The sequence below is a fragment of the Ceratotherium simum genome, chromosome 34 (assembly GCF_057802395.1).
Source record: "Ceratotherium simum simum isolate JZ-2026a chromosome 34, ASM5780239v1, whole genome shotgun sequence".
Lineage (NCBI taxonomy): Eukaryota > Metazoa > Chordata > Mammalia > Perissodactyla > Rhinocerotidae > Ceratotherium > Ceratotherium simum.
The window spans coordinates 8,249,786-8,493,578 of record NC_141933.1 but is presented as its reverse complement, the minus strand read 5'-3'; the positions used below and the strand labels follow the sequence as shown (position 1 = coordinate 8,493,578).

General features: G+C 57.5%; 9 protein-coding genes and 2 long non-coding RNA genes across 59 annotated transcripts in view; 3 read left to right on the top strand and 8 right to left on the bottom strand.

Moving 5' to 3' along the window:
• Positions 1-254: 254 nt before the first annotated feature.
• Positions 255-9,614, top strand: SLC22A12 (solute carrier family 22 member 12). Of its 3 annotated transcripts, none has more exons than XM_004437559.2 (10): positions 255-656; positions 1,375-1,478; positions 2,038-2,090; positions 2,269-2,437; positions 5,915-6,038; positions 6,191-6,306; positions 7,081-7,295; positions 7,821-7,929; positions 8,174-8,377; positions 8,891-9,614. In XM_004437559.2, the coding sequence occupies exons 1-10, from the start codon at positions 255-257 to the stop codon at positions 8,952-8,954; spliced, it is 1,560 nt and encodes a 519-aa protein (XP_004437616.1). In that variant the 3' UTR covers positions 8,955-9,614. The 3 variants fall into 3 exon arrangements, with proteins under 3 accessions (XP_004437616.1, XP_004437615.2, XP_004437617.1); XM_004437558.2 differs by having other exon boundaries at positions 2,038-2,192; XM_004437560.2 differs by lacking the exons at positions 2,038-2,090; positions 2,269-2,437.
• A 4,031-nt stretch (positions 9,615-13,645) lies between these two features.
• Positions 13,646-121,773, bottom strand: NRXN2 (neurexin 2). Of its 13 annotated transcripts, none has more exons than XM_087422709.1 (23): positions 121,676-121,773; positions 111,142-112,114; positions 100,449-100,466; positions 95,612-95,641; positions 92,979-93,050; positions 88,485-88,786; positions 80,872-80,895; positions 73,109-73,270; positions 71,911-72,349; positions 68,201-68,587; positions 67,816-68,019; positions 61,793-61,819; positions 60,163-60,282; positions 59,371-59,752; positions 58,552-58,742; positions 56,734-56,907; positions 56,242-56,361; positions 42,884-43,065; positions 38,072-38,243; positions 33,567-33,656; positions 29,850-30,175; positions 27,506-27,584; positions 13,646-15,120 (listed from the first exon to the last, which is right to left on the bottom strand). In XM_087422709.1, the coding sequence occupies exons 1-23, from the start codon at positions 121,685-121,687 to the stop codon at positions 14,234-14,236; spliced, it is 5,373 nt and encodes a 1,790-aa protein (XP_087278835.1). In that variant the 5' UTR covers positions 121,688-121,773; the 3' UTR covers positions 13,646-14,233. The 13 variants fall into 13 exon arrangements, with proteins under 13 accessions (XP_087278835.1, XP_087278845.1, XP_087278841.1 ...); XM_087422719.1 differs by lacking the exon at positions 121,676-121,773 and adding an exon at positions 121,163-121,261; XM_087422715.1 differs by lacking the exon at positions 33,567-33,656.
• Positions 20,554-22,701, top strand: LOC147912534 (uncharacterized). The gene is made up of 2 exons (XR_015549710.1): positions 20,554-20,707; positions 22,388-22,701. It is a non-coding gene; the product is annotated as an uncharacterized LOC147912534 (long non-coding RNA).
• Positions 121,774-124,961: 3,188 nt separating the features above from the next.
• On the bottom strand, positions 124,962-139,698 carry RASGRP2 (RAS guanyl releasing protein 2). 5 transcript variants are annotated; one of them, XM_087422707.1, is made up of 17 exons: positions 139,680-139,698; positions 137,019-137,160; positions 136,257-136,359; positions 135,646-135,708; positions 135,229-135,360; positions 134,305-134,455; positions 133,946-134,119; positions 133,681-133,797; positions 132,350-132,631; positions 131,478-131,555; positions 131,132-131,254; positions 130,736-130,851; positions 127,066-127,207; positions 126,782-126,818; positions 126,229-126,405; positions 125,321-125,415; positions 124,962-125,174 (listed from the first exon to the last, which is right to left on the bottom strand). In XM_087422707.1, the coding sequence occupies exons 2-16, from the start codon at positions 137,089-137,091 to the stop codon at positions 125,327-125,329; spliced, it is 1,857 nt and encodes a 618-aa protein (XP_087278833.1). In that variant the 5' UTR covers positions 137,092-137,160; positions 139,680-139,698; the 3' UTR covers positions 124,962-125,174; positions 125,321-125,326. The 5 variants fall into 5 exon arrangements, with proteins under 5 accessions (XP_087278833.1, XP_087278832.1, XP_087278834.1 ...); XM_087422706.1 differs by lacking the exon at positions 139,680-139,698 and adding an exon at positions 138,954-139,026; XM_087422708.1 differs by lacking the exon at positions 139,680-139,698 and adding an exon at positions 138,954-139,016 and having other exon boundaries at positions 125,321-125,385; positions 137,019-137,309.
• An 855-nt stretch (positions 139,699-140,553) lies between these two features.
• On the bottom strand, positions 140,554-152,799 carry PYGM (glycogen phosphorylase, muscle associated). Its single transcript, XM_004437563.3, has 20 exons — positions 151,694-152,799; positions 150,546-150,647; positions 150,373-150,451; positions 150,185-150,288; positions 149,674-149,805; positions 148,296-148,407; positions 148,122-148,204; positions 147,560-147,703; positions 147,128-147,220; positions 146,744-146,890; positions 146,436-146,599; positions 146,009-146,123; positions 145,376-145,477; positions 144,897-145,044; positions 144,730-144,788; positions 144,460-144,601; positions 143,820-144,027; positions 141,395-141,529; positions 141,119-141,185; positions 140,554-141,005 (listed from the first exon to the last, which is right to left on the bottom strand). Exons 1-20 carry the CDS (start codon positions 151,934-151,936, stop codon positions 140,856-140,858), a joined length of 2,529 nt encoding a protein of 842 aa, XP_004437620.1. The 5' UTR covers positions 151,937-152,799; the 3' UTR covers positions 140,554-140,855.
• Positions 152,800-156,456: 3,657 nt separating this feature from the next.
• On the bottom strand, positions 156,457-170,097 carry SF1 (splicing factor 1). 13 transcript variants are annotated; one of them, XM_004437570.3, is made up of 14 exons: positions 169,947-170,097; positions 168,163-168,291; positions 165,357-165,432; positions 162,183-162,335; positions 161,887-161,976; positions 161,344-161,527; positions 161,140-161,255; positions 160,929-161,036; positions 159,999-160,179; positions 159,464-159,737; positions 159,069-159,128; positions 158,771-158,950; positions 157,822-158,026; positions 156,457-157,385 (listed from the first exon to the last, which is right to left on the bottom strand). In XM_004437570.3, exons 1-14 carry the CDS (start codon positions 169,975-169,977, stop codon positions 157,256-157,258), a joined length of 1,917 nt encoding a protein of 638 aa, XP_004437627.1. In that variant the 5' UTR covers positions 169,978-170,097; the 3' UTR covers positions 156,457-157,255. The 13 variants fall into 13 exon arrangements, with proteins under 13 accessions (XP_004437627.1, XP_087278829.1, XP_014648470.1 ...); XM_087422703.1 differs by having other exon boundaries at positions 169,629-169,977; XM_014792984.2 differs by lacking the exon at positions 157,822-158,026 and having other exon boundaries at positions 159,460-159,737.
• Positions 170,098-170,409: 312 nt separating this feature from the next.
• On the top strand, positions 170,410-174,687 carry LOC147912533 (uncharacterized). 2 transcript variants are annotated; one of them, XR_015549709.1, is made up of 3 exons: positions 170,410-170,792; positions 173,773-173,936; positions 174,215-174,687. It is a non-coding gene; the product is annotated as an uncharacterized LOC147912533 (long non-coding RNA). The 2 variants fall into 2 exon arrangements; XR_015549708.1 differs by having other exon boundaries at positions 170,410-173,936.
• A 4,976-nt stretch (positions 174,688-179,663) lies between these two features.
• Positions 179,664-191,725, bottom strand: MAP4K2 (mitogen-activated protein kinase kinase kinase kinase 2). Of its 3 annotated transcripts, XM_087422695.1 has the most exons (33): positions 191,596-191,725; positions 191,417-191,474; positions 191,090-191,180; positions 190,940-191,004; positions 190,587-190,642; positions 190,244-190,291; positions 190,117-190,159; positions 189,676-189,748; positions 189,465-189,596; positions 189,326-189,388; positions 188,870-188,951; positions 188,674-188,781; positions 188,198-188,276; positions 187,825-187,883; positions 187,169-187,212; positions 187,046-187,084; positions 186,937-186,970; positions 186,718-186,823; positions 186,548-186,636; positions 186,427-186,468; positions 186,255-186,339; positions 186,082-186,161; positions 185,934-185,994; positions 185,738-185,855; positions 182,205-182,263; positions 182,021-182,124; positions 181,748-181,925; positions 181,124-181,210; positions 180,936-181,004; positions 180,729-180,815; positions 180,420-180,490; positions 180,279-180,334; positions 179,664-180,176 (listed from the first exon to the last, which is right to left on the bottom strand). In XM_087422695.1, the coding sequence occupies exons 1-33, from the start codon at positions 191,689-191,691 to the stop codon at positions 180,089-180,091; spliced, it is 2,550 nt and encodes an 849-aa protein (XP_087278821.1). In that variant the 5' UTR covers positions 191,692-191,725; the 3' UTR covers positions 179,664-180,088. The 3 variants fall into 3 exon arrangements, with proteins under 3 accessions (XP_087278821.1, XP_087278822.1, XP_087278823.1); XM_087422696.1 differs by lacking the exon at positions 181,124-181,210; XM_087422697.1 differs by lacking the exons at positions 179,664-180,176; positions 180,279-180,334; positions 180,420-180,490; ... (1 more) ...; positions 180,936-181,004; positions 181,124-181,210 and adding an exon at positions 181,219-181,349.
• Positions 191,726-192,051: 326 nt separating this feature from the next.
• On the bottom strand, positions 192,052-198,419 carry MEN1 (menin 1). Of its 4 annotated transcripts, none has more exons than XM_004437573.3 (10): positions 198,251-198,414; positions 197,415-197,875; positions 196,249-196,457; positions 195,914-196,042; positions 195,599-195,639; positions 195,438-195,525; positions 194,678-194,814; positions 194,135-194,270; positions 193,550-193,714; positions 192,052-193,338 (listed from the first exon to the last, which is right to left on the bottom strand). In XM_004437573.3, the coding sequence occupies exons 2-10, from the start codon at positions 197,857-197,859 to the stop codon at positions 192,856-192,858; spliced, it is 1,833 nt and encodes a 610-aa protein (XP_004437630.1). In that variant the 5' UTR covers positions 197,860-197,875; positions 198,251-198,414; the 3' UTR covers positions 192,052-192,855. The 4 variants fall into 4 exon arrangements, with proteins under 4 accessions (XP_004437630.1, XP_014648472.1, XP_087278820.1 ...); XM_014792986.2 differs by having other exon boundaries at positions 198,263-198,414; XM_087422694.1 differs by lacking the exon at positions 198,251-198,414 and adding an exon at positions 198,161-198,244.
• A 6,975-nt stretch (positions 198,420-205,394) lies between these two features.
• On the bottom strand, positions 205,395-224,351 carry CDC42BPG (CDC42 binding protein kinase gamma). 13 transcript variants are annotated; one of them, XM_087422689.1, is made up of 38 exons: positions 224,152-224,349; positions 221,422-221,513; positions 221,257-221,340; positions 220,797-220,892; positions 220,323-220,471; positions 219,681-219,774; positions 219,227-219,427; positions 218,855-219,103; positions 218,354-218,433; positions 217,412-217,509; positions 217,236-217,316; positions 216,854-216,948; positions 216,573-216,752; positions 216,194-216,286; positions 215,931-216,052; positions 215,783-215,855; positions 215,483-215,589; positions 215,153-215,405; positions 214,912-215,060; positions 214,741-214,829; positions 214,364-214,416; positions 214,179-214,277; positions 214,035-214,091; positions 213,641-213,746; positions 213,219-213,352; positions 212,997-213,136; positions 212,821-212,902; positions 211,867-212,083; positions 211,189-211,212; positions 210,825-210,887; positions 210,103-210,702; positions 208,892-209,004; positions 208,721-208,805; positions 208,459-208,579; positions 208,166-208,283; positions 207,869-207,992; positions 207,662-207,747; positions 205,395-206,568 (listed from the first exon to the last, which is right to left on the bottom strand). In XM_087422689.1, exons 1-38 carry the CDS (start codon positions 224,309-224,311, stop codon positions 206,512-206,514), a joined length of 4,824 nt encoding a protein of 1,607 aa, XP_087278815.1. In that variant the 5' UTR covers positions 224,312-224,349; the 3' UTR covers positions 205,395-206,511. The 13 variants fall into 13 exon arrangements, with proteins under 13 accessions (XP_087278815.1, XP_014648461.1, XP_087278817.1 ...); XM_014792975.2 differs by having other exon boundaries at positions 208,892-208,989; XM_087422691.1 differs by having other exon boundaries at positions 208,892-208,989; positions 215,291-215,405.
• A 6,357-nt stretch (positions 224,352-230,708) lies between these two features.
• The window catches only part of EHD1 (EH domain containing 1), a 21,476-nt gene continuing 8,391 nt past the window's right edge, over positions 230,709-243,793 (bottom strand). Inside the window, exons 3-5 of the mRNA XM_004437575.3 lie at positions 235,979-236,391; positions 233,301-233,465; positions 230,709-232,859 (exon numbers count right to left, since the gene is read on the bottom strand). Of these exons, the coding sequence (XP_004437632.1) occupies positions 232,335-232,859; positions 233,301-233,465; positions 235,979-236,391 (1,103 nt within the window). The 3' untranslated portion in view covers positions 230,709-232,334. The remainder of the gene's footprint in view (positions 232,860-233,300; positions 233,466-235,978; positions 236,392-243,793) is intronic.

Genomic DNA, 243,793 nt, shown 5'->3' with positions numbered 1-243,793 from the left:
TCTGGGGAGATGCTCATGGCTTTAGGGTCACACCTTGAAGGCTCAGGTCCCAGGTGGAGCCACCCAGAGTGACAGCTACTGGGTGGGCATCTGGCCCCGCGTCCGTGAAGCAGGTGGCTGCTGCCGTGCTCCAGGCTGCCTGGCTGGCGAAGCCGGTGCTGCCAGGGGGGAGGCAGACCCCTCGTGGGGGCCCCTTGGCCCTGGGCCAGCCTCTGTGAAGTGGGCACCTCCACGGGGACCCCTGGCTAGGCTCCATGGCCTTTTCTGAACTCCTGGACCGAGTGGGTGCCCTGGGCAGGTTCCAGGTCCTCCAGATGGTGGCCCTGGTGGTCCCCATCATGTGGCTCACCACTCAGAACTTGGTGGAGAACTTCTCGGCCGCCGTGCCCAGTCACCGCTGCTGGGTGCCCCTCCTGGACAACGGCACTGCCCAAGCCAGCACCCCCGGCACCCTGGGCCCCGAGGCCCTCCTGACCGTCTCCATCCCACGGGGCCCCAACCATGGGCCCCACCAGTGTCGCCGCTTCCGTCACCCACAGTGGCAGCTCCTGGACCCCAACATCACAGCCACCAACTGGAGCGAGGCCGCCACGGAGCCGTGCGTGGACGGCTGGGTCTACGACCTCAGCACCTTCACCTCCACCATTGTGGCCGAGGTAAGGGGCTCCCCCGATACCCTCCCCAGCCCCTGGCACCTTAGAGACCAAAGTCACAGCTCATAGTTGGCCAGACTCAAAATAGTCCAGTCCCAGGAGGGACCCTCCGCCGGCCTCCTCAGTCTCAGGTGGGCTTCCTGCCCCTCTTCGGCCACATCGCCCTACAGGAGGGGTTGGTGGCAGGATTCAGCCTCCAGACAGACACTGGCCACAGGCTCATGGAAGAGTGGGCAGCACCGAAAATGGGTGCCCTGGACCCCCAGGCTGGCCCTGCTGCAACTTATCAGCTCTGACTTAGGCAGCTCCGTAATCCCAGTTCTACCACCTGTCACCAGGGACTTGGGGAAGAGTCACTGGATTCCCGCAGGAGGCGCGTCGGACAAATCTGGGCAAGTGGGAGGGGCGGCCATCCCAGCAAGTGAGAAGGGGCCTCTTTGTAAGAACCGGAAGGAAGCAGCCTAGGCCTCGGGACGCGGGGAGGAGGTGCCAGCTTGGGTGGCTGCTGCTGAGTGGGCGGGCAGGGGAGGGCACATGAAGCTAGAGAGGGCAATAGGGAGCCATGGGTGGGCTTAGGCAAGGGGTCACAGCCCTCGCCAACCCACAAGGCCTTGCCCTATGACCCTAGAGGTCACCAGGCTGGCCACCCACACCCAGCTCCCGGGAGCCTTCCCATCTTACTCCTCTGCCCCCTCCCACCTGGGTTCTCCTCTCCCACCAGTGGGACCTGGTGTGTGACTCGCAGGCCCTGAGGCCCATAGCCCAGTCCATCTACCTGGCTGGGATCCTGGTGGGAGCTGCTGTGTGTGGCCAAGCCTCCGACAGGTGAGTACCCCCCGATCCAGGCAGGCCCCCTTTTCCCTCACTGCCCCTGTGCTCCTAGACCCCTGGCCCTGCCTGGCCCTGAGCTGGCCTCTTGCAGCCAGGCCTGGGGAGAAAGCTCTCTGCTTGCAATCGGAATGCCTGCGTGTGGGTCTCCCTCCTGTCACCCTCCAGCTGTGCTGCTGAGCAAGTCTTGTACCCTCTCTGGGCCTCGGTTTCACCGACTCTTCTCTGTGGTTGTGGAGGGTCATTGCTCTAATCAAACGTTCACTGCTAAAACCTGCTCAGCCACATGTGTGGCTCCAGCCACTGCTTGACTGCTCCTGCTGACAGGGAGCTCATTCTCTGTCGAGAGTGCCTTCATGCCTGCCCGGGCCGCAGGGATGCTGCCTGTACTCACAAGCCCTCCGGGGATAAAGACTGTGGGTCTGGCCCTAGGTGTCCCTTTAGCATCCACCTCTGCTCAGTGGGCAGCACAGAGTGGGATCGGGTGGTCCAGACCCCCATGGCTGATGCTGTGGCATGCCACGGACCCATCACCCTCCCCGTGTGTGTGCCGCAGGCTCGGGCGCAGGCTGGTGCTGACCTGGAGCTACCTTCAGATGGCCGTGTGGGGCACCGCCGTCGCCTTCGCCCCCACCTTCCCCATGTACTGCCTGTTCCGCTTCCTGATGGCTTTTGCAGTGGCGGGCATCATGATGAACACGGCCACTCTCCGTAGGTTCCCCTGGCCCGGGGCCATGCAGGGGAGGCTCATGCGGGCTCCCAGCTGACCCCCGCGCTCTCCTTGCAGTGATGGAGTGGACGTCGGCGCAGGCCAGGGTCTTGGCAATGACTTTGAACGCCATGGGCTTCAGCTTCGGCCAGGTCCTGATGGCCGCGGTGGCCTACGGCTTGCGTGACTGGGTGCTGCTGCAGCTAGTTATCTCTGCCCCCTTCTTCCTCTGCTTTGTGTACTCCTGGTGGGTGCCGCCTCCGTCCCTTCCTCGGAGGAGACCTTGCCCACCTTCCGCCCTGGGAGCAGAGGGCTGGGGATGCAGGAGGCCAGGGGAGCAGGGCACAGCGGGGGGCCACAGCCCGTGACACTCACCCACTCTGACCCAGGGCTCAAGTGCCTGGGACGCTTCTCCTTCCCTGCTTCTCCCAGGTGCTTCCTTCTCCCTTACTCATCCTTCTCCCTCCCCCACTTCCTTCCCATCACCTCTTGGCCCTTTCCCCCTGCTTGCTTCGGCATGTGCGCCTCTGGACACATTTTCTGAGCCCCTTCTCTGTGCCAAGTGTGGTGGCACTAGGCCAGGCTGAAGGGTGGGGTGCAAAGATACAACACACACACTCAACACTTCCAGATCACAGGCATAGTTGGCCTTACGTGCTGACATTATTACTAAAGAGCAGGGACCATGACCCAGTGGTCAGGGGGACTCCCCGGTTCCCCAGACAGAGCTGACAGATATGGGAGGTTAGAAAATGTCTGCGCTGCCCTTAAATAAACCAGGCATGGCCCTTGCCAAGCACCTGGCACATTGTAGGTACAGAGTAAATATTTGTTGGATGGATAGACGATAGAGAGAGAGAGATGATAGGGAGATAGATAGATAGATAGATAGATAGATAGATAGATGATAGATGAGTTGGTGGATGGGTAGATGGATGGATGAATAGATAGATGATAGACTGATAGATAGATAGATAGATAGATAGATAGATAGATAGATGAGTGGATGGGTGGGTGGGAGGTGGATGGATGGATAGGTAGATCGATAGATCTATAGATGAGTGAGTGGATGGGTAGATGGATGGGTAGGTGGAGGGATGGATGGATAGATAGACAGAGAGATAGATAGATAGATAGATAGATAGATAGATAGATAGATAGATAGATAGATAGATGGGGGAGTGGATGGGTAAATGGATGGGTAGATGGATGGGTAGGTGGATGGATGGATAGTTAGGTAGGTCGATAGATCGATAGATGAGTGAGTGGATGGGTAGATGGATGGGTAGGTGGGTGGGTGGATGGATGGATGGATGGATGGATAGATAAATGGAGGCCCTTCCAGGCAGGGCTGAGCCTGGCTCATTCATGCACAGGTGCAGCACTTAGTAGTCACTTTGCTACTATGGCCACTGCATGAGGGAGCACAGCAGAGACCCAGTGGAGGACAGGGTGCCTGCACCCACACCAGGAGGAAGGCTGACTCCACAAATCTCTCCCAGCCCAACAGCTTGGAGCAGGAAAGCTCTTAAAATGGAGGCTTTACCAACAAATTTGCAGTCACTCTCCAGAGCAGGAGACAATTACATCTCAGGCAGTAGCTCTCAGAGGAGGCAATCCTGCCTGACACGTGGCCTTCTGGGATGGCAGATTGACCTCCAAAGCAACAGGGTGGAGGCTGGAGGGTGAAGGTCAGTGATACAGATTCTGGGGCACCCCTCCTGGCTCTCCAATGCTGACGCTGGCCCCTGGGGCTGAACCTCACCTTCCTTGGCAGACATGCCCACACAGGTGCTGTGTGAGTGCCCACAATCATTCATTACTTCACTACTTCATTATTTCAACAAGTAACTACTGATCACCCACCATGTGCAGGGCACTGGCTGAAGCTGGGAGTGACAGCCATGAGATAGGTCACTGCCCGTGTGGAGCTCGCAGGAAATCCTGTACCTCACAGCAACACAGGCCGTGCTTAGGGATTGACAAATAAGAGGGGATGTGAGCATCTGAATATGGGACTCCACGGCCTCTTCAACTCCCACCAGCTTCTCTGCTTCTCTTCAAAACCAATTTCTCTTCAAAACCAATATCTGTCTGTCTGTCTGTCTGTCTATCTATCTGTCCATCCATCCACCTACCCATCCATCCACTCATCCACTCATCTACCCACTCCTCCATCCATCTATCTATCTATCATCTATCTATCTATCTATCTATCTATCTATCTATCTACGAGAAGTGTCTGCATGGGCAATCCCCACTTCCTCTCTCCCAGTCTGCTGGAACCCACCCCAATTGGGCTTCACCCACCCATGATGACCCTGTCGCCATCGCTCTGCTCTCACCTTTCTTGGCCCCTGCAGCATGTGGCAGGCACCATCAATGCTCTCTCCCCAGACAACCTCACCTGTGCCCCCGGCTCTGACTCCCTCCAAATGCTGCAGCCCCCAATCGCCTCTTCAGTCCTGCCTCTCCCCCGCCTCCTGCCTCGTGTTTCCAACCGTCTGGGTGACATCTCCATTACCGGTGTCTCAGCACCACAGACGTAACATCTCACACCCGCTCCTTCCCAAGGTTTCCTCAACATTGATAGCAGCCCCCACCCACCAGGCACTGGAGTCAGAGTCGCCATGACACCTCCCTCTCCCTCAGCCCAAGCCCAGCAGGTCGTGGGGTCTTGTCACCTCTTCCTCTAATGTGCACCTTGAGTCCCCCTTCTCTCCCCTGTTCTGCAAACCCCAGAGGACCTGAGGGCCCCAGTGGGTGTGGAGCAGGTGGCCTGGCCCCTGGCTGCTGCTCACAGGGGAAGGTGTGTCTGGCTGGGAGGCCTGCGTGAGCAAAGGCGTGGAGGCAGGAGCCAGTGCAGAGTGGTGGACACTACAGGGGGCTCAGCAGCTCGGCCAGACAGTGCAGGGGGTCTGGGCTCGAGGCTGAGGGCCGTGGGAGCCAGCTTAGTGTTAGGGGCGGGGTCCTGCCGCAGGGAGGAGGAGCTGGGATGCGTGGGGCTGACCGGCATCCAGGAGGTGGCAGCTCTTGTCCTGGCGAAAGGGGCAAAAGCCAGGCAAGAGCAGTGGGGCCGGTCGGATGCAAGGGGTGCCCGAGGTGATGGGAATTGGTGACCGACTGAGTACAGGTGGAGGGGGCTGGTGATGTCAGGATCCAAGACCCCGCTCCAGGCCTGAGCCCCTGGTGGGTGTGAAGCTGTTTACAGGGAGGGGCACCAGGGAGGAGCCAGCTCGGCAGGAAGGTGCAGCCATGGGGGTGAACAGGAGAGCTGGGTGACATGCGGGAGGTGCTGCACAGTGGGGGACCCTGGCAGGCTGGTAGCCTGTTGTGGGCTTGGGACTGTGGTCCTGTAGCCACTGGGGGGTCCTTACTACACACAGGCCCACCCAGGCCTGCTTCCTGGGTGAGGCAGGGGAAGAGCCATGGGGTTGGGAGGCAGGCGGGAAGGAAAGAACAGAGATCCCCAACCCCCACCCAAGGGAGGGGGAGGGAGGAGGCAGAAAGGGTGGCCTCTGGGGAAGGAAGGCGTCTGAGATGGCGTGGCTGCCACACGCCACAGTGCCCCTCACTGCCCGCCCACTGACCTCAGCCACCTGAGCCTGGGGCCTGTGGGCAATAGTGAGGCCACCCCCTTGGACAGAGGGGGACAGAGGGGCAGTGAGGCTCAAGCAGGCCAGGCAGTGACTCCCTCCCACTTTCCTCCGTCTCCCCACCCCAGGTGGCTGGCTGAGTCTGCACGATGGCTCCTCATCACGGGCAGGCTGCAGTGGGGCCTGCGGGAGCTGCAGAGGGTGGCTGCCATCAACGGGAAGAGGGCAACAGGAGACGCACTGACCATCGAGGTGAGGCGGGGCCGGGCCTTCCCCCAGGGCTCGACCCTCAAACCCTCTCCTGCCCCTGCACAGGGCCCCTGGGAGACCGACCAAGGGCTCCAGCCCCCCAGGATGAGGGCCTGCCTGGTGTCCCCAGTGCCGACAGTGCCTCTCCCCTGCAGGTCTTGCTGTCAGCCATGCAGGAGGAGCTGAGTGTGAGCCAGGCTCCTGCCAGCCTGGGCACCCTGCTCCGCACGCCTGGACTGGGCCTCCGGACCTGTGTCTCCGCTCTGTGCTGGTAGATGCCCCTTCAGCCCCCACCTAACCTGGGCCCCAGCCTCCACCTCTGGCCCACCCTCTGGCTGCCTGCAGCCAGGGAACCTGGAATCAGGGCTCTGGCTGGCATCCGGCTGGGGGGCCTCTGCTGACTCTCTGTTGGTCCCTTTGGCCTGAGAGCACCTCCAGGACAAGGCCTGCAGCACTGGCACCTCCCCTCTCTCAGTCAGGCTCCTGACAGGGAACAGCCCAGGCTCAGGTGGGGGTGAGGGGGAGTCAATAGAAGAGATTAATTAGGAGGATTCATAACAGAGGCGCTAGGAGAGCTGAAGAGCGCAATAGGCTGAGGAGGGACTCAGACAATTCGATGGCAGAAAGGCACATCCACCCTAGTTTGGAGGGACCAGAGAGGAGGAAGGGGTGTTATCAGAGCCCAGGAGCCAGGGTCACCCAGCAAAGACTAAGACCACCGAAGCCACAGAGGGAGGGCCTGCTCAGTGGAAGCTGGAGCCAAAGAGGGGACACAGCCACTGCCAGACATGGCACCCAGAGAGAAGGAGGGAGGAATACCTCAGCTTCTCCCCTGGTCCCGCCTCCAGCCTCTCACCAGTGCCTCCCATTGGCCCAACCTAATGAGGAGTGGCATTGGCAAGGGAACCTGGGAAATGTAGTCTACAGAGACCACACGCCCTCTCCCGCTACAGAGTCAGCAGGAGGAAGGTGGAAATGGGTCTGAGAACAAATAAGCAAGTGAGCAGCCTGCTCCCCAGCCTGACTCCCCCTGCCTCCCCGCCAGGTTCGGCTTTGGCTTCACCTTCTATGGCCTGGCCTTGGACCTGCAGGCCCTAGGCAGCAACGTCTTCCTGCTCCAAGTCTTCATTGGGGTCGTGGATATCTTGGTCAAGATCAGCATCCTCCTGCTGCTCAACCGTGTGGGCCGCAGGCCCATGCAGGCGGTGTCCCTGATGCTGACGGGGCTGTGCATCCTGGCCAACATGCTGGTGCCCCACGGTGAGCGGGGGACAGGGGTGCACGTGGCTGTGGCCTGAGGCTCCCTACCTGGGGGGGGCCTGAGCCAGGAACAGGGACCCCTGGCCCGCCTCCTCAGAGGGCGCTGGACTAGAGCAGTTAGGAAGGAGGCTGCTGGGGCATCTGGGAGGGATGGTGGTGGCCGGCGCTGGGCAGGAGCAGGGATGGATGGAGGGGGCGGCATAGTGAAAAATCATGGAGATATATATAAGAACTCACTGATGGATTGCAAGGGGAGGGTGGAGGACAGGGAAATGAAGAGGGTCAAGGGGGACTCTCAGGGTCCAGCTCTGGGTGTCTGGGTGTGGAGCAGATTGGAGAGACAGGAAATGTGGCCATAAGGTCACTTAGGACACAGTGCATGTGTGGAGTCTGGGGACACCCAGGCGGAAGCGACTCATAGACATTTGGAAGGTCAGGGAGAGAGCACCCTGGGGGCTGGACAGAGCCCTGCTCTGACGCTGGAGCCCCTGCCAACAACCTCGCTAACCCCGTCTCTATCCACAGAGATGGGGACTCTGCGTTCAGCCCTGGCCGTGCTGGGGCTTGCGGGGGTGGGCGCCGCCTTCACCTGCATCATCATCTACACTGGCGAGCTCTTCCCCACTGTGCTCAGGTGAGGCTGTGCCTGGACCCAAGGAGAGGGGACCCCTGGGCTGGCAGGGAAGGGTGGGGGTGGCCTTCCCCCAGACCGGATGTTCGTGCTGTGAATCTTTCGTGTGGTCTCAGGGCTGCCCAGGTTCATCCCGGCCCAGCCTGACTCACTGTTCCTCCCTGGGCAGAGCAGGGCTGGGCCAGAGTGGGATGTCAAGGCCGTGGGCAGGCAGAGCAGCCCCTCACAGGTGCATCTGTGCCGGCAGGATGACCGCAGTGGGCCTGGGCCAGATGGCGGCCCGAGGGGGAGCCATCCTGGGGCCTATGGTCCGGCTGCTGGCTGTCCAGAGCCCCTCACTGCCCCTGCTGCTGTACGGGGCGGCGTCCGTGCTGAGTGGCCTGGCCACCTTCCTGCTGCCGGAGACCCAGGGCCTGCCACTGCCCGACACCATCCAGGATATGCAGAGACAGTGAGTGGACCCAGCTCCAGAGAACCAGCACAGGGCAGGCCTGGCCACCCACCCCTGTCACTGGACAGAGAGAGACGCAGAGGCCCAGAGAGGGACAGGATCGGCCCAGAGTCACAGAGCACATTTTTGGGAGAGTGGAGACTAGGGGCTGGGTTTCCCAGCTGACAGTATGGACTTGGTCCCTTGCTCTTCATTCCACCGTTTGAGGCCCAAATAGCCCAGCTACCCCCAGCTCCCCGTCTAGAGAGGTCAAGGGGAAGGGGGTATGTAGCCTTTGTAAGGGGGAGGGCCGAGGGTGTGATGGCCATTGTTTGGGGTCCTCACAGGCCCCAGACTCTACTCCTAAAGACCCTAGATGTCTATCAGGGCTGTCACTGCCCACCCACCCCCCTCCATCGTGTGTGCAGGAGCTCAGGCCTGGGCCTCTGAGAATGGGGCAGCAGCGTCTCCTGAGTCCTCAGGATGGATGCTCTGCCCTGTGAGACACAGCCCTTCTGTGTCTTCCCTGAACAGGGCAGTGAAGAAGGCGACACACAGCACCCGGCGGCACTCTGTCCTGAAGTCCACCCGGTTTTAAGCCTCCTGGGTAGCCTGCAATGGAACCATGGGAAGAGGTTTCTCTCCTCTACAGAAGGCGGAAGGAGAGCAAAGCCTCGATATCCAGAGGGCCAGGGGGCTGCCCCCCCCCCCGCCGAGCCCTGCCTCTCTCACTGACTGAGGAGCCGCCTTCAACACAGAAGGGGCAAAGGATGCTTTGATTCGCAGGAGGCTGCCGAGTGAGCAGTCACCCAACCCTCCCTCATGGCTGCAAGAGGAGTGGGGACCAGGTTTGGGGGAGGACCAGCTCCCAGACCCCAAGCTCGGAGGCTCCCATCACATGTGGTCAAAGCCTCCCCCAGCTTCTTGCTCTACCTCGAGGGCTCCGCACCAGCAATGGTGTCCGGGCTCCTCGGCTTCACCTGAAAGGCGCTCCGGCCCCTCCCCACCCCTCTCCACACTCCAGCCACACGGTCACTCCTGCCCGGCCACGTCTTCTGCCTGGAATGCCCCCCGCCACCTTCTCTCCCTGACAAACTCTCACTCAGCCTCCCAGACGGCCGTGGCCACACGCCTGTCTCCCCCTGCCAGCCTTTGAGGTCTCAGAGGGTTGGGTGGTCCGCTTCCCCCGTGTCCCCAGCTCCCACAAGGGGCCGGAGGGGCATCGGAGCGAGGGAGACGAGACAGTGAATAAAGGAACTGGCCCTCCCTGACTCCAGTGATGAGCTCCCAGGGTCTGCCCAGGGCGGGGGGCCGTGGAGGAGAGCGTGGGGGGCTCCCCACCAGGGTGGCCCTTTCCCAGGCCAGCTTTCCCGCCCCGAGTGCCAGGAGGCAATGGTGGCCCTTTCCAGTCCCTGTTGTGGGCCAGGCACTGTGCTGGACGCCTCAAGGCACCTTCTCAGTTCATCTTTCCCTGAACCTTTCGAGGTAGATGTGCCCCATTTTACAGATGGGGAAACTGAAGCTCAGAGAAACTGATCACCTGTGACACAGCTAGGAGGGTCAGAATCAGGAGTCAAACCCTCCTCTGTAGGTCTCCAGAGCCCAGCTCTGGCCACAGCACCCCCAGCTTGCTCTCAGGCCTCACAGTCGGGGCATCCAGAGCAGGGAGCTCCCCCTCAGAACCAGCCAGGGCCCCACGGGGTCCACTGGCACCCCTGACTGGGAAACCTAGGGCAAGGGCTCAGGCAGAAAGGGACAGGCCTGAGCTCCCCTATCCCAGCTGACACCGACGTGGGTGCAGGCAGGGGTCATTTGCTGTGCAGCGGGGTCCCCACCAGCTGCCAATCTGCTTAGCCACCCCAGAGCTGTGCTCAGGTGGTCTCTGGTCCACCTGTGCCTGTGTTGCTGCTTCCACGCACCTCAGCGGAGGGCTGTGCCCCTCCACACACACACACACACACGTATGCACATGGGTGATGTGCACACACGTGCGTGCAGCCCCTAGGCCTCTGAGGGGTCGAGTCTTTCAGCCGTCCGCCTGTGGCCACCCCTCAGTGAAGACTCCTGGGACAAAGGGGGTGGGGGCAGGGGTCATGTTTGTAAAGATGCCCAAAGGCGAGATTGTCCCAGCCCGCCAAGGACTTTCCATCTTGCCTTCCTGCTGCCCAGCTGAGCCTCAGCTGCCTTTCTTTCCCTTGCTCAGCATTCTTGGCACCCCAAGGTGTCCAGAAGCTTCTGGAAGGCAGAACCTAGGAGCAGTGGGAGAGGGCTCCTCCTCTCCCCTGGGGTGTCCCCCAGCTCACCAGGTGGTCAGAGCTGTCCCTCTGCCTATATTCAGAGTGGCCTTGCTCCCGGTCCTTCCAGGTGGTCACCGTCTTCCAGGACCCAGGACCTACCTAAGTCCAACATGTCACCCCTCACTTAACATGGCCTGGAAGCTGGGAGGGCCCAGGGCCCTGCCCCTCTGGGGCTGCTAAGAGTGAGTGTCATCCCTGTGGCCAAGTGGGCACCCTGTGAGGGAGAGGGGCCTCCCCGGCAGCAGCCATGGGTGCATTCCAGCTGGGCGTGCCACCCAACAGCAGGCCTCCACATGGGACACGCTCTCTCCTCTGACACTCACCACAGGGGCCTCCTGACCCCAGAAGCTGCTGGGGCTCCCTGCCCTGGAGGAGCCAAGGGACTCGGTGTGGGAAAGAACCCATCAGCCACCTGTAGCTTCATCCCCCACGGCGGCAGAGGCCTCAGGCAGTGGGGACAGGAAAGCGGTTCAGGACCCACTTGGCCATTCTCCTGCCTCCAGCCAGACCTGCAGCTCACCCAGGAGGGTGTGTGGAGAGGGGTAGTGCTGGGTACCACGGGCTCCATATCCACTTTCAGGAGAGGGTGTCCTCCCATAAGAGCCCCAGCACTGGCTGAGCTTGAGTCCTCTCCCTTGGGGGCTGTGTGGCCAGGACAGGTCTTGAAGGTCAAAAGCATCAGCTTTTGACGTCACTGTGAGCTTCTTCCCCAACACCCGTCCTTGGTCCCCCCTAACCCCAGGAGGAATCTCCTGACACATCCCTGCAAACCAACTGTCAAGGAGTGGGGTGCTTGAAACTTCAGCCACCCCCAGATGCTGTTTGAACTGTCCTGGGGGTCACCACCAGGCCAGCCAGACCCCCAGGAGCCCAGCTCAGGTCCAGGTGTTAAGTTCAACATCAGATGCACAGGACGAAGGAGCTGAGACGGAGGCGACCATCTCTCACAGACGGTAAACTGAGTCAATGGCAGAGTCCAGGAGTCTCTCCTCTTACAACCAAGCCCTTGAGTACCAGGAGCTCTTAGTCTCCTTATGCAGAGAGGAAAACACCCAGTCCCGCAGCCACATGGCAATGAGCAGGGCTGGGGCCCACCCTTCCAACTCCTGCACTGTCCCTATTTCTGGCCCCCTACTCTGACAGACTGGCCATTCTAGAAATTTCTGGAGTAAGGATGTTCCCTTCCTGACACCAAGGAACTCCTGCCTGCCTGTCTTTGTTTTCTTTGGCTAGTGGTTACGGGGGCAGGGGAACCCAAGATAAGTCTCCATCCCTTGGACAGAGAGAGCAGCCACAGCAGACTGAGGGGCATGGCCATTGCCAGCAGAAGGATGGACATCCTGGAGAGACTGCCCCAAGTCAGGGCCTCCCCCAGGCTTCCACAGGGGGTTAGAGCTGACCTCAGTGATGCCGACCTCAGGCTGGGGCCCCGCTTGTCCCGCAACCTCAGTTGCTGCTTCATCCCAGGATGGAGGAAAGAGGGGGAGATGAGGCCGACCTGGGTGGGGCTCCTGCGGGCATTGAGCCCAAGGACCCCGGGGGTGCCCAGGCCTAAATGTGGACCAGGTTTGTGAACTGGGAAATGCCGCAAGAATGAGCTGGCCAGCAGCAGAGCCGTCCTCGGATGCAAGCTCATGAAGCAGAACCAGGCGGTGAAGGGTGATGACAAGCCAAGTGTTTGAGAGAGCAGAGCCAGAGGGGGAGGCAGGATCCACCAAGCAGAAGGCAGAGGAGACCGGAGTGACAGAACCACGGCTGAGTCGCCTCTCATGCGTCCAGAGGCGTGGCGATCCGCCACCGCCACCAGGGAGATGCAGACCCACCCACACTCTGCTGTCCCAGGATGCCCGCACACGCGGTCCTCACGTACAACTCCCGCCTCGTCAGAGTCTCTGCTCCTGCAACTGAGAGGCTTAACAAATATAGACCCGTCTCAGCGTGTCCGGGACCGTGGGCCTGTTTAGTGAATTCATGAAGGAGCAAACACCTGGGGAGGAGGTGTGCCGGTTCTCCTTCCACCTGCAGCCCAAGGAGCTGCCTAGTCAGCCAGAGTGGACGTGGGGGCGGAGGGCCGGACCAAACTCCCAGAGATGCAGAAGGAGCAGAGACTTGGGAGTTAGGCAGAACTGGGGGCAAATTTGGACTCAGCCACTGATTTGCCTTGAGACCTTGGATGTGCCACTAAAGCTTTTGCCACCCGGGAATAACAGGGCCTCCCCCGAGGGCTGTGGCACACGCAGGCCCCAGAGGTGCAGGCCCTCTTTAGCAACTAGGGGGCACCACGATGCTCCTGCCTCTGGGGATATGTCTGCGCCCTGAGAAGCTAAAGTCATCGCCTGCAAACCTGGGGGCTGTTTCCTGCCCCCATCCTCAGCCCAGACAAAGACAAGCTGCCCCAAGGAGCCCAAAGCCACGCTCAGCCCAAAACTTTGGGGGTTACTTACCAGCTCTCATGGACCCCCATTTGGGCCCAGACCCCAGTTCAGAGCCAGGACCAACGTCCCAACAGCACCCACCTGGAACAAACTGCACAGGACCACTGGATTTGGAAAGTTTTTGTTTTCTTTTCCCACACATTTCCGGGGTTGGGGTGTTTTTCCAAGACTCAGACACATTTGTTAACAAAGAGAGAAAAAAAACTGGGGGAGCAGGGAGCCCGTGGGCAAAGAAGTGACCCCAGCAGTCCGCGGGGCAATGCCTCGCTCCCTCTCTTCCCTGCTGCCCGCGCCCCGCGGGTGCCACAGGCTGTTGCTCGCGGTATCTAGATTATTTGTCTTTAATATATATCTGCATTTGCCTTTCCCCGACCCCCCGCCCCCCACCCCTGCTCCTCCAGCAGCTTCCCCGTCAATGCACGTCGCCCGGCGGCACACAACAGAACTGGCCTTCCCAGGCCCAAGCCCCTTCCCTGGGCGGCACCATGCAGGCGCCTCCCCTCGTGGGCGGAGTCGGGCAGCACGCCCCGCCCTCGCCCCGCCCACCGCTGGGCCGCTCCGCCCACCCTCCCGCCGACTCTGGAATCCCAAAGGGAGGAAAGGAAGGGAGAAACCAGACACACTCAAAAAGGAGAAGTGGGGAAGGAGGGTGGGGACAGAAGGACACAGCAAGCCTGGGGTGGGGACTGGAGGGCTTGGGAAGAGAAGGAAGGCAGGAGGGACAGAGGGAGGAAGAGGAAAAATAGAGGAAAATTAACAGGACGCGTGGTGGACACTTTACAAAACCCCCAGCCTTCCTTCCCGCCCAGCCCCACCAAAATAAACCTACCCCCCTTAAAAAAATAAATCAACCCAGGGCTGTGAGCACGTGCCCTGCCTGGCGGGCGTAGAGCCGAGACGGACAGACGGCCCCAAGCCTGACGACGCCGCGACGCCAACGGCAGGAGGAAGGGGACAAGCACGGGGTTTTCCTTTTCTTTCTTCCTTTTTTTTTTTTTTTTTTTTTTTGCGTTTGCTCTTCGTGAGAGAAGTCTGAGGCAGCCAGGGAGTGAGTGGTCCCCATGGCCCCGGCAGGGAGAAGGCCGCCCCGTCCTCCCGGGCCCTCCCGGGAGGGGCAGCTGGCAGTGGGGCGCGGTGCCGGGGGCTCAGACGTAATACTCCTTGTCTTTGTTCTTCTTGGCCTTGCTGGGCGTCTTGGGGGCAGCCGGGGCCTTCTCTTTCACCACGGCCCCATTGCTCTGGGCCGAGTTACTGATGTAGTTCCGGCTCTGGTCCACCTGGTAGGAGCCCTCGTCGCGGTTGCGGTACTTGTACATGGCGTAGAGGAGGATGAGGATGCAGAGCGCCGCGGCGGCGACGATGCCCACCACCATGCCCGTGGTGCTGCTGGACTCCCGGATCACCTCCACCGCGCCCGGCGGGCCCCGCTCCCCGGGCCCCGTGGGGCTGGCTGTGGGCAGATGGGGGAAGCCGGGGGCCGAGGTCACGCCGGGGCGCAGGGGAGGGGGCCTCCGCGGCTCGAAGGACGTGGGGCCCCCGGGCCCCAGGGGTGGGTTCTCCAGCAGGGGCTGCAGCGGGTCTCGGTGGTTCATTTTGCCCGCCGGCAGGTTGGGGGCCGGGGCGGAGGGGGCTAGCAGCACCCCAGGGGCGCCCGTGGCCCCATCTGTCCTGAGGTTGGGCCGGGGAGCGGGTTTGCGGGGTGAGAGGAGGGTGGTGCGGTCCGTGACCAGGGGAAAGGTGGTGTAAAAGTCCTCGTCGTCCGTGGGGGGGAGGCTGGAGTCAAAGACCTCCCCGGAAGCGAAGCCCGAGGCCTCGATGGGCTCCTCGCAGTCGCTGTCGTCCTGCTCGGCCTGGCACGGGCCCCCGGAGGGCGGGCGGCGGGCCGCGGGCGGGGGCAGGGTGTCTTGGGTGGCGCCCACGCCCGTGAGGAAGGGGTAGAAGGTGGGGGGTGGGGGCACGAAGGGGGACCGGGTGGCCACGGGAGGGGGGTCTAAGGAGTCCTCCGTGATAATGGGCAATATTAACTCTCCTCCTAGAACAAGAGAGAGAAGAGAAAAGAGAGAGCGTCAGCGAGGGCACGGGGCGCAGGCGGCCGGCACAGAGAGAGAAACAACAGCCTCACACACCCAAATCGGTTCCAATTGGCTTTGGCGGAGACTAGAGCGGGCCGGGCCCGCCCGCCAGCCGGCCGGAGCACTGCGCTTTAAGCGGGCAGCGGCTCGGATGCCCTGGGCACCCCACGCACGGGCTCTGTGGCTCTCTGAGTTTTGTTTGTCTTAAGAAACCAAAAGGAACAGAAAGGAAAGGAAATCGAAAAGAAACGGAAAAAAAAATCTCTACTGGTTTAAGGCTTTAAAAACAGACACAAGAGCAGCATTTAAACAAACCTAACAACAATATCTTTTAGGGTTTTTTCTAGATTTTTCTCTTTTTTTGCTTTTGTTTTTTTTTTTTTTCTTTTGTTTTTAAAAAAGAAGATAGCATACCACGGAATTCAGGCAACTTACATCAACAAATAGGCCGTGTGATTTTAGCATGAAGAAAAAAATTACAAACAGAGCTGTGTAAGCGGGTTCTCCCGAAAAAAATAAGAAAAAACAACTTTTCCGTACAACGTTTTCTGTCTATCTGTTTGGTATCTCCCTCCCTCGCTCTTCTCTCCCTGAAAATCTTGCTTCCTCCAGAATACTCTCTCTCCTCCCTCGTTTGTGCCCTCTCCCCCTCATTAAACACAAAGCTGAAATTTGCACAGTGCAGGCTGGCGTTGTGGAACTGTTACCGCCACTTGGTGTCAGCGTGTGGGTGAGGGAGGGAGCAGTGGGAAGGAGGGCTTGGGGAGGAGGTACATGACAGGGCAGCTGTGTGGGCATTGCTCCATCAGTGAGAAGACTTGGCAGGGGGTAGTCATGGGAAGGGACTTTGAAGGCTAATTGCAGGTTGGCCACGGGGAGAGGAGAAATTGAAGGTGGGAGGTGACGAGGTCCATGAGGAAGAGTTGGCAGAGAAGACACAGACACATTGGAGGAGGGTCCTGTCCCATAGGACATTGGGAGGGGTGGTGAGGAGCCATGTAGAGGCAGGGAGGTGGGAAGGCGGGGAGTGAGGGACATGTGATTCTTGAGCTAACCCTAAATCCCCAACTTTCTTTTTCTTCACCCTCCACCTCTGACCCCCACTGACTTCCCCCCTCCCCCTCCCCAGAACCCCCATGGGCCGCCAGGACCTGGCCAGGGCTTGACTGCCTCTGGCCCTCTTATTATTGTTAAAACAATAATAAAACAACGGAAAGAAGAAGAAAGCAAAAAAAGAAAAGAAAATACACAGCCATCTGGGAAGGATGCACTTGCTAATATAGGGCCCAGGTGAACTAGTGGGGAGGGCTTTTGGGGTAGGGGTAGGTCTCTTCCCTCCCTAGGTCTGATAACTGGGGTCCCCTGGGCATAAACTGCAATTCCCATCAGCCCCAAAGGGTGAGAACTACAACTCCCGTAGGCCCTTGGAGGGGTGTGGACCACAATTACCATCAGCCCCTGGGTCAACAACTACAATTCCCATCAGCCCCCTGGGCCTCCTCTCCAACCAAAGTACTGAAACCCACTGGTCTGGGGTAGAAGGGAGCTGGAGCATGGCTCTAGGTCATTGGTGGGGGGGGTCTCCCTCCTCTTGAAGGGGCGCCTCCGAGCCTGGTGGGGGCTGGAGGTTTCCTCTCTAACTCTCCCTCCAGCACAGCCCAAGATCTGCCCCCATCTGAGTGCTTCTCCCTGGTCTCTGTAAGGTGCAGTCTTCGCAGATCACACCACAAGCCCCCTACCCCTCCACAGGAAACATCCCAGAGTTCCACTGCCAGGTCCCACCTGTCCCACTGTAGCCAGGCCAGCCGCATGCCACCGCCGCATCTTGGCACCTCTTCTCCTGCTCCCCGAACCCAAAGCCCCCGGTCTCTGTGCTGCTGTTCAAACACCTCTGCTGATCCTTCAGATCGTAAACTCCAGCAGTCTGGCAGAGCCGTCCTTGGCCACACTAGCCAGCCACAGCCAGGATTTTGCCATCGAACTCACAGCCTTGCCGAGCTCCTCGGGCTGCTCTTCCCACCAGGCTCCAATCTCCCCCCGGGCAGGGGTTCACCTGCACCCCAGATTGTGAAGCCCCAGGATGCCTGGCCCTCCAGGGGCTCAGCCACACTGAAAAACTGACCTAAGAGCAAAGAAGCACGTTTTGTGGAGCTGGGGTCCGCCAACCCCAGCTTTTTATGGAAGAGGATGCTGAGGCCTGGGGTGGACAGGACCTTCCCAAAGTCACCAGGTGTCATACAAATGGACTGTCCAGTCCCTTCTGTGGCTCTCGGAGGCCACAGAAGGGCTGAGTCTCACAAGGATGCTGGGAAGGCCTGGCTCATCCTCCCAGGCCTGCAGGAATCTGCCAGGCTGCTTGACTTGGCTTGGATGTTAATCTGGGAGGCCACAGACCTGTTCCGTCATTAATTCCTGCGTGACTATGGGCAAGTTTCTTTCACTCTCTGGGCCTCAGTTTCCTCGTCTATAAAATTAGGGTATTGGGCTCGAGGTCCAGGGAGAGGCCAAGGCCTGGCTTCTGTGGACCTCCAGCCTACACATGAACATACTTTGTCCTCCCATCCCCACCTGAGCCCCAGACCCACCAAGGACAGCCCAGCACCCTGGTCCCTGGGTAAGGGGCAAATTCAGCCCTTGGCTCTTGGGAGGAGGCTGGCAGCCTTTCAAGTGGCGGCACCCTGGGTCCAATCATGGCAGGGGTCCGCTCCCTGTATGGACCCCGAGTGCTCTGGGGTCCTCACTGCTGGCCCACACTACCTGCCCTCTTCCTGACCTTGGCCTTCTGTTCAGAACATCTTCCCCCTGCTGATATCTCAGTCAGCCTTCGAATCTAGCCAAACACTTCCTCTTCCAGGAAGGCTTCCAGTTTGGCCTCACTTCCAGGGAAGGCTCAAGGCTCATCCATCTGTCTCCCTAGCACCCAGCACTGGGCCGGGCATAGAGCGGGTGCTCATTGTGTTTTGGTCGGGGAAGGGGAGGAATACTCATCATGCACTTCCTCTGAGCCAGGCCAGGCTAGGTGGCTGGGGAAGGAGGTGGGAGCCCCTCTTACAGGCCAGAGCAGCTGGGTTCTGAACACCCTTCCTCCCCCACCCCTCAGACAGGGGGCACTGCTAAGAGCTCAGCCTGGCAGGAGCCTTGCTCCATGGACCCAGCTCTCACCCACAGCCATCTCTGCCTTCGATCTTAGACTGGGCCACCAGCTGTTCCTGGAAACTTCAGAGCCAAGGCTTGTCCTAGGCAGGCTTGTGGCCCTTTACCAGCTGGCCATAGCTAGGGCCCCAGTAGAATGCCAGGCCCAGGGCACAGGACCAGGAGGCCCTTGTTGGAGATATGTCATGCCCTGGAGGAGCTGATTGGGCTGATTGGGGCACAGACCTTGGCTCTCGACCCTCTCGCTCACCCCTAGCCAGACTAGGGTGTATGGGGACCTCAGGCCTTGGACCACAGACAAATCCTGCCCAGCCTGAGCCCCCCACAGCCATCTGCCCCAACTTGCTGGTTCTTTAGGTCCTTGGGACACAGAGGCTCCCAGGTTCCCCCTGCACAGTCTTCCCCAGCCTCCAGAGTCCTCCCAGGCCTGGTCACATTGACCTCTTGTCCCTGCCCTTGAACCCCAGCCACTTCCCGGCCTCCATATCTGGGTCTTGGCCCTGTCCCTGCGTCCCCAGCTCCTCTGGAGGCTTTCCCTCAGCCCTTCTCTGCCCAAGGCTTTGACAGCATCTCCTGAGGGTGTCCTGCCCTCACCCACATCTCCCACACTGCCACAACTGCCCCTCGGCGCCCCCTTCTCGTGGCCCTGCACATCAGCCACCCTCTCCCATGCCACTTCCTCCCTGCACCCTGCACCCCTCGCCCTCTCCACAAGACAGCCTGCTATCAAGAACCCACGCTGCCTTCCTTCCCCGACACTCAGTTGAGCCTGGGCTCTCTGGCAGTCAAGTCCCATGCAACTAGGGTACTGGACCTTCCTGGGGTCAGACACTGATCCAGGAAGGGTCAGGCAAGCTTGCCCCAGTGAGCAGTTAATGGGGCCTAGAGGAGGGGAGGACCCCTCAGAGACTCCTCACTACAGAATTCCAACCCGGGATTCCCCAGGGCATTTGGGGGCGCAGACACATGAAGATTCGTGGTGCCTGTGACCCTGAGTCCAGCTCTACACCAAGGGTGCACACTGGGATGGGGTACTCCTGGGAGTCTGATAAGCACCCTAGGCAGCCTCCCTTCCCTCCCCCATTTCAGGCAGCTGCAGATTTGGGAAATACCCACAGGGTGCACTTATCACTAATGACACCCACCCTCTGCTCCTAAATTGAATTTCAGTGTGTGTCCGTCCCACTTCCTAGAGAGAATTCCATTCTGGCCAAGAAGACCACCAGCCTTTCCCGAGCACCCCTCCCTCCCAGCTTCCCTGACTCTGGGGGCTGCTGGCCCAGCCAGCTGTGCCCTTTCTGCCTTTAGGGCACAGAAAGCCCCAGACTGGAAATCTACCCAAGAACCCCATGCAGACCCAAGCAAGATGTGCCCACCCCACACCTAAACCTTGTCTAGAACTGAGGTTGAGTGTCAGAGACTAAGCGATCGGCTGGCTAAGGCCTCATCTGCCAGCAATGGGGGCCCTGCCCAGGCTGTGAGGGCAAGAAGGCCATTAGCTTACAGAGTATTTCGTGCAAATTACAAAAAAAGCAGCCCCTTGATGTGGCCACAGCCTTGTGCATGACTTGGCAGACAGCATCTCTGTGCAAAATGGGAAAAAGGCATTCTGTCCTCCTAGTGGACACAGCCCTGCTCTGGTGCCCAGGATACACGGTTTGGCAAGCAAAGCGCTGGCTAGATTTCAGCCCTTACTCACCTGTTCCAGCAGAGAACAACCTGTGCAACCGTGTGCAGTCACCTGAAGGATGGCCCCCTCCCCACCCAGAAACACCAGCCCAGCAGGGACAGACGCCAAGGGGGATTCAAGTCAGAGACAGCGAGGTGCATCACGAGGGCACACGCGTGCAACCACTCCTCTGAGGGTCTGTTTCTGTGCACCTGGGCATATGTCTCTGAGCACATGTGCGCATGTGTGCACAAACCTCGATGGCTCTGAGCACATGAGAGTGCATGTTAGCGAGTCTGAGCAGACATGTGCATGCCAGTGAACTTTTAGCTCTGCTCCTGTGTCTGCCTGGGTCTGAGCTCATGTGTGTATGCGTGAATGAATGAATGGGCCACTGAGAACATGTGAGCGTGCCACCACGGGTCTGAGCACACGCAATGTGCCTCTGTGAACACCTTCTTCCCCAAACTCATTTCCTCCTTCTTTTGGGCAGTGAGACTACATTTCCCAGCATCCCTTGTGATTAGGTGTAGTCATATGACTCAGCAGTGGGCACTGCCCGTACCAGCCCATAAAAGACTCCTGTGTGCGATCCACGTTCTTTCTCCTCCTTCCAGTGGCCTTGCAAACCACGTGTTGGATATGTAGGAGCCTCAAGATGGAAGGAGCCTGGATTTCCCATGCACCCCTTGGGGCAAAGCCACCTGCTAATCAGGAGCACCCAGGTAGGGCTTCACCTGGGTGAGACACTTCCCTTGAAGTAGCCACCGAGATTCGGGGGATATATCTGTTACAGAAACAAATGTTACTTTAACTAATACAGACACTGAACCAGGGATGGGTGTCACAAAAACCTGTGGCACTCATGTAACAACCCAAGGAAACGGATTTGGAGGCTGTTTTTTCTAGGAATATATATATTATATGAAGAGCTGTATAATGCAGTGCAGAACATGTGGTACCAACCATTGCTTGTGATGACCTACAGGTCAGGCCACGTGCCTACTGAGGCGCTAAGGGAAAGTGCCAGGACAGTCAGGGTGACACTGCTGGCTTTCACTTGGTGCTTTTAGCAACATATTACAAGAAAGAGACAGGCAAGAATTGGCAAGTTTGCAAGCAGAGATGAAGGGAATAGAGGGCCCAGAAATGTGGGGCCTGCGAGTGTCAGAAGGGCCACTGTTTCCAAACCCCAAATTGTAAGAGAGAAGATTGGAAACAGCTTTGAGGGACAATGGCCCGGTGAAACTTGCAGCTGAATGAGGGGGCTCAGCTTTGCTGCAAGGATCAGATTAAGGCTGTGGCCTCCCCACCTATGGTTTCAGATGCCCTCAAGATAGTCACCACTAGGGCCGGCCCCGTGGCTTAGCAGTTAAGTGCGTGCGCTCCACTACTGGCGGCCCGGGTTCGGATCCCGGGTGCGCACCAACGCACCGCTTCTCTGGTCATGCTGAGGCCGCGTCCCACATAGAGCAACTAGAAGGATGTGCAACTATGACATACAACTATCTACTGGGGCTTTGGGGGAAAAAAGGAGGAGGATTGGCAATAGATGTTAGCTCAAAGCTGGTCTTCCTCAGCAAAAAGAGGAGGATTAGCATGGATGTTAGCTCAGGGCTGATCTTCCTCACAAAAAAAAAAATAGTCACCACTAAATTAAGAGACAGGCATGGGGGCAGAGAAACAAGGAAATAAAAAGGCTTGAGAATTATGTCTAGGCGAGAACTGAGTGTGGTTACTTTGACTGTTTGAGTCTTAAAATAACCTTTGAGCCCCAAATATGCATGAGCAGGAAGTGGGCTGTCAACGCTATAGGGCCTCCACGGAGGAAATTCTCCCAACACCCACTTCAGAGATGGCCATGGAGGATAAGGACCAGGAAGAACCTCCCAGAGGGCAGCGCCAGGGCTCCAGACAAAGGAGAGGGGAGTTCGTCCCAGACAACAGAGGCAAGGTTTAGGAAGAAACTTCCCCACTATTGGGGGCAAGCCTCGAGCGGCCTGCTGGCTAGATCTCCCAAACGCTAGGAACTAGGAGCCGCTGTGTGTCCTCAATCCTTCCTTTTTTTGAATGGGAGGTTTATTGTGGTGGTCGTCTCTAGCCCACCACTGTATTCTGGGTGTGCATTGGGCTGTGCAGACAGTAGGTTCAATTATCCTTTGAGTATCCAGACCACAAAAGGGTACCCAGGAGCCAGGTCTGGGCCCAATGGAGTGAGCCACCGTCTCCCCAACATCCTCACCTTCGAGATGACTACCCTCACTGGATGGGGCTTTCAGGTGTCTCCCTTAGGGAGGGGTAGGTGTGCTCTGTGGGTGGGAAGAAGTGTGGAATGGATAGCTGGTGACCCGAAGGCCAGACTGTGGCAAATAAATCACTAGCTAGTCACCAAATCTTCTTCCTAGGGGCACAGCAAGGCCACACGCCCAGGCCTTCCTGGAAGCTAGGCTGAGGCCACGAGACTGAGCTCTGGATGGGAGAATCAGCAGGAGCAGTGTGCGCCTCTCCCTCCCAGGCCTGGCCCATGAAACCTTCCCCTTTGTGAGCCCTCCCTGCTCATCCCCTTCCACAATTCGGGAAGTCACACGGTGAAGACGGTGCAGCCTCACAATGGAAGGATGCCGACCCCTGAATCAGCACATGGAGAAGAGCTGTCCACCAATCAGGAACACATGTTTATAACTTTACATGAAGGAGAAATAAATTTCTATGCCTTAAACCACAGATGTCGTGGAGTTTATCTGTTACAGCAACTAGCGTTACCTTAAGACACTCTGCAATCTGAACACATTTGTGCCTCTGTGATTCTGAGCTAAATGTGTGGGTCTGAGCAAATGTGTCTGTATGTCTGTGTCTGAGGGTCTCATGTATGTGTGGGGGGCAATGCCTTAGAATGGAGGCACACATATGGGGCAAGTACATGAGGCTGCTTCTATAGGTCTGAGCACACGCAAGTTTATGTGAATCTGAGTACATGTGTAAGAGTGTGCCCTTGTAGGTTTGAACAGCTGTGTGTGCTCACCTGTGTGAACACAGAGGCGTGCATTTTACTGGGTCTGAACATGTGTGTATGGCCTGAGGATATAAGTGTCTCTTTCTCTGTGCAGCTGCCTGTGTACCTCTGAGAATATGAGTAACTAGTAGCTGTGAGCACCCGTGTGGGCCAATGCAGACCTGAGTGTGTGTGCGTATACCACCATGGGACTGAATATGAGTATGTGTGCCTTGAGGGGTCTGAGCATGTGTGTGTTTCTGAATGTGTGTGTGTCTCTGAGCCTGTGTGTATGTCTCTGAGCCTGTGTGTGTCTGAGCACACGGGTACGCAAGTAAAAATGAGCATCTGTAGGTCTGAGCTAAGGTGGGCCTCTGAGGGTCTCCTCTCATGGGGCAGTGTGGGAGGGACGCAGGTCTGTGAATCTGAACAAATGTGCGCATGTGCGGGGCCCCTGGGTCTGGGCACACACAGCCTACCTCTGAGAATGTGCACGTGTACCCTTCTGGGTCTCAGCACACAGGTGCACTTTGTGTGCACATGGGCATGCCTCCGTGGGAATGAGCACACGTGTGGGCACATGAGGACATCCTTTGAGGATGTTTGTGTGCATCTTGGTGAGTGTGAACATATGTACAGACGACTGTAGGTCTGAGCACCAGTGTATACTCGGGTGGAGCTGTGACACACGTGCACCTCTGTGAGCCTGGGCACAGGCATGTACTTCCCTGAATTCATGTCCATGTGTGTGTGCATACATGTGTGTACACATGTGTGTGCACATGTGCCTGCACCACAGTAGGTCTGAGCACACTGTGTTCTGTTCTAAACATGCATACATGCACCTGTGATTCTGAAACCTCTGTCAGCAGCTGTAAGCCTGAGCGTGCATGTAAGATTCCATGGTATGAGCACACGCGTGAGCGTGTGTTATGCTGGTGGGTTTGTACACGCATGTGCCTCTGTGAACTGACTGTGGTTGTGGGATTCTGTGAGTCTGAGGACATGTATATGCATGTGCCTCGGTGGGTTTGAGCACACGTGTGTACACGCTCAGGGCTGAACATACACATGGCATCATAAGTGTCCAAAATATGTGAGTGTTTCTGAGCATGTGCAAGTGCCTCGGTGGGTTTAAGACACGCTGTGTGTGCACCTTTGTGCAGCTGAGCACGAGTGTAAGTGTGAAGCACTGTGGGTCTGAGCAGGGGGGCACCTGTGTGGGTGTTTTCGGAGCTCTGAGCACAGATACACAAGGCTGTGCCTCTGAGAGACTGTGCACGTGTGTAGGGGTTTGTGCTTCCGTGGGTCTCAACAGCTGTGGATCAGTGTGTACAGACTTCTGGGGCTCTGAATACGTGCATGTCTCTTTAGGTTTAAGCATTTGTGTGCCTCTTTTGGTCTGGGCCCGAATGGCATGTGCTCTTCTAGCTTTGAACATCTGTGTACCTGTGAAGCGGGCATGTGTGAGCTTGCTGGAGGTCCATAAATGCGTGTGCATGGGTGAAGTCAGGCACATGTGTGCATACAGGTGTGTGCCTCTGTGGGTCTGAGTCTGTGTGTGCACCTCTTATGTGTCTCAGGGGTGCAAACTCAGATCCCTAAAGGATCAGGCCCATAACACAATGTGGTTCAGGCTGGCTGAGACAGCGAGGGGTGGTGGGTCACGTTACACACTGCACATTATGCAGTGCATGCTCCCCTACAGGCACTCCCATTCATTTCAACACTGTGTCCATCAAACAATACCCTTCTTTGGCTGGGTTGCCAACCTCAGGTAATAAAACCGTGGTAGATGATAGTCACCAGGCTGGGGGGAGAGGGTGTGGGGCCTGGGGTCCCTGTAGGGCCTAGGTCAAGGGAAAACGTGGGAAGGTGAGCAGGGATGACCCCAGGCTTCACACCTGGACCCAGAAAGGAGGATCTGGCAGACAGGAGGGATGCAAACACCCTGGGGTCAGCCCCTGGGTAGCCGCTGTCTCCAGCCAGGATGCCTCCACCTCTAACATTGACCTCGGAGCCCAAGGAGGCCTGGCCCTGTGCTGGAGAAAAAGCCTCCCTGGGGGTGGCATGGTCGAGATCAGACTGAGGGACCCCGGAGTCACCTTGGTCCCTGCCTGGCCTCCCATCAGGATGACAAGAATCCAACTTTAAGCATTTCAGAGTGGTGCGAGGGTGGAAGTGCCAACACATGCGATGCACATCTGGGGGAGAGCCCGTGGGCTCCGTCCGTTTCCTCTGGGGGCTCAGGTGTGCACTCTGCCCTCCCTCCCCGCTTATATTAAAGCAGGGTGCGGGGCTGGCCCACCAGCCTCTCCCACCCCCCAGCTTCTATTCCTCCTCCACCCTCATCCTCCCCTCACATACTTGGCCCTTTGATGGGGGCAGGACAGCTGACCCACTACTTCAGCTCCTTCTCACTCACTTGTCCCAACACAGCCTGAAAGAGCTCGGCCCACACTCAGCGTCACACCCAGGCCCCTGACAAGCTGGAGCTGGGAGGTTAGAACCTTGGTGGACAGTGTGTGGCTCTGGTGTGGTCCAGTGTGGGCTGCACGTCCCTGCGCGGTGACCATCTGGCCCGACACTCCTCTCTGCAGGGTCCAGGGAGAGCAGAGACTCCGCCTCTCACCCCGGCAGTTGCCATCCCAGAGCGTGCGAACATGGGCATGAGTGTGCAAACGTGTGGTGGGCCAACAGCGCCCTCTTCTCATGATCCACACAGCCCTTTGTCCCCAGAGTCCCCTCCCAGGGCTCTCATGGGGCCATTCGTCACAGCCACTCCCGGCAGGCCCGCACTAGAGGCGCTGTGTCCACCCAGTAAGTGACTAGTTAGAGGGGTGAAGCAGAGGAGTGCTCTGTCGAAGCTGCCAGATGCCAGAGCCTCCCAAAGCAATGGCGGAGTGTGAGGGTGCATCCTGAGCTGAGATTACCCAGGGAGATGGAGGGAATGGCCCCCCACAGAGGGGCCTCCCCACAGTGGAGGGCATCTGTTCCAGAACGCACGCACCGGCCCTTGGCTGTGGACGGGGAGGCCTTTCCAGCCCAGCAGCTGCAGCTCCCCCTAATGCCTCTGGGCCCAGGACTGCTGGAACGACCCCCCTCAGCTCTGCCCTACTTGGGGGACGCAGAGGGCAGTCAGGCTTCAGCCTCTGGGTCTGGGGGCCTGTGTTCCAGAAATCCCTCTGCCCTTGGTCTCTGGGACTTGAGCCTCTGCCCCAAGGCTCCATGGTCCTTCTTGCTCTACCCACACTCCTTCCATGGCTGCGGCCCACCCTCAGCTTGAGGATCTCCTCCGGGGCTGGCAGACCCCCAAGCCCATCCCTCAGGCCAGATTCACAGGATGTGCCCAGCTCACACTGCCCAGCTCAGCTGACCATATCACCTACCCCAAGCTTGCAGGCTCCTACCCCCACCTCCAGCCTTCTGGTACCAATAGCCCAGGTGCACCCACTGCAAGGTAACGGGGAGAAGTCTCTGGGAACCCAAGCAAGGGACGTAGGCCCCCACAGGCTCATCCAGTCTGCCACCAAGGCCCATGCTCCTCGCTGGGAAACCCAGCCACATCCAATCCTTCCTCCATCCCCCTGTCAGCCTCAAGCACTAGGGCTCAGCTCCTCTCAGCCCCTCCCGCCCCCCAGCTCCTGTCAACCACCCCCAACCTGCTCAGATGAGCAGCCCTCACCCCCATGCCATGCCACACCCCACACTTCTCAGTCGGCACTCAAGGCCCACCCCTGCTTTGCCAATCTGGTCTCTCTCTGGTCTCTCTCTTGACTCCAGCTGGAAGGACCAAGCAGAGGCCTGGAATGCCACTCTCAGCGCTGCTCTCCTATAGCAGCTCCCCCACTAGAAATCTGGGCCAGACCCCAGGTCCCAATCTCCCCAGTGGACCACATGTCTGGCCACGGGGTACCTCCCACCCAGTACACTGCCGGGCACAAAGCAGCTGTGCAGTAATTGCCCTGGCTTGGCCTGGCAGCCCTGGGCGAGTGTCCAGCCTGGGAACCCTCCAGACCAGACCACCGGACACCTCCCTGAGACTGGGGATGAGGAGGGTTCAGGATCAGCAGAGACCACCTCTACTAGTGACCAAGAGAACCCCAGGCCTCAGGGGCTGATGGGAGTTGCGTTCTGGACCCAAGAGCTGATGGGAGTTGTAGTTCCTAGGCCTGCATTCCCCAACCCCCCACCCCTCTACCCCATAAGGACTCATGGGAGCTGCAGTTACTCATCATTCTAGGGAAAAGTTTCCCTCTTTCCCTCCCTGATCCCTTGGCTCTCAAACCCAGGACCCAAGCTAAGGACCTCACTACCTCTGAGGGCTGGGGCACCAAAAGGCCAGAAACTGCCCCACCAGAGGGCATCTGAGGGACCTGGAGGGGAATGGTAGAAAGGGAGAGGGGCTATCAAGGAAAGCTAAGGCCTGGCAGCAGGCCCCTTGGGCTTGGGCCGGGTGGCAGGGACAGTCGCCCCCCTCCCATCAGCGTTGCAGTGGGCCCGGGGCAGGGGAGGGGGGAAAGGCACTCACCAGTACTGGGCTCACACTCCTCCAGGTCCTCATCATCGCTCGGACACTCAGCCGAGGCCACCAGGAGGTCATCTGTGTTCTGAGGGGCGAGAGGAGGGGTGGGGAAAGAAGAGGGTTCCAGGGTGGGTCAGCAGAGCCAACAGCCACCTCTTGAGGTGTGGGATGGCACAGGGGACAGGGCCTCTCTCATCGCTCGTGGGGTGACCAGGGGCCTCCATTTCCCCCTGTGTAAAGGGAGACTGAACAGCGTCCCCCCTGCAGTGGCTCCCACGGCTCCTGGGAATCAATGAGACAGCGCATGCTGTGGCTTTTATTTCGGGGAAGCCAAGGAGACTGGACGCCAGACCTGGGGCTGCAGGGCTGCAGTAAGGGGACCTCTGGAGGCCAGCATGGGCAGAGAAGGGGAGCAGGACCTGGGGGAGGGGGTTCAGGCTCCAGCGTCACCATCCCATCACCCCGTCTCTCTCCCAGCCCCCTTCCTGGAGCCCCAGAACCAGGCTGCACACATTAATTAGGGCTGTGGTTTCCATGACAACAGGAGTCGACTTTGTCAGCATTTTCTCTCCTCCTGATTGCAAAGAAAGAGAATCCCCAAGATGAGTGAGTGTAAGGGGGGTGCTCAGGGGGTGTTCGGGAAGAGACCCAAGGAGGGAAACCCAGAGTCCAGGCAGGAAGGGAGTCAGTCCACTGCGGGGTACAGGGTGAGAGCCTGACTGAAGGCCAAGGAAGGGAGGCATCTGGGGTGGGGAGGGGCCGAAAGGGTCACATCCTGATTCTGCCCCACCCCCTGATCTTCAGACACTGCAGCCCTCACCCAAGGGCAAGGCGGGGCCTGGAGGACCAATTTGCCCTTCTGTATCCTTGTCCCCTCGGCATCAGCCTCTCCTCTGGGGGCTTCTCCAGCACAGCCATGACCCTTACGGTCCCCACCCCTCTCTTCCACCTGGATGGTCTGCCCATCACTCTCCCACTGAGACCACGTGGCACTTCTCCCCTACGTTCGGAGGGCACTGGGTGTGGCGGATACCCATCCTTGGGCACAGCCAGGTCTTTCTCCCAGGGCTCCCTGCTCCCTGGGGCAGGCCTGGCAGTAGGTCCCCTCAGTTTCTTTGGTAGTGAAGGCAGAGGGCAAGAGGGTTCAGACTCCATGAGCCTGTCAGCCAGTCCCAGGCTCCCTACAGATTGGCAGAGATGAGAGGACCTGGAGCTCATCGAGCCCAGCCCTCATTTATAGAGGCTGAAGGCAGGCTGATGGTGGAGGTAGGACACGTCCCCATGGCCACCCCCAGACCCCCCATTTACCCTAGAAGGACAGAGGTCCCTCCAGGCCCAGAGGCCCAAGAGCCATGGGTGATGGCAGACAGAAGTAGCTCGGGGGGAGGGGGCAGAGTGACTAAGTAAGGTCTAATGTGCCAGATTCGAGCCCTCCCTGGGCCAACAATCATTGGTGGCAACAACTAGAAAACTCGGCCGGGCCCCGGGATGCCTTGGTAAGTCACACACGCTCAATCAGCTTCAGCCACCAGGAAAGCCAGACCTGTCCTGCCCCGGCAGAGCCTCCTTCCCCAGAAGCGGCCCCCTCCGGTGTTCCCCTGGGTACAAGAGAAGATAAACTCCCCTGGGCTTGACCTGACCTAGGGGGAGCACCTGAGCAGGCAGGGCAGGCGCCAGGGCAGGTAAAGCCCCAGGGAACTGTCTGAGGTCAGACCCACAGGCACGGAGGACACTGAGGCCAGCCGCGCGGTGGCACCTGTTTGGGGTCACACAGGGGGGACCTGTGAAGGCAATGGGCCACCTGCAGGACTTCAGCCATCAGGGAGAGGCTGCTCCTGGCCTCCACCAGCCTCCGGAGAGGGGCTGCGAACACCGGGGAGCCTCTAGCCCCTCTAGTGCTGTCACTTCTGTGCCCTGCCCAGAGCAATGCCATCCTGGTACCATCCATCTCCCACTCTCTGCCCACACAGCACTGCGCATGGCCTTCGTTATGGGACGGGCAGAGGAGGTACTCCCACCTCACCCCCAGTCCAGACTTCTACCCAGGTGGGGTGGTCTTCCCTGGTATACCTGGGGTACCAACTCCCTCTCAGCTCTAGGAATAGTCCCTCTAGAAATAGTGGCCACCTCCACATCTATGACATCCCTGGTCACCAGGTGAAGGCACCTCGTGAAACGAGACCTTGCTCACCTCACTGAGCCATCCCCGTGACAAAGATAGGACAGTAGACTCCAGGATCCCACCAGACCCCTTGGGTCCTCCCCTGGGCACCACAGTTGCTATGGAGATATCCGCCCTATCCCCCATCCAAAGCCCCGCCCCTTGTCCGTCAGCCAGAGGGGCCCTCACCTGGGTGGTGCTGTCCCTCAGCGTGGGGGAGCGGCCCCGGCGCGTGGTGGTGGTGGCCATGGTGGTGGTGGTCTCCATGATGGTGGTCGCCATGTCGGCCAGCAGGGTGGTGGCCGTGGTCTCCGCACTGAGCAGCACGGACGGCCCCTCCCCCACCAGGCGCAGGTGGCCCTCGGTCCGCACATTGGGGTCGCTCTCGGCGGCCAGCGCCAGCACCTTGAGCCCATTGTAGTAGAGGCCGGACACCTGGCCCTGGAAGGGGCGGCCCTGATCCCGGCCCCCAATCTTGATGGCAGCCTGGCTGTTGAAGATGGTCAGCTGGCGGCCTGGGGGGGAGGGGAACGGGCAGGGGTGACAGACAGAGGAGGGACAGGCAATGGAGGGAGACCAGAAAGGGATGGGGAAAATGGAGGGGAGCCAACGGGAGGAAAGAGAGGTCGAGGTGGAAACCAGCAAGTGGGGAGGTGGGGAGGGAGAAACGAGGAAGGGGCAGACACCAAAGGGAAAGTCCTTGTCAGCCACAGCCCCTAACCCAGCCAGGGGGGGACCCCAGAGGGAGAGGGTCTCCAGGGCCCACATGGCCTGGGAAAGGGAGCCCAGCGCCCCCTCTCCCCACCATGCTCATGCCTCTGACCTTCCCATCCCCTCTCCTCTCCTGCCCCAGGGGCATCGCCCCCTGCTTTCCCTTCCCTCAATTTGATCCCCATCTTCTCCCTCTGCTTCCCCAAACGTCCCACACCCAGTGTCCAGCCCCAAGCCACTGAGCCCTCAGAAGCAGCAGATAGAGGAGATAAAGAGGCAGAGACAGAGAAGGCGACTGCCAGGCCGAGTGGGCAGTGCAAGCGAGCAGTGCGTGTCAGGGCAGGGAGGGAGGCGAGACCGAGGGGCAGACAGTGCGTGGGAGGAGGACCAGCGTGTGTGAGGGTGGGAGCAGCCACGCGGACCTCACTCTGCCCTCCCAGCCACCACCAAGCCCTCTGACCTCCGGCCAGGCTCCCCTCTCCTCCTCCCCTCCACGGCCCAGCCACTGCCCAGGGATCAGGCCCTGGAGAGCAGAGGCCTTCCTCCCCGCCAGGATGTGCAAGTACAGAGATGGAAAATGTTAAAGGGACCTTGCTTCGCTCGCTGACAGCCAAAAAAAGTGCTCCAGCTCCAATCCCGCTCCTCACTCCGCAGTGACACCTCAGAATTCCCACCTGGGTGGGGTTTGGCTGTTCCGTTTGGTTTTAGTGGATCTGGGGGTCGGTTTAACCCTCTGAGTTTGTTGCTTTGGTTTGGTTTTTAGAAAAGATATTTATTATGTTTAAGTTTAGATTTAACTTTGGTTTTGGTGTTGCTTATTTTGGGGGAAGGGGGGCAGACGAACCACTACATTGCCCCTGCTCCCCCAGACCTTCAGCTGCTGGCGCTGGGGGGGTTTAAGACCTGGCTTAGCCCTTGTTAGCCTCTGGTTAGTGCCTCGTTAAAGATCTGGTTTAGAGTTAGGTGCCTGTAAGCTCTGCCCCCAAAACCTGGGCTGAGGACAGTCCAACTTGTGAAACCCACACTGTCTTTGGAAACTCAGGGTCCCTGGAACACCCAGGCCTCTGGGACACCCAACCCTCTGTCTGGCCTCTAGCCAATGACCAGCCATGGGTGTGTCTACTTGGCCCCTCTGCTCAGCCTCTCCTCCTCCTCCAGCGCCCTCCCACTGCCCAGCACCTCTCCCAGCCCTGGGGCAGCGTCACCATCTTACAAATGGAGCCAGAACCCACAGAAGCTTAGCACTAGAGCATGGCAGATGGAACACCAGACCCAGAGAGGCCCTTGAAGACCACCGTGCCCAGAATTTATTCTCAGGCATAAGAATTATGAGAAAAACTAGGAGAAGGTTCGCAGTGGTCAAATGAATTTGGAAAGCACATATTCCGCAATTAAACAACAGGTTTCTTTCTTGCGGGACTTCTCAGAGCCTTTATGAAACTAACGTCCATTGTGCATCTCCAAGAGGAAGAAACGGGATTTAGTGTTTCCCAAACTCATTTTACCACAAATCTCTTTATTGTGAAGCATCTCACAGGACTTGTGCTTCATAGGACATGTTTGGGAACTGGAAAATGGATTCATTCCGTAAATATTCATCAAGCACCCACCATACGCCAGGTGCCGACGGCAAAATAATCCCTCCGAGAATGCCCCGATCTTGTTCTCAGATACTCTCCAGCCCCTTATTTCATGTCATCCTCACAGAACCCCTTGTGAGGTGGCTGAGCGGGGATCACCATCCCCATCGTCCAGAGGAGGGAACGGAGGCTCAGGAAGGGGAAGTCTTGACAAGGCCACACAAGTGAGTTCCTCCTTCCACACGCTGGCAACTACCAGAGTATTCAGCCCGATCCTTCACTTTCTAGAAGAGGAACTAGAGGCCTAAAGAGAAGGTGTGGCCACACAGGTGGTGAGAGACAGCTCTCCCCTCGCTGGGACCACAGTCCTGCCCCTCCCCCCAGGGCCTGTCCACCTTTCCCTACCTTTGGGGTCACAAGTTGTCCCAGCCTCAGCCCAAGCTGCTCTCTTGGCCTCTCTGATTCCGGGAGAGGGAGGTGGGGAGTGGAGAGGAAGCTGCGTAGGTTAGCAAAGTTGGCCCCTGTGGCCCCACCCGCCGTGAACTCCTCAAAGGGTTAAAGTTCGCCCCGCTGGAGAGAGCAGCCCGGTGTGGCTGGGGGCTGTAGGTTTTAGCGATGTCTGTTACAGTCCCTTTAACTTTTTGTCCTGTTACGGATTTATCACATCTGGTTATCAGCACGTTTAGTCCCCGATGGCTGTGTGGGGGGCTGGAGGTGACATTGGGGGTTTTAGTTGAGAAAGCCCCAGTGGACATTTAAAAGCACAGTTATCAGCTGGTTAGTGGAGGTTTAACAGTTCTACGTCCCCCCTAGAGTTTAGCCTTAGAGGTACAGAGCTCGCCCCCTCTCCAAAGGGAATGGGATGGCTTCGCCCTTGGCCCCAACTTCCCTTGGTGACAAATGGCCTTCTCCCTCATACCCAGCAGTGCCTCACACATGCGGCCTCTTAGCGAGCCTGTTCTGTCTTTCTCATCAGCTCAGCAGGCACAGAGATCCCTGCGGAATGGCCACCTCTTCCCCTATCTCCCCGTCTCCCCCCAGCTTCCACTACCTCTCAGAGCCTCTGATGAAGCTGGGCCCATTCCAGAGAGAGCGGCCCCACAGCTACTATCTTGGGGGCGTCTTTCTAGTACGATCTGAAGCCCCCACTCTTCCCTTTTCTCCTCAGATGACCCTGGCAAAGCCTTCCTACCCCTCCTTTGGATCCTAGGATCAGCACTTCCTGCTTCTAAGTGCACTGTAGTCCTCGACTGGCCCTTTAGGAACCTCCGAGCTGACCCTCCTCAGCACAAGGCACCTCCCTCCCAACCTACCCACCAGCCTGCCTTACTGGAGTGGTTCCAGAAACTCATGGATTATCCTAGTCCCACCCCAGGTTTAGAAAGAGACTGAGGACTCTCCCTTTTCTGGGAAAAACCCCACCCCTGCCCCAAACCACCACTCTAAAAGAAATAGACCCTCGACTAGAGAGAGGAAGGGGGCATTCTGGCGGGACAATCGTCCTTCACTGGGGGCGGGCGATGGGGAAGGCACGGATGGGGAAAGAGAGAGCTCTGCACCTTTAAGATAGTGTTTTTAAAGTTAATTAATTAATTAATTAATTCTGGTTAATTACCTTTGTCGAGCAGCCACTCATCTACTACTCGACCAAGCCGGTAGGGGATTCTCTGTCTAGCAATCGCCAGGCGCTCGTTATCAAAGTTTCCTTGGAAAAGTTTAGAAAGACAGTAGGTTTCTCAGGCGGCGAAGTCCAAAGGAGTCAGAAAAGTAATTATGCATTTCTCAGGAGACTCAGAGTAAGCAGCACCATCCAACGGAAAGAGGGTAAGGCCCACCCAGGGTGGGAGGAGAAACACTGGGTCCCTTGTCCTCCCGTCCCCCTCCCTAGGCTCCCATCAAGAGCCAGCCCCACCCTGGGGGCCGGACTGACCCAAAGAAAAAGAGAGGGACAGAGAAGAAAGGGAAAGGGGATTGAAAGAAAAGGCAGCTGGAAGGTCAAAGGTCAGAGGTTAAACAGGTTTATTGGGGCTCAAGCTGTTGCTCCCGCCTCCTTCCCCATCCCAGAGTGGGGCGGTGGGGCAGGGAGGGGCATTTAGCAGGTTTAAGTTAGGGGGTGGGAGGCCTCAGCGGCCCAGCTGGTTACTGTGTTTAGAGGGCGGTTTAGATGTGGGAGGGACGGGTTAAGCGGGGGTTTATGTGGCATTTAGGGGGGTGGCCCGGCACATGCGTGTAACAGTGAGATTTCAGCCACTTCTCCAAGTCATCTCAGCTCCCTTCACCTTCCGTGCTTGATCCCAGCTCCCCCTCATCTCCCACGCCACAACCCACCCCTGACCCCACCCGCAGCTTCCACCATAATCCCCTCTCGGGGGCCCCCAAGCCCAGTGCTGCCCTTACTGCAGGCACTTACGCCTTCTCACCCTGGTCACCGCCCCCTATGTACCTAGCCACCACTACAGTGACATCACAGCGTGGTGCCTGCGTGTGGCAGCTGGATCAGCGCCCAGCTGTCCCACCCACCCGCTTTCCTTCTCTCCACTCTCTGTGGTAGCCATCACCTCCTCTTCTACCCCTTCTCCCCCCCAGGGTCCCCCCCAGCCCTCCTCTGCCTGACGACACCTTGCTCTCTTCCCCATCTCAGCTCCATTCCAAGACCCTCAGAGTCCACTCTGCTCAGGATCCCTCTCCTTTCTGCCCTGGGGACCCAGCCCAGCTCCATGGCCCTCTCACTCACAGGCCTTTCTCCTTCAGGCTCCTCCTCCCCAATTCCTAAGCCCCACCCCTCTGGATACCCACCTGTTCCTCTCTCCACTCACCATTCTCCAGGCCCTGGAGTTGGGGAGGGAGGGCGTGTGTGTGTGTGTGTGTGTGTGTGTGTGTGTGTGTGTGTGTGGAGAGGGGTCTGTCAGTGTGCCTGGGAGTTCTGTGTGCTCCTCCCGGCATCATCAGGGGGCTGTGGGTGATCCCAATCTGCAGCAGGGGAGATGGAGATGATTTCCTTTGGGAATCTGGCCACCCTTCCCATTGAAACCACTTACGCACTGTGCAATAACATGCACACTGGGGGGGCTTTCCCGCTCATCTCCCACTGTACAGCTGCGCTCGCCTGCCCAGTGAGACCTGGGCCTGGGCCTGCCTGTGTACACCTCTCGTGTAGGAGCACACCACACGCTCATGTGTGTATGGATGGTGCCTCCCTAGGTGGTTATGGGACGATGAGACCCTGCCTTCCTGACAGATTCAGGTCACTTGTGTTTAAGTCAAAAATAAATCGTTCATTCATTTAGTCACTCAACAAACAATTCTTGATGCCTGCTCTGTTCCTGGTGCTGGGTACCGGAGATGCACAGGTGAAGGCCTGGCCCTTGCCCACCCAAGATGCAAAGATGAAGCGAAGCAAGGGAGACTGGCAAGTGACCAGCAGTGTTCTGTGTTCTGTTAGAGGTAGCACAGGGCATCCCACTCTGGGGATGGGAGTAGAAGGGGCCAAAGGAGACACTGGAGGAGAGGTGAAGGGGCCAGAAGGGAGTCAAGGGGGAAGGGGAGGGAGGGAGGGCACATGCGCAGAGGCAGAGAGGCAGGAGGGCAAGAGGCATTAAGGGACCCACCTGCACTGGGGTTCTCGTGTGTGTGTGTCTGGGTGTCTGTGTGTGTCTGTGTATTTGTCCGTGAGTGTGTCCTGAGAGGAAGGGAAGAGTATACATCTGCCTCATTGGAGCACATAACAATTCTAACAAAAGCTCTGTTTGTTGAGCACCTCCTCTACGCCATGCCACTCTAGCATCTTCCTCAGGTTATCTCACGGTTCTCATAGTATTGCCATGAGGTAGGTACCATCCCCACCTTTCAGAGGTGGACAGTGAGATTCAGATAGGCTAGCTGACTTGTCCAAGGCCACACAGCTTGTCAGTAGGAGATACAGAATTAAAAGGAGTCTTGCTGACTGGGAGTCCATGAGCTGTGTCTCCATCCTCCCTAAGAATCTGGGGGCCCGGGCTCTGGTCCCATGCATGCTGCTAACCTGGCCTGCTGGTGTTGCTCAGGATGACACTCGGCTTTTGTAGAGGATCTGCCCTCACAGCGCACAGGCAGCCACCAAGCCCTCAGGTTACTCCACTTTGCAGGTGAGGGAGCACCTGGCAGTCTCTCCACCCCCCATCAGGGGTCCCTGAGCAAAGGAGGGCAGCCATGACTCCTCCAACCTGGCCTCTGGCTCTGGGCTCCAAGGTGAGAAGCTCTGGACTGGAGTTGAGGCTTGAAAGGGTGAGGGCTTTCTGCTCCCCAGCCCAGCCCTGTCCAGCGCAGGCTAACGTTTTCACTGCTACAAAGGCTGCCCTGGTGTGTGTATGGCTGAGAGAGAGAAGTCTGATGCCCACAGGGCAATCACACCCACACAGCCTGGCCTGTCAGTGTCTGCGGCCAGGTGGGACTTAGCACAGGAGCCTTTGTGTGCTAAGTGACCCCACACGTGCCCAGGGCCTTGGTGTAAGCTGGCATCTCTCTGCAGGGCTTTTTTTCTTGTGTCTGTCTGACTGTACGAATATTTGCAATCGTCCACATGTCTGGGGTTGGCCTGTGTGTCCATCAGCTTTGATATTTATTAGGGGGCCATGTGGTTCTCTTTATCTCCAGGTGCTGCCCAAGAATGTCTGAGTACCAGCCCACTTGACTGTGGGTGTGAGCCTACACTGGCATCTTTATTCCGGCATAAGCGGGCCCAGGAGGGTTTACGCACCCCACCTTTACCTGTCCTCTGCCCACAGCCCTCTAGGTCAGTGTGGGGCAGCTTCTCTGCCTCTGACTTGGCTGTCACTTCTGCCTAAGAGAGGGACTGAAGCAGCAGATGCTCTCTCTGCTTTTCAGTCGGCCCCCGTGTGTGTGACTCTGCAGTGTCGCTCAGCCTCTATCTCTGAATCTCTGTGTTTCTGCGGTTCTCCCTTGCAGTGGCTCAATTTCCACTCCCTCTGTGTCTCCCACACTGAGGCTCTCTTCGTCTCCCTCCCAAGGCTCTGTCCACCTCTTCTCTCGCTGGCTGGCTCTGCGTGACGGCAGCTCCATATATCTCCCCGCATCACTCCAGGAGCTGCCTCCGTCTTTGCTTATGTCTCGGTGACTATTTCCATCCATATCTCCCCATTGCTCCTCCTCTGGTTTCCTCTCACTCTGAGGCTCTTTCTCTGCCTCCCTCAGTATCTTGCAGAGTCTCTGCCTCCTCATTTCTTTAGTGTCCTCATCCCTGTTCCTCCCCTGCGCTCCTCAGACCTTGGATTGTCCTCGGCCACCAAGAGCTGTCACACTGTTGAACTGAGTCTGTTTGTATTCCTGTGCTCCCTCCCACCCAAGGCTGCAAGCTCCCTGCAAGGGGGGTTGTGTCCTGCTTACCTCTGTGTCCCCAGGGCCTAGCACAGGACCTGATACCTAGTGGGTTGTCAGCGAAGGTTTGTTGAAAGCACTTGCCCCAATTTTTCACTCTTGTTGTCACTAGTCTCTCTCTCCCTTCTACCATGTCTCTTATTCCCTGAGACACTGAGGTTCCTTTTCTCCGGGTCTCCGTGGTTCTCTTCCTTTATGCACATCTCCTAATATGGATCTTTAACTTGCTCTTTGTAAAGACCTTCATTCTTTCCTTGGTTCCGTCCTTGGGAATAGCCCTGCCTCCTTGCTGCGATATATTTTGGGTTATTTCCGGATCTTCTCTCCTTGATTTCTGCATCTGCCTCCCCATTTCCGCCTGTCCCTCATTTCTCGACTCATCCGTTCCTCAATCGCGTCATACTCTCCCAACCTCTCCCCATTCCTCCTCCTCTCTTCTCCTCATCCCCAAACTGAGCCCTAGCCTTGCAGCCTTCCGGCCTCAGCTTTGCCACCTCCCTCCTAGCTAACTTACTCCCAGGACCACGGTCTCGCCTGCCCTACAAATCCCGATTTTTCCCTTTAGCCACGCCCGTCCTGGCCCCGCCCCCACTAGCCACGCCTTTCCCGCAGCCCGCCCCGCCCACAGCCGGAAGCCTCTCTGCTGAGGCCCGCCCCCGGTGCAGGCAGCGCTCCTATCAGAGGCCGCCCCTGCCGCCGCGCCCCGCCCCTCCCGCCGCGCCTCCTCCGCGCGCCCCCGCCGCCTACCTGCCGGGTACCGCTCGTTGACCGGCCAGCTGTCCACCTGCAGGGTGGCATTGCCGCCACTTCGAGTGAAGCGCACCACGTGGTATTTGCCGTCGCTCACAATGGCGTTGGGCTCGTCGATGGTAATGTCGTCCGTGCCCACGTTAAAGATCACCCCCACGGTGCCCTGGTCCTGGGGGCAGGGAGGTGGAGGTCAGCGACCGGGCGGGGGCAACCGCTCACAACTTCTAGAAGTCCACTTGTGCCCACCACCGGCCCAGCTGCGCGGCACTTCACGGCTTTACAGCACCTCTCCTAGTCATGTCTTCACTGGACGCTCTCACCTGCCCAAGGAGGTGGGCCGGCAGGGGAGTAACCCCAGCTCAGAGAAGTTGGGGAAGCCAAGTAGGGTGCAGAGCCTGGAGCCGGAGCATTTCCACCAACAACAAGTGCCTCTTGCCTTTTGGTTCAATCAGAATATTCACACATGTTTACAGGGCACGTACTCTGTGCAAAGGCCACTGAGCCCAGGCCCCAGACAGGAATCAGCAGGACCAAGCTGGGGACCAGCCAGGAACACAGAGGTCAGAGGCCTCCCTAAGTCACGACCAGCAGAGAAATGCATGGAAGCCGGCCCCATGTCTGAGAAAGATCCAGTCTCCCCCTCCCCACCCCCCCAGCATCGAGCCTTCCCTCCCCTGCATGCCCAGCACTGAGCAGGTCCCAGGGGCTCCTGCACCAGGGCATCAGCATGCCTCTCCCGGCACCCCCTTCAGGCCCCATGGAGTCATGGGGGCGGAGGTGCATGTGTTTGGGGGTGACAGGTATGGATAGAGATCAGGGACAAACTACGTTGAGCTTACTAAGGAAAGCTGAGCCTGGAGGTGTAGGGGTAGAGGATGGGGCTGGGAGCTGGGAAGGGACAGGAAGAGGAAAGACGGGGCTGAGGCCTGGAGAGGGGAGCAGAGTCAGTCTGAGCAAGCCTCCGGACCAGGCTCCAGAGAGGACCTGCCTGGAGAACCCTGCAGAGGCCACCCAGGATCCTGCCTGGGAAGAGTCCCGTCACTGGTGCCAGAGTGAGAGGGAGAGCTTCACTGAACCCCTAAAACGTGTCAGGCCCTGTGGTGGGTACTGTATACACATGCTCTCTTCATCCCCACAGGAACCCTCTGAGGAAGCTTATAGCAGCCCCATTATACTGTGGTGGAAACTGAGCCTCAGGATGGTTAAGTAACATCCTAAAATCTCACAGCTCCTAAGGAAGGAATCCCAGATTTGAACCCTCGTTGGCCTGACTCCAAAGCCAGTACTCTCTCCCCCTTGCCCACTAGTCTGGGAAGACCCTGACTCAAATTGCTGGAGGAGTGGGGAATCTGAGAGGCTACTGAGGACAACCTACCTTGGAGACCCAAGAGGTCTAAAGAAGCCAACGGAAGGCCCACTAGGCCCTAGACCTAAGCAGGAATGGTCCCCTGCACTTCCCAGCAGCACTCCTGAACTCAGCCTCCTGAGTCCCCGCACCCCTGCTCCCACACAGGACAGACACTCACTCACACAGGTCACTCGGGCCCCCTGGATCACAAACAGTCACAGGGACCCAGATTGTCACAGAACACACTACACTCCTGGGGTCTTCCTGAAAGACTGCCCCAGTCTGGCCTAGACATGAGCAACCATTCAGCTGCCATGCACCAACAGAGCCAAGCGGCTTGGTGGCACTGGGGGTGGAGACGGGGTGGCTCACAGATGGGGCAGGGACTGGGGTTTTGCAGAGAGAGCTGGGGGGCAGGGTGTGCAGCTGTGGCTCACATGGAGACCCACGCCCAGTCCCTTCCCCACTTGTGGGTGGGTCCAGTTCTCCCCCTCCTAGAACCTGGCCGGCCACACACACACACACACACACAGAGTCATACACACATGCAGTGTCTCTCCTCAGGTGCAGTAAAGCAGGGAAACTGAGACTGGGCTTGCCTAACAAAGAGTACTAGCAAGCCCCACCCACCCACCACCCACAGACTGACAGCATCCCAGGGAGACGGGGTGATCATCTGCTCCCCACGCGCATGAGGGGAACAGCCCATGCTCCTCAGTACTATTGTTAGTAATAACATCACCCGGAATAGCGTCAGCCCCTGGATGCTTCTGAGGGCTTCTCCCCAAGAGGCTCAGCCAGGTGACAGTGGTCAAGGAGCAGATGCGGCCTGGGAGCCGGTGACAGAGGGCCAGCCAGAGCAGCTGGAAGGCAGGACACCTGGGTTTCCTAGGAGGCAGCCGAGCTCAGAGCCGTGCACTCCGGGGGAGAGGCAGCTCCCCAGAGCTGCTCCCAACGTGAAGTCAGTTGTCACTTCTGTTAAAGTCATTAATTCCTAATTCCCCAATTACCTCATTAGGCGGCAGTGGGGAGAACGCGGCCGCTCCTACAGCAAATAATTATGGGAGTCAAAATTAATTTGGCAAAGTGGAGCGACGCTTTATTAGAAACGTCAAATTGCTCTTCTCTTATTTTGCCGCCGCCTCCCCACTCTCTGAGAGCTGCTAATGACGCTGTGGGGGGAGCTGATGTGTCGCTAGGGGAGGAGGGGGCTTCGGGGCTGCCCCCAAGGGGCTTCATCCCATCCGTGCCCAACTCTCCCCTCAGAGCTGGCCTCTCTTGTGGCTCCCACACTTCCTCCAGGGCCCCCACCCTCACCAGGACCCCATCCGAGGGCCAGCCGCCCTCCGCCCTCAGCAGCACCAGGCCCCAGGCCTCGTTCCTCCATAACCCTGCCCCAGGCGAGGCCTGTGGGCAGCTGCTGGGAGGGGAAAGGAGGAGATTCCTTCTCCCTGCACCCTGACCCCCTACCCCTTCTCCTCAGCACTGGGGGAACCCGGAACCCCAAACCTACAGGCACAGAGACACATAGACATTGTCAAAGAGGCAGAGACAAAACACACGCAGGTCGACACGTCCAGATGGGGATGTCAGCTGACACTTCCCACAGGCTGGGCGATGTCCTGAGTGCTTACAGGATCTCATGTAAACCTCACAGCCTCCCTCTGTCGTCTCATCATGCCACTACACAGAAGAGGAAACTGAGGCACAAGGACACAGCAAGGAGGTGACAGAGTTGGGACTCGAACCCAGGCCATCCACTCCAAAGCTACGCAGAGCCTCTCCTGACTGTGCAGGGAGAGCAGAGCAGCCCTCACTCTCAGAGAAGGGTGTGGAAATGCAGTCGCACCTGCCACGCAGGGTCGGGAGACTGAAACAACAGTAAACATCACTCCACCGCGAAATACAAATATAGAGTGACACACCCGATCAGAGGCCACCAGACTGTGCCCCACAGTCACACTGTCACTCCTGACACAATCAACATGCACCCAGCCCCACACTGTCACGTGTGCCGTCCACAGCCACGCCATCTCTCACATACAGGCGGAGACACCATTGTCTCCTTCACACAGGCACGAAACTTCCAGGCCTTCTCTCAGGTTCCTCTTCACTCTATACCCCTTTCCTGCACACTTCCCGACCTGGCCTCTGCCCATCACCCATCAGCTGCCACTCCCACTCCAGCTCTGCTCTGCCCACTGGGCATCTCTCCTCACCCCTCCTTCCTTTGCTCCCTGGTGTTGGGGGAGGGGTGTGCAGCCACGGGACCCTGAAAAGCTGTTGTGTAAGAAGGGGCCAGTAGCCACAGTCCCAATCAGATGGGGAGGGGCCAGAGCCCAAACAAACAAGACTTCTCCCTTGGCTTCCTCACTCCCCTTAAAGCCCAGGGGCCCCCACCCAGACTTTTCCCACACACAGAGCCTGGTGAGCCTGCTCAGTCCTCCCAGCATGGGGGTCCCAGCCACAGTCAGCATAGGGGATGCGGGAAGGAAAGGAGGCAGCTGTAAGGGGCTGTATAAGTGGAAATGGAGATTGAGGTCAGAGGCCCAGGGGTTAAGACAGTGGGGAGGAGAGGCTAAGAGCAGAAATGAAACGGAGCAAGGCCAGAGGCCATGGGGAAGAGTGCAGGGCAGGACCAGAGATGGGGAAAGGGTCAGAGAAGAAAAGGGCCCGCCTGAAGATAGAGCTAGGATGAAAACTGTGAGGAGAGGAGCAGTGGGTCTGGCAGGAGGCCCAGAGGCAGGCACTGGGAAGGGGCAGAGGTCGAGGAGGGGAGCTGGCACCAGGAGAAGCTGGGCAGAGAAAGGCAGAGCTGGGTGGGACCGAGGTCAGGGTGGGGACGTGGGGCTGGGCCAAGAGGTCAGAGAGGAGTAAGCATGGCCAGAGAGGCTGTAGGGAAGGCAGCATAAAGGGGCTGCTGGGAGGGCAAAGGTCATGGGAATGGAGGTCAAGGGCAGGACAGAGGCAGGGGCAGGATTTGAAGGCAAGACAAAGAAGCAAGGGTGGGCTGCTCTGCGACAGGGATGTCCCAAGGAGGGGGGCAGGAATAGGTGCAGGACACAGTGGGCTGCCCTAGGTGATCTAGGATTGAGCAGGCGGCAGCTTAGGGCAGTCACAATGTGGGGACATTTGCAAAGGCTACAGGAGAATGGCCTGGAAGTCTCCATGAGGCTCCTGACTACATTCAGGAAGGTCAGAAGACACAGATGGTCTCAGGGATGGGGAGCTGGGAGCATCAAATCAGCTGGGGTGGCTCTGGTTGTCTCCTGAATAACGGGAGGGGAATGGCTCTCGGCAGCAGAACTACTTAACAGGAAACTCCAGGAACCAGGTAACAGGGGTTCTGAGGGCTCCACAGGAGGGAAGGATTTGAGAGGCTGATCCCTGACAGTGGGGGGACTGAGTGGATTGGGGGTAGGAAGGTGGGGAGGTCAGGCGCTGGGGCCTTGGGTCCTTACGATGTGCAGCTGCAAGTAGTCCCCGAGGCCGGAAGCGCTGTCCACCCGCACCAGCACGGCGCTCCGCTGGTGCGTGCTGAAGCCCACGGCCAGGCGGTCCATTCTCGTGCTGGGCCGGTCATTGGGGGGCCACGTGTAGGTGATGAGCGCTCCCCCCTTCCCAAAGATGTATGTGGTCCCGGCTGGAGAGAGAAGGAAAGGGAGAGATGGAGATATGACATCAGGAGGGCGAGATCAGCAGGTCCTTGGGGCAGTGCCGGGAGCACAGGGACCCCAGGCTTAGGGTGCAGGGCTTCAGCTGTGATACCCACAGCAGCAACCAGGCCCTGCTGCCCTGGGGAACGGTTGGCAGGAGGGTGCCCGAGTAAGAATGTGTGCACGCACACAGACAGATGTAGCTGCCTCATCAAGAATTCTAGCTTTAATTACAGCAAAACAGAGAGGTAATAGAGAGAATGACACAGAGAGAGCACCCAAAGAGAGGCTGCAAGGGGAGCGAGAAGAGTGCCGGGGCAGGCAGGACCCAGGGGGCCTGGGCCGGACCAGCTCGACTTCTCCCAGGGCTGGCAGAGGTGACAGATTCAGGGTGTGTGCTTCTGTGGGGCCAGAGCTGAGCAGGCACGGAGGCGAAAGGAGACCCGGGCGATGGTGAGAGGATGAGGCTCTGACTCAGAGCCCGCAGGCTGGCACCCCTCCAGCACCTGCCCCCACCCCTCTCAAGCCCCTGGAAATCCTGGTCCCAGTCTGCCCAGGACTGCCGGCTCCACTCCCAACTAGGGCGCGGCCTGGGTCTCAAAGCCGGGGGGTCCTGGAGCCCTGCCCAGAAAAGAAGAGACAGACGTGGGGAAGGGGATAGAGATTCACAGCCAGAGGAGGAAGGAGGCAGAGAGACAGATGGACAGAGAGGGACAGAGAGGGGTGTAGGTGAGAGAAAGCGGGAGAGTGGGACCAGAGATGAAGGCTCCCTCTCCTGCCCTCCTCCACCCCACCCCCTCTCCCCCTCTCTGTCTCCTCTTCGCCATCCGGCTGCCGGGGGCGGGTGTGAGGTCCCTAACGATCTCAGCCCCAAAATAAACCCCATTAGTCGCCATGTTCCCTCCTGCGGCTGACTGGGCTCCCTGGGGGTGGGGGGCAGACTGGCTGGGGTGGGGGTTGGGGCTGGTCACCCAGTTTCCGGGAAGGGAGCCTTGTCTGGGAGGCCTAGAGGGCTAGGACTCTGGGCCCTTCAGAGAGGGAAGAGAACAATCTTGCATTCTTTAGAACATCAACGGAGCAGATGAGATTCATAAATTGCTTAATTAAATAATTACCCACTAACGACTCTTCTCAAAGCACTTCTTGGGGGTAGAGGGGTTCAGGGGAAGACTCTTCCAGAGAGAGTCTGGAGTCGGCTGGGAGAAAAGTGGGGCCTTGGGGTTGGGAGAGCCCTGGGTCAGGACGGAAAGTCCTAGGGTCAGGGAGCTGGGAACCCAGGAGGCAGGACCTCCTGGCTCTAGGAGGGCCTGAGGCCCCTCCAAGAAGCAGACCCGCTCTACCAAGATGGCAGCCCACTTGGTAACACTATGGCCAGGCCCCTCAAGCACCTTGGGGTCCCTCACCTCAGGGACTCAGGAGCCCCACTGTAGTTCAGGGATAAGGGGGCTCTTTCCCAGGAAGCTGCTAGGCCCCCAAAGGAGAGGGGACTCCTGAGCACCTTGGAGGGAGGCCCCATCTGCAGGCCCAGGGAGGAGCTGAGGAGAGAAGTGAAGGCTGTCACCTGGGTCCAGGAGAGGCAGTGAGGCCAGCACGGGGTTGGGGTGGGCGGAGCAGGAGCTGTTCCACAGGGCACTTGTCATCAGTGCCCTCCATCTCCCCAGGCAGGGCCAGAGAGGGGAGATATCCCCCACTGGGGTAGAGGCGGGAAAGAACCACCTCGAAGTCTAATAACTGATGTCTCACCACAGCAGGTCACTGGGAGAGCACCTCTGGCAGACAGAGGGAGCTTGGCTCTGCCCCCTCCAGACCCAGGTGTCCTTTCTACCTGGGGGCCCCGGAGGCCTCTGGAACCCTCAGGATGGGGCCCCCAGACTTGGGTGGAGAGTTGGCTGGGGGCAGGGTACACAGGGAGCTGCACCCCCACCCCAGGCAGTCTTCTGCCTGGAAAGGGCAGGACCCAGAGGCAAGCAGGGTAGGCCTCAGCAGTAACAGTCTCTCCACTCCCAACACTGCAGCACTCTGGAAAAATCAGCTGTTTCCATGGCAACCGTAATACCCAGGGTCCTCCCTTCCCCCTCCACTCACTCACAAGCTGCACGGCCAAATTTGGGGGGCGGGCAGGGCCAGGGGAGCTGAGATGCTGACCTTCATCCACACACCCCCCTCCTGGCCTCCCTGACCAGAGGCTGCTGCCTCTTCACCCCCTGGGCTCCGGGGCCTCCCAGTCAGAATGGGGAGGGGCTTATTGGGTTTCTTGGTCCCTCAGAACAGCCACGGAAATCCCATCTACCCATCTACCAGGAGCCTGCTCCTAAATCTCCCAGGTCTGGGGGAAGGGAGGCCCGTTCTCCTCACTTTCCCACCCCAGGAACCCAAACGGCACATTACCCTGGAGAGAGCCCCGCCGGAGCCCGGGGAGGGCCTGAGGAGCTGGCAGGCCAGATGCCCATGGGGCAGTGAGGCCGGAGGGATCAGAGGCGTTGCCGGCGCCCCAAGCCCCATGGCAGCCAGGGCTCCAGTGACCCACCCACAGACCCCACACCCACACACAGGCGACGACGCACTCAGCTGCACACAAAGAGCCAGTGTGGAGAGGCAGACCCCCGACAGGAACCGCGAGGCAGCCGGGGAACATGGCGGTAAGCGCACAAAGACAGGCCGGTGCAGGCGGCGCGAGGGCAGGAGCTGGCACAGCGCTGGACAGGACGGGCGCACACGTCCCCGCCCCCGAGGCCGACCGCGCACAGGCCGCCCCCCCCCCGCCCTTCCCCTCCCCCTCCCCCGGTCCCCAGCCCAGGCGCTGCTCAGCCCGGCCTCCCCCGGGATTTATTACCCAGCTGTTCTCACACTGCAGCCAGTTTATTACGCTGGGAGGGCCTGTTAAAGCCTGAGGTCGTTTATTACACGGTGGGGGGATCGGGGTGGAGAGACACTTCTTGGGCAGAAGAGGTGAATGGTTTATTGGACTGGGGCGGCAGTAATTACCCTGGGGAGACATTTCTCTCCCCAGCACCGCACTCCTGCCCGAGGGCGCAGAGGGCTCTGGTCGGGGAGGACGGCGGGCGGGGGGCGGGGCTCCGCCAGGTCCCTCCCTGGGCCCGTCCCAGCCGGCTGCCGCGCGCTCCGGAGGCCCCTCCCGCCTCTCACCCCCACCCCACAAGCTGTCCTCTGCCCTGGCCACCGGACTTTCGCGGTGGGGGCGGGGTGACACGGAGACATGGAGCCCAGGACACAGCACCACATCGAGAACCTCTGAAGGGTTCCAGGAAGGGCTCCGGAGAACAGAGGAGCCAAGCCAAGGCCCAGAATGTTGCCCTAGGGGGGTCTGGACCCATTGTTTGTGACCTCCCAGCAAACCAAGTGAGCTACATTGTGCATGATATTTCAGAGGGGCACACAGCCCTGAAGCCCAAGGCAAGAGAGCCTCTGACCAGACACAAGATGCCATGGGCCCAGATGCCTGCCACCCAAGGCCCAGGTTGGCACCTTCTGCCTACACCCAACATAGTCCCCTCAATGCCTCCTAGACCCAGAAGTTCACTGATCCAGTAAAGCACTAAATGATCAAGAATCGTCCATACAGTTCCCACACACCTGCATTCTAGAAAGAAACCAACCATTAATAATGGTTAACTAACCCAGACCCAGACCACATAATCGTCCCATGTAAAAACCCCCATACAGTGATGCTTGTGTGGTTAAAGTTCCCTGTGCAGACCCTCCATCTGCCTGTTTCCCTGCAGCATCAGAAGCCATGACAAAAGCCTCCTGATAGATTCACAGTCACGAGAGGACAGAACATCCTACACAGTCCAGAGAAGCTTCCAAGGGGCTCACAGCCCACACCAGCTCTTAGTATATTGACCCTCACAACCCAGGGGGATTGCCACAGATCCAGATCCCTGGGCTCAGCTTTCTCTTGATCTAGAATCCCAGAACAATATCCTCTCAATTCGGAAGCCCGTTCTTGGCCATAAACCATCCAGTCAGAAATCCAAGTTAACACACCCATATCCAGAATTGAAATGAATGCCAGCCCCCTTTATAAGCTGGAGTGATGAGTCTGGAATCCCTGGAAGCGACCAATTCAGAACTGAGCTGGGACTGACCCCTCCATTCCTGGCTTCAGAGGGTACCAGAAACAAAGGTCGGGGGCTGAAAGGCTCCTCAAGGACTCTGAACCCAAAATTGGAATCAAGGACCCGGAGAATGTGACCCCTCAGGCCATCTTCCGGACCCAGCTGTACAGGTCCTCCCATGCCCAGACCCAGGTCAGGTGCAGGACTGTCAATGAGTTGGTGGGGATATTATGTCACAGGAAGGGTTGGGGGATGGAAGGGTAAACAGAGGAAAGAGTGAAGAGAAGGAGGGAAGGAAGGCCAGGAGAGATGCAGAAAGAACCCAGGAGAAGGGAAGTGGAGAAGCAGGTGCAGAAAGAGAGGCTCCCTCACCCTGGGGAGGTTAGGGAGACGCTGGGGCAGAGAGGAAATGTCTCTCTTGGTCTAGAAAGGTCTCCCAAGCTGGCCTCTTCCTCTAGCCAAGCGTGGAGCCCCAAGAGAAGCCTTTCTTTTCACCACTCCCCATGGCTAAGGTGAGCAGAGGTGGAGCCCAGCCATGACAGGTGGCCTCCTGCCTACTCTTCTATCTGTCCCTTGACCCTCTTCCTCCCTCGCACCTACGTGCTCCTCCACTCAGTCTCCCACCACCTTCCAGCACTGCCCTGCAGCACCCTCCAGCTCCTCCTCTGCTTCCCTGTGGCACTGGGCAGCCATTGGCCCTCTTGGGGCTGTTTTTCTCCTCTGCACAGGAAGGGGGTGGCCATCTCTGAGGCCGTCCCTATCCCAGCCTTCCATAGGTTCCCACCCCACCTCCCCAATGCTCTTTCCTCCATTTTCTCTCCCTCTCGCCCAGCCCTTTGCATCCTGAGCCTTCCTCTGGCACTCCAGCTCCCAGGCCCCTCCTTCCAATCTGCTCATCTCCCCTGGACTAGTTCCTTTCTCCTTCCTCTTCCTCTTTCACCTCCTTCCCTGTTCACCCCACAATGCTCTCCCCCAAGATCCCTGGCTCCCCTTTCCTGTCTTGCCCCTTCATGCCTCTTCTCATTGCCCAGAAAGGCCATGTCCTGTCTGGGCCTCTTTGGGAGCAACATAGGGCCTGGAGGGAGCCAGCAGGGACAAGGGAGGGGAGGGAGGAAGACAAAGAGGGCCAGAGAGCTCGTGGGGAGGAGAAAAAGGGAGTTACGATCAGGAGCCAGGTGTGGGGTGGGAAGTGGAAGAAGAGGAAGAGCCTGGAGAGCAATGCATGGCGAGGAGCCCAGTCAGGACAGGTTAGATGGCAGGAATGGTGCTGGGAGAGAGAAGAAAGCAATGAAGAGGAGAGCTGGAAGGGCCGCTCCTGGGACCTGGATGAAGAGAGAGTAGAGGCATGAAAAATTAGATGAAGATGAAGTAGGAGAAAGAGAAGAAGAATAGAAAAGGGGTGGAAAGATTGGAAGTGATATGGGGGGACAAAGATTGGGAAGCAAGGATGGACAGAGGTAGAACAATAATGAGGAGGCAGAGATAAGTGCAGAAGTGGGATGCGATGAGGAGCATGGATGGGAAGTGATGAAGATACAGGCATGGAAGATGAGAGAGGAACAAAAATGGAGTAAAAAAATGAGAGGTGATGGATGGACAGAAATAGGAAGTGATGTAAGCACAGAAATTGGAGGCAACAAGGGTACAGAGTAAGAACTGGTGAAGGCACAGTGATGAGAGATGATGGGACTCAAGATAAAAGGTGATGGGAGCCTGGAAATGTCACAGTACCAAGATGGGAGGTGATGGGGGCACAGAGATGGGAAGTGATGGGAGGATAGGTATGGAAGTGACGAGAGTACAGGGATGGGAAGTGATGGAGGTACAGAAATGGGAGGTGATGGAGGGCTGAGATGAGGGCCAAAGACGAAAGGTGATGAGGTATAGAGATGGGAGGTGATGGAGATGCAGAGATGGAAGGTGATGAGCGGTACCATATAGGAAGTGAGAGAGGTACTGAAATGGGAGATGAGAGAGGTACAGACATGGAGGTAATGGGGGTCCCCTATGGAAAGTGATGGCAAGGTACAGAGATGGGAGGTGATGTGGAGTACAGAGAAGGAGGTGTGGACTAAAATGGGAGGTGATGGGGTCTCCGGGATAGGAGGTGACAGGAGCTCTGAGATGGAATGTGAAGGAGGGAGTCAGATGGGAAGTGATGGGGTTTTACATGGAAATGAAATAAAACAGGAAGAGGGATGGACATAGAGGTAATGAGAGTACAGGGATTGGAAGTTATGGGGTGCGGTGATGGGAAATGATGGAGGCACAGAGAATACAGAGGACAGAGATGGAAGGTGGCAGGTACAGAGGTGGGAAGAGACGGCAGAGAGAGAATCATAGGAGTCTAAGATATGAAGTGATGAGGAGACTGAGGTGGGAGATGACGGAGGGCAGAAACAGGAAGTGATTGAGGTCAGAAATGGAAAGTGATAGGGTCTGAGAGGGAAGGTGAAGCAGGTTTTGAGATGGAGGGTTATGCGGTGCTGAGATAAGAGGTGATAGTAAGTGGAAAGTGACAGAGGACTGACACAGGAGGTGATGGGGAGACTGGGATGGGAGGTGAAGGGGAGACTGGGCTGGGGAACGTAAATTCCAAGGAATAGGGCTACAGAGGTGAGAGATGCTGGGGATCAGAGATGAAGAGGTGTAGAAAGGAGAAGCCGGAGATGAAGGGAACCAGGCTGGGAGGATGATGGGACAGCGGAGTGAGCTGATTGTTTGGGAGGTGGTGGAAGGACAGTAAGGGGAAAAGAAAGGAAGGTTGCTGGAGGGACAGAGGTGAAATAGAGACAGATATGAGGAGGTGGCAGAGGAAGAGATGGGACATGTCAGAGGCAGAGATGATAGATGGGACAGAGGTGGGAGGGTGGTTGTTGCAGGACAAAGACAAGAAGATGACAGTGTACAGAGACGCTAGACTGGCAATGTGAAGGTGAGGGTGAGGCAGAGGTGGAGGTAAGCCAGATGGAGAAATGAGAAGGGCAGAGATGGAGGAGGTGATGAGGAAGAGAAACCCGGAAGGGAGAGCTGGACGGAGAGGATGAAAGGGCAGAGATAGAGCGGTGATGCAGGAACCGGATCAGGAAGGTGATAAACCAGAGGTAGGAACCAGGAGGTGAAGGTGAGGCAAGGAATGAAAGTGATGAAGACAGAGACGAAGTGAGAAAGGGACGCGGGTGGTGGTGGTGGGGTGATGGAGAGGCGAGGGTGGGGCTGAGAGGATGGGAGTCAGAGATGGTAGGTGAGGGGCACGGGCCCGCAAAGCGGAGGGGCCGGGCCTCAGCGCGCACAGGCAGGGGTGCGGCCCACGGGGCCAGGGCCGCGCACACGGCAGGTCCCGGGGGCCAGCCGGCCGGCCGGCATCGAACCGCCACTTACCGTGCCCGCCGCGGGTGAGGAAGGGCATGCGGTTGATGGCGATGGGCACGGTGCCGTGCTTGCTGTGGAAGTGGTGGACGTGGTGGGTGGTGCTGAGGCTAGAGGACACCCGGGCCCCCTCGGCCGTCCCCAGCAGAAGCAGCAGCAGCAGCAGCAGCAGCGGCAGCAGAGGTGGTGGCGGCGGCGGCGGCGGCAGGGGCCCGGCCAGGGCGGGGGGGCGGCGCGGGCACCCCCCCGGCCCGCTCCCCCCGGGGGGCATTTCGGCCCGGGGGCGGCCGCCTCACAGCCCCATGGCCGGGGGCAGGGACGGGGGGTTGCGCAGCCCCGCGAAGCCCCTCTCCGGCTCCCAGCCCCGGGAGGGGGGTAGGGGTGAAGAGAAGGAAAACCAGAGCCCAAGCCTCGGTCTGGAGCCAACGAAATCAACTGGATCCCGCCGGGGAATCCGGGGTCCGCGGAGCGGTAACGCCAAGGTCCAGGACGCCTGGGTCCATCGCGAGAAGCTAAGGGTCTCCCCGCATCCCGGCGGGGTCGGAGCGGCGCAGAGGGCCGTCAGAAACCCGGGGGAGCGCCCGGGGGAGGGGGCATGGTGCCAGGTGGAGAGGTAGGGGAGTCGCGAGGGCCAAGCAGGGAGGGGAGAGCGGGGGAAATCCTGCGGAAAAACCGAGCCAGGGATGGGGACTGGAGGAGAGAAGCGGGAGACCGACGAAGACTAGGGCCGGCGGCGCCGCTGCTGCCGCTGCCGCCCGACGGAGGCCCGGGGAAAGGAGGGAGCGGCCGGGGGGAGGGGGGGCGGGAGAAGGGGGAAGGGAAGCAAATCCGGGTGAGGGGGGAATGAAGGGAAGAGAGGAGGGGAGAGGAGAGGAGGGGAGCGGGGCTGAGCAGAGGAAAAGCGCGAGCCTGCGAGATTCCGGCGGAGAGATGGAGGCAGCGGAGTGTTGCTGCAGAGGCTGAGAGGGCTGGAAGGGAGAGGGAGGGAGGGAGAAAGGGAGGGAGGAAAGGAGGGGAGTGAAGAGGAGAGGGGAGGGGGAGCGCGGGAGGAGGAGGGGGCAGGGCGGAGGGACCAGAGCGGCTCCCGATCTGCGGGCGGCGCTGGGCAGCTCCGCCGCGCGGCACCTGGCTAGCCCGCTCCGCGCTCGCCTGTCCTCTGCGCGCGCCCCGCCCCTCCCCCGCGCCCGGGCGCGCGCTCCTCTCCCACCCCCTCCGGAGAAGGGGCCCTGCTGAATAATTGAACAGGACTGAGGCTAGCAAGGGAGGCCGCGTTCTTCCTCCTCGTCCCCTCCCCCCGCACCTCGACGAACCCCAATAGTGCTCGCTGGTCCAGCGCACAGAGATGTGGCCACCACCACCTCTACACGTATCCCTCAGAACACACGTGCACGCTCAGATGTGGACAGGCTTGGGTCTGGAGGCAGCCACGTGCCCATACAGGCACCAGTGTGCGCGCACGCACACACAGGCTCAGACATATACATGCACACATGTGCTCACAGACACTGGCACACGAACTCACACTCAGCCAAGCGAGTACATGTGCTCACAGAGGCACACATGTGCACCTACATACATGTTTGGTCACAGGCAATGAAAGGCCAACTTACACACAGACACCTCCTCCCAGCTCACCTCCAAAACCATGGTCACCCACATGCATACAAACAATGCACCCAGAGCCTCAAAGGTACTCAAGAGTAAGACACGCCACACATATACAGTCTCCTCACCACCTCCCCAAAACGGTGCTCCCCTACCACCTGCACAGCCCTCCTGGACTCCTCCAATCCTTCCTCTCCACTCCCCTTGCCCCTCCCCCAGCCTCAACCTCTGGGTGGGGGGCAGTTCCACCACACCTGTCTGCTGAGTGTCCCACTTGGAACAAAACCCTTCCTGGGCCACTTATGTCCAGCTGAGGAAGCCACTTCTCCTTCTAGGTGCCCCTCCACTGGGCTCTGCACCCCCCCCCGACTTTTGGGGACCTCTGGGAAGCATCTGTCAGAGCCCAAGAGGTAAGTGCAGGGCAGCTCCCTTCCCTTCATCTGGATGCCACCTCCACACTCACATCAGCCTGGGTTCCATAAGAGGATGCTCTGCTGGGACACGGGGAGAGGGGGTGAGGGGGGGAGGCAGAGGGTAGAGAAGGAGGAAAAGAATCAGGGAGGTGGACACGGGACCTGGAAGGAGCCAAAGAAACAGCGCAGTAGAGCAGTAGAGTGAGGAGAAGTGGTGAAGAAAGGACAAAAGGAAGGGGGAGACGTGAGAAAGGGGAGGGAGTATGGTGGGGCTGGCTCCTGCTTATTGATTCTGAATTCCATTTTGGAGCAAAAACTGTCACCGTGAGCCCCACACGTGCTGCGCCCAGCTCTTGGATGCAGTCAGGACCCTGGACAGCTCCTCTGTCCCTGCTGCCACCTCCACAACCTTGCTAAATACCAGGGCCCCCTTTGGCCCCCAGCCCTTCAGATGTGAAGAAAGGGGTCCTCAGAGGCACCCAAGAGGGGGCTCTGAGGTGGTGCATGGCCCCACGAGGGAGGAGAGACTACAGGCTGGGGCCTCCGGAGCCTTGTCCTCCTGCCCTCTCCATCTCATGTTTGTGCCCCTGGTTCTGGAATACAGACCAACACAGCTCTGAGCCGGCAGAAAATTTATGGTCCCAGAGGAGGGGAGGGAGGAGCTGGTGGCAAGAGGAGAGGAAAGGAAACCGCCTAGAGGCCAATCAATATCAGTGAGTGGGAAGTGGAGAGAGTGGGAGGGGGTGACGCTGGGGAGCAAGGGGGGAGACAGAGGGTAAGAAAGAAGGGAGAGACAGGGGTGTTCAAGAGATCAATAGAGGCCGCAGAGATGAACAGAGCAAGTGGAGAGGTGAGACACAGACAGGGGGGCAGAGATGGGGAAGAACTGACTGCCTAGGAGAGGCCCAAGACAGGCTCTGAAAGACGAAGCAGCAAGCAGGCCCGAGGGGAGCGTCTGGTCCGGAACCTCAGTCCTGGGCTTCCGGCCACACGTCAGGAAGTGTCCCTCCTTTTAGCTTCCTTCCTCTCTTATTTCATATTCTCTTTTTCATTCTCTCTCCACTTTCCTCTCTCTCATAGCAGAGATGGGTTCTCTCCCTCTGATCTCTCCTTTCCCTTCCCATAGCAGACTCCTGAGCCGTAAAGGGACACAGAGGTCCAGTCGCCCCCCAGGTGTAGTTCCCATGTCACAGATGAAGAAATTGAGACCACAAGTGGGGTGTGGTCCTGAAGGCTGTCCTGAAGGTTGGACCTCTCCTCATCCCAGTGTCCTCGCCACCAGACAGCTCCACACCCCAAGCCCAACCCTTTGAGGACACCCTCCTCCCTCTCTTCAGGTGCAGGGCCCCTTGGTGCCCAGTGGTGACCCAGGGCCTTCACACTCAGGGGCCAAGCAAACTGGAGAGGTTCCTGCTTGACCTTGTGCATCAGCAGGGGCCCAAGAAGACCAGCCACAGAGAGACAGCATGGACATGAAGCAGAGCCAAGCCTGGAGAATCCAGAGGAGGTACAACCCCAAGAGAAGAGGGGGTTGTGGCTTGGAAAGTCCTGGCAGATCCCCCGGCCCCCAGATTCCGGCCCTGCCCTTCAGGGGCAGAGATCTCAGAGGTCCCCCAGCCCCGGCGTTTGGAGAAGCAGCACGCGGAGCCCCGCCAGCTTCCAGGTTGCACCCACCTTGTCTTTAACTCCATGGCTCACTCAGGCTCTGCCACCAGACACGCAGACCAGTGCTCAGGGATAGTGACACTTCCCAAGACATGCCCTGCTCCCCAGGCCCAACTCTCCCTGCCTCCCACCTGCCTGGAAACTAGAGAAGTTGCTCTGGCCTCTCTTCCCACCCCTGCTGAAAGATGGCATGACTTTCTAAACCTCTGTCCATCTCTATGCCCTCTTTGAGAAGGCTCCACCATGTGGGAGTGTAGTAGTGATAATGGGCAGCAGAGCTTCTTAATCCTGATCCCCTGCACCTGGGCAAGAAATGCCCACCATGGGTACCACCAACACTCCAGGACTGAATGAGCAGCAGGGGGTAACTGAGTCAGGAGTGCCGAGGTCCTAGCTGTGCCCTACACCAGCACCCTGTGACTTAGGTCAAAGACTGCCTCCTACTGAGGCCTCAGTTTCCTCATCAGTTAAATAGGACAGTTGGTCTCGATCCCACTGCCTGCTCTGAGGAACAAATTAAAGGGCTTTGTAAGCTGCAAAACACTAAACAATCAGTGGGGATTGTTACTATTAAGCAGCAAAGTTGCCGCCATCTCCAGGTCTCCTGTGCACAGCTGAGCGAGCTGCGGAGGAAGAGGCCCATCCCCAGCCATGTCTGTATTCCCCGGCAGCCCCTGAGCTGGCCGTGGTCTGGGGGCTTCAGAAGGTACAGAGAGCGGCAGGTCAGCCAAGGAAAATCCTGGGGACAGGGTGGGGATGTGGAGGTACTTCGGGGCGGCCATGCCTGAGAGCACCAGGAAAGTCCTGAGGGAGACGGGCTGGAGATTCTTCCAAGGAGAAGGAAAAAGCAAGATGTGCCCAAGAGGCCAGTATCTGGAACCAGTAGGCTTATCCCACAAGAAGCTCGGGACTCTGCCCAGATGACTAAGGCTCCACAGTGTGGCACGGAGGCAAAGGCGCTGACCCCATTCTTAGCCCAGATCCACTACTAACTACTCTAGAAATCCACTGACCCCTCCAGGCCTTGGTTTCCACCTTTGTAAAATGGAGAAGCCCTGTCCTCCTGCGTGTGTGTGTGCATGTGCGTGTGTGTGTGTGCGAATGTGTGTGTGTGTATCTTTTCCCAGGCAGCTGTCTTGTCTCATCCCTGCTCTCTGAGCAGGGCTAACCTGGAGGATACCTGAGAAGGCTGCACTCTCTCCAGCTGCTGCCCCCAGACCCATCATCCGAGGGAAACTCTAAGCACCCCCTCGAAGAGGAGGTAGCCTCTCCCCGCTTCCTGCCCCAGCTGCCTGCCCTCTGCCAAGCTCTAACCAGCTGCTGGCCACCAACCACGAGGGACTGGAAACTGCTGCTGAAGCTGCCCTCTCGGGGGAGGGGCCTCAAACAGCCAGGGAGGAGAAGAACCAGGCGAGGACACTAGGGAGTGTCCTTGTGGCTCCAAGGGACAACCAGCAGCTGGGATTCTTGGGGGGAAAAAGAGGGAACTGCACACCGGTGTCCTGGGAAGCCAGCTGTCCAGCGGCCTGGCCTCCTGGGACTCTCCTGAGCCTGCCCTCTGGGGCGTGGGCCTCCTCTGGGCAGGAAATAACAGGCTTCCACTGCACGCTTCTGAGGGCACTGGAAGAAAGGGGGTGCAGGTCGACAAAAGCCTCCCACCCTGTGAAATAGTGTGTATGTGTGAGCTACAAGTACAGCATGTAAGACCACGGCCAAAATCACACGGGGAGAGCAACAGAGGCTGACACCCTTGGTTACGGGTGAAGGGAGCAGTGTCCTACCAGCTCAGAACGAGGAGGGCCATCTATCCACAGATCGCCCCGGAGGCTCAGGCAGCAGCAATCCTGCACGGGCCCAAGAGAAGACGCCAAGCTGCAGCCAGCAACTCAACCTTGGGCTCTCGTGACAAGGAGGGATGAGAAGGAAGCAAGCAGCACAGTTCTCAGAGACCCTCCCTCCTCCAGAGCAGTCCCTTGGGCTAGGCATGGGCCAGGACCTCCCCCTGGCATCCCCACCCGTCCCGGGCACTCACGGTCATTGCAGACAGGGCCCCCATAGGAAGTCATGGTGCAGTCGCAGGTGAAGCCGTCCCATTGCTGCAAGCAGACGCCCTGGTTGGCACAAGACTCTTCGGTGCAGGTGGTGCTGGGGCCTGGAAGAGGCAGGAGGAAGGAACACCCCCCCGCTCAGCCAAGCCCCCTCCGTCCCCAGGAAGTGTGGAAGCTTCAAGGCCAGGCCCTGCTCTCAGTTCAGCCAGGCTGAAAGGGCCAAGTCCCGACAAGGGGGTGGGGGTGGGGATGGGGTATTCAAGGATAGCTAGGCTTGGCCTTGAACTGTAATAAGGGGCCAGGATGGGAGACAACAGGAAGGGGAAGTGACCCTTCACCCCCCACCCCCCCGTACCCCTGCCCCAGAGCTGTAGGGACAGATTCCTGGAAGGCCACTCTGCTGCCCTGGTCTGCCTCTGCAGCTGGCCCTCCTGCAGCCTGCAGGGTCACACCTAACTCCTCCACGCTACACTCACCGTCACAGCCCCTCTCCACCTGCCCGATGCGGTGCAGGGCGTCGGCGATGAGGTCTGGGAGGCGCCCGTTGAGGTCCACCGAGGCCAGGCAGCCCTGAAAGCCGTCCCGGGAGGCCACCAGCTTGGGCAGGTTGCTGAACATATTCTTGCTCAGACCACCAATGTATAACTCCCCTGCAAAGGGAGCAGGGTCAAAACCCAGGCATCCCAGTCCCCGTTCCCCTCACAGGGCATCAGCATCCAGCTGTCAGGTCCTCCTGGCCTGTGGTGGCCTATCCCTTTCTTTACAGAGATCCAGCGACCTGCATATCCCCACCCCCCACTTCCTTCTTCCTTCACTTTGCCATCTGTCTGCTCCCCTCCCTGAGAAGCCCAGATGCCTGGGGGAGGGGGGTGAGCAGCTGGAGGAACCTGCTCCATGCTCTCTCCCACACATCTGATTCCAGTTCCGGCCTGTAATCAGGCCCTTTCATAGATGTGCAGGCCCGATCCCCTCCACCCCCACTCCCTCCCTTCTGAAGTCTCCCGTTCCCAGAATTCCTTTAGGCCTCTCCCAGCCTCCCCCAACTCTGAGTTCTCTCCTGGGGGCTCTAAGCCCAGCTCCCTTCCACCAACAACTAGGGCTTGGCCTGGGGACCCTGGGGGCCACTGGGAAGAAGTTCTCCTCAGGGAAACCACACATCACTGCCTGGCCACAGCACACTTAACTCCTTGGAAGTCTCAGCTGCCCCATACAGAGCTTCAGCAAGACACCAGTCAATCCTGCTACCTTGGCCTTTGTCTCAATACAACACAAGACCTGCCCAGGCCACCCCTGGGTTTGCTGCCACTTTGGATTATCTGTGACACATCGCCCCCTTCTGGGAGCAGGGAGAATTGGCAGCACTATGCCTCCCGATCTCGCCCAGGATCTGACCAGGCTTCTAGTTCCAGCTCTGCCTCCAGCTCGCTTTGTGACACAGGCAAGCCATCTAGCCTCTCGAAGCTTCCATTTCCTCCTCTCCAAGAGGGGGGTGAATTCAATGGTCTCTGAGGACCCTCCCCCAGCCTGAACAGTCTGAGTCACATTGACATACAGGGGTCTCTATGGGGCTGAGGGCTGCTTTGGGCGTGTGAAGAGGTGGCTCACGTTGCCTCAGTGGGCCCTGGAGAAGCTGCAGGCCTCGCCCTCACTCCTGTTCCAACACCTCGGCCTCTAGGCTCACCCTCCTCTTCCCTGCTCTCTCAAACACCCATTCTGGGGGCAGACAACAACTGCTTCCATAGCTACTAAAGAGGCCCTGGGGAATGTGGGACCCTGGTGGGACACAGAGCCCACTGGGGGAGCCTGGGTCCAAAAAAGTCCCCCAGAGCTAGCCCAGCCAATGCCGGAGGTATATGACCAGGGCAGCATGGAGGGCCCCAGGGACTGCTACTCCCCCCGCCCCTCCTCCCCTGCCCCCTCCCACCCACCCAGGGGAGGCATCTGCCAGGACACTAAGCTCCCTATTCACTCTCCAGCCCTCAACCAAGGCAGGCTTCTCAACCTTGGAGGTCCAAGAGGTCTTCGGAAGCCCTACTCCTAGCTCTAGAGTGAGGCCATCCTGCAACCAGGCTTTCAATATTTGAGAGGGCAGCCTCAGAGGAGAGCTGAGAAGAACTTTGACAGGGAAGTGTCAGGCTGGACAGAGTGGAGAATGGGAAAGAGAGATGGAAATCATGAGCGGGGAAGAGGGAGAATCACACGAGTGAAAGAGCATCCCAGGTCGGGGATGATCTTGCTGGGTCGCGGGGTGTCTGGGCTAGGGCCAGGCCTTCTCCAGAGGCCCCAGGCCCCACCTTTGAGATCGAGGTTTCGGGCGCCATTGGAGTGCTGCGTGACAGTGCGGGAGTCAATCTTGAGCGTGTGCACGTTGCCTGGGTCCCTGGACACCACCACGTTGTGCCACTGGTTGTCATTGACTGGTTTGTCTGAGTTCCCCTTCATCAAGGACGGGCCATTCCCCAGGTCAAACACGTAGTGGATGTACCTGCCCCACGGTAGGGAGGAGACACTGGGTCAAGGTGGGGGCGGTGCTGGGAAGGCGGGGTAAGGAGGAGCTACAGCTGGCAGGGGTCCTAGGTGCCAAGGGAGGAAGGGGTAGAGAGGGAGACCCCATAGTGGAGGGACCCGAACCAACAGCAGGAGGACTCTGGTGTGCGGTCCTATCATGGGGACAATGTGAGGAGGGAGGGTCACAGAGGAGCTGGCTCCTGTGACAGGCCCAGAAGAGGAGCTGGTGGGGGGAGAGGTTTGTGGGGGCAGCAGGAGCCTCTGGGGGCTGGGACAGAGCTGTTCTAGGGTGAGGTCCTCTCAGGCAAGAGAGGCCACAGGGACATGGCCCTGTCTTCTGCCTGTAGAGAGGGCCGGAGGGCCTGAGCCAGGACAGGAAACGGAGAACAGATATAACTGGGAAAGCCCTGGAAGGAAGTAACTGGGGAGCCACCAGGGTGGAAGAGGGGTGCTGCTTCTCCATCTTGGCTGGTGGCTGGGGACCCGAATCTTGCCCTGTGGTTTGGGGACATTAGACACTCCAGCCAGTGCTGGGGGAGCTATATCCTGGTCAGCAGGGGGAGGGGACCACTTCCTCGACAGCGGGGCCATGCCCAGCACCTCACCCCTTGACCAGCTCGATGACAATGAAGTCATTGCCGTTGCCCGAGTTGAACAGGAGAAGCCCGTCGGGGGCTGTGGTCTTGAACTGGAAGAAGAGGTGCATAGAAGCATAAGCTTGGAGCGTGGCGAGCGCCAGGTAGCTGCTGCGACTCTTGAAGGTGACAGGATCGGCCACGATGGCACGCAGGCCAAAGCGCGCGTTGAGCTCGCAGTAGGTGATGTCGCCATCCTTGCACTGGTCCATGTAGGGCTGGCCATTGAACATCAGCCCACTCAGGTGCCCGATGAAGTTGGAGGGCACCACGGAGATGAAACGCCGCTCCGTCATGATGCCCGTCTCGATGTTGTGGAACTCCAGCCGCGTGTGGGCTCCTGCCATCTGTCCTGCTCGGGACAGGACACCGAGATGAGGGGGGTGGCTTTGGGGCACAGACTGTAGGGTCATTCTTGGGGCTGGGCCTTGGGGCCCCAGGAGCCTCCCCTCCACACAAGGGCCACACGGGAGAGACATCAGCAGATGCCCTCAGGTAGGTGCTGGCAACAAGTGCAGCTCCTGGGTCCAGGAGGAGTCGTGGGACTCGTTAGTCCTGGGCTGACAGGCCTGCAGGGAAATGCTGCCTGCAGGGAGCTAAAACGGTCCCTGGGGTCCGGGCCCCCATAATATACCACCCCTGAGGGAGAGATGGCAGCAGCGCCTTGCCAGAATGCTGCCCTAGGCAGTGGTCACCAAGAAGAACAGGGCCAAGCACAGGTCACTAGAGACGTGTCCACCTCCCTGGTCCCAGACCACCTACCCTCCACGGTCACGTTGTCCACAGAGAGCTGCAGGCTCTTGCCACGCCGCACCACCCTCACCGTGTGCCACTCATTGTCATTGAGCTTGTGCCCCGCAAAGAGCGTCTCGGGGCCTTTACCTGCGGCACCAAGGGGGGAGTGAGCATGGCGCCCACACACGCTCGCATGAGGCTTCATGTACCACCCCAGGCACACAGAGCCTCACCACTACACACACGTGTGCATGCAGGTACACACGCCACCTATGGCACATATTCAGTTGTGCCACACACCCATGCACACAGGTACACACACTCACACAAGACATAAACCCAGACACCCTCAGTCCTGCCACGTTGTGCAACTTCCCAGGGTGCCATTCGAATAGAATCCAATGTGAATGTGCCTCCGGAATTGTGCCCTGAGGCCCTGCACACAGACACTCACACTACAACCAACATACTATTCTCAAGTCTTCTAAGGACCTTCAATGTCAACGTGTATAGCCAGCAGCTAATTCCCAGCGTGTAGGCATAGGCCTAACTTTCAAAAATACACAACCTTACCACACCCCCAAATGTGAATATGCGCTCACATCTTCATTGCTGGCAGCGAACCTTCCACACAGACACACAGCTCCCCCATCTACAGAGGGACCCAATGTGACCTTTCTGCACAAACTCCACACCCCCGGACAGGCAACCACACACACAACATCTCCAGCATGGCCAGAGAGGGGAATGTTTCTTAGGAATTATGGCCATTTATTCAAGACCAGGACTAACTGCTTGCAAGTCTAAGACAAAACATATTTATCTTTGGAATGGTGTTGAACTTTGCATCACTTCCAGGTCACCCCTGGGCCCCCCCAACATTCTCGCCAGCGGGGAAAGGCTTCACCACGCATGCGCATGCAAGTACCAAACACACACACGCGCTGAGCACACACAGCCTCTCTGCCTGCGCCTGCCATGTTCCTTTGCTCTTGTGTGACCTCAGGGCATACCATGCAGAAACACTCTTGGAGACTAAGCATTGAGCCCGGCACACCAGGATGCTCAGAAATGTCCACGCCTGCTCTCCATCCCACCCCTGCTGAGTGCCTCACTGTCACCTCTGCAAGTCCCCCTATTTGGCAGAAACTCAGCCCCCACGGACACAGGCTATGGAGGGGCTGCCCTGTGAGGCCCTGACCATGCTCACCTCGCGCCCTCATCTTCTTTCCCGTGGACCTCGCCCTCCCCCTGGTGGCCACCTCTGGAGATGCAGCGGGATATCTCAGCCCCTCTCGAGCTCCTTCCTGCCCGTAGGGTGATGGGTGTCCTGCTACAGGTGCCACCAAGTCTTCGCCCCACCCTCCTGAAGACTTGAGATGCCAAGGTTTCCAGCCTTCCCCTTCAGACCCAGTGAGCATGCTGACCCCGGATCCTCCACCAACTCTCCCTGGTTCGGCTTCATTTGGCCCATTCTGCCCTCCACAACCACACCACCCCATCCACCCCAGGCCAGCTCCCCTCCCTACACCCACTGCCCAACCCCCACACAGCCAGTGATGAAGGCTTCCCCTCCCCCCACCGTCCCTCCCCAGATCCCCATGTCCAGCGTCCCAGGCCCCTTGGGAGTCTGCAGAAGAAGAGGGAAGCCACTTACTGGGTGCGCAGCCGACGCGCAGGCAGTCTGGGGGGGCCATGGGGCGGGCAGAGGGGGAGGGGAGACAAAAAGGCAGAACAAGTTTTTTTTTTTTTACATCCTTCACAGGGAGGGGTGTCTGCGGGCAGCAGTTCCCCCCAGGGCCACTTTCCGGGGACCACGCGTGCCCAGGTGCCCTCTCCCCTTCCTCAGTTGGACCCCTGTCCCTCCTGCCCGCAAGAGGGCTCCGACCCTCCCCAGAACTGGGAGGCAGGGCAGTCAGGTGATGGGAAGAGGGCTTGCGTCTCCCTTCTTAGAGGGGCCCAGGCCTCTCCTGTCTGAAGGAGATGGGCACCATGGGAATCCCAGTCGTACAGGGGATCAATGCAGGGCTGAGGGCTTGACCAACCCCACATCTCCCCATCTCTAGGAGGGAGATGGGTGGGGATGGCCAGAGTTCCTGCAGCCCTGCTCTGGGACGACTCCCCGCTCAGAGCCCAGGTTGTGACATGTCACTCTACTGCCCTCTGGGCTCTGAGCTAAATGGAGGGGTCTGCCCCAGGGCCCCCTTCCCGTGGCCATACACCTCCCAAAGTCCCAGGGGGCTAGCACCACCCCTACAGGAACCTTCCTTCTACCCTTCCTAACCTGGAGGATGCCAGGCTGCCACTGGGAACCGGGGTGGTCCTTCACCCTGAAGAGGAACTAGTATTAATCCATTTTCCTAGGGAGGGGCCAAGGCCTCACAGATGGGGACACTGAGGCCCCCAAAGTATGACTCCTGAGGACACACAGCAAGTCAGGGACAAGCAGGCACCATAAGTAAAATCTCTTGCCCCTTCCCCAGTCCAGCATTGCTATCCTCCAACTCCAGGCTGGGAGGGCCCTACGTGGTTGGAAAGCACACTGTCTACACAGAGCTGCAGCCTGGGGCCCCAGGGCCTCTGGCCTTCCTGCTGGTGGAACACATTACCCACAACATGAGAGTCGGCCAGCCTTGCAGAGGGAACAGAGCACTAGGGTCCTACGAAGCTGGGGATCAAGGCACTTTGGACGCCTGCACTGCTCCATCAGACCCAGACAGCCTGGGGCTGCAGAGTCCTGGACAGGCAGGCAGAGGAGCTGGGTCCTAATCTCATTATGTGACAGTGGCAAATCTCCTCTCTAAGCCTCAGTTTCCCTCCCCCTGAGCTGAGGGGCTTGAACAAGAGGATCCGGAGCTGGAGCAAGAAACGTGTTCACTGGGCTGGCCCTTGCCTTTCAGAGAGGGGTAAGTTCCCAGCAATATCCTAGCAGCCTGTGGCTCTTCCCAGAACAGGCTCTGCCCACAGCCCCAAGGCCCAGGAAGCAAAGGGGGCTGGAGGCACCTGGCACACCCTGGACCCCTGAAGGTTCCTGCAGTGGAGGTAAACAGATTCCCCTGTGGCTCTGGGGGGCACGGGCCCCTCGGGCAGTACGGCTGAGCTCCACACGCGTTGTCAACCGCAGCAGAAGAGTGGGGGAGCAGCCGGGACCCTGGGCCACAGCCTGGCACCAAGGGAGGGGCAGAGGAGGCAGAGGAAGGTCAAGGGGCAGATACAGGGGGAAGTGAGAAGCCACAGTGAGAGGAAGGAAGTCAAGAGGGTACAGAGAGAAAAGAGGAAGAAAAGGGGGAGCAGAGGGAAGGAGAAGCGGGACAGAGGGGGAAGGGGAGGAATGTCGGCGGGGAGGAAGGGAGGGTGCCGGGCTTGGATTCAGGTCACGGGGGCTCTCTTGGGGCCAGCAGAGTCTTCTCCAATGAAGGGTCCAAAAAAGAAAAAATGGGCCTGGAAGGCAGGCCGATGCCCTGTTGGGAAAAAGCCCAGGGAAGAGCTCAATTCTTTCCCTCCCCAGCAGGGGAGCACCAGGAATGGGGGGTCCATCTGTCCAGAGAAGAGGTGTCAGCTCCAGGCCCACCCCCTACAGTGACCCCACCCTCAGAAGCCCCCACTCCAGCGGGGAAGAAAGCGAACACCCCTTGAAGATGGGCACCCCAGGAGGGAGCCAGCACCATCCCAGCGGAAAGCCAGGAACGGCGAGTGAGTGGGAGAAACGTAGCCCTCCAGCGCACACCCCTGCCCAGAGCACAGCTCAAGGAGCAGTAGCTGGTACCCTCTTAACTAGTAACCTGCACCTCAAGTTCAGGGAACGGATGGAAGTGACTGGTCTGCGCAGACACACCAAGGCCCTGGCTGGACATGGAGACCAGAGTGAGGGTATGAATGTGTGATGGGACGGGTGGGAAAAAGTCATCTGCATGGAAAGGAACTCAGGGTGAAGAACCCGGGATCCCCGTCCTGTGCCCCACCTAGCCCCCCACCCCACGGATTGGAGACAGGCGGTGAGGGGGCCAAGGCTCCTATGCAAGGAGCCCGCTGGCCGGCATCTCATCTCGGAAATGATACTGCAGAGTGGCCACATGCACTCCTGGGGCAGAGCTGTCCCCCCAGTAGCCCACCCTGTAGAAGCGGCTGGAACTACCACCCCGCCCCAGTGGGAACAAGGTGCCCTCCCAGGGCCCCAGGGATTAGAGGGCTTTGAGATGTAATGTGTGTTTAGCCTGGCTCACAACATGAAGGAGAGTTAGACTTGCTCTGTACGGCCCACGAGGGCAGAACTAGGTCCACACATGCGAATTTCAGGAGACACTGTTAACACCAAGGAAGAATGACCCGATGATTAGAATGGCCATCTCAGAGGTCGGGAGGTCCTGACACGGAAGGATCTGAGCACAGGTGGAGAGCCTCCGTTGGAGGGGGAAGGCACGGGCGATTCTCACAGGGGGCGGGCTTAAGGAGGGGACTTCTAAGGGCCCCTCCAGCTCGAAGATTCTTCATTACAGTGCTCCCTTCATGGCAGCCTCACTGACAGCTGGGACCACGTAGGCACACCTGGTGGAGGGCAACTCCAGGGAGGGTGATGAGAGGACAGGCTGGGCTGGGCACTGGCCCGAGAGGCCATACCCAGGGCAGAAGGAACCCAGGAACCCAGGTCACACTGGAACAGGTGAAGAATCCAGAGGACTCTACTGTCCTCTAGGAACAGAGATCAACTACCCTGCTCAAGGGCTGTAGACAGTAGACCTCAGGGTACTTGCTCAGTGCCCACAGATGTGGTGGAGGCCAGGAGACGGGGCAGGAGGCACGATCCAGTTTCTCTGGCATCCTCTGCCTGGGCGGAGGCCTAGCAAACACCTGTCTCCTGAGGCTGCACTAAGTGCCTCCCCACAACCGTCCCACCAAGTGGTCACTGACAGCCTCAGCTCCCTCTTCAGGACCAGCTCCAAGTCTGTGTCCTTCCACTGAGCACCTCAGCTGCCTGCGTGAGGCCAGCTTCCCTCCCTACAGGATGAGAGCACAAGGCCAGAGAACAAGCCTCGTTAGGCCTCTCTCCGATTCCTGGCAGCGAGTCCAGCCTGGGACCAGGGCCTCAGTGGTGTTGCCTGTCTGTGAGGCCCTGCAGGCCCTGGGGAGCAAGCAGGATGGGGATCAGGATGGGGCTCCTGAGGCGGGGGCCAGACTGGGTCAGGCAGTGTGGAAGCAGGCCCCAGGCCTGGCTCTAAGCTTAGCTCCCTGTCCCAGTGAGATTTTCCTTCAAGAAGGCTGGGGGAGTCTACGCATGGGTCTTGCATCTGTATAATGTCTTCACTCTCATTATTCCACTGGACCCTCAAAACCTCCACAGAAAGCAGGCAGAGTGAGGATTCTTATGCCCACTTTACCGATAAGAAAACAGAGGCCCAGAGAGGGGGAATGACTTAGCCAGCAGGTAAGGAGACCAGGGCTAGAACCCAGATCTTCCGGCCCCCAGCCCAAAGCTCTTCCCACTGCAGCCTGAGGCTGGGTGTCCGTGTGGCTCACACAGCGGCCACACGCCTCCCTGTACGCACATCACTCAGTGTTTGTGGACAGATGCGTCTGCTCTCAGCTTATCATGAGCTGTTAGAGATGGCATCTCTGTGGATGGGGCTGGGGACAGCCCAGGGTGAGAGGCAGGTGGCAGGACTGTCCTGCTGGCTGTCAGCCTGAGGGCCACCTTGTTCTCTAACTTCTGAGTACTATGTGACACAGACAGAAAAGCATGTCCATGGGAAGGAGAGGGTGGATCCTAAGGGTGATATGTCCCCAGGGCCACCAGAGAACATTGTCCTGGCAAAGGACGCTGCCTCCTGTCTGACCTAAAGGAACCCAAGCTTCTTTGCAGGGGACCTAGGACAGTCTGAGCACGGAAGAAGCATCTGCCTTCCCTCCAGATAGAAAGCCCCAGATTTTCCCTGCTGTGTCCTCACCGAGTACAGAGCCCCATGCTTACCGCACAAGAACACACACATCCCAGGGTGAAGGGGGGTATCTCACGCTGGGTACTCAGACCTGGGCAGTCTGAGAAGCACAGGGCCACTCATGGGGTCCTGAGCTGGTGCCTTCCTCCTATGACTGCTTCCAAGGTGCCAGGGCATGTCGTAGACCCATGGAGAGTTGGCCAAAGGGTGTTTCCCATCCTGCTTTCCCCTGCAGCACTGCCACCTGCCACCCACTCTGTGGGCTGTGATGATGGTTAGAAGCAGAGCTTCGGGGTACTCTTCAGTTCCCCAACTCTGAGGCCCTGGCCACCTGCACACCTCCCCAACTCCAGTCCCCGCCTCACTCAGCAAATCCTTGTCCTAGGAGTACAAAGGCCAGGTGGCCGAAAGGGAAAAGAAAAGGACACAGTACAAATTTATTAACAGGATAATGGGCCCCAAAAGGCCACAGTCTGTCCCACAAATGCCCTGGAGACCAATGTTAGGATGAGACTCTAGATAAATATTTAAAAGTTCAAAGCTCTGTGTTCACTCCAGCTGAGGATTCCAATCTGCGCAGAAGAGCCCTACTTCTCCTCTAGGCCCAGGACACAACCAGCGACCCTAGTGGCCTGAATCTCCCTACAGGGCAGGCCCTTGGGCGCTACACTTCAATACTCTTAGAGAGGCTGGTCGGAAATGGACAGATGTGACCCCAGCCTGGACAGCTTAGGACCTCTACCTTCCAATGAACCCCCGACTGAGAGCTCCAGGAAGTGGGGACCTCTCTTCTTCACTACAATAGTCTGAGGATCAGCACACTCCTGGCATTTCTAAGGTGTCCCATAAATATGAGCTGAATGAGTGAACCTGCTGTTTTCTTTTTGCCCTTGACCACAAGAGCTGAAGCCCACGGAGAGTCCAATGGGCCTCATGGTCCTGCCCATGTGGATACCCAATGGACAGCCAGGCAGAGTGGAGGTGCCGCCTGCTCTGGGCTGGGGCAGAGGCATCGAGCCATGGATGGCGAGGGCCCTGATGCCCCTCCACCCCCCAGCTCTGTTAGAGGCCATGGGAACTCTGCACTTTAGGGCAAATGGCCTGGGTTTGAGTCCAGGCTCCTCCCCCCGCTATCACTAGCTTTGTGATGTTGCATAAGTCAGTATATGAATTTCACAATCTATAAAATAGGGGCACTATGGGACTCAAATGTGAAAGCAGACAATGGGAAGATGACATGTCCCAATGCGTCCACTGTGACATGTGCACACAGACACGGCTCTTTAAACACAGAGCGGATGAGGGCGGCTGTCTGCGAGGCCGAGTCCACCTCATCTCTGGATCCACCACCGCACTGAGCTCAGACTTAGCACCAGTAGGCATCTGTCTGCGAGTGTTTCAGAAATGAATGAACCATGAATGAGCGAGTGGAAGAACCGGCAACCAAGAGTGAGCTATGTACGTGTGTGCAGAACAGACACTGCCAAGACCACGCGAGCACCCTGGGAAAGCAGTTGTCACACCGCAGACACACTCGGGGTCCCCCTCCCCGCAGTGTTTCTGAGCACGAGCATTGCCCTACACTGTGTGTCCTCACGAGGACAGAGCTCTCAGGGGCTCTGACCCAGCTGTCACCTCCCCACCTCCAAACTCTCACTGGCGCCACCACCAGCTTCTCCAGACAGAGGGGTTATGGGTCCGAGGCAGGGTCAGGGAAGGGGCCAGGAGCACGGGGCAGGGTGGTTACCGAGGTTGACAGTGAGCTTCATCTGGCCCCCGTCCAGCTCGAGGCGCAGGGTGTCAGCTGACTCCCTGGAGGTGGTGGCCATCATGAGCCCATAGGCCCGCTGGGACATGAAGCGCAGAGACACGTCCTCCGCCTCCGTGTGCATGGCGTTTGGCAGCATGATCTTCATGTACATGGAGCCATCGTAGCTCAGGACCGTAGCCTCTGCCCCGGGAGTGGGGGAAGGGGGAAGAGGGGGACAGGCAGAGGCCAGTGGAGGGAGAGAGAGGATTGAGAGAATCATTATAAGGAAGACAGGCCCAGGGCTGGTCTATGAGGGGCCCCCTGAGGAGGAAGGGGCTCAGGGATGGGCAGCAGGGACACCTGGGATGCAGACTAGCCTCACCTCTCTCACAGACCCGCCCCAGAAAGCCGGTCCCGATGCAGTCACAGACGAAGCGGTTCCAGCCCTCTCGACAGATGCCCCCGTTGCGACAGGGGGCGGATGCACACTGCTTCAGCGTCTCCCGGGAGCAGAAGGGGGCAACGCCCACAGCCCCCTGCGCCTCGGCCAGGCCCCGAAGGTCTCGGCTACGGCCGTCTATGAAGAGGTCCCGCACACAGCCCACATAGCCAGCCCGGAGTGCCGCCGTCCACACCTCCGGGGGCAGGGGCAGGTCCACGCGCCCCCCCTCAGGGAGACCACCCAGGTACAGCTCGTTCTCCAGGTCCAGAATCTCACTCTCCCCAGTGGCCAAGAATGGTGTGCTGCGGCTGTTCACAGAGATGGAGCCTGGGGATCAAGGGAGAGTGGGCTTCAGGGGGGAAGGCAGCATCGAGACGCTACAGGCCAGAAAGGGATGCCCTGGCCTCACACCCTGCAGCAGCCCTGGCCCAGAGGCTCAGCCTCACTCGCCTGCTGCAGAGTCGGCTTCACGAAGGTCCCACGTTCAGGAACTCACGTGAGCCAGCCTCGGCCCAGCTGCAGTGTGCCTGGGCCTCTGTCCAGACTCCTCCTTCCCAACCTGGGCGAGTCCTCAGAGGATGCACAGGAGGTGGACACGCCCAAAAAGGGCTGGATCATTCACGTGTCCTTCCCCCAGCCAGTCCCTTAGACCAGGAAGCAGAGGCAGAGAACCCTAAGGAGGCTGAAAGGTTTGACTCCAAAGGGTTTTCCCCCACCAACATTTATTGAGCTTTTATGACTGTATGCCAGGCACTTAGTACTTTGCATATATTATATCACTTAAGTCTCATGGTAACCCTAGGACATTGGTCCTTTATGATCCCCATTTTGAAATGGCAGAAGAGGCTTAGAGAGACGGGAACCTGCCCAAAGTGCCACAGTGGGTAAGAGCAGAGCCAAAGGACCATCTAGGCAGCAGGACCCCCAGCCCGCATTCTCCACCCCCCGGCCTGGAGCCCCTGCCTGGAGCCCCTCTGTGGCTGGTGGACGAGATGGGCAGGCCGATCAGCTCCAGGGGCCTGTGAGGCAGGATGGCAGCCAGGAGGAGGGAAGCCAGGCATGGAGCTTCTGAGTTGTCAGAGTTCTTTGGAAGAGAGGCTGGTTATCTCAGAAAAAAGATTTGGGATCAGGCGGGAGCTTCAAAGCCTTTACTGAGATCTTATGAAGCAGAAACTTATACGTTAGAGGCTTTATTCTGTTTATAATTTTTATTCCCTATGTTTTCCTTCCTCTCTCCTTTCTCAAGTACGGAAGAATTCTTTAAAAAATAAAATAAAAAGTCTGCCTATCTCAGTGGGGTTAAAGAGAGATAAGGAGAGCTTGGTCTACATTAGGGCTGACGGGGTAAGATGGGGAGGGGGTGCAGGAGGAGATCAGAGCGTGAGCATTAAGCGTGAAACTAAGGGAGCAGAATCAGGGCCCTCTCTACAGACGTGGCTCCTTATCCTGAGCATGTTCTCCTCTGCTCAAAACCTTCCCTGAATCAGAGAAGCCATTCCCCTGTGCCCCATTTTAACACCATGGTCCCTAGCTTGTTTTCCCCTGACAAGGTGTCAGGTGCCCCAGGGTCCTGCTGCTAAACCCACTCCCCCGCTGGGCCCCCAAACATGGCCCCCCATCACCCACACCTCTATTTATAGCAGATTCCCCAGATGTCTGCTCTCCCACCCACTGCAGGGCCTCCTGGATGCGGACAATGCCCAACTGGACTCTCAACAAATGACCTGAATGTTGGAGAAGGAAGAGGGAGGGAAAGGAAGAGGTGGGGGAAGGGTGTATAACAGAGAGTCAGCAAGAGGAAATTATAGTGAGTACAGGTCTTGCTCCAAGGTCAAGTTAAAACATGGAAACAGAACAACTCAAGTGTCCATAGATGGATGAATGGATTTTAAAAAATGTGGTCTATCCATACAATGGAGTATTATTCAGCCGTAAAAAGGAAGGAAATGCTGACACATGCTACCACATGGATGAACTTTGAAAACATTCTGCTAAGTGAAATAAGCCAGACACAAAAGGACAAATACTGTATGATCCCACTTATAGGAGGTCCCTAGAGTAGTCAAATTCATAGAGAAGACAATAGAATAGTGGTTGCCAGGGTCTGGGGAAGAGGGAACAGAGACTAAGTGTTTAATGGGGATGGAGTTTTAGTTTGGGAAGATGAAAAAGTTCTGGAGATGGATGATGGTGATGGTAACAGAACAACGTGAATGTACATAATGCCACTGAAATGGACGCTTAAAAATGGTGAAAATAGTAAATTTTATGTTATGTATAGTCTACTGCAATTTTTTTTAAACCATGGGAAAGGCCAAAGATAAGCTTTGTGGGAATGACTGCCCCAAGTCTGTGCTTGTGGGCACGAATGAACATGAGCCATCAGAAGTGGCCGGAGATAGTCAAGACAGTGACCCAAGGACCAGCCAGACCTGGTGTGCGGGCTCTGGAGATCTGCATGAGGCTGACGAGACCAGTTCCTGAAGGCAGAGAGGAGCGGAAGGCCCTGGGCTTCTTTGTGAGGCAGGGCAGATTTCCAATCTAGAGAGCATGGAAACCTCTGGAAACCCTGGAAGGCAGCGAGCACTCTGTGAAGCCCCCTGGTGCCATCATGAGACAAAACTGGGGGATGAACCCACTCCCGTAAGGCCCAGGAAAGGCAACATTTCTCTGCGAAAAGGAGAGGGAGAAACAGGAAGCCCAGGAGAGGCCAATGCTTCCGGGAGCCACAGCAGCCACCTTCCTCGCTGTGTGCGGGGAAACGGCCACTGCAGCCAGGCGTGAAGACCCGGTGCAGTGACAGCTGGGGGAGCATGAAAATTTAGCTGACGTTGATAAGTGCTTAATTTGGATAATGTGTCAGTTCTCATTTATATCAATTCTTTCTCTCGTGTTCAGCAAGATGGAGAAGAGTAAAGAGGAGAGAATTAAGCAGAAAACGAGAAGAGGATGGGAAAGGAAGCCTGAAGAGGAAGAGTGGAGGAGGGAGTGGCTAGAAGCAACGCAAGCTTCAAGAAATAGCACCTGCCCAACGCTAGCACTCACTCTCTGCCCTGCTGCTTTGTTCTAGAAACCTCACTGGGGCGGGAGTCTCAGGTTGTTTTCCGTCTGAGTCTCCCCACCAGAGCATGAGCTCCGTGACAGTGAAGACTGTTTGGTTCACTGCTGTCCCTGTTTCAGCACCTTAGACAGCACCTGGCATACAGTAGGTGCTCAATAAATTTTTGTTACATGAGTTAACAAAAGAAAGTTGAACGGATCTAGATAGAAGGGAGGCATGGTTGGGAAGTTTTTTTCTAAAGGGAGAATGGGTGTTCTCTTATTTTCTGCTCTTGATGGCTGCGGTACAATGATTCCTTTTCCAAATGAGGAAACTGAGGCTTCAAGGGGTTGAGTAAGGGGCCTAAAGTCACACACGCAGAAGTAGGAGAGCTGAGGTGTAAACCCAGGTCTGATTGACTCCAAACTCTATGCTCGGTCCACCAAGGCGCCATGACAGGGGGCACAACGGAGGGGCCGGGAGGGGCAGAGGAAAATGGCAGGGAGGAGTTCAGGAAATTATATATAACCAAAGAGATCTGGAAAGGATGTCAGGGTGGGGGGAGATGAGTGGCCAGGGTGAGAGGGGAAGGGTCGAGAGGCCTCCTGACCTTTGCGCCCGTCCCTCTGGAAGTCCACGTGGCACCACTCGCCATCATTGACCTTGCGGCTGGATGCCCGCAGCTTGATGCCCCCAGAGCCCATATCCAGCAGAAGGTAGAGGTAGCCGTCCAACAGCTCCATGGCAAAGTAGTCGGCCCGCTGGGCAGAGCTGTGGCTGCTGGCCCCGGCCCCAGCCCGCCGGCCCTGGCTGAAGAGCAGCAGCCCGTTGGGCTCAGTGGTGCGGAAGTCTAGGGAGATGGAGCCTGTGCGCTTGGCGCTCCAGCGGGGCAGCGCCACAAAAGCCTCGGGACTCTCAAAGGTCACGGGGTCCAGGGCAGCCACATCCTCACAGCGGAATGACAAGTCCCCCTGCAGCTTCATCTTGGGGTCCCCTTCCTTTGCCAGGCGGGACAGTTCCAGCTTGAAGTCATTATTCTTATAGACCACCTGCAGGGAGGGGCGGGTCAGGGAGGAAGAAGCAAAAGCAGCTTAGGGCCTGGCCATTCTTGCCCAGCAGCAGCCAGCACCAGGGCACCCTGCCACCCAGCCCCAGGAGTCCCTGCCCAGCGCCACCAGACCACTGGCTCGGACCTCTGTTCTACAACTTCACGCACAGAAGCTGTGAACAAGCACCCCCCTTGCCCCACTTGTTTCTCCGTCCTGTCTTCCGGCCCAGCACCAGCACGGCGGCCCTCGGTGCCCGCTGAATTGCAGTTCGTAGTAATGGCAAAACGATCACCGTTAGCGTCTAGTTGACATTTTCCAAGTGACGAGGTATTTTCATTTATGCTCTCATTTGCTCTTCACAACCACCTTAAGAAGTGGGTACTGACCACTCATTTTACAGATGAGGAAACTAAGGGTTAGATAGGTCAAGGGACGTGGCCAAGGTCACAGAGCTGGTGAGTGGAAGAGCCAGGACTCAAACACAGGTCTTTAGTCCTCAGGTCCAACATTCTTTCCTCTCTACCACAGCTGCCTCGAGGGTTCTCTGAGAGGACAGGGGACTTATGAGGCTCCAGGAAATGAGAGAGAAGAAGCCTCTTGATAGAGTCAATGGGCCTTAGGTTTTGAGGAGGGGAATCTCCCACCATGTACTTGGAAGGAACAGAGGCCTGGGCAGCTGGCCGGGTCAGACTGAATCATACTGAAGACAGAGGTCAAAGGGTTCCTGGGCTGACCCAGCCCCTTCCTGGCCCTACTCACGTCCTTGAGGCAGCCCATGAAGTTGTTGCTGACGGGCGAGCCCGGCAGGTCAGCAGTGTTGGGGCTGCCCCCAATGTAGAAGAAGTCATCAGAGCCCAGCATGGTGTAATCCTCCTGCGTGTAGCCTGTGGTGGTCAGGATCCCGTCCACCGAGATGGTCACCTGCCCAGCCCAGGGAGGGAGGGGGAGAGACAAGGAGACAACCGGCGTCAACTCCCTGCGAAGAGCCAAGGGCTGGGCAAGGGAGGGGCCAGGGGGCAGCGGGGGAGGGGACCCCCCATTTTTATGTCTGCTTGTCTCAGAGGAGGAACAGTGGGGGGAGAGAGGAGGTGGGGGAAAGAGGCAGCACAAGATTTGATGGTTTCAGGGTGGGCTCAGGCATCCCCACAGCCCCCAGCTCAGCAGGCAGAGGACTGAAGGGTACTTAAAGAGCTCACCTTGAAGAGCACCAAGAGGCAGTTTCTGGAAGTGGCTCCAAGTGGGAGTGGAGACCCCAGGACAGGGCCCCGTTATGGGGGGATGCAAATGGCACCCTCACTTCTCTCCTCTTGAAGGTGCTCTCTGGACCCACATGTGATTTCAGAGCATCTTTCATAAAGGAGGCAGAGAATACCCCCTCTCCTTGGGTCTTGGTGGCCTCAACTCACCTGCAGCTCTCCCTTCGGGGCGCTGAGGAGTCCTTTCAGTCTTAGCCCCGTAGGGAGATGCAAGATAGCAAGGGAGTGAGGAACAAGAACCAGATATTCCTGGGGAGTCTTGGAACTTCCTGGGAGATGCATAACGCCCTTCAGGGCGGATTCCCTCCACTCCCACCCTAACTCCGAGGGGTCCCACTGGTCCAAGCCGTCTTCCTGAGTCTGTCTTTACTCCCCAGGTCCCTCTGTATTTGGGACACTCTCTTGTCTCCCAAGCAGAGGGCAGCCCTTTACCTATTCATCAGCCCGCCTTCTCGTCTTAATTGTCTTCCCTCTGACACCACCATTGTTACTCTAAGGAGTCAGGGCCAGGTCAGGGAACGGGGTTGAGGGGACAGGGCAATCTCATGATTCCTTGACCTTGGGCTGCAAAGTCAGGTAAGAAAGCAACACAGGTAGGGATAGGGGAGTACCTGGTGTTCCAAGGACATGAAAGGGGCTCAGTAGTGGCCTGGGGAAGGCAGAAGTGACCTTGGGGTAGAGTGACAAGTGCAGGGAACTCTCTAACTGCTGCCTTCTAGGCAAATGCCCACCTGGCCCCTGAAAAGTCCAGCCATAGGAGCAGCCCGAAGGGCTCCAGACACCCAGCCAGGTTGTGGGGGAAGAGCCAAGGGCTGCGGGACCACGGGCCCCACTCTAGGAAGGCTGTGGTTTAAGACGGTCAGCTAGGAAAAGTGGGCAGGCCCCTGCAGGGGCCATCAGGAAGCTGGCTCATGGTGAACCCAACACTGTGCTTCCACAGGCCACAGCTTACGCCCACTTCTCCCCTAAAATGTGCCTCGGCACCCCCTTTTCAGGCAAAGTCTGGAGATTGGGGCCTTCCAGTCACATCCTGTGATGTCCCCACCCACCCCCGTCCATACGCACATGCCACCAGCCATCTTCCAGCGACTGGTCTCCAGGGTTCCATTGTCACGGGGGCAGGGGCTGGGTGTTAGGAACTCCTAAGGGACATGGGCAGAACATGGGCAAGGGGAACTTCCCCCACAGGACCCTCAGGTCCCCTTGCGCTGGGCTGGAGCCTCACAGTGAGTGGGGTGGGGCTGAGCAAAGCAAGGGCTGAAGGGGCCCCCTCCTGGGAACCATCAAACCTTGTGCTGGGGGGACTAGGTTCGAGGATGGAAGGTAAGGGGGTGTCTTTGTGGAAGGGGGCAGTTTGAAGTTTTTGATTCTTGTTTTGAGGGGAGAGCTGGTTGTTATTGTTTATTTCTTCCCTCCACCCCACCCGAGGCTGGGAAGGGGGGATCTGGACGGAAAAGGGAAGGGCTCCAAGTATTAGTCACAAAAACATGCAGACAAGATTAGAACGGGCAGAAGGGGGCTGGAGGAAGGGGACTGGGATGAAGGGGGGTGGTGAGGCAGGGAGGGGTAGCAGGGGAAGGGGTCTCCCCGGGGCAAACTCAGCTCCCTCTGCCCTCCACCTCCACTCCTGGCGCCACACTCAGAGACCAGGGACTGGGCCACTAATTAGTTCCTGAGCCTACATCTGGTCACCCCAACTAGACGGTCAGCTCCTGAAGGGTGGGCACCCAGCCTGACGTGTCCCTGTAACCCTAATGACCTACATCATGGTCATTAAAGGTGAACGTCCAGTCACCTCATGACTCAGGGCCACACTTGGCTCTCACTGCCTGTGTCCGTCTATAAACCCAACGCCTTGGGAGTCTTGGGTGACAGAGCCTCAGTCCTCCGAGACCGCTCCGATCCGGGCGTCCCTGCTTCTGTGCAGGGGGAGGGCCTTCCTGACCCTGAAGCTTCCCAGGAAGAAGCTCTTCCTCTGGCCTCCATCAGTACACTCGGCCTGCCAGCCCGCCTGCGCCCTCAGCTGTGTCCTCCCTCCCCAGCCCCAGTAGCCAGGGCACCAGCTACTGGCATCTTCCTCACTCTATGGGCCCTCTTTGGCCCACTCCATTCGGCCAGCCCTCCTGCCTTTGCCCTCTCAGAAGTAGAAAGACCTGACTAGGGGGATCCTCTTAAACTCCCCTCCAGACTGGGTGCAAATCTGACCTTGCCCCCCAAGGCTTTATGCAAATCACTGCCACGTGGTGCCCCCTATTGGAAGAGATCAATCACCCTCCGATCTGTCCCTCAAATTCACAACTACTTTTTTAGAGCAGCCCTGACTCAGGGGGTTGTGGGACAGGGTAGCAGGAGGCAGGGTGACATAAGGAGGTGCACGGAGGAAGAGGGGTCAGCCTGGGGAGGGGAGGTAGAGGGAGAAAGGGGGAGATGGGCACTGGGTGGAAAGGAAGCCAAGGGCAGGGGGCATGGAGGAAGGTCTCTGGGGAAGGCAAGGAGGGAAATGACTGAGATTAGTAAACCCGACTGTTCCCTCAGACAAATCAAAGTCCAGACACAAAAATGGCAGGTTCGTTAGTAAAAGCAGGAAACAGGGGAACAATTCCCCCGTTCCCCTCCACCCAGGGGTTCGTGATGCCCCTGCCCCCCAACCCCCCCCGCACAGCTTCTGGAAGGGGTGGGGCTGGCGGGGGAGGAGGGCAGGGGGGACCATGCGACACAGAACAGCCGCTGCAGCTAGGACACATGCGGGTTAGAGAGCCAGGTGGGGAGGCCAGGCCCAGCGGGAGTGGCAAGAGAAAGGCAGCCACAGGTGAGAAGGCATGCAGGCTGGGGGAGAGACGGAAGAGCAGAGATGGAGGCGAAAGAGCTGTTGGGGTGCAGAAGGAGAAACTTCCTTCCAACGGAGGGGAGAGGAGCCATCGCTAGGACAGAGACATTTATGGGTTGAGAAAGAAAGGGAAGGGACATTAGACTCGGACTTTCCTTACCAGAGGGTGACCCGGATGCTCATTCCCCACATCCACTCACCACTGATCACCAACCCCAGACACACCTGCTCACACACCACATCCTACCAGCTGAATGCAGTGGGAGCAAGTTTGGACCAGCTCGTTTCCAGGCAGCATCCTTTTCATCTTCAGGACCATGGCTAGGACCCCAAGACACAGAAGAGACTCGGCACCCAACCCACACCAATCCACTCAACACAAACAGCCCAGGCCCTGAGCGGGGACTGAGTAGGCCTGGAGGAGTGAGCCACAGCTCTGCCCTGGAGAAGCCATGCCCAGCCAGGGAAGAGGGAAGGAGCACAGAAGATGCAGGAGCCCAGTGCCCAGCCTCCACTCCACTCCTCAGGAGCAAGGAAGGTGGCTAAAGATGCCTACAAGGGGCAGCCTATAACATGGGTGGGGTGGGCTCTCAACCCTCTCTGCTGGCCCCACTTCTCTTCTGCTCTGCTTGTCTCCCCTTAGGCAGGCCAGTAGGATGTGAAACCAGGTCCTGGCCACAAATATCCCCACAGAGGCACTCCATGCCCACCAGGCCCCAGGAGGAAAGGCTGAGGAAGAGGGGAAGCACCCCTCTGGCATCATCCAGATCCTTTCCCAGGTCCCTGCTATGATCACAGGGTCACTGACCTCCTTGAGAGGGAAACTTATGCAAGACAGAATAAGACTGAGGGCAGGTGTTTTTAACTTGTGGGCTGGCTGGATGGGCTTTGGGGATTCATGAAGCCCCTTGACATTGTATGCAAAACTGCATCAATGGGCATTTCGTTTCCCTGTGAGAGTCCCTTGCTGTGTTATCAAATTCTCCAAGGGATCCATGAGCCAAAGGTGGTTAAGAACAACTAGTTTAGGAAAAAGGTCCTGGCCTCCCCTTGAGATTTAGTGGGATGGGAGTAGGGCATGAAGATGGGGACGGAGGATGGCTGAGAAGGGTCGTGCAGCCTTGTTAGGTATTTAAGTTTAGCCAACTGTTTGGGGTGGAGAGAAGCTAAAGAGAGAAACAAGTTGGAAAGACACACCAAGAAGATGACCTAGCCACCAGTTATGGTCCTACAGCAAATCCTGACCTCTGGATCTGATCAAGCTTGGGAAGAGAGGGGAAAGACTTCAGGTCAGAAATCCTGAGCTCTACTTTAGCCTTTACCATTTTCCAGAACAATCTCATTTTACCTCTCAGACTCTCATCTATGAAAGGGGTTTCACAGCTCCCCTCACTCCCACTTCTCCCAGGCTTGCTTACTCTGAAGATCAAATGAGACAATGAAGTGAAAGCACTGAACTCATCGATAGCTAGCTACGTGACCCCAGGCTTTCTCCAGGCCCCAGTTTGCCCTTCTGTTAACTGGGAATAATTTCTGCCTGCTGCCTGAAATCTAGGCATTCATTGAGTTTAAATGTTATAAAACGTGAGCGCTATTTAGAAGAACCAAAGCCCCCAGTGGATGTACAAAGAACTCTTATTATTTTTACAAGAGTACTTCTATCAGCCTGACCACACTTAACCCAAATCTCTCCACTGGTTGGCCTTTTTGGTCTGCATCCACTCTCTCCCCCGAGGAGAAATAATCAAGTTAACAAGAAAAGAGTCCATATAAATGAGTCAGTAAAGATATATACAAAACCAACCGGAATGTGGATGAGGAATTTCTGAACAGGTGGAACCCGTCTCCCTTTCGGTGCCCTGTTCTCCGACTCCAGCCTGAAAGAGCTGATCCCCGGGACGGGTTTATGAGGCCGCCAAGAGGCAACCAGCTTTGGTCATCAAGCAGTAACACTCACGCAGGAAAGCTGGACTTTAAAAACAGAATTTAGCAGGAACTTTCCTTGCCAAGCTGAAACCAGACAGGGTTGGGTGATTCTTAACCAACTTATCCAAGTCACCCAGTCTTTTCTTCTCCTCCCCAGGCCCAATTCCTGAGGCATTCTGGGATTTCATGTAGTTATTTGTGGACTGATTCCTAAGAAGGGACGGTAATAGGATCTCCGCCGGGGCCAGAGACGCTGAATTCTCCAGGGTGTGCTATGGGAAGGGAATCACTTCTTTACAAAACATCCCTGCCCTGGAAACCCGGAGCTAATCAGTGAACATTTCATAAAGCTTAATACAATTAGAATTCCCTTTACAGAGTACAGATGCTTTCACTTCCATCACCCTTCCTGACCCTCACACTGACCCCATGAAATAGGCAAGGCAGGGATGTTATCAGCCCGTTTGGTAGACGAGGAAACAGCTTTAGCCCAGTTCACAGGGTCAATTTTTAACTGAATTGAGACTAGAAGGAAGGTCTGCAGGGTCCTAATTCTCGGATGGTATTCCCCAGGTGCTTGGGGTGTGCCACATGGGTTTATCTTGCCTCCCTTCTGTCCCCAAAGGCACAGGTTGGCCATCCAGTGAAGCTCTAAAAGAAAGAGTTCTGGATGTCCAGCTCCTGGTAGGGACACAGTGGCCTGGCTGAGGGGTTGGCAGCAGCTGACTCCTAGAAGCAGCAGCTGGAGAACAGAACTGCCTGGCTCCATTTGAACACTGAGTGGGAGTGGTCAGATGAGGTCTTGGATTGTGGGGGGCTAGGATGGCTGTGGCCATGGACACTAGCTCGGAGACAGGGCTATCACGGGTTTGTGGGTGCAGGGAAACATGGACCTGCGAAAGCATCAGAACAGGCCAGGCGTGGCCTCAGAGATAGAGCCTCCTGGGGAGGTGGAGAGCCACTGAGATTGGGAGCCCCAGCTACCGTGCTTCTCCCCTAGCCAGCCAGGCAGCCACGCGGACCTGGGAGGCTGGGAAGGCCAGGCAGCTGCCCAAGCAGCGCAGGCCCCATGGGAGCAGACACGTCCATCTGCAGGGTCCCCAGCCTGGTGCTCAATCACTCTGCATTATTAATAGGTGATGACTAACCGCCTGCTGCCGCAGAGCCAGGACCCAGCAGACAGGAGGGAATCCCAGGGGATGGCGTACAACGAGGCCTGCAGGCACACACTCCAAGGAGAGGCGAAGAGCACAGGACCAGCCTCAGCTCCTTCCCTGCTCCTGCCCGTCACGGCCCCCACAGCCTACTTCCATCCAGGCTCAAACACACACAGTCACGCAGCCTCCATTCACATCAGCGTTTACACACGTAGAGTCACCAGCAGAGTCTCAAACACACAGTACAGTCTCCCACTAACACCCCCTAAATGTCACACCAACATTTACACACAGTAGCACCCACACACCAAGACACACCAGCTGGGTTTACAGACACCCACACCAACACTCACCGGGACTGAGCCCAACCCAAACAGCGGAGCCTGGTGACAACTACCCCGACTTCACCCCTGCAGGCCTCCTCCTCTCACCCCCTCAGGGCCATGCGGGGCAGGCAGGGGCCAGAGAGAGGACAGGAGATGGAGGGGAAGGAAGACAGTGTGAAACACAGTGTTAGTCAGAGCAGCAGAGCGGTGGGGAAGACTGGACGCTGTCCCTGGTGGGGGAAAAGACCATTCATGCCATGCAAAATGTAGGGGAGACGGAACCAGGAACCCTCAGGGCTGAGAAGTGAGGGAGGGGATGTCACCTCTTCCCTGGCAGCCAGCATGGGGCAGCCCCCAAACTGATATGAACTTGTGATTTGAAAGTACTCTGGACTGGTCCCAGGCTGCTCTGCATCTCCCAAGGCCATTCCCTCACCCCCTGGGGAACCTGCCCAGCTGGCTGCCACTGGAGGTGTCACCCCCAGCCCCCTCCCCCAACTCGAGGGGCCCGTCCGGGAGCTGACAGTGGGCAGAGCGTAGCATGTCATGGGATGGTGTTTTCCATGGATTTTCAGGAGACCAAGAAAGAAACTAAATCAAAGAGAAAAAACGAGGGAGCGGGGGAAAAAAGGAAGAAAATAAAGCAATAGAAATAAGCAGCCTGGCATCGGGGCTGGTCTAACCAGAGCCGATGAACGTGGGGCCTGCCCCCAGGTCTCTCTGGCCAGGAATCTGAATTCAGAAGTCAGGGGTTAGGGCAGGGACAGGCCAAATTCCTCGATCTCCATTTGTCTTTTGGATTTGAGGTTGGACCAAAAAAGAAACAAAAGGGAAAGAGGAAAACTCAAAGAGAGAGAAGCAAAATCTAAAGATTGTCCAGGACGCAAAAAACAATTGGAAGAGCGAAACAACCAAAACCAATCGGGGAAAGGAAACCAAAGAGGGAGAATCGAACAGTTAAAAAAACCCACGGCAAACCAAACGGTAAGACAATTAGAGTGATATCTACCAGATAATGCAGTTTGTTTACCATAGCGTGTCCAATCCCTGCGTGCTTCAGCGGAGATATGGGGAGGGGTGGGGGGTCAAAAACCAACAAAGACAACAACAAAAGAACAGAACGAAAAGAAAAGAAAAATAAAATGACCAACTGTGAAACTCAAGGAAGGAGGAAAAAATATATATCCATATATATTTGGCTGTTTTTTCAGACCCTCTCACCTTAGGTTCTGCTCAAGTATTTTGTTTAAAGAAAATTAAACTATAATGAGAGGGAGAAATGAAACACACACAAAAATTAAATCCCTTCTTTTCCCAGTTGCTCCCCCACCCCGCCTCTGGATTCCTCTTCCCCCCCATGCCCTCCCAGAAGAGCCGGCTGCAGAGAAGGGGAACAGTTAGAGACCTTGGTTAGTAGAGAAGAAAACAACAAAAGAACTGGACCAAGAAAGCAAAGACTTAAAGATGGCCGACATTCCGCAGATGAGACAGAAAGGTTAGTTCGGTTTTTCACTCATTCCTTGCCCCACTTGTCCCTGCCCATCCCTTGGTCCCCTGGGTTATAAGCGTGTTAGTAACACACACAGAGTCGGCAACGGGGTATTCCAACAGAGGGTGAGAGAGGGAAGGCAGGGGGTTAAGAAGCAGACCCAATTATGCAGTATTAGTAAGTCCTATCAGCTGAAATGTTAGGGAGTTGAGGGGAAGGAAGGGAGGGGAGTAAGGGGTGTGAGAAAGGAATGGGCTATTGACTGGGTAATGGACGATGGGTTTGTTGGCTAACTGGTCAACCAGATGGCTTTCCAGAGAACTGGCTAAAGAGCAAGTTGGTGCTGGCCAACTGGCTGACCAGTGACCATGTTGAGTTAATGGGTTAACTGGTTGCGGTGGGCCAGCTGGCTGGCAGGCTGGGAGAAGAGGGGCCAGTGCCCCTAGAGAATCACAGGACTGGCTAGAATGAGAGGCAACTTCATTTGGAGGCAAAGGGAAGGGGTTCCCAAGGAGCATTGGAAGGGGTATGGGTGTCTGCTTTTCCAGGGGATGGAGGATAGGCAAATAGACCCAGGGAGTCACGGGGGAGCGGCACCTCCTCTTTACTTTTTTGTTTCTCTTCCGTGAGAAAGCAAGAGAGAGAGAGTCACCACCAGAACAGGGAAAAGGAAACCTTGCCCTCCATGGGCTGGCAGAGGGCTCCCTCTCATATTACGTCTAATCATCCCAAACCCTCCGCCCTCTCTCCCCTACTCCCACCCATAACCGACTCCTCCTTCCTGCCCAACTTGACTTTTCAGAGCCCACATTTCCCAAAAAGTTCCCCAGCTTCTTCCATCACCCCACTCCGGTTCTCTTATGCTCCTCTGGGCAGCCGTTCCTCCCAGCATTAAGCACTACCACCACCACCCCTACAAGTCCCTGGAATTGGTAAGGCTGTCCCAGCAGCCCAGCCTCCTTCCATGCACATCCATAGACCCCTGAGCCTCCACTCCCCACAGCCAGCACCAGAAACTCATCTCCCCCAAAGACCACACCATAAAAAGGAACAGAGAGGCCCACCGCCCTCTAAAATCCCTAACTCCTCCCTAAACTATAAGCCAGCTTCTATCCCAGTCTCTAGAGTCCCCACCCTGCTGTGGCTCTAAGTTCATTTTCTCTTCTCGTGGCTAAAGACAGCAGCAATGATCACCTTCAAAATTACCCTGGTCTTTGGGGAGGAGGTGTCAAAGGCACTGAGGCAGCTTCCATTAGGGTATCAGAGGTGGAGGGACACCATTGCATCATGTCTATTAAATACTAAACTGCACACCCGAGATTGTGATTATGAGAAATAGAGTTATCCTACGGACAGATCCATTAGTTAGACCATTATTATAACCAGTGGGCACAGGACTAATTCAGTAAGACAATTAATAAGGGCCTTGTATAATTAAAACTAACAGAATTCAATATTTAGCAGCTAGAAGAAGGGCTGAATAACCAATATTAATTATTAGTGATGCAGAAGCAGTTTACCTAGCAGGATGACAAGAGTCTCATTGCAGGTACAGTGATGGGAGCAAGGGGACAACCCAGGACACAAGGGTTAGTACTACCAGCCTGTAGGACTGTCGTGAAATGAAAAGGCCAACTAGTCAGGACGAGAAAAAATTAGCTTCAAGGTGGCTAAACTAATTGCATCAAAAAAGATAAGAGTTGTCTGGTATCACTGTACTAGTCGAACAAGGCAGGAAAAAAAAGGCATTGGAGGTAAAAATCCAACTATTACTCTTGTTGAGTTAGAACTGGTTGTGGAGACTAAAATAAGAAAAACAAAGTTTTCAACTTTCATGGACAATTTTTATTTTTAACCAGCAGAACAGCAAGTTAAGAAACAGGAGTGAGAGGGAAGAGATGTGAGTTCAGAGCCTGGGCCTCCCACTAATGTGTCAAGACAGCCAGGCTTCCTCTGAAAATTGGCAAGGTTGGAGTGGGTGAGAGGGGGCCCCTCTAGACCTAGGGATTATTGGTCCAGGACCCAGGCCATGGTGATCACGGCCAAGGGGGCAATTGTGGCCAAATAAATAGAGTGGAGCTTCCACTTGAACCCATGCCTGGTGGCCTGCGACCCAGCACAGGGAAGGGGGACATGGGAACTCAGGTCTTCCCAAATGCAGGGATCTGGAAGCCTGAGGCTTCAGACTAACAAATGAACCATGATGGCTTTTCTCCACTCACAGAAACAGCTCGAGGGCTTCTGGAAGTCCAGGAGCACAAGAGTGACAGGACACGATGAGGGAGGAGGGCATCAAGTCATCAAGGGGACAGGTCAGTCATTATATCCAGTGTAACGTACCGCCATCTCCACCTTGAACTCTGAGTGCATTTCTAGCCCCTCAGGAAAGCCAAGAGGAGGATTATACACACAAATCACAGAAATCTGCATGAACGCAATCTCTGCAGAGCTTGAGCAAGCGAAGCTCAGCACAGAGAAAAGAGGAGCCCACTCCACTCAGAGATTAGAGGGGCCCGTTTTCAGAGAGACAAGCAGAACATTCAGACGGTTTTGAGATTTGGGAATATCCAAGAATGGCAGAACCACAAGACAAACTACAGCCGCCTTTGCATTTTGCACCAATGACAACCACCAGGCCCTCTCTGGGAGGCAGAGAAATGAGTGGCTTCAATGTCAGACAGACTTCCAACTCCACCACTCCTGTCTGGATAACTTTGGGCAAGTTCTTAAACCTGCTGAGTCTTGATTTCCTCATCAATAAAATGGGAATATCTCCCACTTCATAGGATTGTTATGAAAATGAGGTCAGATACAAAAGAGAAAAGAAAACCTTGAACTCAGGGGCTGGTGAGGAGGGATATGACAGTGTCATCAGAGAACTGCTGTAAAAAAGGGACGCAGTCCTGAGAAAATTCAGAGGAGGGGGTGGGAGAGGCTTTCTCCTGGCCTCATAAAGCAAAGAGTTTTTCCTAGAGGACAAGAGGTCATTCAATGTTTGTATGAAGTAGATCTGCTGGGTCCTCGTGTCCAAAAGCTCACCGATTGGCTTCAACGAACCAGAAAAACCACCAGAATAACAACTAAAAACATTCAATAGTTGCTGGTATTCAGGCCTCAAGGAGCTTACCACCTAGAAGCAGAGAAAAGAAATGAGCACAAATATTGACCACACAGATGGAATGTGCTGATAGGACTAGAACACAGCAAAGAAGGGAGACTGGCTGGGGGTGGGAGGTCAAGGAAGGCTCTATGACGAAGGTGGCACGTTATGTTAGGCCTGAGGGATTGAAAAAAAAAAAAAGAACCCCGAAGGAAAAGGGTAGCAGCGAGCCCCTCGCGCTCCCGTGGCGCCAGGCACAAGGCTTTAAGGCCCCACCTCAGGTAGCCATCGAGGCTCCTCCCACTTTGCCCACGAGGAGCTAAGCTCAGAGGTTACATAACTTGCCTCAAGACATTCGAGATAGTGGCAGAGCTGGGATTTGAACCCAGTCTGTCTAACTCAAACCCCAGCTCTAGGATTTCACCTGGCAGAAAGGAGGGTGAACGGTGGTGTCTGTGGGAGAACCCTGGGAACAAAGCAGGGAGCCAGGGAAGGCGGTGGAGATGGGGGACACAGAGCAGCACGGTTAGGCCCTAAGACGGTGGGAGATGTGGCAGAGAGGAAGTGGGGGAGGGAGCCCCAAGGGCCTGATGGACCCCATCCTTGGGGGACTCCCTCCTTGGGGTCGGCGGAGTTCCTGAAAATCTCCACACTGACGAGCAGCATCATGGGAGCATGGCAGGAGGAAACACCACTTGATATTTCGGTAGCCAGCTTGTCTTCCCAATCTGGTGCTGGCTCACGATGAAACGGGTTTGCACTCAGCTTGCATGGTGGTGGGAGGAGAGCGGGCCCAGGATTAAAATAGGCCTGGGGAGTCCTCCAAAGTAATCATTCCTGCAGAGATTCTCCCAAGAGACACCTCCGGTCACAGTGGCCTCAAGACTGGGTTCGAAGGGAAAGGAAGGAGAGAGCAAGGTGTCATCTCAGTCAGGCCTCCTCCAGTCCTAACTGCTATGTTCTAAGGGCCTCTTGATGATTCCAGGGACACTTATCTAGTTCAGGGGAAGGGGGAATATTCCACCTCCTTCCAGTCTTTGGAGCTGGCCTTTTGACCCACTCCCACTGCTGCAGAGGCCAAGGGAAGGGAGCCCCCCGCTCAGTGCTCCTTCTGGGGCAGGCCTGCCCCAGGAGGCAGATTCCCCGGCCATTCTAACCACTTGGGGAAAACAGTGTGGAATCTGGTGTTCTCAGATCCTGGCCATCTACCCTGCAAGGCAGAGGCAGCTGTCATTTCTTACCTTACCTCCCATCCTTGCTTCTGGCCCACAAAACCTGGGGAGACAGGACACTGGCTCAAACTACCCCCCCCAACCCATCACCCCTCAGGTCACAAAAGGATTTTTCCAATCGCAGGAGGTCATCTGGACCCTGTATAAACTTGTTTGAGCAGAGTTTCTCCATCTCGGCACTACCCCCATGTGGGCCAGAAAATTCTTTGCTGTGGGGCTGCCCTGTGCATTGTGGGGTGTTTAGCAGCATCTTGGTCTCTCCCCACTAGATGCCAGTACCGCCCTCCCCTGAGTTGTGGCAACCCACAATGTCTCCAGACATTGCCAAACGTCTCCTGAGGGGGCACACTGCCCTCAGTTGAGAACCACTGCTCTAGGGACAACAGGACCCGATAAATTATTCTTAGAAGCCCTGAAAGACAGGCACTCAAAGGGCCTAGTGAGGATGGACTTGGCCTTGAGCAAGGGCAATGAATCCAGGGCACAGCCCTGAGGCTGACCTTCCCCCTGACGGTCACGATGACGTTTAGGGGACGTGGACCGGAGTCAATAAATCCCTCCAGAAACCCTTTCGAAAGAGGCTCTCTTTCAAAGTCTTTAAGCGGACACTCTCTTTGGCCCCGAAGGCCTGCATTCAGGTCAACACGACCTGACCCTGCTCTGACCCATCTGGCAGAACAGGCCAGGAGGAAGTGGTTTCCATCAGTTGCCAGCCTGGACCTACAACTCCAGGACCCCCGAAAGAGGCTACCGTGAGACACAGTCTACACGGGTGCTGCCGAGGCCCCGCCTCACGCCCTCTGTGTGGCTTTCCCACCTCCCTAGCCACAGGCTTCTCCCTCCTCTCAGTGTCTCTTCAGTTCTAGAACATTTTAGGTTTCTGCTGCCTGGTTGGCACTTGCATGGCTCTCAGATTCTGACTCCTCAAGAGCTGAAGGGCTAGGCGGGCAGGGACATGTCGCTTTTCCCTCTGTAACCAGTGTGGATGCACAATACATTGTTGACCACCGGCCCACGGATAAGGACTCTGGGCTTGCAGCACGTTGCCAAAGGCAGTATCAGGTGACAGCACTGGTCCTGGGGAGGGAAAACCAGCAAGAAGCACCGAAGGCAGCTCTCCACCCCCAGTAAAATGTGTGTGGCACCTAAAAGTATGACAAATGTACATGACACAGTCAGGTTTGCTCAGACAGTGGCGACAACACAGGCCAGCCCTCCAACCGGGTCAGAGAACAATGTGACATGAAAAGGGGCACTGCTCTGAGGAGAGTCCTCCCACCAAGCACGCCACTCCCCAGAGCACAGGGGGCACTAAGACCAGGCGCATGGGTGGGAACCCACAGGTAGCAGCAGGCTCAGCAAAGAGCAGGAGGATTAGTCACAGGGAGAGGGAGGCACTGAATAAGGAGGCTTCCCCATCAGATCACCACCCGACGGACGGTGTTGAAGAACAGGTAGGAACAGGTCAACCAGATCCCGACCCCCACTGATAAGCCTTTCAGTGGGAGGAAGGGGAGGAGAAGGAGGATGACGAGGATGATGATGAAGAGGAGAAACAACGGCAGATTGGCCACCACACGACTAGAACCAGCAAGTACAGAAGATAGCTAGTAAGAGAAGGGCTGCAGACCAGCAGAGAGCGCGCCTCCTAGGGCAGGGATGTTCCCGTGCCTGTGCTCTTAGCCTGCAGGAGGGGGAGCTGGAAGGGCTTCCTGCCACCAGCTACAAGAGAAAGCGATGGACCCGAGAGAAAAGGACAGCAGAAGCCTGGGCACCTGGGCACCGAGTGAGCAGGGAAAGGGGTCAGGAGGTGGAGACAGGAGCCACCATGCACGCGCAGCTCTTGAAGAAGGGTCTGGCTTGGCCCCTGCTTGAGGCGGGAATGTCTTTGGGCAGGAAACAAGCTGTGGGGGGTGCTGTCAAGCAGAGGCCTGGCCAGAGAGATGGTCTCACCTCCCACAGTCACCCTGGGCCTTGTGAGAGGCGAAGAGGTCACTACTAAGAGGACAGAGGCGAGGCCCAGAAGCGTCGGCACCTCTCCAGGGGGATGAAACTGGGAGCAGGAGCTGAAGGGACACTGAGAAGAGCCTTGTCCTGCCTGCAGGGCCGACCCAAGAGTCTCCTCTGAGCTCCCACACGTGCTGGCCTAGGAGCTAAGATAACCATGGACTGCTGGGACTCCTGGGCTCCTCTGGAGGGATGGGAAGGGAAAAGAGAAGGGAGTGTGCTGCCCAGAGGAGAGGCGGGACCAAGCACCATCTCCAGTCCTGCTCTCCCTCATGCACCTGCTATGCCTCCACCTTGCTCTGACCCCATCCCTGCCTCTGCCCTAGAAAGGCCCCACCCAAGGGCAGGCCACATCCTGTCCCCACACATGCCTCAGGCTCTCCTTTGTGCCTCTCTGCTTTAGTGTCAGGACACCCACAGCTGCTCCACCAGGCCACTGTCCACACCCCACAGCACCCCAGGTGCTCTATCTCATTCCTCCCATCTCCCAAATCGCCCTCCTGCCAGATCACTCGAGTTCTTAGCCCCAGGTCTCGAAACCCCAGCGACTGCCACCAGTGTGAGCCCAGCCCTTTCCCTTTCCCGAGGCTGCTGCCCTGGGCAGCTCGCAGCCTCCTCCCTGCTCGGCTCCCTGGTCCTCGAAGCCTGCCAGCTGCTGCCGCACTCCTGGACCCTCGCAGCCCAAGCCTCGATCTTCCCCAGAACCACACCTCGCTGCCCAGCCCTGATGCCCCGCACCCACACCCCAGGCGGCCCTCTCTCCACTCCCATTCTGCCCCAGACGCAGCTGCCCCTGGCCTTCTTGCTCCCCCTACCTGGCGCAGGTTTCGGGTGACCCGGACGTCGTGCCAGGCGTTGTCGTTGAACTTGCCGTTGACGGGTTCCACAAGGGCCTCGAAGGCTCCCGAGCCCAGGTTGATGACCAGCCAGACGGCCCCGGACTTGAGGGACAGGTTGACGTAGTCGGCCGACTTGCCGGTGTGCAGCATGAGCCCGTTGCGCTGCAGGGTGCGGAAGGCCAGCGTGATCTCGTCCGTGCTGCTCTGGATCGGGTTATGGGACAGGTCGTAGCAGAAGAACTCATTGCCTTTGAAGGTCGCCACAAACTCCTCCTTGCCTGGACACGGCAGTATGGGGAAACGGGAGAAGGCTGAGTGCGGCGGGGCTCGCCAGACGCCCCTCTGCCCCTCCAGCAACCCAGGCGCGGGTACTGGGCCCCCGGAGCCCCACGGCCCCAACCGCAAGCTTTAGGCCCTCCTCCCTCCCCCGGCCCATCCACCCTCCTCTCTGGACCCTGCCGTCCCCTCTGTGAGAAGTCAACTTCCCCCATGTCCATTTCCAAAGCAAGAGGCTGCTAAGTGGCTCTCACACTGACAGCTGACAATTAGGCTGCCACAGGACCAGGCAAAGCAGCCATTGTCACTGTCTCCTGCCCCACCAGCCCTCCATCGGCCACCCCCCTAACAAAGGGACATGGAAGAGAAACAAGAGGCTCCACCTGACTTCTCCCTGGGGGTGCCCCCCTATGGCTGGGGCGCCAAGGGTCTCCTGAGCGCAGCCCACCTCCCTCTCCTGCCTCTTCTCCAGTGAGGGCCACTCTCAGTGTCGGGGGACAGTTTCAGGCCTCACCATGGGGCATGGGACTAGTAGGCCTGTTGCGCAGCCCTGAGCAGAGGAGGAGAATGGGGAAGCGGGGGGGTCGGGGAGGCAGGGGTAAGACACATGGGAAGGCAATGCAGGGGACAGAAATATGCACCAGGGAGCAGGGGCCATTGGGCGGGGCTTACACGGTGGCCATCATGCCAGCTACCACCCCCACCCCCAGCTTCCTACTCCAACCTGCGAGGACAGCACAGAAGGGCCCTGGGCAGAGAGCCTCTGAGGGGCCCCAGAGGGCAGGCGTGGGTCTCCTGTGTGCCAGGCAGGTGGCCAGGGGCGAGAGTGCGAGGGCAGGCCTGGCCCTCATGCGTGTGTGCGTGTGCATGCGTGTAAGCCCCTGGCACAGGGCTCCTTCCACTGGCACTTTTTAAGCAGAAGCAAAAATGACTGGGAGAGCCTTAGGGATATTTAGCACTCTGTAAGTGGGTGACAAGTGAGAGACACAGGCTCAGTGGAGGGAAGTTGGGGTCCCAGCCCCAAACCTTCACAAGCCAGAGCCCAGAAGAGGGGAGAGAAGCAGAAGTGGAGCCAGGGGAGAGCAGAGGACCTGGACTCTGACAGTGACTGGCTTCTCCTCCCCAGCAAACGGGGGCACAACAGCTTGTCCCGCCCACCTCACAGAGTTGATGGGGGCAACTCACAAGGCCTTTATGGAGTGCAGTATAGGCCCCCAGGCCCGGGAAGGAGCAGGGCACAACGCCGGGGCAAACGTACGGTCCTCAGAAGGCACTTGCCTTCCTGTGGGCCAGGCCACAGCAGCAGGCGCCACGTGTGGAAGTGGCAGCTCTCTGGGTGCATTTTCTGCGGATGTCCCTCCCCTGCACACAACAGCTCCGCTTCTCTCCCTCCGGGCAGGCTGCCCATAGACTCCGTCCTCGCTGCCTCCGGATGCCAAGGCACCAGCTGCTGTCCCAGAGCCTGGCACCCACTCACTGCAGCTGGCAAGGCCCGGTTTCCTGAGGTCACAGGGCAGCGAGACTGGCAGGGGCATGGGCAACATCAGGACAATTAGAACCCCCTCCGCCTACCTAGGGCTCCAGTGGAGAGGGCCAGAAAACAAAGGGGAGGGGTCAAGCAGAGACAAGAGGGGAAGGGGGGGAGGAACAGAGGGAGGCCCTGTAGAGGAGAAAGATGGGCCATCAGGGGCAGAAGGGAAATGGAGATAGGTCAGATCAGTGAGGGACCGAGAGGCAATGGCGTGAAACAATCCGGACAAAGACAAGGAACAAGCAGCAGGGGACAGGTAAGGGTGATGGGAAGAGGGCCAGCAAGGAAAAGGGGACACGGACCTCTGGGGAAGGGAAGCTAAGGCTTTCTCGGGGCCTTACTGTTTCCACAGCAACCAGGCCCGCTGCCCAGGCACTGGCAGAGCCGGGGGGCTCAAGGACCAGAAAAGGGAACATGTTTGACCTTGGGTTTGCCACACGTATGAGTCCCTCCCAGAAGCCGGGCCTCCCCTCCCACTCCCTCACCTTCACTGCGGTCAAAGAAAATGTCATTAAAGGGAGAGTCAAACAGAAAGAAAGGAAAGAATAAGGCAACCACGTGAAAAAGTGATTGGGGCAGAACAAAAGAGGCCAGTGAAAAGGAGAGAGGCGGGCCCAGGGCTGGACCACGGCTGCCAAGGCGAGGTGGAGAAAGGAGCCATCCCTCCACTCCCCCGAGGCAGAACCAGCCATTGTGGAGCTGGAGTCTGCACAGTCTCCACCTCCCACTGCTGCCAGAGACCCAGACAGGCCCAGAGGTGGAAAGAGGCTCGGAGCAGCCAGAGGGAGCCTGAAGGAATTTAAGGAGAGAGATAGAGAAGAGATGAGCGAATGTGAACAAGAAAACCCAAGGCTGGTGGGAAGGACAGAGACAGAACCTGAGTGGGGAAGAGAGCAGCAGGGCCTGAAGGGATTGGTGGGGGGACTCTGTCAGGGTAAGGAGGTGGGGGCTGCCCTGCCAAGGGCGCTCAGAGGAGGACAAACCAGATCTGGGAGGAGCAAGACCTGAAGCACCAGGGGGGCGCTCTGCCCCATCTCTGCCTCGGGGAGAACCCGGAAACTACAACTCCCAGCAGCTCTTGAACAGCAATTACAGCTCCTGATGGCCCCTGGCACAGGAAGCGGGGTAATCGCTGATCTTTGTTTATCTCCCACGGTCAGGGAGTGTGGAGCCCCACGAGGGTCCCCAGTCAACCTAACTGTGGCTAGAAGCCAGTTGTGCTCCTGGATGTCTAAGAGCCGTGAGGGACAGAGCAGCTGCCTCCTCTCCAGGCCCAGCCCCAAGCCCTCCTCTGGGAAGTGCTCCAGTGCCCCCCCCAGCCCCTCCCTACTCTCAAGCACTACAGCTGTCTGTTCTGCTCATTTGGCACTTACTGCCTAGTAACATCTTGTACTGCTCCCTTGAGAGGAAGTGTGATGTGAGAAAGAAGACCTGGGCACTGATGCTGGCTCTTACACCAGCTTTGTGACCTTGGCCCAGAGGCAACATCTCTAAGCCCCAGCTTTCTCCCCCCGACAGAGATGCTAACCATCAGCCTACCTCACAGGTTGCTGTGGGCATCTAGAAAGAGAACAGATGGGGGGTGGCTTCGCACACTGTAAACCATTTCACACATAAACGACTCTCGTACTGGTACGTAACTTTCTGCGTGTGTGCTGCATCTCTCTAGATCAACGAAGAAGCTAACTCCTCTGGACAAAGTCTGCACTTTTCATGTACTTTGCATGTGCCACGCTTTATTGTAGTTATTTGTTAGAACGTCAATGAGTCCCCTGAGAACAGAGACCATTCACCCATTTAAAATAAACGTGCTGAGCACACACCTACGTATGAGCCAGGCACTGTGTAAAGCACTGGGGGATACAATGGAAATACCAAATCACTGTCCTCAGGGAGCTCCGTCTAGTGGGGGAGGCCAACAGGTAAAGTGACAGTATGATGCAGTGTGACCAGGGATATAATGGATGTGTAGACAGAGGGAACGCAGAGGAGTGTCTGGGTTTGCCTGGGGAGCTCAGGGAAGATTTCCAGTGTGGCTGGCCTGGCTGCTTTTGCAAGAGTCAGCTGAAAGACACACCAAATAGCGGGGGAAGAGGGCAAGGATGGCGGACTTCCACACCGACAGAACAGCACGTACTAAAGAATGCAGACGGGACTCGATAGCCCTAGTGCTTGGCACCCACCGGAGCTCCTGGAGGGTGTGAAACTGCCCTGGGAACTACGGGAAGGAGATTCTCTTAAGAGAGGCAGCCTCAGTGCGGAAAAGGAGCTTAAAACCTACAGTCCTGAGACAGGCTGAAGGGCCGCATGCTGGCCTCCGGGGCTTTAGCAAGTCTCAGTTTGCCCATCTGTAAACCAAGGGCAACAAGCGTCTCCACAAAGGGTGGTTGATGCATGCGGTACACTATAAATGCCACATCTCCAAACCAGAATTTGATGGTTAAATGGGGGGGTATCTGCTGCCCAGTCGCTTTCCAGGGACGGGTCTGAACAACCGCCACAAGAGACATCTATGTTCTACACAGAGATCATCGGGCCACCAGTCCCCGTGGGCCTCAGACGGGGCACAAGGGCACACCTTTGCTGACTCAGCTCCCCTGGGAAGGGCGGTTAGCCTGCAGAGGGTGAGGGCTGGGCTCTCTGGGGACCGTGGGGTCACTGACCTTTTGTTGGCTGGTGCACATCGCTGGCTCCTCCTCTCCCGGCCCCCCCCTCGGAGAACAGTAAGGACCCTACTGGAGAAGCAGAATTGGGGAGTCAGGCACAGGGGGCTACCCAGACAGTCCCACCCCAGCCTTGAGGTGACGGAGGGCCCTCTGCAGGGCGGAGGTCCTGCTTGGAGGTAGAGGTGGGGGGGTGGGTGCTGCTCTGGGGACTCACTTGCTTCGGGGCCTCTAGAGTAAGAGCCCATTGACAAACCAAGGGCCATCAGCCCCACAGACCCCATCGGACTCACGACCACTGACTTCTGCCCTTTGCCCGGGGGTGGGGAGACTGGGGTGGAGGAGCAGAAGCCTCACTGCTGGGTTAGGAGCCCCTTCTGCTGACGACATGCAAACAGGCCAGCCCTCAGGACCTGGAGGCAACTGAGCCCTCAATTCTAGCCCCTCACTCACTCTCCCTCCCCTCTCTGCCTCTTTGCTCACACCCTCTCTGCTGGGTCAGAGTTCATGCTCTTCAACTCCTTCCAAAGCCTGACACAGGCACCCCTCCTCCAAAACCTCCCCAATTCACACACCAAACCCCCCTTCTGAGCACTGCCTATCCTCGAGGCAAAGCTAAGTCTCCGTCTACACCTGGTTCATTTTCTACAGCAAGTGTTCTTAATGTCACCTTTGTCCACCTCTTTGCCAGTTACACTGTGGGGCTTCCTGGGGGCAGGGCCATGGTTTCTGCTTGTTCTTTGTCCCTCTATTGTGCCTTCAGAAGGGCTGGGAAGTCCTGCCTGGCTGGAGCCCATATATTTGTGGGGAAGCCCTTTCTCAGGGATGACCCCCACTCCCCACCACGCAGCCCATCAGCACCCAGGCCTCCTCTCCAAAGGCACGTGTTACCACGTCTGGGCTCCAGGCCACCTTGAGTTCTCCACCCACTCCTGCCAGTGACCTTTTGCACTCAGCGCCTGGCTCCCAGGCACCCACACCTTTTGCTAGACCCCCCAGGATGGTTTCAGGATGAGGGAAACTCAAGAATGGAGCTTAAAATTCCCTATATGGGCCCTACTCCCACCCCAGTCCCAAGTCCCCAGAACTAAAGCTGGAATAACACCTGAGCTGTGGACCTTTCTGGATCCTTCGGGCCTTCGTCTATGACAAAGGTGAGCCACAGCCAGCACTCCCAGAACCAGGCACTGAGAGGCAAGAAGGATGCGAGTGGACCAACGGGGTCCTGACTCCCCACTTGGGACTTCCTCTTTCCCCACATTTCTTGCCATAATTTCACATCCCTGCGAGAATCTGAGGCCCCTACCTCCCCAAACCTAAATCCATCCCAAATTCCAGATCTGAGTCTCTCCCTGCAGCCCAGTCTCCAGCCTGCCTACAGGCTAAGGACACCACCCTGTCGCTATGGAAGATGAGCCCCCACAGAGGACAGCCCTGGGCAGGGGGGCTCGAGAGAGTCAATGACAGGGAGGCCTGGGAGAGGTCAGAGCTGGGGGGACCACAGTCAGGACTCTTGGGCTCTGTCTCCAGGTTTGCTTAACACCAGGGTTTTTATTTTTTATTTATTTATTTATTTATTTATTTTTGTGAGGAAGATCAGCCCTGAGCTAACATCCATGCTAATCCTCCTGTTTTTGCTAAGGAAGACCAGCTCTGAGCTAACATCTATTGCCAATCCTCCTCCTTTTTTTTTTCCCCCAAAGCCCCAGTAGATAGTTGTATGTCATAGTTGTACATCCTTCTAGTTGCTGTATGTGGGACGCGGCCTCAGCATGGCCGGACAAGCGGTGTGTCGGTGCGCACCCGGGATCCGAACCCGGGCCGCCAGTAGCAGAGCACGCGCACTTAACCGCTAAGCCACGGGGCCGGCCCAACACCAGGGTTTTTAGATGGTAGGGACTTGGTGGAAGGGATGCTAAAAATAGATGACTAGTCCCCACGGCACCACCAATTAAAGGCTGTGTAATCACTAGCAAGTCACTTCATCTCTCTGGGCCTAAATGTCCTCATCTGTCAGATAGGGTCAAGAGATGTTCAAAAGACACAAGGGTGAAGGCATACGTGGGCCAGCTGTGGAAATGGGGTGTCCTACACCTCCATGCGCCCCCCCCCTTTCCACTCTTCACACCCATTGTGGAGAGAAGAGCATCCCACAGCACAGCGGGAGGGGAAGGAGGCCGCCTAAAAGCCTCTTTCTCCAGCCCATGCTTTTCTCTTTTCATTTGGATTCATAGAAAAGAAAGAATGAACAGAATGAGCGGAAGGAAAGAAAACAACACCATGTGAAAGAAAAAAAAGCAAGATACACTACCAGGAAAACGCAAAAAGGTGGCTGGAGACAACGGCAGGAGTTCAAACATCTCTTGATGTCAGAAACCAAGGCGAGATGAGGGCGGATGGAGCATGTCAGGGGAGGTGGGAGAGGGGAGAGCACAGACAGGGACAAGCCCCCCGCCCCCAGCCCCGCGCCCCCAACAAAATAAAGACATGGCAGAGGAGGGGGGCAGGAAGGGCAGGAAGGAGGCGGGACAGGTGGACGAGGGCAAAGGGGAACAGGGGAGGGACAGAAAATCCAGACGCAGGTCGGGGGCAATGCAATCCAATTCAATCCAAACCGGAACTTCAAACCATACCTTCGCTGTTTAACGTCAGGTGAGCCGGACCTTGGAAAGGGGAAGGAGAGAAAGAAAGAAAGGAAAAAAAAAAGAAGAAAAAAGAAAGAAAAAGGGAAAGAAAACACGAGTCATCAAAATCAGCCAGAGAGAGGGGAGAAAAAAGCTTTTTGCTGCCACAATTTAAAAACCCTTTTTAACTTGTGACAGACATCGGAGGAGAGCCCCCGGCCCAGAAGCTGAGGAACGGGCCCCCGATGCCGAAACAGAGGGTGGAGGGCACGAGAGGGGAGAGAGAGAGAGAGAGAAGGGGGCACCAGAGAGGGTGAGGGGGTACAGGCAGAGCCAGAGGAAGGAGCAGGGCAGGGAGTCACTGCAGGGGAGAGGAGATTTTGGTTTCTTTTTTTTCTTCTTGCCGGAAAAAAAAAAGGAAAAGGAGGAGAAGCATGAGGCTCAGAGGGTTGCTTTTTCCTTTTTCTTTTTTTCGTTTTTTTTTTCTTCCGAGAGGCGGAGAGAAAAAAAAACGGTCAACGAGAAAAACAATTCGGATGGAGGAGAAAATAAAACACGACACAAAAATCAAAGCCACCTGGAGAGAGAGAGAGTGTCCTGTTAGCGTGGGATTGAGCGGGCAAGGGGGACCTCCAACCCCCCTACGCCGATCCCAGTACCCCGGGGGCCTGGCAGAGAAGGAGAAGATGGGGGCGGGGGAGCCTGGGCCTAGCAGGAACCCCCCACCAAAGCGGCTTTGTCCAGTTCCAACCCTCCCAGCTGGCCCCCAACAGCCTCCGTATAGAGAGCAGGCACCCTGCACACCTAGGTTCTATTAGGAAACTGGGGTTCGAGAGGACAAAGTTAGAGCACAAGCAGGTAGTTTCAAGAAAGCAGAATCTAGGGAAACGCTGGAGTCAAGACGGGGGGCTTGGATCCTTCCACAAGGAGGACTGGGAGACTAGGGCCAGCACTCTCAGACAGCAAGGATGGAAGAAGACAGCCAAGACCCACGGGCAGGAGGCTGGGGTCTCTGAGAGGTCAAAATCACTCTACGGACCCCCTTTCTGTGGCCACACCCTCTCTGAGATGACCTAAAAGTTGAATTTTGAAAATGGACAACAGAAGCCCTATACCCAAGACTGAGAGCAAGATTGGTTGGGATTTTTCTCTGGGTTACCTTGACCCCTTGAGAGAGCCTGGTAGCCCTGACCCAGGGCCCCCCTCAGCCTTAGGGGGAGAGACCCTGGCCCACTGGACCAGTTCCCCAGTCCCCAGAGAGCACCAGCCAAGGACAATGCTCTCCCGGAGAGGCTGGCCACACCAGGCCCCACAGCTGGGCTGAGACCCCAGGGCTCCCCGAGATGGCCAGCCAGCGCCACCAGATCTCAGCCCTCTCTCGCCTTCCCTGCACCCGTGGTGTCTGGCCAAGAGGGTAGGGAAGGAACAGCCCTTCAGGACCACATCGCCCTTGGAAACCATCCCAGCACAGTGGCAATGAGATCTGGGCCCCAGGGGTAGAAAGCAAGGGGCAGGACGGAAGTCTCAAGGGTAAAGAGCTCCAGGTGTCTCTGGAACGAGGCTGAGGGCCAGGAGGCTTGGGTTCCAGGAGGAAAGGCAGGGAGGAGGCCAGGAAGGGCATGGCCAGGGGCCAAAGGCCTGGATCCTGTGGGCAGATGGTTTACACTGTCCCCTTCTCATCTCTCCGGCAGCATTGGTCTCTCCCCACCTCTGGGGCTGAGGCCAGCTCGGGGAGGAGGCCACGGCTGCTAAGGGCTGCCTCAGGACAGAACAGCTCTTGGAAAGACACAGAATTTATCCACAAAACAGAAGGGGACCCAAGCACTTGGACTGAGTCTTATGCCTTGCTCTGAATGCCCCCTACCAATTCTTTCCCCAAGAACTACCAGCATCTTCTTCCAAACCCCCTAAATCCAGGACCCAGACTCAGGGCCCTAACCCCTCATCCAACTCTTCCTGGCGGAAATTCAGGCCCAGGAGCTGGGTGCCCTGTGAACCCAGCCTCTGTTCCCCACAGGCCTATACCACTGCTGGGGGTGGAGGGGAAGTGGCATCTCTCCCCTCGAAGACCCTTCCACTGCCCAGCTCCTAGCTAGCCTTATTAGCATGCGTACTCTCCCTCTGTCACCACGGCAACCAGCTGCTCAGTTCCCTCAGGCGTGACAGCACCAGCCATCTTGGTGAAGGGGAGGCTCGTTCCCTGCCCTGTCTACCCACGGCTCAGCCCAGCCTGGCTTGAGGGCTCTCCCTAAAGTCTGCCTTCCCACCTGGCCTGAAATCTCTGCTCCCTCCTCATGTCCCAGCTTCCCTTAGTATGTCACTCCCTATGTCCACCTGTGGCATCAGCCCCTCCTCCCACCACTGGAGAAGAGGCTGGCAGTGACGGATGACATTACCAAAGGTCCTTTCTTAGGGCTCTTTATCTGGCTGCTTTGGGTCTTCTCTCCCCGCTACAAGAGGCTAGGGGGAAAGGAGGCAGGCAACCGAAATCCCCAAAAGGAGATGCATGGCAGGGGGCTGGGGAGCAGGATGGCTGGGTTCCTGGGACTAAGCTAGGCCTGAGGCACAGCGTGGAGGGATGGGAAAAGAGGATGGAGGCATGGAGGACTCAGAGACCTGAAGGGGGAACTGCAGAGTCCAGAGCGTAGTGCCACAGAGGAGGGCCCCAGCCCACCCCCGTGAAGCTACCACCTTCCAAACCCACCTCCCGCGTCTCAGTCTCATCCCTTTCCTCTCCTACCAAAATCCCAGGGAGGACCAGCATCAAAAGAGGGAAGACAGCATAAGGGACAAGACTGAGAGACACACAAGCAGACATGTCACAGAGAGACACAAAGATGCATCACATCCCTAGGTGTGTACACACACAGACTCACACACACCCCTGCACAGCCACTGACACGCAAGCACACATAATGCCACATCCAAACCAGCGGGCCACCAGGTGCCCCCAAGAAAGGGCTAGGTGGCATCCACAGGTCTCATTCCCCACTTGTCCCCAAAGCCTAGCTTCCCTTCTTGTCCCTCTATCCTACTTGTTTGGTAAAGAACTATTCCCTTCTCTCTCCCCTCCAGCCCCGGGTCACCTCCTCCCCCTGCAGCCCTCCTGCCCTCTTCTCCTCCCGGCTGCTTCCCCCTCCCCATTTCTCTCATTTCTGCCCCTCCTTCCTCTTTCCGCCTCTATTTACCCTCTCTCCTTCCTCCTGTCTATCTGCCCCCTCCTCCCTCCCCCCAAGTCCTCCCTCCACCTTTTTATCTCTCTCTCTCCCTCCCTCCATCTCTCCCTTTGTTCCGGAGGAGACATGACATCAAGAGCAAGTAAAAGTCACATCAGCACTAAATCTTATCTGCAGCCCTCAGAAGGCTGCGTCCACCAGACACGGAGACTCTCTCACACACACACCGAGGTAAACACTGACACACAGAGATGCAGACACGGACAGGACAGATGCAGACACAGATGCAGACTCTCTGACGGAGCACACAGAGATGTGGGCAGCGCCACAGAGGACACGACGATGGCACACCCCTCCACGCACACTCAGACACACGTACACAAGCATCTATGTACAGGCGTGCACAAAGGCGCACAGACAACAGAGCAGCAGAGCCACATGAGCATGTGCACACAGATACACACACACACACACACACACACACACACGGGTGCCTGCCCACTGGGACCAGGGGGCCTGAGGACACCCAAGTAGAAGAGACATCAGAGAGAAAGACAAGCCAAGCTGTGGACACCACAGGAAAAATGGATTCCAGCCCCACACTGAGGCCCAGAGCCCCTCCTCTTCTTTCTTCCCCAGGACTTCTGCATCCAGGGCAGGGCCCGGTCCCGGGAGCTCCCAGCGTGGGGCTGCCTGTGTCCCCCGACTCCCACTTCTCGAGGAAGAGAACCTGCGGCAGGTTTGGTGACTGGGATCCCATCACCTGCCCACCCCGCTGCCTGCCTTCTCTGCGGTGGCTGTGTGAGCTCGCCTGCAGCCCAGCCTCCAGGCCTGTACCATCCCACCCAGTCTTCCCTCTCCCTGACCTAGTCCCCCGGAGGAGGAAAAGAAATAGGGAAATCCAAAGTGAGAGGGGAGGGTTCAGAGAAGCACAGGAGCCCAGTGAGAGCCTGGGGAAGGACAGAGACAAAGAGGTCCAGGGACCCAGCCCTGGAGAAAAAGAGAGGCAAAGACTAAAACCGGAGAGAGAGAAAAGGCAAACGAAATAGAAGACAAGGAAAGAATGGACAGAGAGACCCCAAAGAGAGGCAGGTCCCCGCCCTGCCCTCGGCCTCGGGAAGGAAGAAGCAGATCACCCCTACCTACCAGCCTTGGGACAGGGGCTAGGGGCCTGCAAGTATCTGTCAGAGCAGAGAAGCTGCCCCCACCCACACCGCCTGACCCTGGACCCGGCCCCCCACCCCCTGTCTGTGCTCTCCAGACCCCAGAGCGGATTCTACCCAAGCACGGCCCCCAGCCCCTGGCAGCACGGCCTTGCTAAGCTCCTCACTCACTTCTGGGCACTTCAGAATCCTCCAGCCCCATCTCTCCACCCGGCTCCCCTTCTCCTCCCTAAGGAAGAAGAAAGGCCAGTGGGCAGACTGGCACTGAAGATGGGCAAGTGGAAGGGCCTGCCCTCCGCCTGGCAGTTCTCCCCAGCAAACCAGTAAAGATGGAACAAATGGGCCAGAGGTGGGGCCGAGGCAGCCAAGAGTCCACCCAGGCATCCTTCCCCCAGGACCCCCAAACATGGGCAGGGGAGGGAGCCCTGAGATGGCCAGCGACACCCCCTCACACAGGACCCCACGACGACAAATCCGCCACCCCAGTGACCGAAAGGCATCACTCACCTTCCATGGTGTGTTCCTCTACAGGCAGCAAGGTTCAGGAAGGGGCAAGGCAGAGAGAGAGAGAAAAGGAGGGCTGTTAGCGAGGATACCAAGGACAGGGCTCCAGGGGGGTGATGGGTTCAAGGTCCCCAAGCCCACCCAGGCCCTGACACAAGTCACCAACCTGGAAAGCTCTGCCGGGGACGAGACAGAGACCGAGCTGGTTCCTGAGTCAATGCCTCACACACTGGGTCACACAGTCCGGGAGGACCCGGGGCTCATGTTACATTTCAGGAAACTGAGGCCCAGGGCAGGGAAGTGACCACTCAAGGTCACATGGAGAATCGGAGGCAGAGCCAAGAGTGGCAGTCAGGCATCATCGTGACTCCCCCAGGCACGCTTCTCCCCTGCATTCCATTGCGTCTCCAAGACAGATGGGGACACGCTCACACAGGGTTCACCCGAGACACACTCGCGCTCGGTGACACACTGACACACATAGGCACTTACCGATCCAGAGACACGTGTAATCTCTCACACAGCTCACACCTGAAGCTTTTGCACACACAGACACAACCACCCCCAGCCCCACCCACCCAGGGGAGAAAAGTCATCCGTCTGCAGTCAGAAAACACAGTTCTGCCTCAAAATGCTGGGTGATCCCATCACAGATGCTTAACCTCTCTGAGCCCCCAGTCCCTCTCCTGCAAAAATGAGAGGAGTGGACTAGATGGTTTCTGAGGCCCCTTTCGGCTCTGGTTCTGTGATTCTAGAATAAATGCCTCCTTAGTAGCTGGGTGAGGCAAAGGGCCCCCAGGCCAGATGGGCCACTTCAGTGATGGGAGGGGGTCAAAATTCAGTGGGCCAGACTGGGCCATCCCTAGGTCACCACAGCCTTTGGGCAGTCAGCCCTCACTTACTGAGGCCTGCCCGGGCCTGGCCTGGGGGCTCACCAAATGGGGCAAGGGGGAAGGGGGGATGAAGGTGGTTCCTTTGACTAAGCTACAACTCCTCAAGCAGGCTGTGCTCTGGTCTGATCTATATGAGGGCCAAGTCACCCCCTCTCCAGACATTTCTGACATGCCCACCTACTGGGGGCCTGTAGAGGAAGCAACAGGTGGGGAGAGAAACAGCGCAACCTGCAAACACACAGACCCAGTGGGGAAAGACGCACACATACACGCCTGTGGGCCCTGGGACACACACATATACCACAAACAGCCATTCCATACACACTCACGCCCGCATGCGCACACCGTCTCCTCCTACCTCCAGCCTCCTTTTGTGTTACTGCTCATTTGCTCCTAGGGGGTTAGCTCTACTCCAGAAACACACACGGTCATTCATACTACCTTATACCACTCCCATAATACACACGCACAGGCGGAATGCAGAATCAGTGCCCACACAGTGATCTAATACGTAACGTTAGGTGCATGCACCACCACCGCTGCCCCACACTCCCTCTGGGGGCTAAAGACACACACCCCACGATGAACACAGTTCCCTTTTTTTCTATCGATCTATCTGTCTTCCATTCTCTAAACCTACACACACAAACCTTTACACAGCTCCATGTGTTGCAAACACACTTCTATATAGCACAGAGCTTCTTTTACCTGACAGCTGCATCCCCCAAAAGCTGTGTATACAATGATTTTCTTAAAGAAACTGAATCACATTACATTCGTGGGGGGTCCAGGGGGTGGTGCCGGCTAGGAAGGGGTCCTGGGGAAAACCCTTGGGCTCTCAGAGGAGCCCTACGTCGGGATCTCTTTAGCCCCAGAGTGTTAAGGCCCTGGTGGGCCAGCACAATCATCTCCTCACATCTCCTCACGAACAAGGAGGCACGGTGATTTCCAGATAATCCAAGCTGGTGGGTATTTCAAAAAGTACTCCCACTTGCCACAACTGTGGGTCACAAGTCTTCCCTCTCCGGGCTTCTGCCAGATGGCGCCTAGAGCCTCACTGACCTCTCTTTCTCTGCTGCTCTTTGCTTTCTGCTGATTCCCCTGCGCCCCTCACCTGCCATCATGGCCCCCCAGGCTCAGTCCCGCGCCCTCCACGCTCCCCTCTCTTCTCCCCGCCCTCCTTGGCGATAGCCCACCCTCGTGGCTCAGGGACGCCCCCGTCTGTATTTGCAGCCCCCATCTCTTCCCCGGGTGCCCGTCCTGCATCCGTGCGTGTCCCCTCTGACATCCAAACTCCACCACTAAAGCCAGGCTGGATGGACATCACCCCCGCAACAAAGGGCTTGTTCCCCTGCGTTTGGCAAAGGCACTCTTTTCAACCAACACTTCTTGAGCACCCACCATGTGCCCCACACTCTGCCAGGCTCCATTGATCCCATTAATTAGCCACATGCCAGGCACCGTACAGACCCTCAACATGCATCGTCATGCATCAGCCACAGGGCAACCTTCAGGAGCTCGGTGGTATTATCTACCTCCTTCGGACAAAAACTTACCGAGCAGCACAAAATCACCTTTGATTTCGGCCACTGTGCTCCTAGGTCATCAGAACCAAAACCCTCACCCCTCAGCCCTGGTTTCTGCAATAGCTTCCTCTGGTTTGGTCTCCCTGCCCATCCGCAGCCTGGCTCTCTTGGCACAGATACCAGATACACCTGACTCAACACTGCTGTGATCAACACGCACGCGCGCGCGCACACACACGCATACACACTCAGAACTTTTCAGTGGCTCTAGTACAAACCTCTCTTCTGTGCTCTCGACCTGTATATCCACCTGCCCTCAGAGAAGCTCTGCCCGCGTGTCTCCTGGGCTTCTCATCCTCCACACGTCCAACATGGACCTCACAACGCTTCCCCCGCAAGCCCTCTCCTCCTGCCTGCTCTCCCTGATCAGAAGCCCCTCCATCACCACCAGCATGGCCCCAAGGCCAGACCCTCATCAGAGCCTCTCCTTGGAACATTAACAAGCCTCTGAAATGACCTCCCCCTCCTGCCAGTCTTTTCACCCTGCAATTCACAGTCCACCACCGCCCAAACGGTCCAACCAAGTCACGACCCTGCTTAAAACTCTTCAAGGCTTCCCAGTGCCTACAGGACAAAGTCCTACCTTCTCAGGAAAGTCCGTTCCAAGTTTGGCCATGCCCACGCCTCCCTCCAACCTGCTTTCCTGTGACAGTCCAGGCTCCAGCCATACCCAGTTTATTCCCATTTCCCTAATATGCCGCTTTTCTGCACATACTGTTCCCTTGGCCTGAAACGCCCTTCCCCATCCCCACTCCTCTCACCCTAGCTGCTGAGAAAGTCCACTCGCTTTAAGACGAGGTCAATATACATACCACCGACTGTGTTCTGAACTGACCTCCCAGGTGGAGCTAGCCGCCCCTCTTTTGTGCCAGCTCTTGATAGGTGCACTGTGTTACTATTTCACTGCTCAGATCTCTATTGTTTCGTGTTTCCACGTCTGCTGACTGGACTGTGAGATATCCAAGAGCAAGGACAATGTCTCATTCATCTCTCTATATCCAGCTGCTTGCACAGTTTCTGGCTCAGAAAAAGGCATGCCTGTGTTTGTTGAATGAATAATAAAAAACACTTCTCATGTAAGAGGCACTTCAAATGTGCCTGGCTTTCTCTCACCACACCTACTCGTCGATGGATACCGCTATTACTCCCTTGTAGAGGTGGGGAAACCAAAGCTCAGAAAGTGGAAGAAGCTTGCCCAAGGTCACACTGCTGGTGAGGGACAGAATCAAAATCTGAACTCAAACCTATTAAAATTTCCAATGGGCTACATTCTTGGCCTGGAAGTCAAACTTCTAGAAGCCGACTTTAATCTATAGCTCTGATTTTATCTCCCACAAAGCACAACCATCTTGGTCTCCTCACCAGCCCCTGATACACCAGACTCACATCCCCCAGACTCCATATTTAGACTGTTTTCCTGGAGGGAAAGCCCTGCCCTTTTCTTTCCACCTCCACAAATCTCATTCAGTCATCCTTCAAGATCTAGCTAAGCCCCACCTCCTCCTTGAAGCCTTCCCTGACCACTCGGGTTAATCATCCTGGCAGCATTCATTGATCACTTAGAATAGTGCCTGGCACATTCAAGGATTCCCATATATTAATTCTTTTAGTCCTTACAACAACATGATAACCTCCATTTTACAGAGCAGGGCATTGAAGAACAATGCCATTAAGGAAATTGTCCCCGTTCACACAGCTGGAGAGCAGCAAAGCCAGGATTCAAACCCAGGCAGCCCATGCTCTCAGCCATTCTGCCATAGGAGGCTTTCCTTGGGAGCATCTATCTCGTCTCCGGGTTGTTACAGCTGTCGCTCTCCACACCACTCTCTTGAACAGTCCATTCTGCCTGGAGCCGTTTCCAACCGCAGAAACTTGGCACAGATGTTAGCTCAGGGCCAATCTTCCTCAGCAAAAAAAAAAAAAAAAATGCTATTTTCTCATAGGAGAGCCTCTCAGACCCTACCCAGCATCCACTTACTGTTAGCGACATACAGTTCTAGCATGCTTGGGAACGCTGATTTTCAAGTTCACAAACAGAGAGAGAGAGAGATGGATATGAGTCGCTACCTGGCAGCTCCTCCTAAGGGCGGAGGTGGAAAAATGAGGAAAAGTTAATATAAGGACGCAAAAGTACAGCAGTCAGGCATCTATTTCCGGCAGGGACAAACCTCAACGAGGGAACCACTGCGTGACAGACCCAGTGCAATACCTGAGGGGAATCACGACATCCCGAGTCATCCGGAAAAGGTTAAAACACATTCCAAATATTATGCTTCGGGAGGCAGAGAGGTGTGTAACATATTTTAGAGAGATTTCCATCTGAAATGGTTTAAATGTTGGTGAGTTCTGTGTTTTAATGGCATAATGAGTTCCTCCCCGAGGGCTCCGGAAGGCTGGGATTTTACTGATCGATTTCCACTGCTCTCTCAGTGCCGGACGGGCTGGCCGACAAAGACACAAACGCCCTCATCACACACTGGCTTAAGGGAGAAGCTGTGGCCCGAGGAATTTGGGGTGGTTAGTGGTTTCTGATGAAACCCTGTGCCTAAGGACCCCAATAAACCAAACACAGGTAACCCACGAACACAGCTGGCTGACCACCTCTCCTTTTTGGAGGCAGCATGGAGAAGGGAGGGAACAACAGGCCCTGAGGTCAGCTCAGATTTCAGATCCCAGCTCCTACATCTCATGCGGTGGTCATGAGGATTAAATGAGATAAAACAGTCAGGGCACCTGGCAAATGCTCACTGGCTGTGAGGCCCCGCTCTCTCCTCCCGTGACTGTGTGAGCCGATTCTCCTTTTTCTAACTGCCCGTGTGTACAGCCGCTCCTCTCCCTCCTCCTCCCAAGTGTATGTGCCTCTGAAGTCTGTCCACCTTCTCTTTGGCCACCTCATCTGATCCCAGAGCTACAAATACTCTCTCTCCACGCACGTGGCGTCCAGGTCTCCAGCTGCAGCCCTGCCTTCAACTCAAAGCTCTCGTGTTTCATTTCCAACTGCCTGGACACCTCTGTCCAGGAACCGCCAAGGGGCAGCACAACCCAACACGTGCGGGATCTGTGGCCCAAACCTGCTCCCCCTCCCGACTTCCCCCTTTCCTTGCACCCCTCCACCATCCTCCCAACCATGCAAACCTGAAACCTCCTCTTCTCTGAGCCATCCCCGCCCCCTCCACATGCAAGAGGCATAGTCCTCCAGCTTCAGTCTCAGCCTACCGCCACCACAGCTGCCACCACCCTTCCTCGCCACTCCCCAAGACCCCCGAGGTTCAGGCCTTCAATATCTCTTTCCTGAACTCTCTCTCAACTGATCTCTCCACCGCCTAACTCTGCCCCCTATAATCCATTCTACACCTCACTCCCAGCTTCAGAAATACAGCTCTTATTATTCATACACCTGCTCAAAATTCTTTTGTGGCTCCGTTTGCCAATCCTCTGTACACAGTCAGCATCCAATAAATGCTGGTTGCATGATTTCACTCAAAAATCCAAGACCTGGCTCAACCTGCCTCTCCTGTTTTAGATTCCACTATTTATTCCCCGTACTCTCTGGTGCCCCTCTACCGATATGACAGACACTGCCCGCCTTCCAGGCCTTTGTTCTTACCGGTTCCTTTGCTTGGAGTGAATCCCCCAAACCAAGCTTACTAATCAATGCTCATGGCCAATCTTAAACAGCACACCTGTTATTACTGATCCCCCAACTTATAAACTCTTCCCTTCCTCAAAACCCCAAGAGCACCCCACTTATAGTAACTATCATTTACTCACCACTTATGAACCAGACACTCGTTTAATTCCCACCACAAACGTGTGAGATAAGCACACTTACCCCCACTTTACAGGTAAGGAGAAATTAGTCTGAAGGTTAGGGACTCATCTGCTGGCACAGGCGAAGTGAGTAGAGAAGTCAGATTTAAACCCAGATCTGAGCCACAAAAGTCTGTGGTTTAACCACTAAGCTACACTGCCTCGCAGCATCTCTTCGGGCATATGCCACACTATTTTGTTTTGTTCTTTTGCTGTTATTGATGGAGCATTTTCTATGTGGCGGGCACTGTTCTAAGCACTTCACATGAATTAACTAATTCTCACAACAACTCTATAAGGTAGGTACTATTATTATCCCCATTTTACAGATAAGGAAACCAGGGCAGAGTCCGAGGTGACTGCCCAGGCAGTCTGGCGGCAGAATCTGTGCTCTTAACCACACACTGGACTGCTTTATAGCTGCTTCCCCAGTTAAGCAATAAGGCAACTCCCAGAGCAGCATCTTATTCATCTCTGACTCCCCTTCAGCCCATATCACAAGACCTATCCCAAAGGAGGCCTTGATAACTACCTGTTGAACTAAATCGCCAACAAACTTAGAAAACACACTCATGAGGGCCAGCTCCGGCGGCCTGGTGGTTAAGTTTAGCGCACTCCACTTAGGCGGCCCAGGTTTGGTTCCCAGGCACGGACCTACACCGCTCGTCTGTGAGCAGCGGCTCACATAAAAAAGGGAAAAAAAGAGGAAGATTGGCAGCAGATGTTAGCTCAGGGCAAATCTTCCTCAGCAAACACACACACACACATACACACACACACACACACACACACACACACGAGACGCGTGCATCTACCCCTCTGCCAGCACACGCATTCCCACTAGTTCCATATTTCTCTCCCAAGCGAGGTACACACCTGACACTCCCTCCCATACAACTGCACCCCCGCTCCACGTGAGGTCTCCAACACACACCTGCACACGCTTCTTCCTCGATCACCTGTCTCCACACACATGAGTGATGGGAGGAGGAGTTCATATGCAAACCCCTGCAAAATCCCAGTCTCCCTTAACTTGGCTTTGGCAGATAATCGGCAACAGGTCTGCACACACAGTTACTCATATGTAGCCCTGTCTTCAACCCTGTGATCAGATCCCCCTCAGGGAAAAAAAGCAAATTTCATAACATGGAGGTTCTCAGTCAATGGGTAAGCCCAGACCCAGGAAGGCAGGGGGATTCCAAAGGAGCCACAAATCCACACGCACAGCAGACACCTAAAGGCAGACTGGTACATCCTGCATATGAAGCTAAGACTATTTTTTCTAATGTATATTTAATTTGATTAACCACAATGGCAAATATAGCATCAAAGTCATCTAAAAGCTTTCCTGAATTCATGGTAGCTTTGAGTCATCTATTCTCACAATAAGCAGATATAAAAATAAATACTATTTGGAAGGGGTCCTGTGAATTACTGACTTTTTAAAACGTCCTCAATCTCAGAAAAAGTTGAGAACCACTCAAAGCAGATAATGAAGTAACTAACTTCCAGGGCAGCCTGGGGCCTCTGGTCCCCAGATCCGTCTCAGAGATCAGGAGCCAGGCCTGCTCCCCTTAAAGTCTTCCTCCTCCAACCCCAAGGCCCAGGAGTGGGAGCCCATTCCTTTCCTCCTTGGCAGGATGAGAATGTACTAGAAGTGTAATGAGCACAGGATATTACAAAAGCTGCCCAGGAAAGAAGGAACAAATGTAAGCAGAGGGAATGAGGTCACGGGGGGGAGGGGAATCAGCAGGGCTGTCACTGTGCCTGTCATCTCCAGACATAATTGGAGTTTACAACCCCCACGCCCACCCACAACATATATCTGAAAATATACACATACATATTTCCATGTACTCATACAGCCTTACCCAACCCTTTATTCTCTCAAATACCTATTAATATCTCTTCATTCATTCCACAAATCTTTATCAAACACCCACTGAGTGTCTGGTACTATACTAGGTGCAGGAAATAGAGAGATGAATATTCCTGCCCTTTTATCACAGACAAAGCACCACTCTCTCAACAGATATGGCACATACACACACACACACACACACACAATGGGTCAGATATGCAGCCGACTCTCACAGCTTCAACACAGCTGACACAAACAATCATCTGGTACACATCCAGCCCACTCATATGATGCACACAACCATCCTTCTCACACACAGGTACCTAAATACATCTCAGACACACAATCACACAACTTGCATTTGGAAGCACACACTTTGGCTTGCTGCGAGCCTCTGGCTGATGAATCTTTTCAGGGAATGGATACAAGGGTTCAGGTTGACCAGAGAGTCTCTGGCTGCATTTTTCATACACCCAGGCCCAATTCTGACTAGTTACTGGCACTTCTCTGCAGCTCAAATTTCCCTTCCATCAAGTTAGAAGGGTGGTTCATCCTATTTTCTTAGGAAGGCTTGGAGGGGAGGAGTCACAGGGACCAGAGCATCAAGTTGAAGGTCGTGGAAAGATTCCCCATAGAGTCCAGGTGTCTTACTAAGGTCTCACATCAAAACACACGCACGTGGTTACCTACACATGAGCACACACCCTTACACTTGTGTACCACTCACTCTACTAGGCACTGGACTTCTATCTGTAAGTGCTACTATTCAAACAGACCCATTCACACATAATATGCACATTGTCAGATTCATGGGCCTCTGCAGGCAGGCAGACACACACAGACACACAACTTCACAGTTTAGGAAGCACCTGAACTCCTTGGAGAAAAGGCGAGAAGGCATCAGATTAACTTAATATACGCAGTTCCTGGAGATATATCCCCCGACCTCGGATGAATAACCCCACAAAAGCAATCCCAGACCCTTCCTGATGTATTCCTCTAGCACAACTACAGATACACAACCAAAATACTCTGCAAAGTACAGACTTCCCAAACCCAGAGCCACACCCGCAGACTCGGCTCCTCCCATGGCTGTCCACATGCTCCCAGCCTCGAGGACCCCCATCCCCAAAGCAGGGCCAGGGCCACACTAGTTTGTGGGCACACACCTGCACGTGCACACACTCCCCAAATGACTCGACCTCTTGGAGGGCAGACACACACACGACAGCTGAATGGCCCACAGCCTCTCAGGGTAGTGGAGGAAAGGGATGCATGTCTGTGCAGACACTCGCGGGGAAAACATCTGCCACAGACCAAGGGTGAAGGAGATGCACGTGCCCCGCCCCCAAACTGATGGGGACCCCCTCCCTCAGCCCCCAACCAGACCAAAGCACACAGGCGCCTAAAGTCTCTCCTTCCCCCCGGCCCCACTAAAACCACAGCCTGCCCCAGCCTGGCACCACCTGCAACCTTGCCCCCCACTTCACCCATCTCTGCCCCTCACACCTGGGGAGCTGGCCAAGCCTCTCCCTCCCTTCAACCTCCCCGTCAAGCCCCTATTTCTTACTCAATCCCCGAATCCGGGGTCCTACCAACCCCTGCCCAGCCCACTGGTCTCCTGGCCAGACCCCACGCTCGCAAGGGCTCCGACGTTTGAAACAGAAGCCGCCACTCCCCGTCTCCGACCGGGAGAGACGCCCAACCATTTCTCTGCCCCTCACCGAAACCGTCAACTCCTAGTCATGGGCCTGGGAAGCCTCAGCCCCCCTCTCCCACGTGTCTCCTTCACTCTCTGCCCATTCTGTGGTGAGAAGGAAAGAGTCGGTTCCCGCCCTCCTGGGCGTGCACTCACAGCCTCGCAATCCCTACTCGCCCACGCCCGCCCTCGCCCGCGCCGTCTGCCCTTCTCCTCACGCCTCGGCCCTCAACCGGCCATCCCGTCGGTCCTCAGGCCGCGCTTCCCGCCCTTCACCGCCCGACGCTCACAGAATGCGAACCGCAGCACGGCCCCGCCCACCCGGACAACCACGCCCCCTGTCCTCATAAGCCCCGCCCACAGCCCGGCACGAGCCCTCCCGGGCCCCGCCCACAGGTCCCCACCCACTGTCTCTAATAGGCCCCGCCCACACCGATCACTTCCACAAGCCTTCAAGGGCGCCTCACCTCACCCACTCGACCCACACGCCCTCAAGCGCCAGACCCCCATCCTCTCGCAGCCCCTTACAAGACCTGACTACATAGTCCTACTCACCGCCTGCCACAGGGCCCATACTGGCCACGCCCACACAGGCCCCACACTGGCCACTCCCACACAGGACCCACGCTGGCCACGCCCACACCATCCGCCTCCCCGGCAGCTCCCCGGCTCCCTGGCTAACCGCACGCGCCCTCTCCTCGGCACAGGAGTGCTCACATGCCCTCACAGGGACACGTCTCGAAACCCCCCGTGCCGGGACAAACTCGCACTCGCCCTCGCAGTCCCCGGGGCACCCAGCCCCGCACGCCCGCGCCCAGGCGCCCCGCGGCGGCTCCCCCGGGCTCACCTTCGCTGCAGAACTTGCCGCCGAAGCCCGTGTGGCTGCAGTCGCAGCCCACCTCGCCGGGGGCCAGCACCGTGCAGAGGCCGCCGTTGGCGCAGGGGTTGCGTGCGGGCGCGCACAGAGGGTCGGCGGCGGCGCCGCGCAGGCCCTGGCTGCCCAGCAGCGCGGGAGGCCGCTCGCCCAGCTTCAAGTTGGCCAGGAGGCCGCGGAAGGGCGGCTCGTACTTGACGGTGCTGAGCGTGAGCGCCGAGAGGCGCACGTCGGGGGGGATGCCGCCCACGAACAGGTCGCTGGCCACCTGCATCTCGCGCCGCTTCGAGCGCACCTCGGCGGCGCGGGCCTCGCCGTCCACCGCCAGCGCGGTGCGGCGCGCGTCGCGGGTCAGAAGCACCATGTGCCAGCGGTCGTCGGCCACCGGCGTGTCCAGCTGCAGCGTGGCCGGCTCGGCGCACGAGAGCGTGAAGCGCAGCCGCAGGCGCCCGTCCACCAGCAGCAGCTCCAGGAAGTCGCAGTCGCCGCCGTCGTCCAGGTAGAGCAGCAGCGCGCGCGTGGCGTTGGTGCGAAGGCTGAAGCTGAGCTCTCCGCTGCTTGCCGCGCCCGCCCAGCGCGCGTAGCGAGCCCACTGCCCCGGGCCGCCGCCGAACTCCAGGCCGGCCACGCCCGCCGCCAGCGTCAGCAGCAGCAGCAACAGCCGCGGCGACGGCGGCCGCCACGGGCTCCCAGGCGCCATGCCTCCGGCGGCCCCGGCCCCGCCCGGCCCCCGGCCCCGCTCAGGCTTTAGAGCCGCGGGCGCATGGGGCGGGGAGGGGGCCGGGCGCCCCCCGCGCCGAGCGGGGCTCCCTCGCCGGCTCACAGTGCCATGGGCCCGGCCACGGGGCGAGGCTCGCAGAGGCCCAGGTGCCGGCTTTCCTGGGCGGCGGCGGCGGAGGCGCCCCTCCCCCGCTGCGGGCTCCGACGGAAGATAAGGGAGGGATGCCTGCGGGGAAACAGAGAGGAAAGGGTTAAGGAGGAGCTCAGAGGAGGGGAAGCCGTCGGTGTCTGGCTCCCCCATTACACCAGCAGGCGCCCAATTGTTTCCCCTTAGGACCTGAGGAGCCTGCCCTGACGTGGATAGAACCCAGAGCAAGAGATACCACCATGGACGGGAGTACTGGGGGCCCAACATTTGGGGAGAGATGGCACTCACTAGGGGCATTATTGGTTTGAGATGTGGACAGGAGAGGAAGTAACACCTTAGAGTCCAGTGGGAACCCAACCCAGATGTCCTCACCCTTGCCTCCCTTCAGGACCAGTGCCAGCCCCTTGGGTGAGACCTACAGGTTCTCCAGCTGGTGACCCCAATCCCTTCATCTCTGAGCCACTCAACCTCTGTGTGGCTCCCACCACCAGCCACGGCTCTCTCTCATCAGCTCCTGATGCTGGATAATGAAGTTGCTAAGTAGTTCACTGGGATTAATTAAATGCCAATTCGTCAATGGTATCACTGGGTAACCCGGCTGGGAAGGGGGCAAGGGAGAGAAGTCAGCCAGGACCCAGGCGTCCAGGCCTCAAGCCCTATCCATCCATGCAAGGACACAGGCGTCTGATTCCATGTCTCCAGTTCCCCCCAAACCACACTCACCCCTTCCTGGGCCCCAAGCCCACTGCTCACCAGCCCAGATCCTTCCTGAACCTAAATGTCTGTCACACTCAATCTCCAGCTCCCAGTCCTCAGCCTCAGACCTGGTCCCAGTACTTGGGTTCTCTTCACCCCTCAGTTCCACCCCCCTCCCCATCCAGGGCTGGGGGAGCCACCAGGAGGCAGGCAGGCTCATTTGCATAAAATTGCCTTTCTGAAATGATTACCCTTGTAACGGGCTGTCAGAGAGCAATTTATACCCCACGCCAGGGAGGGGAATTTGCATCTCGTTAAACTCCGAGTCGTAATTATTTATATCCAACAACCCTCCTGAATATTGCATTGATTTTATTTTGGGGAGGGAGGAAGGGAAGGAGATGGGGAGAAGCCTGGGAGGGAAGCAGGGAGGGGCTGAGTTTAGGAAGAGACAGAAAGATTGAAGGGAAAGGAAAGGAAGGAGAGGAACTACAGGAAAAGTGACAGAGACGGAAGAGGAATGGAGGAGAAAGGGGATCTGATGGGAAGAAAAGGAAAGAGAAGATAGAGAAAATTAAATACCAAATTCAAACAGCATTTGTCAAGGCCCCGGATGCTGGGCATTTCTACAAATGTTGTTTTACTTAATCACTCTGAGAAGTCCCATTATTCCCATTAACCATTGGGGAAGCCCACATAGTCTAGGGACTTAGGGACTTGCCCAAGGTCACACAGCCAGTCATCGGGGAACTGGAGCTTAGATCCACATCTGTCCAACTCCAGCGTCTCCATGAAAGAGTCAAAGGGCAGCACAGCCACAGGTGTCGCTCAGAGAGGTGGAGACCAAAAGAAGAGAAGAGGGGTGACTTGGAGAGGGAGAAAGTTGGAGGGGCGTGGTTCCTTCCTACGTGGGAGGAAGCTGGGGTATGAAGGGAAAAAGAAAGCTAGGAGCCCCCTAAAAAACCAGAGCGAGAGGGTGAGCAGTCACAGGAGGGCAGGGATGGTTGGAGTGACTTGGGTGCAGAAGGAAGATGAGGCAGAGGAGGCCTCAGGAGGCTGGCGATAGTGTTTGGGGAGCCATCTCCAGGAGACCCCCAAAGCCCAGCTCTCAGGTCCTTCCATCTGGCTCCTGCCTGCTGCCCCCCAATCCTATAGGCTCCAATGGGGACTCAAGTGTTCTGCCTCAGAGCCTCTCCAAGGGCTGCCCCTTCCCAGGCAGGGAGGGAGGCCATCCGGGCAGGCAGCCCCCTCTGCCTCCAAACACTGCCAGGTTATATATAGCTTTGCCACTGCCTCTCCTCATTGGGTAATGGAGATAATTAACATGCGCGGGCTAATTAGCCAATCAAATTAAATGCAGCACCTGCTCCCAGCCTGATTGACGCCCTTGCCCCCACACACACGCACCCCCACCCCAGCCCAGGGCAGGGGAGGGGAACCCTCAGGCCTGGGGGAGGGAAAGGCCAAACACCCTTTCTCTTCCAGTAGGGGCAGCCAGAGACCCCCAGCAGAGGCACAGCCCTGGTGGCCAGAAAAATGACGTCCTCCCTCCCTCCCCTGCTGGAGTCTGGCCTAGCCTCTCTCTGCCTCTCTCCCAGCCCCTGCCCCCACCTCCGGACACTATTTTGGGGAGGGAATTAATTAGCTATTGATTTCCGCTGGCAGAGGGAATAGGATTTCTTGCTGCTGTCCACTCGCCCCTCAGCTGGGGGAGAGGGAGAGGATTAGTTCCCCTGCCCCGCCCCCCAGCCCGGTCCCTCTGTCATACTCTCCAGGGAGATGGCAGAGGGGTTCTTGCTGAAAAAGCCTAGGGGCAGGGTCTCCCTTGGTCAGGAAGTTGGTGAAGGACAGATAGACTGAAGGATGGTGGGGAGGCCTCCAGAGGCTGGAAGGCAGACGCCTGGGTCCTGAGAGCCAGAAGGAATGTTACCTGGTTGGGGGATGGGGTGGCGGTGGCAAAGTGGGTGAGAGTTCGGGAGGGGGCAACTCCACTGGTCTGTGTGTGCCAAGACGTGGAGGCAGAGTGTGGGAAGGGAGGGGGTGCTGTGCAGAGGCACATGCCTGTGAGCCGGCTGTGGGGGCAGAGGCTGGGTTTATGCAGTGCCTCTGGGGAGGGGCGAGGGCAGGGGCTGGGCCTGAGGCCCCTCGAGGCTCATTACTCATTCTCCCTACAGCCCGCAGCTCTGCAGCACAGGCCAGCCTGGCTCAGCGCTGAGGGCACAGGGGCTGCAGGGCTGGCCAGGAGGAAGCCCCAGCCCTCCCTGGGTCCTCTCTCCGGGGACACAGAGATCCATGGGGCAGCTTCAGGCTTGTGAGGCAGAGACAGCCCCAAGAGGAGCGTGAGCTAAGCGGACACCTGGGTCCTTTCCGCCCCACCCACCCTACATTCCCAGGAAACCTGCTGCTCTTCAGCACTCCTTTCCCTTCTCTTTAGCCTCCCCTACCCCAGGCTTCTGCTGACCCACTCTCCAACCCATCCTTCCTCCCAGGATGCAGGGGGTTCCTGCTAACCTGGGATGCTTGTCCTTTCTCAGCTCCTGGTACGCAGCTCTCTGGTCTCAGATCTCCTCCCCGTGGGCCACAGCCATTGCCTTGCACAACTACATCAAGTAAACGGTGTCCCCTGGAGTTGTGCAAGGCCGTGGTCCCTCCCCTTGGCTCATGCAGCTCAGTGGAAGCCCCCTCCACCCACAGTGTCCAGGCACTGCCCCCCAAGACCCACTCTTCTCCTCCAGCGCCCCCTACCCGTGCAGGGACACTGGCCGGAGCAGCCTCGGGACATCCTGCCTGCTGACGGATGCCAGTGCAGCGCACACTGCCAGCCACTGGGGCCTGGGGCCACAGCTCCCCTGGGAACTGACCTCTCCCACAATCTGGGATTCTGCACTCAGTCAGCCCCCTAGCACCCACTACCCACAGGTGGACTCTGCGGCCTCGAGCCAGTGGTGATGGGAGCTGGAGGGGGTGGGGTTGGGGTGACTCGGCTGCTCTCAGGACCCCAGCCTACTCTCTCCCTGAACCCTCCCCTACAGACTCTTTCTGGGTCCTCCTGGACTGACAGCCTCCTCCTCATCTTCCCACGGCCAGGCCAGTGCCACTGTGTCATCTGGGCCGCAACTTGGACTCCCCACTGTGCGTCAGGCCAGGCTGGGCCACCATGTGCACTGTCTTCTTTGATCCTCCAGTTCCAGCAGATAGTTTTGTCGCCCCAGGCTTACAAACGAAGAGCTTAGAACCATGAATTCCTTTGCCCAAGTGCAAGTGCAGGCAAGGGGTCTGCGGGCTCCAACGTCTATGGCCTTTCTTCTACCCTGCACTGTCCACAGGCTACAGGGCAGTGTCAGGTTCACAGCCCACCCTTCTCTGATCTGGCCTTCACAGAGGCCACTCCGCAGACCACCCAGAGTCTAAGTCTGCTCCCAGGACTGAAAGACACAGAGCTCAGAGCTCATGGAGTTCACCCCGTTCAGTTTTTCTGAGGTGGACACTGAGTCCCAGAGAGGGGCAGTGACTGACCCAGGGCCACACAGCAGAGCAAGAGTAAAACCAAGGTCACTGGCCTTCCATTCTAGATGCTTCCCACTATACCCGCTATTCCAGACGTGGGCCTTCCCTCCTGACCAAAGGCCTCAGCCCCTATACCACCAGTAAAACAGAGCAAATAGATGCAAATTGCAGGGTGAAATAGTCTGTACCCTGCTGGCATAGCCCCTGGCCAGGGGCCTTCTCCCAGCACCCACTCAGCCCCCTCTCTGGCCACGTCTGCTCCACACTCACGCACACACACGCACACACACACGCACACACACACACACTTCCAGCCGTGGGAACACCAGCCTCCCTCTGGCTCTCCTCTCCTCACGCCAGCTCCCTCTCCTGCCAGCTGGGAGTGTGACAGCAGGGGCCTCCCCCGGGCGCCAGGGAGGAAGAGCCGGGTTTACACACATTCTGGTGGCCCCAGAAGGCAGCCCGTGGACAGGTGGGAGAAGTGCGTGTCATGAGGAGGGAGATTTTGGCTCGCGCTGAAGAGAAACTTGCTGGCAATCCAAAGCACCCAACAGTGGAGTAGGCTGCCTCCGGGGGTGGTGAGTTCCCCGTCTGTGGAGGTGTCTGAGCTGAGGCAGGATGACTCCAGCTCAGAGATGCTCAGGAGAGGGCTCCTGAATCATAGGGGAGGGGGACAGCAAACTACTTGAGCCCTGAGGTCCCTCTCAGTCACAGAATGTGGTTTTTGGAGGGTCCCCTCTCCTCCCTAAACTCTCAGGCAGGATCAGTGGGCTGCGCACAGTTCCCACCTCCCCTCCCCGCTCCCTCCTTCCAGCCCTGAGGACCTAAGAGAGACAAGGGAAGACCTCAGGCATGTCCACATCCAGCCACACCTCAGCAGTGGGCAAAAACAAGACCATGCAGGGGTTAGAGGCACTGACTCTCGAGCCTGGGTTTAAATGCCAGCTTTACCCCTTTCTAGCTGTGTGACCTTGGGCAAGTTACTTAGCTTCTTGGGCCTCCGTTTCTTTATGTGTAGAAGATAGATAATAATAGTGTTGTCAAAATTAAGAGTTAATATACGTAAAGCACTTTTAACAGTGCCTGGGATGAACTAAAATATGGGTTGTGTTCATGATTACTTTTAAAACTCCATCTCAGCATTTTACAGTTTGCAAAACTCTGTCTCATGTTCCCTTTGGTTCTCACCAGGGCCTGCTGAGGGAAGGAAGCAAGGCAGATCTTATCACTGCCCCCTTTTGCAGATGGGGAAACTGACACTCAGAAAGGAGAAGCCCCACCCCAACCCCAAGGTCACAGAGCTCGTAAGTGGCAGAGCTGGGACTCACATTTCTCCCCCTGGGCCCTCCTCTGCTCTGCTGGACACCTCCTCCTGCCTGGGAAGGTGGGAGAAGGGATGAACGGGTCTGAAGGCTAGAGGGAGTCCCATGGAAGCACAGACTGGGAGAGAGAGGTGTGTGCGCGGGGACCCCGAGCAGGTCTCTGCGGACGTGGAGAGAAGCATGAAGAGGGCTGGGCACAAGAGGTGGAAGCCCAAGGTGTGCATGACAAGGCTGTTGCCAGGTGTGTGGGGCTGAGGAGATGGGTGGGCTGGGGACCGAGGTGCAATTGAATGACTCGGCGGAGTGGGGGCCGGAGGTGCCTAGGAGCTTGGGGGCAGGCAGTGGGAGGGGTGAGCTCATCCCCATGCCCACCCCTGTGCTGTGCACAGCTGGGGGACATCAGCCTGGGTGGGTACACCCCAGCAATGCAGAGGGACAGATGGTTTCCAGGGGCAGCCTTGTGAGTAAGCACGAGGGGTGCCTGGGAATGTTCCAAAAGGTATCCACGACAGGTGTGTGCGTGTGCGTGTGTATGTGTGGAAGGTTATGATAATGACAGTGAAAATAGCTGCCATTTACCGGGGCCTTTCCATGTGCCTCGCAAACACATTGGATGAAGTAAAGTTCACAGAACACTTAGCACAGAGCCAGGTGCCCCGTAGGTACACAGTAAAACAGTCATTACTACTATTACTGTCATCATAATCATCGCACAAGTCCTCGCAAGAACCCCATGAGTATGTATGAGGACCCTCGTTTTACAGATGAGGAAACTGAGGCTCACTGAGGGGCAGAGCTGAGCCCACGCAGCCTCACTCTCAGCCCACCCCACTGTGTTAAACAGTGGTGGCAGTGGTGGAGACAGCTTTGTAAGTGACGAGGTGCCATGCACACACTGGATTATTTGTAGAATGAGTCTCTGGAAGCCTGCAGGCCTGCCGGTGTGTACGGGGCCAGGCAGGGAGCCACCCTGGCAGCTGGAGCAGCAGGGTAGGTGGCATGTGAGATGCACGGTGGGTCGGGGCATCCCCCTGGGACTGGGCTCGGGGCTGGGAATGAAGGGGCCCCGTGGCTCCAGCGCCAGGCAGAGGCGGGGCCCCGCGCGTGAGGACTAGTGCTGGGATGGGGGCACCTGGAGATGGGAAGTTCCTGAGGAAGGCTAGATGTGGCTGAGCGCTGGGCTCGACTGGAAGGGACTGTGGTCATGGTCAGGTGGGATAGGAGGGCCCGGGGTTTGGGGGGCTTTCTGAGGGTACAAAAATATAAGAGTGAAGCAGAGAGACAATGAAAGTGGGAGAGAAGCTTAGGAGGGGAGCCAAGGCACAAAGTGGGTGTTCGCATGCATGTGTGTGCCAGTGGGTTTGCCTGGGGCAGCGTGCTTAGGACCTGGATGACAACATGGTACTTGATGATGTGTGTTGGGGGTGAGAGGGTGTGTCCAGGAGGGAAGGGTGTGTTCCAGGGAGTGGAGGTGTGCATGGGAGAGTACAGATGTGCCTGAGATGATGCGCAAACCTGTGGAGGTGCATGGTTGGACGGGGGGCTGTGTGTGTCTGAGGGTGAGGGCTGACAGTGCAGTGTTGGGGCTCTGGGGGCACATGGGGGCCATGTGTGTGTCGCATACACAAGAGCAGGGCACCTGGGGGAGGTCTCTGAGGCAGGCAGCGAGGTGGCTGTCTTTCTGGGCGGGGAGTGTAGGCGGTGTGCTGCCAAGAGGTGTATTGTGCACGCAGGTGTGTGTGCCTGTGTAGGTGTGTGTCTGGGTGGGTGTCACAGAGCGTATGTATCAGTGTCAGGTTGTCTGTGTCACTGGCAAGGGAGGGCAGGAGGGAGCAGCTGGACCTGAGTGGAGACTGAGAGTCTGGAGGGAAGAGAGGTCCCCAGTGGCCCCTCCAGAACCCAGCCCCCTCCTCTCAGGAGCTGACAGTGAGGATTCAGCCCAGGCCAGGAAGCCAGGAGAGGCCCCAGGCTCCTGGAGCAAACTCCCCAGCCACCCTGGGACTGCCGGACTCTGCCTGTCGGTCAGTACCGCCCATCCCTGTGGCTCTGAGGACAGGATGGGCCTGAGAACACCTCCTCTAACAGGAATGAAAGACCCTCTTCCACTCTTCCTGGAAAGATCCAGCCCAGCCTCAGATGCCAGCATCCCTGGAGGCATCTCCCAAGGCACCTGAGTGGCTGAAGCACCCACAAAACAGAGGACCTCACGGTTAACAGACAAGCCGACTTCCCTCCTCTCTTTCTTCCTCTGCCTCCCTTCTCTCTTTCTACTTCTCTGGTAGAAAATAGAGAATACAAAGCCCTAAAGTCCACCCTCCTCCAAAAGGAATACTCAGACATTGGGAAGGTGGACAAGAGGGAGGGGCAGGAATGAAAGGGAGGTCCTCGCCCACCCCACCCCCCAACACATACAAAACCAGAGGTGTACAGAAGCCCCCAAGGCAGTCAAGAGGACTGGAGACCCCAGACCCAGCCCCTGACATTGATTTCAGCACTCCAGGTCTGGACAGCTTCCCCCTTCACCTCCAGGCACCAAGAAACAGCCCCCTCCCAGCCCTTGCTGGTTCCATGAGGTACCAAATGCCTTCACCCAGGACTCAAGAGGGGCTTGAGAGTAAAGAAGACAACAGACCCCAAAAGCCAATTTTTCCTCCAAGGGCCCATCAAAGATTCAAGGGCCCAGACCCCAGCCCAAAGAACCCAAGGCAGATGGCTCCTTCAGCTGGGGGAGGAGGCTGGGACATGAGACATTTCCCCTCCTCTTTGGGGGTGGGGGAGCAAGCCCAGGGCCCTGCAGCTTCCTTTCCCTGCAGCACTCTTTGACCATAACCCTGTCACCGCCCCCAGCACATTCCCACCCCAGCATAGCCCCCTCCTACTGATTTCCCAGTCTCCCTCTCTCATCGCCCCCAACCTTCCCCCGCAAGCTTCCGCTCCTCTCCCTCAGGCCCCCCATCTTTCCTGGCTCTCCACCAGCACAGACCCATCTCTGCCTCGAGCACCTTGGCACCTTCCCCTCTGCTCTCTCCGGATAACCTCGTCTCCCCTTGGCTCCCATCCCCCAGTAAAGCCTGGTCCTCAGTGATGCCCCCCAGTATGAAGCCCTGGGCCTGGCCCCTGCTCCTTGCCTCTCCACTTCTCTCTTTCCCCTCTCCGGCCTCCTCTCCTTCTCCCATGAAGCCCAGTTTCTCTCTGGTTTCTCCCCTGCAGACCCTTCAGAGCACAACAGCTCCCCAGCCCCTGTGGCCGAGCACTGCTTCCAGCCCTTGGGGCTAGCAGAGACTAGGGCACCCTCTTCAGAGCTTCCCTCACAGCCTTCCTGATGCCCCTCCTTCTCACCCCATCCCTTCCCCTAACGACCCTCCATCCCACCCCCTCCGTTCGCCCCAGCTCAGGGCCAGTGCCCCTTCCAGAGGGAGCCTCCGACCCCCAACTCCCCCAGCCTCTTAGCCTCCTTGCTGTCGCCCAGCCAGCCCTCTCAGCGCGGCAGCGCCCCCGCCCCCCAATCCATCCTTCCTGCCTCCCTCGCCCCTCCGATCACTCCCCTCCCCCGATCAGCTCCTGCCCCCCGCCCGTCTCCGCCGCAGCCCCCCCTCCGTACCTGGTTCTGGGGACCCAGGAGCTGGAGGGTGGGGATCAGAGCCCCGGGGCCGCCCGGTCTCCGGCGGGTGGCAGAGCCGGGGCCAGTGGTGTCGGCTGCCTCGCGACTCTTTCGCTCCCGCCGCGTCCCCGCCCGCCTGCCTGTCCGCCCGCCCCGCCGCGGTGCCGCTCGGAGGAGGATGCTCCGCGAGTCAGGGCGGCTGCTCCCGCCGCCGCATCCCTGCAACACCGACTGACGGCAGCATCAGCACCAGCGCCCGCCCCCCAAACGCGCGCATTGGACCACGCTGCGCTAACGGACGAGCGGTGCAGCCAATGCGAAGGCGCAGAAGCCGCCAGTCCCGCTGCTCCACGGGCCCACCTCCCTCCCCCGCAAGGGACCCAGGCGTCCCGGCCCCAGGGCATCGGAGCTCTTCCCCGCCTCTCGCGGTCCTTAGCCCTGGCTCCCGGGCCCCCAACCAGGCAGACCCCCATCCCAGCCCCAATGCCTTTTCCGGGAACCCAGGCGCCCTACCCTCTCGCCCATTGGGTCGAGCCCTCGGGTCCCGCATCACTCGGCCGGCGGGCCCAGGTGGCAGCGCCGACGAGCCGAAGGGGAGGCTGTGGGCCCCGGCTTGGGGCACCGAGGGAGCAGGACCGGTGCGGGACCCGCGACGTAGCGCCCTCTGCTGGCTACGCCCAGGGATGGGCCCAGGCTGCCGGGAGCCTAGGGAAAGGGGACTCTGCCCGTGGTTGCTGGGGGCTTTTTCCAGGCCTTAGCCAGACCTCCGCCTCCCACCGCCCGAGGGCGCCCTGGCTGCCCCTAGAACTGAGGAGGGAGAGTCTTTGCTGGCATAACGACGGAAGCAGTGGGGGAGGGAAAGGCAGAGATGGGGGCGGGGCAGACCTAAAGTCTTGGGGTTTCCCAGCCCTGCCTCATGGGAATCCCAGAATTTGAAGCCTGGTTCCCAGTCCTGCCTGGAATCCTGAACTAGGGTAGGAGTAGATCTGGGGGCAGGGACGCGGCTGCACATTGGCAGGAGCACTAAAGGGAAGCTTGGTTCTCCTCCCCCCAACCATGAGTTTCAGAGGGAGGTGCTGGGTGAAGGCCTTCCCCGTGGAGGTGTCTGCATAATGGCGGGTGCGCATGAGTGTGGGAAAAAGGGAACCCCCCTTCCCTCATTCAGCCAATCAAAGGTGAACCTGGCACCTAGTATGTGTACCACAACGTTGGGCTTCTGAATGAGGCAGTGTGTGTGTGTGTGTGTGTGTGTGTACGATTTTGCCAGCTCGCTCCAGGACCCTGATTTGTGTTGCAGGATCTGTGATCTGCACAGCTGGCGGTGGCTGGCACTTCCTTAGCCAGAGGCAACATGCTAGAACACTCACACTGGACCACTGATGTATGCATGGGCACGCAGGGGCACACTCACAGCCATACACACCTGTCCATGTGCACACAGGCATTCCCAAAGGGACACACAGGGCCAGTTGCAGAAATGCCCCACCATGGTAAGACACCCACAGGAAGCACACCCTTGCCCAAGAGCATACACAAACTTGTGCATACAGGTGCCTACACACTAGGAGGCAAACGCACGCCCAGGGAAACAGGTGCACACAGGGGACTTGCCCATGGGGTCCTCCTGTCCCCCAGAGGCACTAAGCACAGAGTGGTCAATTACTGAGTAGAGGAGCCAGTACATCCACCCATCAGAGGTCTCCCCACCCCCGGCCTGGGAGGGGGTGAGAGGGAGAGGCAGCAGGTGTGTCATCAGGGTCAGGAAGAGAGGTCCAGGTCCCAGACTGGGGGCCCACTCTGACCTTGGAGAGACCCTCAGGCTGGCCCCACCAAGGCCACCGGAGGAGCCAGAGAATGGGAACTGCTGAGTCAGGGCGTGTGGATGTGAAAAAGCCTCTCTGATCCCACAGCCCACTGGCCCACCCTCCCCCACTGCTCCTCTCCCTGCAGTGTACACACACACACACACACACACACACACACACACACACACACACGCAGACTTGTCTAGCCAGGCACCAGGGCATAGGTGGACAGACAGGTGCAGTGACTCACAGAGACTCTCTCTCCAACCCTTATTGATGGTGTGGGAAGGGGTGGGGGGAGGGGAGGGGCTGGGAGGGATGTTAGAGTGAGCATTTGCCTCCTGTCCCCACCCCCAGCTCCCTGGGCCACCTTTGCCCATCAAGGGCAGGAAAGGTCACCTGGCAGCTGCTGCACCTCCCTGCCCCTCCCCCCAGCTACAAGGATGTTTCGCCTCAAGGTCCAAGGTTCAGACTATCCCATGGAGTTGGGACCCACCACCTCAAGACACGCCCCCAAACAGGGACCCATCCAGTGTGGCCGTTCTCCCATGCACAGCCCAGTGGGGACACACGGTGGACGGGAATTGCAGCAAATACAGCGTGTGTGTCCGTGCAAACACATGCACACACAATGTGAGGCTCAGACAACAAATTCACACATGCAACCATGAAAAGAGCCACAAGTCACACTCCAGGGTGGGGCGGACCTGAGCACACATATGCACACACACACCCCCGGAAGAGGCCAGCCTGGGGCTGGGGGCGGCGGGGAGGGGAGCCGACCAGGCTGCAGGGTTGGAGGCAGCACGAGAGGCAGGCGGCGCAGGCAGCGAGCTGCTCTTCACAACACAATCGCCGTCTGTTGTTATAGCAACTCAGCCCCCAAATTGTGAAACGGATATTACAGCGTCGAGAGGGGGAAGGGCGGGCGGGAGGGGGCTGAGGACTGAAGGAGGGGCGGTGAAGGGGGGGACCCAATGGGGGACAGGGCTGCAGCTGAGAAGTAACAGGGTGGAGGAGGAGGTGACCCCAATTGAGGAGTAGGCCGGGGGAGTGGGGTCTCAAAGGGGGAGATGCGTATGGGGTCAGGGGGCTAAGGCCACTGCCAGGTCCGCAGATACTATGCTTTGCAGGTAGGAGTTGGGGTGCTCTGGCCTCCACCCCGAGAACCAGCCACAGCTGCTGTAGGACCCGCCCCAGCTTACGGGGCTGGAGGGGTAGCTCCCACTCTCGGGGCTGCTGTTGGGAGTCTCGTGACCTCAGGGGCGGCCTGGCCCAGCTTCAGCAACTGGAGAAGACCCCAAGTCCACCCTCCTCACCCGGACCAGCCTTAGAAGTGCCCTTGGCCTTCCTCGGGGAGCGGTGGCCCCCCAAACCTCTGTGCTGCAAACTCAGGGGGGAAGAGGTGGGTTGGGAGAGGCCACAGGAGGCTGAGAGCAGGATCAATATGCATTTCCTCTGGAAGTCACTGTCCTTCCGGCTGGCAGCAGCACCAGGCCAGGAGGCTGCAGGCCCAAGGAGAGCAGCCCCCACCCAGAGGCACGCAAGCCCAACCCCTACTCCCTCCTTCCCCGACAGCCGGCACTCTGGGCTGCCCTCTCCCTCCCGTGATTCTCTGTAGTGAGCTCCCCATTGCTGGAAGTATTCAAGCAGACGCAGAAAGGCCACTTGTTGAGGAAGGGAATTCCGACTGTGGGCTGAAGGCTATGGTTACACATGACCACTGGGCCCAGAAATTCTGGGTGCAAAAATGCACTAGTTTCAAGTTTTAGACACCTAAGATTCTGGACTCCTCGAGATTCTAGACCCTCCCCAAGATTCTTATGTTCCAAGGTTTTCTGGTTCTAAGGTTCTATCCCCCAGGATTCTAGTCCCCCCAAGATTCCAAACACATGAGATTCCAGATCACCCAAGATTCTCTTACTACAAAGTCTAGATTCTAAGATTCTAGTCCCTGTGATTACAGCCCCCCACCCCCGACGAGGATTCTGGGCTCTGATGATTAATTACACGGGCCTTTTTATTCCATCTGGAAAATACAAATATTCACAAGAGTCTGTACAACCTTAGGGACACCAGCCCTGGCCCTGCCCTCAGCCGCATGCCACCCTCACACCCGCCCCAGCCCCAGCCTGCTGCCCCAGGCTCCCTGCTATGGTCCCGAGTCTTTTCTCCAAGGCAGGCATGAGTGCTTGATCCAGTCACAACTGGGGAGAGAAAAACAGAGGTTGTAAGAAAGATCCTCCTCAAAAAGGTAGGAGTCTGCCTGGCCTGGGCCATGTGGACAGAGTGCCTGTTTCCCTGATCCCCCCACTCCCCAGCCCTCAGGGGGGAGCCACTGTGGCAGGCTTACCATCAATTACAAGTGGATGTCAAACACACCGTCCTCCACGGTCTGTACCTCCTCCTCTCGGATCTCTGCAGGGAGGGGGACCACAGGACCAACTCCTGGGTCCCTGAGCCTTCAGGAGCCCTTCCCCTACTCACAGGAGGCACCCGTCCCACCCAGAAGCAGACCCATCCACCAAAAATCAATTCACGGAATGACCCAACGGCCCAATTTTTGAGGCTCTTTCTCTAAGTTTTTATTCTGCTGCATCTTTTTTGCAGCCACAGATCTGTCCGTGCAGTCTGCTTAAATGTCAATTTTGTGTGTCTTTCACATTGCAGACCCCAGCACTTCTGGAAGGCTCGATGCAAATGGTTTTATCTTTTCTATTTTTGAGGACTTATGCCAATCCCAATGGCTGTGGTCAACTGCCCTTAGACCCCAGTTTAACGCAGCTGTTCAGACTGTTCCCAGCAAAATAATCATTTGAGGAATCGTGATTCAGAAAGCTGACCTAAAACCACCAGAGACCCCAAGAGATCCGTCCGGAGATTTTCGGGGCAAGGAACTTTTCTCAGGATGGCCTCCAGAGAAGCCAAAAAGGGAAATTCAGACAAACGGCTCACAAAATTCCTTCTCCAATCCGTTGTCAATCTCCCTAACAAAATAAGAGTGCAACTGGAATCCTGAAGCTTCTTTCCCTTTTACTCTCCTTTATATATTAGAGTCTCTTTCCGCCTCAGCCTCCAAAGGTCAAGGGCTCCCTGCCACCTTCTGGCAGCCTTACCTGTCCAACCCTTTTTCATCACCCCACCAAAATAAGAGAATGACAAACTCTGGAATGATTTCCATCCTGGATAGATTAATACTTTGCCACAATGGCCCTGCCTCCCTCCCTCTACAGGCCGGGACAGAATGAGACCCCCTCTTACCTGGAGGCCGGGAGCCTCGCCTGCCCGGGCGGGGCAGGGAGAAGCTGAAAGCTCGATGGTGGGTGTGTGTGGGTGAGGGTGAGAGCGCAGACCCCTCCAGACTCATACTCTGGGCCCGGCGGCGACACTCGACGGACAGGCGATCCTTGCACTGCTTGTGGCAGGTCACACCACAGGCTGGGGGAGGCAGATGGGGAGCCCAGCCAGGGCCATGCGTCAGAACACCCTCCATCCCATTCTGCGGGCCTGGACCTCTCCCCAGGTCCCTTTGCTCCTGAGCAGCTGCCCCACCAAAACAAGAGTTTCCTGCCAAAGTGCTCTCTTCGTCCTACTTGCCAGTCTATGCCCTCTCCGAAGTTCTCTGTTCCAAGGCAGCTGCCTCACCGAAATAAAAGCCCTCTTAAAGGCTACTCCCTTCACATATAATCATCATGCCTCTCTGGCTCCAAGGTACTTCACTCCTTTGCAGGTGCCCCGCCAAAATAAGAATCCCCACCCAGATAATGACTCGTCTCAAAGAGCTCAGCCCAGCAGCCCTGCCGTTCCATCTCACCTCGGCATTTGAGGCCCTGCTTGTAGATGCCCAGGATCTGAAATAGAGGACGGGGCCGTGCTGGGAGGGGAGGGACTTAGAAGTGATGGCTCTACTTCTTCCTTCTCAAGGGCAGGGACTGGGACCGACCCTCTCTGGGGCCTCAGGGCGCCTCAGGGGCAGGCGCAGAGCAGCCGGAGAAGAGGCAGGTGGAACGAAGGCTTGCCTCGGCTGAGACGGCTCCGGCAGGGGCGGGGCAGGGGCGGAGCCAGGGCGGGAGGGGTGTGGCCTGCGCGGGGGCTCACCAGGGCCTTGCAGTGGCGGCAGGCGACCGGGCGCAAGGAGGTGCTCTCGTGGAAGTTGTGGACGAAGCCCATGCGGCCGCCCAGCACGGAGCTGGAGCGCAGGAAGTAGGACACCATTTCCTCCTTGCTGATGCAGCCATCCCTGTCGGGGGAGGGGACGCGCCTCAGCTCCGGGCCTCCCAGGACCACCCCCACCGGCCTAGCCCATCCCACGGGGGAAACCCCCTACCATACTAAGGGTCTTCACGGAACTCCTGATTTGGGCCCCCAGGTGCAGGGAAGAGAAAGAGCACTAGACGTGGAGGCAGGCTGAGGTAGAAGCTGCTGCTAACTAGTTGTGTGGTCTTGGGCAAGACACTTTCCCTGGGTTTCCTCCCCAGAAAATGGGGATCACTATTCCTGCCCTGCCCACTTCACGGAGTTGGTGTGGAAAATAAATGGGCTGCGCACTTTCCCATGGGATTATCAGCCTCTGTTTCCCAAAGTGAGCTCCGCGGAACACCAGTCTGGAGCCCTGAGAATTAAGAGATCTCTGATGAGTTTGGGGACCACGTAAGATTGGGAAAAGCCACACGCTTCTCACTTGCATGGTCCTGCCGGAAAGACCCCTGTAGTCGGGGTTTCTCACGTAATCCACGACCTCCACAGAACCCTTTTTTCACCTAGTTACGTATTTTAGGGCAAGAGTGATGTGCTGGGGAGATAGAGAGACTCAGTTCAAATTCTGGCTCCACTACTTGCCGGCCGTGTGACCTCGGGCTGATTAATCTCCCTGTGCCTCAGTTTCCTCTTCTGTAAATGGGGATCTGATTGTTCCTACAGCTCAGAGGAGTTTTGTAAGGATTCAATGAGATAGTGCCCAGGAAGCATTTACAACAGCGTCTGTGTAGTTAATAGGTCAGGGCTGGCCCTTGTTGCAAACTTCCACCCATGGTATCTGGGGATCCATAATGTGATCCAGGTGGTCCCTCAGATCAAGGGGGCATTGGGACAACTGGCCATCTAGAAAAAAAATTTCAACCTAGATTCCTACCTTATACTGTGCATGAAAACTAAATTCCCACTGAACTGAGAACACTAATGTAAAAAATAAAATTATCGAAGTATCTGAAAAGATAGAATAATTTTGTAATCCTGAGAGGATGAGGGCCTTTCCACACATAACACAAATCCGAGAAGCCACAAAGGAAAAGACTGACATACCGAGCACACAAAACTTTTCAAATTTTTTATATGGAAAAAGACAACAGAAATGACAGACTGGGAGAAAATATTTGCAAACACATTCAACAGCAAAGGGTTAATAACCATTAACAGAGATTCTAAAAATCAATGCGAAAAAGACCAACAAACCCAGTGGAATAATGGACAAAGAATATGAAGAGGCAATTAACAGAAGAAATATAAGTGGCCGATAAACATACGAAAAGATATCCTACCCCCACCAGTATTAAAGAAATGCGATTTTAACCAAGACACCATTTTGCCAATTAGACTGGCAAAATTGTAAAGCTTATTATAGCATCCACCGTTGGCAAGGAAGTTGGGAAACGGGCACTTGTTCACTGCTGATGGGGGTGCAAGCTGGCACAACGTTGCCTGAGGTCACTTTGGCAGTCTCTCTCCTAATTTAGAATGTGCATATCTTTTGATCCAATTATCCCACTTCTAGGAAATTCTCCTACAGAAATAGTGGCCTCAGTGCATGGTACAAAGATGTTCACGGCAGCATGGCGTATATTAATAGCAACAAACTGGGAACAGTCTACTGTCCATGAGCAGAAGAACAGCAAATGATGGCCCAGCCACCCAGTGGAATACTCTGCAGCTGTTCTAAAGAATGAGGTAGTTCTACGTGAATCGGCATGGAAAGACGTCGATGACAAAAGGTTAAGTGGAAAACAAAAAGGGCAAGATGGGCAGTTCCATCAAGATGAGATCAAAACAGTAACAACAACAAAACCCCACCTTACAACCCTACTGCTGTGAATACCCAGACGCTGGTTAAAATATGTCCAAAATTGCTTTAAATGCATAGGTGAGTTGGCAAGAAAGAAATGGAAACCCCTACGTTCCAGAAACAAAGAGGGAGCTTCAAGCTGGGGCAGTGAGTTGGGGCCGGCCATTGCGGGGGGCTGGTCCCCCTCTGGGTGAGCCAGGTGCTGGGTTTTGACAGCCAATCAGGGGCTGGGCACAAGGCCTGGGGCCTGCAGCCGTGAGGAGTTAAGGCTGAGAACCCTGCGTGACTCGGGGCCTCAAAGGTCTCCAAGGGCTGCACCCTCCTAAAAGTGTGGCCTGGAAAAAAATCCACCCAAGCCATGGGGATAACATGGAACTCTGTCTCAAGTCTGGAAGCAGAAACAAGGCAACCATAATGAAGATCTCAAGCAGAACTAGATTTATCCTATCGTCCCGCTTGTTCATGAAACAGACACAGACAGACAAAATCTGTATCAATTTGCACACGCATGAAAAAAAGACTGAAAGGATACACGTGGTGCCAAACCAGTAACACTGCTAACAGTGTTACCAATACCAACCTCTACGATGGGAAAGGAGGGAGGGAATTTTCACTTCTTACTTTATATACTTTGTTCACTATAAATCTATTTTACTATCTGGATTTTTTTTTTTTTTTTGTGCTTGAGGAAGATTAGCCTTGAGCTAACATCTGCGCCAGTCTTCCTCTATTTTGTACATGGGTTGCTGCCACAGCATGGCTGATGAGTGGTGTAGGTCTGTGCCTGGGATCTGAACCTGCAAACCAGGGCCGCCGAAGCAGAGCATGCTGAACTTAACCACTACGCCATGGGGCTGGCGCCCTGGATTTTTTTTTTTTTACCACGGATTTTTGTAATATGAAAAAACCCAGATTTTTGAAATATGGATAACACGAAAAAATAAATCGACCTGGGATGGACTACGAATTTTGATTGGAGTTTTGTCTACTCAGCAAAACAGAGGTATGAACATGGTTGCAGGGGGTGTGTTTAACCTACTTCAAGAACCAGCTCTTGGGGCTGGCCCGGTGGCGCAAGCGGTTAAGTGCGCGCGCTCCACTGCCGCGGCCCGGCGTTCACTGGTTCGGATCCCGGGCGCACACATACGCACCACTTGTCAAGCCATGCTGTGGCGGTGTCCCATATAAAGTAGAGGAAGATGGCCATGGATGTTAGCCCAGGGCCAGTCTTCCTCAGCAAAAAGAGGATTGGCAGATGTTAGCTCAGGGCCAATCTTCCTCACAAAAAAAAAAAAAAAACGAACCAGCTGTTTGTCCAAATTGTCAGTGGGGGGATTGTTCATAAGTAAGTGGGTGCTGCTAATTATGGGCCTTTCTCATCTACTCATTAAAACAGGCTACCCAGGAGTTCAACTTGCCCACACTTTTTACCAGCTGTGAGCTCCGCAAATAAAAGTTCATTTACGTAGCAACAGTCCCCAGGCCACGGTTTTTGCAAGATTCAAGTGGAGCCCCCCATCTGTCTGAATGAGTGAGGTAACCCAGTGCCCCCGAAGCTGGCAGCCTCCCCCCAGTAAGAGCCCCTCCACACACTGGTAGCTTCCTCGGCCGAGATGGTCTGGTTCAATGGCCTCATCTAGCCCAGGAGGAAACAAACCCGAGGGGAAGTGAGCCTGCCTTCCCTCTCTCCCAGCCCCCAGCCCTCCTCACTGGTTCTGGTCGAGGTCCCCAAAGGCGCTGAGGTAAGGGAAGTTCCCACGGATGATCTGGAACTCTTCCTGTGAGATGTGGCCATCCCCGTCGACGTCAAAGTTCCGGAACACAGACTGGGGAACACAGAGGAACACACGGGGCGGGAAAAATAAAAGAAGCATTGGCCCGTCCTGCCCACATTCCCAGTCCAAGTCATGAAGAGTGTCTCAGATGGGGGTGGCTGTCTGTCTCCCCCACCACCTCCCTTTTCCATACCCCCCCCCAAGCCCACCCATCGGCTACACTCTGTGACACGGTACTGGTGGTGGCTCCCAGGGCGGTGCCCTAGCAAAACCCGCCTTGATTGACCACTACGGACCTGTCCCCCCCAGACCCGGCCCCCCAGAGTCTCACCTCCACCATCTTCTCTATGTGCTCCACCAAAAGCGCCTGATCCAGCTTGGGTTTGGCAGCTGAGGTCCACTCCTCCAGCACTGGGGGCCGGGGAGGTGGGGTACAGCTTGTGGGGCTGGTTGGCTGTGGGAATGGTCAGGCCTGAGCGAGGGCTGGAGGTGAGGGAGCCCAGGGCCCAGGGGAGCCGAGAGGGGAAGCTCCGGGGAGAAGGGAGCCTCCCCAACAAGGAAGGTGGGTGGGGTAGCCTCCGAGAGCCCCTCCTGCCCTCACGTCCTGGGATTCTCAGGCGGGGCGGCGGTGGGGGGACAGGACGGCAGAGCGGGGACCCAGGGATTCCCTCACTCACCGAGGACTTAGAGCGCGGCTCCCGCTGCAGGGACAACTGGTAGAGCTCATCCTCCGTCTGATACTGATCCAGAGACACCTGGGACACATGCGTCTGGTCACACCCACGGCCCCTGCTGCTCTCAGGAGCCCACTGCCCAGAGCCCAAAGTCACAGGTCCACCCAGAGGCCGCAGCTCAACCCCGAGCCCAGTCCAGATGCTAGACTCAGGACAAAGGCCAGCTTAGAACACACCCCAGCAACCACACACCAGCTTAGCATACAGACCAAACCCACAGCTTGGCCCCAAACCTTCGGCACAACGCACTGCCAAGATCTCAGCTAAGAATCCAGGTCAGAACCCGCCGAGAGCTCTGGAACTCATTCCCAACCTAGAACCCAACGCAGCATCCAGACTCCCGCTCCGATTTCAACCCTGATCCCAGTCCAGAGCCTAGAAACAGCTAAGAATTCACTCCAAACCCAACACTGACACCCCAGCCCAATGTCTAGAGCCTAGTCCAGATCTAGACTAGAACCCGACTCCCACCCTGGACCTCAAAACTGAGTTCGAGGCCAAGCCCAGAACCTCAGAGCTCAGGACCATGTTTAGAAACCACCCCTGCACCCTGAATCCAGAGCTTGGCTCCAAAGCTTGAACACAACCCACTGCTAGCAATTCAACCAAGGGCCCGGGCCCAGCCTCACACGCCAGCCTCGGGATCAGACCTCAGTCCACAGCCCCATCTGGAGCCTGGAACCCATCTGAGTTCATTCCAAACCCTCAGCCCAGGCTGGATCTCAGTTCCTTGACTAGAACTGAGACCTCAAGGCCCGCAGCCGTGGGTAAGCCCAGGACCAGGTGGGTTGTCCACCCTGGGCCCCGCCCCTCACCATGAGCAGGCTCAGCAGGTCGGAGTTGGCCTGCACTGGGGGCTCAAAGCTGGTCACCATGGCTAGCTCCTCCAGGATGTTGAAGAGCTGCTTCATCTTGGCCCCGTTAAGTCTGGTCCGCGTGGGGTCCAGCCAGTCCGGCAGTGCCAGCTGCAGGGCCACCAGGTCCTTGAGGTGCACACCCAGGATGGGGAAACGGAAGCCCTCACAGGCTGCCAGCCGGCGCCGATAGTTGCCGTAGTTTCCAGTGGCCGTCACTAGTTCTGTCAGACATTCCCAGAGCTGGGGGGCAAAGGGCACAGAGTCACACACACACACGTCACTGGTTCAACTGCTCTCCCCCGCTCAGCCCTGGAAACGTGGGAGAGGATCAGGAGTCAGAGTCAGGGATGAGTGAAAGGTCAAAGACCTCCCTCACTGTCCCCCAACACTGCCTCCCTTAGCCCCTGGTGGTCAAAGTTCATAGGTCATGAGTTCAAGGGAACACGCACTGCCAAATACCACACCTCGACACCAGGGCTGGGCACAGATTATCATCCATGTTTAACAGGAGAAGAAACTGAGGCTCAGGAAGGCAAAGCAACTAGAACAATGATCTAGAATATTCTTAGCTGTGTCATTCATGACAGCCAAAACTGGAAAACTCCCAAATTGTTCAATAGTAGATACATACATTGGGGTGGACTTATAATAAAATATTATACAGGAACGGAAATGAACGAATGATTGCTCCACATAACAGAATGTAAGAATAAAAGAAGACATAAAATAACATACACAACATGATTCCATTCATAGAAAGTTCAAAAACAGGCTACAAAACCCGATTGTTTTGGGGGACATACATAGGTGGTAAAGCTATAAAGAGAAGCAAACTCATCTTCATTCCGAAAGTCAGACATTGGTGACATCTGATGGGGCGGGAGTTAAGCTCTAAGGTGCTGGGAGCTTCGGGGGCTGGCAATGTTCTATTTCTCAACCTGGGTCTGGTGGTTATACAGGCGTTTTCTTTATAATTTTTCCTTAAACTGTACATATATTGTGTATACTCCTATATATGAATGTCACCTGATACGTTAAAAAAAATAAAAGGAAAAGGAAACACAAGCTTGGGAGTGAGGCTGACCTGTGAGCCTCCACTTGGCCACTTTCATTGTGCAACCTGGGAAAAGCATTTACCCCCTCCGAGCCTCAGGTTCCCCATGTGTCAAGTGCGGACAGGATTGCCCAGCCCCCAGCGCTGCTGGGAGTTCTCAGTGAGGCCAGGCCTGGGAAGTGCTGGCCCCAGGGCTTGACAAGGCTGCTCCCCTGACCCCTCCAGTCCAAGGCACCTTGATGGTTTCAGGGCTAACGTGGCTGTGGGTCTCCTTGAGGCGGGAGATGGAGCTGTGGCTCAGGCCTCCGACCACCGCCATCAGCGTGTTGAAGTTCTGCAGCTGCAGCAGCTTCTGGGGGGCACACGAGGAGGGGGAGGCAGGGAGTCACTGAACGGGTCCAGAATTTGGCCCAGCTTTCCTGGAGAGGAGGCAGCGGGGAAGGGAGGGACTCAGCCCTACCTGCAATTGGGGAGGTTGGGGGTGGGGGAGGGGCGGGCACCTCTGCCACATGGACGAAGTGTGTGATGACCAGGGCCCGCTGGGCGGCGGTGAGCTTGCTGAGAACCATGAGCTGCACCCACTGCGAGACACTGTTGAAGAGGGAGATGAATCGCTCCAGGATGGGGTTGTCCACGGTGCAGCCGTGCGTCACGAAACTGTGATAGTCCTGGAACTGGGGGTCACAGCGGCCTCAGTACCCCTACCCTCACCACCCGCCACTCCTCACCCTCCAGCTTTGGTGGTTACACTGAAACCCCTGACCCACCCTGTGTCCCCGCCTACCCAGGGACCCTGTCCCTCCTGGGACTCCCTCCCCAGCCCGCGATCCACCCCTGACCAAAAGCCCTCGGGCCGCACCAGGATCTTGCAGAAGGAGCGATACTCCAAGATGGTGAGATGCGCCGCCAGATCCATGGGCTCCAGGTGGTCAAACAACAGGGACATCTTGCGCTTTTTCTGTCCCACGGGGTTCCGCTGGGTCACCTGCCGCTTCCACTTGTAGGTGGGGCTGGGGGGGCAGGGGCAGTGAGCCCTTCGCGGGAGGTGCCCCACCCCTCATGGCCCCACACTCATGCAGACACGCCACTCAAGCAGACTGAGGACACACATGGACGTCCCCAGTCCCAGCAACACCTGCAGTCTCCCCCTCGTCATGCACTCCACACACGTTTATGGAAGACGTACTCTGCCAGGCACTGCTAGGCGCTGGGGGTACAGAGATGGCAAGACACGGTTCCTGCCCTCGAGGAGCTCACAGGCTACTGAGGGAGACAGACACAGAACAAACAATCACAAAACAGCGTGGCACGTGTACAGGTCTTTGCACAGGGGTCTGCACAAAGGGCCATGGGGGGACAGAGGAGGGAATGACAAATTCTGCCCTGGAAGAGCCGGGAGCCCTCAGGGCCCACGGACACCGCACGCTTGAGCTGAGACTTGACGACATGGAGAAGGAGGCAAGGGAACAATATGAGCACAGCATCGTGGTGGGAAAGGATGCAGGGGCTGGAGGATGGCGAGTGGACCGGTGCAGCTGCAGTATGAGGTGCAAGCGATGGCGGTGGGCTGTGGAAGATGAGGCAGGGACGCCAAGCCGGCCCCAGACTATGAAAGGTCTCAATCCCCAGCCGAGACATTTTGAAGGCGACAGGGAGCCATAGAAGGTTTTTAAGCAAGAGAGTGGTATGACCCTCGCTCATTCAATTCATTGAACATTTATTAAGCACCGACGGTGCAGGATGCGGAGTGCCCTCCCCAGCCCTCTGAGCTCCCCCCACGCACACGCTCTCGATGTCAATGAGGCTGCTGTGCCGCCGGTTCCCTTCTTGGTCTAGCAGAGCCTTCAGCTCCTTGATCTGCTCAGCGAGCTCGGGGTTCAAGTCAAACTCCGCTGGGAATGCTGAGATCCAGTACCTGGTGGAGGACCAGAGTCATCCAAGGCAGCCCTTCCCCCACCATCCCCTGGGACTGTAGCTCCCCAAAGAGGAGGAAAGAGCCTCAAACTGTGGTTCCCGTCTCCCAGCTCTTTCCTTCCTCATCCCCACTGGGCAGATGAGAAAACCCAGGCCCGGACCAGGAGGGGCACACCCACCATGGACAGAGCCTGGTTCAAACGCACAGGACCAACTCCTCAGGCCAGTCTGAAGCCAGAGGGAGGGAAGCGAACAGAGGGCTCAGAGCCCCAGGAGGAAGGCTCACCTGACCAGGTGGCACGTTTTCACCTGCAGCGAACTAGAATTGTCCTTCCGGGATTGTTGGTAGGTGAAGGAGAGTTAAGGACAACCAGGACGGAGACTAATTCTAGAAAAGGAGGTAAGGGATGTGGCGCGAGTTCTGGAGGGACGCTGAGGGCGGGGCCTGGTTCTAGGAGACATGCTGGGGGCGGAGTCTGGGGCGAGGGCCGGGCCGGAGATCTGGAGAAGAGTTGACGGCAGGGGTGAGGCGTGAGCATTGGGAGGGTGCATGGGTGGGAAGAGGGCTAGGTTCTAGGGGAGGCTCAGAGCAGGGCCTGGGTTCTGGGAGGGAGGCCAGAGGCGGGCCCCGGGCTGGCAGTAGGGACAGGTCCTAGACTGCAGGGGGGCGGAGAGCAAGGCCTAGGTTGGGGAGAGAGTCGGGGGCGGGGCCTGAATTATGAGGGGAGGAAAGGGGTAGATCCTCGGCCCCAGAGGGAGGCTGGGCGGAGCCTGAATTCTGGGACGTAGGAGGGGCCCACGCTCTGGCAGTAAAGCCCATTCTCGGCCTGGGCTGGGCAACCTGGCTCGCTCATGGATTCGGACTGCAGGGCCCTTGGTGAGGCCCGCGAAGGATATATGTGGAGCAGTTTTGCCGCCAGCTGAGAGGAAGGGATGTACCAGGGATGCATCATGAGGAACATGCGCACCAGCCGCGGGTTCCGCACCTTCCCGGAGTCATCTAACTCCGAGGGGTCAAAGAGAAGCGGGCTGACCTTTCGTCCCGCAGCTATGGTACCTAAACCCTACCGTGCAGCCCGCCGGGTATCCAGCCCCCCGCCCACCTCCTGCTTTCCCAGGACTCCGAAACCAGGAGGCAGATTAGAGAGAAAAGATAGGGTGGGAGCGGGATAAGGCCGGATCCGTGGAACTGGAGGAGGGCAGCGTCTGAGCCGGGCCCATCGTTCGGAGGGGAACCAGCTGGGGCGGAAGGAGCCTGGGTTTCCCGGGGTCAAGAATCCAGAGGTCATTTCCGGAGTGCTTGGGAGAAAGGGCACCCCCTCCACCAGATAAGCCGCCCCCCATCAGCCGGAAACAGCTCCCAGGCCGGAGACAGCGAGTTCCTCCGGATCCCCGGGGGGACAGATAATGCTCCTCATGTGTCAGAGTCTGGGGACCCCCGTCCCTCCCTTCAATACTGGCATACTAGGGAAGGGAAACATTTTATCCTTCTGAAGCGTGTAGATCTCTCTACCCTGTGATGAAAAGGAGGCTTTCGTAAAAGGGGCTGCAGGATGCAGAGCTGGGTGGGTCCACGCAGGGGTCCGCCCTGGGAGGCAGGGACTCGGATTCAGGTTCCGAGCTGGGCTCAGGCTGGGCGTGCCCTCCCGTGCCACTCACCGAAGGCTTCGATGCAGCCGCGGAGCAGCTCCTCCACTGTGCAGCCCTTGTCCAGGTCTAGGGTGCCCGCCATGGCCGCCGGCGTGGGTAGGCTGGGCCAAGCTGCGCTCCGGGAGCCTCCCACGGGGCTCGGACCCGACCCCTATCCCAGGAGAGGCAGAGCGGGAGTCTGCGGAGGCGAGGGCCGGGGGAGCGGCCGGGAGGGCAGGAACGGGGCGGGGCGGGCACGCCCCCTGCTGGGCAGGGCCGGAGTCGTCCGCCGCGGCCACTCCGGGGTTAAACGGTCTGGCCCTGGATGGTGCAACCCACCAGTTGGGAAACGGAGCGGCCGAGAGGCTTCCGGCCCACCCTCGGAGTTGCGGGAGGGCCGGGGGACTCCCCGGGGATAAGGACGAGCCAGGACTCCAGGGGCTGATTGGTGCCCCCGCCCCCCGTAGGCCCTCCTCTCCTCGCGTCCTCTCCCCCAGCGGCACCTGCAGCAGCACCCCGCAGCTCGGCTCTGCGCCCCTCCTGCCTCCCTCCCTCCACTGCCTCCCTTCCCCCGCAGGGTTATTTTGGGAACCCAGAGCCTGAGGGGACCTCGGAGGAATTTCTCCCTGGGATCGGAGGGGGGAGGAACCCAGGCGTCCTGCCCGCATCGCCCCCTCCGGTGCTCCCGGGGAGGGGAGGCGGAGCTGTTGCGGCCCCCAGGGGCCTGCCCTTGGGAAGGCGGGTAGGATTGGAGAGGAACATTCCTGGGCGGGGGGTCGGGTGGGGGGAGCCCGCTGCGGCACCGAAGCGTCAGCGTGAAGCCTGAGCCTGGGAACCGCGCTCTCCCAAGCCACCTCCTCCGTGAAGGCCCCAGGGGTCCGGGCTCAGCCCTTCCGAAGGCCATCTTGCTCCCCAGCTCGAGCTCCTGACCCAGGCCCTCATACTGCACAGGCGAACTGTGAGCGCACACGCAGGCCCGACCCACTCAGGCACACGGAGTAGCGTGCCCAGAAGGGGGCGCTAGCACAGTGGGGGGGTGGAGAGTGTCTGTATGATTCCACCAGCAACTCCAGTCACTGGGACAGGGATAGGCACTCATTCCATTCCCCAGGCCAAGGACCCACATTGGGGTGCCAGACGCTCCAGCTCACACACATCCGAGCCTCAGGCACTTGCCTCCCATCCTCCGTCTCACACACACAATGGCACCCACACCCCGCGCACACCTGCACGAAGGAACTCTCGGGCACACATACCCAGCTCTCTACTCCAGAATGCAATCCCGCTGATGGGGCCGGCTCCAGGACCCGCTGCTCACTCGAGCCAGGCCACAGTGGCACTGACATCGCACACGTGTGCACACATGCAAGGCAGTGTACCTACCACACATGCACACGCCCCCGTGGGTGCACACACACGCCCATTCCGTCGTCCTCCCTTCCTCTGCGGTCCAGGGCCAGCCCTGCGGCCTCGGCGCCCTGACACCCCTCACCTCCGGACGCTGGCAGAGCCTTGCCCCACGGAAGGGTACCCTGCCCCTACACATACACCCCCCCATGCTGGGGGGGGGGCGGGGTTCCTCCACGGAGTTCTCTGGAGGACTTTTCCTAGGAGCTACCCCGAGCCATCCCCGCCTGGCTCTGCCGCTTCCTCGCTGTATGACCTTGAGAGTCACTTGGCCCCTCGGAGCCTCGATTTTCTCATCTGTCAAATGGGAGGTCCGTGGGGGAAGGCCCCGCTGAGACGTGGCTGGGAAGAGTGGGGTGCGCCGCGGATGCCACCCCCTCCCGCGGGTTGTCCAGGGCACTTCAGCTCTCTCGGCAGCTCCCTCCTACCCCGACCCGGGTCGCAGACTCCCCACCTACCCACCCACCCGCCGCCCCCAGCCCGCCCGCGCCGCCCTGGGAAGCCCCTAGGGGCCCGGCCCTCCTCTGTCCGGCGCCCCACCCACGCTCGCTCACTCACTCTCGGGACCCACGACAAGGAGCCCGCACCGGGCCCGGCCGGAGCCACCTCCGTGCGCTCCCGCCCGCCGGCCTCGCTGCGGCTGCGGCTCCAGCCCGCTCTCCGCGCCGCGGCCCCGCTCCCCGCCGCCCCGCCCCCGCGCCGCGGCCGCCCCCTCCCCTCCCCGCCCCTCCCGCCCCTGCGCCGGGCTCCGCACCGCCGGCTGCGCCTCCCCCACCGGGGGCTCCCTCTCGCCCCGCACGCGGCGGTCCCTGCGGCAGCTTAACCCCTCCCCTGCCGCGCCGCCCGGGAGGCCAGGCCCGCGGGAGGGGGGCTGCGCCACTGGCCGCGCCGAGGGTGGGCGAGCGGAGATCGGGCCGCGCGGGGCGCGGAGGGGGGACGAAACCGAGAGCCCCCTCCTCGCACCCCAGATGCCCCTGTGCCCCCCGCCCTGTCGGGTGTTGGGCAGAGGAAGCCGGGAGGGGCAGGAAGCGGACTGCGGTGGGGAAGGGGCGCCCCGCCCAGCCCCCGGCCCGGGTTCCTGTTTTCGAGACAAACCGTTCCCACGGGGCTGAGCCGGCCCGGGGTCGGGCGTCTTCCTGCGGGCAGCGGGGGGCACCGGCCTGGTGGAGATTGGGGGCGTGGGGGCAGCGGGTCCTTGTGATGGCCTGGGGGAGGGGCCACTACAAGATGGGAGCATTTTGGGGAGAGGGACCTGTGGGGAGGGAAGAATGAAAACGCGGCTACCTGGAGACAGGGCCTTGGTGTCTGGGGATGTTGGGGGCAACTCCAGTTCACACAGGAGGGACTGGGGCCCGGAAGCCTGGCTCCCCACGGGGTTAGACGGGAAGGGGCAGCTGCAAGCGGCGGTGTGTTCGCAGCTTGGAGACTGGAGGCCTGGAGGCCTGGGCCCCCGGCAGGGAGGAACTTGGGAGGGGCAGCCGCAGGCGGTTGGGGTCCCCACAAGCCGGGCCTAGGGGAGCTGGTAACCGTTTCCGGCCGTTTGGGTTCAAACACACTCACTATGAAACCACCGGCCCCAAACCTGCCTTCCGAGGCTTGCCCCTCCCCGCCTCGGGGCTGGGGAGGCAGGACCTCCCCCACACCTCAATCTTGGTAATGCGAGGTCTAGAAACAGGCTCTTTCTGGTCCTCAGTTTCCCCAAAGTGAAGGTGGGCAACATTGGCCTGGCCTAGACGATCTGTGAGGGTCCCCCACCCTAACACTCCCCCTCCTTCGGACTAAGCGTAGCCACCTGCTTAGAGACCCTGAAACGCCGCAGTGGGGCGGGGCTAAGGGCGGAGTCAAGAAGGGGCCAACCACCCACAGGCCCCGCCCCCTCCGGAGTCCCGCCCCCGGCAGCGTAGTCCGGGAGGCCTCTGCCCAAGCCCCGGCTCCCAGCCCCGGTGGGCCCCACCCAGGCGGATGCCCCGCCCCCGGCCAGCCTGGCAGGCCGCTGACCTAGTATGGACACAGCACTGGGAAGACAGACGTGGAGGGTGACGCCTGGAAGGGAGCTGGAGAGTCCCCGGCCCCGCCCCCACCGGCCGTCCCCCTTTCGGAGAGGACGCACCTGCCGCGGGTGGGGGTGACAGCGCAGCTGCTGTTGTGCCCGCCCAGAGCTAAAAATATTTCCCAACAGAGAGAGGAGAAAGGAGGCTCTCAAGGAGAATCAATTTATTGGGGAGTGGGTGCAGTTGGTCAGACCCATAAATAGGAGCAGGCAGGGAGCCGGAGGACAGGATGGGAGCAATGTCCTTAGTCAAGGTGGACACTGGGACTTCGAGGCTGGGTGGAAATGGGGGTTCCAGGAAGAGGCTTAGAGATCTAACTCCAGTACCCCACCCTCTGGATGAGGAGCTGGGGCTGGCCCAAGGGATTGCAAACAGACTCAGGGGCTGGTTTAGGGTCTGGTCTGGACTCTCAGATCTTCTCATCAGGGGCCAGCAGGCGCTGGCGGGTAGGCTCCACGCCCCAGATCTCTCGGGCGTACTGGGCAATGGTGCGGTCGCTGGAGAATTTGCCTGAGGTGGCTATGTTCCGGATCACCATCTGCGTCCACTCTCTGGGGTTCTACAGGCCAAAAGGGAGCTCTGAGTTCACTCTGCCGATGGGGTGCCCCCCTTTCACCTCATCCCAGCCAGGGCCCGTAAAGCGCTGCCTACCCCTGGCCCAGGACCCCTCACCTTGTACAGGGCGCTAACTTTCTCCTGGCATTTAATGTAGTCTTCATAATCTGCAAAGACCTTAAACCTAGAGGGGAATGGAGAGGCAGGAAGCTCCTTGAGGTCAAGGGCCAAACCCATCCTGTCCCAGTGGACTTCTGGGGGCCTGGACAGGATGCAGCTTCCAAAGGAGCCTGGCCGCAACTGCCCAGGACCCCTGTCCAGCCTCCCCACCGTGCCCGAGCCCTGCGCAGCCCAGCAGCCCCAGCTGCGAGGCTCCCCGGCCGGCCAGCTCACCGGTCATGGTGCATGAGCATGTTGACAATGTCCTTGAACAGGTCGGGCTGTTTGGGGGAGAAGAAGCCGCTGCTCAGCTGCTCGATGACCTGCCGAAGCTCAGGAATTCGGTCGTAGTACTCCTGGGCATTGTACCTGCGGAGAGGAGCTGCTGTCAGCCGGGAGGTCCCAAGCACCAGGGTCTGAACCCAGGCCCAGCCTGCTGCCACCCTGTCTGGAGCTGCCACATGCCCTCTGGAGCCCCTTCCCTGGAGGCCCTCCCCTTCTCTGCTCAGCTGTCCGTCCTCCAGTGTGTGGATGGGGAAACTGAGGCCTGGAGAGGGCAGAGAGGTGTCAGAGCCACGGCCTCAAACCAGGTGCCCTTCCTCCCCCAAACCACCGTCTCTAACCAATGTGCTTCCTCCAAGAATGGCTTTTCTCCCACCCTCTCCCAAGTCCATCCCTGGCCTCGCCTTCAAGCTCCGGGAGGAGTCAACAGGTACATCCTCAGGAATGTCCATAAGCTCAGACTGTCCAGCCAAGCTCAGCACATCCCCAGCACCAGCTTCCCTCCAGTTTCCACCCTCTGAGGCAGCACAACCATCCCTCAGCCACCTGGGTTCCAAACCCTCCCCAAGGCCAGTCGCATCTCTTTCCTCCCCTCCCGGCTTAGAGATCTAACCAGAAACCAAGGCCACCTCCTCAACAACGTCCCTAATCCCCAGCACTGGCCTGCTGCAGGCGTCTCCCCCTGCTTTATGGTGTCAGCCCCCACACTGGTCCCCCACCTGCTCTTGGCCCCGTCCAGTCCAGTGTCCAACCTGCAGCCAAAACTGTCCTTCTAGAGGTTAGTTCTGAATGTGTCTGACCTTGTTCAAAAGATTTCACATCTCCCTCCTGTCCAAAGGACCAAGTCTGAACTTTCTAGTCAAGCCCCACAGGAGAAAGTCCTTTCAATATTTAATGCCAGCTCTCGTAAGCTGTTGGTAGGAGTGTAAACTGGTACTGACTTTCTGGAAAACAATTTGGCAATATGTATCAAGAGCTTTAAAAATTCATACTTTTTGACTCAGAAATAGGCCCTTCTAATAATTATCTTAAGGAAATAATCAGAGATGTGGACATAGATGTAAAAGGTCGGCCATCACGGTGATATTTATACTAAAGAACAGGGAAAATCAACTTGAATGTCCAACCATATGGAACTAGTTAAATAAGTAACAGCCTGTCCACAGGATGGAACCTTATAAAAACTTCTAAAATATTTTGAAAACTATTTAATGACATGGAAAAATATCAGGATTCAAAACTGTACATACATTATTCCCATCTCTTAAAAGCTACATATATACACACACATAGCAATACACAAAGATGGGGCCGGCCCGGTGGCGCAAGTTGTTAAGTGCACGTGCTCCGCTGCGGTGGCCCGGAGTTCACGGGTTCGGATCCCGGGTGCACACCGACACACTGCTTGGCAAGCCGCTCTGTGGCGGCGTCCCATATAAAGTGGAGGAAGATGGGCACAGATGTTAGCCCAGGGCCAGTCTTCCTCAGAAGAAAAAGAGGAGGATTGGCAGATGTTAGCACGGGTAGCACGGGGCTGATCTCCTCACAAATAAATAAATAAATACACAAAGAGACGTGTGGCTTTAAATCTGAGTGATGAGACTATGGATGACAGTTATTTTATTCTTTGTGGTTTTGTATTTTTCCAATTAATGAGCATGTATTGCTTTTATGATAAGAAAAAAATCATATTTTAAAATAAATTTTTTAAATGCCACGAAAATGTCTCCTCTGAAGAACTGCGTTTCTGACTACAAGTACAGTTGTAACTAATGTCCTCATATTTCCCTTTTTGCCATGGCTGCCAGGGAGCTAAGAATTTAATTTTACTTCTAATTCCAGAGAAAATATGATTTCTTAGGATTGATATAACATTCTCTTCCTTTTCCTTCAATTCAGTGCCACTTCTTTCTTTTTTCATTTCATTAAACCTTATTTGTTATAAGTTACCTCAAAAGTTTTCCAGAATCCTGATGGCCATGACTAAGACCTTGTGCAGCCTGGGCCAGCCTTTCCAGGCATGCCTCTTGCTCCCAGCCCTCCCCTGCAGCAGCCACACTTCAGTGCCCCCTGCCCATGGACTGTGGACTTCGGAGCCCTTGACCCCCATACCCTTTCTTTTTTTTTTTTTTGTGAGGAAGATCAGCCCTGAGCTAACATCCATGCCAATCCTCCTCTCCTCTTTTTGCCGAGGAGGACCGGCCCTGAGCTAACATGCATGCCCATCTTCCTCTATTTTATATGAGATGCCGCCACAGCATAGCTTGACAAGTGGTGCATCAGTGCACACCCAGGATCTGAACCTGCGAACCCCAGGCCACCAAAGCGGAGCGCGCGCACTTAACCGCTGCACCACTGGGCCGCTCCCCGCCCATACCCTTTCTGGTCAAGCCTGTCCACGTCCTCCACCCGCATGCCGAAGATGAAGAAGTTCTCCTCGCCCGCCTCTTCTGCCATCTCCACGTTGGCCCCGTCCATGGTGCCAATGGTCAGAGCCCCATTGAGCATGAACTTCATGTTGCCAGTGCCTGAGGCCTCGGTGCCTGCGGTGGAGATCTGCTCGGAGAGGTCCGCGGCCGGGATCACTGTGGGGCGGCAGCAAGGGACAAGCTCATCTCCAGGAAGAGCCCACCCCGGCTGGGAACTCTGGAGTTAGGCTGGCCCCAGACGGAGCCAGCTTCAGAGTCCCCTCCACCCCAACCTTCCAGTCTTCATCAGCTGAGTCTCCTCTCGCTGCCCCCCCACCTCTTGCTGATTCTAGAACATCTGGGATCCAACCTGGACTCCCCCCCTGCTCCAATGTGTGATTTGAGGGGCACCAACAGGCCCATCTCCCCCGTAATTTCACCCTCTACTGTCTGAAATTCCACCATTAGGGGGACATCTTCATGATTTGTGCATTGTCCTCTCCAGACTCTTCCTTAAAGTGCAAGTACCCCAGGAGGAGGTGACTAATACCTCCTCCAGGACCTGAACTAATCAGAGCCTCCCTAGGGTCCCCGCTGGCGGCACCCCACCTTTCTCAGCCAGCGAGACTCGGTAGTTCTCCAGGAAGATCACGCGAAGGCGGTCTCCCACCACCGGGTCGTGGTTGACCACATCCCCAATGGCTGTGACGAGTTTGATGATCATCTTGGCCATGTGGTACCCAGGTGCGGCCTGTGGGGCACAATCTGGGGTCAGCTCCACAGCCCGGCCCCCCAACCCCCTATCCTGCAAGCCAGCCAGGCTGACCTCAACCTGGACATCAAAGGCCCAGAGCCACAGCCTGTGGCCCGGCTTCTCACCTTCCCTCCAATCATCACAGTTCGAGGCACAAAAAACTTATTGGGTTCCTTCTTGATGCCTGTGGAGAAACAGAGGATCGAGTGAGCCCGGCTTTCCCGCTGGGCATAGCTCCTGACAGCACCCGTCCGGGGAGAACCGAGAGCCAGAGCGGAGCCCTGCCACTCACGGTTGTACAGCGTGATGACGTGGAGGCAGTTGAGGAGCTGGCGTTTATATTCATGAATCCGCTTCACCTGGACATCGAAGAGTGAGTTGGGGTTGATATGGACATTGTATTCCTTCTCTAGGTATGCAGAGAACTTGAGCTTGTTTTCCTAAAGGCAGGGGACAGGGCAGAGCTCACCAATAGGCCTCAGCCTCCGGAAGTCCTACAGTCTCCTTTCTTTCCCAGGAAGGTAGAGGCAAGAAGGCTCACTTGCCACCTCCATCCACTCCTGCACCAGGGCAGACATTGCTAATCAATGCCGGCACTCTTCCAGTGAGGTGGGATGATGCCTTCCTGCTGTCGGCTCCTGGCAACTTCTACCAAAGGTCTGAGGTTGCAGGAGAGATGAGCTCTATGGGCCATTCCTGACCCAGACATCGGTCCCTCCAGCGCTCCACTCGGGCCCTGGCACAGGTGTCCCAGGTGGCAGCCCTCTTCACCTGCTTCACTTTCGCCACATCCCGGATAAAGGCCTCATCGTCCACGTAGGAGAGCAGTTTGCGCAGCTGGTCCAGGTCTGAGATGTATTCCTCCCCGATGCGCTGGGGGCAGATGGCTCTCAATCAGGCCCATGCCCCTCCTCCATCCTCCCTCACAGAGGGGACCCTTTCCAGGTCGGCCAAGCCCCGTCCACTGCAGACAGCTCCTCCCTCTCCCGCCTCGAAGCCAGGGCATGGTGGGTGTGTGTCCATTCCTCCCGTCCTGACCTTGAGCTCTGCTGGCTGACCCCACCCGACCCCAGCAGCGCTTCCTCCCAGCCTTTTCCTCAGACAGGCAATGACCTCGAGGCCCTGCTCCCAATCTCTGCCCCCTCCCAGTCTCACTTCAGATATGACCTGTCGATGACCCGCTCCATTAGACTGTGAACGCCACCAGGCTGACCTTCATGGCCAGGCCTCCATTAGCCTGTGGGGCTCCCTCATGCCAATAAGAAAATGGGTCCCCTCCTCCAGGCACATACAGGGCTTGGGAACGCAGTGCAGGATGGATTTCAGCCCTCCCTGGGCCCCCTACAGTGAACCACCTGCACAACCGTACCCAGATCCCTGCAGTGACCCATGTTGACCTCTCACCTCGGCAATGACCTCTGCCAGCCCGGGGTTACACAGAACCAGCCAGCGCCGAGGGGTGATGCCGTTGGTCTTATTCTGGAACTTATGAGGCTCCAGCTCGTAGAAGTCCTTGAAGCTGCAGGATGGGGGTGGGGGCTCACCACTCACCTCTGTGGGATGAAGGCCTCCTCCCTGGGGCCCCTACCCTGGTTTCTTGATGAAAGGGGTCTGTAGGGGTGCTGTGTGTAAGACGGGGTCATCTGGGGACAGGACTGTACTAGATGGCAGGGCTATGGTGCCGTAAGAGCAGTGCTACCTGTGGAACGGGCCAGGTGGGGACGACCGGGAATGGTCGGGGGAAGGGCAGTGGGGGCGGGGTTTGGAGTGGGCGGGGCCCAGCGGGAGGGCGGGGCCCAGCGGGAGGGCGGGGTCTGGGAGCGGGCCTCACATGGTCTTCTTGAGGATCTCAGAGTGGATGCGAGCCACACCATTGACGGCGTGCGACCCAGCGATGCACAGGTGGGCCATGTTGATGCGCTTCACTGCGCCCTCCTCCACCAGCGACATGCGTCGCAGCCGGTCTACGTCTCCTGGGAAGGCGGCGGCCACCCGCTGTGCCCGGAGAGCCCAGAGCTAGGACCGGTCTCCAGGTACCCAGGTCCCCAGTCCCGTACCCCAATCCCCGCCAGAGTTTCAGGACCCACGCTGCATACACCCTCCACGCTCCGCCCTCCACCCCATGCCTCGTCTATTCACGTTAAGGAAGCGCTGGTTGATCTCATAGATGATCTGGAGGTGCCGGGGGAGCAGCGTCTCAATGAGGTGCACTGGCCAGCGCTCCAGGGCCTCAGGCAGCACTGTGTGGTTGGTGTAGGCACAGGTCCTCACTGTCACATCCCATGCCTGACAGACAGGGCAGGGAGTCAGGACCCTGGGGCCTTAGCCCCATGGCTCTCCACACACTGAGCAGCCAGGAGCCCGGGCCCTGCCCCTGTGGTGCCAGGTTCTAGAACACCCGCCCTCTGGGCCTCACATTGCCGTCTGTTCAGTGGGAGCTCCACTCGCATCCCCCCACTCCCCAGACTGGGAAGGGAACCTGAGACAGAGAGTCAGGCAGGGGTGGAGGGGTCCTGAGCCCACCTTGTCCCAGTCCAGCCGCTCCAGGTCCACCAGAATCCTCATCAGCTCAGGGATGGCCAAGGAGGGGTGGGTGTCATTGAGCTGGATGGCCACCTGTGGGAGACGAGGGGCTGGGAGTCAGTCCCGGTTCCAAACCAAGGCGATGGTCACTGTCCTTTGCCCCTTCAGATCCCCTCCAAGAGCCCCGCATGATTCTAGGGCTGAGCTGGGGGCGGAGGCCCTCATGGGTGCAGCTGTGGGGCGGAGGAGGAGGAAGCCCAGGTTCTGTGCCTGTTGATTGAGCATCCTGAGCAGGTCACCCTCACATGCGCACCCCGCCCCCAGCCTCCACTTCCTCATCTGCACAATGGGTGGGGCACGGTGAGGCTGGAGGGGAGAGTTGATGGCACACATGGCAGGAGGTGTAGAGGGCAGCTCCCTTGGGCCTGGTACCTTATCCGGGAAGGCATCGAAGCTCGTGCGCACGGGGTCGCGGCAGCCGAACTTGGAGGACTTGAAGCGGCGGATGATGTCCTGGAGTGTGGCAGCCACGACAAAGTACTCCTGCTTCAGCCGCAGCTCCTTTCCCTCGAAGAACTGGGGACAGTGCAAGGCAGGGCGGAGTCAAGGTGGGGGCGTGGCCTAATGCTGCTGTGGGTGTGGCCAGGAGAGACTCCACCCACACCGAGACCCCTGAGCCTGAACTGTCCCCACCTCCAGGACCCAGGGGTCTTCCCCCACTAAAAGTAGTGATGGGGGACAGTGTCAGGAGGGGGGCATACGAAGACCAAGAGTATTGTGGGCAGTCCAGGGAACAGCTCCTCCAAAATGCCCTTCCCTGACCTGCGGCCCCCAGGACTCAGCCGTCCTCTTACTTAAAGACCTGGGAGAAGAACAGGGCACACAGGGGCCAGCAACATGCCCTGGGTATGACTAGGGCACCAGCGAGTGTCCCCTCCTTGCCCCCCTCTCCCAGGCACTCGGGCCTCCTGCCCCCAGCCCAGGGGTGACATACATTGTCATTGGGGTACAGGACACGAGAGATGTTCTCTGCCAGGTTGCGGTCCAGCACAGCCTGGATGTAGCCACCGACATTGACTGAGGGAGTGAAAGGGGGGACAGTGTCAGGCTGGGGCAGAGCGGGGGCTGTGGTGGGCAGGGGCGCTGACCACCGGCGGGACGAACTCACAGTCCTTGAGGTTGAAGTCGTTGGGGGCCTTGGCGGACCACAGGCGCATGGTGTTGACGAAGTTGTTGCGGTAGCCAGGCACGGGCGTGTCGTAAGGCATGGCCAGCACCACCTGTGGGGTGCCCAGGGCGGGGTCAGGAGCTGGGCATCACCGGGTCTGCCTCGTGGGGCCCTGAGAGCTGGGACTCCAGGCTTCACCCCTGCACTCCGCCAGCTCCCAACCCCAGGTTCTCTTCCCAGCTCTGCAACCCAGCAACCCAGCAAACCCCTCAACCTCTCTGGACCTCATCCGTAAAGAGAGGATGCCCCAGTGTCTCCCCACACCCCCAGCCCCGCCTTGCCGGGCTGTTGTGAGGACCCGGGAGGAGGCAGTGAGGAGCCCAGAGCCCAAGACCACTCTGCAGTGACGGGGATGAGCTGGCCTGCCTGGCCTGAGCACAACTTAAAGGACACTCTGGGCTCATGAAAAGGCTGGGGGACCCAGGGGCTCGGCTGAAGGGGTCATGGAGGTCAAGTCCATCAACAGATTTATGCCTGGTTGACCACCAGGCTAATTGGCACTGACTGAGGCTGGCCCCACCCCCCCAATTAGCAAACATCAATAATTGCTCCCAATAACTGCCTTCCCCCCCACAACCTGGGGCCGGGGTCACATCCCTCCTCCAAGGGGCATCACCCTCCCTCCCCAACACCAAGTAGCCCCTGACTGAAGCAGGAAGCTGTAGCTCAGAGAGGGAAGGGACAGGCCCAAGAGCACACAGCCGGGCAGGCAGCCAGAGCCCCTGCTGGACCTTAGCGTGATTGACAGTGGAACAAATGCCCAATTCTGGAAGCCTAGAGGTTTCTGTGCAGCCATCTGGAGGCCGATGACCTGCAGCCACAGCAAGACGACTGACTGAGCTGTGGTTGCTTCAGGCTCCCTCTAACTTGCTACGTGACCTTGAACAAGTCAGTTCCCCTCTCAAGGCTTTAATTTTACCCTGGTCTCCCTTTCTGGGCTGTTGCTTTGCTTCCCATCAAGCCCCCAAGTCAGATGTGCGGGGGAGTCAAGTCACTGTGATTATTCTTTGATGAGTCTTGTGGAATGGAGAGGAGCCAGGTCAGAGCAGGGGAATTGACGGAGCAGGGCAGCCTCTCTCCTCTCAGGCTCTGCACTTGGCCTGGCTCCCTGTGGCCCTGTCTCCAGCCTCTCCTGGCTCGAGCTGTGTGACTTTGAGTAAGTCACTTAACCTCTCTGAGCCTCAGTGTCCTCCATTGTAAAACAGCGCTGGGTCCAGGAGCCTCCAGGCTCTTTCTCTCTATCTCCTTGTTTCCTCTAGGCTCCTTCTCCCCCTCCCTCCCACTGGAGCCTCCCCCCACCCCCCGGCTCCGCCCTCACCTGTGTGTCCACCCACTTGACCCCCTGGCTGGTGTGCTCCACGTGGCCGTAGAAGTGCACAGGCAGCATAAACTCCGGTCGGGCCTTCTCCCAGGGGTTCCCGTAGCGGAGCCAGTCATCAGCCTCCTCCATCTGCGCCCACGGCGGGTCAGGGGAGAAAGGAAGGCAGCGTCAGACCCCAGCTCACACCACCGCGGCGGTGGGTAGGGCAGGGGCAGTGGCCCTGGCGTGCCCTATGTGGGGTGTAAATTAAGGGCTCCGGGGTGGGCCCTGGTCTGGTGCGGTATCCAGTGCGACATGGTATGTGTATGGGAGTCTGAGCAGATCCACAGGTGTGAGCCACCTGCTCCAGGAGTGACCAGCTGGCTTCGGGGCCAGGGGGAAGGGGCAAGGATGCTTTCCACCGAGGCTGGGGCTGGTCCTGGATCTATCCAGAGATGGATGACCAAATAGGAGTCCTCTCCGTTGAGTGGGACGGGCCCCCATAAGGTCAGAGCCCAAGGCTGCTCACCTGCCAGCCCCCGCAGATCTTCTGGTTAAAAATCCCGAACTCATAGCGGATCCCATAGCCATAGGCAGCCAGGCCCAGCGTTGCCATGGAGTCCAGGAAGCAGGCTAGGGGTGCACAGGAAGGCGGCATCAGGGACTGGCACCGAGGAGCCCTCTGCCCGCCCCAGCCCTGCCGCCCTCTCCGCTCACCCGCCAGCCGGCCCAGGCCTCCGTTGCCCAGGCCTGCGTCCTCCTCGATTTCCTCCAGCTCTTCCATGTCCAGGCCCAGCTAGAGCGGGGAGGGTGTGGCAGTGGTCAGGGCCAAGGGCCAGCAGGTGAATCCCCCAATCCCTAAGGCTCGCCCCACCTCCATCCCCCCGCACCTGGTAGGTGGCCTCATCACAGGCATTCTCCAGGGCCAGGTTCACCATGGTGTTCTGTAGCGTCCGGCCTATGTAGAACTCCAGAGACAGGTAGTAGATCCTCTGCCCGGAGAGACAGACGGGCAGAGGAGGGCGGTCAGGGCTGCCCACCAGCATTCAGCCAGGCCCAGCTGGGCCTGCACCTTTCACACTTCCTGCCCCACTCCTAGGCCCCAGCATGTTCCAGCCCTGTCTCCATTTGTTTTCTTCCCATCTTAGGCTTTGGGACTCAACAGACAATGTTCTGGTTCCAGCATTTTCTCCGACTTTGGACAAATCACTTTTCCTCTCCGAGCCTCAGTTTTCTCATCTGGAAAATGGGGCTGGCCATATCTACCTCAGGGATTGAGGTGCTTGGGGGAGGTGAGACCCCTTTCCGTGCACACAAACTTCCCAACAGCCCATCAGGGAGTCAGGACCCAGGGAAGCACCTGGAAGTGCTCTCCAAGAGGGGAAGGCCAAGGCTCAGAGAAAAAAGTCATTTGCTCAAGCTCACAGCTAGAATCCCATCCTTGCAGTACCCAGTTCCCCTCGGCCCTCAAGCCTCAGCCCCAAGAAGGGGATGGAGAGGCACCAGGATCCAGGATGCTGATGGTGCCTGGTCTCCAGGTTTCCTGGGTCCCCTCCCTGCCCCACCCGCCCGCCCCTCCCCCACCGCTGCCAGGAGTGTCAGGTTGCTGACATTTACCAATGACCCCAACGGACACTTGATCCTGCTGCCCCAGCTGCCCCAGACGCACCCCACCCGCTGCACAGGCAGACCACACACACATTCAACGACACATCCCTCCACTTCGGGTCCAACCCAGGCCACAGGGGTCTTCCTGCCCACCAGCAGCCCCTCCATTCTCTGAGTGGAGGCTGGGCCTTTGCAACCAGCCCACCTGACCTAAACTCCCGACCTGCCCCCCTAAGTTTCTCCTCCTGGGTTGCCCCAGCACCCACTGCACCTGGCACCCCTGGATCCTCGAACCTCAGGAACCTGGAGGGACCCTTTATTTTGCTGCAGAAAACTGTGACCCCAGGAAGGGGCTGCTACTTGGTCAAGATCTCCTAGCCCTGTGGGGGTCCCTCAGCCTGTTCCCCACCCGGGGTGCCCCAAGCTGCACCTTGGGGTCCTTCTCATAGTAGTGCTGCTGCGTGCGGATCCAGCGGCCCACAAGGTGGTCGCGCACAGTGTGGGCCAGCGCGAAGTAGTAGTCTCGCGGGGTGGCCACATTGCGGTCTTTGACGAGTGTGAAATGGAGGTGCCGGTTGAAGTTCTTCTTCAGCTCGGTGACATTCTCCACGCCGGCCAAGCCGCGCACGCTGATCTGCTTTCTCTTCTCCTGGTCGGTCAGGGGCCGGGACATGGCTGCAGGAGGGCGAGCTGGACTGACGGCTGGACAGGCGGCCGGACAGGCGGCCTCAGCAGTGCCTCCAGCCAGGCAGTGGAGATCCCCAGCTGCCTGGGGATTTAAAGCCGGGCTCTGGGCAGCATGCCCCGCCTCCCCCCTCGAAGGGATGGTCTTGGCCTGGCAGCCCAGGGAGCTATTTTGGGGGCAAGGGGAGGAGAGGAGAGAGGGGCAGGGAGAGCAGACTGAGCTCCACACAGGCCAGGCCAGGCCCAGCCTGGCTCTTTCACAGCCCTGCACTGACCCATTTCCTCCAGGCTTCACACACTGGGGTCTTGTCTTCTGTCCCCGCCTTCTGCAGGAAGGCAGAGTGCTGGCTTGCGAGGCCAGAAGCTTTACTGGAGCTGAAGGGCTGATTTTGGCTAAGAAGTTGCCCTGAGCTGGGCGCTTGTCAGGTTGCCCTGAGCTGGGCCCTTGTCCTGCGGTATAGAGGAAGGATGGGGCAGAATTGTGGGCTGTCAATCAGGGCTCCTTGGAGAGGCCCAAGGGGGCCATCAAGGTGGGGCAGGGGTCAGGAGGCCCAGCCTCCATCACAGCAGCTTGGCTTGTTTTAGACATTTGCCCAAAGAGACTGCAGTCTTGCCTGCAGGCTGGATGACCTCTGGTCAAGCTTCCATGGTGGCCGTACACCGGGAGGCTGTCATTAGCTGCACTCGGTGGCAAGGCCACATGTGGCAAGAGGGGCCAGGACCCCCCTCCAGGCTGAAGGGCCAGGAGCTGAGGGTCAGGGTGCCCGGGACAGAAGACGTGCGGCTAGCAGAGGACACTGGCATCTGAGAGAAGGGGGCCATGGCCCTGGGTTCCAGGGGATGGTATGGGGGAGGTCGCCTGAGGCAGAGCCAATGCCCCCACCCCACCCCCCACCAAAGCCAAGCCACTCTGAGCTCCCCCTGTTGCTGTCTCTCAAGGAGCTCTGAAGTGACCTTTCGAGAGGGAGGAGGGATGGTCAGATTACAGGCCAGTTTTGGCTAGGGGCTGCCAGCCTGGAGCAGGGGCCCCTGGGAAGTGTAGTCCTGTGGGCCCACAGGGGTAGGAGAAACTGAAGCATCCTCCAGCCCACTCACAATATTGGCCAGTGGTAGTAGGTCTCCCCCAGATGCAGCCGCCAGGTAAGTGATCAGCGGCCTTCTGCCACTCACCCCTCCCACCCGGGGCCACACGTGGGCCAGGGTTCACAGCTGTGGCCTCACCTGTAAAACAGGAGCCCCTGCCCCCCAAGAGCTTTACATTGGTCTCCATGGCTCGCAGCTTCAGGCCCTCCCTTTAGAGGTTTTGGCTGCTCTCAATTCACCACTCACGTCCTGGCCCCTGCACTGATTTGCTGTGTGACTTTAGGCTGCTTGCTTTATTTTCCTGAGCCTTGGAGTCCTTCATCAAATTTATTCCCTCAGATGAGAATATAAATCCCTGACCCATCCAGCTGCTGCCTCCTCATCTTGTGGAGGCCACCTTTGGATCCTGCTTTGTTCTTTGAGCAAAAGGAGCCCAGAACCTTGTGCTTTTGCGAAAAATGCCTGGGCCTCCCGGGGCAGTGGGCCGGTGGAGGGGAAGAACTGAGTGTTCTGGTCTGAGGGCCAACGAAGCAGGTCAGAGGCCTGGACAGCTGCAGGATGCTATTGAGAGCCTGGTTTGGGGAAGGCCAGGCTGTTTCCAAGGACTCTGGGCCACAGCAAACCCAGCCCAGAACCCCCGCTCAGTGCAGGGGCGAGACTGCAGGTCCTCCCCAGGTCTTCCGGTGCCCGAGCCCTGCTCTGCCCCCGCCCCCCCAACAGCATTACCATGAAGATCTTCCATAGCGCCAGATTTTCCTTATAGAGAAAAGACCAGGAAGAAAATACCAAAATGCGCCTATACAGATGTAGTGGGAACATAGAAAACATGGAAAACATAGAAAACATGGAAAACATAGAAAACTTTTATATATTTTCCAATTTCTCTTTTTAAAAAGTCTTTTATACGTTGTATTTCAAAAAGGAATGGTCCTTTGGTCTCTCCACAGCTCCCATGCTTGGCCTCTCCTGGGCTGTCCCTCTGCGGGAGTTCACCCCACCCCCCTGGGCTGGGGCCGCCTGGCCTGTGCTTCCTCCTGGAGAGCTGCTCCGAGCAGGGCTCAGGAGGCTCCAGGCACATGCTGATCCCTCGACAGAGCAGCGCCAGTTACCCGTGCTGTCACCTCACACCCCAACTGTGGCAGCACGCTTGGCCACACAAACCCCCTTCGCACTGAGCCCTCATTGCAAGATTTTATTTTGCTGCCACTAAGAACCTGCTCCCAACAGACTCTTCCTATTTTCTTATCCCGCTCCCCAAGTTAATTCCATCCTTCCCAGCAGCCGGCCCCAAGGCCCCTCTTCCCGCCATCAATCCAGTGATCGCTCTTCCTCTGCACCCAGGGCACCTGCAGAACCGGGACACGTCCCATTTCTACTGAGAAACAAATGCACTCCAGACTTGTTTCTCCAACTGCCTTTCTCGTGGGTTCTCTGCTTTGTTGTGTCAGTGGCCACCGCTCAAACTGTTCCCAGGCTTTTTCCAGGGGTGACGCAACCCCATGGGTCCCTCCTTTATTTTGCACGCCCCCGCCCAGCATGATGCCACCTCGCACCGCCCTGTTTCCCCATGTCCTCCCCTCCTTTGCTCCCCTTGGTGGTGCGTGTGCAGATTCATCTTAAAGAACTCTGAAAGCTCTTTTCCAATCTGAACACACTCAAGGTTGTTTATGTCCGACTAAGTTTCTAACCACAAATCCTGTCTCCTTCCCTACACCATCTTGGGTTTCTCCAGAGCACTTGGCGGGGTCTCAGTAACAGAGCCCTATCGCTGACCTTTCCCAACTGGCATTCCTTTCACCAAGCAAGCTTTGAGTGGGTGGGGACACTGCTGCAGCAGCAGAAACAGGAACAAGGGATGCCTGGCCCTTTATAACAAGAGGGTCAAGGAGGCTTTTTCCTCCACCCCAGGTGTCTCGAGGGAGGCGGGGGGAGCATTTCTCGTCTCTCCCAGTCTTCCACAGAGGCAGGTACTTGCCGGCCTTCCTGCTGTCTCTCTTCCATTTCAGGGCCTCAGGCTGCCTGGAGAAATTTTCGGCCCAAGACTGATGCCTTCGTCAGCCACTTTGTTACTCTCCAAACCTTAACAAAAGCTGACGGCAGGGAACAGAGAGGGAGTGAGCACAGGAGTGGAGCTGGCCCCAGGGGAGAGAGACGGAGATAGCTAGGCTGTGGTTAAGTCATTTATTGATTTTATTTCTAAAACCCACATAGCGCCACTTTGCCTCTTCCAGAGCTTCAAAGAGCTAATTAACCGCCCAATGAGCCCACCAGGGAAACCGAGCTTGTGGGGGAAGCAATGAGGCGAAGCCAAGGTCAAAGAGGGTAGCCAGGCCCTGGGCCCTGCCCCCATTCCGTCACTTAGGGACAGAGAAAAAATCTTTCCCTTCTCCCTTTTAGTCAACAGATTTACGGTTTGGTTAAGAAACCCACTGCACTTGCCTTCTTTCTAGAGCCTTGTTAACCCCTACAGGCCTATGCAAATGCATACAGGCCTCGTGGTTGGGGCCCAGACACCCAGGCTCTGTTCTGGATAAACGGCAGTGGCCTGCCCCAGCTTGAGGCTGGAAAGCAGCCCGGGCACAGTTGTGCCCACTGGCCAGGTGCCGGGGGCAGCAGGAGCCTGTCATTCCTTAGCCTCTCCAAAAGGAGGAGAGGCAGCCAGGAAGGGCAGGCTCGACCACGCCTTTCCCAGGGGCAGCACAGCAATGGCAGTGGCAGCTGGGCGAGGACCTCACCACCTCGGGGAGACCTAACATGGATTCTTCTGGTGCTGTGATGGGCACTGTCCACGGACCAAGACATGAAAGAACAATATGGCCTAAGACCCTTTGCCAAGAAGCGCTTACAAAGCACAAGGTGGGCGCTTTCTCTTGCCCACCACCCACAAAGGCTGCAGGGCTGGCAGGCTGCAAGTCACCAGCAGCGAAAGAAAAAAGCCACTTGGCGGTTTTAATTTTAGCTCCTCTGAGCCTGTTGGGCAGGATTAGCGGGCTTGACCTTTAGTGCTCATGCCTCCCCAGGCCCAGCGCCTCCGTCAGGTGGCGGCTTCCAGGTGGCGGCTTCCAGGCACGACTGACTCACAACCAGAACTCATGAAATGCGGGGGTCCAAGCCCCAGGGAAAGGCCTTCAAAGGGACAGGGACCAGAGGGGCTGAAGGGTGATGGTGGGGATGGGAGCGGGGATCTGGTTCTCAGCTGTTAACTAGTAAACAATGGGGAGATGATGAGGCCATCCACACACTCAGGTTTCACCAGCCAAGCCACACACAGGGAGGCAGGTGGGCTGCTTCCTTAATGAAGGTCCCACAGGTTCCCCAGGGAGAAAAGGACAACTGGGGACAAGTGCTGAATGCAGGTAACTTTGGTGCTGCCGCTGGTGGTGGTAGAGAGTGTTTAAGAGAAAGGAAAATAAAGAAACAGACCCAGAAAACCACACTGCTCTTTTATTCAATGGAACACCCCCCTTTAACGCAGTGTTGAATCATACACCGAAAAAAAAAAAGCCCAGAGAAATTTCTGCAGATAACCCAGTGAGGAAAACGCGCATTATACATCATTGTCAACATAATCACTCCATGAAGAGGCAAGGGTTTGGAAAAAAAAGGAAGCAGAACAAAAAACAAAGAGCTCAAACCCTTAGACACTGCGAAACATTTAGACGTTTAGGATTAAAATAAAATGTAAAGGGAGCCTTCCAGGAAGGAGAGGAACAAATGGAATCTGAGGCAGCTTAGGTGCTCAGAGAGTGTGGAAAGGACTCTCTGGGCTGGCAGACGAACCCCCGGTGGCCTGGGAGGACCCACCTACTGCTGGCAGGGGTGCCAAGATGGATGTGGACTCGGGACCTGGAGGTTAACCTGCTACTCTACGAGGATGGCAGAGACAAAATCTCACACTTAAAAAAAACAACAAACAACTCGGGGGTGGCAATGGCACCTTGAAAATCTCAGAAGCAAAGGAACAACCCCCACCCCCCACGAGCCTGCCGTTAATGGCCAAAGCCTTTGCCTAAAACCATTTGCTCCTCTCTCCTTGGAAAGAGAAGAGCGAGGAATGGAGAAAAGGGAAAGGAATCTAATCGCAGCAGAAGACCGGGGAGAGCATCTCCTTGGACGGAGTCTGAAGATAGGAAGAGAGAAGGAAATAACAAAGGAAAAAGAAAAAAATTAATAAAAATTTCACAATATGGAGCCAGCGTGTTCCGATTCCGTCCACAAAAATAACTCAGGCTGCTTTGCCGAACCATCCTGTCCACCAGGGGCGCTGCTGAGGCTGTCTGCCTGGAAGGGTCACCAATGGGCGCGGAAAGTCCTCACTCTCATGGCTCGGGCCATCGCCGCCGCGGGGAGGGATCCTGGCGGCCCGGTTTGGGGAGAGGCAAAGGGAGTTGGGTGAGGAGAGAAAGAAGACAAAGAAGACACTCGATGCTACGGGGCGCCAGGAGAGCCCAAGCTGGCGCCCCTACTACCACCTGCCCGTTCCCAAACGAGTCCTCAGTCGCTTGGCCCAGCCCGGTGCGTGCACACACACACATGCGTGCACACAATCACATGCGTGCGTCCCAATGTCTGGCTCCATATGGTGAGGTTCGGCGTGTGTTTAAACGAGACCAATTCTCTCTCTTATATAATATATATTTTCTTAAAAAAAACCGAGTCTAGTTCTGTGGTGGAGGCGGTGGGGGAGCTGGAGGCATCCCGAAGGGCGGCATGCCCGCCACCCCCATGCCCATCATGGTGACAAAGTTAGAAGGGTCCATGGGAGGCGGAGGAGGAGGGGGCGGGGCATACATCATGCCGGCGGAACCAGGCGGCGGAGGCGGCGGAGGGGGAGGGGCCCCGGGCGGCAGAGGCGGCTGGACCCCGGGGGGCAGGGGCACCATAGTGGGGTTGCCTTGCATCTGAGGGGCTCCTGGAGAAGCTGCGGCAGCCGCCTGCTGCTGTTGCCATGGCGGGATGGACCCTGTGCCAGCGCTCGTGGTGGTAGTCGTCGTATCTGGGGTGGTAAAGAAGCCCAAGGTCACACGCGCGGGGGCACACCGCGGCTCTCTGCGGCTGCTGCCTTGGGATGGGGGGGCGAGGGGCGTCTGCTCCTTGCTTGGCATGCGGTACGGTGGTGGGGGGCGGGCGGGCAGGGCTGTCCTGGTGATGGGGAGTGGTGGGGTGGGCAGGACTACCCTGGGGTCAGCCTCAAGGTCTCTGGGCTTAACAGAGTAAGCCCTTTGTCACCAATGCCCCTGGAGGGGCTGAGGGGAAGGTACCAGACACAAGAACCGGCTCTGACATCCCTCCGCCCATCCGCCGCCACCACCGAACGGCACATTCAACCTCAAGGCCACAGCTACTCTCCCCACTGCCCGGTCCCATTCCTGCATCTCTCAGGCCCCAGTCACAACCCTCTCCAGAGCATGCATGCACCACCCCCCCAACCCCCCGCCATATGCATGGGCTTGGGCCAGCCAGCAGCTCACTCAGCCTGTGAGCGCCTGGACTTCTGGCACCCTCCCTCCAATGGCAGGCTCCCTTCCAGGCCCCACAGACCTCCCCCCCAGACACAACCACGCCAAACATCAGCTCTCCTCTCCAAGACCTCCTGGGGCCACAAGGCCCTTTCTGTTTACACCCCCAGCAGAGACTGGAGTCTCATCCCAAAGTGTCTACCAGCCTGTGAGGTTCGTGTTCCTCTCGGCCCCACCTCCCCAACCCACCCACCCCCACGAGCCCAAAAGATTCCACTCACTTTGCTGCCATGGCAAGGGGGTACTGGAAGCCATACTGCTGCTGGGCGGAGGAGGTGGCGGAGGCTGCTGCTGCTGCTGTTGCCATGGGGGAAGAGGACCAGAGGGAGGGGGTGGGGGCTGCCCACTGGGAGGCGGCGGCGGCGGCGGCATCATGCCCATAGGCGGCGGCGGCATCATACCTGCAGGCAGGTGGAGGCATGGGTAAGGCCTCAGGGGAGGAGAGGGATTCAAGACAGAGCCCCACTCACTCCCAGCCCAGGGGATGCCCCAAAGTGAGCAAATGAGAGGCTCCATTACCTTTTCCTTGATGCAGGCGATAGACCCCAGAGCCCACAGGCGTACTTCCCAGGTACTGATCTTGATGGAAGGAAAGAGCAGGGACTTAGCAGGACATTGGAAGTGGCCAGGGAAGACGCCCCCACCAACAGCTTACTCAGTCGCACAGCGTGTAATCACTACCCTCAGGAAAGCAGTTCAGAAACCTTGCTTGTAAGAGGCTAGGGGTGTACCTGCCCCACAAAGAAATTCCGTCCTGAACCAGAATGGAGTCTTGCTCCTTCCGGAGCCCGAGCCTTGCCAAGACACACAGTGCAATACTCGGCCACTTTGGGAGCTGCTTCCAGTCTACAGCGACCTACTGTAACCCTTGCTTACCCCAAAACCCCAAGGTTTCTGGTCTGACACTTACTTACCCATTGGAGGAGGGCCATGGTGCCCAGGTGGGTGGGGGCCCTGGTTCATCGGTGGCGGTGGCGGCTGCATCCAAGGGGGTGGGGGCCCATTAGGGTTGTGCTGCATGGGATGTCCACCATGCCCACCTGTCAGGCTGGGTAGTGGGTGTGGGAAGCTGTGGGGGCCACCTCCAGGCCCACCAGGACCACCTCCGTGCATGCCATGGTACGGCCGACTCTCTGAAGGGCCGGAATTCATCCAGGGTGGGCGGCTCTGGGTGGTGGACATGAGAGACTACGTGAGAGCATTTCCCGCCAACGTCCCTGCCTGCTCCCCCTGGTGGCAACACTGTTCTTTTGGGTATGCCACAGGACCAGAACACAAGGACAGGATCTTCCCAGAGTGAGAGGTCCCCAAACATCCTGACATCCCCCAAGAACAATGTTGCCAACCATGTCTGTCAACCTGCTCTCCCCATAGCACCTGGTCACAGCCCCCAGTCTCTGAGGAAGAGATTAGGGGGCCAGACCACGAGAAACAGCCCCTGAAGCTCACCGGTGGAGGTGGGTTGTTGGCAGGAGCAGCAGGCCGAGGTGCACTGGCCAGGGGTGTGGTGGCAGGCCCAGAGGTGGAGCCCACAGATGCCGGCACAGGTGCTTCCCCCAGTTCAGCCATGAGGGAGAGATATTCTTTATCCATCCGTGCTTTATCCTGAGCTGACTGAGGATCACCAGGCCTGAAGGTAGGGTGGGGGACACACAGAGACAAAGGGGGGAAAAAACTTATTAAGAAGGAAACTGTTACCCTGAGGAACGTACACAGAGAAAGTTTTGAGGAATTCAACCATCCTTCCAACCCCTTCCTCGAAGCACTCTCATTCCACCTTCAGTTCCATGCCCAGCTCTGCATGTGGGATGACCACACCATGCCTGCCACAGCAGAGACCACCAGGGCAGGACCAGAGGAGACAGTCGGCACCAGACCACAGCCAGCCGTGCCAGCCCAGACAGCACAGGTTCTCCCAAACAGCAAGTTTCATCGAATTCTACGTTCCCAGTTTGAGGGAGGAGAAATCTGTGCGAGACTGGAGCAGCTGCCAGAACGTCCCTAACGTCTTTCCTGGTTGCCACCCAAAGAAGAAAAACGTTGCTATCAAGTGCTGGTTCACAACTAGTCAAAAATCTATAGGTTGCTTCGTTTTCTTAAACCAATCTCAGGCGGCAAAAGGCAGTTAATTTAATATTGAGCCACAGCAAAAACACTTTACCTAGAATTAAATTTCCAGTTCTCCACGGCTCAAGATGAACAAGAAAACAGGGGTGTACAGGCTGTTTCTAAACACGCTGGGCTTTAAATCACCACGACAGTCCACACCCAGAGACAAGAACCTTCCCTTGGGTCCATATGTTAATAGCAAACAAGAGTGTGCTAAAAGAGCTGTCCTGTACACCACAGGCTACCAAGGACCACCCCTCCAGCCCTCACCTTTGGAATTTGCAATCGGAAGCAATGTGGCCGGCCCCTCCACACTTGGTACACACTGTGGTATTAGTAATGCTGCGGGTCTCTGAGCTCTGCCAGGGCCTCAAAATCCTGTTGAGCGGAAAAAAAAGTCAATTCAAGGGCTACGGCCAATCTCCCTCCCTCCACAGGTTCTTCAGGTCTCCATGCACTCCCCTCTAAGCTGATCACACACCTGTTATCGTCTTCCCGAAGGGTCCCATTCAAGCGAGCCAACTCCCGAAGCTGCATCTTCCGTAGGTCATTCTGGTCCTCAGGGGTCTCAATACCTTGCTTCAGGATGTTTCTTATCTAGTGGAGATGCAATGGGCACAGCTACGTAAGCGCTGGCACCACCACCTAGGTTTCTGGCGAGAGGCTTCCTTTCCGGCTCCCTTACCTGTTCTACTGCTTTCTTCACGTTCTCCATGGTATTGGCGGTCACCAGGGCATGCAGTGGCTCATCTTCTCCTGGCAACATCTGTCCATCTTTGCGCCCAACTTTCCCTTCTTTTACAGACCCTTTCCCCCGAATCATAATCTTGGCGTTACACTCCTTCTCTATGTTCTTCAAGGTGTTCCCTCTATCAGAGGCAGAAAAGATGGAGTTGTTAGACCTGACAAGCAAGTTCACACACCAAAGGGGACAGGGGCCTGGCTGATCAGGCATTTGTAGGAAGCTGAGAGCAGAGACTTGGATCTCCCCACCAAGAGCTCCGTGATCTCTAAGTTAAGGTCAGCCACAGCAATCCTCAGGTTTGACTTCTCTGCAGTTAAGATGGGGAAGTCAAAGAGATTTTCTCAAAGAAAGGCACGAACTCAGCCAAAGTAAACTCCCACCAAAAATAAGGTAAGCCACCAATGGCAACCAATTAGGCACAAGATAAGACACATCTCCCAGGTTCTTAGAAATTCTGTACCCCACAGGCTAGTAGTTACTCACCTGGGCCCAATTAGCAGCCCCACAAAGTTGATTTCCGGATACTCATCTTGTGGAATCATCACTTTATCGCTCACACGTGTTGCTGGAGGTCTAAAGAACAAAAGACACATACACTCTGCACATTTCTTGAGAGGTAACATAGATAATCACTATCTCTTCTAGAACCAACCCTTGGCACCATGTGTTAATTATAAGTGATTTGAGGTAAGAGGTGAGATGTTAGTACCAAAATTGTTCTACCAGATCACATGTAATCTGCACATGTCCTCGTCCCAGGCGACCAGGCCCCTGCTTACTTGTAATCCGCAGGTGGCTTGAAATCAGGGTTGAGGGCAACCATCTCTGTGATGAGGTTGTGCCGCTCCTCTTCCAGCTTTTTGCGGGTGCGGAACTCACGTGTGTTAAGCCGCTTCCCCTCGCTATTGTAGATGGGCTCAGGGGAAGGGGACCTGTGGGAAACAGACCACCGTTACTGCTCTGCCTTCACTTCTCTCTCGTTCCCACACGGGCTATACTAAGTCTTCCCCAGCCCCTCTGCCTCTCAGACCCTAACACAACACTCGGAGGAACCGACCATAACGTGTGTTATTCAAGATCGTGTGGAATGGGGAGATGGAAGCTGGCTTAGCATCAGGGGGACTGGGGTGTGTGTGAGAAAGGAAAAAAATGGTTTGCTTCTAAAAGTGACGAGAGGGGAAAAAAGTCTGCTCTGCTGGGGGAAAATCTTTGGACAGTAAGAGGCAAGGACAGTACCATCCTCTGGAGTCTTCTTGCCAAATATGGATTTTCTTTCATTTGAAAAAAAATTTACAATACTACAACTTTATGAACCACAGAAACCCCAAGTTTCAGTAAAATGTTAACTCTTGCAGAGCTCACACCCTATCAGGAAGAGTGTCTGTACCCCTACCACATAGTCAGTTGTGAGCTCTTTAACCCAAGGTCACTGGGACTCAAGGCTACTGCAGCTACTTGGCCCCCACCATGGAGAGAGATGGTTCAAGGCTTCGTCTCTGCTTTTCCTTCAATGGCCTGGCTGGCTGTGTCCAAGGCCCAGGAGTCAACCTGTTTTCTGGCTGTTCGAGGTTGGGGAGTCTGGGTAGAGAAAAACGTTAACGTGCTAAAGCAGCTTCTGAGAGAGGCTGCAAATGCAGATTTGGTCAAGTACTTGTCTAGGGTCTGAACCTGCAAACGGCAAGGGGAAAACCTATGATTCTCCACCAGAGTTTACAAGTCCAGAAAGCAGATTTTCTCTCTCTCCTTTTTTTTAAGGAGTAAAATGCTGTTGCTACAAGTAAAAAATAGTAATGATAAAATGGTCAGTTTACCACAGCTGGATTTTGCGGTAATAAAAAAAGAGAAGTTACACTCCTAGAATTCTGAGTTAAGATTACAAAAAGGACCATAGCTTGATATTCTGAATGAAAATTTAGTAGCAGCTGCAAGAAGGGAAGAGACCATGTGGATCCGGTTATTAAAAAAACATCCTGAAAGTAGTCAAGACTCCTATACCCTTGGTTTAGTTGAGAGAACCTTGCCTAGTTGGAGAGCAAGGACTGAACTCGGCTGCTCCCACTGTCTTCAGCCTAAAGGGAACCATGTCATACCACGTCACACACACGATGGAATAAAAGGTCAGCTTTGTTCATGGCTAATGACGGCTAAATGACACCTCCGTTTCTAGCATTTGTATAAACTGTTAGCACAATCCAATAATAGTGAAGACAAAAGCAAACATTCCCCAGCTCATGAGACTATCATCTTATACATTTAAGTCTATAAGAGATTTTAAAACATTTTTAACTGTGCAACTTAAGCAACATCGAAATGGTATAAAGTGGCTTAATATTGAGAATACACCTTCTTAAGAAATACTCGTATTACGGTAAGAAACTCATGCATTTCCCTCCAACCTGGGCTCAAAAGCAAAACCAATCAGGCATTAGGGCCTCTTTCAAACTGAATACAAGGGAAAAAAAAAACTCTGCTCTGGTTTTATTTCTAACGTGCTTGACGTTTCTAATTCCCACCCCATAGCTGTTTAAAATTAAGCATTCCTAGCTAATCAGCAAAACAAATTTTACCAGTACCAAATTGGTCATTTAAAGGCCTCAGAACAGTTTAACCTCTTCCCAAATTGTGGATGTGAAAGACAAAAGCTTAAATTCTAGAGGTTAAGATAGGCCAACTTCTTCCCTTCAAATAGGCCGCATATAAATCAACTAAATTCTAATCCCAGTTCTCCAGGAAGCAAAGAAGGTTTGTTAAAAATTCAACCTTGTAAGGAATTGCCTGGTCATCTGTAGACACATCATTAAAGGAAAAAAGGCCAAAAAGGCACTAAACAGTTGTGGTCTACAGCCTACAATGCAAATCTTTAAAAAAAAAAGTCAAAAAGATATATAAAACACAACATAACCCTCCAACCAAAATCTACATATGAAAAAATAATAAATTTAATTAAGTAAAATTAAAGAGTCAACGTGGAGAAACAAGTTAATCTGTTTCCCGGCAAAACGCAGCAGAAAGATGTGTGAGTGAGTGGCTTCTAAAACCATTACATCATCTTCCTGATTTAACAACCTATTATTGCGTTAATAGCCAAAAACACTACTTTTTAAAGCAAAGTGTTTTCAACTCTGTTGCATGCACGAAGAAATTTCACCCATGGAGGCATACTGCGCTTCTACTAAATGGACCAAATTTTAGCCATTCAAAGACAAATCAGCCAATAAAATGCCAGTTTAAAAAGTTCTTTTCCCTCAGATAAACGTTTTACTTTTCAGAGGTGAAAAACTGTAAAGTGAAATGACATGACCACAGCTGTCTGAGGACCGTAATCCCCATTTAAAAAAAAAAAAAAAAGAAAAGGTGATTCAGGGTTGGTTGCTTGCCTTCCCCAAAACAGGTGAGAATATTCTGGCCCCTCCCAACACCCCCAGGCAATGGCCAAGGCTGAAAATTAACTGGTAGTGAAGGAAGTTGGTTAGAAATCTCATCTATTTTAAAACCATCTCAAAACCAGGAGCAGGAAGACTGCAGCGATGAGCTGACCAGATTGCGTTTCTGGTCTGCTCAAAAATACTCTTAATCCCTGCATCGTGTACCTGTGAGAGAAACTCTAGACCCTGGGTTTTCAGCCAAAGCAGGTACTGAAAAGGCTGGTTAACGGGCCACCTCACTCTGCCTACGGGTAGGTAAATCAGGTTAAAATCTACACGCTTACCAATTGGAAACCAGTTGTCCATTTTCCTGTAACTCTTTATTGTGCTAGTAGTTAAGTTTCATTGCAATTTTCTAACTGACGACTGACCATATAGATTCTAATTAAACTCTAGTCCCCAGAATGGTCAGAGTACCAGTCGTCTTACTAGGATTTTATTGAACTGACACAATATGTTGCCACCAGTAAAACGTATTGAGAAAAAGGTAAAAGCGTTACTGTCAGCTGGTTAAAACTGTTTCCCAACCTGTCCTCAGGGTTAGGGGGGATGCCCAGGTCTCCTGTGCGCAGTTTACGAGTCAGGTCTTCTATCTGCAGTTGCACTGGAAGAAACCAGGTTAGGAAAGAAAAAAAAAGGATGGAAAAAAGACAATGTTACCAAAAAACATCTCAAATCTCAACAACAAGCATGAAGAACTCGGAGACTTTGAAAGGGACGACTGATCAGTGAACACATTGAGGCAAAAACCCCCAACCACCTATCGGCGGGAGTTCATTTACATCTACAGGTATTTTTCACTTCAAAATGGTTATCACTTAGGAAGCAAACAGTTTGTTGGAAGAGGGGTTAGCAGTGTAGACTGTTCACTACAGCTAACATCAAGGCAATTATGAGGAGGTGTTTCCCCTCTCGCTTCCCACCAAGGCTGGCTACACAATTGGCACCCAGAACCAAAACCATAGATGGTATCACCAATACCCCGTTTCCCACCAAATTGCTTTGTTGAGGGCAACACTCTTGAAAATTTATTTTTCTTCATTATATGTTAAGCACAGCCCGAAATGAGATCCAATTAACACGGGACAAGGAAAAATACCAGTTGAACAAAGATCATTTTCATCAATACCAGGCTTAAAATTCCTTAAACAAGTATAACAATTAATAAGCAATTCAACACCTCATAGAAGTTTGTACACACTCTTTCTGTACAACCAGATCCCTACTAGCAAGGATCTCCCAGTACCTGCTGCTTTTATTCAGCTTTTAGATGACAATCCATATACCTTAATAAACCAGTAACGGTACGATGCAAGAAGTGTTTTTAGACTTGCTCCTTATGTGGGAAGTAAAAATAAAGGTGTCGAGGATGGAAAGTGTGGGTCAAGGACAATCTGTGTGGCCCTCAGACCTTGACAAATGAGGCTGTACGTGAAAAACAGAGATGAGGCTTTCACGAAGGTTCAGTGACTCCAGGGAAATGTTACCCGGCTGATTTCTCAATATAACGGGAACTGCAGAGCCAGAGCACTTCCTTCAGCGTGCTAAATAACCGCCTGTTTCTTACCTTTGTAGCTGCTGAGAGTCCTGAGCATGCATCTTTAATAAGGGCAAGTCTCACTAGGTTGGGTTAAGACTGAGTTGGCTCAAAGATAGGATTAAATGTGCGTCTAACCCAAGGTACCCTTCTAATTTTAAATACATCCCAATGGGCTACACCACAGACCCACTCAAACTCTGAAAAAATGAAAATCTGCATTAACATCAAGAGAAGATACTGGTGGCATTCTGTACAAGGCAGTGTGTACCGTGAGAAACAGAAGATGAGAAAGACACAGGGCTCCCTAAGCCTTTTTATGCCAGAAAAGTTCCAACTTGGTAGTCAAGTACTAAGCTCAACAACTCAAGGTGAAAGCCACCTTCACGGGGGTAGAAAGTCTTCTTAACCGGACTGCAGGGGTATGGGGTCCAATCTGAGGAAAAGGCTGGCACTTAAATCAAAAGGATGCTATCTTCCTTGGAGTGGAGATCTACACCATCCTGGCCTTTGATTCTTCCTACTTTGATTATAGCTATAAATAGCCCTTAGGAGACAATGCATTAACACCCTCCACAGAAAGAGAACTGGAAATGTCGAGAATGAGTTTGTTTTTCCCATTTTCTAAGTCTGCCTGCGTTCCTGGGTTATCACTCCACTAGGGACATTTTCACAATGACCCAGATCGGTCTAATATCAGACATGAGGAGGTGGATGGAAGTAAATAGGAACAGTGGAAAAAGCAGAAATATTAGTACCGTGAAAAGGAAAAAGACAATTTCAACACCTCAAGATTCTCAACAGTCTAAAAAACATAAATTAAGATCCTCAGGAATAACAACATGCTGGCCTTGAAGCTTTTTATCCGTGAAAGCCACAGCCTCAGAGGCTTTTGCCCTAATTTACCCCAAAGGGGACGTTTACTTGGTTAGTAGGAAATGCTTATCAAGTGAATTTTTGAGACAGCTGCACAGGTACGTAAATAAAGATAAAACTTACATTAAAAACCTTGTATTTTAAAAAAAGGTAATTTTAAGGTTAACTTCGGATTCCACTGTGGACAGCCATTCTTAATTCCTGAAATTTCCCAACAGTTAAGATTTTTTATCCTACCACTTCATTCCATTTCCAAGCAGTATCCCTTTCCCAGCAGAGTTCTTTAATAGTAAATACAAGAGCCCTCATTTTAAGACAGCTCTCCAAAGACCAAAACAGAAAAGATGCTGAAGGGAAGGTTAGATTCAACAAAATGGTAAAAGGGGGTGAACTGTAAACACACTTTCAGAACCACTTTTTGATTGAACTGAGATTTTTTTTTTCCCCTCAGAAAGTACCTATAAAAAGTAAAAAATCACGTTTTAGGGGGAGGGAGAAATATGAAATTATGGTGAGAGGCCATGCTGTGAAAAAGGTTCTTGGTTTACAATACTTGCAGTGTTCTCCACTGGGGCCATGTCCAGAGAGGCATAAGACACTCACCTCATCAACTGGCAGTGAGCAGCAGCTGAAAAGGATGGGGTGGGCTGTGGACTGGGGACTAGTGTTACCCTAAGTGGGCCCCTCTACCTTCCTGGCACTCATGGAGAACACTGCTGTTATGAACAGACCAAACAAGGAGCTGCAAGTGCAGGACTCACTGAGCAAAAACTGACGAATTATGTCAAAGAAAGTACACCTGACCACACCTCATCTCAAAAAAGAAAACTTCACAATCTCAGGCTTGCAACAGATAAAAACACTGCTCAGAATAAACAGTAACAACCCGAAAATGCATCTGGATGCAGAACGTGTATTTACCTATATAAGCTCTTTCTTGTTCCCGAGTAAGTCCAGGCGGGATAACTGTAGGCATTCCTGGAATCACTGTCTTTTGTTCCATTGTGTCCTGGTTCCAGCGGCTCCTCTTCCGCTTCTTACTCGGGAAGTCTAAAGGGAGATACAGACCATGAGACACAAACATAAATCAACAGAGTAACTACCAACACGTAGTTCAGGATACTTATGACGTTACAACTTCAGCAGGCTCTGAAACTGAGAACTTGACCTAAAACTTAAATGGCAAAGTACACAAGTCAAACCTGAGACACACGCCACTATAAGGGGACCTGGACCTGGGTCCAAAAGGTTAACAGTTCACATTTATAATTTTTGTCCAGAAAAACGCTGTAAAGTATGTAAACAAATCTTATCGCATAATTTCAGATAGTGAAATAAAGTGTTTCGAAGACATACACTACATCATGCCTTAAAAGACCCAGGGGAGACAAGAGTAGATTGAATCACCACAGGCAAGTTCGTAAAGCAACATCGGCAGACTGCTGGCTCCTCCCACCTCCACCTCCCCACCAGCAACCTTTCTGAATGGGCCACAACACAACTAAACCTACGGTTACTAAGTGAAAAAGCCCCACTCTTCAATAACATCACTTATTTTCTTAAGTTTAGCGCAGATAAGCAATTTTCCTGGCCAGTTTGGAAACTTTGTGTCTGAACTCCTCGTTCAACAGGGAACAAGCGATGCAATAGTAACAAAATCCTCCTTCTCCAATACATAGGCAGAAACTCCCTACACATCTGGTGCACTAAAGTCGTTCTACTTCCCAAGAGGAAAGCCCCAGCAACTACGAGGGGGAGGCGGACCAGACTTGTCTAAGGGAAATGAAAGGAGATCAGAACGAAACACAGGAATCCCTCCCTAAAAAACGGCCACAAAAGATCGGACCCAACTACTCCCTGAAAACTTCCATCCTCTCTCGTTCTCCGCACTGAAATCCCTGCCTTACTGTAGGAGAGGGACTATTTTTAACACTTTCCTTCTTTTCTGCCTTCTCTACAGCCAGAAAGGAGATGCTCCACGTCATCACTTGACCCTTTCACTCCCTGCTGACATGCACCCCCAGCACCCCGTCCACCCACTCGACCCTCTCCACACCGCTCCCCTACACGAGCGGCTGGAAAGCAAGAAGGCCCGTCCCCCGCCCCGCCGCCGCTTTTAGTCGGGCCCGCAAAGCGTAAGCAGCCACATTGCGCATGCGCACAGCAAACGTCCGCCCGCCCTGTGCCCCCTCCTCCCGAGCGCGTGCGCACTCGTGGCCCGAGCCCCAGGCCGCGCGCCCCGTGGCGCCTCCGCCCGGGCCTCCCCGTGCGTGCGCGCGCGCGCCCCTGCCGCGTGCAGCAGCCGCCGCCGTCGCCGCCGCCGCGCGCCCCTCAGCCGGCCGGGCCCGTCCGCGCGACGCCTCTCGCGCTCTCTCGGCCCGACTCACCTCCTCCGCCGCCGGCCGGGCCCGGCTGCTGGTCCTGACGCGGCGGCTGCGGCGGCGACACGCGCTGGTAGAGCGGCGGCGGGTACGCGGAGCCCGGGGAAGGCGGCGGCGGCTGCTGGGGCGGCGGGGGGGGCGGCGGCGGCGGCAGTGCCGCGAAGGGGAAGGCCGCGGTCAGGGCCCCCGCCGAGCCCACGGGCCGGCGCGGCGGCGGCCCGGGCACCAGCAGCCCCGCCCCAGGCCCGGGGGCAGGCGGGGGCCCCGGCTCGAAGCCCCCTTGGGGCGCGGGGACGGGAGGGAGGCCGGGGGGGCCCAGCTTACCCAGCGGCGTAGCGTTCGCTCCGGTCGCCATGGCGCCCCCCGGGGACCGGCACCGGCGGCTCCTTCTCGGCGGCTCCTTCGCGAATCTTCCGGGGGGAGGAGACCCGACTGCGCTGCCGCGGAGCGCACGGAGCCCGTCCTCTCACGCGGCGGACGGCGGCGGCGGCGCGAGACGCACAAAGAGGGAGGAGAGAGGGCGCCGCAGGGGCGGGCCGGGGGCGGCGGGGCCGGGGCCTGGATTGGGCCGGGCCGAGGCGAGGGGGTCGGAGTCGGCGCCCTCCGATTGGCGGAGCCTTAGTCCTCCTCGCTGCGCCCTGGGATTGGCCGGACCGTTAGGCCAGGCGAGGAAATGGCGGCCGAGCCCGGCCAGCGGGGAGGTGTCGCAGCGCGCACTTCATTTGTTACTGCGCGGACTGAGCTCGGAGGCCAGAAAGGAGGGGAGAGGGCGGGCAAACTCTGTGACGTCGGTACCAAGCGCGCTCTCATTGGCTGCAGTGGATAGAGTCAACCAAGCTCAGTTGCGTCGTAGTGTCATGGGATTGGCTGTCGCTGGTTGGATCCTTTTTCTACACCCCTCCCCCGGGGGGGCAGTTTCGCTGGGATTAAGCGAGAGGTCGCGGCGGAAAAGCCCTGGCCGAACGAGATTTAGGGCGGGGGAGGAGTCGAGTCGGAGCGCGCATGCGTAGTTGGGGCAGCACCGCCTCTCCGCCCCTAGCTTCACGGTCGACCCCCGGTCCGGCACGGAAGCGCTAAGTGACGTCAATCCTCGATTGCCATGGTAACCCGGAACCGGCGAGGGGGGAGGGGCTGGCGCGCGCCCGTAAAGCGGATCCGTTGACGCCGCAGGTAAAAGGGACTTCCTGTTTTCTTTGAAAAGGATAAGAACTGAAGAAAAAAACCTATAGTCTTATTGAAGGATTAAAAACGATATCTGAGCCGATGGAAGAACGCGTAATCTTAGGCGGAAAACAATATAAAGTTGTCAATTCCAAGATTAGTTCACAATGTATTTCCATTAAAATCTTATCGAGGTTGAGGTTAAATCATCTCAAAATCATATAAAATAATAACTATGAAAATCGTGGAGAAACTTGTACACACAGTTGAGGAGGAGCTTGCCTTTCTGGATAATGCAGAATAAAAGACGCAGTAAACAAACAATGTGATGTAGGAAAGATTAGCACAACTGAATAGAGGACGGAAATAGATTCCCCGTATATATGTAGGAATACCACAAAGATGGTATTTCAGTTCAGTAAGGAAAAGATTCAGTTGGTAAATGGTAACAGAGTCCTAAATCTAAATAAAACAGACGTGGAATACAATTTAGGAGACTATCGGGGTCATCTAGGGGTAGAGACTTTATGAAGACAAGTGTAGGGAAGGAAAAATTTTTCCTCTACCCTTCTTGGTTGTCTGGCTGATCTGATCAAGTTAACAGGACACATTAACAGGAGAAAAACAATTTTATAATTATGTAAGGTGGGAGAATATGATACCCAAAGAAGTGTCCAAAGTGCACAGCTGTTATACCTTTTAGACAAAGAAACAGTAAATCTGTGAAGAATTAACAAGACAAAGAAGTCTGGGCTTGGGGTAGTAAATTAGTAAAGAAGTAACAAGGTTTGTTTATATAGCCTTCTCTGCCGTTAATTCTCTATCTCTAGTGATAAGGATGTCTCTCTACCTTCTGGTACAGGGAGGGTACATTTCACATGGGAGATTTATTTCCTGCTTTCAGGGGGCAAAGGAAGGTCAGCATGTCCTTCTTGGCACTGGCTGCCTCTTAAGTAACAATTCAAAATAACCAATATGCCAAAGTGGTATATTTTGGGGTGGCCTGTCCTGAACCCCAACACAGGAAATCCAAACTATAAGGAAGAGATATACTTGATTACCAAAGAAGCTAAAACTGTGTGATAAAAGCCAACAGACAGTAATATATCAGGGAAATATGCTTGCCACATGTACAGTAAAGAGCTAATATCTATAATGTGCAAAGTCTTAAAAACTAATTAGAAAAAAGACAAAAACAATAGGAAATGAGCAAAGACTATGAATAGGCGAGTCTCAGAAGAGCAAATGCAAATAGCCAAAAAATATGAAAGGGTACCAACCCCCCAAGAAGGGAAATGGAAAATTAGGTGATAATGAGGACTCTATATAACCATCAAAATCGCAAAAAACAAATGCACTCACACTGACTACTGTGAACATTTTTGGAAAGCATTCTGTTTCTATTAAAATTGTACCCCTTTCAGGAAAAATAAAAAAACCTTTTCAATGTAGCAGTCCCACTCGTGGGACTCTGCCCTAAGGCAAGGCGTGTGGTTATATAATATAATGTGTTCAAGGTCGTCTCCTGCATTTACTGCAGCTTTGTAATGGCAAAAACCTGGAAACAGTGAATTTCCATCGATATGTGAATGGTCGAACAAACTGGAATATCCATAACCTGGATTATTAGGCACCTTGAAAAGGAGTTAATCCATACCAACTGACCTAGAGGGACTTCTGTGCTGTATTATTATTAAATGAGAAAAGAAGCAGAGAAATATGTATTACATGATCTTGTTTTTGTAGAAGAAACAAAGCCCATATATGTGCATGCTTGTTTGCGTAGGATTATGCGAGTACAGAGAAAGCTGTGGAAGGATACATGGCACATTATCAGTGAAGACATTGCAGAGGGAAACGGGTGCCTGGACGTTATCCAATACAGTTTAGGAGCCCAACATATTTTATAAATGTGCTTCAGGGGCCTACCTGGTGGTGTAGTGGTTAAGTTCACATGCTCCGCTTCCATGGCTCAGGGTTTGCGGGTTCAGATCCCGGGCACAGACATACACACTGCTCATCAAGCCATGCTGTGGCAGTGTCCCGTATAAAGTAGAAGATTGACACAGATGTTAGCTCAGGGCCAATCTTCATTACCAAAAAAATAAAAAAAGTGCCTCATACTTTTTAAAAATGTGTGACATGGTCCCATTTATATAACGTTATATATAACTGTATAGATATAAAGAAATGCATTGACAGGACAATCACCAAATTTCCGATGGTGAGGGGATCTCAGATAATTTTTACTTTTTTTCCGCCCATTTCTATTTATTCTAATTTTTTACACTGAGCAAGTGTTATTTATATACCAAATATTAAGCTAATATTGTAGACAAGAAAGGAAAAATATAAAATGTTTAAATCATCTGTTGGAAGGAAAAATTAATTTATTCAGTAAATACGACAAATTCTATGGAGGCAGGAAGAAAAGAGTCATCCAATGTTTGAGCAGCTACTGAGTGCAGACCAGCTTGGTGGCTACCACCGTAAATGAAATTCGGTTCCTGCCTTCCAGAGAATCGTAGTCTAGCAAAGGAGAAAGACAAATGCACGAAGAGAAATGTACTGTTAATGCTAATAATGACACCTCCGTACTAATAACGGTGAAGGCTGCAGCTGGGACTGTCTCAGGGGGCAGGCATTGTCACTGCTTTGTAGTCATTTCAGTTTAATCTCTTTTATCCAGGATTTTGTGGGAGTATTTTTTAATCACCAAGTTAAAATATTTTGGTCATCTTTTTATTATTAATTCCTATTTTTGTTAGATTTTGCAGAAGAAGGCCTTAAAAATCTCTACTTTTTCAAAAAAGTACGATTTTCTTTGTGGTTAAATATATGATCAATTTTTGTAACTGTTCCAAGGACAAATTAATGGCTGAAGAGTTCGGATGTTGGCTGCTCCAGGCTCTGTTCTGAGTTCTTGTACACGTAGTAGCTCATTTCATCCACACAACTTTTGGAGATGAGTATTCTCTCTAATTTATAGATGAGAAAACTGAGCCACAGAAAGCTGAACTACCCACGGCAAGGTCTCACAGTCTGCCAGGATAGTCTGCTGGTGCAAGACTCCTCTGTGGACAGAACAGGATTGGAATGCAGACCGTGCTGCTCTCTGGCTGAGGACCACTGAGCCAACTTCCCACTTTTGAGGCAAGTTGCAGTCCTATGGGGCCAGCCATCCTCCAGCTGGCAGCTAGGGAAGGCATTTAATCTCTCCATGCCTCAGTTGGTCTGTAGAAGACTAATATTAACGCTACTCTGCAGGGTACTGTGCTGATTCAGTGAGATGAGAGGGCACGTTGGTTTTAACGGGGCATCTCCTGAGCTGCAGGCGCAAGAATTACACACAGATATCAGATGCAGATGCCTCCTGATCTTATACAAGGGTGCGATATAATAAAAAATATATGTCTGGTCTTTGTCCGCAGATCCTGGCACAGAGCTTCAGAAACCCTTGGGATTTCCTAAGCGATAGGAGTGTCTTTCATTATTCCTGATGAGCTCCTCTGGACCATACCTGAGGTTAGCTAACAGGGTGACTCATTGCCAGCTCTGAGGGCCCAGTGACAGCTTCAGGATGCTGGCTGGTCACCAGAAAAACCAGCCAACTTTCAGCCCCACCCCCCACTTCAGGGGCTGGAGATTGCATTCAGTCACACGGCCAGTGATTTAATCAACAGTGCCTGTGTAATAAAATCTCAATAAAAACTCTGAACTGTGAGGTTCGGAGAGCTTCCGGGTTGGTGAACATATTGATGTGACAGGAGGGTGGTGTCCCCTGACTCCACAGGGACAGAAGCTCCTGGGCTCAGGACCCTTTCAGACCTTGCTGCCCTCTGCCTCTCTTCATCTAGCTGTTTATTTGTATCCTTTATATTAAAATGGTAAGCATAATATAGCACTTTCCTGAGTTCTGTGTTTCATTCTGGCGAATTATTGAACATGAGGGGAGTTGTGGGAACCTCCGAATTTGTAGCTAAGTTGGACAGAGGTGTGGGTAGCCTGGAGACAAGACCCAGGACTTGTGGCTGAATTCCTTAACCTGTGGGGTCTGCCGACTCAGGGTGGTTGGTGTCAGAATCAAATTGAACTGTAGGACATCCAGTTGGTGTCAGAGAATTGGTGTTGGAATGTAAAGGGGGAGAGGTTTCAGCCCCTTCCTGCTAATCCCTGGCGGTTTTCATCTTGTAACTCTACCTCTGATAGTTCAGAAGCCCCAAGCCGCAGGCAAGATTGAGAGGTCGTGTCACCCAGCTAGCTGAGACTGGAGGGAGCAGATCCGTGGTTGTCTGCTCAGTGTCCCGCCTTTGGAGAGCCCCGCACTTGACTCCATTGCCCAAATTAGAAATAATGATATCTTCTGTGGAGTGAGCACCTGGGATGCACCAAGTACTTCTCATAATTTTGTTTTTCCTGGAAAACCAGCTTTAGTTACAGCTTCTTATTAAAGGTAATTTGAACTAGGGGGAGATGGGTAGTGGAATTTGTGGAATTAGATACAAATTAGAAATAATAGATATGTGCAAATCACACATCTGGTAAAGGACTTGTATCCAGACTCTCAAAACTGAACCATAAGAAAACAAACAACCCTATTTTTTAAAAGCAAAAGGTTTGAACAGACACTTTACCAAAGAATATGTATAAATGGTAAGTACAGGAAAGGATGCTGAACGTCATTAGTCATGAAGGAAGTATAAATTAAAACCACTGTGAGATACCATGACACACCTGTTTGAGCAGCTAACATTAAACAAGACTGACTAGACCAAGTGTTGGTGAGGATGTGGAGGAACCAGGACTCTACTCTGCCAGTGGGAATGTAAAATGGTGCAGCCACTTTGGAAAACAGTTGGACAGTTTCGTAAAAAGTTAAACACCACCTACCACGTGACCCAGCCTTTCCATTCCAAAGTATTTACCAAGAAAAATGTAAGTGTATTTCCACACAGATACATACAATGTTCATAGCAGCTTTATTTGTACTAGTCCAAAACTGGAAACAGCCCAAATGTCCATCAGCAGGTGACTAGCTAAACAAACTGTGGTACATCCATTAAAATGGAATACTACTTGGCAATAAAAGGGAATGACTTAATACAGGCAACAACAGGGATGAATCTCAAAATAATTATGCGTAGCTAAAGAAGTCAGACAAAAAAGTACATACTCTGTGGTTCTATTTATATAGATTCTGAAAAATGCAAGCTCATCTATTGTGATAGCAGATCAGTGGTTACTTGGGGATGGGGAGGTGAGGAAGAGAAGGAGGTGATTACAAAGGGGAAGAGGAAGCTTTTGGGGTGATGGAGATGTTCCTTATCTTGATCGTGGTGATGGTTTCATGGGTGCATATATATGTCAAAGTCATCAAATAGTGCATTTTTAATACATACATGTATTGCATGCCAATTATATCTTGATAAAGCTATTCTAAAAAAAGAAACAATAGAAGGGGCTGGCCCGATGGCATAATGGTTAAGTTCGCATACTCTGCTTAGGCGACCTGGGGCTCGAAGGTTCGGATCCCAGGTGTGGCCTATGCACCACTTATCAAGCCATGCTGTGGCGGTGTCCCACATATTAAGTGGAGGAAGATGGGCACAGATGTTAGCCCAGGGCTAATCTTCCTCAGCAAAGAGGAGGAGGATTGGCATCAGATGTTAGCTCAGGGCTAATCTTCCTCACACAAAAAAGAAGAAACTACAAGGAAAGGGGTCTCCCCATAGTATAATTCTACACAGAACACTGATTTCATCATCCCCACTTGATTTCATCAGCGAGGAAGGGATTATCTTGGCTTTTTGTTTTTGTTTTTTAAGCCATTTTAGGGTTTTAATTTTCCAGTGATTACTTTAAAATATTTAAACTTACATTTTCTTACATTGTATTTGATAGATACAAAAGGATGTGGCACCTCCTGTGAGTTGGGAACTGAGTTGTAAATTGAACGCCCGTGAACCTACCACCCAACCTGAGAACCAAGAGATTACCAACCCTTTGCAAATTCCGGGGTGCTTCTTTACCCCTCCCCCCGACTCCCCTCACAGGGACCATCATCTTGAATTTTGTGCTTTCTCTTCCCCTGATCCCCCAGTCGAGTTTTATCACATGTGCATGTATCACCAGACAATAGATGGTTTTGTTTTGCCTGTTTTGAGCTTTATAAAATGCTATCATATGGTGTGTAGTTTTATGTGATTTGCTGTTTTAATTCAGCACCACATCTGTAAGATCATGTGTTGTTGCATTATATGTGTTATGGTATTTCCCAGCCTCCCGACAGCCCTGCAGGCCGATGCAGGTTATGGTGTACCCAGGAAAATACAGCTCGGCAGGCTGGCCCAGGCCAGGGCCCCCTGCAGGGGCTCCTCTTCTTCACATCACGCTTGTTCCTTCACTGGGAAAGCATGACTGAGGGCCTGCTGGGTGCCAGGTGATGACCAGGTGCTGGACATGCCAGTGAACACGGCCACATTCTGGTTGTTGCCTTGACCCTTGACCTCACTTGCCTTGGTGTATGGGCCAGCTCCCGGACATCCTGGGGTGCCCACGTCTCTTCACTTACCCGCAGAATGGCTTAGAGAGGCTGGCTGACCTGAGCCATCCCAGAGGCTTCCGCCCAGGGAAGGCAGTTTGACAGTAGCTATGAGGAGGACAAACACAGCCACCTCTGAGCCAGCAATGCCACTTCAGGAATTTATCCTAAGGACACTTGAATATGTGCAGGGTGGCACTGGCACAAGAATATTGCAGCGTCCTTTGTAATATCAAGGTACTAGAAACAAATTTCCATCAATAGGGACCTAATTAACGAGTTAATTAACATTAGTTATGGGAACCGCATACAGTGGAATACCACTAGCTATAAAAAAGCAAGGAGGAGGCTCTGGTAACGGACGGCTCTGCAGGACAGATTTTGAAAGGGTAAGAAGAGAACAGTGTGAGGACTATGTTACCACGTGTATAAAAAGGGGAAGAATAAAGCATACGAGACTGCTCATATATGATAAATACTTCCAGAGGGTTCATAAGTAACTGGGACCTGGGGGCAGACTTTCATTGTATCTATTTTGTATTTTTTAAAAGTTGTATACCATGGCCAAGGGCTGCCAATTAAAAAATACATAAATAACAATTTCAGTCTTTCAGCACATATCCCGGCTTCCTGGCCTTTCTTTGGCTTTGTGCTAGCCTTTGCTGGCAGCAAATATTTTATCAGAGGCCCTTGTTTTCCCAGACCCCCCTCTTTGGCACTTTACACGCTGACGCCCCCAACCCTGGTTGTCAGACCCGGGTGGCAGCCAAGGGCTGGGGCAACCTGCCACAAGATGGCGCTCTCAGCCATCTGTTGCTCTGTGGGTGGAAGGTCAGTCTTCCCTGGGCACCAGGGGTCAGGGGTCAGCAGCCTCTGCTGAGTGGAGCCCACCTCCCCCCACACTCCTCAATTTAATCCTGCACCTCCGCCAAGAAATCTAGAAAATTGGAAGTTAAGACTTGTGTCCCTGTCACCGCCCCCATTTGGCCCATCCAGTGCCCTCCAGCAGGTGCAGACAAACCTTCAGAACTCGGAATGTGCTCTCACCCTCCTTTGGGTCTCATGGGGAACACAGCATGAGTGCCCGGTGCCCAGGAGCCACGTCTCCTCCCCTGGTCTGACTCCCCATTTCAGCCTCCCGCTCACTAAGAGTTTGGGCTCTGCTGGGGGTGGACAAGGGGACAATATGACAACCATGGGATCACCTGGGGCCCCTGCTGGGAGAACTGGGGACTGAGCTGCCATCTATCCACCACCCACCCACTCATCGTTTCATTCAGTTACCAAATATTTACCAACGGCCCACCAGGTGTAGAAAAGTTCTTATGCAAACACTTGCCTTGAACATCAGAAGGGAGATGCTGGGGCCAAACTCGAGACCCAGCTCCTGGGCCTTTGCTCATGCTCCTCCCCCAGACCCAGGGCCCTCCCTGCTCTGCAGCCCCCAGAGCCCCACCCTCTGCAGCCTGGTCCTGCCTGTGCCCCCGACCCCTCCTTTAAGGCCAGCTGCCATCCTGCCTTCTTGGCTCACCTGCCCAAAGGCTCTGGTCAGGAGCAGCCTGGTCAGTGCCTGGAGCAACAGAGGGCTCCCTGGCCTGGGGTGCGGAGCCCTCTAAGAGGGCAACGTGGGAGAATGACAGAGCAAGGCACAAAGTCAGCCACGGGGGGATGGATGTGCCCTCGAGATGCAGGCTCCAGCAGGACAGCTCCCCTCACCCAGGACTGATCCCCATCTTGGTAGTGACCCCCCTGTGAGCCCAGGGCCTGGCACTGAGGAGGCCCTCTGGGAATACTTGTTAAATGGACATGCCTAATTTCTGAGTCTAGGCCAATGATCATGCCTGTATTCAGGAATCCCGGCCTGACAGAGCTCACTGACACCGAAGCAGCAGGGGCGGGCAAGGAGGCAGCCCCAGGCCTGCGCGGGGGATACAGGTCATGGCAGGGGTCTCCCTAAGCCAGCAGCCTCCCTGGGGCTGGGTGGAGCAGCCCTTCCACAGGCCGCCTGGTGAGATCCCATATGAGGCCTGGCTGCCCTGGATGACAGTCCCTTTGTTCAAGGGACCCCCATCTGCATGACTCCTTGGCCACAAAAGAGGCCTCACACTGCAGAGCTGAGGGCTCATCCTGAGCGGGGGAGCCCAGGAGGAGAGCGCCCCTGAGATGCCCGCTGGGACCACGGGCTCTCCATCACCCTCTGCCTGGCTCCCCATGAGGGGGCCACCACCTTCCGTGGTGCATCCTCAGTGCCACAGAAGGATGTGCTGGAGGGAGGGAGGAGGGAGGAGAGAGATGAGGCAGTGGGCTCAGCTCCCCCCGACCCAGAGAGACCAGTGGAATAAAATTAAACCAGCTTTAATATCAATATAGTCTCTCTTTTAAATACCATGCTCCCCAAGACAGGGCGCAGGGGCAGGCTCTTGGCAGGAAGAGTGGAAAGGAAATGTGGAACAAAATGGAATGGATCCCCCGGGGCCCGCCCCCACCCTGCCCAGGGCCCCTGCCACGGGGCACTAGGGACTGGGCTGCCCGCAGGGGACAGGGAGGTGACAGCAGCTTCCTCTGGTCCAGTTGTTGCAGAGGCATGGGTGGGCTCCCCTCCCCACCCAGCCCCCAAACTCTTCTCAGGATTATTGTGCCCTTCAGACCAGCAGAGCCGGGGCCTGGGCTCCTCTGATCTGGGCAGGGCCCCTTTGCCTAAAAGGGACTGCGGGCTAAGGCGTGGGGGCTGGGTGGGGGAATGCCACTGGCCAGCCGGGCCCCCTCAGTAACTGCTCTGGTGGCCCGTGAGAATGTAGAGGTTGCTGTGAGCCTCTGGGTTGTCGGTGGGAATGCTCTCGAGGATGATGTCCCTGAGGGGAGAGAGAGCGGGAGGTGAGCAAGGTGGGAAGACACTGGGCGTGACCATGTGGCCTCAGGGGCGTCTGCAGGGGAGGCGGGGCACCACACCCTACCTGTGGGCCCCAAGCACTCGGAAGATCCTTGTCTCATCTGTGATCTCCTGGGTCACCTGGGAAGAAAAGGGGCACTGAGGCCACTCCAGCAGGTCCCTCCTCAGAGGGTGGGGAGCAGCCAGGCCCCTGAGTCCCACTCACCTCGTTGGTGTCGAGGCTGCGGCCTTGCATGCCGTGGCTCCAGAAGGCCAGCACGCTGTCCTGCAGACACACTAGGAGGGGCCAGGCTGCCATCAGCCCTGCGCCTGCCCTGAGGACGCTGGCTCCCCCAGCCACATCCGGGCCCAGGGCTGGGCCACAGAGGTGCTCATGGACTGCAGGTGACCAGGATGGCTCTCAAGAGAGGCTGGGGGCCCTGCCTCCTTGTCCTGCTGCCAGCTCCAGGCCCGTGGACCACATCATGTGCTCCAGGCCGGGGACACCCCGCCCCCACCTCTGTGGCTCACTCACCCACAGTCTCAATGGAGAAGTCGAAAGTCAGCACGGGCGCCAATGTGGCCGTGGGCTCACCCAGCAGGTTGACGATCCTCACGCAGCCTGCACAGGGAGAGGGCTGGTGGGCGGGGACAGGGCGGCTCCCTCTGGGCAGGCAGACCCACGTGGCTTCCCCCACCCCCACCATCTGCTGCCCCCAGCCCTGCCCCCAGGGGCACTCACGGTCAAAGCAGACTAGGATTGTGTCCCTGTCCACCTGAATCACCTGCTGGGCCGAGCCCGGGAGCCCGTCTGCAGGCAGAGAAGGGAGAGACGGCCTGGCTGAGCCACCAGCCCCACTCTGGGCCAAGAGAAGGACGTGGGGGCCGTGCTACAGCCAGCCCTTGGCCAAGGGTGCATTTCAGCCTCACCACAGCTCGGCGGGGTCAGGACACCTAATGTCACTGCGCAGCTGGGGAACCGAGGCTCAGAGACGCCAAGCAACCCGTCCTCTGGCCCTGGGGAGCAGGAGAGAGTCCCAGGAGCCACGGGAGGACGGGGGCTTTGGAGTCGGGAGAAGCAGGCTTTGTGACTCAGTCCCCATGTGACCTCAAATCTCTGAGCCTTGGTTTCCTCACATGTAACACAGGCATGGCGCTGGGCCGTTTGTGAGGATCAAGAATGAAATCAGTGTGAGATTTCACACTTGGGGCCTGCGCACAGCACGGCCTTCCCTCCTCCTTCACCCACCGCCACTCACTCTGCTCCCGAGCTGTCCCAACACCCGGGGTCCTGCTCCCTCGCTCAGAAGGGAGGCCTCCGTGCCCGCCTTGCCCGGTTTGGCTCTGTCCCTGCAGCCCCCACAGTATTGGTCTGTCTTTTCTTAGCTGCTGAGCCCTCTGGTCTCATGAAATCTTTTATGGGAACCCCAGCTGAGGGAGGCTGGGAGCTCTGGGCCCCCAAGGTCTCTGCAGACACAGGCTGTGGGGAACTCTCTCTCTCAGAGACAGAGACACGCACACAGGCACGCACGGCAGCCCACCCCGCCAGCTCACCAGGTGGGATGAGGACATCAGGCGTCAGGCCAGCCTCTAGGGGCAGGACGTGGAACAGGACACGGCAGCCGGGCCCCTCGGGGCTCTCAGCCCCCACGCACACCTGCGGTAGCTCCTTCCCGTCCAGCACCAGTGGCTCCAGCATCCTTGCTGGGCTGGGCAAGGGGCTGGAGAAGTTCTGGGGGCAGCAGGGGTGCTCAGGTCTCCATGTCTCCCCTCAGGCCCCCTGCCACCCGCCTGAGGGTCCCCTTGCCTCCGCCCACCCGCTCACACCTTCAGCAGCAGGAACTTCTGCAGCGGCTCGTACCACTGCAGCAGGAGCAGGCTGGCGGGCAGGGCGGCCAGCAGGAAGGTGCTGCCCGTGTAGGGGTTCCGCACTGCGAGAGAGGCAGGCCATGGGCACCAGGCTTCGCCTGCGCCCCGACCCCTCCCTGGCCCCGCCCCACCCAGCCCTTACCCACGCGACACTGTAGGCAGCCTTTGGTGTCAGGAATCTTGGTGGACAGGGCAAAGCGCCTGTAGAAATGACAACCAGGGCATGTGTCACAGGTGCCATCATGGGCGAGGCCTGTGCAGAGCTCTAGGAGGTGGGTACTGTCATCTTGCCCGCCTTACAGGTGAGAGACAGGCTCAGAGAGGCAAAGCAACTTGCCCAAGTAACACAGCTGTGAAGGGCACGGATCTGAAGCCTGTCTTGTGGCTTCAGCTCCCACCTCCACAGCCTACAACATCTCTGTCCAGTCCAGGGGTTTGGGGCACAGAATTACCTCTAACTGTGCGACTTTGGGCAAGTCACTTAACCTCTCCACGCCTCAACTCCCTCATCTGTAGAACGGGGATAACAGTGGCGCCCACCTCACAGGGCCGCAGTGAGGATTAAATGAGTGAACACGGGGGAAGGGCTTACAGTGGAGCCCGGTGCTCACAAGGGGCTGGCTTTTATCATCCGGAAGGACTACTTTCCACCTATTTCCAGTCCTTGAAATCCCTTTTAGGCGAAGGCAGGGTATAAACGAAGAAATGAATGAAGAAATGAGAGCATGGAGGGCCTGGGTCACAGGTGGGCACATAGGCCCAAGGAGGTTAAGGCAAATGGGTGGCTCCCCTTGGTGCCCGGGGGGGAAGTGGGGTCCTGTCTTGGTTACTGGTTGTTCCCCAGACCCCCAGGGGACCTTCCGAGCCTGTGTCCTCCTCTGGGGAACAGGGCTACATGTCAGCAGCCCTGCCACCTCCTCCCAGCGACCTCGGCCCTGTCTGCGCCTGCTACTAGGATGTGGGCCCCGCCGAGGAAGCCAACGCCTGTCTCTCTCTTTCCCTCTGTCCTCACTCTCCTCTCTCCCCAGTTCCTTCCCCTCTCCTCCCCAACTGGCCTTCGGATGGGACAAAGGCAGATATTTTTGTATTTGTTTTTTTCTCCAAATAATTCTCGTTCTCCGCTCTCTACATTCGAAGTGGCCTCTGTGACTCTGTGATTTCCCAGACGCACGCCCGAAGCTGCCTGTGACTCGTTGGGGCTGACAGGCCTGTTTGCTGCAGGTCCTGGGCCAAAGCAGAGACCAGCCTGGGGACTGGGCTCAGGAAGCCCTGAGGCCACGGGGCTCCAGGTGCAGTCCCGGAGTGAGCACGCCGCAGGAAGGGCTGGGCCCCAGCTGCTGCAGCCACTGGCCCGGCCTCACCCGCCTGGCCCACCGGCTGCCACCACCGCCCTGGTCATAACAACGTCTAAGCGCACAGCCACCCCCACCCGAACTCAGCCTCGCCCAGCCCACAGCTCACAGAGGCCCCACTTGCACATCTCACGCTCAGTGTGACAGCACTGAATTCTGCACCAGCCACGGCTGATGACAGCTCCATCCTTCCCGCTGCCGAGTCCAAAAACCCTAGTCATCCCTGACTCCTCTCTCTCTTCCATCCACCAAGCGTCAGGAAATCCTGTTGGTTCAGCTTCCAAAATAAAACCATAATCCAACCACTTTTCTTCTGCTTCATTGCTGCCCTGGCCCAAGCCACCAGCTCCCACCTGATGACTGCACTGGCCTCCTGACAGGTCTCCTGCTTCCACACTGATCCCCTCCAGTCTGTTCTCAACACAGCAGCTAGCGTGATCCCATGAGAACCTCAGTCCACGTCGCTCTTCTGCAGTGGCCCTCAGGCTTTCTGCAGTGGCCCTCAGGCTGCTCTGAGTCAAAGCCAGAGGCCTCATGTGGCCACAGGGCCCTCCCAGACATCTCCCTCTCACTCCATCACCTGGCGGCACCAGCCTCCTTGCTATTCCTCAAACAGGCCAGGCCCACTCCTGCCCCAGGGCCTTTGCACTGGCCATCCCCTCCCTCTGGGAAGACTTTCCTCCAGATGTCAACAGGCTCGCTCCATCACCCCTTCCAAGTCTTTGCTCAAACAGCACCGTCTCGACAGCGAGGTCCTTCCTCACCACCCTGTTTAAAACCACAAGCCAGGCCCCACCCCCCCCCGGCCTTCCTTCTCCCTGCTCTTCTTCATGTACCACTTTCCCCTATGCATCACCACAGAATATGCTGCTTTTTTGTTGGCTATTTGTTGTTTGTCTCTCTTGACAAGAAGGTCTGGAGAATATAAGGGTCTCTCTAGTTCACAGATGCATCTCATGCCCCCAGAACACTGCCTGGAACATCCTAGGTGCTGAGTGGATGTTTGTTGAATGACTGAATGAGGGACTCCACCTTGAACATCCCGGGCACTTGATAAAACATGCAATCTGTTCCTCCTCCCAATCCCTCCCTCTCCCTCAGACTCACTCCCATCAGACCCCAACTCCTGTCAATCCCACTTCCTCAATCCTGCTCGGGTCTGCCAGTTGTCACCATCCCATAGCCTAATCCCCATCGCCTGCCAGCCAGCAGATGCCTCTTGTTTTCCTCTGTCCCCAAAAGCCCCTCTCTCCTTCCCTGCAGCTCCAGGAGGGGGCACGTGACCCAGGCCTGGCCCCCTGAGCTCCTCGTCCCCTGGCCACAGCGACTGGCTCAGGGGTGGGCATGGACCTAAGGTAGACCAGTGAGGATGGGCCCCAGGACTTTTGTGGGAATTACTTGGAAATAGAGGTTCTAGTTAGCTAATAGAAAGCTGGCCTGGAACTGTGGGCAGCCATCACTGGACAGGAGAGCCTATATGAGAATGAGGGCGACAAGAGGAAAACAGACCCAAGAGACGCAGGGAAATTCCTGATGATGCCATTTAAGCCTGGATCCAGCTGGGCCTAAAGCTAACCCTACTCCCAGACTTTCAGTTACAGGAGCCATGAAATTCCCTGTCGTCCTTAAGCCAGTGAGCTGAACCACCTCCAACAGGAAGAATCCTGATTGACATACAGAAGGATCCTTCTGAAACACTCACGGCGCCACTGCCAGTTGAATGTCTCGGCTTGGCGTCAAGGGAGGCGCTCTGCCACCTGTGCAGCAGCTTCTCGGCTGCTCTGCCCTCCTCCCTCAGGCCAAACACCTATAACGCCCCAGATCTCCCACAGACATTTGCTCTCGCTCTTCCCTCTGCCTGGAATGCTGTTCCCTAACCCATCTGCCTGGAAGACTCCAAGCACTTTCAAACCCCATGAGCTCCTCTGAGGCCTCCTGCCCCTCCCGGCTCTCCCTCTAGTTCACCGCAGAACCAGGTGCTGAGAGTGATTCCTCATCTCCACGCCCAGCCTAAGACCTGGCACGTAACAGTGCTCAGTGCTCAGTACCCGTCTGCCCTGCCTCCTCACGAGCACGGCTCCCAGTTTGCCAAGCCCTTGCACATCCACCATCTCCCTGCCTCCCAATAGGCCTGGGGACAGGGGCAGGGGGGCTATCAACTGCACTGACAGATGGGGAAACTGAGGCTTGGGGAGGCAAAGTGACATGTCTAAGATCACAACAGTCCCAGGAACGGGCAAGGCCCTACTCCACCCCAGCTCTGCCCCTCTGCCTCCCAGCTCCCCTCTCCCCTGCACATCCCGACTCCCCCAGGGGCCCCGACCTGGGGATGATGCGCTGGGTGAGGCGGTTGGTGGGGATGGAGAGGGGAACCTGCTGCTGGAGGCGCCGCTGCTCGAACAGGCCCGGGAGGTCGTGGGCCCAGATGTGCGTGGATTTCCCTGCCGGGGAGGGAGAGGGGGCTCAGAGAGTGATGTGGGTGGGGTGCGGGCCCCGCCCCTCCCTGCCCCAACTGGTACCTGAGAGCGACAGCAGCACGTTATTCACACAGTAGAGCCAGGCACAGCGGTGTGAAATCAGCTAGAGGCCACAGAGCCACAGAGGGAGAGGGGGTCAGCACCCCAGGCCCCCCAGGCCCTCTGCCCTCCACAGCCAGCCGGGCCTCACCTTCTCCAGCGTATCCTCATGCAGTTCATGCAGGTTGAGGGTGTAGATGCCCTCCTCCGCCCCCACCACCAGGAACTGGTCTGCAGGTTTGAGTATGGGGTCAGAGGTCAGTCACGCCCCCTGGCCCAAGCTGGACATTCCCAGCTCCTGCTTCCTCCCTGCCACTGGCCTACCCCGGGTGACGGGGTGAATCCAGGTGACAGCAGCGTGGATCCGCAGGGGGCAGCCATTGAAGACCTTGGAGAAGCAGGCGCCCATCTGGGGGGAAGCAAGAGGCCGGTTAAGAAGCACAGGGGCGGTGGGCAGTGGGGCTGCGGAGAGCAGGGCTGCGGGGCAAACACTTACGTGCACCTTGGGGGTCGGGGGGAGCCCGTGGCAAGACGATCTCTGGGACAGAGGGAAGGAGTCAGGGCTGAGAAGACACCCAGCCTCCCATCTCCCCAGCCCCTCTGTAGCACCCCCTCACCTCAGGATCCAGCCGGTGCTTCATGGTGGCCCAGGCAGTGGGGAGCAGTGGCGGGCTGTCAGGGGCTGGGAGAGGAGGGGGCGGGGTTCCTGTGGGCACAGATCCGCAGTGAATTCCAGCCCAGCCCCCACCCTGGGCCTGTCTCCTGGTCCCCCAGGCCTGGGACTCACCTGGGGGGCTGCACAGAGAATCCTCAGCTAGGGGCTCAGGGGAGGACGACCCCAAGAATGGGGACCGCTTGATGGTTCCCATGGCATCATCTGGGGAGTCCAGCTCCTGGCAGGAGGGTTGGGGGCCCCGCCCGGCTGTGAGCAGGTCACCCTGTAACCTTGTCCCACTCCAAGTGCACCCTCTCGGGCACTCCCCCCCATCCCCGCTTCACTCTGTACCTGGACTTCCAAGGCTGGCCGGATGGTCAGGCTCCTGTGGAGGAGGTGTGAGGTGTGACTGGGCCCCAGGCCCGGCCCCCTCACCCCTCCTCCGGGCCCAGCCCCTCACCTTTCCTCCAGGGCCTCCTGGACAGACTGCAGCAAGCTCCTGGGCAGAGAAGGAAAGGGGTCAGAGGTCAGCATTTTCTGCCACCCCCAACCCCTCCCCTGCAGCTTCCCTCTCCTCACTCACCCACTCAGCTCCTCCTTTCCCAGCAGCGTCCACTCCTCCTCCCACTGTGGGGAAACCGAGTCAGAAAGACCGGGAGAGAGGCAGAGAGACAGAGAGGCAATGTGAGAGGCAATCGAGAGACTGTGGGAGAGACAGACAGACAGATGGAAAATGAGACGGTAACAAGCGAGAGACTCGTGTGAGAGAGACAATGAGAGGCAAAGAGATTAAGAAAGAGAGAGACAGACAGACAAACTGGGAGAGAGAAAGAATGAGACAGAGATAGAGCAAGGCAAAGAGACTGAGATTGTGGGAGCCAAGAGAGATGCTGATGAGAGACAGCAAGAGAGCAGAGAGATGGTGAGTCAGACAACTGGTGACAGACGCAGAGAAAACACACTGAACAGGGTGGGGTGGGGGCTCAGATGTGTGACAGCCCCACTTTTTAGAAAGGCAGGGTCACCCTGCCACCCTCCAGCTGACTATCCAAAAGACCTTAACACAGGAAGGAGCCCCCAGCTCTCCGTGTGCCTGGGAGGGACAGGCCTGCTGGGACAGCCTTCCCAGACCTGATGGCCAGGTGGCCCCGGCTTCAAGGCTCCTGGAGTTGAGATGCTTGACCTCCAGCATAGCCCCCAACCCCCTGCGCACCACCCCGCCCACAGCCAGCCCCTCACCGGCTCATTGAGGGGGTCCGTTTCCTTCCTCCGTGGGGCGCCAAATTTCACCTGGTGAACTGGGGGGCCGAGATACACGGGTTGGGGGGGCCAGAGTCTCAGGACTGACCCCCACACTCACACCAAAGCCACACACATAGCTCCCCCCCAAATCTACATGCACAGCTCCCCACCAATTCCACACATATGCCCCCCAGCAAATCCACACACACGCCCCCCCCCCAGCAAATCCACACACATGGTCCCCCCAAATCCACACACAGCCCCCCCAGCAAATCCACATACATGGCCCCCAAATCCACACACAGCCCCCCACCAAATCCACACACATTTTCCCCCCAAATCCACACACACAGCCCCCCAGCAGACTCACACTGGATCTCCGAGGGGGTCCTCTCGGCCGGGCCGTGCTGCCCCCGGGAATGAATGGTGTCTGGAAACATGTCATAAGTCTAAGGAAGAACACAGTGGACACACACACAGCACTCGCCTCACGCAGGTATCCTCTGAGGTGCTTTACACACATCGATGTGTTTTGTGTTCACAACAAGCCTCTGAGGCACCCTCATTTCACAGCTGAGAAAGGCAGCACAGAGAGGCAAGTAACCGGCTAAAGATCACACAGAAAGCAGAAGATGGCTGAGCCAGGGTCATGCTGAGCCAGGGCCAAGGGCAGAAACCTAGCAAGGGGATGCAGGGAGGCAAGAAGATTCCTAAGGGTGGGCTCACCTGGAGGGAAGCTCCCTGGGCTAGAAATATACAAGTTAAAGAGACTTGGACTCACATCATCTCTGTATTCCTTACAACCAGGCCGGGCCGAGACCCGTCTCCCCAGCTGCCCTCACTTACCTCTAGGTCACAGTCTTCTGGGGAGGGGGTTCCCAGGTGGGGGTCATTGGCCTTATCCAACAGCTGCGTGAGGAGGGCCCGAGGGAGCTGCTGGGTTGTGAAGGGGTGCTGGAGGATTGAGGGGGCACTGGTTGGTTCCTGGCCTCCAGGCCTCTTTCAAGTATCAAGCCCTCCCACCCCACCCCTTGCCTCCCACCTGCAGAAGCTTCTCTGCTGTTGGCCTCTTCTTGGGGTTCTTGGTCAAGGCCAGCTTGAGGAAGTGGTGGAAACTCTGGGTCCTAGTGGGCACAAGAGCCCCCCGCCCCAGACCCAGGTTAGCCCTCATGAGGGCCAGCAGCCACCTGCCACCACTCCAGAGGAGTCCGCTGGGCCCACTCAGGAAGGAGCCCGCCAGAGGCCAAAGGCAGCTGGCATGAGCAATACTGTTGTTGCGACATGGCAGCTCCTCTACCATCACCATCTGCCCTTCCTCCCTGCCTGCAGCAGGTCCCTGGCCCAGAGGTGGGGCCCAGGCCCCTCCTGCAGATGGTCTGCAGAGGCCCAGAGAGGGCAGGGCTCTTGAGGCTGTACCCTGGGAGTCAGGAGAAGGCTCCTCCACCCCCATGGGACCTGGCTGCAAACGGGCCCCCAGCAGGGGGATGTGGGCCCTCACCAGCGAGTCTTGTCTCTCAGCTTGGGCGGCTGGAAGCTGCTTTTGGACATGAGCATCAAGGCTCTGTGGAGAGCACAAGGTCGGGGTCAAGGGTCAGCAGGGCCCTCGGGGGGAGGCAAGGGGCAAGTGTTCGGCTGACCTCATGGGGTGCAGATGGAACAGAGGGGGCTGCAGCTCGGCCAGCTCAATGGCAGTGATGCCCAGGGCCCAGACGTCACACAGCTCATTGTAGCCACCTTTGCGCTCCACAGCGGCCACCTCTGGGGCCATCCTAGAAGCCATGTCACAGACGGGATGGCCAGGTGCCCCACCTGTGGCCCCCGCCCCCTCAGCCCGAGGCACAGCCTCACCAGTATGGAGTCCCAATGAAAGACCTCCTCTTAGCCACGGACGCCGTCAGCTCGCCTGACACCCCGAAGTCAGCTGCGGGGAGAAAGTGCTGCTCTCACCCACCCCCTGGCTGCCACTCCCCACGCCCCTCCAGGGCTCAGGCTCAGCATGCACCTGGCAGCGCTCAGACAGCAGGCGGCCCAGGTTTGAGTCACAACTGCCACAGGCCCCAGGCAGAGCCAGGTCAACCACCTTCTCTCCCTGACCACGTGCCTGGTCCCACGTTAGACCAACTACATCCAACTTCCAGTGGGAAGGGAGGACTGTTCCACTTTCTAAATGGGGAAACTGAGGCTCAGGCGGTAAAGTGACTTGCCCAAGGACACCGGGCACCTGGATGCAGGCTCTGACTCCAGAAGCCCCACAGAACCCTCACCCTGATGTGTCCCCGGGGTACTGACCCAGCTTGACATCTCCCTGGAGGGTGAGGAGAAGGTTGGCTCCCTGTGGGATGGAGGAGAGAGATCCCGTCTGGCGCCCGCGAGAGCCTACTCCTTCCTCCCACGATGCCCTGGGCCAGACCCCTACCTTGATGTCTCTGTGGATCTTCCCGCGCGAATGCAAGTGGAGCAGACCCTGGGGACAAAGAGGAGGCCCTGAGAGCAGCCACCAGCACTATCCCCTCCCCGGAGACCCCTCCCAGAACAGGGGCCCCCCACCCAGCTGCTTCCTCCTCCCCTCTCCCCAAACAGGAAGTGGCTGAGCCAAGAGGGAAATGGGCTGCTTCCGGCAACAAGGCTGGGGCCCTTTCCCCCCAGGACCCACAGCCCCCCAGGCCAGCCCCCCCCCACACACACACACTGGCCAGCTGGGCTCCCTGCCCACAGCTCCTGGGGACTGGGGGTGTGAGCAGCCTTACAGGCCCAGCTACCTTCAGTGCTTCCCGGCAGACATAGGCAATCTGCCGTTCCTCCAAGGGCCCGGTGGCTGAAATGAAAGGGGTGAGAGCTGGCACGGGGGTCTAGGGGATATGTTAAGGCCACCCTGTGCAGGGGAAGCAGCAGGCACTGCTAGGCGAAAGGGGTGTTGTTGGCCACGTCCCTTCCCAGCATAGTCTGGGATGCAGAGCCCAGAGAAGGACAGCATTTCTCTCAAGGTCACACAGCCAGTGAGGAGTGGAGAGGGGCCCACGTCCAGAGTCCCAGCTCTCCCCTCGTGCCCCACGTTGGGGTGGGGGATGGGAAGATGGTTGTGGTCCTCTGGGCCTGGAGTCCCAGTCCTCACCGTGGTAAATCTCCTGCAGAGACCCCCCACCGCAGAACTCCATGCAGATCCACAAGCGGTCATTCCTGGAGGGACACAGAGCTGGGGTGGGCATCCAGCAGGGCCACAAGGGGGCTGCCTGGGAGTGGGTAGGGGGTAAAGCAGCCTCACCTGAGGTAGCTGCCAATGTAGGCCACCACGTTGGGGTGGTGACACTCACGCAGGATGGTGATTTCCTGCTGGAGGGAGCTGATGTCGTCCCCTGGGGAGCACAGGGCATCATGGAGGGGCCGCATCGGGTCGTCCTAACTCAGTGCCCCCATCTGCAAAATGGGCACAGAGCGCTCCTCCCTCCAGGCCAGACAGGGGCCCCGGCCAGAGCACCTCCTGGGGCCTGCCCCCGGGCGTCTCGGAGAGGTCAACTCTCGCCCCGCACACCGCGCCCGCGCGGCGCTCTGCCCTCCCTCCGGCGCAGAGGCCCTGGCCCCGCGCCCTCACCTGGGTCTAGCTTGACTATCTTCACCGCGGCCAGTTCGGACGTGACCGTGTCGCGGGCCTGCAGGGGCGGAGGGGGTGAGGGATGAGGAGGGGGCGGGGCCGGGGGCCGGAGCCCGCGGCGGGGCGCCGCGCGGGCACCTTCCTCGCCGCCCTCCCGCCCGGCCGGCCGCCCGGCGCACCTTGTAGACGTCGCCATAGGTCCCGGCCCCCACGCGCTGCAGCAGCTCGAAGCGGTCCCGCGGATCCTGCAGCGACACGTCCCGCAGCAGCGCCATGGGCCCGGCGCCGGGCGGGCGGGCGGGCGCGAGCTGCGGAGCCGCGGAGCCGGCGCGGGGCGGCGCGGGGCGGGGCGGGGCGGGGCGGGCCCGCCGGTGGCTCCGAGGCCGCGGGGGCGGGGCCGCGCCTGGGGCGGGGCCAGGCGGGGATGCCCCGCCGCCCGGCCGGGAGGAGGCGCCCGCGGGACCGGCCCTCGGCGGGAGGGGAAGCCCCGAGGCCGGGCGGGGCCGACGGTGCCGAGGCCCTTCCGCCAGGCGCCCGCTCCCCGCGCTCTACAGGTGGGGAGCCCGAAGGCCAGGGAACCAGAGGCAGAGGCAAGCGGGGGCGCTCCACCCCCCCCGCCGACTCCCCCAAATTCCCAGATGAGACACGGACAAGTATTTTTTTTTCTTACAAAATGTATTCATCTTCCTTGAAACTGAAAAATAAATCTATGTACAAAACAGGAAGAGATCAGGCTCCCCTCACCCACTCGCACACCCCTGCAGATTTCCTCCCGGGTCCCCCGAGACCGGCTGGACAGTCGGGAGGTTCCCAGAGGGTCAGAAGAGAGGTCGCTCTGATCCGGGGCCAGTTTGGTCAGGAAGGGGGCGGGGCTCAGGGTTCACATAGGCCAGGGGCGGAGCTTCATGTCCCGGACTCGGTGGACAGAGGGAAGGAAGCTAGGATTTCCAAATTCTGGAAGCGTTCCTTAAACTCTGTGGGGTAGGGGGCTTGGATTCCCAGGAATGGAATTCTGAAGTGCCAAAATGTACTCGTAGGGGCTGAGCCCGGTCCCCGGTTCCCGGGCCGGGGGGACACCCGTGCTTCCAGGCTTTAGGGGGAGACCTCAGCCCCGCGGACTTAGAGCAGCCTTGGGCAATACCGGTCCGGCCGCAAGTTAGAACGGTTCTGAGATGGGGCCTGCGTTCCCGTGATTGGGCCTTTAAAGACCGGCGACAGGGCCCAGGGTGAGGTCCCCATTGGCCGGCTGGGATGCTGGGGGAAGGGACCTATATTCCAATGACGGGGCAGAGCCCGGGTTCGGGCGCTGGGGTAGAGTCTGCTCCCGCACCCGCAGCCTCGGTTCCGGGTGGGGGTGGGGCCCGCAGGCCGGGCCTGGGGCGGAGCCTCCATCCGGTGCGGGGCGGCCTCCCCATGGGCTGATAGGGAGCCCGAGTAGTTCAGAGGCCCTTGCGCTGCCGCTTGAGGAAAGAAAGCGTGTAGTCGCTAGGCGTAGACACCTTCTGCTTCTTCATCTGCACTTGCGACTGCGCCGTGAGCTGCAGCTTGATGGCGCTCGAGTTGATCTTGGTGGCGACCAGCAGCTCCTTCATGCCCTTCATCTTCTCGCTCTGGAAAGTGAGCACCGGGCCCTCCGGGGGCGGCGACGCGGCGGGCGCTGGCGCCGGCACTGCGCTGCCGCCTTCGGGGCCGCGGGCAGTGCCCGGGACCGTCCCTGGGGGCTTCCGGGGGGCCCCGGGCACCGCCCCCTGGCCCGCGCCTGGGCCCTTGTCCAGCGCCGGCTTCTTAGGCGGCGGCGGCTCCTCGGGCTTGGACTCCCGCCGCGGGCCCCGCCGCCGGCCTTCCCGCGCTTCCTCGCCCCACGGCTCCTCCGCCTCGGCTGTCTCAGCGTCGCGGCTCACTATGCGCACCTTCTGCCGCACCTGGGCAGGATGGAGAGGGCGGGCCGAGGGAGAGGTTTCAGGCCAGGGGCTGGAACCCCAGCACCCAGCCTCAGCCATCCTGTCGCGGGGCCCATCTCATCTGCACCCAAAGGGGACGAGCAGACCCTCTTCAGGCTACCAAGGTCCTGACTCCTCTATAGCTGCTATCACCACCTGTCCTGCCCGGTCACCCTGTGCAGCCAACCCTCACCTGTCCCTCGAAACGGCCTAGTGACTGCACAAGGAAGGTGGCCCAGCCCACGTGCAGCACGGGCGTGGGGCTGCCCTCTTCCCACTTGCAGATGCCATCATAGAATCTCAGCAGGTGGGCGAAGCACTCGGGGTCCTGGAGGGCAGAACCCTGGCTCTGGGCGCCCTGGGCAAGGGGAAAAGGAGGGCACAGGTCAGACCCCTCACCTAGGCAGCAAGCCCTGGCTCCAGAAGATGTGAGCATGGGCGAGAGAATTCTTAGAACCTCTTTCCTTTTATAAAACCAGCCCTTAGCCAGGACTTGGGGGAAGGGGGGAGCCATCCCTTACCTCCATCCCACCCCTTCAACCAAATGAGGGGCCCTGGCCAAGAAAGAGATGGGCTTCCACCCCATTTACCTGAAAGCACCGGTAGAAACCCCCAAAACACCCTCAGCTCCCTCAAACCCAGGCCCAGGACTGCAGCTACTGCAGAAGAGAACACAGCTCTCTGCGCCAGGCCGCCTCCCTCGTGCAGTCTCCCGTCCTGTGACTGGGGGCCCTGCTCAGGTGGAAGGGGCACACAGGCTGGGGCTCCAGCCTTTCACCTGGGTCTGCTCCCCCGGCCGCTCCTCGCCGGCCTCCAGCAGGCTGGCCGCCTCCTTCAGCAGGTTGGGGATGACGTCATTGGCTACTTCAAAGAACTCCTTGTAGATCTCCTCGTCTTCACGGCAGTAGTTGTAGCTGTGAGAGCAGTAGGGCACTTTGGGGTCTCGGCCACGATGGGTACCCCCAGGGACGTGGTGGGGGGTGGAGCCCAGGTTTCTCTTCCTGGGTCACCCAGGGGCGGGGTGAGTGGTTGGGGTCCTCACTCTGAAATGATGGTCTCTGTGTCAACCCAGAGCAGGATCGAGGAGGGGGGCATGGGGCAGGTTCCACTGCTGGACGGTGGTTAGAAATTGGAGGAGACGGGAGAGAGGGAAAGGCGTGAGACCCTCATCAGGGGTCCTGACCTCCTGGGCGATGGTGGCCTGGGCTGCCTAGGGACTGGACGGAGAGGGGATGGGGCTGGGACCCAGGCCTCACTCCTGGATGAGGGTGGCTGGAAACTGGGTGGAAGGGGAAGAAAGGCCGGGCGGGGGCATCCTCACTCCTGGATGACAGTGGCCGTGTCGGCCCAGGCCTGCAGGGCTTCGCGCACATTGCGGTTGCGACAGTGGTAGCCAGCCAGGTACATGTAGGGGTAGATGTGCTCATCCCTGTAGTAGGTCTTGGCTGAGGCAATGCCCTGGGGACAGAGCAGAAGGGGCAAGAGGAAGATCACAGAGTCCCGCCTCCAATCCCATCTCCTCCCCCTGCCACCTCTCTACCAGCTGCTCCTCCCCGGGTCTGCAGGACTGCTTGCTGAGGCCTGGGCCAGACTGCAGGGGGCGGAGACCCCCACAGAACAAGGCTTAGGAAAGGGGAGGGGCCTGTCCTCCATGCTCAGAGCACATCCCTTTCTCAGACTTTCCAGCACACTCCTACACAAACACCAAAACCTCCCAAGCCCAGCCCAATGTCCCTCCTACCCTCAATCCCCACCAAGTTAACACCCCCTCCTCAGTACTCCCACCACATGTAACCTCTGTTATAGGCCAGGAAGGACAACAAGAGGCAGCAGAAAAAGGAGGGCTGAGGGGACAAATCCAGGCCCTACAACTCCCAGGCTGGAGACCCCAGAACACCCCTCAGACAGCCCTGACTGCACTGAACATGCACATGGTAAATACAAAATGAGGACTGGAGGGACGACACCCCCGAATACACAAAAGTTCTTCTCTCCTCACCTGCCCCCTCCCAGTGCCCAGGTAGAAGGGGACCCCAGCCACTGTCGGGCCTCCCTTCTGTGCCCTCCTGAGATGCCCCCACCTTGTGGTAGAGTGTGAGTGGGTCTGGCCGGCCAGGGGTGGGCTCCAGCTCCTCCAGATCTGCCAGGTTCCCCAGCGCCATGGGGTACCTGAGAAAGGATCATGAGTTCAGGCTGCCCCCCAGCCCCCTGAGGCCCAGCCTGGCCACTGCCCCCTACTGACCTTTCCAGATGTCCCAGGTCATAGAGTAGCCAGAGCAGCTTCTAGGGGCCAAAGGAGAGAGGTGTGAGCTGGGGGGAGGGGACAGGGTCCTCATTCTTCCAGGCAGAGGTGGGGTCCAGCACTAGCAGGGACCTCCCACCAAGTAGGAAGGGCCAGAATTCCGGAACCAGCCCCTTATTGGAGTCAAAGCCCTTTCATGTCTCAATTCCACTCTCCCAGGAGCCCTGGGAAAGGCCAGGCCAGGAATTATTAGCCCACGGTGCACAAGGAGTTGAAGCTCGGGACCCTGCCCAGGGTCCCACGGGCACCCCTCACCTGCTGCAGCTGCAGCAGCTCCAGAGAATCAGTGTGCAGGTCAATGGAAGGATTGATGGCGCACACCATAAACGCCACCTCCATTTTGCGGTCACAGCGCATGTAGGAGCCTTTCAGGTACAGCCAGCTCTTAGGGGAGAACAAGACCAGATGTCTCATGACGGCCACCTGAGCCTGCTCCAGGGAATGACAGCCAGGAAAGGGGCCCTTCTGCCTCCCCTTCCTGACACACGTCAGTGGTGATGGGAAGAGGGGAGTGCGGCCCAAGAAAACAGAGCCCCGTGGGTGGCTTGGGTGGAGGGTGTGAAAGGGGACAAGTTGGGGGGGGGCAATACCCGCTCAGCCACACCCGCGTTGACCGTCTGTCCCCTGCGGTCCTCATTGCCCTTTCCATGCCAAGTGACCTCAGCTGTCTGCTCTCCGTTGGGCCCAAACACCACCCAGGCATGGTCCTCAGACAGGGCCAGGTGGACATCCCGGAGACCCAGAGCCTGGCAGGCCCCCACCACTGCAAAGGCCACACCAGAGCTGTCCAGTTTGGTGCCTGTGGAAGGGGAGTTAATTAGAGGGTCCTCTGGGCTCTGACCTGGGGGAAGGGGGCCAGTAGCGATAGGCCATGCTCTCTCCCACCCTCACCTTCAACCTCAGACACTGCTGCCCATCATCCCTCTATCCCTTTCGTCCTATGTGTTCAAAGCCTCTCCCTCTCCTTTTATATCCCTCATCCTCAACAAGAGACATTCTAGGATCTTCCATAGCTCCATCCAGCCTTTGACGCTGCCTCTTCTCTTTCTCTGCAACCATACTATATATTTCTGTTAATTTACAGATTTCTTCATTTTAGTGTGCCTATCACGTTATAACAGGGACAGTAAAAACAGGACACTCTGGCCAACACTCTTTTTTCACACACCTACTGGCAGATCCTCCTAATTTATCTCTGTACTCTTTTCCTGCTGAGCCTTAGGTTCCTTCTCAACATGGCACTCCGGGACTGGACTGCCAGTAACTGGGCTTGGAGCAAAGAAAGCTCTTTGCAAGCCCTGAGCCTTAAGCCTCTTAAGGGGAAGCCCCTGGCCTGTTCACTTTCAAAACATTTTCAGAGATATTTCATTTAATTGTCTCAAATGTAGCCCGATTTTGGCTCCTCGCTCCCCAAATCTGCTGCGGCCCTCTGTGCCTTGTGCTGGGCTGCAGGACTCCCGTAGCTGCGCAACGGCAGGGATGGGGGTGCTGAGGGGGCAGACGGTGGGTTAACAGATTTCGAGCCAGGTAACTGGGGTCCAGTCCCAGCCCTGCCTTTCTGCGTGACTTTGGCACATCACTTCCCCTCTCTGGGCTTCAGTTTCCCTAGCTGCAAAAGTGGGAATAACACTTGTCCCACCTCACAAGGCTCACAGCTCTCAAAAGGGCTTTGGAAATGCTACAGTGTTGGGAAGAGGTGGGCCAAGCTTCCCAGGTGAGACTGGATTCTCGCCCCTGCCACCTGCCGGGCTCCAACCTGTGATGAAGCTGAAGAGGGATTGGATGTGGGCCCGATCCTTGAAGTAGGAACGGCTGAGGCTGTTCCAGATGACATCGGAGACCTTCTTCACCAGCTCGCGGCTGGAGACGCCCCCCTCTCGCGGGTAGAGAGAGAGGTCGACGGCGCCGCGGATCTGGGCGGTGAAGCGGGCGTAGAGCGCGGCGATGATGGAGAGGTCGGCCACGGGGAAGTAGGTGAGGCCGCCGGGAGGGTCGGGCGCGGGGCTGGGCTGGAAGGTGAGTTCGGGCACGTTGGTGGGGATGACGCGGTTGACAGCTAGGAAGTGCTCCACGAAGCCCAGGACCAAGGAGAGGAGCACCAGGTCCGGCTCCTCTCGGCCCAGCTCGGCGGCGAATAGGCGCACCACGTCGTCGATGGAGCGCAGCGGGAACAGCGTTTTCTGGGCGGCCTTCAGCCCCATGGCGGCGGGCCTCGGCCTGCGGGCGAGCCAGGGGAGGGAGGGTCGGGCGGGCGCGGCAGGGAGCCCCCTCCCAGGCTCGGCTAAGGTTCCACCCCGCCGACACACACAATCTCCTGCTTCCCCGCCCCCTTCACCCTGCGCTCGTCTGTTTCCCCTCTTTCGTCGGAGAGACCCCCTCAGCCGAGGCTGTAGGGCCTCCTCGTCCCCTACAACCCCAGAAGCCCCGGCCCCGATGGGGGCGCGCCCCTAGGACCACGCTGAGGCCCCCAGTGGTCGCCCCGCCCCCTCTCTGCGACCGTACTCCAGACCCCTAGAGTCCGTCGGGCTGGCGCGTCTAGGCCAAGCCCCCCAAGTCCCAAGGAGAGTCCTGGCCTGCGTCCCCCGCGCCCACCTCCGCGCTTACATCCCACACAAGGCACCGCGGCACCCGCCGCCTGGGCCTGCTGGGAAATGGAGTTCCGCCCCTCGGGCAACACTGCCTGCCGGGAAGTGAAGTCCCGGGTTCTCGCCGATCTTGAAATGGTGGCCGAGCCAGCCAGTCCGCGGTGGCTTCTGGGAGTGGTAGTGCCCCTGGCGCTCTGGGCGCCCCGGAGGTAGGTGAGGCGTGGAGGCAGCACCACCTTCCTGAGGTCCTCAGGGATTGGTCATTCCGTTTCACGCAGACCAGGTAGGCAGAGGAACCGCAGTGCATCCTGGGAGATGTAGTCCGGGGCGTGACCCGGCGTCCTCAGGCGGTCGCTGCGCTTCTGTAGGTAATCACGTGTCGGCAAGATGTGAGGAAAACGGGTCCGTTCAAACCCTGCTGGAGTACTGTGAATGTGGTCAACCACTCTAATTGGATATTTATCAGTATCCATTAACACGTAAATGTGCCTACTCTATGTCTAGCAATTCTTCCCAATTCTGTCCGTGAGAAAATCTAACACACATGCAAAGAGAAACATCTCAAGAACCATTGTAGTTATTTGTAATAGACTAAAATTAGAGTGAAGTAGCTCTGTGCATCCCAAACTGGATCTTCAGGGCATATGGTTGAAGGAAAACACTTCAGAACAATATTATGATAAGATAGTATTTATATTAACAATATTTTAAAACTTCTAAACAATACTAAATAATGTCTACAGACTCATTCATTCATTCCTTTATTCATTCAAGGAACAGATTTTTGCTGCCTACCATGGGCCAGGTGCTCAGTCCTAGGCACTGGATATATAGCAGTGAATAAAACAGATCAAATCTGCCCTACTTCACCTCTGTGGGTTTTTTCCCCAAAATCTATAAGCTTAGTTGGATCATGAGAAAACATCTGCAAACCCAAACGAGGGACATTCTGACTAGTACAATACCCCTGCCCAGTACTCCTCGAATGTATCAAGGTCATGAAAAACAAGAGCGAGAAACTGTTGCAGATTAGAAGAGACTAAGGAGGGCCGGCCCTGTGGCTTAGCGGTTAAGTGTGCGTGCTCCGCTGCTGGCGGCCTGGGTTCGGATCCCGGGTGTGCACCGACGCACCGCTTCTCCGGCCATGCTGAGGCCGCGTCCCACATACAGCAACTAGAAGGATGTGCAACTATGACATACAACAATCTACTGGGGCTTTGGGGGAAAATAAATAAATAAAAAAAATCTTTAAAAAAAAAATTAAAAAAAAAAAAAAAAGACTAAGGAGACAAGACAACTAAATGCAGTGTGGTGTTCTGAATTGAGTCCTGGAACAGAAAAAGGACATTAGTAGAAAACCAGTGAATAGAGTGGCCAACCAGTTTGCCCAGGACTGAGGGGACTTCAGAGGTATGGGACTTCCAGTTTTAAAGCCAATCCAGGGCCGGCCCCATGGCTTAGCAGGTAAGTGCGTGCGCTCCGCTGCTGGCGGCCGGGGTTCGGATCCCGGGCGCGCACCGACGCACCGCTTCTCCGGCCATGTTGAGGCCGTGTCCCACATACAGCAATTAGAAGGATGTGCAGCTATGACATACAACTATCTACTGGGGCTTTGGGGGGAAAATAAATAAATAAATACAATCTTAAAAAAAATAAAAAATAAATAAAGCCAATCCAGTCAAGTCTTGGGCACCTGGGAGCCCTACTTGTGAATGCAAATAAAGTCTGTAGCTTTCTTCGTAGTTTTCATCAATTAGGTTTGATAAATGTATCATGGTTGCGTAAGATGTTAATATTAGGGGAAGCTGGGTGAAGGGTATAGGGGATAAGATTACCAAGGACTGAGTGCTGGGGTACTCCTTCCTGTAGATGTTGGGAGACCAGGAGGAACCAGCAAAGGAGTCTCAAAGAGATGGGAGGAAAACCAGTTGAGCATCTGGTGCAGAAGACTGCGCACCAAGGCAGGGGCACAATCGATAGTGTCAGATGCTGCTCGGAGGTCAGCAAGCTGAGCGCCAACGACTGACTGGATGTAACTGTGGGAATCCCTAGTGACCACATTAAGGGCAGTTTGGGAGCCAAAGCTCAAAGTTCTTGGGCTCAAGAAAAATGAGAGGAAAGAAATTGGAGACAGTGATAATACACAACTCTTTCCAGGAGCTCTGCAGCAAAGGGAAGGAGAGAAACAAGATGGCAGCTGGAGAAGGAAGAGGGTCAAAGCAGGTGTGTTGTTGCTGTTGTTTAATAAGAAAGAACTGCAGGACTGATGGCCTTGGATGGGGGAGGGAATGGGAGTTCCCAAGGGACAGGTTTGGACTTTGTTAGGAGCGTGAACAGTTTACCCACAATAATCAGAGAGAAGGCAGAGTACACGGGCATACTTGGGTATTTTAATTTTCTCAATGAAATAGGAAGCCCAGTTGGTCTCCCTCCCTCCCTCCCTCACACCTTTGCTCAAATGTCACCTTCTCAATGAGGCTGACCCAGACCTACCAGCCTACTTAAAATCACACTCTCCAACCCACATCCCTCCACCCCACTCCCCCACTTTTTTTTTTCGCTCTAAAGCATTAACACCTTCTAGAACACAGTTTCTCAACATAGGCACTATTGACATTTGGGGCTGGATAATTCTTTGTTGTGGGGGCTGTCTATGCACTGTAGGGTATGTGGCAGCATCCCTGGCTTCTACCAGTTAGATGCCAGTAGCACCCCTCCCCCTGTGACAACTAGAAATGTCACCAGACATTGCCAAATGTCCCCTAGGGGGCAAAATTGCCCGTGGTTGAGAACCACTATTCCAGCATATAACATAATTTACTTCTTTGTTTATTGTTTGTCTCCTACTGCCAAAATATAAGCTCCACGAGGACAGGGAATGCGTCTATTTTGTTCATTGATGCATCTCCTGTGCCTAGCACATTATGTGCCTCCTGTGTCTGGCACATAATTGGTGTTCAGCAAGTATTTGCTAAATAAATAAATACATTCATGCGGAGGAGTGATTATAATGATTGACATTAAGTCTTTGAAATCTGGTGTATCGTTTATACTCACAGCACATCTCAATTCAGACTGGTCGCATTTCAAGTACTCAGGAGCCACATGTGACCAGTGGCTCCCATATAGGATGGTACGGCTCTCCAGTATGGCTATGGGAGTGGGTGGCTGGGGGAGGAGGGAGGACAAGATGATGGAGGCAGAGGGGTCCAAGGAACTGAGAGGCCTGGCACTTGGATCATCCACATGTATATCGAAGTCTCTAAGAATTAAAACAGGAGGGCCGGCCCCGTGGCTTGGCGGTTGAGTGCGTGTGCTCCGCTGCTGGCGGCCCGGGTTTGGATCCCGGGCGTGCACCGACGCACCGCTTCTCCGGCCATGCTGGGACCACATCCCACATGCGGCAGCTGGAGGGATGTGCAGCTATGACATACAACTATCTACTGGGGCTTTGGGGGGAAAATAAATAAATAAATAAGAGTTAAAAAAAAAAAAAAAAGAATTAAAACAGGAGTAGGATGGAGAGGGTGACAGCAAGCCAGGAGCTAGAGTTATCAAGAAATGAGCGATCCAGGGGCTGGGTGATGTCAGAAACAAAGTGGGTGGTATAAGCTGATAACTTGAGTTCAAACCTGAATGTTTGAAAGGAGGAGAGAGGAGGGTGTCTATAAGTGGCGATGAGGATCGAGGAGGACGCCTGCCCCACCTCCAGGCCCAGTGGCAGGAGGGGTGGGGAAAGTCTGTGGGACAAGAGTGGGGAGCAGTGGTGACCTCAGGGAGGGCAAGGTTTCTGCTAGAGCAGGAGGGTTAAGGACTGCAGAAGGGGGTGAGAACACGGGGGGTTTTGCTAAAGATGCACCTTCAACTCGAGAGGCACAGTGGACAGCTATCAGGAGCCCAGGGTGGAGATGGGTCAGAAAAGGGGATGGCCAGAACCTCCCCAACAGGGAGAAAGGGTAGAATCAGTTCCCATGGTCTCGAGGTGGGGGGGTGGGCGTGGGGGGGTGGTAGCTGTGAGTGTGAGGACACAGAGGGCAGAGGTTCCCACCAAGGGTGCCAAGGCTCTTGAGGCTCCAACTTGAATCTGCTGATGGAGGCAAGGAGGCCGGGGGAGGGTGGTCCACCAACATATATGTATGGAGCACATTAACGTAAACTGAACTTATGGGGGGAGCGGAGGGGATCAAAGGGGAATTCAGCCTCTAATTGTTTTACAAAGAAAATTTGTGTATTATTGTAATTAATTTAAAATAGCATCAGCTATGTAATATTCTTGACAAAAAAGTTAAATCTGAATTTAATGAGGAAACAGTCAGACAAATGCAAATTGCAGGTCATTCTACAAAAAAACTGGCCTGGACCCTTCAAAAATGTTAATATCATAAAAGACCAAAAAAAAAGGGGGGGCAGAGAGAGTTGTTCCAGATTAAAGGAGACTCAAGAGACATGACAACTGAATACAATATGTGATCTGGCATTGAGTCCTCAGTTTTTCAAAAATGCTATAAAGAAAATTTTTGACACAATTGTGCTACAACATAAGTGGCTTAAACAACGGAAATGTATTGTCTCGCAGTTCTGGAGGCTGGAAGTCTGAGATCAAGGTGTTGGCAGAGTTAGTTCCTTCTGAGCGCTGTAAGGGAGAATCTGTTCCAGGCCTCTCTCCAGCTTCTGGTGGTTTGCTGGCAATCTATGGTGTTCCTTGGCTTGTAGAAGCATCAACCTGATTTCTGTCTTCATTCTCCTGTGTCCCAATTTCCTTTTTTTTTTTTTTTTTTTTGTGAGGAAGATTAGCCCTGAGCTAACATTCGCGCCCATCTGGGACACACCACCACAGCACGGCTTGAGGAGCAGTGCATGGGTCCATGCCCGGGATCCAAACCCGGGGAACCCGGGCCGCCAAAGCGGAGCAGGCAAACTTAACTACTACGCCACTGGGCTGAGCCCAAATTTCCTCTTTTTTAAAGGACATTGGTCATATTGGATCAGGGGCCCACCCTAATGACCTCACTTAACCAGTTACATCTGCAATGACTCTATTTCCAAATAAGGTCACATACTGAGATATTTGGGGTAGGATTTCAACATATGAATTTTAAAGGGTCACAATTCAACCCATAACAGATTGTATATTAGATAATATTGTTGTATCAATGTTAAATCTGTTGAGACAATAACAGTGGTTTCTGGTGGCTCCTTATTTTTTATTTATGTTTTTGTGAGGAAGATTAGCCCTGAGCTAACATCTGTTGCCAATCCGCCTCTTTTTGCTGAGGAAGATTGGCCCTGGGCTAACATCTGTGCCCATCTTCCTCTACTTTATATGGGACGCTGCCACAGCGTGGCTTGACAAGTGGTGCATCGGTCCGCGCCCGGGATCTGAACCCACGTGCAAACTTAACTGCTACGCCACCAAGCTGGCCCCTAGTGGCTCCTTATTCTTAAGGAGCAGACTGTGAGGTATTTAGGTGCAAAGTTCAAGATGTCTGCAACTTTCTTTTTTTTTTTTTTTTTGTGAGGAAGATCAGCCCTGAGCTAACATCCATGCTAATCCTCCTCTTTTTGCTGAGGAAGACCGGCTCTGAGCTAACATCTATTGCCAATCCTCCTCCTTTTTTTCCCCAAAGCCCCAGTAGATAGCTGTATGTCATAGTTGCACATCCTTCTAGTTGCTGTATGTGGGACGTGGCCTCAGCATGGCCAGAGAAGCGGTGGGTCGGTGCGCGCCCGGGATCCGAACCCGAGCCGCCAGCAGTGGAGCGCGCGCACTTAACCGCTAAGCCACGGGGCGGACCCTGCAACTTACTTTCAAATGGTAGCAAAATACATGCTATATATATGTAGCTATACATAGATATGCAGGTAAAGCAAAAGCAGCCAATGTTAGCAACTGGTGAACCTAGGTGAAGAGTTCATATTCTTTCCATCTTTCTGTAGGTTTGAAATTTGTCGACATAAAACGTGGAGAGAAAAATGAATTCTTAAAAAATGTAAAAATGTGAATCTTTTGGGTAATTTAATTGCTGGGGAAGTGGCCATTTCTCCATTTTGGTGAGGATGGCTGGAGGCCTTAGCTTGCAGGAGGCCTCAGCATCCTGGGCACTCTCTGTGGGCTTCTGCATCTCAATAGGCAAAGCAAACATTCTGAGTGGGCCAAAGGCATTTTACATTCATTATCTCACCAAAGTCTCACCAGAACCTCCCATGAGATGGGTTTTCTGATCCCACTTACAGAAGGGGAAACTGAGCCTTAGAGAGGTGAGATCACTTGCCTGTGACTGCACAGCTGCACTAGAATCCAGGTTGTCTGATTCTCAAGGCTGGGCTCCTAACCAGGCCCTGGAATTCCATGGGCACCCTCCAACCCCCATGCCCAACCAGACGTGATACCCAGGCCCCTTGGTACTTCCCCTAGTCTTAGGGCCTGCCATGAGTCTCAGGGCATAGCCATCAGCCCCCTAGGCCTGCCCTGACCCCGGGGCACAGGCCTTACCCTCCTTCCTCATCCAGCTCAGCCTCAAGGCCTGGGTCCTGCCCAGTCACAGACACCCAAGCTAAGAACCAGTGAGACCCCTCACCCTCCCGGCAGCCTCACCTGGGTGGGGCAGCAGGATGTGCCCTCCAGGTTCACTTCCTCCCTTCTCCACCAGCTCTGTGCCCCCCAGGCTGCCCTCTGTGACCTGCAGTAATGGAGCTCTAGGGTCCTCTGGCTGCTGCTTGGGTTTGGACTAAAGGAGGCAGGAGATGGGAGGGAATAGAGTGGGTGGAGGAATTTATTTCCTGGGCTGCCTTCCTGCTCGGCCATGGCCAAGTTCTACTGAGAGCCACAGCTCCTGTCAGGTAACACCACTGCCTCTTCCTGCCCGGCCGGCCCAGGGGTGGTAACAGCTCCCCATGGCTGCCAGGGTTCGGGGGCACCGGTATTCCACGGTGGGTTCCCCTAACGCTGCCCACACTTTTGTAAACCATCCCTTTGCTATGAAATTCTCTATGAATTTACCCCCATTGGAATGTGTCTTCTGATTCCTGAAAACACAGGGAAGACAACCTGGTCTTTAGCTGTCTGTTCTTGATTCCTTCCCTCCTCCCTCAATCTCTGATCCCCCCATTTTCTGAACCCCAGGAAGACAGATCCAGGCAGGGAGGCCAGCAACTTACAAAGTTGTCTTTATTGGTTTCTTACTGCTTCACAGAGCGTCAGGGTCAATCCCTCCCGGGAATATGGCATTTGAGAAGATAAATACTTATTTTGCCCCCCACTCGTCAGTAGAGGGAAGTTTAATAAAAATAGTAATATAATAACAATAATAATGACTGTGATCAATAATAAAATGCCCCCTATGATCCCCTAATACACAGTTGGTTGAAGCTTTAAGAAAAAGGACCCCCTTTTCTGGAAGTGCCAGAGTGTGCCTGGAGACCCTCCAGCGGCCCCCATCGGGTGCCTGTCTCCCACCAAGTAGCCCTTATAAATACCCTCCACATCCCATCCCTGTCTAGGAATTATCTCCCCCTGGGCGGATTAGATGACAATGTCAGGTGGTTCATGGAGACTCTCTCTGTTCCCCCCAAGCTCCTCCCTACAAAGGACCCGTGGGTGTGTGTTCTCCTTCCAGCTCCCTCTCCCCTCCACCCCTCTCCTCTCCGTCACCTGTCTCTCCTCTTCTCCACCGCTCCCCCTGTATCCGTCTCTCCTCCTCTGATGGCCCTCACCTCCGCCAACACTATCACCTCCTCCTCTACTTCCCTCTGCCCTTGCCTCTCTCACCTCCTTCACCTACATCCTTCCCTCTCCTTCTCCATCCTCCTTGCCTCTGGATCAGAGCCTGTCTTTCCCACCCTGACCCTGAGCAGAGACTGGGATATGCCCCAGCCTGGCCTCACCTGGGGGCTAGCAGTCCGCAGCCAAGGCCCCAGACTGCTCCCAGGGACCTGGCCCTTCTCCGTCCCTCATCCCGACTCTTGCTTACAAGCCTCTTGGGGCTCAGCATTGGAAATGAGAGCTTTGGCACAATCACCCTTGGACAGCAGGGCCCCCAGGGTAGAAGGGGGCCATTCTATTCCCAGTGGCTGGCACAGATTGGGGCTGGAAGTCAGGCCCCCCGGGTCCTGAGAACCCAGGCCGGCCCCCCAGTCGCTGCCCAGCTGAGGCTCTCCCTGAGTCCGAATTTCACACATCCCGGGCCAGCCGGAGTATGGTATTCCTCAAGCTCTTTGCTCCCTCACGTCTCCTGGTCCTGGGATTGGGGTGGGCCCTGCCAGAGGGTGTCAAGGGGAACTCTCTGATTCAGGGGCTGGGGGGAGGCTCCGGGGCCGTTCTGAGACCTGGAGCGGAAAGAGAGGGAAGTCAGGGTGGAAAGAAGAAGGCTACAGTCTTGCTTCACCAGGCCAGCGCCCCCCAGAGGCTTCCCCAGGACCCAGCACCTGCTGCAGCATGGCCCTTGGAAAAGGCCAGATGTGAGACGGGGGTGGGGATACGTGAGAAAAACCTGGGGAACTCCTACTTAACCCTGGAGCCTGAATCAAAGTCCCTTTGTTCATTCACTCCATTCCTCATTCAATCAACGAACATGCTGTACTCTGGGCAGAAGACAAACTTGACGCCCACCATCAAGGAGCCCCCTTGGGAGGGAGGAGAGGCAGCCAGACAAAAACCACAGCACAGCAGGATTGACAAGGAGTGGGTGGAGGGAGAAGGGCACCAAAGGAGGCGCAAGCCCCAGGGGGGCAGTGACCTCCTGACCAGGCAGCCAGGTGGCCTTCAGAGAAGGTGATACTGGTGCAGCCTTGAGGGTGGCCTGGGCGTTAATCAGGTTGAGGACAGGAAAGGACATTCAAAGCAGGGGGGCCAGCAGGCGCAAGAGCCTGACATGTGAAAGCACATGGCGAGTCCAGGGCTCTGAGTGGCCTGGTGTGGCTGGAGTGGACATGGCAGTTGGACACTTGGCAGTTGGATGTGTGGCTGGAGGGTGAGTGGGAGTCTTCCCAGCTCCTCTCAGGTCTTCCCCAGTCCCCAGAATGCATTGCTTCCCCCTCTGACCCCCTGCCTCCAGGCTGGGCCTCTGTTAAGAATCCCAAGAGCTCCCCTTCGGTGGTGGTGTCCCCATGGGGCCAGGCACTGTGCTGATGTATCATCACCCCGTACGGGACTCACGATGATAGCCTCACTTTACAGGCGAGACAAGCTCAGGGAGGCTGGGCACCTCGCCCGTGGCCACACTGCTGAGACAATCAGAGTGAAGATTCCCACCCAGGCCAACCCACAGTGGGGTGAGACAGGTAAGAGTGCGCATCTCTTAGGAGCCAGGGCAGGGATGGGCTCAGCTTGTTCTCTGGTCTCAGGTCCCAGAGAAGGGCCTAGCACAGAACAGAACTGCCTGTCTTTGAATGCGGGAGGGAAAAGCCCCCACTGGCTCACCTGTAGCAGGGAGGCTGCGGGGCTCAGAGATCCCTGGGGGCAGGACACGGACTCGCTGGACAGAGATGTCCAAGGCTTCCTCTTCACTACTCGAGGAGCAGGGTGAGGAAGGGCACAAAAATCCAAGGTCAGATTTGTAGGGTCCAAAGTGGGGGGAAACTTGGGAGAGGGACGTGCGGGGACTGGAGCCTGTGGGGCTGTCCTTACGGGGGTCCGCGTCTCCGGCGAGGTCGTCGCTGCCCACAGAGGCTGGGCGCCGCGAGGCCTCCGAGAAGCTGTGCGGCCGCTGCGGGCCGGAGCTGCGGGCCCCTCGGCCCTTCTCTTCCGGGGCCTGTCGGGGGACAGTGAGGAGGGGCTGGCACTGGGCAGCACAGCGGACCAGAGCAAACGAACCGCACTTGGCCCCAGCCTGGATGTGCTGAGGTCCCGGGTCCCAGGTAAGCAGAGGCCTGTGATTGGCTCAGCCTCTCCAGGGAGGCTCGTGATTGGCTCCAGGGGACTCACCCGGGGCAGGTCCCTGGCGCTGGGCCTCCCGTCAGTAGGGCCTACGTGCACCAGGTGGTTGAAGTTGGTGGGCGATGAGATGAGCTTGGAGCGCACAAAAGGGTCCTTCAGCATCTCCCTGCGGGCGGAGGGGGTGTAGGAAGTGGGGCGGCGAAGGTGACACCTCTCCCGTCCTTTCCCGAGGCTGACGCGCCCCGGGGGGCTGGCCAGTGCCTCGCCCCGCCCCCAAGGCTAGGAGGCCCCGCCCCCAAGGCTAGGAGGCCCCGCCCAGCTGCCGCCTCGCGCACGCGCACCTGCGCTGCTGCTGCCGCTGCTCCTCCGACACGCGAAAGGAGAAGCGGCGCTTGCTCTTGGTGCGGAACAGCTGGCGCCGGCTGTTGTCAGTGAGGTCGGGGATGTCGAACTCGTCCTTCTCTGTGCGAGAAGCAGAGAGCTGGGCAATGATCCCAAGACCCCAGGGCCCGAGTCAGCTGGTGCTCGGGGTCACACACCCACGAGTGTGCACAGGCCAGCGCACGCACATACATATATACACACGCACACACACTCCCTCACCTGCCAGCCGGTTCCTGAGGTAGGTCAGGCGGACCTTCTCGGTGCCATAGAGGAACAGGGAGCCCTCTGGGTTCAGGGGTCGCACCTGAGGCAGCAGACACAGAGGTCACACCATACTACCCTACCCTACCCCAGTCCAGGCCAGCCCCAGGGCTCTGGGCAGCCCCTCACCTTCTTGAGTGGCACCGTCTGGACCCATTCTGCCTTCCTGACGTCAAACACGTCGATGGAGTTCTCACTGAACACTGTCAGGTAGGGGGCTGCGTAACCTGCAGGGTGGGAAACTGCTGTGCAGCCCCGGGCAAGTCAGGCACCTCTCTGGGCTTGTTTGCTCCTCTGTACCACAGGGAACAGCCTGTGCACAGTAACTTCCACGCACACACCAAAGGTCCTTCTTCTGAAGACTCTGCTGGTTGCCCCACCCAACCTCCATAACAGATCAGAGATAACAATCAGGAGGGCTCACTATGTGCCATGCCAGGCATAGTTCTAACCACTTTGCATATTTTTTCTCCTTTAGTTCTCCAACAACTCTGGGCAGGTAGCCTTATCACCCCTAAGTTACAGATGAGGGTACGGAAACCCCAGAGCTAAGTAATGGCCAAGGTCACCCGGTGGTGAGAGAGCTGGGAATTGGCCCCGGGCGGTCCCTTCAACACCTACATGCTGAATGTCTGTGCTACACCCAACCCACAGGCCCCACCCCAGAAGGGCCATTGCTCACGAAGGGAGCTCTGTCCCTGTCTTTCAGCCTGTCCTCCATCACACCAGTTACCTGTGAACGTGCTGGACTCCCTCACTGCCCCGTTTATCATTCATTCATTCATTCATTCCTCCAAACATTTACAGCCCTGGGGTGTGCTTGCCCTGGCTGGGTGCTGTATGTGATGAAGAAACCAGCCCCAGGCCATTCCACAGGCCCCCAGTGTAGCAAACCAGCCACTGCAAGCAGGTGCTAAGAGCCAGGGCAGACGTCTGAACAAAGGGCGGGTGGGGAGCAACGAGGACCAAAGGACCAGTGATGGGGGAGGGCAGGGCAGGGAGCATGAGAGCAGTAATGACAGTGACAGCAATCATGGTGGTCATTTGTGGAGGGCCAGCCCACTCCAGGCCCTCAGCTGACACTGGCGCTGGACTTGGTTAAGAGTTTGCCATGTACGAAAATGAGAGTAGTTGAGGCAGGGGAAGAGGGTGAGTAAGGTGTGGGCGAGGAAGATGTGTGAAAGCCACTGAGGGCAGGGCAGGGTGTGGTCAGGCTGGAGGGTACACACTGGCCTCCAGTGCCACACTCTGGAGTTTGGGCAGGACTGTGTCTTCCTCTGACCTGTGGGATACCCTGCAGGTGTCTGGCCCCACCCAGCCTGGCCCTCCACAGGCCTTACCCCAGCCCGTGGGCACTGCTGGCCACAGCAGCTCGTGGATGCGAGACTTGCGGCCGGCGCTGTCCACGTAGACCCCGGCGGTGGTGAAGAGGAGCAGGAACTCACTAAGGCTGAGTTCCACGGCGCCCAGCGCCTCGCCCAGGCCCCCGCGGGATGGTGGCAGCTCCTCAGACACCAGACCGGCCCCCAGTGCCAAGGGAGCAGCCTCGTTGAGCAGCGGGTACAGCATGAAGGCACCAGCCGCGCCCACACACAGCCGGTCACCCAGCAGCCCGAGGCTCTGCACAGGTGCTGGTGCCTGCAGCTCACGGATGCGCCGCTGCCAGGGCCCTGGGCCTGGGCCCAGCTGGTAGCAGAGCACTTGGCGCTTGACGGCTACACAGAGCACGGGGGTGCGGGCCTGCAGGATGCGTCCGGCTGCCAGCACCTGGCAGCCTCGAGACTCGGGGATCTTGGCGCCCGCCGCCTCCGCGCTCTCCAGCTCGGCCAGGGCGAAGAGGCGCACGCTGGGACCACGGCCACACAGCACGACCAGAAGGCCCGCAGTGGGGCTCATGGCTAGCCGCTGCACCCGCCGGCACTCGCCCACCTGGAAGATGTCTGTGGTGTGGGCGAAGGAGAGTGTCACCAGCAGGTGGGGAGGAGCAGCCCAGTGCCCATCCTCCTCCGTCCCCTGGGGCCGACTCTGACCCACGCCCACCTTGGCTGAGCCTGGCACGTACCATTGCTGTGCAGATGGATCACAAACAGCCCCTCCTCAGTGCCCAGAGCAAGCCGTTCCTGGTCTGGGAGAGGGAGGGTGAGGGTCAGAGGTCAGAGGGCCTGTCCAGCAGTGGGAGACTGGGCAATCTGCCTGTCCTTGCTGAGCCTCAGTTTCTCCTGAGGACATGGGGATGGCGAGCTCGCAGTCCCTGCATCACTGGACCCTTGTGTCCCAGAGTCTGGACTGGCTCTAACGGGGAAGGGCCGTGGGGGCAGGGGGCAAGGTGAGAGGCCCCCCACCCTGAGCTGTGGGATTTGGGGTAAGTCACGTCACCTCTCGAAGCCTTGGTTTCCCCTTATGTAAAGTGGGGACAATAATGGTACCTTTCTCACAGAGCTGCTGTGAGGCTGTGAAGAGACGAAGCAGTACAGGGGTTAAGCAGAGACCTTGCTCAAAGCCATCCCCGCTCAGTAAATGACCTCATCCTCCTGGCTCCCAACTGGCACAGGGGACGTGGGGCACCTGCCCGGAGTGACTGCAGGGAGAGGTCCCAGCTCGCCAGGGCAGGGCTGGCTCAGGGCTCCAGCTGCCAAGGGAAGCCAAGGGGCACAGCATCCTCGCCCTTCCCCAGCTGTCCGTTATGGAGGCCCCGCTCACTGAGCAGCAGGCTCCTGGCTGAGCACAGCAGCCCCACAGAAGACCGTGTGAGGCTCTGGTGTGTCCAGGCTCCCCCACGGGGATGCTGGTAAGAGATCGAGGAGGGGAACCCTCACTTGTCTCTTACTAAAGCCTTTACTCTTTTCACCGACTTGAGATTCTTTTAGAAAAAGCAGGAACTGAGGCACAGAGAAATGGAGTGGCAGAAGCCAGGCCACTTGTCGCCTAGCCTTGCCCAGGGGAGGGTCGAGGCCACGTGTGCAAGGCAGAGTCCACAGCTCATGGCAGCAGGCACTGGGCAGTGACAGCGGCCCTGGTGACTGTGGCTGGGCCAGCACCAGCCTTGCAGGCCCGGACTCCTCCCCGAAGCCTGCCCAGGGTGGCGCCCCTGGCGTGAGGCTCACCGATGATGGCGGCGCAGAGCGTGTGGGGCAGCAGCGGCAGCCCGTTGTCATAGGCCTCCTTGAGCGTGTACACAGGCCGGGGCCGCGGCCGCGTGTCCAGCAACAGCCGCTGCAGCTCGCCCAGCACCTGCAGCCAGCGCTCCCGCTCGCCCTCGCTCTCCGCCAGCAGCAGCACGGTGCACGTGGCAGGCGGCACCGTCAGCTGGGACGCCGTCACCTGTGGGCAGGGACCCAGGCTGGAGGGCCGCGGGCCGAGAGCCTGCCATCCTTCCTCCCTTCCTTGCTCCACCAGTTGATGCCTATGAGCGCCGACGTGAGCGCGCCAGGCACAGAGCTAGGGCTGTCTTATGGCATGTGATGATCCAGACGGGTGGTCAGACAAGCACAAGGACAACCCCAGAGCCCTGGGCCCCGGGCGTGGAGGGGGAAGGACGGGGCATTGTGGGAACACAGACCAGGGCCCCTAACCCAGGCTAAGCGGTACAAGACCACCTCCCGGGGAAGAGAGATTTCTGCTGGAGTCTGGGGGCGAATGGAGTAACCAGGCAGGGGGCCAAGCAGAGGGAAGAGAATGTGAAGGGGTCCACAGGCACAGGGTACTTTGGGGACTGGAGAAAGCAAGGTGTGGTCAGAGCAGAGAGAAGCTCCAGGGGCGAGGCTGGGAGGCCTGCAGGGCCAGAAAAGTGGGGCCTCCAGGCCACAGTCAGGAGCAGCCTGAGGGCGACAGGGAGCCACGGAAGGATCCTAAACAAGGCAGGACACACGTATGGAAAGCTCACTGTGCCGCAGAATGGAGCGTAGATGCCGGCGCCAGAATGGAGGCTATTGTAGCCATCCATGTGGGGGCAAAGGGTGCCAGATGAAGGGGGCAGTCATGGAGATGGAGAAAGTAGCTGGAGTGGGGCCAGCGTGGAGGCAGACAATGGTCCAGCCCATCCCGCCCCAGACACTCACCCTAAAGATGCGTGGCAGGTCCCTGGATTGGGCGTGGATCACATCAGAGGCCAGGACAGGGGTGGCCGAGAACTGGGGGTCCCTAGGAGGTCCAGGGAGCAGGTCAGAGGTCTCACTCCCCTTGGCTGCCCCCCGACCCACTCGTCTCTTGCCCTGTGCCACCGCCCGGCACCCACCTCAGGTCCAGTGCCTGCAGGAGGGCCCCGCTGGCCGGGCTGAGCCTCGGGTCTGGGGCGTCGAACAGCAGCAGGCGTGAGTCGCTGAGGGCAGCGAACACCCGCTGCCAGCCCCGCCGGACGCCCGAGGGTCGCGGCACCTGGGGGGAAGGCAGGCATGGGAGGGCCTGCCGGGCTCTCAGCCCACCCACACCCACGACCCCCTCCCCGGCGCCAGCTCACCGACAGGAAGCCCTCGTAGGCGGTGCCCGTGCCCGTTTCGGGGTGTACTCCAAGGGCCACGTGGAGAAGTTCAGGGGGCACGGGGCAGGGTGGGGCCTGTGGGGCACAAGTTGAGTGACAGAAGTAGCCGCAGGCTGTGGGGAAAGCGGGAGACGGTGGGCGGTGTGAGGCTGGGTGGGCCTCTGGGCATTCCCAGCCCCAGCCTCCCTCAGGCCGTGGTGGCCCCTGAGCTGTCACCTATTCCCCATCAAGTGAGAAAGGAAAAACAGAGCAGGGGGAACGTTGACCGGGAGGCACCAGTGGCCTGGGCTGAGGGAAACAGCCTGGGATCCTCCGGGTCAGGGCCACTTCTGTTCCCTCCACCTCGGGGCTGTGGCTGGGCATGGGGGGGGGGGGGTGCGCGGGTGGGGTGCGGGTCTCACCGTCACAGCCCAGGCCCTGGCGGCCCAGGCCCAGCATCAGCGAGGTGCAGCGGAGACACTTGGTGGGGGATGGGAAGCTCCGGGGGCGCAGCGTGTGAGAGCCGGGCTGGGGAGGGGACATGCCCATTACCCCAGGCCTGGCCACGGCCTCCTGGGGTCCCATGCTCCCCGCCAAAGCCACCCTGGGGTGTCAGGTGGGACCAGGGAATGAGCCAGGTGGCAGTGTGAACTCTGCCCCAGCGAGTCTGTGGTAGTGCTCAGGCTCATCGCCGCCACCACCACCACCCCAGCGTGGTCTGCCAGTCATGACGCACAGGGAGGGACCCAAGCGGGTCCCTGGAAACCTGGCAGAACAGCTTGGTGCCCCGCCCGCTCCGCCCCTCCCGGCGCTGACCTTTGCAGGAGGGCCGTCTGCAGCGGCTGTGGTGGCAGGAGCTCTGGGGAACACAGCCTGCAGGGGAGGGCGAGCAAATAGGTGAGAAGCCACAGGCAGGGGGGCCCAGCCCCCCAGCTGCGGGTCTCTCTCGTCTGTCCTCACCCCCAGGCGCAGGCTACGGCGGCCCTCTGGCCTCAGCTCCGGCTCCACCCCCGGCCTCGGGGCCTCGCCTGAGATGCCAGGGTCCTTGGCGGAATCCTTCTGGGGATGGGGATGGGAGGCAAAGTCAAGGGCCCTGTGCCTCTCTCCTGGACTCCTCCCCGACCCGCCCCTGCACCGGTTCTTACCTCTGAGCTCCGGAAGGACAGGAAGGGAATCAGGGAGTTTGAGGGCTTGGTGTCTGCGAACAGAGGGCACGGGTCACTGGGGTTGGGGACCCTGGCCCAGCCCTGACACTGTTCCTGAGGAACCCAGGGCCAGCAGAGGCCTCAGTTTCCACCTCAGTAAAATGGGGAAATGACTGCACGCTGGTGGGGTGGGGGGGCTGGCATATAGTAAGTGCTCAATAAGTGCTGGCTAACACATGGTGGGGTAAGCAGCAGAGTCTGCAACAAACTCTTGTCTCCACACCTTGCAGGCTGTTGTGGGACCCCCCTGGTAACCTCGAGGCTGGAGTCGGGCATGTGGCATGTGCTCCAGGCCAGGCACACAGGCGGCCACCCACCTCCCGGCCCGCGGGCTCGCAGCTCCTCCCGAAGCGCAGCCAGCTCCTGCTTCAGGCTCTGGTTCTGCTTCTCGGCCTCCTGCAGACGGCTGGAGGAGAACCAGGTGACAGCTCGCCACGGGGCTCTGCAGGGGTCCTGGGCCCCCTTGGAGCGCCCGCCCCTGGTCTCACCTCTCGGCCTGCAGCTGGGCCTCCTGGGCCTGCGTCAGCCGCTCCTGCAGGCTCTGCTTGGCCCGGATCTCGGCCTCCAGCGCCAACTGCAGCTCCAGCCTGGCCGAGGCCTCCATCTTCTGCAGCCGCCGTGCCTTCCACTGGTGGTCCTGGTGGCCGGAGGGGCACCCACGTAAGATGCCCCCTGGGCCTGGCTGCCTCAGAGGCCCCTCCCACCAGAGCACACGGCTGCCCACGTCACCTGGCCAGGCTCAAAGCCCCAGCTCTGCCACTGATCCGCTGTGAGCTTAGGCAAGTCACTGATCTTCCGTGAGCTCAGTGTCCCCACCTGCGGAGTGAGGCTGGCACCCCCTCCTCCCAGGGTGTCTCCAGGGCTCACCAGTGGCCGCGTAGGGAGCGTCTGGGTGCCCACATTCCGCAAGGACTCCAGCTCCTCAGCCAGCTTGGTGGCCAGGGCCTGCAGGTAGCCCCTTGAGACCTTCTCATCGTTAACCCTGATTGGGAAGGGGCTCAGGGTCACGAGCGGGCCCTCAGCCCCGCCTGGGCCCAGCCCCCAGCCCCCGGCACCCACCAGCTGAGGATGTCGGCGAGCTGGGCCTCCCAGTTGCTCTCCGTCTCCCGCCGCTCGCCCTCCAGCTGCTGCTTGCTCTGCAGCTCCCGCTCCAGCTCTTCCACCAGCTGGGGGCCAGGCGGGAAGGTGGGGTCAGTCCCCAGGGGCCCCAGCACCCCTGAGCCTCGTCTGTGTCCACCCTTGTCCACTGCTGCAGCTTGCCCGCCGGCTGGGGAGACAGCCTGCCCTGGGAACCCGCCAGCTCCCTGCGTCTGTCCCACTGCCCGTCTATCTGCCCTGCTCTTCATCTGCCCTGCTCACCCGCTCCTGCTCCTGGCTCAGCCGCTGGTTCTCCTCCTGCAGCCGGCACAGGGCCTCCTCCTTCCCACTCGGCCTGGGGAGGAGAAGGATGACCGGTGACTCCCAGCTCGGACCCGCGACCTGTCTCCCCCCCGGCTGCTCAGCTCACCCGTGGCTGCGGGCCTGCTCCAGCTGCACACGGAGCGCGGCCACCTCCTTCCTCAGCTGGGCTTCCTGCGGCCCGCCCTCTGGCGACCCCATGCCGTTGGTCTCAGAGGTGCTGTGGACAGTCTTGAGGACACGGAGAGGGTCTGGGCAGGGGCCCGAGAAGCCACGGCCCACCCTACCCATGGGACACAGGCCTGGCCCCGCAAGCCCTGAGTGGGTCAGGGTGAGGCAGGTGCTACGGGGCAGGGGGTAGGACCTCGCTACCTTGACCTGGGATGGCTCCTTCTCCAGGCTTCGCTCCTGCTCTCTCTGGAGCCGAGTCACCTCCCGGCTCAGGGTGGCCACCTGGGCCTGCAGCTGTGATGGGCGTAGAGGCGGCCAGTGATGACCTTGTCCACCCCAATCCTCTTTCCCGCCTTGCTACAGACTCTTGGGCCCCGCCGGCCGCAGCAGGAATGGAGGCCGTGAACCCCCAGCCCACCCCACCTAAATGTTGTCCTGTTGCTCGGGCCTCTGCCAGTCAGCGGGGAGTGCAAAGGCACGTGGTGTTCCCAGCACCTGGAACTGAGCTCCCTGGGCTACCTCCAGCCATGCTGGGGGTCACGGGGGCCCTGCTGCTGTCCCCACCCACCCCGTCACTCACCTCCCTCCGGGCATCCCGGGCTTCCTCCAGCTGGGAGCTCAGGGCCTGGGCCTGGCTGGCTGTGGCCGCCTCTCTGTCCTGGGCCTCCTGCCGGCCCTGGAGCAGCTCCTCCTGCCAGCCCTGGGCTCTGCGTAGTTCCTGCTCCTGCGTCTGCAGCTGTGCCCGAGCCTCGGCGAGCTCCTGGGGGCCAGGGTGGGGCAGGGAGACCAGGCCTGGAGTCAGGGCATGGACCCCCTTAGCATGGAGCCCTGGGCCACCCACCCACCTCCCCAGGCCCTCACCTGGAGGAGCCGGTCTCTCTCCTGCTGTAGGTCACTGTCCTGGCCTGGGCTATGATCTGCCCGAGACAAGGGGGCCTTGCTGTCCCTCAGCATCTCTGCCAGAAATTGTCACTGAGACCTGCACATACTGACTGCCCCAGCCTCAGCCGGGCACTCCATGGGCAGTGGAACCCTCATGGAACCCTCACCACAGCCTGGGAGGGGGGTCTCCTTGGCCCATTTTCTACATGCAGGCTCAGAGAGTTTAAGCTACTTCCCTAAGATCACAGAGCAGGTACAGAGCAGGGGCAGGGCTGGAGCTCAGGGTGGACTCAGGTGTGCGGGGAAAGCAGCTCAGCCTCCAGGGTGAGGGGGGAAGAGATGGGGCCGGGTGAGGGGATACCTGACAGCCTGTCCTGGAGAGTCTGCACTTCCTTCCGCAGCTGCTCCAGCTCCCGGTGGTCTGAGGGGATCTGCAGGGCCTCTGCGGTGGGGGGCACCCCCAGGTGAGTAGTTAGTCCTGCAGCAATACCCCTGGGTCAGACCCACCCCGCCCTGGCCCAGCTGGCTTCCCCGTACCTTGGAGCTTCCGGCTCAGCTCCGTCTTCTCCTGCTCCAGACAATGGAGCCTCTGCTCCAGGGCAGCCACCTGCTCAGAGCTGCTCTCGGGGCCTGGACTGGGGAAAGGAGGGCAACACGAGTTGGCAGACACCCCACCCCCTCAGAGCCTCTTCGTCCTCCTGCGTCCGATCATTCATCCCAGAAACACCCACCACTCGCCAACTCTGTACCAGCCCCGGGCTCTGTGCTGGGAAGGAAACAATCAGACCAGACCCTGCCCTTGGGAGACCCACGGGCAGCAGCCCAGGGCAGTGGCTCCAGGGTCCCCCAGACCCAGGTTCCAGCCCCAGCCCTGGCCCTTATAAGCTTTGTGGCCTTGAACAGTCACTTAACATATCTGAGACTCAGTTTCCTCACAGGAAAATAGAGGCGATAACAGAGCCCCTTCCAGACTGTCAGGAGGAGCTGTTGAAATGGGCCCAGCCAGCCCCATGCCTGGCACACACTGGGTGCTCCATGAGTGTGGGTCAGCTGCGTTTGCTTACACCTCGGAGCACTTCCTCTCCAGGACCTCGCTGTGGTCTCATGCCAGCCCCACAAATGGAACTGGGTGGAGAGCATCCTGCCCATTTTACAGAGGCACAAAGTGAGGCTGGGAGCGGTAGGTAGAGGGCCTTCCAACTCTAGGCCTCTGGCTCTGAGTCCAGTACACTCTCAGCCTGCTGTGGACTATGAGGGCAGCTGCTGGGGCAAGACCCAGAGAGGCCATGGGCTTGGCTTCATCAGGACCTTGAGGACATGGGGGTGTCCTCCTGAAGGCGCAGAGCACACTTCCTGAGCACTGATCACATGGGTGGGCCATTCAGCCACTTTCCTAGGGTCCTGATGGGCTACACTCCGAGCATCCTCCAGGCCAGGCAGCCCCTAGCTTCCCACCAGGTGTGTGAGGACCAGACTCACCTGCCTGAGGTGTAGGTGAAACCCACGAATGGCAGGTGGTGGCCCGAGAAGGTCCCGTGAGAGGGTGGCAGCAAGGTCCCCTGCAGAAAGAGGGGGAGAGAGAGCCAGAGTCAACAGGCGCAGCTCCAGGCCAAGACCCCCTGGGATTAGGAGTGCCCACCTCCTCCTGCTCAGGTGGAAACCCAGGGGGGTAACATGGCCCCCCACCAATGGACCACAAGTCCCATGAATTCTTGAGGTCAGGGCCTCCCAGGGGCTGCTGGGAGTCTTCTTCCTTAAACAACTTCTGGTTAACAGAATGACACTTGAGGTTAAAAGGCTTTCACTTGGCACAATCCACCTCAGTGCAGGTCAACCAGCCCAGGTGATCTGTAACTCCCATGAGCCTCTGGGGTCTGAAGGCCTCATCCCCAGCCCAGCAACTGCTCTGGGGATCTTCTGGGGCGTTTCCACAGCCAGCAAGGGTCAAGGTTTTCCTCTGCACTGGGACCCGCCACTCACTGGGTGGTTGAGAGTATCATCATCCACGTCGAAGTTGGAGGTGTCCATGGGCCCGCGAAGCTCAGGGATGTAGGGGGCAGTGCTGGTCGCCAGCCGCTCCCAGTCTACGCCTTCGAAGAAGGGGTGGTTCCGGAAGTCGTCCAGCCCTCCGCGGCCCAGCCGCTCCTCTTGGTGGCACAACAGCTGGCGGATCAGGTCTCGGGCACTGGCTGGCACGTCGGGCACATCCGGGGGGAACTGCAGGTGGTCCTGCAGGCCCAGGGGAGGGGTTCAAGTGGGTGTCTGGGATCCCACACCACCTGCAGGCATCACCGACCACGGGGACTCGGATGTCCCGCTGCCCCCCTAGAACCCCAGAGCCTGGCGGCCAACCTCGTGGTTCATGATCTTGCCATAGGTTTCCACCAGGGATTCGGCGTAGAAGGGCGTCTCCCCGAAGAGCAGCTCGTAAGCGCAGACTCCCAGCGACCACCAGTCGCACTGTGGGCCGTAGTGGCCCTTGCCCTCCTCCATGGCCTGCAGGATCTCAGGGGAGATGTAGTCTGGGGTCCCGACTGCCACGGATGAATCCACCTGTGGGTGGTGGTGTTGATGACACCATAAGGACAGACTTGGGCTTGGCTGGGCCTGCTGGCCCCTCACCAGGGCCCTAGTACCCCGACTCCCTAGGGCTCGCCTGGCCTGGCACCCCCCACCTGGGGCCTGGGCCTAGCCCTTCCTTCCCCTGGGAGCCTGATGCCCCCTGCACTAGGCCTGGTGCCTCCCATTCCCCTGGGAGCTCTCCTGGCCAGGTGTCCCCTGCCCCCACTCTGGGGCTGGTCCTTACCATGCCACTGTTGTTGAGACGTAGGCAGGAGCCAAAGTCAGCCAAGCGGATGTGTCCATTCATGTCCAGCAGGACATTGTCCGGCTTGACATCCCTGAGGGAGGGCAGAGAGAGCGAGGGGCTTGACCTGTGTGTGTGGATGTGCGTTCAAGCACATGCGTGGGTGTGTGTACACGAGCACGTGCACGCACCATTGTGTATATGCTCACACGTGTTCCTGTGAGCGCACACGAGCGGGGTGTGCGCATGCATGTGGGAGGGGGCAAGGCTAGTGGCCAGGCCTCCTGGCTCCCAAGAAGGAGGAAGGTGGTTAGACTGGGGAAAGGGACCCATAAAGACGAGCCTTGGAGGCAGCAGAGCGTGCTATGGTGGGGCGGATGCAGGAGTCACACTTTCCCAGTGCAAACCACGGCTCGGCCACCCACTGGCTGATCCACCTTGAGCCAGGTGCTTATCCGTGCTAAGTAAGCCTTGACTTCCTCATCTGCAGACGGGGCCATAGCAGCCCCCATCGCATAAGGTTTTTGGTGTGAGGATTCAAAGGCATCATGCATATAAAGCACCCAGCACAGGGCTGGCCATGTATGTCGCCACAGCTGTCAGGAGGGCTGGACAGGGCAGCGGGGGCTTTGGGGGCCCCACCTGTGGACGTAGCCCAGCTGGTGCAGCGAGTGGATGGCCAGTACCATCTCAGCCAGGTAGAACTGGGCCAGCTCGGGCGGGAGGCGGTCCTCGAAGCGGCTCAGCAGAGTGAGGAGGTCCCCACCAGCATAGTAGTCCATCACTAGGTACTGGATGGCGGTGGGGGTGGGGGTGGGGCAAGAATCAGATGGCGAGGGTTGGGGGCACCTGCCCCAGGGCCCTGCCTCCCGCCAGCCTCCCAGTGGTCTGTGGGGCTCTGGGAAGACAGGGCTATGTCTCCCAGCAGCTCCAGGGCGGCCAGCGCCCAGCCAGAGCTCAGGCGGGAGGCTCTCAGCCCAGGAGCTGGAGGGGGGTGGAAACCTCTTGGTCTCAGTAGGAGGATCTCTCTCTCCTTGGACCCAGTGCCTCTGGCCCCCAAGGGCCTTCTTCTTTGTCCCCAGGCAACCCCCCTCCAACGTTGCCGAGCGTCCTCACCAGATACTCCTCGTCTTGGAAGGCATAATGCAGAGCAGTCACCCAGCGGCTGTCCCCCTTCACCAGCACATCCCGCTCCTCCCGGAAACAGGCCGTCTACAGCAGGTTTGGGAAGCAGGGGGGGTGGGGTGGGATCAGAGCCCAGGAAAGCACCCTGGCCAGCACAGGGAATGGAGGAAGACTCAGGAAGTAGGAGCTGGGACTGAAGTTGCCCATGTGAGCCCAAGCCCGTGCTTCACGGCTCTGGGCCTCAGTATCGTCATAAGGAAAATGGGAACAACTCTGCTTGCTTCTAAGAAAGGCTTATCAGAAGAAGGGATGGGGGCGGTCGGTGGCTGTTGGGAATGGATCCTCTGCCTTCAGCAGCCGTGCTCGCCCCTTCCCGGATATGCCTCACTGGCAGCATACCTCTCCCTGCCCATTTGTGGGGTGCCAAAGTCCCATTAGACCCCAAACTGACCTCAGCCCTCTTCAGCATCTCCCATTTGTGCAGCATCTTCATGGCAAAAATCTGCCCACTGTCCCTCTGCCTCACCACGGCGACCTGAGGCCACAGAGAGCACCGGGATCAGGCCAGCCTGGGTGCGAACAACCTCCTCCCACCTTCCCCAGGCCGTCTGCTCACCTCCCCGAAGGCCCCTCGGCCGATCACCTTCAAGATCTCAAAGTCATCTCTCTGCAGCCGCAGCTCTTTCACCTTCGTGACGAAGGGGCTGGCTGAGGGGACACAGAGTGGGGCTCAGGGAACCTGCGGAGGGCCCCAGCTCCCTCTCCCACCTGGGGAAAGCCAGGAGCTGTGACCCCCCAGGAGGGCAGGCCTGGGATGGCCTCCCCAGGGGCGGCCTCTGGATTGACAGGTGCTGAGGCCCATTCAGCATGATCAATAAGCATGGAAGGTGGGGTCCTGGCTCTGCGGACCACCTGGCCCCAAACCTCCCTAAATCCATGGCTCCCTGGACCCCTGTCCCCAGACTCCCAGGGGCCTGTGCCCCAGGGGCTCATGGAACTTGTAGTCCTCCCCAGCCTGGGGGCTGACCCTGGCTGGCCAGGTCACCCTGGGGACGATGGGGATACCATCCCCACCCCCAGCTCACAGGTCTTGGCCCTCTACAGGACCAGGCCGGGCTTGTCTCCGGAAACTGGACAGGCAACATTCTTTGTCCCCAGAGAGGCTTCTCTGCCATCGAGGAGCTGTGGGCCCCGGGCCTGGGACCCTATAGGCACAGAGGTACCTGGCTAGGGGTGAGGCCTGGGGCAGCCCCGGAGGACAGGGAGGACACTGGTTCTGCAGGGCTCTGGGGACAGGCTCTGTGCTCCCCGTGTGGGGCCTCGTCAGTCTGGAGGCACAGGTAGGTCTGCCCAGGTTCTCAGGAGACTCAAAAACAGGGCCGAAAGCCCTTTTGCTGGCACCTGATGCTGGCACCCGAGGGTGTGGGCACTCAGGATCTCCTCCAGGCCTGACCAGCCCGACAACTCTGAGCCCTGCCTCCCTCTCTGGATGCGGCCTTCACCTGGCCACGAGCCTCCTCCTTCCTCACAGGCCCTCGTACTCCCACGAGGGGCATCTCCAGCCACTCCCAGGCCCTTCCCAGGCCTGGAGAAGCCACAGAGACTGGAAAGTTAGGGAGGCAAGAGTGACCAGCAGTGGGTGGGGGAAGCTGCAGTCTGGCTCCCTGCCTCAGTTTCCCCCTGCCAGGAGGTAAACTGCCTACCAGCTGGGCGGGTCTGTGGGCGGCACAGAGAGCTGCCCCACAGGTTTATCAGGCAGAACCCCCGCAGCAGGGGCGGTGTGGAAACCTCATTACAGAAATTAATTGTCTCTCTCCCAGGTCTGTGTGTGCAGCTGGGGAGGAGCAGCCACAGGCGTCTGAGGGGGAATGGAGGCCAGGGAGGCTGCCCATCAACCAGACAGGCCAAAGCTGGAGCCCACAGCCAGGAGGATGCAGGCCCCTGGGACAGGCTGCCCCGTCCTCTCACCTTGCTGCAGGGGATGGGGGCTCAGGGCAGGAGCAGGGACAGGTTGGGGCAGGAGTGAGTCACCGCCCCGTGTGTCACCTCGGGAGATGTCAACAGACAGGCCCCCACGCTGTGGTCCGAGGCAGAGGTGCCAGAGGCAGGCAGAGAGAAGCAATTGTGTGTGCAAACACACACGTGTGTGTGGGCGTCACAGGGGTGATGACAACACGGTCAGACACACACACACACACACACACACACACACACACACATGGTGCAGGAGTCCCCGGGAGACAGGCAGGCAGCAGAGCCAGGGGCCCTCTGACTGCTCTCACCCCGGAGGAAAGGGCTGGGGCTGGGGACCAACGCACTGGCATGTCTCACAGGCCTCCAACCACACCAGGCCTGGCCTTGTGCCTGCCCAGAGCTAAGGGGCGCCAGGAACTCGAGTCACCCACTGGGCAGACTCCCGCCTCACCCCACCCTCAGGCCAGGCCCCGATGCCCTCCCCCCATGGCCTGGCGGGCATGACCAGGGAGCCCCGGGGCTGGCGCTGGTGCCCACGCTGTGTTCAGGGTCACCGTGGGCCAGCCACTCCCGGTGACTCAGATGAGTCAACCAGGAAGGGGTGCAGACCCACCTCCAGCCAGGCCCCCTCCCGGGCGCTGAGAATAGCCCTTAGGAAGCCTGGCCGGTGGCTTGCACAGACAAAGGGGCTGAGAGGTTGGTTCCTGTGCCCAGGCTGGGGTGGTCTTGTCTGCAGGGAGATGGAGGTGTGTGTGTTGGGGGGGCAGCAAGTGTGCAATACCTACAGATCTCTGAGCAGAAGTAGGCAAGTGTGTAACAGCCCATGGTTGGGGGTGGTCTGCAGGGTGAAGTATGGGGCTCCTGGGGTCTCTCCATGAGCTGTGTGTGAGTGTCTCTGTGTGTCCGTGTGGTAGGTGGGAGACTGAGACACCATGTGTGTCAGTGGGTGACAGGCACGGGGGTCTGCGTGTGTGAGAGTGTGTGTTCTCACGGGCGTGAGGTGTGACGTGGGAGGGAGCAATCCTGGACGGGACTCTGTAGAGCCTGCGTTGTGTACATGTGTCTGGGTCTATACCTGGGACCTAGTGTGTGTGTGCCCGTGTGAGATGTGTGGTGTGCACACATGCCAGGTTCTGCGAGTGGGAAGTAGTGTGTGGAGGAATCTGAGTGAGAGTAAGGTGTGCAGGTGACTGAGAGGGCCCGTGGGGTCCGGTAGCACGTGTCAGGGCCAGGGCGGGGCGTCTGCAGGGTGCGGGCGACCCGTGGGGGTGCGGCTCCCTGCGGGAGGGTCTGTGGGGTGGAGCGTGGGGGGAGAGGGTCCCGGCGCGGTGTCCCTCGGGCCGCCCCCCTCGGTCCCGCCCGGGCCACTCACCCCAGCTCAGGAACTGCGCCACGCTGCGCTCCCGCCGCAGGGGGGCGCTGCTGAGCTCGTGGTGCAGCCCCAGCAGCAGATCCAGGAGGCCGTCGAGCCCCGGGCCGCCGCCGGCCTCGCCCCGCGCCAGCTCCTCCAGCGCGCGCAGCCGCTGCTCCATGGCCGCGGCCGGAGCCCCGCGCCCGGGCTAGAGCCAGGCCGCCCGCATGCCCGCCGTCGGTCCGTCTGTCGGTCGGTCCGCGCGTCCTCCCCCCACCCTCCCGCCCTCCCCGCTGTCACCTTCCTCGGCTGCCGCCCGCGCGCCCTCACCTGGGCGCCGCGCCCCGCCCCCCGCCCCGCCCCCCGACGGACGGGCAGGTGCACGCCGGCCAATGGGAGACGCGACTGGAGGTGAAGGTGGGAGGGCGGAGGCGCGCGGGGGCGGGGCCAACCCTCGGCCAGGAAGTGGGGGGGCGGGCCCCGAAGAGTAACTCCTGGGCGGGGCGGGGCAAGGGGGGGCGTCGCGTGGGGGCGGGGCAGGCCGCCCAAATCCCCGCGCCGCCCCAGACGTCGCCCTACCCGGACCTCGCCGGCCCCTAACCTAGGTGAGGGGTGCCTGGGCGCGGCAGCTTCTCTCGCTCCCTGGGGCAGCGGCCGCCTCCCCCTCAGCTCAGGGAGAGGGGCTGGGGCGTCCGCGGCCCCGGAGCCGGATGGGAGTTGTAGTCCGCTTCCTCCCCGAGATGCCGGCCGCGCTCGTCACCCCCCTCCAAAAAAACTCGCTAGTTTCTGATTACATTTTATTTGTATCGTTACGGCCGACCTGGGAGACACGTAGCTGCGGCAGGGATGGTTACACCCATTTGGCAGATGGACACACTGAGGCTTGGGAAGCAGAAGGTGAATTGAGAGGCTGAGAGTGAGGAGGCTGTGCAGCCGGACCCTGGAGTGGGGCTGGGCTGGTAACTCCACCACAGGCGTCTTAAGCCTGGGTGGGAGCAGGGCCTGCGGCCTGGCCTGGAGCTTGAGAGCCAAGGAGAGGTCTGAGCTGGGCTGGAGGAGGTGAGAGGTGGGAAGAACTGACTGTCCAGTGGTATTTCTGACTTTCGTCCAGCTGTCTCCAGCTGGCCTGGACCAGACGCCACGGGACTCTGAGTCTGTCCAAGAGGAGGGATCAAGGGGTGGGGCATTTTAGTGGCTTTAGACAACAAATTCTTCCATTAAAAGATCTCTCTGGGAATTTGCCTCCCCCTCAGATGGGGACCTCCTTGAGTCTGGACACGGGTTGCCAGCGCTGAGGGAGGAGGCGCTCTGTGAATGTCTGTGGAGCTGACTTGAGCATCCCTGGCAGCACACGGGGCTTTCCGAGGGGTCTCCCATTCCCACTCCTCAGAGACCTGCCCTCTGGCCTCACATGGTCTGGGAAATGTGGAATCAGAGTTCGGCTGTGTCACCCAAGTCAGTCAGGTGGGGGAAGGGGAGCCAGGATCCAAACCCATATCTGGGGATCCCTCACTGCCTCTTTGTCTCCTGGGAGGGGTGGAGCAGGGGTTGGGATTTGAGATTGAGCCTCTGGGTTCTCACCTGAGGCATTCCGGCCCTCATTATGGGGCGGGGCAGGAGTGGGGCCCGCGGGACGGTTCCTGTCCGCGGAGGCCACAGGGGGGCGCCAGAGACCAGCGGAGGACCTGGTGCTCAGGACAGGACCGAGTTCCCATCTCCTGGGGAACTAGGGGAAGGGAAGGGGTCCTGGGTGGGAACATGGGCCATTCCTCGCTGCCCCTCTTGGACGCCCTGATCCTCCCGGCCCCACCCCACTCCAGGGGTCAGCAGTCAAGGGCCACCTGGAGAGGCCTCTGGGTCCTGGCAACTGCCGAGTTCTCAGACAAGTCCTTTCCCTGGCCCTTCAGACTCCATCTCCACATAGTACAGCAGAGGGGAAACTGAGTCCTGCTGAGGTCTACGTGGGCAGAGCTGGGACTGGCCCTCGGCACTCCCTGCCCATCTAGTACTTGATTCTATTTGATGCTGTGTTCATTTTGTCAAATCCATGTTCCAAGCCTCGGTTTGTCTGTAAAGGGGTCAGGTTCCTTGCCCACTGGTTTGTGGCCCCAAGGTCAGAAAGCCCCTCAAGGGCTTTCTGGCCCCGTGGCTTAGGGGTTAAGTGCATGCGCTCCGCTACTGGCGGCCTGGGTTCGGATCCTGGGCGTGCACCGACGCACTGCTTCTCTGGCCATGCTGAGGCCGCGTCCCACATACAGCAACTAGAAGGATGTGCAGCTATGACATCAACTATCTACTGGGGCTTTGGGGGAAAAAAAAGGAGGAGGATTGGCAATAGATGTTAGCTCAGAGCTGGTCTTCCTCAGCAAGAAGAGGAGGATTAGCACGGATGTTAGCTCAGGGCTGATCTTCCTCACACACACACACACGCACACACACACACACACAAAGAAAGCCCCTCAAGACTCTGTGTCTGAACCCCTGCTCCAGCCTCAACCAGCGGCCAGTCCTCCAGCCCTGTCATCAGAAACAGCACCTATAGGCGGCCAGCCCGCTGGCGCGCTCCGCTTCCGCGGCCCGAGGGTTCTCCGGTTCGATCCGGGTGTCCCATATAAAGTAGAGGAAGATGGGCAGGGATGTTAGCCCAGGGCCAATCTTCCTCAGCAAAAAAGAGGAGGATTGGCATCGGATGTTTGCTCAGGGCTGATCTTCCTCACACACACACACAAAAGAAATAGCCCTGCACTTGGCCGTGCTTAGCCCCAGCAGATCTGTTCTCTGCTCCTGTGTGAGCCAGACCGCCAGGGCCACAGAGGCCTCTCCCCAGGAGGCCCTGCATGGTGGTGGTGGTGGTGGGGGTGCTCAGGGGATGAGTGAGTGTGAGCAGGAGACCTCTACCCCACCCCCCGACACCTCCTCACTCACACTCCTCCATCACTGCTTCCCAGAGGCCTACCCAGGTGCAGGAGCACCTGCTCCCCCATAACCTCTCTCCCCTCCGAGCCCTGGTCCCTGGTATCCAGGTGCTGGCTAGCTCTCACCCAGCCCCGGGGGGGAGCAGATCTTGGTGATAACACCTCGAATTCCTATGGTGCTTCTTAGCATTTCAAAGTGACTGCAGATCCGTTATCTTCACAAGGCCTTGCCAGAATGAGGGCGTTATTACCCTCCCGTAGCAGATTAATACCTTGAGGTTGGGAAGGTGGGAGGTGGGTGGTGCCAGCCTCCAGCTTCTTACCCAGGCTCTAGGCCTAGGCCAGTGCCCGGCAGCAGAAGGTCAGCGTGTGGCACCCAGCTGCTGGGGACAGGACACAGGGAAAAGCCAGCCTGCAGTGGACTGGAGGTAGGCTTCTGCGAAGGGCCTTGTATGGTAAGAAAAGGAAACCGTCAGCTCAAAGACCCAAGCCTAGTGAAAAGAGGATGGTTTGGATAGAGAGGACTCCAAAGAGAGGGGGGAGGTGAGGGACCAGTGCAAGTGAGTGGCAGGGAACCCAGGTTTCCTGGCCCCCAGAGCGTAGCCGCCTGGGCTCAGGAGGGGCCCAGACACAAAGCAGGCTCCGAGGTCTGACACATCCATAGCCTCCAAGCCTGGTCTGTGCCTCCCCTTCCCCACGGTGGGAGGAGCCTCTCCCAGCCCAGCCTCAGGAAGCTGCTCCCAGCAGATGGTCCTGCAGGGCTAACTGGAAGGGCAGGCCGCCCCTGTCCTGGGCCACACCGGAAGCACAGCGCCCCACTCCTACCTCAGGGAGTCGGGGGACAAGGGGAGGCTGGCTGTGGGGTCCTACAGCCCTGCCCACTGTTGACCAGGCATGTGGCCTTGGGCAAGTCACTTCCTCTCTTTCTGGGCTGCTGACTTTGTGCCCGATGGAGAACTGCCCCGGCTCAGGTGTGCGGGGCAAATGGTACACGGCATGGCCACCAGTGGTCGCTGGAGTGTGTCTCTCCAGGGAGAGCGTGTGGTTGGGGGGGTAGGGAAGCATTGCTGCTCAGGCTCCGGAGTTTTGTTTAAATGTGTGTCTATTGGGGTGGCTTTGGGGGAGGGGCTGATGGAGACGGTGGGGTGAGGGTCCCCGCTCCCCAAGCTAGCCCCTGGCAGCCCCGCACGTCCCCCCGCCCACTTCAGCACACCAGGGCTGTCCTTTGAAAAGTCCAAAGCTGCAAATGGGTGGACATATGGTGATTTCATCATCCTGACTTTTCTTCCAAAACCTTCTCTGGGCTGCTGCAACACAGCACGGGGGCTCCCATGCTCCACAGCAGCAGCAGGCCATGTGGTTTTATAATTATCAAACCCCCTGGGCGCACAGGAAGCCGGCCCCGAGCCCCCTCGGCCACCACCCCGCTGGCCCGTGGGCGCCACTGAGTCTGCGGGCTGCCTCAGGGAAGGGTGGGTCCCGCCTGCTTTGCTCTGGGGTTGGGTGGAGGGCTGGGCTCCCTGGACCGACCCTCACCCCCACCCTCGGGTGCTCAGCAAGGGCAGCCACTGGAGTTGGGCACCCTAGGGGGCTGTCTCCGTGAAGCAGGGTCGCTGCCTGCCTTTGGTGCCTGAGGAAACAGACTCGGGAAGGGAGGACGGCTGAGCAAGAGGCAGAGCTGGAATGAAATTCCTGTGTGCCCCGAGGTCTACCCTCCGTGTGCTTCCTGAGCTGGCCTGCTCTGAATACTGAGGGCAGGCCTGGTGCTGGTGTCCGAACCCTGTCACAGCCTGGTGGCCTTGGGCAAGTCCTATGACCAGCCCACTGGAGACAAGAACAGGGCACTGGGTTGAATTCCTGGTTAACTTTTTGTGTACTGAGGAGCGGAAGAAATGTTTATTCTGATGAGATCTCCATGGAACCTCAGTGTATAAAACGGAGCTGCTGTGTGGGGCCCAGGGACGGTGGGTGGGCCCCGTGCCTCCTGTCCTGGGCTCTGAGGTGCCACGTGGGCAGATGGCCCCACAGGCCTCTTACTCTAGGAGCTCTGGGAGCTGGGTGGAAACAACCCTCCTGTGCCCCAGACCAGCCTCTGAAGAGGGGGCCTTTCCCCCAGGATCCTGGCCAGCTAGCAGCTGGGGAGGAGGCGAGGGGCAGGTGCTGGCTCCCTAAGAGGGTGGCCACATCTTTGTCCACACCCATTGGCCTTCCTGAACCCCCATCACGGCCCAGAGAAGACCCCCAACCTGTAAAACCCAAACCAGGGGCATGAGCTCTGGGGCAGCGGGGGCGCAGACGCCTGCTCTCGGCCCCTCCTTCAAGCCTCAGCTCAGCAGTCACTTCCTGGGGCAGCCTTAGGGGGTCCGCCCTACCCCGATGCTGGGGGAGCTGAGAGTACAGGATGTGCCGGAGAGCCCCAGGTGGCGGGCTCAGTGGAGGGGACAGAGTGGGACAGGTGGCCCTTCTCGCTCACATTCCACGAGATCTCGGAGGTTCTGTTTTCTTTGAACAGCTGGAATGAGCCTCACCTCTTGGGGGACCCCTGGAAATTGAGGGGCTGGGCCAAGCCTTCAGGGCCCTGGGCTGAGGTGACAGCATTTAATCTTCAGTGTGGTTTCTCAGACCTGAGTCTCGAGCTGCAGACTTGGGGGGCACGGCGAGCTGTAAGCTCGGTTTTTCCTTTTAAAGGGTCCTTTCCATTAGAAGCTCGGTGGAGCTCGTGCCTGGGGTCAGACGGACCGGGTTTGAGGCTCATCCCACCACACTTGCCCTTCAGGCCCTCCTCAGTCTCAAGTTCTTGGCTGTGCGTGGGGAGAACACGGACCTTCCAGGTCATGAAGGTCAACCGGGCACAAGGTAAACCCTCTGCAGGGTGCGGAGGGCTGGCCCCCTGCTCCCTCAGACACCGGCCATCAGACCACGTGGCTGCCACACCGGTGGGAGCCCAGCCTGGCCCCCAAGCCCACGGCACTGTTCACATCCCACCTCTGCCAGGGTGCCCGGAGCACCCTCCAGCCCGACTGCGCCTCCAGTCTGCACCTTCCATGGCGCCTGGGCTTCCCATTTGTCACCCTTCCTCTGCTGGTACAAACAGTCCCCTATCTGCCACATCAGGGGGCCCCGCCCTTTGTAATTGTATTGTTGTCTTCAGAGTACCAGCCTCACCGTCTCTAAAGCACTCTGGGGCTCGCATGGAGCCCAGTAAACCTGTCTACTTGACCCCTCCCAGTGCCAAGAGCCCTGTGGGCGCCCAGCTGTCTGTCCACGGCCAGGGCGGGCCCAGGTTGGAGGAGATGCTGCAAAGATTGTAGGAGGCGGGTACCTTCTCTACCAACCCCGGATGGTGGGTGGTGGGGAGCCTGGTCCTCAGTAATCAGAGCCTCTCCCAACTTCTTCACCCCATCCTCCCCCCAAATAAACTACTGCTGAGCTCCCACCCAGCACAAGGAAAGGGGGTCGCAGCCCCGTTTGCAGGCCTCACTCTTAGTAGGAGGCAGCCGCTGCAGCAGAGCTGGGTGACTGGGCAGTGACAGCCACCTCACCCTGGCAGGCTTGCCGGTCTGTCCCTGCTGGCATCCTGGCCCCCCAGATGCCCTGCCAGAGCCCAGCAGGCACTGTGGGGAGCAGGCCCTGGGAGGAGACAACTAAGCACCACAAGCCAGCTGCAGCACGATTAAACTTTTTTAATGCAAGAAATAAAGTCTTGTCTTCAGCTCTTTTTCTTCCCACAGGCGAGTGTGGATAAACCACCGCACCTTCAACAGCGAACTCCTGCCACGGCTGTGGCCTCCATCCTCCCCTAATACCGTATGGAATGGTGGGCCAGCGGAGGCCTGGAGAGCAGCAATGGGAGGGAGAGCGGGGGTCGAGGAGGTCAGAGCGGAGGAGTCCCTGAGACCCCCGTGGGAGTGCCTGGTGGGAAGCCCGCTCCCCCCGCCACAGCGGCTCTGCGATGGCCGCTCCAGGCCCTGGCGGCCGACCACTGGCCAGCAAGTACATCTAGGCCCCCTGAGGCTGTGCTGGGACAGCCCAGCTGAGGCAAAGCAGAGTGGGGCGGCCTGAACCGGCTGCTAGCTGGCTCAGGTTTCTCATTGCTCAGCTGGGGGGGGTGGGTTTGTTCTGAGGGCATCCAAGCCACTGGCCGCCCTCCTTTGCTCAACGCCCTCCTTTGCTCAACGGGAGGAAGGAAGGAAGGAGGGGGCTTCCGTGGGAAATGAAAGTGAGGAAGAGGGAAGGGGCTGGGCTGTCCCTAGTGTCGCTGTCTGGCCTCTAGGCCCAGGCCAGAGCACCAAGCCACACTAGGGTCATGAGAACCCACCACCCACCCAAAGGTGGGGCAGGGAGGGGTACCAGAACATTTCAGGAAAGTGAGAGGGTGAAACAGGAAACACAGCCTCTGGGGTCCTGGTGGGGTGTGCCCTGCGCGCACCCCACATCTGATGGCTCCTGGGCAGAGCTGTCCTGTTTGGAGTGTGGGGAAGGAGACAAAAATCACAGCTTCTGAACAAGTGGTTGGGAAGTTACTGGAAAATTTGATCAAGTATGAAAGGTGTCACTTTACACAACAAAAACTAGCTTATATATTTTTCTGGAAGTTGTTCCCTCACACCCACCCATCCCCCGTACCCCACTCTAAAAAAAAGGTAGCTGGGCCTGACTTCTGTGCCCAGCCAGGGAGATATGAGAGCAAAGAGCCGGCCTGTGCACAAGGAGACGCGGGAAGGGGAAGGCACAAGAACCAACTTAATCCGGGAGCACAGGGAGGAGGCAGAGCTGGGCGGGGAGGAAGCCACTGGCCCCATGAAGCAACCCTCAGCTTTGAAACAAACTGGGGATCCGGGGCGTTCCTGTCTCCGTACAGTCCCAGGGCCCCTCTAGCTGCCAGGAGGGGCGAGCCGGGCGTGGGCACGGCAGGCCATTTCCCCCGCAGTCACAGTGGCCGCACGTGCTGTCCAGCCAGAGCGCGAGGAGAGGCCGGGGAGGCAGAGGCTGTGCGTGCATGGGGCTGGCAGACGGAGGAGGCAAGACAGAGGGCTGCCTCTAATGTTATATATTAAAAATATCCATAGTTCTTGCGCACAAAATTCCATCATTCACATACGAGGGTCACCCCTGCCTCCCCCGCTGGGCCCCGGAACAGCCTCGGAAGAAAGATGGTGGTTCCTTTTTAAGAGCTGAGGAAACACCCCCTCAGTCTTTATGGACCTTGACAACTGTGACCCTTGCCCTCCCCCACTCTCTGCCTGGCTGGGTGCTGAGATGGAGGGAGTCTGTCACGGGGCGGGCCAGTCACTCGTGCCTCCGCTTGGAGGGCGGGATCAGGTGCGGGGGCAGGTCGGCGGGCAGCTCGTGGCCCTCCAGCTTGACCTTGATTAGGTGGTTGGCCAGGGCGAACTCCTCGTCGTCCAGCAGCCCGTCCTTGTCCACGTCGGCTAGCTTCCAGATCTTCCCCAGCACCGTGTTGGGCAGCTTGGACTTCACCATCTCCTTCTTGGCGTTGGCGCCCGTGATCTTGCCGTTGACCGGCGACAGCGTGTAGAAGATCTCGTCGTAGGTGGGCTTGTCCTTGCCCACCACCCACTCGACGTCGTCGATGCCCTCGCCAGCCCCCTCGCCGTAGCCGTGCCCGAAGGGCCCGTTCATGGTGCCGTCGAAGGCGCCGCCCTTCACGGCCTGCGAGGGCATCTGGGCCTCCTCCTGCCGCACCATCACCATCAGCCGTGCAATGTCGTTGGCGAGCATGTCGTCCACCGTGTCCAGGAGCTTGGGCTTCAAGGCCTGGAACTTGCTGAAGTCCTGGGTCTGCAGGAGTTCCTGGGGGGCGGGGAGGTAAGAGAAGGGCTGGGTGGGGCCCCTGGAGTGGGCGAAGCCAGGCTGCCCAAGCAGACACAGCTGGTTCCGTGTCCCGGCCCCAACCACTGAACAGCTCAGGCGACTTAGTTAGCCCTCTGGGCCCTGGCTCCCCGATCTACAAACTGGAGGTACCTGCAGGGCTGCGGCGAGGACTAACCGGGATGACGCTGGAAAGCCTGGCACGGCCCCCCTCCCCCACTGTGCAGGGTGAGTCACCACATTCCCCTCTGCAGTGTCACCGCCTGGGTCAGCTTCTCTGGGTGCCGGTGATTAACCCCGCTGCTTCCACTGGGGAGGCCCCACCCCATGGAGCCGGAGTTCCCTCCAGCACTGCCCCAGGGCCCTGGGCCTCCCTCACTTCCTGACGGCCACCAGCCCGCTGAGGGTGCGGGATAGCCGTACCTGCATCTTGCGGAGACTTGGGAAGTCGCCGGGCGAGATCTGGTGCTCCCGCTCGATCTTCTGATAGATCTCCCCCAGGTTGTTCACCAGCTCTTTCTTCTTGCTCTCTTTCCCGAAGACATTGGGCATCTCCTTCTTGAGGGAGCTGATGATGTAGGCGTGGACCTGCGAAGACGGAGAGGGGGCGGAAGTCAGGTTCTTCCCGGACACCTTGTCAGGAGCGAGGCCTGCGCTCCAGCTGCCCCAGAGACCGGGGATTGTGACCCTGGACTGCCAAGAGCAGTGCAAAACCACGTTCTTTCTGTTTCTAAACAGGCACCCTTCTCCCCCAGCTGCCCCTTCTATGCAGCAGAGCCGCAGACCCCGTTCCTACCAAGCCAGGCAGAGCCCCACCACCCTGCACAGCAAATATATGCAAATATCCATATGTGCATGCTGATGTCAAGTTCACAGAACAATACGGCCAGAGTTACGTTCCACTTTATCATCATGACAGCCTCAGGGATGACTAAGGATCAGAAAAATCCGACAAGGCTTTTCCCAGATGTTTCCAGCTTTATCAAAGCTTAATATCTTGCTGCTCAGATATCTGCCAATTAAGGGAGGCACACCCTTCATTTCCCCTCAGTGGCCGGTAACCCTGGCCACTCTCCAAGGGCACCAGCCCTCAAATCCCTCTGCCTCTCGAAGCAACGTCCAGGCGCAGAGGGCTGCAGTCAGCCAGCCTGGGCCCCCCACCCCTGTTCTCCCAGACTGCCCGCTCCCCCCATCAAATCCCGCCACGGGCCTGACTCCATCTGCCCGAAGGGAGCAGGCTTGTCACAGAGCCACAGTCACCCTCTGCCCACCACAGGCCAGTGCGAGTCGGCGAGAGAGAGCTACTCATTCCAGGAAAAGGAAACAGTCTGGCAAGAGCAGGTGCGGGACAGGATTGGAGACCACGGGGTTTTCCAGGCCTGGTGATTCAACGTGCCTGCGGGCCAGGCGATTACACACCATCTCTGCGGATGAACAGGCAGGGACGAAGTCTGCCCTTCATCTGTCCTGGAAGGAGGCAGAGCGAGTGCACAGGCGGCCCTGCCAGGAGCGAGGAGACTGTCCTGCCCTGCGGCCTGAGCGGGGCCACAGCTGACAGTGGAGGCCAGGCTCTTCTCCATTCACGGCCTCTCCCCCACCTCAGCTTGGGGCATCCCTTGTCCTTTGAGACCCAGAGCCAGTTACGTGGGTTTTCCCATGGGTTCCTGAGAACCAGCTCCACCCACCAGCAAGGTTCCAGAAGTGACATATCTAGGAAAGCCTGCGGCCCCGTGTCCTCCAGAGCAGGCTCCTGCAACTCTACTGTGCACACAGATCACCAGGGATGGTGTTCAAATGCAGACTCTGATTCAGAGGGCGGGGTGGGGCCTGAGAATCCAAGCTTCTAGGAGCTCCGATCCGCTGGTCCACGAGCACTTTGGGTAAACAGGGTGGGGATGGAGCTCAGTGGGAAAGGATGAAGGGTCAGCTCTCATTATAAATGCTGCCCGACTCCGGGCCTCAAGACAGCACGGGCTGCCCTAGGCCACTATGTTTGGCCCCGGCAGAGTCTCAAAACCTCTGCGTTACACACAGGCGGCCAGTTCCCTGGAGGCTCCCATGGGGCTCGGCTCTCCCGAGGCAGGGCCCGCCACCCGGCGAAGACGAACCATCCTCAGGCCTGCCACACTTTGGAGCCCAGGGGACTGCTTCACTGGCCTTCACAAGCCCCTGACACCCACAGAGCACCCTCCCACTCCTCCTTGAGCCACAAGGCAGGTGTCAACACCCCTGCTCTCTGCGGCCAATTTGCCCGCGAATTGGTGGTGCCCAGGGGCCTCTCCTGGCCGCCAGCACTGACCGGCCTGGGCTGATAGCCCTCACCTCGAGGGTCTGTGATCCTCATGTGCACCCTGCCCTGGACTGAAGACTTATGCAAAATCGTATGTCCTCGGAGGACACGTTCTGTTCCTCCACGTCTGAAGGTGGCTTTAACCTTCATTTCCCAGCCCCAGCCACCCAGGGTCTCACTGAAGTTCCTGACCAGGCACTGAGATTCCAAACTCGGGAGCAACTCAGATGCTGCCAGCAGATGCCAGCAAGCTCCGCACTTCCACGGAGGGGTAGGGATGGTTTACGAGGCCTCTGGGGGCCGAAGCCACCTGGCATTCTCTCTGGGCCCGCAGGCTCGCACCCCGTCCCTCCACTAGCTTCCCCCTGTCCTGGCTTATGCATCAGCTCCCACCAGAGGCCTCCTCGGCCTGCCACCAGCCACCCCTCCCAGGACAGCTCGCCAGTCGTCTGCTTCTGTGGCACCCATGACAACACAAATAAACCATGCTCTATTCTCTTTACGTGTTCTGCATTCCCCGTATGGCTGATGAGTGCTAGAAGGGTGGGGACCTGCCAGTCCCCACTGTGTCCCCAGTGCCCAGCACTTCAGTGCTCAGCAGGGCTGAGCGGGGAAGCCAATGAGGCCCCGAGCTGCACCCCCGCCCCCCTCCTCTTCCCAGGCTGCCCCCTGGCGCAGTGGCACCCTCCTGTCTGACGTTTATACGCATTAAGAAGAATCTCAGTTAAGAAAGGCTGCACCCAGGGGTGCAGAGAGGACGGGTGGCCCCTTGGCCTCACGGGCGGCAGGCGGCGCCCGCACCCGCGTCTACCTTAGCCAGCCGCGCCCGCTTGATCAGGTCATTGAGCTTCCTGAGGGCAGCGTTCCTGGGCAGAGACTGGATGTCTTTGAAGAGGTCCTGCTCCTCGGCCTCGAAGAGCTTGCGGTTGTCGGGGATGAGGAGCGGGTGGGACCAGAAGGAGCCGATGTAGACCCGGACCACCTCGGGGGTGTTGATGATCTTGCCCAGGGACCACATGAGGGCCCCGTAGACGCGCATCAGCTGCTGCGTCTCGATCTGGTCGGCCTTGTTCAGCACCACGCGGATCTTGTCCTCGTGGTTCTTGAGGGCCTTGATGACCTCCGAGAACTCGTCCGAGATGTCCAGCTTGTGGGCGTCGAAGAGCAGGATGATGCGGTCCACGCGCTCGGCGAACCACTCCAGGACGGCCGCGAAGTCGTAACCTGTGGGAAGAGGGCAGGGGTGTCAGGTCCCCGTTTCTGTAGCCCCCGTGGTCGCACCCTCACCCACGTAGCACCTGGCAGCAAGAGGCGCTTCACAACTACATGATGCAAAGGAAGCCACAAAGTCCAGGCTCAACAGCGGCGCAAGTGAGGAGGTGACCCCAGCAGCATGGCTCAGCACAGCGTGGCGAGAAGAGCAGGGACCCGGGTGCTGCCAGCTGGGCGCCCTGGACTGCAGGGATAGTAAGTACCATCACACCTGCAGCTGCCACCTGTCCGGTGCTCATGTGTCAGGCTCCCTATTTGGCAGGAATCTCGTTTCTTCTCTACAACAGGGGCTGGCAAACTGCAGCTCGGGGGCCAAATCTGGCCCCCACCTGTCTTCATAAATAAAGTTTTATTGGAACATGGCCATATTTGTCTGCACTGTCTGTGGCTGAGTTTCTCCATGACAGCAGAGTTCAGTTGTTGCGACAGAGGCCACAAGGCCTGTGAAGCCAAAAATATTAACTCTCTGACCCTTACAGAAAGGTTGCTGACCCCTGTTCTACATCAGGCCTGTGAAGTCCCACAAACCACTTCCCTTCTCTAGTTCTCAAAGGCTTCTCTAAAATGAAGTGGCTGGACTAAAGAAACTCTAGTTCTCAACTCTATTCTGTACTGTTTCCCACCAACCAATAAGGCCCCTTGGTGAACTGTGCTATCTGTGGCAGAGACTGATAACTGGAATTCTTCCTTTAATAACAGAACTGTCTAGTTTTAGCTGGACTCACAGCCCCTCAGCTTAAGACTTTATTTCCCAGCCTCTCTCACAGCAGAAATGAACAAGAAAAGGTGTATGAGCCCTTTGTCCCTTTCTCCCTTCCTGAGGACTGGAATGCAGATGTGATGGTAGGAGCTGGAGCAACCACCTTGGGTTCAGAGATGAAAGCTGCTCATGCAGGATGGCCTTGAACTCCTATTTTTCACATAAACTATCTGATATCTGATTTAAACGACTGTATTTTTGGGTTCTCTGTAATAGTGGTTTAACTTGTATACTATTTGACAATTATGCCTCTTCAAAATGTTTCCACTTCTTCCACTGCCCCCGGAGGAGTGAAAATTCTGTTTCTCACCTTTTAGGAATACTAAGGAGAGGTAGGAAGACCATGTGGAAAGTCTTTGGGAAGCTTGGGTCCCTGCCCTTGAACTGCCATTTCCTCTCTGGGTGATTCTGGGGGAGCCTCCTTGTCCCTGGGCTCAGTCTCCTTGTTCTTCACTTGCTACCCACAGGCCACCCCAAACGTAGGCCGGCCCTCTTAGGAACCACCGAGTACTTCCCAAGCTCCTGAGGATAAGCCAGAGAAGAGCCGGGGACACTGCCAGAAACTGGCCCAAACCACTCGTCCTCACAGCCTGCTCCCAGCATCCCCTGGGAACACTCACGCCCCTGACCACACTGGGATTCAGACAGCGTTCTCTAGACTGCAGGGAACAGAACAGCAGTAGGCAGAGGGGGAGCCCAAAGAAAGGGACAGAGTGTTGAGAACAGGCCCAGAGCGACCTACGGAGCCAGGAGGGCGGCCCTTGTAAGGACCCTGCAGAGCAGTTCATCAGAGCGGGGTTCGGCTGCTCCCCGTCCTGCCAAGCCCCCGGGCCGAAGGCAAGTCCACAGCGGGCTCCCCAAGAGGCGCCTGCACTCGGGCCAGAGCCCCGCCCCCCTCCCCGGGGCTGTAAGGTAAACAGTTAACACCGTGGGGCGTGCCAGGGGTAAAGCTTGGCTGGGTTAGATAAACATTCCGCCGCCAGGCCCCCAGGTTCAAGTGCGCTTCAGACCGCACGTGAACCACGGCGGCCCAAGGGCTCTGCACACGCGGGCACTCAGAAGGAACACGGACTCAACCGCCGGCCCCAGCCCCCGACTCTGCAACCTGGAGTTCTTCTGAGTTACACTCTCTTCATCTGTAAAATTCGAAACACTGTCCCTCCTGAGATCACAGGGAGATGAAATGAGTAGCGCAGTGGGCTCCCAGCACAAGCCCCGGGTCTGGAAGGACACCTGAGAGCCGGGCAGGCCCGGGGGAGGGGTGGCAGGGCGCACTGGACCCAGGGGCCGGAGGCCTGGGACTCCGACCACCGGCCGGGGACTAAGAGCAACAAAGGCTCGGCCTAGAACTGAGGCCGGAGGCTAGCTTTCATCTTCGTGGCAAGACACTGAACCTTAAGGAAAACCCCGAATCCACTGCTTCCGTCGACTCAGCATGGCAGCCTCGCTGGGCTGCGATGTGCAACCTGGTCCCACCCAGCACACGGTGGAAATGAGACTGATCAGAAGCAGCCCCTCGACCGGGCAGTTTCTTAACAGGGTGGAGGTGAGGTGGAGTCGGGGGCAGCAAGGTCCCCGTGAACCTGACCTTCAGCCGGGGCAGGGCAGCACGCAGCCTTCCAGAGGCCCGTGCAGTCGGTGGGAACCGGTCTGGCTACCAGCTTCCCCGTGCTCAGAGTGTCACCCCTGCACCAGCTGCCAGCCGCCATCACAGGCTGCTGGTTCCAAAGCACAAGGTCCCCACGGCCCGACACCATGCAGCAGGCTCTGAGAGCCACAGGAGCGAGGCCATCAGCAGAAAACTGGAACAGGAAGGCCGAGGAGCAGGCCGAGGGACGCGGGGCAGGGAGCGGTGGCCTGCCCCGGCTGGGGAGCTGCAGGGCCCGCCCGGCCACGCCGCATGGCCTTTTACGGCCGGCTCCGGGAATGCGGGTCAGCCCTGCAAAAGCGATGACTCAGGACTGGACGCGGCTCCCTCTCAGCAAGAACAAGGCCCAGCCTCTCCCTCATCACTCTGTGCTCAGACCGCGCGAGCCGACGGGCAGAGCTTTGCGAAGCTGGGGAGGCGGCGACGCCAAGACCGAGGTACTGGGAACGGGGCGCCCCAATGGGCTGGGCTCCAGCCCAAGTTAGCTTTGGCCCGGGAGTCAGGACAGCACGCAGGGAGCTGAGGTCACCCCCAGACTCCACCCAACACGGCCTCGCTGGCCCCCTGCCCTGATGGTGGGGGGCCGGGGAGGACGATGGGGAGAGAGAGAGGAAGGAGGAGAGAGTCTGAATGGCAGGTCGCCGCCGGCAGGCCCAAGAGCCCCGCCGCCAGGGCCGGGCGCCCCCAGCGCCCCGCCCGCAAACCCAGCTACTCGCCAGCCCCTCCAACTGGAGCCAACAGAGCTAAGTCCATTTTTCTGCAGGTGAATGAAATTTCCTGTTTATTATGGAAAATGCTCACACTTTTGGGGAGGGAGACGTGGCGGCTGGCCAAGTACACCCATAGGTCATGAAGGGGGCCTGAAGCTCAGGCTTGTGTGACGTCATCGTAGGTGTGTGACCACGGACAACCACGTGGCTGCAGCCCCCGCCAGGCCCACCCGGCGCCCCTTGGCCTGAGAGATGGCGTCTCGACAGGCACAAAGGGCTGGACCACGGCTGCAGCACCGAGAACATTGGTCAAGTCCACGCAACTGGCAAGGGGGCTGCAGCCACCATTCAGCCTGGAGCCTGGTGGCAGGTGACAAGCACAGGGACCAGGGGACAAGCAGAGGGAAGAGCTCGTCAGCGGGCCCTCAGCACTGCCCGAGGCCTCAGACACCACCTAAAGCACAGCAGCCAAGGCGGGACGTCGGGTGAGCTCCGTGAGAGGGAACCATTCCCCCACCCACGGGGGGCACATGGCGCTGTAGCTCGTCTGCCTCGGGCCCCAGCAGGAGTCAGTGCGCTGACACAGGTGTCCCCACAAGGGACACAGACAACATGGACCAAGGGGTGAGCTGGAAAGAAAAGGCTGACCCAGCAGTGTGGGTAAAAGCCAGAGCCGCTCTGATCCGGGACAAGCTCTGGCTCAGAAAGTTCTGCGGAGGGCTGGCCCCGTGGCTTAGCGGTTAAGTGCGCGCGCTCCGCTACTGGCGGCCTGGGTTCAGATCCCAGGCGCGCACTGACGCACCGCTTCTCCGGCCATGCTGAGGCCGCGTCCCATATACAGCCACTAGAAGGATGTGCAACTATGCAATACAACTATCTGCTGGGGCTTTGGGGAGAAAAAGGGAAAAAAAGGAGGAGGATTGGCAATAGATGTTGGCTCAGGGCCGGTCTTCCTCAGCAAAAAGAGGAGGATTAGCATGGATGTTAGCTCAGGGCTGATCTTCTTCACAAAAAAAGAAAAAAGAAAGTTCTGTGACCTTGAAGGCATCATGAAATAAGCCAGTCACAAAAGGACAAATATTGCATGATTCTACTTATATGAGGTCCCTAGAGAAGTCAAGTTCATAGAGACAGAAAGCAGAACAGTGGTGGCCAGGGGCTGGAGGATGGGGGATGGCGAATTAGTGTTGAATGGGCACAGAGAGTCAGTTTGGGAAGACGGAGAAAGTCCTGGACGTGGATGGTGGTGGCGGTTACACAATAATATGATGGTACTTAATACTACTGAACTGTACGCTTAAAAACGGCTAAGGCTTATGTTACGCGTATTTTACGCCCCCTCCACACACACAGTCCTGTGGGGAAGACAGGAGAAAGGCTGAGCCATTGGGCTGTGTTCGCCCTTGGGGAGGTAAGCACGCAGGCCGTGGGGACAGGAGGCCAAGCCGGCCGCTCCCCTTGGCTCCGCTCCCCCCGAGTCCCCTGCTGGCCCCTCCTGCTCTGAGGGACACCTGTCTCTCCAGTGCTGGTGGCTCCTCACAAGAGCTATGCTCCTGCCACCCGGTGCCGAGCTGGAGGCGGGAGCAGTTGTGATGGCTGCTGGCCCCGCCGTAGCAGCCTCCAAACACAGGTAGTTCCACAGCTGGGGGAAAAGCTGCTTCATACATTCCAAAAGTTTCTAGAACATGGACAATAGAGGGTTTGTCTCCAATCAGCTTTTGTTTCCTGCCATTCAAGCTGCGTGGGCCTCGGTATTTCTTGCCACGGCTCTCCATCACACACGTTTCCAACTCGTGCTGGGCCCAGGAGAAAGCAGCACAGGAGAGCAAACCAGAGATAAAGAGCTAAGAGTCCACTGTGGGGACTTGTTCCTGAGCCTCCTTAAGCTCAAGTTCTTAAGAGAAGGACTGTTCCAGAGCAGCACAGTGGTTAGGAGAAAGGGGCCGCCGCCCCACACCAGGTATTTACCCAAGAGAAACTAAAAAATTAAAATTCGAACTCTTGGGGCTGGCCCAGTTGTGCAGCAGGTAAGTGCGCCTGCTCCGCTGCGGCGGCCTGGGGTTCGCAGGTTTGGATCCCAGGCGCGCACCGACGCATCGCTTGTCAAGCCATGCTGTGGCGGCGTCCCATATAAAAGTGGAGGAAGATGGGCACGGATGTTAGCCCAGGGCCAGTCTTCCTCAGCAAAAAAGAGGAGGATTGGCATCGGATGTTAGCTCAGGGCTTTCTTCCTCACACACACACACACAAAAAACAAAAAAAAAGTTGCACCATACACGAATGTTTATATAGCAGCTTTAGTCTAACTGCCCCGAACTGGACACCCAAATGCCCTTCAACAAGTGGATGTGTAACAAGTTCTGGTGCATCCCTACGATGAGACACAACACATCAAAAGGAAGGAACCGCTGATGCTCTCAAGTACACGACGAACCCCAAAAGCACACATCAAGCGGAAGCAGAGACATGAAAGTTTCCTATTGTGTGAGCCATTCACGACACTCGGGAAAAGGCAGAACTTTAGGGACAAGTATCAGATCAATGGGTTGCCTGGGACGGGGAGTAACTACAAAGGGGTGCAGAGAACTTTCTGGGGTGATGGAAAGACTCTATATCTTGGTTGTGGTGGTGGTTACACGACTGCTTCATAGAGCTGTACACCTAAAAAGGGTGAATTTTACTATACACAATGTCGACCTCAATAAATCTGACCTAATACTAAGCAAGAAAGGACGGGGGCCGAGGCAGGGAGAGACAGACCGACTCTGGAATCAGGCCCACATTTGAATCCTGAATCTTCTGCTCGACAACTGCAACGTGACCCTAGCAGGCTGCGTTCCCTCTCGAGCCTCAGTTTCTCCATCTGTGCCGTCAAGATGGTAGGTCTCCACCCCGCAGGGCTGCTGTGAGCATCAAGTGGGCACCTGGCACTCTGTAAGCACCTTGTAAATGTTTGCTATTATTTACTCACAGGATTTGTATTTTGGGCTCAAGAAGCTCAGATTCTGATGGGCGTGTAGGCAACGACGGCTTCTAACACGTGAAGAATGCCTCGTCCCCCAAATATAAACGGAACATTTGCAGGCGCTCAGGCCAGCTGCCACCCAGCCGGCTGCCAGGCTCAAAGCCTTGAACAGGTGCCGAGCGCCGGCTGGTACCACTCCTCCGTGGGCAGAGCAGCCCACGCCCTCGGCATTCCCATCAAGGGTTTGGGCCAAAACTGTCTAGCTGGACCAGAGCGGGAACGGCAGGAGACGGGGCGAGGGGAAGGCTCTGAGGAGGGTAGTTCCTCCAAGCCCAGAGCCCAGAGCTGGTCCTGGGATCTGAAGGGAAACCCCGGCTGAGTCAGAGCTTCCCCACCCTCCAGCCTCCTCAGGATGTTATTCAGAAAAAGATCTTCCTCACCAATGTCTGGGAATCCCTGGATTTTTCAGTGTCTTTATTTTTAATCAGCTGACATTTGTCGAACACTTAACTGTGCACGAGGCACCAGAGCAAGAGCTTAACACATGTAAATTCCTGTAACCATCAACAAGAACCGGGAGGCTGGTGTTGCTATTCCTGCTCTATTGATGTGGCTCCCAGGGGACCAGCAACTCCCTGGGGTCCCCAGCTCCTAAAGTGCTGACCTGGAACCTGAACCTTCCATCTCTCTCTGTGCTGTGGGCCCTAGGAATCCAGGAGGGTTGCTTTTGGGCAACCTCATGGAGCATTCTATGGGCTGCAGAAAACCCTGGTGAAACACTGGCCTGGAGGGCTTCCAGGGGTGGGGCATCTCAGGAGGTGGTCAGCTTGAGGGTCGTCAGCAGGAAGGGACACCTCTGGGTCAGAGGGCTCCAGCTCTGGGCGGGGGAGGCCCTACCCCACTATTAAGGAGCAGGACAGCTCCCGGACTTCAAAGGAGCCCGGGAACCAAGGACAAGTCAGCAGGAAGGCAAGTGAGAACCCAGGGGACCAGCCAGCATTGGCCAGGGCTCCAAATCCTGGTCCACAGATGGCCTGGGGGACAATTTCTGGCTGGAGGCAGAGAAGAGGGAAAAGGAAGAAGATGCCAGCACTGTTGCTCAAAGCCCCGCACCCCAGGTCCATTTCTGGACTCAGAGTCTGATCTTGGGCCAGGAGAGAAGCAAAGGGCGGCCCTTGTGCATTTCAGGGGAGCTCGGAGCCTGGTAACGACCTGACAGGGTCAGGTCTGACCGTCTGATCCCAGCTCTCAGCGTTCCTTCGCCCCGAGCA

What these genes read in the sequence shown, in the direction of transcription:
- SLC22A12 (XM_004437558.2), top strand. Translation starts at nt 255, where the DNA reads ATGGCCTTTTCTGAACTCCTGGACCGAGTGGGTGCCCTGGGCAGGTTC. An exon ending in CCTCCACCATTGTGGCCGAG is followed by an intron (nt 657 to 1,374) that starts GTAAGGGGCTCC and finishes CTCTCCCACCAG; the next exon opens with TGGGACCTGGTGTGTGACTC. An exon ending in TGTGTCTCCGCTCTGTGCTG is followed by an intron (nt 6,307 to 7,080) that starts GTAGATGCCCCT and finishes CCTCCCCGCCAG; the next exon opens with GTTCGGCTTTGGCTTCACCT.
- NRXN2 (XM_087422709.1), bottom strand. An exon ending in GGACAACGTGACCGTGGAGG is followed by an intron (nt 59,753 to 60,162) that starts GTAGGTGGTCTG and finishes TGTCCCGAGCAG; the next exon opens with GACAGATGGCAGGAGCCCAC. An exon ending in GGTGGAGAGGGGCTGTGACG is followed by an intron (nt 56,362 to 56,733) that starts GTGAGTGTAGCG and finishes TGCCTCTTCCAG; the next exon opens with GCCCCAGCACCACCTGCACC.
- RASGRP2 (XM_087422704.1), bottom strand. Translation starts at nt 138,334, where the DNA reads ATGTCAGTGCCACTGTGGCCTGGCTCGAGTGAGCAGCGGGTCCTGGAG. An exon ending in GCGGCAAAACTGCTCCACAT is followed by an intron (nt 135,709 to 136,256) that starts ATATCCTTCGCG and finishes ACTCTCCTTCAC; the next exon opens with CTACCAACAATCCCGGAAGG. An exon ending in AGCCGCGCTCTAAGTCCTCG is followed by an intron (nt 131,255 to 131,477) that starts GTGAGTGAGGGA and finishes CCATTCCCACAG; the next exon opens with CCAACCAGCCCCACAAGCTG.
- PYGM (XM_004437563.3), bottom strand. Translation starts at nt 151,936, where the DNA reads ATGTCCCGGCCCCTGACCGACCAGGAGAAGAGAAAGCAGATCAGCGTG. An exon ending in AGCGGCTGGACTGGGACAAG is followed by an intron (nt 146,891 to 147,127) that starts GTGGGCTCAGGA and finishes CCTGTCTGTCAG; the next exon opens with GCATGGGATGTGACAGTGAG. An exon ending in GACAGGCTTGACCAGAAAGG is followed by an intron (nt 141,530 to 143,819) that starts GTATGGGCGGGG and finishes TCCTCTCCGCAG; the next exon opens with GTACAATGCCCAGGAGTACT.
- SF1 (XM_087422698.1), bottom strand. Translation starts at nt 169,977, where the DNA reads ATGGCGACCGGAGCGAACGCTACGCCGCTGGGTAAGCTGGGCCCCCCC. An exon ending in CCCCCTAACCCTGAGGACAG is followed by an intron (nt 162,336 to 165,356) that starts GTTGGGAAACAG and finishes TGTTTCCCACAG; the next exon opens with GTCCCCTTCCCCTGAGCCCA. An exon ending in CCAACAACCCACCTCCACCG is followed by an intron (nt 159,738 to 159,998) that starts GTGAGCTTCAGG and finishes GCTCTCACGTAG; the next exon opens with TCTCTCATGTCCACCACCCA.
- MAP4K2 (XM_087422695.1), bottom strand. Translation starts at nt 191,691, where the DNA reads ATGGCGCTGCTGCGGGACGTGTCGCTGCAGGATCCGCGGGACCGCTTC. An exon ending in CCAGGGAGATGTCAAGCTGG is followed by an intron (nt 189,749 to 190,116) that starts GTCAGTACCCCG and finishes TTCTCCCCGCAG; the next exon opens with CTGACTTCGGGGTGTCAGGC. An exon ending in GGAAAGGAGGAGCTGAGTGG is followed by an intron (nt 187,085 to 187,168) that starts GTGAGTGAGGAG and finishes TTCTCTGCCCAG; the next exon opens with GAGCTTGCTGCAGTCTGTCC.
- MEN1 (XM_014792986.2), bottom strand. An exon ending in AGCTGCTGCAGCTGCAGCAG is followed by an intron (nt 195,640 to 195,913) that starts GTGAGGGGTGCC and finishes TTTGGCCCCTAG; the next exon opens with AAGCTGCTCTGGCTACTCTA. An exon ending in TAGGCCGTTTCGAGGGACAG is followed by an intron (nt 193,339 to 193,549) that starts GTGAGGGTTGGC and finishes CATCCTGCCCAG; the next exon opens with GTGCGGCAGAAGGTGCGCAT.
- CDC42BPG (XM_087422680.1), bottom strand. Translation starts at nt 224,311, where the DNA reads ATGGAGCAGCGGCTGCGCGCGCTGGAGGAGCTGGCGCGGGGCGAGGCC. An exon ending in CAGCTGGGCTACGTCCACAG is followed by an intron (nt 219,775 to 220,322) that starts GTGGGGCCCCCA and finishes GCCCTCCCTCAG; the next exon opens with GGATGTCAAGCCGGACAATG. An exon ending in GGGGCTTTGAGCCTGGCCAG is followed by an intron (nt 215,061 to 215,152) that starts GTGACGTGGGCA and finishes TCCGGCCACCAG; the next exon opens with GACCACCAGTGGAAGGCACG.